We start from the raw sequence: 288,358 nt of genomic DNA, 5'->3' as shown, positions 1-288,358 counted from the left end.
TCAAAATTGAATAGCCCTTTTTGGATGGTATTTCAATCCAGCAGTCGTTTGTAATTTCAGGGCAATCCGTTACAACTTTTTCTAGCAAATATATATATATATTTATATATATATTCTGCCTCTGCCAACCAGCATCCATTGGTATTCATCTGGTTAGCCTCCTTGCAGCAAATAGCAAACAGCTTGGTCAGCTTTAGCATGTTATCGCAGCCTGTTTCAGCATGAGCAGCTGATTGGTGGGGGGATCAGTCCCCAGAATACCCCCAATCAGCTGTTCCAGGCTCCAGGGATTGCCACAGACTATCACCTCCTCCGTGCCTTGCGTTTTTGGCCTCCATGCCTCATGTTTTTGGCCCCCGAACACTCCATTTTAGACTCGTTCCAGGCTGTGGGGATCACCACAGCACATCGCCACCTATCGCTGCCTCCATGGGTCACATTTTTTGCCTCTGCGTGTCACATTTTCGGCCTCCACATACCCCATTTTTGGCCTCTGTGTGTCGTGTTTGAGGTGGTTCCAGGCAGCGGGGATCGCCGCTGTCACTGCCGCCGTTCCCCGCCCCCTGAAACTAAAACAGCGTGCAGAGGCCGAAAATGCAGCACGCAGAGGCAGAAAACGGCCAAAGGGTGGGGGCTGGTGGGTGGGCAGGGCTACATTCAGTGTATAAGATGCACCCTCTTTTAGGGGTGGAAAAGTGTGTCTTATACTCTGAAAAGTACGGTAAATAAAAGTAAGCTATAAATGTAAAGGTTCCCCTCGCACATACATGCTAGTCGTTGCCGACTCTAGGGGGTGGTGCTCATCTCCGTTTCAAAGCCGAAGAGCCAGCACTGTCCGAAGACGTCTCCATGGTCATGTGGCCGGCATGACTCAACGCCAAAGGTGCACAGAACGCTGTTACCTTCCCACCAAAGGTGGTCCCTATTTTTTCTACTTGCATTTTTACGTGCTTTCGAAACTGTTAGGTTGGCAGAAGCTGGGACAAGTAACGGGAGCTCACCCCATTACGCGGCACTAGGGATTCGAACCGCTGAGCTGCCGACCTTTCGATCGACAAGCTCAACATCCTAGCCCTTGAGCCACCATGTCCCTTGAAAAGTAAGCTAGTGTCTAATAAATGCATAAATGCATATGACCGGCAGACACATTCCAAAATCCCATCCTTGGGTCCAGACACATATTCCAGATTTTTTCTTAAGCTTCTTGATACCATTTCAAAATATATTTTAAGGAGTTTTTTTTTTCCCCTTTTTACCTTAAGGACAGAGCAGAATAACAGAAGAGCTATGTCCCTTGACAGGACATAATGCCTCCTTTTTAATTCAAGGGTTTGTTTCGGTATCCACAGAAAGTTTGGCAGTAGCAGTATTTGCATGTTGTGTCAGTTGCTAGTGTGGAGAATTTTTCTATTCCCGGGAAATGGTTGAATAAAAGATGTCCAAGTTGTTCTCTAGAACATCCTTAGAATTATTGTAATAAGCATTCACCTGCTGCTTGAGCCACTGTGCAGAAGAGTTCTCAAAAGCACACGTGTACAGATTTAATGTATTTTTTTTTCTTTTTAAAATGTAAATGCTAAGATCTAGGAGCTCAGCTTGGATAGTTCATCAACATTTCCTCCCCCCCCCCCCATTTCGTTCCCAGGTTCAATCTTCCTTGTCTTTCAACATAATTGCTAATTTCATGTCCTTCAGCACCAAGGACAGGGGAGTCACACAAGTTAACACACAAGTTTTTTTTTTACAACTTTAAATTGATTTTATGGGTTTGAAATTTTGTTAATTTTATAGGGTGTTATTGTATTTTAAATTTGGCCAATTGAATAAGTTTTTTAAGGGTTGTTCTTAGTATTGTATGTGTTGTTCTTTTTGTATTTTGCATTTTATTCTGGCTGTTCACCGCCCTGAGTCCTTCGGGAGAAGGGCGGTATACAAATTAAATTATTATTATTATTATTATTAACCCCCCTCCCACCGCCACCCAGCTTAAAATATAGGAAACCTGCTGGCGGCAACAAGTCTAAATGCAATTTTGAGAAAAATCCCATTTTATTCTTTTATGTACACTGAGAGCATATGCACCAAGACAAATTCCTTGTGTGTCCAATCACACTTGGCCAATAAAAAAAAAAAATCTATTCTATTCTCTTTATTGTCCAAATCTATACACTTAATCATCTCATTCTCTGGTGCTAAAATTCAGAGAAAGGGCTTTTCAATCAATGTTGCTTGGAGGTTTACTATACTACTTGTAATTGTGACACATCTTGTCAGGCCTGGAAACCTTGACACATCTCCTCCCTCAGCCTTCCAAATTTATTTTCCTTGTTTTAGCAGACTTTTTTTTTCCTTTTCTCCCATGTAGGGCCAAGAACAGCAATAATGGCTGTTCTATACTGGCAGTTTGGTTTCCATTTCAAAACAGAGATGCAGATCTGCCCAAAGAGCTGATGATCCAGTTCTGCAGAGGAATTATTGAGTCTGTCATCTGCACCTCTATAATTGTCTAGTTTGGTTCTGCAACCCAACAAGACAAAAACAGACTTCAGAGGATAATTAGAACTGCAGAAAAAACAATTGCTACCAACCTGCCTTTTATTGAGGACCTGTATACTGCACAAATCAAGAAGAGGGAAAATATTTACAGACGCCTCACATCCTGGAGATAAACTGTTTCAACTCCTACCCTCAAAACGACGCACTGCACACCAGAACAACCAGACACAAGAACAGTTTTTCCCCGAACGCCATCACTCTCCTAAACAAATAATTCCCTCAACGGTGTCAAACTATGTACTAAATCTGCACTATTAATCTTCTCATTGTTCCCATCACCCATCTCCTTCCACTTATGACTGTATGACTGTAACTTTGTTGCTTGTATCCTTACGATTTATATTGATATTGTTTCCTGATTGCTTATTTGTACCCTATGACTATCATTAAGTGTTGTACCTTATGATTCTTGATGAAGGTATCTTTTCTTTTATGTACACTGAGAGCAGATGCACTAAGACAAATTCCTTGTGTGTCCAATCACACTTGTCCAATAAAAAATTCTATTCTATTCTATTCTATTCTATTCTATTTTATTCTATTCTATTCTATTCTGTTTCTATTTCTATTTGTATTTCCCAAATTTTTCAAAGGAAAACTTGCCATGGCTAACTGGAGAATGTGGATTTTATTTAAAGGCAGGAAATGGAGAATTTAAAAGATAATGTATTCAAAGGCTATCATCCCCCGAATCCTGGATGTATTTTATTGTGTTGGTACACCACCCGACTCCCAGCAATCCTAAAAATGTCATCCCAGGGCTATTTCCAGAGTCACTATCACTAATTGAGATTATTTCAGACACAGTAAGAGATTACTAGGCATAACCTCACCTTCATCCATGCTCGTCTTGTGAATGTCTTTCAAATAACATTTGTGGTTCTTTTCTCATTTCTGTCATTTCAAGCAAGGTTTTCTACCTCAAAAAATGCCTCCTGCTAGTTCGCCTAGGTAAAGAAAGCACAGATTTTCCTGAAGAAGAAATAAAACGAAACAAAACCCTGAGCTATAACTTTTTATGGTCCTTAACTTACAACTAGCTTAGGGTGGGCAGGTTTCTAGCAAGCTAGGACAGGTTTTTCAATTCCTCAGATCGTAAAGCTGGGCTCAGCCTGTCAGCCATGTTTATTTCTTGTCCATATAAAGGCATCACTTCCTTTAATTAAACATTTTTTTCTGGCTTACATCCGACCTTTAGAAGACTTTTGGCAAACATTGCATTTAACATTGATTTCCTGTCTGCTGATTTATTTATTTATGCTAGGCCTCTTCTCAGTTTTTGAACTCTTTTGTCTCCCCAAAGCTTGATTAGAGGAGACTATTCCTACACTTTCCTCAATGGCTTGTCACGTGTTTATCAACAAATTTCAAAGGGCCTGACTAGGTATGCAAGCTTCAAATTGTACTTATTTTGTACAGGGGTTAAGGAGGGGGTGTTTTGTATTTCTGTCCAACCTACAGATTTCTTCCACAAAGAAGGGGGAGACAAGCTATTGTCCAAAGCACCAGAGGGAAGAACAAGAAGCAATGGGTGGAAACTGATCAAGGAGAGAAGCAACTTTGAACTAAAGAGAAATTTCCTGACAGTGAGAACAATTAATCAGTGGAACAACTTGCCTCCAGAAGTTGTGAATGCTCCCAAGACTGGAAGTTTTTAAGAAGATGTTGATAACCATTTGTCTAAAGTGGTGTAGGGTTTCCTGCCTGAGAAGGGAGTTGGACTAGAAGACCTCCAAGGTCCCTTCCAACTCTTGTTATTCTAGTCTAAATTTCCAGAGGGTTTGCTGGGTGAATGTGCAGCCCCAAAGGAGCCAAAAGTCTTGGGTCATCTTGGGTCAGCATCATCTATTCTATTCTCCAATATTTATTCTATTCTATTTTATTCTATATTCCAATATTTCTTCTATTCTATTCTATTCTATTCTATTCTATTCTATTCTATTCTATTCTATTCTATTCTACTCTCCTCTCCTCTCCTCTCCTCTCCTCTCCTGTCTTCATTTCATTTCATATTCTATTCTATTCTCCAATATTTATTCTATTCTATTTTATTCTATATTCCAATATTTATTCTATTCTATTCTATTCTATTCTATTCTATTCTATTCTATTCTATTCTATTCTATTCTATTCTATCCTATCCTACTCTCCTCTCCTCTCCTCTCCTCTCCTCTCTTCATTTCATTTCATATTCTATTCTATTCTCCAATATTTATTCTGTTCTGTTCTATTCTATTCTATTCTAGTCTAGTCTAGTCTAGTCTAGTCTAGTCTAGTCTAGTCTAGTCTCTAATATTTATTCTATTTTATTCTATATTCCAATATTTATTCTAGTCTAGTCTAGTCTAGTCTAGTCTAGTCAAGTCTAGTCTAGTCTAGTCTATTCTCTAAAATTTATTGTATTCTATTTTATTCTATATTCCAATATTTATTCTATTCTATTCTATTCTATTCTATTCTATTCTATTCTATTCTATTCTATTCTCTATTCCTCTCTCCTGATTTTCAGCACAGGCAACATGTCCCTGGTACACGCAGCTGTTAGAATGTTTATTTCTATTCAATGTAGAGAGCGATTCCAATGATTCCTGGGTGCTTCATTTTGTATAATAGAACTCAGGATACAAAGTGGACACTGCAATGGTGAAGTGGGCTCTAGTCGACAACAACAAAATACCTTAGGGGAGTCTTCATGCAAAAAAAAACACCCAATAATGTCCAACAAGATGGATGGATTTAATTAGAATAATAATAAATTTATCACTGGGAGACTTCAAAAGTCAGCTTAAGGACAGAACATTTTGGAGACAGTCTCTCTATGTGGTTGCTAAGATCCTGTCATCATTATCATCATCATCCAGTAAGATCATCTTCCTCTCTTTTAAGCTTTACAGGCAAGAAGATTTTTCATATTTGCCTAACTCCTAGGAAACGTTAGATCTGTAATAATAACCGTAACATATAGAATAGAATAGAATAGAATAGAATAGAATAGAATAGAATAGAATAGAATAGAATAGAATAGAATAGATTTTTTTATTGGACAAGTGTGATTGGACACACAAGGAATTTGTCTTGGTGCATATGCTCTCAGTGTACATAAAAGAAAAGATACCTTCATCAAGGTACAACACTTACAACACTTAATGATAGTCATAGGGTACAAATAAGCAATCAGGAACAATCAGTATCAATATAAATCATAAGGATTACCAGCAACAAAGTTACAGTCATACAGTCATAAGTGGAAAGAGATGGGTGATGGGAACGATGAGAAGATTAATAGTAGTGCAGATTTAGTAAATGGTTTGACAGTGTTGAGGGAATTAGTTGTTTAGTGTTCGGGGGAAAAACTGTTCTTGTGTCTAGTTGTTCTGGTGTGCAGTGCTCTATTGCGTCGTTTTGAGGGTAGGAGCTGAAACAGTTTATGTCCAGGATGTGAGGGATCTGTAAATATTTTCACAAATATATGGGTAGTCCTTGACTTGCAACAGTTCACTTAGTGATGATTCGAATTTACAACAGCACTGAAAAAAGTGACTTATGACCATTTTTCACAATTATGACCATCGCAGCATCCCCGTAGTCATGTGATTTACATTCGGATGCTTGGCAAGTGGTTCATATTATGACGGTTTCAGTGTCCCAGGATCATGTGATCCCCTTTGGTGACCTCGTGATAAGCAAAGATAACAGGGAAGCCAGATTCACTTAATGATCATATTACTAACTTAACAAAAAGGGGGCTCAATTGTGGTTGTAAGCTGAGGGCTACCTAGATTTTCTATCCTGATATCATCTAAGAAAATGTTTAGCTCTATGAGGAAATAGGGACGCAGTGGCTCAGTGGCTATGATACTGAGCTTTTCAATCAAAAGGTCTGCAGTTCAGCAGTTCGAATCCCGAGTGCCACGTAACAGGGTGAGCTCCCATGACTTGTCCCAGCTTCTGCCAACTTAGCAGTTCGAAAGCAGTTCGGAAGCAAAAAATGCAAGTAGAAAAATAAGGACCACCTTTGATGGGAAGGTAGCAGCGTTCCGTGCGCCTTTGGCGTTGACTCATGCCGGCCGCATGACCACGGAGACGTCTTCTGACAGCGCTGGCTCTTGGGCTTTGAAACGGAGATGAGCACCGCCCCCTAGAGTCGGGAACGACTAGCACATATGAGCAAGGGGAACCTTTACCTTTATCTTTATGAAGAAAATAACTCAAAGGGATCAAAATGGAAAAAGAATGGTTCAATATATATATATATAGTTTACAACTCTCATCTATCAAAATCCAATGGAATTATTTATTTAATTTACATGTCATACTATCTCTCTCAGAGAGGGATCTACTTGGAAATTCATTTCTAGATTCAAGAAGAGGCTGATGAGCAAATTGATAGAGTCAAGAGACAGACAAAGGAGAAAGGATTCAACTTTAATTGGATAGTTCAACAGTTGGTCTATAGATTCACGTCCATAATTTGAATGTAATTTGGGATTCATCCCTGAAGCTGAATGTTTTGGGTTTCATATGGCCAAGAATGTATTTCTGTAACTAATATTAGTGTTCCAACTGTGCTCATTCTTGGACAAATGCCATCTGGCAAAAGTGACTCATAGTTTAATTGTAACCTCTTTAGACTACTAAAATGTTTTTGACACGGCCTTTGAAAACGTAATAGACATTCAGTTGGGACAGAAAGCTTTGGTCAGTGATAGGAAGCCAGTGCTGAAGTTACTATTACTGTTACTTCAATAAATATGATTAATCAAACATATCTTTGCCATAATCTAAATTTAATTGTGAAATATAAGTGAGGAATCAATTAAAGCTGCTGTCAGCATTCCGAGTAATGCCTCCAAAGAAACCAGAACTCCAAGACAGGAACATTCCTCAAAGAACATGTTTATTGGACACATCATATCGGCACAGCCAGTGAAAACCAACTCTAAAAGATTCCCATATTTACCATGTAATTAAAAGAGCAAACATTTCCTTCCCCAGGTGTCACAGGTCACATTGTCCAATCCAAGCAGTTGGTGGGCTCCCTCAATCACTTCTGCTCCTCCTCCTCCTACCACCTGTTGGGCTGATCTTGGTTCCCACGAGAGAGCTCTTTGTCTATGAGACGGTCTAGCTATTTCCCCCTCATCCTCCCCCCATAGTGCATGGTAACTATGAAGCAGCACAAGATAGTTTCAGCCAGGTTCGATTCAGAGTTGACAGCTGCTAATCCAGATAGATAGATAGATAGATAGATAGATAGATAGATAGATAGATAGATAGATAGATAGATAGATAGATAGATAGATAGATAGATAGATAGATAGATAGACAGATGATAGATATTCAGTTATGCAAAAGCAAATTATAACTTAACATGCTGTGTAACCTCAATTATATGACAGATGAATCAACTCTTAAGGTCTTTAAAAGGGTTGCACAGCCAACAGACTTGATGCATTAAATCACTAGTAAATGAGGCTTTGATTAGAGAGGGGAAATTAAAATAAAGTCATTCTGAAATATATTTATGTACTTCCTCTTTTATCACGGAAAGTCAAGGGTGGCTTATGCAATACATCTGTAGGCACTTAATTTGCAAGTGAGAGATTGCACACAATAGAGGTTTGCCTTGCTCATAACATGTTTATTATTGTTTTCGTGGCTGCCTACAACAGCTACTAATTTATTTTGCTACAGCAGTTGCTAGGGCTTGTTTGTCGTGTATAATACACTATACAGACTCGTGTAAACTTTCTGATTAGTACTGCAAATGAGCAGCACTGACACAGATATGCACAAATAAGACAAGGCCTTCCGTTCAGATTAATATTTTCCCACCCAAAGAAATGGATCAGTTCAAGAGAATGAAAGCAATCGGCAATTCTGACCATTTTTCATGTTTGTGAGCTAAGTGCCTCTGTACAAGTGAGATTTCCTCCCCCCAAAGTAAATTGGAATGGGGAAGGAGAATCCAAGTGATATTACCTCCGCCAAAATTAGAATAGAAGAACAGAGTTGGAAGGGACCTTGGAGGTCTTCTAGTCCAACCCCCTGCCCAGACAGGAAACCCTACACCACTTCAGACAAATGGTTATCCAACATCTTCTTAAAAACTTCCAGTGTTGGAGCATTCACAACTTCTGGAGGCAAGTTGTTCTACTGATTAATTGTTCTCACTGTCAGAAAATTTGTCCTTAATTCTAAGTTGCTTCTCTCCTTGATTAGTTTCCATCCATTGCTTCTTGTCCTCCCCTCAGGTGCTTTGGAGAATAGCTGGACTCTCTTTTCTTTGTGGCAGCCCCTGAAATATTGGGAGGTTGCTATCATGTCTCCCCTAGTCCTCCTTTTCATTAAACTAGACGTACCCAGTTCCTGCAACCGTTCTTCATATGTTTTAGCCTCCAGTCCCCTAATCATCTTGGTTGCTCTTCTCTGCACTCTTTCTAGACTCTCAACATCTTTTTTACATCGTGGCAACCAAAACTGAATGCTTTATTCCAAGTGTGGCCTTACCAAGGTATTATAAAGTGGTATTAACACTTCATGTGATCTTGAGTCTATCCCTCTATTTATGCAGCCTAGAACTGTGTTGGCTTTTTTGGCAGCTGCTGCACACTGCTGGCTCATATTTAAATGGTTGTCCACTAGGACTCCAAGATCCCTCTCACAGGTACTACTATTGAGCAAGGTACCACATATACTGTACCTGTGCATTTTCTTTTTCTTGCCTAAATGTAGAACCTTACTTTTCCCACCATTGAATTTTATTTTGTTAGATAGTGCCCAATGTTCAAGTCTGTCAAGATCCTTCTGTATCTTAAGCCTATCTTCTGGAGTGTTGTCTATTCCTGCCAGCTGGTGTCATCTGCAAATATGATGAGTTCCCCATCTATCCCCTCGTCCAAGTCATTGATGAAGCTGTTGAAGAGTACTGGGCCTAAAACAGAGCCTTGGGGTACTCCACTGCATACTTCCCTCCATGTCGATGCAGTTCCATTGAGGACTACATGTTGAGAGTGGTTGGTCAGCCACTTACAAATCCATCTGGTGGTGATGCTGTCTAACCCACATTTTTCTACTTTATCTAGTAGTAGGTTATGGTCTAATTTATCAAATGCCTTACTGAAGTCCAAGTAAATTATATCGACAGCATTTCTCTGGTTCACTAATTTGTCAAAGAATGCAATAAGATTAGTCTGGCATGATCTGTTTTTGACAAACCCATGTTGGTGTTTAGTTATTGCTTTGTTTGCTGCTAGGTATTCGCTGATAAATTGCTTGATTATCTTTTCCAGAATCTTCCCTGGTATTGAAGTCAAGCTGATGGGTCTGTAGTTTCCTGGATCTATTTTTTTTCCCTTTTTTGAATATGGGAACTACATCAGTTCTTTTCCAGTCCTCTGGAAGTTCCCCAGTGCTCCAGGATCTTTGAAAGATATAGTTCAGTGGCTCTGAGATCTCGTCTGCCAGTTCCTTCAGAACCTTGGGGTGTAATCCATCCGGTCCTGGTGATTTGAACTCGTCTAGGGTAGACAGGTGTTCACTTACCATTTTCTTCCCTATTATGACTTTTGTTCCTAATCTGTTTTTTGTGGTGCTGCTTTTTGATAGGCTGGACTGTTTTTTCTCTTTGTGTAAAGACAGATGCAAAAAACAAGTTAAGTAGTTCTGCTTTCTCCCTGTTGCTTGTCACCTTCATGGCACTTTTTCCCAGCAATGGACCAATTGCTTCCTTGACTTTTTTTCTTGTTTTTAACATGTTGGAAGAAGCTTTTTTGGGGGGATTATTTTTTACTTTTGTTGCAAGCCTTTGTTCATCGTGAGCCTTAGCTTTCCTCACTCACAGCCTCGGGCTATTTGCTGATATCCTGCCATAGTTATTTGCCCCTCTTTCCACTTTTTATACTTGTCCTTTTTATCTTTCAATTTGTCAGAGAGTTCTTTATGCAGCCATGCTGGTTTCTTTTGAGAGCTGTTATTTTTCTTCTTCATTGGTATTGTTAAATTTGCTATAACCCTGGTGGCAACAGAAACCCAATGACAAAAACTAATTTAATACTGTAGGATTCCTGACTGTAAACTCTTTGGATTGAGAAGGCCAGACTAAATATATGGGGTGTGCAAAGCAGAGCAGGATTTATTTTATAGTGTAAGGTTCATTTATTAATATGTCTAAGCTCATAACTGCCAATCAAGAGACTTAAACAGAGGCTTGAGTAAAATAGCATTTAATTCTGATCAGATTCAAATGGTTAGTTGTTCCAAACACATAGATACATGCTAGGAAGGAATACAAAAGTCATGAGAGAAAGCAATGTCCTCTTATACCAAAAGGAGGTCTTCGAAGTATCTTTAGGGATGTCATAAACCATCAACTGGCATCTGCATATCCTGGAATCTGGTTTGTGTATCCCATAGTAAAGGTCAGTGATATAATTTGCATTCCTCTGTAGTGCTATCTTTTCCTTCTTTTTGTCTTTCTAAATAGCCACTTGGTCCCCTATTAGCACTACAAAGGTGTGTAGATTGCTTCTGCTAGTTTGAGATCTTGTGGGAAACAGAGTGGCATTTTATGGAGGTTTTTAGATCTTAATGCAGGTTAATGCAGAAGGATGTACTTTTACAGAAGAAAGGAAATGCAGGAATACAAAGACATCAGTATATATGTTGCAGGAAACCCTTCAATAGCATAGGGCTGAGACCTGCAAAGAAGCTGTTATTTTCAAGAAATATTTGCTGGAATTATTACATAGTGTAGCAGTTTTGAAAGCTTTTCTTCTTACTCAGTGTAGTTCCATGCCAGGATTAGGCAGAGCCATAGCCAAACATCGCGGTTCCAAGTAACATCCCCAACGAAAGAAAACTCCAAGGCTTGAGTTTCCTCAGAGTTACATTTGATTAGAGATGTCATATTGGCACATCCGGGGAAACCTGAATCTGAGACCTTCCAGGTTTTCCCCACCCAAAGGAAAGTCCAAGTCCCTGCCCAAAACCCACATGTCCATCACATGGTCCAATCAAAACACCATCCCAACTGGAGATGCCTCCCAATTTCATCCGTCCAGTGGCAGGGCAAGATGTCCTTGACTCTCTGAGAAAGGAATGTTATTATGACTACATGTCACCTTGGCTCCATACAAGTCCCCCCTCCCAGTTTCCCACAGTAGTAAACGTGGCAGGTCTGAAGGCCTAATACAAAAGATGGCTTCCAGGTCTGACACCAGTGCTGGTAGATCTAGGACCACTATCTCTGGATTTTCCCACTCCCTTAAAATGTCACCACATCAGTTCTTACTCCCCCCTTCCTCTGGTCACTTTTTTCCAAAGGAAAGAGAGAAAGGAGTCTGGCATTATGATGACAAAGAGAGACAGAGAACTGATACAGGTGAATATTTGTAGCTCAGGGTTGAAATGAGGGTCCTTGGTGGTCTCTGAGCTTGGTTATTTTCTTTCAGACCTTTCATTACCCAACTATGTAACATCATCAGTGCTTGTGAGGAGTGGGGTTTGCTCTCCATTTACATTTAGAGAAGAGACAGAGAAGTCTCGTGTCATGCTGGTTTCAGAGGTGGGTTTCAGCAGGTTCTGCCAGTTCTGGAGAACCGGTAGTGGAAATTTTGAGTAGTTTGGAGAACTGGTAGTAAAAATTCTGGCTGGCCGTGCCCCCATCTATTTTCTGCCTCCCAAATCCCAGCTGATTGGGAGGAAATGGGGATTTTGCAGTAACCTTCTCCTGGATCGGGGAGGGAATGGAGATTTTACAGTATCCTTCCCCTGCCACGCCCACCAAGCCATGCCACACCCACCAAGCCACACCCACAGAACCGGTAGTAAAAAAATGCCATGCCCACCAAGCCACACCCACAGAACTGGTAGTAAAAAAATTTGAAACCCACCACACTGGCTGGCTTGTTTGAATATATTTACAGACGGTCCGCTGTTCATGGTTTTCTCACTCCACTCAATTTTCAAGTTCATCACAACTCAGGCACGTTGGTTTTGCACATGTTCAAAGAAACATTCTTTGGATATCAACATGAAGATGGTCTAAGGAGGATCCCCTGGAAGTCTTTGAGGTGTTAACAGGACTGCTGGTCCTCAGTTTCTTTCACCCTTCTTATCAGACCATGCGTTTCCTAAATTGGAAAGTCCTTCACAGCTATGGTGGAAGGTGTAAAGAGGAGTCAAGAGCAAATTAAGTGTGAACAAGAAGGCACCGGCCAAAATTTCCACAAGTATTAAACCCCAGTAAAAAATAGATGTAGGCAGGTCTAAGTTGCAAATGTCAAATAAATGCAACCTTAGTTTAGGTCTCATGAGAACTTTAAGATGGGATGCACAATCTTCTTAAGTCCAGGACTGCATCTATCTTTCAGTAATGTGCCAGATGCACATTTCAACGCATCGTTGTTGTTGTTGTTGCTATTATTATTATTATTATTTTATTTACACAAAATGACAGTATACACAGCAAACGAGATAATTATGCTGGATTTCGTATCACAGATCACTAGTCGAACACTTCCCAAGCGTTTAGAACTGCGTGATGTATCGGCGAATTATTATTATTATTATTATTGTTGTTGTTGTTGTTGTTGTTGTTGTTGGGACAAAAGAAGCAAGTAGGCTCAGGGGAATCATCAAAATTGATTTGAATGGGGTTAATGTGAAGCCCAGTGATCAACCCTCCTGCATATTTTACCCCTTTCTATCCCATCAAAAAAATTTTGGAGGAGAAAACTGAGGAGTCGGGGTTAATTTGATTAAAAGACCATGACATTGGTTCATGTCTCGAAAGGTGCTGTTACACGATGAACTGCTAAAGAAAGCTGGGCCAATGAGGGCTTATGAGGGAAATTCTGTTAGGTTCACACGGTATACTCCATACATCTCAGTTAGGACTGAGCACTGCTGGTTATCTCGATAAGATCGGCAATAAAATATCAAATTAGGTTTTGATGTTGTGGGTGGAAGTCAGAGAAGAGCTGCACACAACCACTGGATCCTGCCAGGGCTGATAGGAATCACTTCTCATACCTTACCTTATCCTCTTGTCATCTAAATAACACAATGTCCAGAAAATACTGACATTAAAAGAGTGAAGCACAAATGGTGCTATGTAAAAAGGTTTTGGGGAGGGAGGGGGGGGAGGAAGGAAGCCGGGAAGAAAGGCAGGAAGTCAAGAAGGAAGGCAGGAAGGGAGGGAGGGAGGAAGGAAGGGAGGAAGGAAGGGAGTCAAGAAGAAAGGCAGGGAGGGAGGGTGGGACGGAGAGAGGGAGGGAGGAAAGAAGGAAGGAAAGAGAAGGAAGGAAAAAGAAGGAGGGAAGGAAGGAAGGAAGGGAGGGAGGGAGGAGGAGGAAAGAAGGAAGGAAGGAAGGAATGAAGGAAGGAAGGAAGGAAGGAAGGAAGGAAGGAAGGAAGGAAGGAAAGAGAAGGAAGGAAGGAAAGAAGGAAGGGAGGGAGGGAGGAAGTCAAGAAGAAAGGCAGAGAGGGAGGGAGGAAAGAAAGAAGGAATGAAAGAGAAGGGAGGGAGGGAGGGAGGGAGGGAGGGAGGCAAGAAGGCAGAGAGGGAGGGAGGGAGGGAGGAAGGAAGGAAGAAAGAAAGGACATCTTTTTCCCGTTTTGATGAAACTATTTCTGGGTGTTGTTGTTTTTTTACACTGACTCTTTTTGGAAGGAGATTGAGAGGACAATGGCTGCTGTCTTCTTAACTGCCTAAATTTCAGTTCCAAAGGATTGCTTCCCAATCAGGAAGTAAGACCAGCCAGGGCAGTTGCAGAGGGGTGTAGAGTCAAAAGAATCTGCTCAAAACACAATGCCCAAAGACAACACCAACAATAGCGATCTGAAAAACTAGGCCAACAAAATAAATGCCTCTCTTGCAGGAGAAGAAAACTTTCAGGACATCAGAAATAATTCTGCAAGGAAGGAAATATGGTGCTCTTTTAACCTGTCCATGACAAGAGAAAAAAACAACAACAGATAAACGGAAAGAATGAAACCTCATAAATGTTTCCCAGCTCTGGATTTAGAATATCTCAGCAGTGCCTATATTCTAAAAGAAAAATAATAATAATGCAGTCTGGAAATATGGGGTGTCAAAATTTGTCAAAAACTTTTTACAGTATAGAGAATAAAAATCTTTGAGCCAAATCTTTGCAGAGAAAAAAAAACACCATTTGCTGTCAGCTATAGAGCTATGGAAAGAAGGCACAGAATCTTGATTAAACCCGTCACTTCCACTGACATATATGGTTTGGAGTTGATCTTTAATGCTAAGTTGTTATTATCATCTCTTTTATTTATTAAGCATGGAACTCAGTCAACTGAACATTTAAAAATGTGTCACAAATACAACTGACTGGTGCTAATACAGGTTGCTGCCAGCATCCTAGGTATCACGCAAGTATCTTCTTAAAATATATGATGTTCTGAGCAGCGCAGTTTTTTGCAGTTCCGCTCGTGTTATTGCAGGAAGCTGCAATTTGTTGATGTCTTGTTGTTATTATTATTGATGATAATAATAATAATAATAATAATAATAATAATAATAATAATAATAATAATAATAATAATAATAATAATAATAAAAAATAAAGATGATGGTACCACTTGGTACCATGTCCAAGAATTTTATAGAATACATCAACAAATTGCAGCTTCCTGCAATAACACCAGTGGAACTGCAAAAAATTGTGCTACTTGGAACATCGTACATCTTAAGAAGGTACTTGGTTGATACCTAGGACGCTGGCAGGAACCCATATCAACCATTAGCACCAGTCAATGCTATTTGTGATGTATTTTTGAATGTTCAGTTGACTGAGTTTCATTTTTAATGAATAAAGTAAATAATAATAATAAATGAAAGCAAAGATACAAAAATCCGACAATCCATACTGCCGATTTTGCAACAACAAAGTCAAAACTGTTTCACATTTAATATGCGAATGCAGCAAAATTGCACAAACTAATTACAAAGCTAGACATGACCGAGTTGCTAAATTAATCCACTGGTCATTACATAAAAAATACGACTTGCCTGTATCCAAAACATCATGGGAACATAAAGTGGAAAAAGTTATCGAAAACAAGAAGGTGAAGATCTTGTGGGACTTTCGAATACAGACCGATCGTCACTTGGAACACAACACGCCAGATATTACAGTTGTCGAAAACCAAAACGTGCAATTTATTGACATTGCGGTACCAGGAGATGCCAGAGTCGAAGAAAACGAACTGGGAAAAAAATCATGAAATATCGCCACCTGGCCATTGAAACTACATGGCTATGGATGAAACATGTAACACTGATACCCATTGTCATCGGGGCACTTGGTACCCTGTCCATCAACAAATTGCAGCTTCCTGCAATAACACCAGCGGAACTGCAAAAAACTGCGCTACTCGGAACATCGTACATCTTAAGAAGGTACTTGATTGATATCTAGGACGCTGGCAGCAACCCGTGTCAATCATCAGCACCAGTCAATGGTATTTGTGATGCCTTTTTGAATGTTCAGTTGACTGAGTTTCATGTTTAATGAATAAGTAAATCATCATCATCATCATCATCTTTGGACTCCACATATAGAAGAGGAGAGTTATCAGCAAGGCTGGGAGATGGAACTCTCTTTTTCCACCTCCATATTTCAACGCAATAAAATCTGAGCCTGTTTAGTCATCACAGAAACCAAAACTGTTGCTTCATATGCACTATATTTCATATTAGAATAGAATAGAATAGAATTTTTATTGGCCAAGTGTGATTGGACATACAAGGAATTTGTCTTGGTGCATATGCTCTCAGTGTACATAATAGAATAGAATAGAATAGAATAGAATAGAATAGAATAGAATAGAATAGAATAGAATAGAATAGAATAGAATAGGAATTAGAATAGGATAGGATAGAATAGAATAGAATAGAATAGGAATTAGAATAGGATAGGATAGAATAGAATAGAATAGAATAGAATAGGAATTAGAATAGGATAGGATAGGATAGGATAGGATAGGATAGGATAGGATAGGATAGGATAGGATAGGATAGAATAGAATAGAATTTTTTATTGGCCAAGTGTGATTGGACACACAAGGAATTTGTCTTGGTGCATATGCTCTCAGTGTACATAAAAGAATAGAATAAAATAAAATAGAATAGAATAGAATAGAATAGAATAGAATAGGATAGGATAGGATAGGATAGAATAGAATAGAATAGAATAGAATAGAATTTTTATTGGCCAAGTGTGACTGGACACACAAGGAATTTGTCTTGGTGCAGATGCTCTCAGTGTACATAAAAGAAAAGATACGTTCATCAAGGTACAACATTTACAACACATTATTACAAAATAAATCATTACAAAATACATAAATAAATATATTACAAAATAAATCAAAGTCTTTGAGAGTACTGTGAAGTTCCAGGCTCTCTGCTCTTTGTACTTTTTTTAAAAAAAAGTTGTTTAATTAAAATACATTAAAAACAATGTCCTGGTTATTGGCTTTACCTGTATTTAGTACAGGTAGTCCTCGACTTACAACTGTTCATTTAGTGACGGTTCCAAGTGAAATGGCACTGAAAAAAAGGGACTTAGGCCTGTTTTTCACACTTACGACCGTTGCAGCATTCACCACGGTTACACGATTAAAATTCAGATGCTTGTCGACTGACTCACATTTACGACGGTTGAAGGGTCCTGGGGTCATGGGATCTCATTTTGCGACCTTCTGACCAGCAAAAGTCCATGGGGAAACCAGATTCCCTTAACAACCGGGTTTCTAACTTGACAACTGCAGTCACGTTCACTTAAGAGCGGTGGCAAGAAAGGTTGTAAAATGGGGCAAAACTCACTTAACAAATGTCTCACTTAGCAGCAGAAATTTTGGGGTCAATTTTGGTCATAAGTCGAGGGCTACCTGTACATGCCTCTGAGCCCTTGTGGTGCAAAAAAAAAAAAAAACCCACAAAAAAAACCACACAGCTTGGTGGTAAAGAGCATGGAGGCAAGTTGAGATGGTCTCCCAACTTTGCCTATTGATAGATGTCTTTTCCCCCGTCCATGCAGGCCATGGCTGACATTTGGAAAATGTTTCCAGAATTCTAAATTTGCCTATCCCTGCTTTAGAGGGTGGCTGTTTAACCTGCTCAGGAACGCATGAGCCAAAATAAAATCGGTGATATCAGAAGAATTATTTTCCTGGAGACCCTCCTATGAGAATAACTTAGAATATTTCTACCTCAACCAACCTCAAATCCAACAACATTTCCATTCATTAATACTTCTTTGTCTCTGACAGCAGAAATGAAGTGATCCCGCTCTTCCTTATCCAGGGCTGGTGAGAAAGAAAGGAAGGAAGGAAGAAAGAAAGAAAGAAAGAAAAAGAAGAGAAAGAGAAAAGAAAAAGAAAAAGAAAGAAAAAGAAAGAAAAAGAAAGAGAAAAAAGAAAGAAAGAAAAAGAGGGAAGGAGGAAGAAAGGGAGGAAGAAAGAAAGAAAGAAAGAGAGAGAGAGAGGGAGGGAGGGAGGGAAGGAACGTGAAAGAAAGAAAGAAAGAAAGAAAGAAAGAAAGAAAGAATGAAAGAAAGAAAGAAAGAGGAGGAGGAAGAAAGAAAGAAAGAAAGGAAGAAAGAAAGAAAGAAAGAAAGAAAGAAAGAAAGAAAGAAAGAAAGAAAGAGGGAGGGAGGGAGGGAGGGAAGGAAAGAAAGAAAAGAAAGAAAGAAAGAAAGAAAGGAGAGAGGAAAGGAAAGAAGGAAGGAAAAAGGAAGGGAAGAGAGAGGCAGGGAGGGAAGGAAGGAAGGAATGAATGGAGGAGGGAGGAAGAAAGAAAAAGAAAAAGAAAGAAAGAAAGAAAGAGGAGGAGGGAGGGAGGAAGGAAGAAAAAAAGAAAAAAGAAAGAAAGAAAGAAGGAGGGAGGGAGGGAGGGAGGGAGGGAAGGAAGGAAGGAAGGAAGGAAGGAAGGAAGGAAGGAAGGAAGGAAGGAAGGAAGAAAGAAAGAAAGAAAGAAAGCTTAGCAAGCAATAGAATAAGGCTCTCTGTTCAAAATAAAATTCTTTCTGCACTGCTCTGCAAAAACCTTTTGATCAAGATATACCTAGATATCCTAGGACAGATCTGTAAAGAAAAGCCTCTGTGGGAATGAGATTTGCTCTCAGGGTATTTCCCAGCCAGATGATGCTCTTCCCTCCACCCAGCATCTGAGCCTTCCCTCTACCAGGGGAGAAAGGAGCTGCACCTAGAGATGAGGGGCAACAGGCAAAGGAGAACATTGATGATGGAAGAAGAAAGAGGGGGAGGGAAGGAGGGAGGGAGGGAGGAAGCTCCCTGCTTTAAAAAAAAAAAAACCAAATGCCTGCAGGAGCCCTGGGGAAGCTGTGCATCCATTTAGGTTTGTTCTACAGTCTGTTTATTTCTGAAAGGAGCACCTGAGCTTTGATCCCAGGTGAGCAAAGCAGAGGAATGTTCTGGTTTCCTGGGATACCAAGTGAGTTTCAAAGCTATAAAACAAACAAACTTTCATTTAAAAAAAGCAGCATCTGGAATAGAATAGAATAGAATAGAATAGAATAGAATAGAATAGAATAGAATAGAATAGAATAGAATAGAATAGAATAGAATAGAATAGAATAGAAAATATGAATAGAATAGAATACAATAGAACAGAACAGAATAGAAAATATGGAATGAATAGAATAGAATAGAATAGAATAGAATAGAATAGAATAGAATAGAATAGAATAGAATAGAATAGAAAATATGGAATGAATAGAATAGAATAGAAAAGAATAGAATAGAAAAGAAAATATGAATAGAATAGAACAGAACAGAACAGAACAGAATAGAAAATATGGAATGAATAGAATAGAATAGAATAGAATAGAATAGAATAGAATAGAATAGAATAGAATAGAATAGAATAGAATAGAAAATATGGAATGAATAGAATAGAATAGAAAAGAATAGAATAAAAAAGAAAATATGAATAGAATAGAACAGCACAGAACAGAACAGAACAGAAAATATGGAATGAATAGAATAGAATAGAATAGAATAGAATAGAATAGAAAATATGAATAGAATAGAATAGAATAGAACAGAACAGAACAGAACAGAATAGAAAATATGGAATAGAACAGAATAGAATAGAATAGAATAGAATAGAATAGAATAGAATAGAATAGAATAGAAAATATGAATAGAATACAATAGAACAGAACAGAACAGAATAGAAAATATGGAAAGAAGAGAAGAGAAGAGAAGAGAAGAGAAGAGAAAAGATGAATAGAATAGAACAGAACAGAATAGAAAATATGGAATGAATAGAATAGAATAGAATAGAATAGAATAGAATAGAATAGAATAGAATAGAATAGAATAGAATAGAATAGAATGGACCTTGGAGGTCTTTTAGTCCAACCCCCTGCCCAGGCAGGAAACCCTGTACCATTTCAGACAAATCCTTGTCCAATCTCTTCTTTAAAAAATCTGCTTCACACTGCCTCTTCAATCATTGAAGGTTATTATTATAGTATCAAAATTCCCTTTTTATGACCCTGTAATCCCTCAATTTGAGATAGAGTTGGGGCGACTGAATGGAACTGGGTATTTATAACAGAGTAACAAGATTGGAAGGGACCTTGGAGGCCTTCTAGTCCAACCCCTGCTTAGGCAGGAAACCCTACACCACTTCAGACAAATGGTTATGCAACATCTTCTTAAAAACTTCTAGTGTTGGAGCATTCATAACTTCTGGAGGCAAGTTGTTCCACTGATTAATTGTTCTAATTGTCAGGAAATTTCTCCTTAGTTCTAGGTTGCTTCTCTCCTTGATTAGTTTCCGTCCGTTACTTCTTGTCTAGCCCATGGCATCTGGCCCTGCACAAGGTGTGCCGTATATTTAGAGCTGTTTTGCATTAATTGGACCAAGGGTGCATTTAGTCATAGTACTGGTTGTCCTTCTACAGTGGGCCGAAAATCAAACCATTTCATAGCCCATCTGGAGTCTTTAGTTGAAGGGTGTAAATGTTCCATCGGCAGGAGAACATTTGGAAGCATATGGAGTACGTAGAAAGTTTTATTTTGCATGGTCTCAGCCTTCTAAAGAGGCATGAAGCGAAGGTCACTGATTATTTAGGAACATGATATCTTTGGTTGGCTGGCTAGGGAAAACACGAAGAGTCGATTGATAGCCCTTGCTAAGGCATCTTGCCTTTTTTATTTAATTTGCTGAGCAAAGCTAGCCATTGCTAAATAGCCAAAGCTAGATTTGCTAAATAGCCAAATTTGCTAAATTTGCTAAATAGCCAAAGCTAGAGCAAAGCTAGCCATTCCTAAGAGGTCTATAAGGGGCGTGCATAAGAGCACAAACGTGCCTACCATTCCTTGTCCTATTGTTCCTCTTCATTATATCCAATTAATATAGTTATTACATACTTATGCTCATATATATGCTTATATATTATATAGTTATTTCATGTTAATGCTTATATATACTGTTGTGACAAAATAAATAAAATAAAATAAAATAAAAATTGTTGGTTTATAGTCATGATTTATGACAGGGGTCTCCAACCTTGGCAACTTTAAGCCTGGCGGATTTCAACTCCGCCAGGAGTTGAAGCTTTGCTGGCTGGGGAATTCTGGGAGTTGAAGTCCGCCAGGCTTAAAGTTGCCAAGGTCGGAGACCCCTGATTTATGATGTAATGTTTTGTGTGAACCCAGCCATAAACTTTTTACACACGGTTTATAGCTCAGCGGCGATATGTTAGTCGAGTAGAACCTAGGTTAGCACAGTTTTGTGTTGGAGTTTTCATATCATTTGGAGATATATCATATCATCTGGAGTTTTCATATCAAATGATCTAAGTGCCAAAGCCCACTGCAACTACATAGCAAAAAAAGCTCTAAGAGTTGTAAACCTAATTTTGTGTAGCTTCTTTTCCAAAAACTCTACACTACTAACCAGAGCATGCAAAACATTTGCAAGACCCATTCTTGAATACAGCTCACCTGTCTGGAACCCATACCTCATTTCGGACATTAATACAATTGAACGAGTCCAGAAATATTTTACAAGAAGAGTTATCTGCTCCTCTGTAAACAACAAAATATCTTATACCTCCAGACTTGAAATCCTGGGATTAGAAAACTTAGAACTCCGCCGACTCCGACATGACCTGTGTTTAACACACAGAATCATCTATTGCAATGTCCTTCCTGTTAAAGACTACTTCAGCTTCAATCGCAATAATACAAGAGCAAACAATAGATTCAAACTTAATGTTAACCGCTTCAATCTTGACTGCAGAAAATATGACTTTTGTAACAAAGTTGTTAACACTTGGAACACACCACCTGACTCTGTGGTCTCTTCTCAAACTCCCAAAAGCTTTAACCAGAAACTGTCTATCATTGACGTCACCCTATTCCTAAGAAGACTATAAGGAGCGTGCATAAGTGCACAGAGTGCCTACCGTTCCTGTCCTATTGTTTTATTTCATTATATGTGCTTGTATATAATGTTGTGACAAAAATAAATTAAAAAAAACAGCATGGGAGGTACAAGGGGAAGGAAACAATACGCCTGACGTAAAGACAAGGGCATGGCTTCCAATGATGCACAAGGATGGAGTTAGATGGCGATGATTCTCTCAGAGGCTGAAACCTGCATATGTGCCTTTCTTTCCCACGTTTGCAAAAAAAAAAAAATCTAACTCAGGGGTGTCAAACTTGATTTCATTGAGGGCTGCATCAGGGTTGTGTTTGACCTTGGAGGGGGGAGGGAGGCATGGCCACCTTGACATCACTCATGTCGGGGGCACCTGTGGTGGCCAAGTGCTAAGGCAGATGTTCTGTCTCCTTCCCCACTTCAGACCCACGAGCTGGCCTTCAGCCAGTGGATTCATGGCTCTTATCAGTCCTGACAGAGAAATCGCAGCTGCCTGCCAAAGTTCAAACAAATGACTCCCATACCAAGACTTTCAGCTCTTTTTGAAACGGATCAGCTAAACTTAGCTTCCCGTGGAGTGAGAGCAGTCCCAAAGCTCCTCATATATCCTGTGGGATTTTGCAATATCCTTCCTGCAGGAGTGGGGAGGGAATGGAGATTTTGCAGTATCCTTCTCCTGGAGTGGGGAGGGAATGGAGATTTTGCAGTATCCTTTCCTTGGAGTAGGGTGGGAATGGAGATTTTGCAGTACTCTTCCCCTGCCACATCCACCAAGCCATGCCCATCAAGCCATACCACGCCCACCAAGCCACGCCCACAGAACCGGTATTAAAATAAATTGGATTTCACCACTGGCCTGATCTAAATCTTCCTGTTAAAAACGAAGGGATATGCAGAGATATCTCGTGGCAGAAAATATAAAGTAGATATAAAGTAGAGTGTTGTGTTGTGCGGATGCATTTATTTCATTCCTTCTTGCTGTCTTGACCCCAGTCCATTTTGGAGAATAAAGCCGAGGGAGGAGGAAATAGAAGAGACAGAGACAATCAGCAGAAATTGCTTTCTTCTCCTTAAAGATGAGGAACCACTTTGTATCTTACCCACTCTCTGATAGAGGTGAGTACCTCTGATAACAGCCCTCTGCCAGTGTCGTGTCCCACTCCTCCTCTGACGGCCGGGTCTGGAAAGTCTGTCTCAAGCATGGCCACGAAGCCTTTGCAGCTTTGCCAAAGTCCTGTCAAAGTTCTCAGGGGAGGCAGGAATCCAAGGTGTGACTTCAGCAATCAGATTAGACTCTGCCTGACTCAAGGAATGCCAGAAAGCAGATCCTTTATATAGGCCATGGGGTGTGGCTCCATGACTCAGCACTTATCCAGGCCTGCCCCTCCCTTCCTTTTGCTGACGTCACCTCTCCATTCTCCAGAAGCAGGGATCTGGCCACCCTCCAGCTGCTGGCAATTCTAGCTCGTGACTGGCTTCATGCTCACACGCTGTGGGGGGGGGGAGGTTTATTTGCTCAGTCTGTCCGGGCATGGTGCCAGGACTGGGGGCTGGAGGCATGCCAGGCCATTCATCTGCACTATCAGTCTCTGGCTGAGACAGCAGGAGATGAGAGGGGCCCGGCTGCAGAGAGAGGGGCAGGCGAGGCACAACAGCCAGTAGCTGTGGCATTAAATTGACACATTAGGCCAGAGGTCTTCAAACTTGGCAGTTTTAAGACTGGTGGACTTCAACTCCCAGAATTCTCCAGCCAGCTATGCTATGCTGGCTGGAGAATTCTGGGAGTTGAAGCCCTCCAGTCCTAAAGCTGCCAAGTTTGGGGACCCCTGCATTAAGCTTTTGGGGAAGGGAGGGGAGTCTTTGTCAAGACTTATGAAAGCACATCCTCCCAGTCAGGGGTGAAATGCAAAATTTGTTACTACTGGTTCTGTGGGCATGGCTTGGTCAGGGTGGTGGTAATGTGACTGGGTGGACATAGCCAACTTTTTTTTTTCTACAGCCTCTTCAGCCGACCCTGATGTGTTTTATTACACCAACCCTGATGTGTGGGTGAATGGGGGAAGCACAACGATTCACTTAACAATGGTGGTAATAAAAGGTCGCAAAATCAGGCACAACTCACTCAATAATGGCCTTGTTTAGCAGTGGAAACTCTGATCCCAATTGCAGCCCTAAGTCAAGGATTACCTTGTATGGATACGGATGTTTGCACATAATTCTAACGGGCAGGTTTACGGGTGCCCCAAATGGTTCAGAGCAGGGGTGAAATGCTAGCGGTTTGCACTGGTTCAGGCAAATCCGTAGTGGCAGGTGGTGGTTCGGAGAACCGGTAGCGGCAGCAGCGCGAGGGTCCGCCCACCCACCCTGACGTCATTACTTCCTGGTTTTAACCATGAAGTAACCTGTTTTTTACACTCTGCGCATGCGCAGAGGGTCCAAAATCACATGTGACACACACCCACGCTTCCAAACCGGTAGGGAAGGTAAGTAGATTTCACCTCTGGTTCAGAGGCACCTGACTGCAATGTGTTCTGTCTCCTTCCCCACTTTAGACCCACGAGCTGGCCTTCAGCCAGTGGATTCACGGCTCTTATCAGTCCTGGCAGAGAAATCGCAGCTGCCTGCCAAAGTTCAAACAAATGACTCACAGAGTAAGACTTTCAGCTCTCTTTGAAACAGGTCAGCTAATTTTTGCTTCCCGTGGAATGAGAGCAGTTCCAAAGCTCCTTCTATATCCTGTGGGGTGGGGCTCCTGCCCCATCCTTCCCTTTGATGATGCCGCCTCTCTAATCTTCTGAAGCGTGGGTTAATCCAAGCTTGATTATTATTATTATCAGCTGAGTCTGAAGGCGTAGCCTGAGGAAGGGAGGAATCAGGGGATGACGGCCTCATTACGTTCTCCGACTGGTCTGCTTCTGGCTCCTGGAGCCGGGCCAAAGGAATAGATGCTCCCAAGGTAAGCCTTACCGGCCCTTCCCCCTCACTCTCGGAGTCACTTTCGGGCATGGGGCCAGGTTCGGGGGCTGGAGTCACAACCCAATGTGCCAAAATACCCTTCAGGAGAGGGTGAGAAACTGACACCAATTAGACACCCTTTTCGGCAGAATATTCATCAACAACCTGCCACAGATTTTTTTTTTCTTTATTTTAAAATGGTTTCTACTTTCCATATTTGACAGCTCGTATTAGCAGCCTTTTCCCTAGGAGCCCAGAAGTTGAAGCGACAGCATCATTTAAAAAAGTGTCCCCAAGCATCTTTAGCTGCCCTATTTCTGAATTCATTTTTAATTATTATTTCCCTTTTTTCTACCGGTCTTTAGCCTTAAAACCACTTTTAAATGGTAAAAAAACAAAAAACAAAAAAATCACCACCCTGAAAAGGCCAGGCTTCAAGGGAATTTCTAGTCTGGCTAAATCGCTATCCGCTTTGATGGTATTTACAGAACAATAAGATAGCAAAGGGCTTTTTCTAAAAAAAAGGGGAAAAAAGGCATGTGTGACAAAAGTCAAATATCTACAATATATTACACAGACGCCGTCTACCAAATCCAGACAGACAAATGAAATTCGTTGCCTTTCAGTGGAGAATATTACTGCTCAGATTCATCTATTAGTTACCATTTGCTTAAGGGCTTCTTGGAAACTTAAAAAGCTGCTGTCATCCATACCCAAAATGCAACCTTATTTCAGTCGTAGATTATTCCAGACAGGTTTAAGCCCACATCATTATGCTATTCCTGTCAATAATACCTAAATAAAGGAATCACAGTGGAAAAAAATCCAGCAGGGGGTGGGGGAGGGAACGCTGTGATAAATTCACAGCATGTCGGAATTAAAACAAAAAAATCTTGTTGAACAAAGGAGCCAAGATGGTGACACAGGAGCAGCTTCTGAAATGAGAATGTTGTTCCTTTGTTGTTATCGTTTTTTTTTTCAAGAGGCAGCTGGAGTTTCTGGTTTTTCTTTGAAGACGTTTCGCTTCTCATCCAAGAAGCTTCTTCAGCTCTGACTGGATGGTGGGGAGCTGAAGAAGCCTCTTGGATGAGAAGCGAAACGTCTTCAAAGAAAAACCAGAAACTCCAGCTGCCTCTTGAAAAAAGCAACTTTGGGACAACCATGACTGAGAATCTCCATAGACATAGAATGGAGTGAGAAGCTTTTGTGGTTAACGTTTAGTTGTTACCAGGAAGCTCAGGTTCAAACCCTCTGTCAGGCCTGGAAGCCATCTTTTTTTTTTGGTTGGATCTTCAGGCCTGCCACATTTACTGCTGTGGAAAATTGGGAGGTGGAATTCTATGGAGCCAGGGTGATATATAGTCATGATAACATTCTTTTTTCAGAGAGTCAAGGACATCTTGCCCTGCACTTGGGAGGCTAGAACTGGGAGGCATCTCCAATTGGGACAATGCTTTGATTGGACCACATGGTGGACATGTGGGTGCTGGGCAGAGACTTGGACTTTCCTTTGGGTGGGGAAAACCTCGAAGCTTTCAGATTCGGGCAGGACATGGATGTACTATGTCCAGCCCTATTAAAACGTTCTAGGAGTGACATGATAGCATTGTTCCAATATCTTAGGAGCTGCCACAAAGAAGAGGGGCTCCTTCCACTTATGACTCTATGACTGTAACTTTGTTGCTTGTATCCTTACAATTTGTACTGATATTGTTTCCTGATTGCTTATTTGTAACCTATGACTACCATTAAGTATTGTATCATTAAGTGTTAAATTTGAACCCCATGACTATCATTAAGTGTTGTACCTTATTATTCTTGATGAAGGTATCTTTTCTTTTATGTACACTGAGAGCCTATGCACCAAGACAAACTCCTTGTGTGTCCAATCACACTTGGCCAATAAAAAATTCTATTCTATTCTATTCTATTCTATTCTATTCTACTCTACTCTACTCTACTCTACTCTACTCTACTCTACTCTACTCTACTCTACTCTACTCTATTCTATTCAAGCTATTGTCCAAAGCTCCTGAGGGCAGGACAAGAAGCAATGGATGAAAAATAATCAAGGAGAGAACCAACCTAGAACTAAGGAGAAATTTCCTGACAGTGAGAACAATTCTAGCACATTCTACATGGAGCCACCATCTTTTTGCATGACTGAGAAAGTGGTTTATCTAATCCCATTTTCTGTTACTACACAACCAACCAGATGATGCAGGGAGGTTCACCAGCAGAACATGGGTGTACTAGCATCTCCCACTTGAGGCCATCATCTTATTGTGTTATTGGGAAATTGACCTACCACATCCAGTTTCTATTTCCACAGAGTTTCCACAGCTGCTTTAGTGTGGCCCACAGGCAGGATGTGTGGATGTACAAGCACCTTCACTTGAATTCCCCAACATATGGCTCATATGTTGGTGAATTCATAAATTCATAAATGGTGAATTCATAAATTCATAAATGGTGAATTGATAAATGTCAACCGCTTCAAACTTGATTGCAGAAAATATGACTTCTGTAACAGAGTTGTTAATGCTTGGAACTCATTACCTGACTCCATAGTCTCTACTCAAAATCCCAAAATCTTCAACCAAAAACTGTCTACTATTGACCTCACCCCATTCCTAAAAGGACTATAAGGGCACAAGGGCATAAGAGCACAAAGTGCCTACTGTTCCTGTCCTATTGTTCCCTTCATTATATCAAATTAATATAGTTGATGCATATTTTTTTACATATATAGGTCTTTGGTTGTTCGGGTTTTCTCCCGTGTAAAATTGGAAGTGTCTTGGCGATGTTTCGACGAAGTCTCATTCGTCATCCTCAGGCTCCAGCTTCGTGCTTCTGGGAGCAATGTGTGATCGCAGCTGTTTCTTCCTTTTAACTGCTAGTGGGGATTTGAACTGATTGGGTGGGAGCTTGGCTGTGCTCTGATTGGATGGGGGGGGGTTTGTGCTCTGATTGGCTGGGGTGTGTCTAGACTAAACACAGACTAAACTGAGCACAAACAAGCCCCACCAACACAGGACACACCCCAGCCAATCAGAGCACAAAACCCCCCCCATCCAATCAGAGCACAGCCAAGCTCCCACCCAATCAGTTCAAATCCCCACTAGCAGTTAAAAGGAAGAAACAGCTGCGATCACACATTGCTCCCAGAAGCACGAAGCTGGAGCCTGAGGATGACGAATGAGACTTCGTCGAAACGTCGCCAAGACACTTCCAATTTTACACGGGAGAAAACCCGAACAACCAAAGACCTATATATATATATATATATATATATATATATTCTCCAAGATACGTTGTTTTATCTATGACAATTGTTTGTGTATTCTGTTGTGACAGAAAGAAATAAAAAAAAATATTGAGAGGCATATTGCCTCATTGGGCAAGCTGACATACAGAGCCATCAAGAGCCACAGTGGCACAGTGGTTAGAGTGCAGTACTGCAGGCTACTTTTGCTGCCTGCCGGCTGCCTGTAATTTGGCATTTTGAATCTCACCAGACTCAAGGTTGACTCAGCCTTCCATCCTTCCGAGGTGGGTAAAATGAGGACCCAGATTGTTGGGGGAAACATGCCGACTCTGTAAACTGCTTAGAGAGGGCTGTAAAGCACCGTGAAAGTGATACATAAGTGCTATTGCTATCACAGTTAGTAGCCTCAGTTTTAAACTCTTAGGCTACTTGAATTGGTGTCGTAACAATCTGTTATATTACCAAATACACAGGATAACGATGTTTTAAAAATTCATTTTAACTATCATAATATCCAATATTCTAATCCAGAAATCTGGCATTATTAGGGAAGGGATAATCTTATTCTTATCCAATTAATCTACAGCATGCACATTTTTTTGTTACTTGCTGCTTGCAGAAGCAGACCTTAATATTCTCAACCATAGCTATTTCAATGTGATTTTAATGTAAGATTGCATTGTAAGGAATTATTAAGTCCAACCTCCTGTTGGCAGAACAGATGAAAAAGACGCCGCTGAGAAGCCTGCAAAACATCAAGTTATCTAGTTGATAAATGGAACGTTCTTGATATTGATATGCTGAGCAGAAGTCGACTTTAATAATAGTTTATTAAAACTGGGTCAATACGAGCAAACCCTTCGCACATTGACTTGGGCAGCACAGCAGAAGCAGAGCGTCGATTAATTTAAATATGGATTTTTAAGTCTTGAAAACATATCCTTAGAATAGAAATAGAATAGAATTTTATTGGCCAAGTGTGATTGGACACACACAAGGAATTTGTGTTGGTGCATACGCTCTCAGTGTACTAAAAGAAAAGATTCGTTCATCAAGAATCATAAGGTACGACACTTAATGATAGTCATAGGGTACAAATAAGCAATCAGGAAACAATATCAATATAAATTGTAAGGATACAAGCAACGAAGTAACAGTCACGCGGTCATAAGTGGAAGGAGATGGGTGATGGGAACAATGAGAAGATTCATAGTAATGCAGATTTGGTAAATAGTTTGACCATGTTGAGGGAATTATTTGTTTAGCAGAGTGATGACCTTCGGGGAAAAACTGTTCTTGTGTCTAGTTGTTCTGATGTGCAGTGCTCTATAGCACTGTAGTGCTATAGTATAGTATAGTGGAGTGGAGTGGAGTGGAGTAGAGTAGAATAGAGTAGAGTAGAGTAGAGCACTGTAGTGCTATAGTGAGACAGTATACCCTCTCTCTGCAGTAAAAAAAAAAGAGATTAGTAATACAGGTAGTCCTTGACATATGACCACAACTGAGCCCAAGATTTGGGTTGCTAAGTGAGAGTGAGACATTTGTTAAGTGAATTTTCACCTGAGGTTTTCAAAAAACAAGGAGGCACTTATTCCTTCTAGAGCAGTGATGGGTAACTTTTCTGGACAGAGTGCCCAAAGCCCAAACGCCCAAAATGCAACGTGCGCATTTGCGCATGCACACATTTATTTATTTATTTATTTATTTATTTATTTATTTATTTATTTATTTATTTATTTATTTATTTTTCGTATTTTTATACCGCCCTATCTCCCTAGGGACTCAGGGCGGTTAACAACCAGATAAAAATATACATATAAATACAAATAAAAACATCCATTAAAAAACTTATTATAATTGGCCGAATAATTAAAATGATGATAATAAAATAATAAAATCCCCATTAAAACCAATTCGAATTTAAAATCTAGTCCAGTCCTGCGCAAATAAATAGATGTGTCTTAAGCTCGCGGCGATGCCCCCCATCCACATGCCCCACCGTGCATGCACATGCACCCCACCCCGCATATGTTCACGTGCCCCCCCGTCATGTGCCCTGCCCCCACACATGCATGGCAGAGACCCAAGACCAGCTGGCCAGTGGGAGGCGTGCGCGCATGAGCGACAGAGCTGAACTGGGCGGTGGCTCACATGCCATCAGAAGGGGCGCTCTGTGCCACCTCTGGGATGCGTGCCATAAGTTCGCCGTCTTGGTTCTAGAGAGTCCCTTCCCTTCCCTTCCCTTCCCTTCCTTTCCTTTCCTTTCCTTTCCTTTCCTTTCCTTTCCTTTCCTTTCCTTTCCTTTCCTTTCCTTTCCTTTCCTTTCCTTTCCTTTCCTTTCCCTTCCCTTCCCTTCCCTTCCCTTCCCTTCCTTTCCTTTCCTTTCCTTTCCCTTCGTTTCCCTTCCCTTCCCTTCCTTTCCTTTCCTTTCCTTTCTTTCCTTTCCTTTCCTTTCCACAGCTCTGCTCATCTCCCAGTATCTTTTATTCAGTTATTTTATTTGATTCTTATTCCACCTTTATTACTTTATAAGCACCTCAATCATGAACATACAACACATATTACTCCTCCTTACTGCTATTTTCTCCACAGCAACAACTCTATGAGGTGGGTTGGGATGAGAGAGAGTGATTGGCTCAAAGCAATTTAGCCAGCTTTCGTGCCTAAGGCAGGACTAGAACTCACCGTCTCCTGGTGATTGGTCCAAAATCACCCAGCCGGCTTTCATGTCTAAAACAGGATTAGAATTTACAGACTTCTGTTTTCCAGATCAGCACTTTCACCACTACACGACCTGGCACTTGACCTTCTGAATGTTTTAACCCTAACCCTGACAGTGTCCTTTCCTGGGAATTTTTGTTTTGTTTTGTTTGCAATTCAGGTAATTTCTCAATTTGACGCAGATATTTATTTTTATTTTATTTATTTATTTAATTCGATTTTTATACCGCCCTTTTCCCGAAGGACTCAGGGCGGTGTACAGCCAAAAGTAAAAAACAGACAATACAATATACAATTAAAAATACAAATTAAAAAAATTATTTTATAATTGGCCTAAAAACTTTAAAATATATAAAATATATAAATATATAAAACTCAAACCCCATTCAGATAGCTGAATTAGTATTTTTATTTTCCCTGAGACGATGTATTTGAGTTAGGGGCTTTTAATTTGAGCTACCTCCCTCAATTCTCTTCCATATATCCCTGATGGGAACAGAACTATTTTCCTACACAAGTGACAGGGTGTTTTGATGGTGAGGTGATTCCTCGCACGTCCATTTCCACCGTGTGCTGAGATGTTGCCTGCCTTACAGTAAGAGGAAGGACATGTCACTAGAAGGTTCCACGTCTGGAACACCAAAAGAGGAACCCATTGCCCCCCAGCTTCCATTATCTCTCAGGTAAAAAGCTTTTTTTTAAAATGGAGGGTTTCCAGAGAGTTGTCTGAAGGTTTTAAAGATTTTATAGGTTACTTGCTCCTGCTAATTTAGTTGTGGTTAAACGATGAATTATTAATGTGCTGCTGCTGGCATTATTGTGGATCAAAATGACATTTCTGGATTTATATCTTAATAATTCAAAGTGTTGAGTAGTTTCACGCCCAGAGCCAGTTTACTGCTGTGACTACAAATCTGGATTCACAGCCTATGTCAATATGCAGACTGTACGCAAAGGGCAGCAGTCCCAAAAAAAATACGTCAACAGCAATCAAAACCCGAATGCTGATTAATATCATTACTGCAGTTGCCACAATGTATTTGAATTGATTTGGGGAACTTCCCAACTTTCCCCATTTTGGGTCTGTAAAATCAGTTATTTTAACAACCGCTGACATCAGCTCTAGCCTTCTAAAAAACCCACCCGGGATGTTTACCCACAGATCTGTTTTTCAATATGTTTACCACATGTCTTCGTGGTTCTTTCAGTTTATTTGTTGCACATGGCCTGCACAGAGATAATCAACAAATAAATTTCAGTTGAGGCTGTCAATGATAACGTTTGTTCGTCCTAATTGAATTCATTCCTCAGTGAGGCTAAGTATTTATTTTATTTATTTTATTTTTATTTTATTAAATTTTTATACCGCCCTTCTCCCGAAGGACTCAGGGCGGTGTACAGCCAGAATAAAATACAGAATATATACAATTAAAAGAAATTAAAATAAACTATTACTAAACGGCCGATAATTTAAAAGATTTAAAAATTTAAAATATTACTAAAACCCCAATTTAAAATCAACTATTTATGCCAGTCCTGCTTGAATGAATAAATATGTTTTTAGCTCACGACGAAAGGTCCGAAGATCGGGCACTTGACGTAAGCCAGGGGGAAGTTCGTTCCTGAGTGTCGATGCTCCCGCAGAGAAGGCCCTACTCCTGGGGGCCGCCAGCCGACATTGTTTGGCGGACGGCACCCTGAGAAGGCCCTCTCTGTGAGAGCGTACGGGTCGATGGGAGGCATAAGGTAACAGCAGGCGGTCTCGTAAGTACCCGGGTCCTAAGCCATGGAGCGCTTTAAAGGTGGTGACCAGGATCTTGAAGTGCACCCGAAAGACTACAGGAAGCCAGTGCAGACTACGGAGCAGTGGTGTTATGTGGGAGCCACGAGCGGCTCCCATTACCACTCGCGCAGCTGCATTCTGGACTAACTGCAGACTAACTGGGGGAACTCAGATTACTGTATTTTTCGTCGTGTAAGACGCTCTGGACTATAAGACGCACCTACCTTTTTTGGTGAGGAAAAGAAGAAAAAGAAATCTGCCTCTGCCTCCCAGCAATTTTGCCTCGTTGCAACAAACAGCAAACAGCCTGCTTTACTTTCATTTTTGTTTTCAGCATAGCTTGATTAGCACAAGAAAAAAAAAACCTGCTCCCAGCAATTTACCTCCTTGCAGCAATAGGCCATGGCAATCACTGCAGCCTGAAACAGCTGAGAGTCAGGAGGCCGATCCAACGGACAATCAACTTGTGCTAATTAGGCTGTGCTGAAGCTGAAATGGCTGTTTCTTCTTGCTGCTTGCTGCAAGGAGGTAAATTGCTGGGAGACAGAGGCCGTGGTAGCTCAGGCTGGTAAGAAGCCTGTTATTAGAACACAGCAGCCTGCTGTATTAGGCCTGTTATTAGAACACAGCAGCCTGCAATTACTGCAGGTTCAAGCCCGGCCCAAGGTTGACTCAGCCTTTCATCCTTTATAAGGTAGGTAAAATGAGGACCCAGATTGTTGGGGGGGCAATAAGTTGACTTTGTAAATATACAAATAGAATGAGACTATTGCCTTATACACTGTAAGCCGCCCTGAGTCTTCGGAAAAGGGCGGGATATAAATGTAAATAAATAAAAAAAAGGGTGTGGGCCAGTGGGTGGGTGGGGCTACGTTTGGTGTATAAACTGCACCCAAATTTTCACCCCCTATTAGGGAGGGAAAAGGTGCGTCTTATACTCCGAAAAATACAGTAGTTTCTTTTTTAACCTTGTTCTGGATCTAGCCACTTGTGCCTGATTATGTGCTGGGAAGCATCCAGACTGGCAGGGAAGAGGGATCAAGGGCAGAGTTAGCCTGGAGTCACTAAGCAACCACAAATGGCTAGTACCCTACATTTCTTGGAGCCGTATTTAATTGTTCCCAAGAGTAGGATACGGGGGATGCAGTGGCTCAGTGGTTAAAGATGCTGAGCTTATCAGCTGGAAAGCTGAAAGCCCAAGTTTGAGACCCAAATGTCGGGGGTAGGATTCTACTGGTTAAGACCGGTTCAGGTGAACCGGTAGCTCCAATGATCAGGTCGGCCCACCGACCCACCCCTGCGCTTTACTTACGGTTATCTTCTCAGCTGATTGGTGTGGCAGAGCGGATTGCTGTGCCTCAGCTGTATTACTCCCAAGTGGTATCACAGAAGGGTAGTATTTGTAAAACTGCGGACGCCCACGAAGCGTGTGCTCACTGAACCGGTTGTTAAACCAGCAGCATCCCACCACCGCGAAACACTTTGTGAGAGGGTAAGCCCCTGTTCCTTGCCCCAGTTCCTGTCCACCTAGCAGTTCAAAAGCATGCAAATGTGAATAGATAAACAGGTACTACTTGGGGTGGGAAAGTAACAGTGTTCTGTGCACTTTTGGCATATAGCAGGGGTGAAATGCTCCCGGATCGGAGGGGATCACGCGATCCGGTAGCGATAATGGCTGCTGGTTCGGAGGACCGGTAGCAAAAATCCTTGGCCCCGCCCCCACTGCCTCTGCTGAGCCGCACCATCTGCAGAGGTTTTTTTAAAAAACTTTTGAAAGCCGGTTTTGCTTCAGCAGAAACTGGCCTTTAAAAGTAAAAAACAGCAGAACCTTACTTGTACTCTGTTGTAGAAAACATGTTTTCTACAAGTAAAAGTAGAGATTCTAACTCTAAGGCACTTACCTGATTACTGAGGAACACATGGCTCTCTTTCCACCCTGAAAGCAGTTTCAGTTTCAGCCCAGACAGAATCAATCTATTCTGCTAATCTATTTCCTCGGTGATCAACTGGCTGGCTTTGCTAACTGAGGAACTCTGGGATTTGAAGTACACAATAAAATAAAATAAAATAAAATAAAATAAAATAAAATAAAATAAAATAAAATAAAATAAAATAAAATAAAATAAAATAAAATAAAATAAAATAAAATAAAATAAAATAAAATAAAATATTTGTGCAGCTTTCTGAGATTTGGTGTGTTTCTGTAGTGTTTCACTCTAACTACACAAACACACAAAATCCCAGAAAGCTGTATGTGGCATATTGTGTGTGTGTGTGTGTTAGTTGTGTGTGTGTAAAGTGTGAAAGTTGGTTTTTGAGCTTTTTGTGGCTGTGTGAAGTGTGAAGTGCAGCTGCTTTTACACTGTGTGTGAGTCAGTTGTGTTGTGTTGTGTTGTGCTGTGTTGTGTTGTGTGTGTGTAAAGTGTGAAAGTTGTTTTTTGAGCTTTTTATGGCTATGTGAAGTGTGAAGTGCAGCTGCTTTTACATTGTGTGAGAGTCAGTTGTGTTGTGTTGTGTTGTGTGTGCGTAAAGTGTGAAAGTTGTTTTTTGAGCTTTTTGTGGCTATGTGAAGTGTGAAGTGCAGCTGCTTTTACATTGTGTGTGAGTCAGTTGTGTTTTGTTGTGTGTGTGTAAAGTGTGAAAGTTGGTTTTTGGTACCTCTTATTGTTTTTTTAAACTTTGTTTATTATTTTTATTATTTATTGTTATTGGCCACGCCCACCAAGCCATCTGACCACCAAGCCACACCCACCAATTAAGCCACACCCACAGAACCGGTAGGGAAAATTTTTAGATTTCACCCCTGGCATATAGTCATACTGGCCTTGGACAATGCTGGCCTCCTTGGCTAGGAAACAGAGATGAACACTGTCCTCTACAGCAGAGGTCCCCAACTCCTGGTCCGCAGCCCAGTGCTGGGCCACAGCCTGTTCAGAACTGGGTCACAGAAGTGGTGGGTGAGCATACACGCAGCTGCATTTGTGAAAGCAGCATGCTTGCATGGATGAAACCATCCCCCTCCCCGTGTCTCCACTGATCCACTGAGCCAGAAATGTTGGTCAATGCTTTAGGGTCAATGCTGCCCTAAAGTCAGACATGACTGGAGAGGGGAAAGCCTTCCCACACTTTTAAGACTAAGCTGTTAGATTCCTGTATTGTAGGCAGAACATAATAAAGAAACAGATAACAGATAACAGATTAACAGAGTTGGAAGGGACCTTATAGGTCTTCTAGTCCAACCCCCCACTCAAGCAGGAGACCCTACACCAGTGATGGCTAACCTTTTTGCAGTCATATGCTAAAAGCGGGGCGAACACAGGGGTGGTCGCGCATGTGTGTGCCCATACCCATAATTCAATGTGCCCCACCCACGTGCATGTGCACACAAGCCCCCCATGCTCCCCCGCTTTTGGCACGCGATGGCACAGTGGGCCCGGCAGGCCCATTTTTTGCCCTCCCCAGGCTCCAGAGGCTTTCTAGGAGCCTGCGGAGGGCAAAAATAGCCTTCCCCCACCTCCGGAGGCCAGAAACAGCCCGTTTGCTGATTTCCGGTGGGACCGGAAGGCCTGAAAATCAGCTGGCCAGTGCGTGCATGCGCACTGCAGCTGAGCTAGGGCAATGTTTGCGTGCCGACCGATATGGCTCCACATGCCACCTGTGGCACACATGCCATCACGGCCCTACACCATTTCTGACAAATGTCAGTCCAATATTTTCTTGAAAGTCTCAAGTGATGAAGCTCCCACAACTTCCGAAAGCAAGCTGTTCCATTGGTTGATTGTTCTGTCAGAAAGTTCCTCCTTATTTCCAGGTTGAATCTCTCCTTGATCAGTTTCCATTCATCATTCCTTGTCTGGTCTTCAGGTGCTTTGGAAAATAGCTTGACCCCCTCCTCTCTGTGGAAGCCCCTCAAATATTGGAACCCTGGTGTCATGTCTCCCCTGGTCCTTCTCTTCACTAGACTAGCCAGGCCCAGGTCCTATAACTGTTCTTCATATGTTTTAGTCTCCAGTCCCCTAATCATCTTGGTTGTTCTTCTCTGCACTTTTTCTAGAATCTCAAACGGCCCGTGTGGGGGTCTGACTGTTTGTACGTGACTTTATACGGACATTTGTCCTGATAACAGACTTTATCTGCAATAACATTTGTGACCAGCTTTGAATCGGCTTCACAATTACTGTTTATTATTATTATTATTTATTATTATTTATTACATTTTTATACCGCCCTTCTCCCGAAGGACTCAGGGCGGTGTACAGCCAAAGATAAAATACAGTACATATACAATTAAAACCAACAATTAAAACCTAGCAAATTACAAAAGGCTGAAAATTAAAAGTTTAAATTTAAAATTATAAAAGATTTAAAAACCCAATAAAAAACCCCAATTTAAAACTATTAAAACCATTATGCCAGTCCCACTTGAATAAATAAATATGTTTTTAACTCACGACGGAAGGTCCGAAGATCAGGCACTTGACGTAGGCCAGGGGGAAGTTCATTCCAGAGCGTCGATGCTCCAACAGAGAAGGCCCTACTCCTGGGGGCCGCCAGCCGACACTGTTTGGCGGACGGCACCCTGAGGAGAATTTCTCTGTGAGAGCGTACGGGTTGGTGGGAGGCATAGGGTAACAGCAGGCGGTTCACATTGGAATCTCCCTTAATTTAACAAGAGACTGCTACATGCCAGGAGTACATGATTGAGCTAACACTAGACACTGTAACAGATTTGTCCACAGCTCTCTCCAGTACTTCTCCATAATATTCAAACTAACACAGCTTCGCGTTGCAAATAACCCTCTGATTATCAATCAAAATTTGGCCATAGTTATGTGAAAGTGGAAATAATAAGCCCTAAAATGCCATTGGCTCAGCAACGCTAAATTAAAATGAAAAGACAACTTCATTTCTTCCACTGCAGAATTAATAATGCATATGTTTCCCATCACTGTCCTACTGCTATAACTGTGAAATTAGGGTGAGTTTCCATAACTGAAAGATTCACAGATTTTGACCCACCAACGTGAAAAATATAGCATTAAGAAGTTATTTCACCAAAATAGACTGATAATGTGAACCAAGAGGATTCATAATTCTCATTCAGGCATATATAATTTTTGTCAATCCTGGCTGATCTTGGCATCCCCAAACAGATTATCATTTTATTTATTCATTTCTAAACAAGGACCAAGCATGATCAGATTATTACCAACAAAAGGAATGTGGATGTTTTTATCAGTGGTGGAATTCAATTTTTTTTACTACTGGTTCCGTGGGCATGGCTTGGTGGCCGTGGCTTGGTGGGCATGGCAGGGGAATGATACTGCAAAATCCCCATTCCCACACCACTCCTGGGGGAAGGATATTGCAAAATCCCCATTCCCACCCCAGTCCTGGGAGAAGGATATTGCAAAATTCCCATTCCCGCCCCACTCCAGGGGAAGGATATTGCAAAATCCCCATTCCCACCCCAGTCCTGGGGGAAGGATATTGCAAAATCTCCATTCCCACCCCACTCCTGGGGGAAGGATATTGCAAATTCTCCATTCCCACCCCAGTAGTGGGGGAAGGATATTGCAAATTCGCCATTCCCACCCCAGTCCTGGGGAAGGATATTGCAAAATCCCCATTCCCACCCCAGTCCTGGGGGAAGGATATTGCAAAATCTCCATTCCCACCCCAGTCCTGGGGGAAGGATATTGCAAAATCTCCATTCACACCCCACTCTGGGGCCAGCCAGAGTTGGTATTTGCCGGTTCTCCAAACTACTCAAAATTTCCGCTACCGGTTCGCCAGAACCTGTCAGAATAGCACCCCTGGCTTTGATGAAACGATGAAACATTTCCTTCCTTTCTCTGCCCCATTTTTTTAAAAAATGTCATTGAATCAAGATGTTGGTACATGTTGAATCACTTCCGAATCAAATTCACTTTGTTCAGAACCACAAAAATGTTGGTCTATACAGATTTTAATCAAAACCATTCATGTTATGAAGTTCCCAGATGAGTTGCTTCAAAAAATTAGGCAGTCATGGCAATGTGATTCCTGATTAATGCTCCATATTTGTTCTACTACAGAAAACATAATGATTTTACCATAAAATATGCATCCACAAAATTCTTTATTTATCCTAATGCATATGGAAAAGAATGTGATATGTCATAAAATGGAAGAACAATTGTGGAAGGTAGCGGCAACGATCGCTACCGAGGGAGTCATCAGCTGCTCAGAACAAAATTTCATAGTGTAATATCAGAAATATTTCAACATTGGTGGATGTTTGTAAAAGTACATTTAGTGCTATTTTGAGGGGGAAAAAGCTGTGATACTTAAAAGGCATTGTGGTAAATGGGATTTTAAAACCATTTGATAATTTAATGGAGGTGATAGATGAGCCAAGTTTTCAAACTGCAATTATCACAGTGCTTTGATCTTATCTTTAAGAGAGGATGTGAGATATCTGTTTGTAGAAGATGAAAATGAGACAACTGGATGATTAAAGCAACTGTAGAACTAAGGAAAGATAGCCGATGTATCAACTGAAACATAGGAAAGAGATTTAGGTATCAAGTGCAACAATAGAAAAATGATGAGACTCCGCCTGAGGGGAATGTAATTAAGAAAATATTAGAATGCGCAGAAATGGATAGACTAACTCTTACTATTAAGGATAAAAAGTGATTTTTTTTTATATGAGACATATTTTATCAATATGTGAACAGAACAGACGTTAGAAAGGAGGAGATATAAAAAGAGGAAATGCTGAAGTGGAGAGTGGTTAAAGAAGGTGATGTTAAACATTATTCTTATTATATTATCAATACTATGGTGATGAATACCACAACAAATATGTGTACTATGATTGTTTAAAAATAACTGTGCCCAGACCATGCACTGTTTGATGAAAATTGAATGTTATATAAATAAAACAAATAAAACATAAAAAAAAGGAAAGAGATTTAATAAAAACATTTCAGGTAAAGTATTAAATGGAATGAAACATTTTCACTTGAAAAGTTGATTGGATTTTGTTGAGAGGCGATATTGGGTTCCTAAGAAGCTAAGACTTCCAACTTAGGACCACTTGTTGTGGTCCGCCAAAAGCCTGCGGAATTGGACAGTGATGAGGCTGAGGAAGAACATGGGCCAGTCCTGGAGGCTGGGGAAGGCCCGGATGAGGGCTCTGCGTCAGAGGCAGAGATGGGGCCAGGGCCATCGGGGAGTGATGTGCAGACTCTGGAGTCTCCAGAGGCTGACAGTTGTGAGGCAGAGGAACAGGAGGAGCCTGTTCCTAATGCACACATGAAAAGAGCTGCCAGAAGGCAAGAGCAGCTCAAGCAAAGAGGACGACTCAGGAGTAGGGCCAAGAGATGATTGGCACCTCCCATAAGGCTTAAAAGACCAGCAATGGCATATGGGCTCTTTGTTGGAAAACAACATTGATAGACTGGCTCCTTGCCTTGCTGCATTTATTTCTTGTCGACGTCTTCTGCTTTTGCCAAGAAAAGCCTTTGGCAGTTTGCCTAATTAGACCAAGGTTGGTGATAAGACTTATGTTATGAAGAATTTGCTTTGATTTAGTTTGGACTACGCTGAGAATGAGTTTAATTCTCAGCTGTTCTAATAAAGTCTGTTTGTTTTTGAACTGATTGCGTCTACTACTACCTATTTGGTCACAACACCACTGCTTGAGATAGATCTAATGCCATATATATTTGAGACAGAGAAGGAAGAAGCCCAGAGACAGATTTGTAATTCTAGCTCCATGAAAAAAACAAACACACCATAATATTAACTCTTTGAAGTTGCAGCTCTGATATCAGAGGGAATAAAATAAGTTGAGCATAAGGATGTGATTCTTGACATAAAAATAATGTTTCCAACCATGAATCCAAATGGGGAAGAGAATTTGTGGAACACCAAAGGCATTGCCTTTCATGCCTCAAAAGTTTTCGATTCCCCTTGTCTTTTTGTAATTTGAAAGTATATTTTAACTAAAGGGGGGGGGGAAAGGGGGGAGAAGTGGAGATGGTTGGCTTCAAAGTAAAGCATCTTTTTCTAGCATTATCTTTATTTCCAAAATTGGTTCTCATCCTTGAATGGACCATATAAGATTTTTTAAAGGTTTTTTTTTAAAAAAAAAACTGGTTGATGCCCAATTCTTTGTTTTAAAGAATATATATCCACCTTCTCAGGAAAAAAAGGAAAAGGTAAGCATGGTAGGAAGAGAAGTTGGATGGGAACTAGATCAGGGGTGAAATCCAGCAGGTTCTGACAGGTTCTGGAGAACCGGTAGTGGAAATTTTGAGTAGCTTGGAGAACCAGCCAATACCACCTCTGGCTGGTCTCAGAGTGGGGTGGGAATGGAGATTTTGCAGTATCCTTTCCCCAGGAGTGGGGAGGGAATGGGAATTTTGCAATATCCTTCCCCTGCCACGCCCACCAAGCCACGCCCACCAAGTCATGCCCACAGAACCGGTAGTAAAAAAAAATTGAATTCCATCAGTGAACTGGACATCTGGGAAATGGATGTTTTTAACTGGTTCCTTGCGACCACTTTGGAAATGGGCAAACTATCTTAGCACCCAGGGTTTTTTTTTTAACAGTTTATTTATACATTTTCTCTTTACATACATAAGTGCTTAGTGAACAGCTTATTGTCTGGATCAATTTGCTTACGTAATAGTACTTTTCCTGTTGCTAATTTCTACCTCTGTTATCCAATCATTGGTACAACAAGTCCCATGTTTGAAAATATTCTGTATCTTCTTTTTCTTTTATCGTTAATGTTAATCTGTTCATTTCTGCACCATCTAGTATTTTTTTTTTTATTACATCTTCTTCTATAGCTGTTTCTTCATTATTCCAGTGCTGTGCAAATACAATTCTTAGCACCCAGTTTTCAGCAGTTTTACCAATTCTACCTTTAGAATGTATATGCAAAAGATACGTTTTACACGCAGGCGCCACTACTAGAATAAGAAAAACAAGGACATCGTTTAACTTCCATTTAAATTAGAAGTGTTAAATTAACCATGACTTAGGAGACGAAGGGAGAAAAAGCATGTCTTGCTAGTTGCTGCTCTCCATGGTGCTGAAGAGTTAAAGCAACAGTTGGCCTCTAAACCATTAAAGCTGGCTTGCCTAATGATTTAATCCAGCTAATTCTTCAGAACAGCATTACGTTCAAAGTTTGGGATTTTGAGCCTCTTTCTCTCTCCTAAAATATCCAAATACTGATTTTCCAAAAGGCAGTAAACAATATCCCAACCGAGGAACTATCAGCTCAGGAAAACAATCGAACAGTAAACAACAGCCTAACCAAAGAACCGTTAAAAACACTCCCATCAACACTGACAGGGCAAGCCAGAGTGCACACCCCACTCTCTTCTAGCACTGATGTTGTTACCTAGCTAGGCAATGAAACGCCTGCAAGAAAACAACCAAACGCAGAGAGCAGCAAGGCCCCCAGAGTCCAATCCTGAGCTACAGATATTCTTGTCTATTGTTTCCAAAATGAATTTGGTGGTTATTAGCCACTTGACTACGGATACATTGCAGAACCTCCTCCTGATCCTCTTCAGACTTTTATACAGAAGTATAAAAGGCACATAGTTCTGCCCACCAATACTGCATATAAGGCATTGTGAATAGTACACAAAAGGGCAATGCATAGGCTTAGAATCTAACATGACCTACCTGCACCAGGCTGAATAGAATAGAATAGAATAGAATAGAATAGAATAGAATAGAATAGAATAGAATAGAATAGAATAGAATAGAATAGAATAGAATTTATTGGCCAAGTGTGATTGGACACACAAGGAATTTGTTTTGGTGCATATGCTCTCAGTGTACATAAAAGAGAAAGAAAAAAAATACCTTCATCAAAGGTACAACATTTACAACACAAATGATGGTCATAGGTTGCAATTTAATCCTTAATGATAGCAACAAAAAGTTACAGTCATACAGTCATAAGTGGAAAGAGATGGGTGATGGCAACGATGAGAAGATTAATAGTAGTGCAGATTTAGTAAATAGTTTGACAGTGTTGAGGGAATTATTTGTTTAGCAGAGTGATGGCCTTCGGGAAAAAACTGTTCTTGTGTCTAGTTGTTCTGGTGCGCAATGCTCTATAACGTCGTTTCAATGGTAGGAGTTGAAACAGTTAATGTCCAGGATGTGAGGGATCTGTAAATATTTTAATCCTCTGGACCAGGGGTCGGCAACCTTAAACACTCAAAGAGCTATAAAGGTCCTAACTGGAAGCCCCCCACTTCAATTCTGGAGCCAACCAGAAGTCCGGTTCCCACACCATAGAGTCTCCTCCTAGTGCAGTGTCCTTTTTTGTCTACGTGTCCTAAACCAAAAGTCCTATCAATTGTGGAGCTGACCGGCAACAGGGAGCCACAGCAGAGGGATGAAAGAGCCACATGCGGCTCCAGAGTCGCAGGTTGCTGACCCCTGCTCTGGACAGATAGTATCAAATGAGGCAAACCTAGGCAGATCTTCTCAGAAGTGCAGGGCCCACTCAAGAATCACAGGTCATCTTAATGCAGTAGGCATTAAGATCTGATAGTCAGTGCTGGCTGGGGAATTCTGGGAGTTGAAGTCCACAGGTTTTAAAGTTGCCAAGTTTGGACATCCCTGGTTTAGACTACAAGATCCTGCCAGACAAGGATGGTGGTTAATGGAAGAATGTTTAAAGCCAGTCTTACCCTTGTTTCTTTCATAACCTGGATTTCCTTAAGTATGTTTGTGCCGCTGCTGATTCATGAATCTTACTGTTGGCCTTTTTAAATATGATCATGAGAAATTTGCATACTTGGCTTTTGTGGCCCATCTAGCAAGCTGCTTTAACCAGCTTGGGTGCAGCTAGCTTGTGGATTTGCATGTTGTGCTAAGCTGAAATATGGTTTGTTTCAGAGGTGGGTTTCAGCAGGTTCTGACCAGTTCTGGAGAACCGGTAGCGGAAATTTTGAGGAGTTCAGAGAACCAGTAAATGCCGCCTCTGACTGGCCCCGCCCCCATCTATTCTCTGCCTCCCGAGTTCCAGCTGATCGGGAGGAATGGGGATTTTGCAGTATCCTTCCCCTGGAGTGGGGAGGGAATGGGGATTTTACAGTATCCTTCCCCTGGAGTGGGGAGGGAATGGGGATTTTACAGTATCCTTCCCCTGGAGTGGGGAGGGAATGGGGATTTTACAGTATCCTTCCCCTGGAGTGGGGAGGGAATGGGGATTTTGCAGTATCCTTCCCCTGGAGTGGGAAGGGAATGGGGATTTTGCAGTATCCTTCCCCTGGAGTGGGGAGGGAATGGGGATTTTGCAGTATCCTTCCCCTGGAGTGGGGAGGGAATGGGGATTTTGCAGTATCCTTCCCCTGGAGTGGGGAGGGAATGCGCATTTTACAGTATCCTTCCCTTGTAGTGGGGAGGGAATGGTGATTTTGCAGTAACCTTCCCCTGGAGTGGGATAGGAATGGAGATTTTACAGTATCCTTCCCCTGTCATGCCCACCAAGCCATGCCACGCCCACCAAGCCACATCCACAGAACTAGTAGTAAAAAAATTTGAAACCCACCACTGGTTTGTTTTCTTAGCAAGTTGCACGATCCCAGCCACTGTAATTTTGAAACTGTAGTTTATAGATTAGTGCAGTGGGTTTTCTGAATGGAATGTAATTTGATCCTTCAACAAATCAACCTTATTCATCTTTCATTCTCCTCGTAAAGGTTCCCCTCGCAGATATGTGCTAGCCGTTCCCAACTCTAGGGGGCAGTGCTCATCTTGTTCCAAAGCCAAAAAGCCAGCGCCGTCTGAAGACGTCTCCGTGGTCATATAGCTGGCATGACTAAACATCAAAGGCGCACACAACGCTGTTACCTTCCCACAAAGATGGTCCCTATTTTTCTACCTGCATTTTTTACGTGCTTTCGAACTGCTAGGTTGGCAGAAGCTGGGACAAGTAACGGGAGCTCAGCCCATTACACAGCACTAGGAATTCGAGCTGCTGAACTGCCGACCTTTCGATGGACAAGCTCAGCGTCTTAGCCACTGAGCCACTGCGTCATTCTCCTTTATTTGTACCTTATTCACGGCTCAAACCTGATTTGCTTCTTTGTTACATGCTTTATTGCATGACTCCAGCTGATATGATTTACAAGCAATGTGTTTTAGCCAACAAACTATAACTAAGCAGGCCAAAGCTTAACATATGGCTTGCATATATATAATGATCCAGTACTCAGGTTGATTCATCTTCGTTTTATTCAGATGGAAAATGCAGGCTTATTTTACAATCTAATTGGTGCATACGGTGAAAAAAAAAACCTGGAGCAAAGCTGTTCCAGTTCTCCCATGCTTCTTTAATCACAGGTGCAAGCTTGGACATGTTGCTGAACTCTAGTTGATGCCATCTTATATGGAAAAGATTGGATGTTTTCGCCAATCAGCCTTCTTAGTAACTCTCGAAATGTTTGCCCGGCTGAGTTAATATTGCCATCGGATCCCTGTACAATGGGAAGCGCTTTGGTAGCTGATCTTGAAGGTTTCATGGTCACCCCAGCCCCCCTGCCCCCCCCCCAGATCTGATGTCAGCCAATGTGGCTTTGCAATTGGGTCCCAGAAGAGCCATCGTTGCAAGAAGACCCACGCTGGGCTCATTGCTTCTTGCCTTGTATTGTTCCAGTCTTGAAATCTGCTTCCTCTCAGTTTCCTTGGTTACTGATCTCCACTCGCCCCACCTGCGTTCACTGTTTCCTTGCTTTGCGTATTGAAGCTTCATCCAGCACATAAAGGTAAAGGTAAAGGTTCCCCTCGCACATACGTGCTAGTCGTTCCTGACTCTAGGGGGCGGTGCTCATCTCCGTTTCAAAGCGAAAGAGCCAGCGCTGTCTGAAGACGTCTCCGTGGTCATGTGGCTGGCATGACTCAACGGCAAAGGCGCACAGAATGCTGTTACCTTCCCACCAAAGGTGGTCCCTATTTTTTCTACTTGCTTTTTTTTTACGTGCTTTCGAACTGCTAGGTTGGCAGAAGCTGGGACTAGTAACGGGAGCTCACCCCGTTACACGGCAGCACTAGGGATTTGAACCGGCGAACTGCTGACCTTTCGATCGACAAGCTCAGCTGTCTTAGTCCCTGAGTCACCGCATCCCTATCATCCAGCACATACCAACACACAATGTCAAAATGGCAGAAGGGGGAGGTCTGTGCTCTTCTTGGTGCTTTCAGGAGGGCAAAGGATGTTTCCCACTGAACGAAGTAATATAATAGAATAACAGAGTTGGAAGGGACCTTGGAGGTCTTCTAGTCCAACCCCTTGCTTAGGCAGGAAACCCTACACCTAGGGGTGAAATCCAGCAGATTCTGGAGAACCAATAACAAAAAGTTTGAGTACTTTGGAGAACCGGCACATACCACCTCTGGCTGTCCCCAGAGTGCGGAGGGAATGGATATTTTGCAGTATCCTTCCCCTGGAGTTGGGAGGGAATGGAGATTTTGCAGTATCCTTCCCCCCAGGAGTGGGGTTGGAATGGAGATTTTGCAGTATTCTTCCCCTGGAGTGGGGTGGGAATTGGGATTTTGCAGTATCCTTCCCCTGGAATGGGGTGGGAATGGAGATTTTGCAGTATTTTTCCCCTGGAGTGGGGAGGGAATGGAGATTTTGCAGTATCCTTCCCCCCAGGAGGGGGGTTGGAATGGAGATTTTGCAGTATCCTTCCCCTGCCACGCCCACCAAGCCACACCACGCCCACCAAACCATGCCCACAGAACCGGTAGTAAAAAAATTTGGATTTCACCACTGCCTACACCACTTTAGACAAATGATTGTCAAACATCTTACTTAAAAATTTCCAGCATTGGAGCATTCACAACTTCCGGAAGCAAGTCGTTCCACTGATTAATTGTTCTAACTGTCAGGAAATTTCTCCTTAGTTCGAAGTTGCTTCTCTCCTTGATTAGTTTCCACCCATTGCTTCTTGTTCTACTCTCAGGTTCTTTGGAGAAGTGTGGGAGAAGAAATGACAGGAGAAACCTATTGGTCTCCACAGTTTCTATAATCTGTTTAAGTGTTTGTGAAGGGACAAAAAAACAAACAAACAGATTTCTGGCTGTGTTTGAATTCTGCCCCAGGCCTTCCTGATCTTATAGTCCGACAGTCTTGATAGCAAACATAAACTGCAAGTCTAGATAATAGCAAAGATATACAGATGATTCTAACTCTTTGTTTCCATCTAGTGGTCTACCGGAGTGCTGCAAATCAGGCTGATGACTGTGATGGCTATTAAAGTGAATAGAATTGGTTGCTTCTTTGGCGTGTTGATAGATTACAATTTTTATGGCAGAGCCCCAATAGAATAAATTTAAATTTAAATAAATTAATGCTACTGCAGTGTCATTTATTCAGTGAAATATTAAATCAATCTGAGGGGGAAAAAATACCCTTCAGGTTGATTTTACATACAGGGGATCCTAAATTTAATTAATATCTTCTTGAGAAAATACTGAGAAAGCTCCCGGATGAAATTCAAGAGAACTGCTGATCACATATGAATTTGTAATTGCTGACTGAGTTCACATACCATGCTTCAGCCATGGTTGCTTATGTCTTAGGTCAAGCACAATACGCTGGCATTATACATATCGTGTTTCCCCGAAAATAAGACCCTGTCTTATATTTTTTGAACCCTGAAATAAGCGCTTGGCCTTATTTTTGGGGAGATCTTATTTTGGGGCGCATGGAGCAAGATGGGGCTCCTCTTGCTGTCTTACCTGATTTCCAGCTCTGCATTTAAATATTTTTTGGGGGACTTATTTTGGGGGGGAGGCTTATTTTAGCACGTGTGCTCAAAAGCCCGTGTGTGTTTATTATCAGGGGATGTCTTATTTTCGGGGAAACAGGGTATTGCTAAGCCAAAACCATGACGTATGAAGATAATAGTTGGATTTACGTATTGTGGTAAGCTACAAACCATGGTTTACAGAGCAAGACAGGTTGCAGACAAGTTAAGGCTCGTTTGTAATAGTCCCTGCTCTGTGACACACTCATTCCTCAAAGTACTAGAGATCTTAAACCTCCTTCCTTTTCAGAAGTGAAGCCGGTATTATTCCATCACGCATTCGACTCAAGCCGATTATGGATACCATCTCTGATAGGATTGTTGTAATTGACTAGTATGATTACTTTGGACTGTCTTGCGCTGGATTAACACACCAGGCTAAGTGACGAACCATGCTAAAAAAACCACATGAATGCAGTCACTCAGAGCAGAATGTTGGATTAGCTACATCTGGCCTATTCAGATTCTTCTTAAACCCTTTGATGGATCTCATGTCTAAAGAACCAACACAAATATTGTGTTACCTTACCCAAGCAGAAGGTTTTGGCCTGTACCTAGGATCGTCCATGACTGTTCTCCAATATCCATTTACAATCCATAACTCAGGGTTGTTGTTGTTGTTGTTAAAAAAAGCTCACCATTTTTTTTCTCCAGTAATATTACACTACTAACCAGAGTATACAAAACATTTGCTAGACCAATTTTCAAATACAGCTCATCTGTCTGGAACCTGCACTGCATATCAGACATTATTTATTTATTTATTTATAATTACATTTCTTTACCGCACCATCTCCCGAAGGACTCAGGGCGGTGTACAGCCAATATTAAAATACATATACCACTATAATGTAAATATAATAAATAAACACTATTTAAAAACAATTTAAAAGCAAATATTTAATGGCCGAATCATTAAAACGGTCAAAGACCGATTTAAAACCCGTTAAAATTTCGCTAAAATACGTCCTTAGGCTAGTCCCGCTCGGTGAAATAATAAAGTCTTCAGTTCACGTTTGAAGGCCCGGAGGTCGGGGAGTTGGCGTAACCCCGGAGGAAGCTCATTCCATAGGGCTGGTGCCGCCACAGAGAAGGCCCTCCCCTGGGGGCCGCCAACCTACATTGTTTGGTTGACGGCACCCTGAGGAGGCCCGCTCTGTGGAAGAGCACAGGTCGTTGGGAGGCAATCGGTGGCAGAAGGCGGTCTCGCAAATACCCCGGTGCTAAGCCATGGAGCGCTTTAAAGGTGATAACCAGCACCTTGAATTGCACCCGGAAGGCTACCAGCAGCCAGTGCAGGCCGCGCAGGATAGGTGTTATATGGGAGCAACGCGGCGCCTGCTCTATCACCCGCGCGGCCGCATTCTGGACTAGCTGGAGCCTCCTGGTGCTCTTCAAGGGGAGCCCCATGTAGAGAGCATTGCAATAGTCCAGGAGGGAAGTGACAAGGGCATGAGTGACCGTGCGTAAGAAGTCCCAATCAAGCAAGGGGCGCAACTGGCAAATCAGGTGAACCTGATAAAATGCTCCCCTGGCGACGGCCGTCAAGTGTTCTTCTAAGGACAGCCGATCGTCCAGGAGAACGCCTAAGTTGCGCACCCTTTCCCTGGGGGTCAAAATTCCCCCCCCCCAGTCAGCGATGGCGTAAGCTGACTGTACCAGGATGCCGGGACCCACAGCCACTCAGTCTTGGAAGGGTTGAGCTGGAGCCTGTTCCTCCCCATCCAGACCCGCACAGCCTCAAGACACTGGCCCATCACCTTGACGGCTTCGTTGGGGTGATTCGGGGTGGAAATGTATAGCTGTGTATCATCAGCGCACATATGATAATCCACCCCGAAACCACGGATAACCTCACCCAGTGGCTTCATATAGATGTTGAACAGGAGAGGCGAGAGAACCGACCCCTGTGGCACCCCACAAGTGAGGCGCCTCGAGGTCGACCTCTGCCCCCCTGCCAACACCGTCTGCAAACGGTCAGAGAGATAGGAGGAGAACCACCGATAAAGAGTGCCTCCCACCCCCAATCCCTCCAACCGCCACAGCAGGATACCATGGTCGATGGTATCAAAAGCCGCCGAGAGATCTAACAGGACCGGGACAGAGGAACATCCCCTGTCCCAAGCCCTCCAGAGGTCATCCACCAACGCGACCAAAGCCGTCGCGGTGCTGTACCCGGGTCTGAAACCGGACTGGAACGAGTCCAGATAAACAGTTTCCTCCAGGTGCTGAGGAAGCTGATATGCCACCACACTCTCAACAACCTTCGCCAAAAAGCGAAGGTTGGAGACTGGACGGTAGTTCGCTAATACAGCTGGGTCGAGGGAGGGCTTCTTGAGGAGGGGCCTCACCACCGCCTCTTTCAAGGTGGCGGGGAAAATTCCCCCCAACAAAGAAGCGTTGGTAACTCCCAGGAGCCAGCCTCGTGTAACCTCCCGTGTGGCCAGTACCATTCAGGAGGGACACGGGTCCAATAAACATATGGTGGGATTCAGCCTACCCAACAGCCTGTCCATGTCATCGGGAGTCACAGGATCGAACTCAGCCCAGATAAAACTCTCAAGACTTGTCCCCGCCAACCCACCCGGATCTATCCAATCAGTGTCCAGTCCATCCCGAATCCGAGCGATTTTATCAGACAGATACTGTACAAAATCCTCAGCACGCCCCTGTAAGGGATCCTCCCGAGCCTCCTGCGTAAGCAGGGAGCGGGTCACCCTAAACAGGGTGGCTGGAAGATTATCTGCCGATGTGACGAGAGCAGAAAAATCATTATGTTTCGCCGCTCTAATCGCCACTAGGTAGGTCTGAATATGTGACCTCGCTAGTGTTCGGTCGGTTTCGGAGGCGCTCTCTAGGCGTCTTTTCCGGTGCATCATCTCTCTCAGCTCCTCGTTATACCAAGGAGCTGGTCGAGTTCGTCGCCGGGTCAGAGGTCGCAAAGGCACGACCCGGTCTAAAGCCCCAGCCGCCACCTCTTCCCAGGCGGCAACCAGTTCCTCAGCCGAGCCATGGGCTAATTCCCTCGGAAACGGCCCAAGCTCTGTCAGAAACCTCTCTGGGTCCATCAGGCGCCTGGGACAGAACCATCGAACCGGTTCCGTCTCCCTGCGGTGTGGTGCAGCGGTTCGAAAGTCTATCTGAAGGAGCAAATGATCTGACCATGACAAGGGTTTCAATAATAACTCCCCTAACTCCAGATCATTTTGCCACTGTCCCGAGATGAAAATCAAGTCCAGTGTGTTACCCCCAGTGTGAGTGGGACTGTTAACTAACTGGGCCGTCATGGAAGCCATGAACTCCCGAGCTGCCGTTGACGAGTCGCCCGCCGACGGCAGGTTGAAATCCCCCAAAACCATAAGTCTGGGGTTCTCAACCGCCGTCACGGCTATCATCTCTAGCAGCTCGGGCAGGGCTGCCGTTACATAGCAAGGAGCCAGGTACGCAATCAGCAAGCCCACCTGCACCCCACAGCCCCACTTCACTAGAAGGGTTTCACAACCAGCTATCTGCGGGACAGCGACCTCCCTCAGTTCCAGACTCTCGTTGATAACAACCGCCACCCCCCCAACCCTACCCTGGGCCCTCAGCTGATGAAATGCATGGAAGCCTGGTGGGCACATCTCAGTGAGGGGAACCCCCCCTTCTGCGCCCAACCAGGTCTCCGTAATGCCCATTAGGTCCGCACCCCCCTCTTGAATAAGATCGGCTATGAGGGGGGCCTTATTCATAACGGACCTGGCATTGCATAGCATCAGCCGAAGGTCCAGGCTCTGAGGGAAAAAGCCACTCGGGGCCCGAGTGAAGTCTGGGGGCCCAGAGTATGCAATTGCTTGCAAACAGCGAGAACGCATTCCCCGAATATGATAAGCGCCCCCACTTCCACCATATCTGCCCCTCCCTCGTACCGTGCAGATAGAAATGCCCATACATGGCCGAGTCTTCACCTCCTCAAGTACCTCCGTTTTACAGACCTCCAAATCATGAACCTTAGAAGGGACCAGCCTAACCCCCTGTGGGTGTCCCCACCCACCCACTCCACCCCTAAAACATTACTAAAACATTAGTACAATTGAACGTGTTCAGAGATATTTCACGAGAAGAGTCCTCCACTACTCTGCTTGCAACAAAATACCTTATGCCACCAGAATTGAAATTCTGGGCCTAGAAAACTTAGAACTACGCCGCCTTCGGTCTGACCTAACTGTAGTACATAAAATCATCTGCTATAATGTCCTACCTGTCAATGACTACTTCAGCTTCAACTATAACAATACACGAGCACACAATAGATTCAAATTTAAGGTAAACCGCACCAAACTCGATTGCAGAAAATACAGCTTCAGCAATAGAGTGGTCAATCCCTGGAATGCAATGCCTGCCTTTGTGGTTTCATCCCAAAATCCCCAAAATTTTAACCTTAGACTGGCTACTGTTGACCTCATCCCATTCCTAAGAGGACTGTAATGGGCGTGCATAAGAGCACCAGCGTGCCTACCGTCCCTGTCCTAATGTTCCCTTTAATTGTATTCATTTTAGGTATTCAATCCATGCTTATACTTATACATATTATCTAATACGTACTTGACAAATAAATAAAATAAATAATAAATGAATTCAGAGGACTCAAAGTTTATGAATCCACATCTAGTGCAATTTGTGTAATTGATTGTTCATAAGCCATTTATCTAGCATCAGTCAGCAAGCTATCTCTCAAGAATCTCTAAACAATGATGAGGAAGAAAATTAGCACATGTCCTTGGGCCCAGAGGACCAATATATTAAGGAAATAATTACTATATGAAAGACTTACCATATTTTTTGGAGTATAAGACACATTTTCCCCCCTAAAAGAGGGTGAAAATTTGGGTGTATCTGATGCACCGAATGTAACCCCGCCCACCTGCCAGGCCCCACCCTCCGGCCTCCATGCGTCCTCTCAAACGGAGCTTCCGGAGGGTGAAAAAGCAAGGGGCAGAGACCAAAATGGCATTCCGGAACAGCTGCTGCCTTGTCGGACCAGTTCCATGCTTTGCCTGTTGTACTCACTGGAACACTCTGTGATGATCAGCTGCATTTTTGAAGCTGTGTATCTGCCCCAACAAGGCACGTACGTGCTCACAACCAGTGAAACTGTTGCTAAAGTTCACCTCTGTGAACAGCTGATTCGCTCGCCAATCAGCTGCTCCTGCTGAATCAGGCTAATGTGCTGAAGCTGACCAGGTTGTTTGCTAAGGACATTAGTCAGATGAATACTGATGGATACTGGTAGGCAGAAGCAGATTTTTTTTTCTTATTTTCCTCCCCAAAAACTAAGGTGCTGTTGTGCCTCGCTCGCCCCCCACTCCGCAGCCGGGCCCCTCTCATCTTCTGTTATCTCAGCCAGAGACGGATAATGAAGACGAATGGCCTGGCATCCCTCCAGCCCCCAGTCCTGGCACCATGCCCGGACAGACCGAGCAAGATGAATGGCCTGGCATGCCTTCAGCCCCCAGTCCTGGCACCATGCCTGGACAAACTGAGCAAATAACCCCCTCCCCCACAGCATGTGAACATGAGGAGTATGAAGCCAGTCACGAGCTGGAATTGCCGGCAGCTGGAGGGTGGAGGGATCCACGCTTCCGGAGAATGGAGAGGCGACGTCAGCAAAAGGAAGGGAGGGGCAGGCCTGGATAAGTGCTGAGTCATGGAGCCACACCCCATGGCCTATATAAAGGATCTGCTTTCTGGCATTCTTTGAGTCAGGCAAAGTCTAATTTGGATTGCTGAAGTCACATCTTGGACTCCTGCCTGCTCTGAGAACTCTGACAGAACTTTGGCAAAGCTGCAGAGGCTTTGTGGCCACGCTTGATACAGACTTCCCCGACCCGGCCGTCAGAGGAGTGGGACACGACAGGTGCATCTTATACTCTGAAAAAATACAGTAACTACTTTCAAAGGAAATAGTGCCATGATTTCACCCTTCACCAATATGTCCCATCTTGGATCGCCTCCTACTGTACTGCATATTTAGAATTAAGGTCTCCATAAGCACTGCAGATAAAATGGGTGTGAGAAGACAATTCTTTGAACTTGAGCTGTTTCCATCTTAGCATCTTTCCACTTTAATACACATTTGGAGCTTGGTAACTCGCCCGTGTTAGCATCCGTCTAAAAATATCCCCGAATCTCACTGGTATGTCACAGGGCTGATAGCAAGAGAACTGCAGCCATCTCTGGCCAGTGGAAGTTGTGCCAAGAGCTTGTTGTCTGCCCTCTGAAAGTTGCTTTAATGGAAGAGGGAAAAAAAAGAGTGCCAAATTGTCAGTCTGATTCAGTGAAATGCATGCTTTCTGAGGACAAGGTGTCAATTATCTACACACACCCATTGTGTTAAATTGCCCTTCCCAACTGGAACAGATCCCAATTATCAAGCTTAATTCGATTCTAAAAGGGGCAAGTGAACCATGGCTGATCAAACCAGGTTTCTTTTAAGGTTTCAGTTTGGCCCATAGATTCTTCTTTTTTTCCCCCGACTCTTCAAAGTTTGTTCCAGCTTCTGTTGGGGATATGCCAATAGTCAATGACTATTTTAAGCAAGACAGTATCACCACAAGGAGACGATTCCCTACAGTTGAGAGGCAGGTGTTGCCAGAGATTGCAGTTCCCCAGCTACAGATTCCTCAAGTGCATAATGACAAGTCAATAAAACTGAACATGGGGGTAAAGAATGCTTGCACTGATCATGGGATGTTCATAGTAACAAGGTTCCAACAGATGCCCTAATTAAATCATGAGTCTCGAGCTAAACTTCAAAAGAAATCCAGTTATTTATTAGGAGCTTCACATCGGCACGTTCCCAAGGGAAACCAGCTCTGACCCTATGTAATTTACGCTCCAATTATGACCCTGTTTTCCCCCTTCCCCTAGGGTGTGTCATCAATCACATTCACCACTGGAGCAATTTCACGGGTTGTGGAGGTCACTCCCCTCTGGCTGCTGTAGGTAACCCTGGGATACAGCCTTGAGAGAGTTAAGCGTGGAATGTGCATCTGTCTTTGGCTGCTGTGCCATTTTGCCAGGTTCCCATCCCCCCTGGCCTATGGCAACTCGAGAGCAGGCCAGGGAAGCTTTGCAAGTTGACACATGGAGCCTTCACTTAGCAAAACCAATCCTACCTCTCCAACATTTCCTTGTTAATTGGATACTCTTAAGGATATGTTGAAAGACCTTTAAATTTGGCTTGCTGAGGTTTACATCTGTCAGGCCCAGTCAAAGAACACCACCAACGTTCAATTCTTGATTTGTTCATACCAAAGGGACAGAATCTTGCCAGGCTAAATGTACATTATTCTCACCCAAGCAGGTGAGTACCCTCGGAGATATCAGGGAGTGGCTCTTTACTCTCTTTCCTATTCAGCTCCTGGCTATGTTATCTCTTGTCTCACCCCTCCACCTCCCTTGGCATGCACTCCCTCCTTCCTGGGAAACTACTGCTTCATTGTAGTGCATCACACCATCTCTCCCTTCAAAGGCACAATCCACCATACCATCCTTCCTCCTTAAGAGTCCAAAACATTCCCTAAACGATCGGTTTTCCCCCCATCCAAGCAAAGCTCTTGCAATAAACAAGCCAAGCAACTAAAAGTCAAAGATAAGAGTTGGACATAACTCTGCTGCTTGTCGGCTGCCTCCATCTGTAGAGGGTTGGCTTAGAAAATTACTCAAGAACAAATGAGAAGATGGAGGCTAACTTTTCAAAACCAGGGTTATGTGTGCATTATTCTGGTAATCCTTAAAATATAGCAGTTTGCCTCATCCTAGTTCAGGCTATTTGTCCACCTGACCTAATATTACTGTATCTGTTCCAGCAGGACAATTTCTTTTTATTAACGAAAGTGATCCTGCCATCTTCAGCCTGCAAAGCATTTGCTCAACCACAGACCCCTCTTTTATTTTCCTATTTTTTGCATACGTCTTTCTTCTCTTTTGTAATTGATGGATTCAGTGACCTGGTTCACAGAGGGCACCAAAGCTGTAAGTTTGTTTAACCATGTTTCACTAAATCAGCCCCACCTGTTCACACTGAAGCAGGGGTGTCAAACTCGATTTCGATGAGGGCCGCATCAGGATTGTGTCTGAACTTGGGGGCTGAGGTGGGCATGGCCAGCTCGACATCACTCATGTTGGGGCGCCTGTGGTGGCCCGAGTGCTCCGAGGCTCCCAATCTCCGTTTTTGGCCACGATGGCCTCTTGCAGTCCTCTGCCAGCAAAAAAGGAGCTCAGGTGGGCCACCCATGCCTCCCTTGGCTCCACAGAGGGCACTAGGAGGCCATCGTGGCCAAAAACAGGGCCTGGGAGGACCGCCTCCCGAGCTCCGTCTTCACTGGTAGAGGCAACGAGGGCCAGTCCTTCGCTGTTTCCAGGGTGGCCCCACGGACCAGAACTAAGCACCTCATGGACCAGATCCATCCCCCAGGCCTTGAGTTTGACCCTCCTGCACTCAAGCATAACAATAACTGGATTTATCGGATCTGCTAAACCCAAGCCAAGCAAGCTACTTACCAGTTCAAAAACAATTCACATGATTCAACCAATCGTGACTTTCTCAGCAATTGATGGTTAAGATGACCATGGTTTAGCACAGCACGGGAACCCAGTTCACAGTTGGATCCACTGCAGATCCAGTTTTCGGCAGTCAAAGCAGCTTGTACAGTTGCTGGTGTAAAATACCTTGTGAAGAGGAATTAATAGTGGAACTAAGGGGGTGATGCGGTGGCTCAGGGGCTAAGACAGCTGAGCTTGTCAATCGAAAGGTCGACAGTTCAGCGGTTCGAATCCCTAGTGCTGCCGTGTAATGGGGTGAGCTCCCGTTACTTGTCCCAGCTCCTGCCAACCTAGCAGTTCAAAAGCACGTAAAAAATGCAAGGAGAAAAAATAGGGACCACCTTTGGTGGGAAGGTAACAGCGTTCCGTGTGCCTTTGGTGTTGAGTCATGCCGGCCACATGACCACGGAGACGTCTTCGGACAGCGCTGGCTCTTCGGCTTTGAAACGGAGATGAGCACCTACCCCTAGAGTCGGCAACAACTAGCACATATGTGTGAAGAAAACCTTTACCTTTAAGGGGGTGACTTTGATGTGGCAAAGATTAAATACAGTGGAGAAAGAGAAGATATGACCAAGACCCGGCAGATTGTTCCCCCCCCCACTCCCAGGCCACTTAAAACATCAGTACTCTGGGAAATATCTAGAATTTATTTTACTGTACAGGAAACATTTGCTACCAGCTTTCACCCTGGAAAGAGCAGGGAACATAATGTAATTGGACCAGTAAATCATTTCAAATGTAATTCGAGATTTAGAGTGGGAGGAAAAAGTGGGGCTTTTGGAGCGGGGGGGGGGTCCATCGCTCAGCCTTTTGGAGCCCCAACTACACCAGTTTCGACATTATTTTGCAATCTGGATATAACGATTTCGGAGGCCAGAATGAAACATCTCCAACATTTAATTAAACTGAGCCATTGGGATGTATCAATCTTGGCCATCAATATTTTTAAGAGGCGAAGAAGAAAAAGTAGATCGAATAATGAACCCCTCCTGATAGCTTTAGAAAGCATGAGAACATCCTCGTGTGCTGTCAACTTTCTAAAGAAGAGATTAAATGTCTTCACAGCAACGCTTCCAAGGCTGTTTAAGAATGTGACAGTTAATGCAGATGCAAAAAAATAACATTTGAAAAATTTGAGGGAGCATCGCCATTCCTCATGACCTCTCATGCCTTTTTTTAGGCAAGGAATCTTCGAATTTTCCAAAAGGCTTCTCTGAAGATCCAGAAGAGAGATGATCATTTCCTGGAGTGAACATGTAAATGTCCTGGATGCCCCATTTAAAAAGAGAGGGGTCCTTTTGCATCTGGAAAAGTGCAACCCAGAAGACCAACAGTTATGAAAGAATTGACATACTTCAATGTAAAAGGTAACGGTAAAGGTTTCCCTCGCACATGTGTGCTAGTCATTCCTGACTCTAGGGGGCGGTGCTCATCTTCATTTGAAAGCCGAAGAGCCAGCGCTGTCCAAAGACATCTCTGTGATCCAAGTGGCCAGCATCACTATAAATGCCAAAGGCACACGAAATGCTGTTACCTTCCCACCAAAGGTGGTCCCTATTTTTCTACTTGCATTTTTTACGTGCTTTCGAACTGCTAGGTTGGCAGAAGCTGGGACAAGTAACGGGAGCTCACCCCGTTACACGGCAGCACTAGGGATTCGAACCGCTGAGCTGCCGACCTTTCGATCAACAAGCTCAACATCCTAGCCCCTGAGCCACCGCGTCCCCTTCCCTACGTCAGCATAGGGAGGCGCAAAAGAGATTAGGCAGAATGAAGGAGAAAGGAATTAAAGTAGAATGAAGCAAATGTCAGCCCTGGAAGCCATATTTACCATTGGAGCTTCAGGGCTGCCACGTTTAGTGCCTGGGAAAATGAAAGGGGGGATTGCACGGAGTGGAGGAGGATTAGCCGTAACAACATTCCTTTCTCTGGGAGTCAAGGACATTCGGCCTGCACCTGGATGGGAGTGACTGGGGGTTGTTTCCAGTTGGGATGGTGAATTGGTTGGACCATGTGAAGGACACGTGGGTGCAGGCGAAGGGACCTGGAACTTTCCTTTGGGTGGGGAAAGCCTGGAAGCCTTCAGATTTGGGTTTTCTCAGATGTGCCAATATGACATCTCTAATAAAATGGAACTTTGAGGAACTTCAAGCCTCAGAGTTTTCTTTCGTTGGGGGTGTTACTTGGAAACCCGACAGCAAGTGTAGCGTTCAGATGTTGCTACAAATGGATTAAAGCATTTCCTCTCCCATCTCCAACAGTAGTGAAATGCATCCCTAATTACCATAATTTTTAAGACGGAGTTTATGGAACTCGTTGGCATAACATTAGCCTGCAGCTTATAAGAACCATTTGTAAAGTATACGTGTGGAGTTGATTGAGATGGGCTGCTATAGAGAAGGAAGGAAGGAAGGAAGGAAGGAAGGAAGGAAGGAAGGAAGGAAGGAAGGAAGGAAGGAAGGAAGGAAGGAAGGAAGGAAGGACCAGGGTGGCGCAGTGGTTAGACTGCAATACTGCAGACTACTTCTGCTGACTGCCGGCAGCCTGTAGTTCCAGTCTCACTGGCTCAAGGTTGACTCAGCCTTCCATCCTTCCAAGGTGGGTAAATGAGGACCCGGATTTTTGGGGGAAATGTGCTGACTCTGTAAACCATTTAAGAGAGGGCTGGAAAGTACTGTAAAGCAGTATATAAGTCTAAGTGCCATTGCTAAGTGCTAAAGAAGGAAGGGAGAAAGTGGAAAGGAAGGGAGGGAGGGAGGGAGGGAGGGAGGAAGGAAGGAAGGAAGGAAGGAAGGAAGGAAGGAAGGAAGGAAGGAAGGAAGGAAAGAAATAAAGGGCAAAAAGGTGTCTTGACCTTCTTCATCTTCCACCTTCCAATTTTTGAATACTGAGTGTGAACAATCTGCTTGATGCTTTACTGCAGGTTGAGGTTCATCAACTGGGGATTTTTTTTCTCTCCAAATAATTTCCATTCTCCCAGAATCTCAAAAGTTCCTGTCTAAAAGTAGAATCGTCTACATCAGGGGTCTCCAACTGTCGTGTTCCACTCCTCCTCTGACGGCCGGGTTGGGGAAGTGCGTATCAAGCGTGGCCGCAAAGCCTCTGCAGCTTTGCCAAAGTTCTGTCAGAGTTCTCAGGGCAGGCAGGAGACCAGGATGTGACTTCAGCAATCCAAATTAGACTTTGCCTGACTCAAAGAATGCCAGAAAGCAGATCCTTTATATAGGCCATGGGATGTGGCTCCATGACTCAGCACTTATCCAGGCCTGCTCCTCCCTTCCTTTTGCTGACGTCGCCTTTCCATTCTCCGGAAGCGTGGATCGTCCCCAGCTGCCGGCAATTCCAGCTCGTGGCTGGCTTTAGGCGCACATGCTATTGGGGGGAGGTTTGTTTGCTCGGTTTGTCTGGGCATGGTGCCAGGGCTGGGGGCTGGAGGCATGCAAGGACATTCTTCTGCACTATCAGTCTCTGGCTGAGATAGCAGGAGATGAGAGGGGCCAGGCTGCGGAGAGGGGGGCGAGCGAGGCACAACATCAACCTTGGCAACTTTAAAACCTGTCGATAGGTCTTAAAGTTGCCAAGGTTGGAGACCCTTCCTCTATATCACTTGTTATTTACTCCTCCTGGTTCAAGGATTTGGAGGGTGGAATTGGTAACCTTAATTAATTTTATAAAGCTCTTTTTATGTTAGTAAAATTCCTGCCTGGAGGAACTTGCAAGTATACAGACCAACTTTTGAGTCAGTGGGCATTCAGACAAATGGCTGCTATCGGAGGCCTCTGGAAGCACAAAATCGTTTTCCAGAGCCGTCTTCGCTCCGAAGACAAAACCGGTAAAGTTTTTTTTTCCCCCTTCACACTCTCTCTAATCCTCTAGGAAGCCTCCCCCCACATCCCCAATCAAATCTGGCTTTGTCATTTATGGATGAGTGAGCACACTTCCATCAAAAATACTGAGCCGGTTCCATCTATCATTTGCGTTTCCTCAGAATACCAACGAAGCTTCCGGTTTGCTGCATGCCAGATACATGGAGACAGATTTTAAAAATACAGACTTTGCAAATTCAAGCCTCCTTGCGCAAAGCTCACAACTTGGTGCTTTCTAGATATTTTGTGTGCTTGGTTCCCCTCGCAAATATCTGCTAGTCGTTCCCGACTCTAGGGGGCGGTGGTCATCTCGGTTTCAAAGCCGAAGAGCCAGCACTGTCCGAAGAAGTCTCCATGGTCATGTGGCTGGCATGACTAAATGCCAGAGGTGCACAGAACATTGTTACCTTCCCACCAAAGGTGGCCCCTATTTTTCTACTTGCATTTTTTTACCTGCTTTCGAATTGCTAGGTTGGCAGAAGCTGGGACAAGTAATGGGAGCTCACCCCGTTATACGACGCTAGGGATTCGAACCGCTGAACAGTCGATCTTTCGATCGACAAGCTCAGAGTCTTTGCCACTGAGCCACCACATCCCTACTGCTCCCTAGTCACTGCCTTTGTTTTTTTAGGGGGGGAGGGGTTGGCAGGACTGGAACTCCAAGGTATCATGAGTCCCCACCCCCCCAAGTTCCCTTCCTATTCTAGCATTTATTTCGAACTTTGGCTGGTTCTTTATGATCCAAATGGAGGGGAAAAAAACGCCCATCTTTCATGTGACAAAGGAACAATCTCCGACACCACAAAGCAAATGTTGTATCAGCTGTTTAGCCACACTCAACAACTTCAGCCTCTTAACGTCACCTCAGTTGAGAGGCTTATTAATAGCCAGCACAAGCCTGTTTTCCTCTGACAGCTCCTTTTGTTGTAACACTCGCAAAGTGACAATGTTCTATAGATCACCAAGGGTCAGGATGATTCAAGCTGGTGTCTAGCAAAAGACAAATGATAACTCAACGAGATAAGCCTTGTTTTCCCCATTAGTATCATCCAATTCAAACTCGGGGGGATTCTTCATTCAAATGTCAAATGCCCCTAGACCCGTGATGGCAAACCTATGGCATGTGTGCCCGAAGTAGCACGCGGAACCATGTCGCCTGGCACGCACATTGTCGCCTGTTCCTCTTCCGGGTTTCCGGTGCGCATGCATGCACGCGCGATGCTGAGCTGGCCTTTTTGCATGCAGCACTGCTGGAAACTAGAAAAGCTGGTCTTCCGTTTTCCTGCATGAGCATGCGCATTGGCCAGCTGATCGTCTGCGTGCCAGAAACCTGGAAGAGTATAGCTGGCTGAAACTGGAAGTTGATTTTCAGATGCGTGCATGTGCCCTGGGCAGCTCCTCTTCCGGGTTGTGTCCCAGACGCGCGCACGCTCACTCCCTTTTTCGGCACTCAGTGGCAAAAAGGTTCTGCATTACTGCCCTAGACTGTAAAACTGAAAGGAAACATAGAGAGGACATCCATCTTCAAAAGCCAGGCTATAAAAACATTTGCAACCATATTTGTTGTCCTGGACAGCTCTGAAGCTCACCCAAGCCTTCTGTAGGAAGTTAGCACTCACCCCCCTCCTAAAAGAATGAAATATTTTGGAGGATATTGCAGAGGGCAGAGTATTGTGTTTCCCTGGATGAGAAATGGAGAAACCTGTTTTAAAGACAAAGCAGCTTCCTGCCTCCTCACACCTTTGTCAATGGGCCATTAAGGCCTCAGCCAAGCTCACTCATTCCCCCCACCTTTGTCAATGGACCATCATCTGCAACACAATAGGACCCATCTAGCAACAGAAACTCACCACATGGCAAGGCTCAAGCAAGCTTGGGAGACAACCTACAAAGTTAGCTAAGACCCCTAGACCACCTGGGAGTTTGACAACCAATCAGGGTACTGTACATTTCTTATACAGGAACAGGAAACACCAAAGTGGGGCCCTACAGAGTATAAACTCAGGCACTCAGCATCTTGTTCTGCTTTTCTTCCCTTCTTCCCTTCTCTTCTCCTTTCCTCTCTGGTTCTTCACCCAATACCTTGAAACATGTGATCACCTTTTCTACTCAGGAACGCAAGCCACGTGCTCCTGTCCAGGAACTCAAGCTATGTGATTCCTGTCCATCATTAAACCATCTTTCCAAGCAGTCTCCATGTTTCCAGTGTCTTTTTCCCCACTTGGAACTGAACCCAGATGGACATTTCTTCCAACGCCTCGATACAGCAGGAAGAATGGAAGGGTGCTCCCAATTCTTTCCTAAGTTGGAGGCAAAGAATGGAGTTGAGGCTGGTTTGGGGCAAGCATTAAATAACCCACTTGTGTGTCCTTTTAGTGGTAGCAAAAGCTTTTGGTGTTTCCATTGGTACGCTCAAGATGGGTGTCCCAAAAGTGCTTTTTTCAAGAAGCAACTGGACTTTCAGAAAGCCCAGCTGCCTCTTGAAAAAAGCACCTTTCTCCATAGACATTTTAAGATGGGTGGTCAAACGGAACGAGAATAGAGGAGGATTGTGATCCAGAAAAGTCTACAGGTAGTCCTTGGCTTACGAACACAATTGGAACGAGAATTAATGAATGAATAAGTTGAGGACAACCTGTACTGGTGAGAAAGTAAATGTCCTGAGATGATCAGCAATATGCCCTTCCAATAGAGAAAATGGTGTTCCAAGAGTGCTAAGTAAACAGAAGAGAGGGTGAGGGGGGGGGGAAGAGAGGGAGGGAGAGGGGGAGAGGTGGAGAGAGAGAGAGAGAGAATAAAGGAAGTTTCATGCTAACAGGACACTCAGAAAGCCGTCAGATTTGACAGAACACGCCATCAAAATTTTAAACCATGCTTTTCTGCATATAACCCACTTGCATTCGTTAAAACAAAAATAAAACCCCAAACCACAAAATGCATATGCCAAATTTTAATGAGTTCCACCGAGTTTCAGGGGCCCTCACTGAGTATCACATAAAGAATTGCAAAAGGGAATTACTGCCCCCCAGTGGGAATAATGAGTATTGGCTGCTCCCCCCACACCCAACCAAGCCTGTACTGTGCAAAATCGTATTATTCTAAGCATGGATTAAGTCGCTACAGTTGTACGCTGTTTTCCAAACTCCTTCTTAATCAAATTCATTTTTAAGTGGTAACCTGGGGGAATATCTGCTTGCTGTTGTACAATAGCAACTGGCAGCAAGAGAGAGACCCCCGCAGACTAGCTGGATTTGGGGACTGTTCCTATCGTTACAAATTACGGGATTGCTCAAATCAGTACAATTTTTTTTATTTATTTATATCCCGCCTTTATTACTTTTGCAAATAACTCAAGGCGGCAAACATATCCAACATACCTTCTTCCTCCTATTATTCCCAAGACCACCCTGCGTCAGGAGAGTTGGGCTCAGAGTGACCAGCCCAAAGACACCCAGCTGGCTCTCATGGCTAAAGCAGGACTTGAACTCTCATTCCCCTAGCGATTGGCCCAGTCACCCTGCCAGCTTTCGTGCCCAAGGTGAGATCAGAGCTCACCGTTTCCGATGATTGGCTGATGGCAAAGCCATCCAATGGGCTTTCATGGTTAAGGTAAGACTAGAACCCCATGGTTCCCAGCTTCTAGCCTAGTACCTTTAGACCAGAGGTCTCCAATCTTGGCAACTTTAAGCCTTGGCAGACTTCAACTTCCAGAATTCCAAAGCTGGCTGGGAAATTCTGGGAGTTGAAATCCGCCAGGCTTAAAGTTGCCAAGGTTGGAGAGCCCTGCACTAGACCAAACTGGCCCTTTAACTCAAGTTATTTTATTTTTGTGGTCTTAAAACAGCAGACTGATTTTTTTTGTTCCTCCTCTGCATGGAGCTATGGCTTTGTATAAGGATAATGCGAACAAGCTTATTTGGGGGAAGAAGGGTAAGAAATGCGCTCAAAAACAGGCCATTCATTAAAAACTAATATAATACCAGTGTCCGAAGTCATGCTTTCTTCCGTCCTTCTCTGTTAAACTTCTGCATTGGAAGCCAGCGGCCGGCAATTTATTCTTTCGCTGGCTATTCTTATGCTGTTTGGGGAGCATTTTGGCTGAAGAACAGGAGTGTTTTTTTTTATTTATTTGAATTTATATCCCGCCCTTCTTCGAAAACTCAGGGCAGCTTACACTGTGTTAAGCAATAGTCTTCATCCATTTGTATATTATATACAAAGTCAATTTATTGCCCCCAACAATCTGGGTCCTCATTTTACCTACCTTATAAAGGATGGAAGGCTGAGTCAACCTTGGGCCTGGTGGGACTAGAACTTGCAGTAATTGCAAGCAGCTGTGTTAATAACAGACAGACTTAGTCTGCTGAGCCACCAGAGGCCCTGTGTTGATTTCCTTCATGTAAATAGCAGGCAAGAATTCCTGCTTGGAGGGTGATGGCTTAGGTATGAAGTACATAACTAATTATTTGGCACAACCAGATTACTACATCATACCTCTAAAGATAGATGTAATAAAGTAGCACATTTGGTTGTTATGATTCATGTTGCTATCTGTGACAGTCTAATGCTCTGGAACTGAAAACATCCCTATATTTCCTTTTTTTAAAAAACCAGGTTTCGTTAAATTGGGTACACCAAAAAGTTAAAAGAACAAAAATAGTTATTGGCAAACCAGTTCTTATTCTGTGTAATATTTCTTTCCTGTTTGAGGAATCCCATAAATTTCCCAGGAGTCGCAACTCTCTCCCATATATGGTGAGCCCTGGATCATCAAGAGACACGAAAACTGTAGGAAGCTTCAATAGAGCTGAAAGCTGGGCATTTTTTTAAAAAATTTCTGCTTTTGGGGAGCTTTGTGGAATTGAACATCTTTGTGTATCCCTTGATGTACGTTTCCATAGCTTCCATTTTTAAAAAGTGATTGTATGGTAGTGAAATAGACAAAGGAAAAAAAAATGTATTGTCTGGAAATTTAAAAAAGAAACCTTCAGTACTGTACGTGATCGTTATTGTTGACAGCTGCTTTTATTTATTTATTTTATTAAATTTAGATCTGCCCAGCTCTCTGATAGGGTGACTTTGGGTGACTTACAGAACCCAAAAAGATAAATAGAAAAGCAACTAAAATGTTAAAATGATGCAAAAATTTTTTTCAAGAACTAAGAATAGTTTTGCTTTGCAAAAAAATGTTGCCGTTTCTATTGTGTTAATGCAATACCCAGCTCTATGTCATTCTATTTAGGCATGTTTTTGAGATGGGGAGCATGCACAGAAGGCACATGCGCAAAGCACATGCGCAGGACGGGCATGTGTGTAGAAGGCAGGCGCACACACGAAACGAGTGTGCGCATGGTGAACTGGGAGTAAAAATGTAAAACCCACCACTGTCCAGGTCAATAGCAGGTAAGGGAGAAAATGTTACTCCGAATAGAATTTTTTATTGGCCAAGTGTGATTGGACACACAAGGAATTTGTCTTGGTGCACACGCTCTTCATGAAGTAGAAAAGATCGGTGGGACGATGGTGATGTTCTTTTCTCGTGTTACATGGAAATTATAGGTGCAAACGTGAATGTTTGTGTTTATAAGATTCACTCATGTGTTAAAGATAAGAGATAAACCATTCCGTGGTGATATTCTCCGACATGGACAGTGTTAATGCTCCAATCTCCAACGTCTCTCTATAAGCTCTGTAAAATAAATGAAAATGCAGGAAAAATAACGGAGACCACAACGTAGACTTTAACCTGGCTTCATTAATTGCTGAGTTGTACATCTGAGGTTTGTGGGACTGTTAGGTTGTTCTGTTTTTAATAGCACAAGACACCTGAAGTCTGGTCATAGCATTACAGTACAAATTAAAAAATAAGAATAGTAAATGAACACATCCGCCCCCATACAGCGCGGAGAAATGAGAATCTAAATATTTACAAGGGAGGGGAAGAAGTGGGATGCACAAAAATATTTACATAAAAGAACATGAGCTCGTCGGCATATACATTTTATACCAGTTCTTACACACAAGAGTAAAAAATAAAAATAATAAAAAATAAGACACTATATAAATTAAAAAGAGAACACTTAGAGAGCGCCCCCAAACTTTCTGAGAGGTGTCTCTCATGTGGCTCAAAAAAGACGACTCAAGTTTCCACAGCAGGAAAATAAACCACACAACAATCATTTCTTGTTCGTTTTGCAATGGAACTATACAATATTAAACTTACTGGAGACACTGAAGTTACTGAGCACATGTTAAAAGTGTGTACCATGCCCATTGCATCAGTTCCCATAGCACAAAAACTCTGGAGAAAAATGTCATGCCGAAGCCACCTTTAAAAATTAAATTCAGAATCCTTTTAAATCTACAATACCATTCCCAAATGCTGTGTTTTGTCATGTTGCAGTCCACTGACGCATCAACCTATCGAAATGGGGCATCGCAGGGGAAAAGAACACATAGAGGGGGACACATGTCTCTTGGGATAATTGGGAAACATTGTTTCAAGCAAGCAAATTTTGGTTGCGGGAGGCGGTTTCTGCCAGAACTGTGCAATTCTCATCGTGACCCTCCCTCCAAGCGGTAAGCCATCCCCACCCTCCCCAGATTACGTCTGCGAAGACGTAGGCACAATGTTTTTCGCTATCATCTGCATAAACTTTTACACCTGATTAAAAACTCGTTTTTAACGTTAGGAACAAGGATGCAGGGCCTACAAAAGGCCTGCTAATGCTACCAAGGGAGGAACAGTTTTCCTCTAAGCACACATACAAACCTGGATGTAGATGGGAGCACGGTCTACAGTTAAGAATCTGAAGTTTCGTCAACAAAAGGAAAGAAACTTAAGGGACACAACTGCTGAGGGATGGTTTGCATCATCAGTTCTTTGCTTTGGACCTGAAGGCCAGTTGCCACAGCTAATTAGAGCTAAGGTTTACGGCAGATGTGATGAGTAAGTATTTTTAACCACCAAAACACTGTGGGAGTGGAGTCTAGATTTAGCTTCGTTAAAGTAGAGAAGGGGTGCTCCAAAATTACCCAGGGTACATAAACAAGCCTGCATAGTTAATTCTATGGCTTTCATTGGGTGGGAAGGAAAGGGGCTTTTTTTTAAAAAAAAAATAGCAATAGAAACATTAGGAGGAACCGAGCGATTGTCGCAGCTCTTTCAAGCTCAGGAAATTTGGCTGAATTTAATTGCTGCCATTCAACTCTTGGGTTTTTGAGCCAAAACTCTGTACAGCGCTTTCCCAACCACGCAGAGGCCCTGTGGGACAGGGGGCAATATTCCGTGACCGAAAGCTCAATTCCATGTTGAAATTGTTTCGGTTAAATGCTTTAAGCGGCGGACAGGGCAAGGGTCCCCAAGGATGCAGCTCAGGTATTTATGGCAATAAATGAAAACAGTGTTTAAAAATTAAGCAGAATGGTCTCTTCCTCCCCTTCCCCCCCCCCCTCCAAAAAAAAAGGGGGAAAAAAAGAGATGAGATCATATTATCATCAGCTCAGTTAGAGGAGGGACAAAAACAGGAGTTACAGACATGAAAAGAAATCAGGTCAGTTCCGGGCAGCAGGTAGCCTAAGACTGACGGAAGGAGAGAATACAAGGAAAATTGAGGTTTTTGTGAAGACACCAGTTTGAACTGTAGGTATTGAAACCTGAACCTCAACTGTTCTAAGGACAATGGTATATATCCTTGCCCTAATCCTAGAGGGAAACTGAACAATGTAAGCCAGCATCCACCAACAGAAGATCAAGAGATCAAAAGGCTGGAAGCCACAATGGCGTGTGCCATTTGTGAGTTACAAGTGGGCTTGCTAGAAGGGCAAGGAAAGACCCTAGCAAAAAAATAAATTTAAATTTAAAAAACTCTGCTTGCTCCAGACATTAGTGCATTGGAATGTCCCTTCCTCTGTTTCTCACTATTGCAGCATAAACTAACAAAAACAAATACGGTGGGTTGTTTTTTTTTTTTTTTTTGAAAAACAGATGTAAGTCTAAATCACAGTGAATTTTCTGACCACTAAATCTGTACTTTGAGACAATCAGAACTTCCAAAGAAATTATGGGTCAGAATAACCAAAAGAACGTAATCTGGCTGTAGCTGTAGGGGACAATCTGAATAACTGATATTTTGCTGGCTTTGAGAAGTTTCTGTTACCGCTGGTGAGATACCTGACGTTGCTCAAGGGCCAACCTGACATAGGTAGTATTCTGAGTTAATGCCCATCAATGATGCTGTAAGAAGGCTTTTAACATCGTTGCGGTGACCTGACCTCAAAGAAGAAAGCACTTTATTCCCGGGTTAGACTCCGGCCACTTTGGAAAACCTTTGTGGCTGAGCCCTGACATGTTGTTTGGAGCTAGCCTAAGGCAGCATGAAAACCCAAGGTCCCTCTGCACTCCAGTTGTGACAAGGACACCAAGGATCAACAGCTGTGCATATTTATAACTTCTCCAGAAAAGCAATTCAACGCGGCTTCCCCTTTCAACAGGCATCTTAAAATAAAAATTTTAAAAAGTGAGAGACAAGTTGCGTACCCACAGGGCATCTACTGCGCATGGGTCTCCCTTACAGTGTGGGGCAGCATGGGATTTGGGAGCTCTCCCCTCCACACACACACTTCTTGCCAGACCACCATTTTTCCACCGCCTGCTACCAATATCATGCTGGCTGGGATTGCTGGAAGTTGTAGAGTCCAAGTAAGTACTAAGCACCCATCGCTAACCAATAAACACTGCACCACAGATGCTGGCGTACTGTGGCATGTTTTACTGACCCTCCCATCAAAGCAACTGGAATTTTCCTACATCTGTAGTACCTTTCCCCACTTCTATAATGATGAGCTTATCGGGATCAGCTGATTAGCAGCACCAACTGAGCGATCAGAGAGAAATATGGAATTGTTTTTCTAGACTCTCGATCACTGTTGGGTTAGGCTAGGCACAAGGCTACTTAATAAAGATATTGAAATAATTTTCCAGTGCTAAAATGATGAAACACATCACGATTCTCTTGTATCCATGGCTGGGGAGTGGGGTGGGGTGGAAGGAACCCAGCATTGCGTTTTTCAACGGCGCTCACTCAGGAGAAAGATCCCTGGATATTCTGCTGCTCCGAAGCTTTTGCAACATACGCCAATTGCTAAGGAAATGATGTTCGGGAAGTTTATTCCCTTTATGAGATAATAAAAGCAGCGCCTATAGGCCTGGCAAAGCAAAGCTCAGTTTATAACGTATGAATGGTTCCCTCCCCCGCCCTCCCCTCGCTTCTCAAATATGTGAAGCAGCTTATTATAGATTTCTTCATGGGGAAATAAGATCAGGTAACATACCTGAGACCTCACCACCTTCTTACCGACACCAGTCACCCAATACGTGACTGGCTTGCACCTTGACAAGTAGGGAAAGCAAAATTTAGGGTGAAAAACGTGGTAAGTTATAGTGGTGGTATAACTGAAGGGAGAATAACACACGATGCAAAATCATATATTTTTTTCCGCCCTAGAGTTTGAGGCATAAAACCTGAAAGGACCAAGTTAAAACATTGACTAAAGCTTGGCATTCCATAAAACTTCCTCTAAATGAGCACGCACAGGGGACTTTTGCCTGGAGAAGAAATGTTTGTGTTAGCCTATGAATACGTACGTCATGCATGTGCCTTTAAAGGACAGGGGCCACTAAAGGAAATGCTAGGAATTGAAATCTATGGAAATCGAGAATCATTCACAGTGCGACCTGTCTCTCTCTCTCTCTCTCTTCATCCTTAATGCTGCCCTGCCTGGAGACCGGTTGCATCTTCAAGTTTTAACAACAACAACAACAAAAGAGCCTGTGTGATTGCTGCAAGCTACATTTTAAACGATGGGATAAAACTATACATTTAGTGTTTTTGTTTTTGTTTTAAAAAAAAGTCCCTATAAGCGGCATGAGAACTGGACAGAGCAGAAACTCAACGGGGGCTAATGAAAGGAGTTGCTTTTGTGTGTTCGTGTGCATGTTTGTGCATCATTGAAAAAATAAACCAGTCCACTGTCCAGCAGAGGCTGCTAACACTCTATCCCTTCGGGGGGCCCCCCGAGCTCACTCTGCGTGGACTTCCGTCTCTGGCCTCTGAAGGCAAAGCTCAGAAGGTAGGAACGCTCCTTGGCCCAGAGCTGTGGCGTAAGTCCTACTATGTGGATGAGGAAAAGAAGGTGCAACTCCCCCTCCTCCAGAGTATCCCCCTCTTTGGTGCTGAGGCATGGTATGGTAATCATCCAAATTATCATACTGGGATACCACAGTTGTCGTACTTTGGCGTTTGCCAAGGGTTTGGTATGGGTACAGGAGACCGGCATCCCGCGGTGTGCTCTCGGAGTGCTGGAAGCGGAGGCTATGGCTCCGTTCCGGCTTAGGCGGTGGGCCCGGTGGCTGCCCGTAGTGCTCGCTCTCTTTATAGCAGTCTCTGGAGTGCTTTTCAGCTGGAGCAGCCGGGTGTCTCGACCGTGCCCGTTCTCCGTCCTCGGCCAGCTTCACCTCTTTATGGTTCAGTCTCAACACATCATGGTTAGCTGGGATGTATTTTCCACCCGAGTGCTGATACGTCAGGGATTCCGTAGGTTCCGATGGGTGGCCCTTTGGTCGGTAATCAGGATAGGGAGGGGTGTTTTTAGCATCCGGTGGCTGCCTGTGAGCCGCTTCGTGTGCAAGGTGCATTCTGTGCTCAATGGAATTACAACCAACCTCGGGCGGTTTTCTGCTCCTCAGACTGCTTTGTTTCTGTGGGAGCAGAGGTTTCTCTGACTGTCCGTTCCCATAACCACCGCGGTAATGGGCTCTGTCAATGTCCGGTTCTGGCTGGGGCCCGTAGTAGCGTTCCTCTCCCTCATTTAGGTATCTCCCTTCTTTCCCATCAGCAACAGTGAGGAGTCCAGTTTTCCCAGGATCCGATTTGCTGCGCAAGTGAACCACATCTGTGGCCCGTACCTCCTCTTGCAACAAAGGGGCTATGTTGTCGTACTGGGACATGACCGGCCCCTTGACTTTCTGACGGGCACGGCTCTCTCGGCGGATGGACTGCATGCAGTATTTCTCCATATCTTCCAAGTCCCAGGAGACATACATGGGTTTGACATCAGGGGCAGGCGGTACATCCCTGCTGATGAAACTATGCTCTTTGCCTGCTAGGTGCCCAGGAAGACCTCCCCGAGAGTAGGGTGGTAAACCGGGACAGCGATAGAGGTTCTTGGTAGGTAATTTGGAGTAGGATGGAAAATCTTTGCCTGGGAGAGGATGGAACTGCCTCAACCTCACTGTACCGTAAGGGTCCAAGTCGTAAAATCCACCCTCACCTGCAGTATAACAAGAAACGCTGGAGGAACTTGAGTAAGGGCTGTATCGGTAATGAACCCGGCCATTCTCAAAATAAGGTTGCAACTGAGTGACGTGATAATCTCCATGGGGCTGATATGGCTTGTACTGGAGGAGGGGTCTAGGGCAGTAAAGAGGATCGTCATCAGGAGGAACCTCAGTGCGGGAGATGGGAACCGATCGGATGGCGGAGGGAGTGGACACGTGCAGAGAATGCACCCTCCGGATGGTGGGGTAGGGTGGGGCTTCCTCCGCACAACTGCTGCTCCTCATCGTTGGGCTTAGGGAAGACAGGTATTCAATCCGACTGCGCGGCTTGGCGTAATGAACGTACGCGCTCTTTCCTTGACTGGCGTACGCATTATATCGGGACCCCAAGGAAGGGGGGGCCTCCGACAGAGAAGGGTAGCCCGGATGCTGCTCAGATTTGCTGTGAAAAAGGTGGGGCTGGCTATTTTCAGCCCTGTATTGGTGAGCCGATGAGGGTTTGGGATGCGCTGGAGGCTCCGGTGTTTCTGACTTGGAGGGAAGGAAATAGGCCGACGGAAGGGATGCTTGTTTAGACAGGGCAGGGGTTGCCAACACATCCTCTGCTGACAGTGGCAATGAGGAAGAAGCCATAAAAGCATGGAAATTGGCAGGGTTTATCGTGTCGGTGCTGTTGGAATGCATGGCGGCTGCAAGTTTGCTCTCCATTGTCCTCACAGGTGGCACCGGAGGCATGAAAGCGTATGACGATTGAGCTGGGACAGATTCGGACCTCATCTGTAAAGGTGGAGCCCTGGTATTTTCTCGGGGTTTCTCCAAATGTCCCTGGTGAAACAGAGCCACTGGGGTGGCTGACGTGCATTGGATTGTAGCACTGGCTTCAACACCCAAGACGGGAGCCGGCTCGGCTGTTCTAGGTTCCAGCAATTTGTCTGCTGTTGTTTCTCCTTGTACCTGGTAGAAGAAAGCACAAAGATTAGAAATGATAAATCCCAAAACGGTTGCTGAGGCGAATATAGGCTTCACTTGCAAACCAAACTAATTTTTTTTTTTTAATCTAGCAACTCAACACAGCTTTTGCAGGGGGAAAAGATCCAACATTTTGATAACAGCCAAGACATCAATCAACTTTTCATTCACATCACTTCAACGGGAAATGTAATGAAAGACGTACTCAAACCATTTCAAAGAATTAATACTTCAAATTTGGTGTGACCTTGTAGAAATGTAGGCTTTTTCAAGTTGCTACTTATTGCCCATATATAATATTTTCCATGCCTATTGGTGGGAGAATTTTAAAATCTGAAACTCTAGCAATGTTTATGTATGCTTCATTAATTATGTGGTAGGCATTAATTTACTACCATCATGTCATTAAAGCAAATGGGACCAAATAAGCAATGGGATGATTTAATTCAAAGCAGGTCCCTGCTGAAAACAACAACAGTTGCTTATGAACCATCTTACCGTAGCTAGCCAATATGTGTCAGAATAGCACCACCTACTGCTACACTTAATTTAGTGCTATGGGTTGTTATGACAACCCTAAACTTCATCCAATAGAAACGGAAATCTTCCATGACTATTCCCAGAGCACCTCGGTCCCAGCATCTTGCTAACGATTCTTTTCTTAGGAGAAATCGGCAACCAAAATCTCAAATGCTCCATTTTCTCCCGGGATCAACTAAAAAAAACAAACCTTTCATATTTGGTGGACTTGTAAGGATATAAAGGCCTTTTGGATAAAAATTTGGTGGATTTTACAAAATGTTTTGAAAAAGAAGATAAAGTTCCTGCCGCAATTTTTTTTGTTGGGAATTATTACGGACTGTACAGTAATTGAGACTAAATTGATTTTAAATTTAATAACAGCAGCAAGATTACTAATAGGACAATACTGGAAGAAAAAAGAAGTACCTACAATAGAAGAATGGATATTGAAAGTTGCCAATTTGGCTGAGATGGCGAAGATATCAGCCTTTTTGAAGGACAATACGCAAGAAAGATACTTAAAGGAATGGAAAAATGGATTGACTATATTCAAAGTAGATATCAGACTAAGAGTTATCAGACTGTTTTTGAATGATTATGATGTATTATTTTTGATTGTTTTCGGGGGAAGTTAGGAATTGATGATTGTAGGGGTATAATTAAGTTGGGACGAAAATTTTTTAGCATATGTTTGTTTTATTTTTAACTATACCTTGTGCTCGTTCCGGGAAGTTGGGGGGGGGGGGAGGGGGGTTGTGAAGGGAGGGGGGAGGGGAGGTGGGGGGAAAGGGGGAAAAATTTTCTGTAAAACTTTTTGAATTAAAAAAAAAAAAACCTTGGGAAAAAGCTCATGCACCTATGCTCGCCTTAAGGAACGTGGGCACAAGAAAAACAATTAATTAAAATAGAAAAGGGAAGCCAAGTAAAAAAATCAAGTAAACTGAGGTGGGGAGACAGGAGTAGAGTAGAGAGGGTCGTGGTTTTTTTGGGCAGAAATTTTCCCTGAAATATAATGTACAAAAAAAAAAAAAGAGGGGGCAGAAAGAATGGACCATGGCGCCTACTTAAGTTTTTACCTGACTGAAGCCTCCGGAAGGTTTCTTGGGAGGAGTCTGCCCCACAGCTGGCTGGTCCCCTGGTCTCACAGATGGAACTTGGTGGCTTCCTGCAGGAAGAGCTGTTTCCCCCCATGTAATGTTGCTGGTGACTGTAGAAGGCTGAGGTGGGACGTTTGGTCTGGACATGCCAGAATTAGGTTTGGCAGCTGCTGGATGGTTCTTCATGATGCAGGCCAGATCCACGGGAGCGCTTTTCTCCCCAGGAGGGACTGAAGGGAAGGGAAGTCTGTCCTCCACTTTACAGATGGGAAGATGAATCTTGGTGGCCTGGATTGGGTTCTTATCCAAAGGAACACCAGCATGGAGCGGAGGACTTTCTAGTGGTATCTCCGCTGTCGATGGCTCAGCCTGAACGGTTCGTCCAGGACAGGAATGAAGATGACTCTGATCTTCCGAGGCAAAAGATTGAGTAAGGAGGTGTGCATCTCCAACTGTACATGGATAGAAGTGGGAGTGGTCCCAGCCCATGTTAGTACCACCGTGAAGGTCTCCTGCCGTGTTATTAGAGAAAGTGGAGTGGTTCCGATGTTCAGATGTGACAACGTGGAGATGGCTGTCGCCTTCAGGTGTGCCACTGTTTTGGGGGCCCTGAACTAAGGGCAACCCGCTTCTTTGAAGGTCGCCAACCATCTGAAAACTGAGCGGGTTCTCTGGTAGAGCAGCATAGAACTGGAACCTTTCCGAAGCAGAGCCGGGATATGGGTGGAATTGTTCTAGAGTTCCTGCACTCTCACTTTTCCCACAGTTGTTACAGTCTGAATAAATATCTGATTTCTTCTGGGACTGTACGGAAGCTTGTTGGGCAGATTCGGCCAGGGCAAGAGCCAGGATGCGGGCGGCATTTTTCGGAGGTGGAGGAGGGACAACAGAAACAGAATTGACTGGAGCGGAATCCTGGGGGGTGGCAAGGGCAACGGTTCCTAGTGGGAAGAAGAGTAGAAACAAAACAAAACAAAAACAAAAAGAGAATGGTTTACTACTTTATCCCGTTAAGGAAACTGAGCAATTCCTATAGATCATTATAAAAAAAAAAATAAGTTTTTTTTTTAAAAAAAATAGTCCAACATTTCACAGTGGCAACTCCTTGGCGTGACAAAAGTGCGTCTTCTCTCATGCATGCAAAACAGGGATAGCAGTTCGATGCGAAAAAGCGCCAAAAGATTCTCTACAGGTTCCTGTTGCGGTCCTAAAGACTAAGCGGTAGGCAGTGCAGAAAGAAAATGGCAAGATTGTTGGATGGGATCTTTCGCACAACTTAATCACGGGTTACTTTTGGCCAGAAAAAATGGTCTCTTCTTCAAGTGTGGCCCAATTTATTTATTTCTATGGTTAGTTTAAAAATATATATATAAAGTTTTATCAGGAAGCATTCTGATCGGAAGAGAATCGTCTCGCGTTATGAAAAAAGTGAAAAGAGACAGAGCTATATAAAATATTCACAGGGTTGTGGGGGTGTTTGTGTGTGTGTGTGAGAGGCAAGGAGGCTGCAGAGAAGCTTAGGTTCTTTTAATGTTCACTATCGGGACCCAAGCAGCATCTATAGGCTCTGGAAGACACATACTTTGTTTATTATTATTATTATTTATTACTACTATCATTATTACCAGTGTTTCCCCCTCTTTTTAAAGGCGTGCAGAGAAGCGAGAGCTTGGCGGCTTGTGAACTTAAAGAAAAAATGTACCTGGCTGTGTCAGTCCAGAAGGTACAGGCTTACTCTGGCCGCCGCTGAGCGTAAGTGGTTCCACCTCTTCTTGAAGCTCTGCTTTCTTGGTATCTCCCGCATTCTGGAGTTCCTGCTGGTGTTCTTCACCACGCCTACTTTCATTGCTTCTCAAAGGTGATACCATGAGCTGGGAGAGGGGCATGCTTGACGCTTCGTTGCCGTCAAGGGTTTTTTTAGCCCAATCCAAAGAGCCAACATTTTCTGACACTCCTCCGGTAACCACGTCTGGCATTCGGCTGGGGGCGCCATAAGGAACGGGCTCCGATGCGGCGAGTGGTGGAGACTTGACTGGCTTTTGGGCCGACTTGGGGGAATAGGCACAGGTGAGGTTCTCGGAGAAAGACAGGAGTTTTGGTGGTCTTTCTTCAGGTGGGCTCAAATCCAGGGTGAAGAAGGGACTTGGGTTTTTTTCTTGGTAAGGAGAAACTGGTTCCGAGCTGGTGGCACTGCAGGGCGTATGAGATTGGCTGCCCGAGTCGAGCTCTTTCTTAAAGAGGCTTGGCTTATCCTTGTTGTAGTCCACGGATTCCAACAGGGAGGTGCTGCTGTCGAGACACTCGGATTCTGCTTTGGGTGGGCTGCACTGAAAAGACATCGGGTCGAAATCCAAGCTAGCCACCCCAATCTCCGGCGGGCTCAGATCAACGTCCTCAGCCGACCTGGGAGAAATGAGGGCAGGGACCTGTAGGTGTCCCTCGTCGCCGTCGCTTTCTTGGTCCTGGGGTAGGTTGTCGTAAGAATTGCAGCGATTCATGTTCCCCAACAATTCCCCGTTGAAAGAAACTGATAAAGCATCGCTGCTCGATCTTGGTCTTCGGGGCCGAAACAGTTTAGACTCACCTGGCAAAAAAAAAAAGAGGAAAGACGGTCATTAGTATTTTGGCCAGTTATGTAAAGGCTCCCCTTGTGTAAAATGCTCAGTTGCTTTTTGGTTTTCTGTAAAAAATAGAATAGAATAGAATAACAGAGTTGGAAGGGACCTTGGAGGTCTTCTAGTCCAACCCCCTGCCCAGGCAGGAAACCCTACACCACTTCAGACAAATGGTTAGCCAACATCTTCTTAAAAACTTCCAGTGTTGGAGCATTCCCAATTTCTGGAGGCAAGTTGTTCCACTGATTAATTGTTCTAACTGTCAGGAAATTTCTCCTTAGTTCTAAATTGCTTCTCTCCTTGATTAGTTTCCACTCATTGCTTCTTGTTCTACCCTCAGGTGCTTTGGAGAATAGTTTGACTCCTTCTTCTTTGTGGCAACCCCTGAGATATTGGAAGGCTGCTATCATGTCTCCCCTAGTCCTTCTTTTCATCAAATTAGACATACCAAGTTCCTACAACAGTTATCCATATGTTTTAGCCTCCAGTCCCCTAATCATCTTTGTTGCTCTTCTCTGCACTCTTTCTAGAGTCTGCAGGATATACAGGGATATATTTTCTTCCCAATCTTTGTAGTTTGCCGAGGGGTTTTGTTGTTGCTTTTTTGGAGCTTACTTTTATTGATTAATCCTTGGGTCATATCCAAGCGCAGAGTACCAGACCCAAGTTATTACTAAAATCTGATAAAAAACAATTTAAAACGGAATTAGAATAAAATATGATTTAAAATGAAACTGGACTAAAACACGGTTTAAAATGAAATTGGAATAAAATATGATAATTTAATATAGAGATAAATAAAATATGATAAAATTATATTTCGGTGTCGCCCTTGCAATCTACCCCAATCAGTCCCACGTATGCCAAAGGCATTTTGCTTAAGTCCTGTGCTCTGTTAAATGTTATTTTCAGATTCTGGCCGCACATAAATTTGTCTTGATATGGGGACTTTGTACTTAGAATACAGGATGTTCTTAAACTCTGGTCCCAGACGTTTATTGCACCTCCCCGCACCCATATTAACGTCTCCACAGTTTTGTTTTTCCTGCTAGGACTGGGAAATAAGAAAGAACCTTTCAAGGTTTCTGTGCATATTATTTCATGGAAAGATTCCTTTTTTTCTCTCCAAAATTGCACCAAAAAAGGGTGGCGATAAAAAGTGACTTATTAAGGAGTAAAAAGCACAAGTTTCTTCACCTAATGCAGACACAAACAAGCCTCCTGAGACCTTTGCCTCCTATTTCTTTATAGATATGATATTTACTGAAGTATGGATTTGCTGTCTCTAGAAGCAGCTCTTAGGAAAATACAAATAAAAGCCAACTTGCCATCTATTGCATGCAAAGATGAAAGAGACTCTTCGCTCTTGGCGGAGCGCAGGGTTCCACTGTCTCCTCTTCCTCCTGATCAGTCAGAAACAAAACAACGGAATTTATTTAAAACATGACCATACATCCCCCAGAGTGTTCTGACCTAGGCTTCCTTAGAAATGAAGCACCACAAACTTAGTCCCGGCAAACCTCTTTAATTCATACGGCTGTGAACTATTGTCATTCCCAGTCTGAAAGGCTTCTCGAACAGTCTATCAGGGGAGTGTTTACAAATGCTCACCTTATCTCCCTTCGAATGCTGCCAGAGAACCAATTGCCACACGCAGGGCAAGGCCAAACTTAGCACAGAGTCAAACAGAAATTTTCCTCAGCTTTTACCAACCAGATGAACTAATTGCTTTCTGCAAAAGCTCACGTCCGGTTCGCTTCTCTTTTATGTCTTATGGGAGGGGCTGATCATCTCCAAGCCTTACTCCCAAGTCGACCCTGTTTCCTTAATTGTTCCTGTCTCCTGGCAGCTCTGCGCATGCACACACTGGGAACAGGCTCACACTGTTCTTCTGCCTCACTGATGTCAGACTCCGGAGACTCCGGAGGCAGCAAAGAACTACCAGATGGCCTTGGCCCCCTCTCTGCCTCCGACTCAGAGCCATTGTCCGAGCCTTTCCCAGACTCCAGGACTGGTCTACGTTTCTCCCCAACCTCCTCACTGTCCAAATCTGCTGCCAGCTCTGCTGGCCACTGCAGGCCACAACACAGAGATGAAAATGTATTTGTCTCATACAGTACTTCTCAACCATGGCAACTTGAAAATGAATGGATTTCAACTCCCAGAATTCCCCAGCCAGCTATGCTATGCCATGCTGCCTGGAGAATTCTGGGAGTTGAAGTCCACTCATCTTCAAAGGTGCTTTTTCAGGAGGCAACTGGACTTTGTTTTTTTTCTTTCCATTCCCCACCATCCAATCAGAGCTCAAGAAGCTTCTTGGATGAGAAGTGAAACGTCTTCCAAAGGAAAAAAAACACGGAAGTCCAGTTGCCTCCTGAAAAAAAGCTCCTTTGGAACAATCTATGACCTGGAAGACTGAGAATCACTACAGACTTTTAGCTATGCAATTTGGGATGGACACCCTTTTGAATGGTGTGGGAGGAGGAATGGATTTACAGAGGAAAAAATAGCAGACTACAGGAACCAGGAGCACCACTCAGGTGACCCTGAGGACATAGATCAACCTCCAAGTGCTTCAACGACCCTCTAAAAGGATGCAAATGACCAAGCTGTCTGCAAGGAGTATAAATTCTTCCATTCCCCACTTTCCTGTCAGAGCTGAAGAAGCTTCTTGGATGAAAAGCGAAACATCTTCAAAGAAAAAACAAGAAAGTCCAGTTGCCTCCTGAAAAACCACCTTTGGGACAACCATGACCTGGATGATGACTAAGAATCGCTACAGACTCATCACTCATCTTCGAGTTGCTACAGTTGAGAAACACTGGGCTAAAAGAACATGTCAAGTTCTTTACAGAGCTGAATTTTTAACCTTTAAAACATTCGCTATATGAATCAATGAAGCAGAGACTGGTCCGAGGTTTTGCAAGAGCGTAGTGGACTGACCATGAATATATAACCAAGTATGTTTTCAGGCTGCAACGAGGGGACTCCAGTTCCACAGGAGTGCTCCTGAGCCTACAGAGGATGTTTTAGCTATGCATGCTAAGAAATTAGAGCAATGTCCTTGTGTGCCTCTGTGGAGCCAGAAGAATTCAGGCATTTCTCAATTACATTGAGAGCAGAGCATGCTGTGATTTATTTTGAAATAAATTAACATTAATTTAATTAATGTTAGGGTTAACATAACTGCCCAGAGGGCCATTGGTTGCCGTATCCCCGCTTTGAAACCGTTTTATAGCTCCCGCTGCCTTAAGAAAGTTCAAAACATTCTTAAAGATCCATCTCATCCTGGGCACCCCTTTTTTTTTTTTTTTAAACTATTACCATCTGGCAGACGGTACAGGATAATTAAAAAAAAGGACAAATAGGCTGAAAAACAGCTTCTATCCCAGGGCAGTAACTATACTGAATTCTATTGTATAGTGCAATATTAATGCAATATCAGGGATTTTCAATTCAATTGTATAGAAAGTGAAGGATGTGTGTTTGTGTTTTATTTTTATAGTTATAATGTACATTGAAAATGGCATTTAATTTCGTTGTACAAGGTGCAATGACAATAAAGCAAACTAAAGTAAAACTAAAACTAAATAATTAATACTAAAAAAAAAAACAATGCATGTGGAGTAAACCAGAAGCATCTAAGGTCAGCTCTGCAACACCTTGTTGTCATGGACACAGGGAGCCCTTACCTGCCAGAGCGATCGCCTTCATTTCGGATGGCTCGCTTGGGTTGCGCTGCAGTTTCCGTTTGGAAAGAGAGGACGATTTTCCCAAGTTGAAGAAGGAGCGCCAGCTGCCAACGGGGGATTTTTTCATCTTACTGGGAGGCCTCTTTCTACAGCAAGAAAAAAAAATTGGCGTTGAGGAAATGATTGACTGCACTGTGGTGGCTCTAAAAGCAACATTAGCAATTCAGACGGAGAAGCTATAAGTATTGTGTCTGCGCCCCTTGAGCTGGGTCCCCTGCCAGAAAGTGACTTGGAAAGTGAGGGGGAAGGGCCATCAGGACTTACCTCGGGAGCACCGGCTTCCCTGGCTCAGGGAACGAGGCCTCCGTCCCCTGACTCTTTCCCCCCCCCAGGCCACGCCTCCATACGCAGATGATGGCAATCAGGGCTGGCTGGACCCTAGATTTCATAGGCAGGAGAAGTGGGAACAACAGAAGCAGGGGTGGGGCAGGCCTAGGAAGTGCTGAGTCATGGAGCCACACCGCACAGGATATAAAACCAGCGAGGGCTGCTATGCCTCTTCGTAGCAGGCAAATCAACTGCTAAACTAGAGCTGAAGTACTGTTTGTTCCTGGGTGACTCATCGGCATCAAGGGAGATAACAGAGTCACTTGGCAGACGCTCGCTAGTTTGCTGCCAGAGCTGATAGTGCCGGCTAATTAAGCCATTGCTCAGACGGAGGCGAGGGGGGACAGAACAATAAGCCCACGTCCTTTTATATAGGCCAGCAGCATTTACAGACGTGTGCTGAGAGGGAATGAAGAATATTTCGATTTCAAAACTGTTCCAATGTAACCATGGAAAACCTAAGTGTGGGACAATGCAATTAGACACAAACAGTCAAGACAGACAGACAGATCCTTCTACCTTTCAGAGGGGAAGTCTATGATGGTATGGAACTTCCCTTGCAAAGCAGCAGGTCCTTCGCCAACTTCGATGTACTTGCTGTCTGTCAGGGCTGGAGAATTTATTTGAGCCTGAGTCCTTGCCTGGGCCTCCTCTAAGGTAAGGAGCTTTGTGGAGGGTGAGGACACCAGCAAAGATTTAGGACGTGATAAGGAACTGTGACCTGCCGCAGAAACAGAAGTCAAAGCAGAGAGAGAACGATGTGAATTACGAGAGAGAAACAGATTCCTGAAATAATATCTACAGATCCCTCACATCCTGGACATAAATTGTTTCAACTTCTACCCTCAAAACGATGCTATAGGGCACTGCACACCGAAACAACTAGGCACAAGAACAGTTTTTCCCCCGAATGTCATTGCTCTACTTAACAACTCATTCCCACGACACTGTCGAATAATTTACTAAGACTGTATTACTCTTATTCGTCTCTTCCCTACTAGTATCTATCTCTTTCCACTTATTACTATAATCATGTTGCTTGTATCTTTCAATTTATGTTGTTTTCGTTTGTTTCCTCGTACGATTTGATAGCTTATTAGTAACCTTGACTATCACTAAGTGTTGTATCTTTTTATTCTTGATGAATGTATTTTCATCATGTATGTACACTATGAACATTAAGAGAATATACACCTAAGACAAATTCCTTGTGTGTCCAATCACACTTGGCCAATAAAGAATTCTATTCTGGTCTGGTCTGGTCTGGTCTGGTCTGGTCTGGTCTGGTCTGGTCTGGTCTGGTCTGGTCTGGTCTAGTCTAGTCTAGTCTTACAGATATCACGGGCCAACATTTCCTTTATCACAGGACTTAAGCAGGTAATCTTCAAAACACATTATGTTTTTATCAAGAAAAGTCTGGCAAGGAAAAAATGAAGTTTGGGTTTAACATAGTGGACATTCCATCAGATTATTTTTCCTTCCCTTCGCTATATGACAGGATTTGGGATTCAATTTTAGTTCACCGTTTTATTTTTTACTTCTATAATTTTACCTCTATAAATACTTGAAAAAGAGTCTCTTTTCCCACGTAAATGGCCTTCACAAGCTCTTTCATTAGTATAAAATGTTTTGCAAAATGCTATTCCCCCACCCCAAAAGAAGTCGGTGAATTTTACTCTCAATTTAAATTCAAGAAAATATTACTTTTAGATTGTAGATGGCTTTTGATGTTTAAACATTACCAACTACCTTCTAGCAGAGATGCTACTAAACCCAGTGAGTTCAAAAACCATTTCATTAAAAAAACAACCTCACAGGAGAAAATTCCACCACATTTAGCACTTTTTTACATTTTGAAAGACAGTAATTAACAAGTCAAGAGATAGCATCAAATAAGCAGACACTACTTCCTAATGGCAACTGTGCTGAAAAGGTTGGGCCAATCCACAAAACATGTTTTACTTTAGTATGTTGTGTGAATTCAACCATTGTGACTTTTAAGCCATTGTTAATGACTTAATGTGTTGTGGAAACCCACCCAATTATATGTCCTTAGGTTTTTTTTTAAGTAATGTGTTTTGGGTTTGTTTTTTTTTAAAAAAAGGAGCAATATGTAAATTTAGTATTTGTCTGCTCTACAGGGAAGACTGGCATGGTTTAACACCAACTGAGTTCATTTTCCACAGATGTTCTAAATGGTTTGTTGAATTTCTTATAAACAAAACTTTGCAAGAATGGTGAGAGTCAGGGAAATGTTTGCTGAAGTCTGAGGCTACTGCTGTCACTCAAACTGAAATGGGTCCAGATAATTTCACTCCATTCTTTCCCCCAACTTGAGGGAGGGAAAAAACGTTATTTTGTCTATGGAGATTCTCAGTCATCCAGGTCAGGGTTAGGATTAGGGTTAGGGTTTGAAAATGTTTTGCTTCTTGGATGAGAAGGGAAACATCTTCAAAGAAAAACCAAAAAGTCCAATTAGGATGGTGGAATGAAGGCTTGGTACAAAGCCCTGAAGAGCAAAATACTTTTAGAATGGATGCTCCACAGTTACCCAACTGTTAACAGAGGGACCATTTTCCATGATGGACATCTGTGGCAGGACACTCGCTAAGCTTTATTATTATTATTATTATTATTATTATTATTATTATTATTATTATTATTATTATTATTATTATTATTATTATTATTATTATTCAAATTTCTATACCGCCCTATCTCCCGAAGGACTCAGGGCGGTTTACAGCCTTATAAAACATAAAGTATAAAATAAATACATGTTAAAACAACATTTAAAAAACTTATTCCATTAGGCCAAATTTAAAACTATAGTTAAAAGTACAAAACCCCGTTTAAAATTAATTTTAAAATTAAAACCTAGGCCAGCCCTGCACAAATAAATAGATGTGTCTTAAGCTTCCAATGAATTAGCTTCCAATGAATATGAGATGGTTGTTTATTAAGCTGCATTTCTCTGTTTGGTCAGCCAAGCAGAAAAATGAAAACTTTTGACACTGCTCTGCCCTCGCTTTTCAATATTGGTTTTAGTTTGTTTCTGACATACATACCTGCACTCTCTCGAATGACGGAGCTGAGTTTAGAGCTGAAAAGGACGTCCACATGATTGAGAATGAATTCCACAACCACGGATTGGATTCGCACTTCCATAAAAGCTGCTGTTCCACTGAAGCAAGCAGATTCTATCTGTTTTGATCTAGGGAAAAGAATCTGAGTGTTAGCCAGTGCTCTAGCCAGCACTAACAGTTCCTGGTGGACACAGACAAGTCAACTTAATGCCTTCCCTTTTTCACAGGAACACATATTAGCACAGTGGTTGAAGTGTGAATGAAGTCAACACACACAGTGTTGCCGAGACAGATACAGATTAACAGAGGTGAAAGGGACCTTGTAGGTCATCTAGTCCAACCCTCTGCCCAAGCAGACCGTACACCATTTTTGACAGATGGCAGTCCAGTCTCTTCTTGAAAGCTTCCAGTGATGAAGCTCCCACAACTTCCGAAGGCAACTTCTGTTCCATGGGTTGATTGTTCTCAATGTCAGAAAATTCCTCATTTCCAGGTTGACTCACTCCTTGTTCAGTTTCCATCCACTATTCCTTGTCTGTCCTTCAGGTGCCTTGAAAAACAGATTGACCCCCTCCTCTCTGTGGCAGCCCCTCAAATATTGGAAGGCTGCTATCATGTCTCCCCTGGTCCTTCTCTTCACTAAACTAGACCTACCCAGTTCCTGCAACCGTTCATCGTATGTTTTAGCCTCCAGTCCCCAATCATCCTGGTTGCTCTTTTCTGCACTCTTTCTAGAGTCTCAACATCTTTTTTATAGTGTGGTGACCAAAACTGGGTGCAATACGGTTGATATAAGTTGACAGCTTGTATATTTTCTCTTCCATAATATAATGCAGAGCAGTTACCGCATATGGACTTTTCATCTGTGAATAGGAAGAATCCTTCACCTCTTTCTTGCAAAAGAGGGGTTCATAGTTTCTCTGTGAGAATTTATTATCTGGGGCAGTTTTCCCTAACAGGGAATAAAGCTTAGTCTATCTCTCTGCTAATTCCTGGCACAAGCCAAGCTTCTTTCTAGTAAAAACAAGTAAAGCTTATCTTTTTGGTTCTAAGTAAGGATCCAAACTGACCTGCTCTTTCTTCCCAAATCAATCATTTTACCTCGTTGGGGCAAATTTCCCCAGTGAATGTTTTCCATTTTTTTTAATTAAAAAAAAAACCCTGACAAAAAGTAAAATATTATAAGCCACTTCTCTCACACTATAGAAAAACGTTTTCATTTTCCAAAGACTTTTTAAACATTAATATGTGCTGGTAGAAGTTTTCTAACAAATGTTATTAAAAGGTGTAAGCTGTCCTGAGTTACAGCTCAGTTCAACAGATGTGATTTAATCTCCCTATATAATAAGAGCCGGAGGCACTCTGAACAAATAAGGCTATCCGGTGGCTTCTGCCCTTTACGATTGTGGTGACATGCAGACAACAACACATATGTATGCCTGCCCTTTGTGTGCTGATCAGAGTATTCGGGAGAACCTTGTAGAATGCAATTAACATTGCTAGTTTCTGGGCAAGATCTCTTTAACTTGTACACATTTTAATCTTATATTTTATAGTTTAAATTCTATGTCACTTTCTGTAGTATGCTTATTTTAATTGTGATGCTTCCGACACAAACAAACAAATCTCCATATTGTTGGTTACCATAAACCAGGGGTTGGCAACCTTAAACACTCAAAGAGCCATTTGGACCCATTTCCCAAAGAAAAGAAAACACTGGGAGCCACAAAATCCTTCCCGTGCCTGACTATTTCCTGAGTGGCCACAAAACTAGCATATGTAGTTGAATTAAATGTTCTGTTTTCTTCTGAAACTTTTCTTTTCTTGGGTTTATCCATGGTTGGCTTACCAGCTTTGAAAAGCTCAATAAATCGTGTGCCAGCAGGTGTCGCACACTGGTGGTTGTGACACATATTTTGAGCGACAGGGAGCTGCAGCAGAGGGATGAAAGAGCCCAGGATTGCTGACAATGTTTGCAGTCGATAGATACCTTAGTAAGTTTGGTGCCCAGACAATGGCTAAGTTCTTGGTATGCATGTTTGTGATGGCACAATATTCAGCCAGGTGTGACAAATGCCTCATAAGGAACTCCAGGGTCCTGGAAAAAAGGCAAGAAATTTAGCCTATGGTTAAAAAAAAAAAAAACCAAGGTAAAGGGGATTGGGAAAAATTATCAGCAAAATTAGATAACCTAAACAGATTAATATTTCACTTTTTGAAAAATGGCTAACTCTGCTTTCTTGTTGCATTGCAAAACCCAAGAAAGACAAATATATACAACGAGGATCAACATAGTGCTAGATGTTTCCAGCAGTCAAGGTTTACATAGAGCAGGGTTCTCCAACCTTGGCAATTTTACGACTTATGGACTTCAACTCCCAGAATTCCATGTGCTGGCTGAGCAATTCTGGGAGTTGAAGTCCACAAGTCGTAAAGTTGCCAAGGTTGGAGACCCCTGATATAGAGTATAGGCATTGCGAGATTCCATTACTGGTGACTTGTTTTCTAAATGGCAACTGCCATGTTCGATGACCATTAGAGGGAGCCTCTAACACATTATCTAGCTAAAGAACTGTACATTTTCCCTGTGCAGGGAAGAAAGAGAAAGAGAGAGCGAGAGAGAGAAAGAGAGAGAAAGAGAGAGAGAGAGAGAGAAGGTCTGGTTCAGATGATGAAAGCAGCATCAAGAGATTGCATAACTGACCAATAAAAATACATTAAACCTTTGTTAGTAGATTTTGTGTACAGCAGGAACACATGGATCCTTTCAAATAGTTCTAGAAATGAATATTTTGAGTATCAGTATCTAAGAATGATTTATGTTGATTGCTGATTTAGTATCCTATGACTATCACTAAGTGTTGTATCTTATGATTTATGATGAATGTATTTCTATGATGACTATGATCATGATTTATCACTTATAACTTTTATGTACACTGAGAGCTTATGCACTGAAGACAAACTCCTTGTGTGTCCAATCACACTTGGCCAATAAAGAATTCTGTTCTGTTCTGTTCTGTTCTGTTCTGTTCTGTTCTGTTCTGTTCTATTCTATTCTATTCTATTCTATTCTATTCTTTCTCAACTCAACCCTACTCTACCCTATTCTACCCTACCTTACCCTACCCTACTCTATTCTATTCAGATATTTCAGAACAAAGCACAGTTAATTTTCCCTGGATTCTGCTCCCTGATTTGGGGTGGCATCCAATAACTAAGGCTGTGTTGGGTATACTCATAAAGTTCCAGTGAATCCGTTGCATGTAAATATTTAATATATAGATTTTGGTTCAACAGTAGTACTGCATGCCTTAGATGAATAAAGAATAATAGGATTTAACAGAGAGGAGTTCTGAAAGGTACTGTAAAGCAATATTGCTGGGATATTTCTGTTAAGTGTAATTAACCGAAAAATTAAGGGAGGGATAATGTGAAGCAGTAACCAGGGTGCTGGATATTGGTGAGGGAGCTCCAGTCCTCCTTTAGGCACAGAAACCAGCCGGCTGATCCTTGGGCCAGTCATTCCCTCTCAGCAGCTTTGGGCTTTGCAACAAGCCAGGTGAAGCCAAATCTTTTGCTATATGTGTTAGGCGAGTGTGGTACCAAATCTCATCAAGCTCAAGGTTGAACAAGGTTGAAAAGGTAGAACAAATCCAAAGAAGAAAAATGAATAATAAAGAAATAAATATAATGGGACTCTAGTATCTGTTGACAAACAAGGAGATTATTTCCTGGGTGTAGAGACGTAAAACATATGTATCTATTGCACTATAACCGGGTAATTCAACTTTAGTAAAAATCAGGATGGAAACCCAGCCTTTCAGCCCCCTATACCGATGACTCAAACGTTCAAATAGCAATAGCACTTAGACTTATATACCACTTCACAGTGCTTTAGAGCCCGCTCTAAGGGGTATACAGAGTCATCATATTGCCCCCAACAATCTGGGTCCTCATTTTACCCACCTCGGAAGGATGGAAGGCTGAGTCAACCTTGAGCCTGGTGAGATTTGAACTGTCAAATTGCAGGCAGCCAGCAGCCAGCAGAAGTAGCCTGCAGTACTGCATTCTAACCACTGCACCGTTATGGCTCAAATAGGCCTGAGCCTAAGCCATTCGGATCACGCTTAAGAAAGAATGTAGGCATCCAGACTGCTACTTCCTCTAAACTTGGAGTGTCCAACCTTGGCAACTTTAAGACCTGTGGACTTCAATTCCCAGAATTCCCCAGCCAGCTGGGAGTTGAAGTCCACAGGGCTTAAAAATTGCCACAGTTGGACACCCTGGCTCTAACAGTGACGGGTATGGTGATGTGGCAAGGAAAAGAACAACTGCCAGACCTCCTAATTCTACAAAGCTGTAAGGAGCAAAGGAGCTAGTACAGGAACAGATGCAAGCAACTCTCAACATTCTATGTGGCCTTCACTGTGCTAAAAAAATTAACAAATCTTTTTAACAGATTAACAGAGTTGGAAGGGACCTTGTAGGTCATCTAGTCCAACCACCCCCGCCCTGCCCGAGCAGGAGACCCTACACCATTTCTGACAGATGCCAGTCGAGTCTCTTCTTGAAAGCTTCCAGGGATGAGTTGACATCCAGCAATACATTTGGAGACTGCCAGGTTGGAGAAGATTTGATCTTCATCCTTTCATCCTAAGCAAAATCTTAGACTTTAGTAAGATCTATTTCTTTCCATTTCGAAATGGGTTTCATATTCGGTTTCTATGGCATGCTGAGTCAAGACATCTGATTAAAGGATTAAATCCTCAAGTTTCCCATAACCACACCATGCCCTTCCTCTGATGCTGGATGCCCACATACTGTATGTCGTAAGCAGCAACGTTCTCCAAGCTGGCTACAAGAAAATCTCTTAAATGCTTTCCAGATCTCTAAACCACTTGTCTGATTCACTTCTGCCAGCATTTGCATTTTATCCTTAATGCAGATTGTATTGAGATGAGCTGTCCTACTTCCCTGACTCTTCAGCACATCTGCTATCTCTGTGCTACAATGTACAGAGTTAGACTCACGTTTCAATTCTATTAAATTTTTAATTGACGATTCCGCCTGAAGGGCAAGATAAGAGCCCGTAATTTCTTCAAATTTGTTCCCCTTCAAATATTGAACTCCCCTGGAGTTCAATATTTCTACGAGGCATGCTGAGTTTTGCATGATGCTTCCACGCCCACTTCATAGAGGATCAGCAGAGGGGACCCAGATGTGTTATTTGTCTTGTTACAGAGCTAAAGAAAGTAGAAGTCAGCCTCGTGTCATCATAATTCTTTCAGGATACTAGAATAACAGAGCTGGAAAGGACCTTGGAGGTCTTCTAGTCCAGCCCCCTGCTTAAGCAGGAAACCCTACACCACTTCAGACAAATGGTTATCCAATCTCTTCTTTAAAACTTCCAGTGGTGGAGCATTCACAATTTCTGGAGGCAAGTTGTTCCACTGATTAATTGTTCTGACTGTCAGGAAATTTCTCCTTAGTTTTAGGTTGCTTCTGTTTCTGTTTCAGTTTCAGTTTATTTATATTTCTATACCGCCCTCCTCCCGAAGGACTCGGGGTGGTTTGCAACCATGTTAAAACAATTCAACAAAAATTAAAACAGATATAAAAATAAATATTTAAATTTGGGCTGATACAATAAAACCCCTTAAAACCCCAATTAAAAACTGTTAGGCCAGTCCTGCACGATGATTAGTTTCCACCCATTGCTTCTTGCTTTGCCTTCAAGTGCTTTGGAGAATAGTTTGACTCCCTCTTCTTTGTGGCAGCCCCTGAGATATTGGAACTCTGCTATCGGGTCTCCCCTAGTCCTTCTTTTCATTAAACTAGACATACGCAGTTCCTGCAACCGTCCTTCATATGTTTTAGCCTCCAGTCCCCTAAACATCTTTGTTGCTCTTCTCTGCACTCTTTCTAGAGTCTCCACATCTTTACATTTGTTTACGTTAAATTTAACTAATTGGCCAATTAGTTAAAAATATCTTTGAATGCTGAGATATTAGAACTGAAGTTGGCATGAATATTCAGTAGTTATTCAAACTCTATGACATCAGGACCACAAGGGGCACCAAAATAATACACAGCAAGCACCTTCTTTCTTGGAGTCTCTGAGATTGGAATTAAAATATTAATGACAGTTGAAGAAACTGTTCTGCATCTGAAATATGAGGATCGGCTTGATCAACAATAGTTCGGGGGAGAGGGAGATGTAATCTCCAACAGACGAACTCTCTTGAATACTCAAATGCTACCATAAAAAGCTTTTGAATTCAAATATTTCCAAATCATATCCAGTGGCGTAGACAGCCAAAAAAGCAAACAAAGAAATCAGGAAAACAAGTGAATACGGCCACATTTTTTTTTACACCGTGGCGACTAATAAGTGTGGCTTTACCAAGGTATTATAAAAGTGGTATTAAAACACTTTTTTATTTTTTATTTTTTTATTTATTCAAATTTATATACCGCCCTATCTCCCGAAGGACTCAGGGCGTGTACAGGCATTTAAAAACATATAAATACAATATAAAACAATTAAAAAACTGATTCTAACAAGCCCGTAAATTTAGAATTAAAATATCAAATAAAACCCAATTTAAAACCAATAATTTAAAATTTAGCTCAGCCCTGCACAATTAAATAAATCGTTTTAAGCCCAGCGGAAGGTCCGAGGTCCGAGAGCTGACGAAGTCCGGGGTAGTTCATTCCAGAGGGTGGGGCCCCACAGAGAAGGCCCTTCCTGGGTGTCGCCAGACGACATTGCCGCTACCGACGGCACCCTGAGGAGACCCTCTCTGTGAGAGCGCACGGTCGGTGAGAGATATTCGGTAGCAGTAGGCGGTCCCGTAAGTAGCCCGGCCCAATGCCATGGAGCGCTTTAAAGGTGGTCACCAAAACCTTGAAGCGCACCCGAAAGCCACAGGTAGCCAGTGCAGCCTGCGCAGGATGGGTGTTATCACGGGAGCCACGAGGGCTCCATCTATCACCAGCGCAGCCGCATTCTGGACTAACTGTAGCCTCCGGATGCCCTTCAAGGGAGCCCCATGTAGAGAGCATTGCAGTAATCCAGGCGAGGCGTCACGAGTGCGTGAGTGACCGTGCATAGGGCATCCCGGTCCAGAAAGGCGCAACTGGCGTACCAGGCGAACCTGGTAGAACGCTCTCCTGGAGCGGCCGTCAAATGGTCTTCTAGAGACAGCCGTTCATCCAGGAGGGCGCCTAAGTTGCGGACCCTTTCCATCGGGGCCAATGACTCGCCACCGATGGTCAGCCGCGGATTTAGCTGACTGTATCGGGATGCGGCATCCACAGCCACTCTGTCTTGGAGGATTGAGCTTGAGCCTATTTCTCCCCATCCAGACCCGTCGGCCTCCAGGCACCGGGACAGCACTTGATAACCGTTGGGGTGGTCCGGTGTGAAAAATACAGCTGGGTGTCATCCGCATACAGCTGGTACTTCACACGAAACCACTGATGATCTCACCCAGCGGCTTCATGTAGATGTTAAACAGAAGGCGAGAGGATCGACCCCGCGGCACCCCACAAGTGAGGCGCCTCGGGGCCGACCTCTGCCCCCGTCAACACCGACTGCGACCGGTCGGAGAGATAGGAGGAGAACCACCGATAAGCGGTGCCTCCACTCCCAATCCCTCCAACCGGCGCAGCAGGATACCATGGTCGATGGTATCGAAAGCCGCTGAGAGGTCTAATAGGACCAGGGCAGAGGAGCAACCCTTGTCCCTGGCCCTCCAGAGATCATCCACCAACGCGACCAAAGCCGTCTCCGTGCTGTAACCGGGCCGAAAACCGGACTGGGACAGGTCTAGATAGACAGTTTCATCCAGGTGCAAGGGAAATTGATATGCCACCATACTCTCTACAACCTTCGCCGTGAGCGAAGGTTGAGACCGGACGATAATTACCTAAAACAGCGGGTCCAAGGACGGCTTCTTAAGGAGGGGCCTCACCACCGCCTCTTTCAAGGCGGCCGGGAAGACACCCTCCACCAAAGAAGCGGTCGTAATCGCCTGGAGCCAGCCTCGTGTCACCTCTCGAGTGGCCAGCACCAGCCAAGAGGGGCACGGGTCCAGTAAACACGTGGTGGCATTCAACCTACCCAACAACCTGTCCATGTCCTCGGGAGCCACAGGGTCAAACTCATCCCACACAATGTCACCAAGACCGCCCTCACGCATCTCGCCCGTATCACTGCAATCTTGGTCCAGACCATCCCGAAGCTGAACGATTTTATCGTATAGATAACCGTTAAACTCCTCAGCACGTCCCTGCAGCGGGTCATCCGCTCCCCTGGTGTAAGAGGGAGCGAGTCACCCAAACAGGGCGGCTGGGCGGTTATCTGCCGATGCAATGAGGAGGAGGCGTGGCGTGATCTTGAGTCTATCCTCTGTTTAAGATATGCATTCACTAGTTATTCAAACTCTATGACATCAGGACCACAAGGGGCACCAAAATAATACACAGCAAGCACCTTCTTTCTTGGAGTCTCTGAGATTGGAATTAAAATATTAATGACAGTTGAAGAAACTGTTCTGCATCTGAAATATGAGGATCGGCTTGATCAACAATAGTTCGGGGGAGAGGGAGATGTAATCTCCAACAGACGAACTCTCTTGAATACTCAAATGCTACCATAAAAAGCTTTTGAATTCAAATATTTCCAAATCATATCCAGTGGCGTAGACAGCCAAAAAAGCAAACAAAGAAATCAGGAAAACAAGTGAACACGGCCACATCTTTTTTTACACCGTGGCGACTAATAAGTGTGGCTTTACCAAGGTATTATAAAAGTGGTATTAAAACACTTTTTTATTTTTTATTTTTTTATTTATTCAAATTTATATACCGCCCTATCTCCCGAAGGACTCAGGGCGGTGTACAGGCATTTAAAAAACATATAAATACAATATAAAACAATTAAAAAACTGATTCTAACAAGCCCGTAAATTTAGAATTAAAATATCAAATAAAACCCAATTTAAAACCAATAATTTAAAATTTAGCTCAGCCCTGCACAATTAAATAAATACGTTTTAAGCCCGGCGGAAGGTCCGAGGTCCGAGAGCTGACGAAGTCCGGGGTAGTTCATTCCAGAGGGTGGGGCCCCACAGAGAAGGCCCTTCCTGGGTGTCGCCAGACGACATTGCCGCTACCGACGGCACCCTGAGGAGACCCTCTCTGTGAGAGCGCACGGGTCGGTGAGAGATATTCGGTAGCAGTAGGCGGTCCCGTAAGTAGCCCGGCCCAATGCCATGGAGCGCTTTAAAGGTGGTCACCAAAACCTTGAAGCGCACCCGGAAAGCCACAGGTAGCCAGTGCAGCCTGCGCAGGATGGGTGTTATCACGGGAGCCACGAGGGCTCCATCTATCACCCGCAGCCGCATTCTGGACTAACTGCAGCCTCGGATGCCCTTCAAGGGAGCCCCATGTAGAGAGCATTGCAGTAATCCAGGCGAGGCGTCACGAGTGCGTGGTGACCGTGCATAGGGCACCCCGGTCCAGAAAGGGGCGCAACTGGCGTACCAGGCGAACCTGGTAGAACGCTCTCCTGGAGACGGCCGTCAAATGGTCTTCTAGAGACAGCCGTTCATCCAGGAGGACGCCTAAGTTGCGGACCCTTTCCATCGGGGCCAATGACTCGCCACCGATGGTCAGCCGCGGATTTAGCTGACTGTATCGGGATGCCGCCATCCACAGCCACTCTGTCTTGGAGGATTGAGCTTGAGCCTATTTCTCCCCATCCAGACCCGTCGGCCTCCAGGCACCGGGACAGCACTTGATAACCGTTGGGGTGGTCCGGTGTGAAAAATACAGCTGGGTGTCATCCGCATACAGCTGGTACTTCACACGAAACCACTGATGATCTCACCCAGCGGCTTCATGTAGATGTTAAACAGAAGGCGAGAGGATCGACCCCGCGGCACCCCACAAGTGAGGCGCCTCGGGGCCGACCTCTGCCCCCGTCAACACCGACTGCGACCGGTCGGAGAGATAGGAGGAGAACCACCGATAAACGGTGCCTCCACTCCCAATCCTCCAACCGGCGCAGCAGGATACCATGGTCGATGGTATCGAAAGCCGCTGAGAGGTCTAATAGGACCAGGGCAGAGGAGCAACCCCTGTCCCTGGCCCTCCAGAGATCATCCACCAACGCGACCAAAGCCGTCTCCGTGCTGTAACCGGGCCGAAAACCGGACTGGAGCAGGTCTAGATAGACAGTTTCATCCAGGTGCAAGGAAATTGATATGCCACCATACTCTCTACAACCTTCGCCGTGAAGCGAAGGTTGGAGACCGGACGATAATTACCTAAAACAGCCGGGTCCAAGGACGGCTTCTTAAGGAGGGGCCTCACCACCGCCTCTTTCAAGGCGGCCGGGAAGACACCCTCCACCAAAGAAGCGGTCGTAATCGCCTGGAGCCAGCCTCGTGTCACCTCTCGAGTGGCCAGCACCAGCCAAGAGGGGCACGGGTCCAGTAAACACGTGGTGGCATTCAACCTACCCAACAACCTGTCCATGTCCTCGGGAGCCACAGGGTCAAACTCATCCCACACAATGTCACCAAGACCGCCCTCACGCATCTCGCCCGTATCACTGCAATCTTGGTCCAGACCATCCCGAAGCTGAACGATTTTATCGTATAGATAACCGTTAAACTCCTCAGCACGTCCCTGCAACGGGTCATCCCGCTCCCCCTGGTGTAAGAGGGAGCGAGTCACCCGAAACAGGGCGGCTGGGCGGTTATCTGCCGATGCAATGAGGGAGGAGGCGTAGCGTGATCTTGAGTCTATCCCTCTGTTTAAGATATGCATTCACTGCTTAATTTCATAGAGGCAAGAAGGGATCCCTAGTAAATCAGCAACTTATAAGACAGACAGGTCCATCTCTTTGTGTAGGTACCCCCCAATTTGCAACAGTTCATTTAGTGACTGTTCAAAATTACAAAAAAGACTGGGGGAAAAAGAGGAACTTGTGGCCGTTTTTCACAACGACTGTTGCGGCATCCCCATGGTCATGTGATCAAAATTCAAATGCTTGGCAAGCTGACTCATATTTATGACGATTTCAGTGTCCCGAGTCATGTGATCCCCTTTTCTGACTTTCTGACAAGCGAAGTCAAGGGGGAAGCCAGATTCATTTAGCAACCGCGATATTAACTTAACAACCGCAGTCGTTAAGTTGATTCACTTCGTAAGTGTGGCAAATGTTGTAAAAATGGGGCAAAGCTCACTTAACAAATGTCTCACTTAGCAACATACATTTTGGGCTCAAATGAGGCTGTAAGTCCAGGGAGTATCTGCACAGCCTTATGATTTTTTTGAACTCTCTAGCCCAGGGGTCTCCAACCTTGGTCCCTTTAAGACTTGTGGACTTCAACTCCCAGGGACTCTGGGAGTTGAAGTCCACAAGTCTTAAAGGGACCAAAGTTGGAGACCCCTGCCCTAACCTTCTTCAGAACCCACATTTCCTAGCAATTTCTCATCCAGATACTAACTAGGCAAGATTCAGCTTAGCCCTTTAGCCAAAGCAAAGTCAGCCCGCCTGCTGAACAGCCCAAGAACTTCAAATAATTCAAGAATTATTTTACAGCTGCGTATGGAATGAGGAAGGCAAAAAGGACATTGCTTGTAAAACAGGGTGGATACAGATTAGTGCTAATGGAGGCATATGGCTATGTCTGCAGGGAAAACAGGACACAGGCTTCTACCAAATCACCGAGGGTTCTGTTTTAATTAATATAATCGCCAGTCCGTGTAAACACAACCGAAATAATCGTGCAATGACCATGTAGGGCAGACCTGTAGTGTGGTGGTGGCAACTGCTGGATGACATCGTGGATTTTCACCAGTCTTTCTTCGTCGGTAGCAGCAGATACAGCATCCTGGAGGGGGGAGGGGCGGAGAAAATCCCAAAGTCTCAGTCCAGCACCATTTGTTTCTTTTTTTCCCCCCTAAAGCAGTGGTTCTCAACCTTTATAATGCTGCGATCCCTTTAATACAATTCCCCACGATGTGGCGACCCCAACCTTAATTTTTTTTTTTTTAAGGCAGCGATCTCAGCACGCCTCAGCAGTCGCAGAAGGGGGAAAAAACCGGCAAACTGTTTTTTTGAATTTATCGCGCCTGAAACCATATTGGCTAGTGATCTGAACTGCTTGTGATTGCCTTGAGGACGGAGGCATTAAAGCGGAGACTCCTCCCCTATTATGTTTATCGCGCCTGAAGCCAGATTAGGCTAGCGATTGGGAGTGATTGCAGCTGGCTTGAGAGGGAGACATCAGAGTAAAGATTTCTCTCTTTTTTAATTCATCGCGCCTGAAGCCGAATTCACGATTCTTCGACTCGCAAGTATACTTCCCATATTTCCGATGGTCTTAGGCGACCCCTGGCAAATTGTCATTCGACCCTCAACGGGGTCGCGACCCACAGGTTGAGAACCGCTGCCCTAAAGCCTTCCAGAGGAATACTACACTGTTTCCCTGAAAATAAGACCTCTCCAGATAATAAGCCCAATGGGCTTCTGAGCGCATGTGCTAAAATAAGCCCCCCCCCAAAAAATAAGACCTCCCTAAAAATATTTAAACACATGCGCAGCCAGTCAACCAAATCTCCATATTATTGAGTTACCATAATAGACTAACATGGCTTTCTTCCTATAATGTCTGCAATCAATAGATGCTTTAGTATCTGTTGTGGCCCACCAGCAGAGCTGGTGGCAGATTCAGACAGTGAGGAAATTGGGGAGGAACATGGGCCAGTCCTGGAGTGTGGGGAAGGCTCTAATGAGGGCTCTGCATCAGAGGCAGAGATGGAGCCAGGGCACTCTGACAGTTGTCAGCTGCCTTCGAAGTCAGACATCAGTGCGGCAGAAGAACAGCTGGAGCCTGTGCACATGCGCAGAGCTGCCAGGAGAAGGGAACAGCTAAGGAACAAGGGTCAACTTGGGAGTAAAGCCACAGGTGGACGGTGAATGGCCCCTCCCAGAAGGAATAAAAGAGGAGCGAAAGGGGAGTGGAGTTTGCAGGAGACAATTAGTTCGTTTAATTGATTCTTGACTCTCGGAGACTTCTTGCCAAGTTTTGAAGGTATCAGCCTGGCAGCTCTCCAAGCCAGATAAGGTCTGTGGCTGTAAATTCTCCCTTGAAAGACTTTGCTGAATGTGAATGAGAGGAATTCACAGTAACTTAATAAAAAGGGGTTTTTGTTGGGACAAGGAGTCTGCTTCATGCTCTTGGGAAGCCTAGGTCAGAACAGTATCTATCCACTGATTTCACTGCCACTCTAAATAAGCTGAAAGTTTCTTTTCCCCAGAGAAATGCCATCCCACACTTTGTGTTCTATAATATACTGGAAGAACAAATGCATTCTCATATATATTGTATACAGCATATACAGCAATGATATATAGGGAATGTGCCAATAATTTAAGTGTGCTTTTATTTCTCCGCATTAGCCATAGGAAAATTTTAAGAAATCTCTGAAACACAACTCATGATACCCATACAGTAAGGGTGGGGGATGGAGAGAAGAGAAAAAAAAACTATCTTACCGAAAATTTCTCATAGAGCTGATAGGTGAGCAAAGGATTGGGGAGTTCTCGAAAATAGAGCTTGCAGAGTGAACCCACACAGTGTATATCCTGAATATAGACATCTTTTGTCAAGTCGGGAATTTGTTCGGAGTCAAACTCGTGCCTGAAGGTAAGGAAAAACAAAAGGGTATGAGGGTGAATTATATATATAACAGCTAGGCCTGCAATTCAAAAAACACCCCCCCCCACCAGTATTTATAGAGAAACAGCAGTTAAAATCCACACTTTGCTCACATAAGAACAAAGCCAAAGCCTGAAGACGATGAGTGAAATCTCATCAAAACGTTGATACACACACACACACACACACACACACATATATATCTACCATCTACCAATCAAGATGCAACCATACAGCCAACCAATCCATTCACAGCAACATTCCCCACCTCCCCACCAGTATTTATAGAGAGAGGGCAGCTCCGACCACGCTTTGCTCCCACAAGCACAAAGCCGAAAGCACCAGCCTGAAGATGATGAGTGAGACCTCGTCGAAACATCGCCAAGATACCCACAACCTTACATGGGGGTACCTGAATATGCCAAGACCTACAAACCTATACCCGTATACAATCAGGGGTGGGCTTCAAAACTTTTAGCATGGGGTTCTCTGCCCAGTTGCTGGGTGGGCGTGGCCTAGTTGGCCTCCTGCACCATGAGGGGGGTTGTTTTTGCCCTCCCTGGGCTCCGGAGACTTTTCTTGAGCCTCCGGGAGGGCGAAAATGGCCTTTCCAGACTCCGGAGGCCCTCTGGAGGCTGGAAACGGGCCTGAATTTCCAGAAGGCCCATTTTTCGCCCTCCCCGAGCCTCCATGTGCACCCTGCACTTACCTGCATCCAAAACATGCCTCATGGGGACTCCTGGGAGGGGCAGAACGAGGTGGGCAGGGCCAGCCAGGAGTGGGATTTGGGCATTCTCTGAACTGCACAGAATCTGAGCTAGAGGTTCTCCCGAACCCCTGCGAACCCCCAGCAGCCCCACCCCTGTATACAATCAGAAGACAACATGGTTTGCTTTAAGTAAGATATAAAAGCAACTTAAAACACATGCCAATTCTTTTTTGTAAAGCTGCATTTTTTTCCAGATTTTTTTTTTGACAAGCAGTTTCAATCATCTTATAGCCAATTAGTTTGCTCAGAAAAAAACTACCAGCTGTAAAGTGGATGAGGCAATTACATAAATAATTGCAAGATACGTGGCCCATGTCATAGAGTCACATTAAGTATTAAATGACAGCTTCCTGTTTAGATAAATTACCCATCTGTCAAACCTACAAAGCGACAGATGAGTGAGAGGAATGAAATAGTCATTGAAAGCCACCCCAGCCTATATACAAGCCAAAGAAACCAGAACCTTGTGAGCTTATTAACCAAAATGTTAAAAAGTTTACTATCCAAATTATTGTAGAAAGTTAGCATCCATCCCTCTCCTAGAGGAATGAAATATTTTGAGGAATATTAAAAAGGCAGAATATTATATTTCCCAAAGGGAGAAATGGAAACATGTTTTTTAGAGGGAGAAAGCAGCCCCCACCTTCCTTAATAGCCCACAGCAGATGTCAGCACTTAAGAGATAAAGAGATAGATAGCTCTATTCATAAGCAAATATCCTCCCTCAAGATCCAGCAAAGGTAGGATTAGCTCCCAGCCACAACAGGAATTGTCCAATGCCCCTTTCATTGCACCACCCTCACAAACTTCAACCAAACCTGGGAGCTCAGACAACCTATAGACCCAGCTATGACCCCTACATAGCCCTGTAGGAGTCTGACAACAGTCAATAGAATACATGTTCTTGCACAGGAACAGGAAGCTCAAGTGCAAAGCCCAAGAGAAGGTATAAATACCCCCCACTCTCAACTCCATGTGGTCAGCTGCACCAGAATCATGTGCCTGGTGGTTCTGCTTCATCATTAAACCATCTTTCCAAGCAGCCTCCATGTTTCCAGTGTCTTTCTCCCAGCTTGGAACTGAACCAGATGAATGGGCCTCTGGTGGCTCAGACTGCTAAGACAGTCTGTTATTAACAGCAGCTGCTTGCAATTACTGCAGATTCTAGTCCCACCAGGCCCAAGGTTGACTCAGCCTTCCATGGATGAAGACTATTGCTTGACATAGTATAAGCCGCCCTGAGTCTTCGGAGAAGGGCGGGATATAAATGCAAATTATATATATATATATATATATATATATATATATATATATATATATATATATATATATATATATATATATATATATATATATATATATATATATTTCTTCCAACACTTAAAAAAAAAAAACCTTCCTATATCTACCAAACAAAGTACAACTGTTTTTGAAACTTCCTTCTATATTACCTGCGATCCTACTAAATGTTCTGAAGTCACCTACCCAACTGTTTTCTATCCTAACTGATTATGTACTTTGGTTTTTCAGACAGGAAAAGAATCTTGAAATCCAAAAGGCAGCTTTGGAGTGAAGGAGAAATCTGGTCTTAGAAAAAGGGCACCCAGCAGGGAATGAAATTCACAAATAACACACACAAACTTACCGTAACTTTTGGATATTGGATGCAATCCCAGACAGACGATAGATTCCATCCACAATACCGTGTTTTTCAATGAATTCAGTGCAACTCTTGAGGACCTGGGGAACTTAAAAGGAAAAGGAAGAAGTGTTAATGGACCATCAGATATTCTCATTAGCATCCTGACAGATTTGTCCATTCATTGGATCATGAAAGGGTTCTGCCCAGGTAACACTCTTCTTAAAACTCTTGCTTATCCCACTTGCTTATAGATCCAAACTGAAATCAATACCTTTCTAAAAGTGGCCTCAGATAAGTAAGTACCACTGAGAATTGCCTCTAAATTGTAGTTATTACTTTAGTTACCAATATTATTATACTGCAGAGTTAAACTCCTAGCCTCTATTTAAACCCACTCCTCTCTACAAGTACTGAATTTCTGGCAACATTCTGCGGTTTACTAACAAGCATTGATTCAGAATTCATATAAATTCAAACACGTTTGCTTTTAGGTTTTTTTCGGTCTGACCTAAGCATAGTACATAAAATCATCTGCTGCAATGTCCTACCAGTCAATGAATATTTCAGCTTCAACCAAAAGAATACAAGAGCACACAATAGATACAAACTCATGGTAAACCGCTGCAAACTCGATTGCAGAAAATACGACTTCAGCAACAGGGTGGTCAATGCCTGGAATGCACTACCTGACTCTGTGGTTTCATCCCAAAGTCCCCAAAATTTTAACCTTAGACTGTCTACTGTAGATCTCACCCCATTCCTAAGAGGTCTGTAAGGGGCGTGCATAAGCACACCTGCATGCCTACCATCCCTGTCCTAATGTTTTCTTTTATTCGTACCCTTTACATGTATTTATAATTATGTTTACACTTGTATCTGTCCTAAAATGCATGCTTGATGAAATAAATAATTAAAATAAATAAATAATGTTGTAGAAATTTGGGTATCGGAATCTGACAACCTTCTATTGTAATGCACACCTAACCAATTGTGGTTTAGTCAAGAGGCTAAATGATTAAACAAACTTATCCTTAGATGTGATATGTAAACCTACTTTTTCTACCATTTAATCTATAGCACTAAGCAGATGGAATATTTTCATTAGGATAATGGCTTAATGATGATTATTCATCCACTGTCACCCAACATCTTTTTCTTTCTTTCTAGGGATAAATAGAAACAGGCAGTATGGAGGATGGGTTTAAATAACACTGCATTTTTGAGGCATACTGATGTTCAGGGACAATACTACACATCCCATGGAGGACTGAAGCCTTCTAGTGATTGCAATATTTTGGTTAACTTGTAAAGAAAGCAAAATATTGCTATAGTTCTGCTCTTGGATTTGTTGTTTCTTGACTGGCTGTAGCTAGAACAGGGGTCTCCAACCTTGGCAACTTTAAGACTTGTGGACTTCGACTCCCAGAATTCCTCAGCCAGGAATTCTGGGAGTTGAAGTCCACAAGTCTTAAAGTTGCCAAGGTTGGAAACCCCTGAGCTAGAAGATCACAAGACCTTTGGATAAATATAAGAAAACCAGCCTTAGAAATGTTGGCCTTTAGTCTACTCACTCTTGACCTAGACAGTTTCAGATTATCAAACCAGACAAGAAGTTACTCTTAAGTTAATTATTAAAATTTCTATATATGTAAGGATATGTATTTGAGCATATTAATCAGAGGAATAGAAAAAAGATAAGCCACATGTATAGTTTCCAGAAGACAGTATCATATGAAGTTAATCTGTAACCGAAAAAGCAGCAACACAGATTAGGATCAACTGAAAAGCAGACATGAACACTCAGACTAATATACCAATCAATCCAACAGCAAGCTGTTCAAAACAACCAATCCATATAATTTTAGCCCCCCAAGGAGTAAAACAGATTTCATGGCAAACATCTTAAATACCACTTTAAGCTGGTATTTGCCATGGTTAAAAAATAATAAGCACACACATTTAAACCCTGGCAGATACCATGAATAAATAACTTTGAAAGATTCTTAGGCGAGTTTAAAACCTATTTGTATATAATCTGCCAACTCACATAAACTGAGAACTGACAAAGAGATACTGAATAGTTCTTAAAGCAAATATGTATATAGCAGGTAACATTGTCATTGCCTCACAATTACAATACTAGTTTTCCTGGACAGTTAGGTTCTTACTGAGTTGGAACATCCCCAAAATTATTAAAAAGAATGCTCAAGAAAAAAAATGTAAAAGAGAAATCCAAGACAGGAAGGTGGAGAGGGAGGGAGAGAGAGGGATCTATATAAAGCCCTAATAAGACCACACCTAGAGTACTGCATCCAGTTTTGGTCACCATACTATAAAAAGATGTTGAAAATCTAGAAAAAGTGCAGAGAAGAGCAACCAGGATGATTAGGGGATTGGAGACTAAAATATATGAAGAACTGTTGCAGGAACTGGGCATGGCTAATCTAGTGAAGAGAAGGACTAGGGGAGACATGATAACAGGGCTCCAATATTTGAGGGACTGCCCCAGAGAGGAAGGGCTCAAGCTATTTTCCAAAGCACCTGAAGGCCAGACAAGGAATAACGGATGGAAACTGATCAAGGTGAGATTCAACCTAGAAATGAGGAGGAAGTTTCTGACAGTGAGAACAATCAACCAGTGGAACAGAAGTTGCCTTCAGAAGTTGTGGGAGCTTCATCACTGGAGGCTTTCAAGAAGAGAATGGACTGTCATTTGTCAGACATGGTGCAGGATCTCCTGCTTGGGCAGGGGTGGGGTTGGACTAGATAACCTAGAAGGTCCCTTCCAACTCTGTTAATCTGTTAAATCTCCTAAACCCAATAGTGAATTCGCTCTACTTATGATAAATAGATCATGCTTGCCCAAACCCAGTTTTGGCAGCAAACTATTTAAAATGAGCCACACCCACAGAACCGGTAGTAAAAAAAATTGGATTTCACCACTGCTACTGATGTATTCATTTGTAAAGAGCACAGCATTTGTCTTTCCTTCTTTCATTAATCCCATTCTCCGCCAGGAAGAGGTTAGAGCCTGCACAAAAACATCCAGACGTTCTCAATGATTCCCCCCCCCACCCCCAGTTATCCCCACTGCTACCTCTCTGAATTGCTTTATTGACACAATGGATACGGGAGAACAAGCTCAGCATGTTTCCCTTCACATTTCTCTCCCGGAGGTTTCCAGCCTTGTAATAAACAGAATCAAGGAGAGCTGTATCTATCATCATTAAATTTCAGGAGCACCCCACTGTGACATTTAACATCAAGGTAGAAGGGAAAACAATCCCCGTCTCAAAAGTAGAGAGGGGGAGAAATTCTTCAAAGAAGTCCTTCAATTTACAGGTAGTCCTTGGTGTTGCAAATTGAAACAGTCGAAGAAGCATTAAAAGTGAGTATTAGTGTCTATGCCACTGAATGTTCATGAAGGTGGTATTTGGGGATCAGAGTACATAGAAAAAGGTAAAGGTTCCCCTTGCACATATGTGCTAGTCGTTCCCGACTCTAGGGGGCGGTGCTCATCTGTTTCAAAGCCGAAGAGCCAGCGCTGTCCGAAGACGTCTCCGTGGTCATGTCGCTGGCATGACTAAAGGCCAAAGGCACACGGAACGCTGTTACCTTCCCACCAAAGGTGGTCCCTATTTTTCTATTTGCATTTTTTACGTGCTTTCGAACTGCTAGGTTGGCAGAAGCTGGGACAAGGAACGGGAGCTCACCCCGTTATGCAGCACTAGGTATTCGAACCACTGAACTGCCGACCTGTCGATCGACAAGCTCAGCCACTGAACCACTAAGTCCCACCAAGAGTACATATAGTCCCCCCCAAAATGATACGGAGGTTTTTAAAACCCATAAAACAGATTCAAATATTTACCTCACGATGTATCAAACACAAAAGGTTCCCAGTCCCGCTATTGAGGCATCAGCGTTGTGGAAACTAGCACCCAAAGGCTCTGTTGGAACTCTGTATAGGTAGTCCTCGACTTTCGACCACAATGGAGCCCAACGTTTTTGTTGCTACATGAAACATTTAATTTCGTCCCATTTTACCACCTTTCTTGCCACATAATGTTAAGTGAAGAACTACAGTTGTTAAATTAGTACGGTAACACAGTTGTTAAGTGAATCTGGTTTTCACATTCATTTTGCTGGTCGGAAGATCACATGGCTCCAGGACAACGGTCATAAATGTGAATTTGTTCCCAAGCATCTTGAATTTTGATCACGTGTACATGGGGATGCTACAAAGGTTATAAGTGTGGGAAACGGTCATAAGTGCCTTTTTTCAGTGCCGTTATAACTTCGAACGGTCACTGAGTGAATTTTTGTAAGTTGAGGACTACCTGCAGCTCATTTGCCATTTTATTAAAGGGAGGGAGAGGAACACTCAGTTGGCCAAACATTCAACAGTCCTATTTGTCCTCCAGATACAAATCGTTAATTCTCTATCTTCCCTGTCAAAATAGATAAAAGGGCTTCTTTTCACCATGCATCCATGCTATTTCAAAAGCCTTTCATGTATGAGGATACAATTAAAATCTTTCACATGAATTAACTACATTATAGCCACCACGGCTTACAAATTAAGGAATCTACAGTACAAATGGAACTGCTTGCATAGGAATAAACAAAATGTACTTATTTCCTGATCACTGATCATTAGCTGGACACCAATTGTTGAATTCAACTCAGGGAACCTTCACTCAATGGTTCTTCCTATGTATCTGTAGGCGATGGATGTAGGCGATTGTCAGTTTGAGATAGCAATCTCTTTAGATTCTCATGTTACAGTCACAGTCAATATTAGACTGACAAATTGGACTCTATATATTACTAGCTGGATACCCGTGCTCCGGGAGGACTTGATAAATTGACATTTATAGTTTGAAAATTAATGAGTAGTTACATTGGTCTCTCCTCTTCCCTTCTCTCCCTCAGGCTTGCCCCACAGAAGCCTCCTATCCCCTTTCTCTCCTGAGGCTGGCCCCAGTGATCCTCTCCTATTCCCTTCTCTCCCTCAGGCTTGCCCCACAGAAGCCTCTCCTCTCCTATCCCCTTTCTCTCCTGAGGCTGGCCCCAATGATCCTCTCCTATTCCCTTCTCTCTCTCAGGCTTGCCCCACAGAAGCCTCTCCTCTCCTACCCCCTTTGTCTCTTGAGGCTGGCCCCAATGATCCTCTCCTATTCCCTTCTCTCCCTCAGGCTTGCCCCACAAAGGCTTCTCCTATTTTATCCCCTTCTCTCACTTTCAGGTGGGGAGTAGTATGCCTAAACTCCCAATCCACAGGCCGGATGAGTCACGCGCTAGACATGCCCATTCCCAAGTTGGAACAGAGTTCTTTTCAGGTGGGGAGGGGGAGTAGAACTCCGTAGCATCAGAGCATGTTAATAATAATATAAGAAATACTAATAATCTGATGGTCATTTCGAAAAATCCTTTCTTACTGAGCACCTAGAAGCCAAGAGGAACATACATGGCAAATTTCAAGTTTGTAGGCTTTACGGTTCTGGCGATTTTGTGATGATGTGTGAGTGGTATTTCACTTTTATATATATATATAGATGAAGAAGGATGTTGATATTAATGTGAATGGTATACTTGGGATACTAGTTTCATGATATCTTTTTAATGGACATGTTTCTCTTCAAACATAATAGTGGATGAAAAGGATTTATCCATTTTTTTGATATAGTAATGCCCCAATTTGCCTCCTCCCATCTAGTTGTCTTTTGGAATATTCTCACATCTATGTATAAAATGTCTTTTGGAACGAACTCTCTTCACTCAAATATTTGAAGTCCTTCTTTGAACCAACACAACCAAGATTTAGCAAATCGGATCACAATGTAAGACGTTTTTCCAAAATATCATGCTTCTTTGGGTATTACTGACGATTACATAAACCTCCTTCAATAATACTTCAAGGTTAGCTTACAAATGTGAAAAACACAATATTCATGAATTAGGAATTTTATCTCACAAGTATATGCTACTATTGTTTTTAAGGTATGAAGTTTCCACTTCATTAAAAAGACGAGTCAGTTTTTAAAACATAAAAAGGTCAGGAAGGAAAAAAAACCAAGAATGGGAGATGTTACATTTGTTGTAAAAGCGGTAGTACGTGTTCCTTTTGTACTACAGGTGTATCTGTCAAGCCCAGAACGAATTCTGCCAGATGTCATCATTTGTCATTTTATTAAAGGGAGGGAGAGGAACACTCAGTTGGCCAAACATTCAACAGTCCTATTTGTCCTCCAGATACAAATCGTTAATTCTCTATCTTCCCTGTCAAAATAGATAAAAGGACTTCTTTTCACCATGCATCCATGCTATTTCAAAAGCCTTTCATGTATGAGGATACAATTAAAATCTTTCACATGAATTAACTACATTATAGCCACCACGGCTTACAAATTAAGGAATCTACAGTACAAATGGAACTGCTTGCATAGGAATAAACAAAATGTACTTATTTCCTGATCACTGATCATTAGCTGGACACCAATTGTTGAATTCAACTCAGGGAACCTTCACTCAATGGTTCTTCCTATGTATCTGTAGGCGATGGATGTAGGCGATTGTCAGTTTGAGATAGCAATCTCTTTAGATTCTCATGTTACAGTCACAGTCAATATTAGACTGACAAATTGGACTCTATATATTACTAGCTGGATACCCGTGCTCCAGGAGGACTTGATAAATTGACATTTATAGTTTGAAAATTAATGAGTAGTTACATTGGTCTCTCCTCTTCCCTTCTCTCCCTCAGGCTTGCCCCACAGAAGCCTCCTATCCCCTTTCTCTCCTGAGGCTGGCCCCAGTGATCCTCTCCTATTCCCTTCTCTCCCTCAGGCTTGCCCCACAGAAGCCTCTCCTCTCCTATCCCCTTTCTCTCCTGAGGCTGGCCCCAATGATCCTCTCCTATTCCCTTCTCTCCCTCAGGCTTGCCCCACAGAAGCCTCTCCTCTCCTACCCCCTTTGTCTTCTGAGGCTGGCCCCAATGATCCTCTCCTATTCCCTTCTCTCCCTCAGGCTTGCCCCACAGAGGCTTCTCCTATTTTATCCCCTTCTCTCACTTTCAGGTGGGGAGTAGTATGTCTAAACTCCCAACCCACAGACCGGATGAGTCACGCGCTAGACATGCCCATTCCCAAGTTGGAACAGAGTTCTTTTCAGGTGGGGAGGGGGAGTAGAACTTCGTAGCATCAGAGCATGTTAATAATAATATAAGAAATACTAATAATCTGATGGTCATTTCGAAAAATCCTTTCTTACTGAGCATCTAGAAGCCAAGAGGAACATACATGGCAAATTTCAAGTTTGTAGGCTTTACGGTTCTGGCGATTTTGTGATGATGTGTGAGTGGTATTTCACTTTTATATATATATATAGATGAAGAAGGATGTTGATATTAATGTGAATGGTATACTTGGGATACTAGTTTCATGATATCTTTTTAATGGACATGTTTCTCTTCAAACATAATAGTGGATGAAAAGGATTTATCCATTTTTTTGATATAGTAATGCCCCAATTTGCCTCCTCCCATCTAGTTGTCTTTTGGAATATTCTCACATCTATGTATAAAATGTCTTTTGGAACGAACTCTCTTCACTCAAATATTTGAAGTCCTTCTTTGAACCAACACAACCAAGATTTAGCAAATCGGATCACAATGTAAGACGTTTTTCCAAAATATCATGCTTCTTTGGGTATTACTGACGATTACATAAACCTCCTTCAATAATACTTCAAGGTTAGCTTACAAATGTGAAAAACACAATATTCATGAATTAGGAATTTTATCTCACAAGTATATGCTACTATTGTTTTTAAGGTATGAAGTTTCCACTTCATTAAAAAGACGAGTCAGTTTTTAAAACATAAAAAGGTCAGGAAGGAAAAAAACCAAGAATGGGAGATGTTACATTTGTTGTAAAAGCGGTAGTACGTGTTCCTTTTGTACTACAGGTGTATCTGTCAAGCCCAGAACGAATTCTGCCAGATGTCATCATTTGTCATGGGATGTCTCAGAAAATCAGCTACTGAGGGGACAACACATCCTAATTATGGTAGATGAAACAGAATATTATACTGAGGCTCCCCTGATATATTGGGATCTAAGATGTAGAATGCGATTTTGACTTTTGTGAATTGCTGATAATGCTGAAACATCTTAAGTTATTTATACATGAAATTGCAATTAACAATGCTTAATCAAATGAGAAGCTATTTTTAGACCTTCAGTTTCTAGGCAACCTGCCATCCATGTATCCTAGATACTTTCCTGATTTGCAATACCTCGGTCTATTTAACTATCATGAGGCTGTGGGATGCTGAGCACAATAAACATCTCCTGTCGAGAGATAAAGCGAGCAGTTTGTGTTTCCTCTTCCCAATGCCAAAATGACGACTCTACATTCTAGAAATAGAAGTGCATATTCAACTGTAAAAACTTAAGCAGCCGAGTCTATAAAGTAGTCCTGCCATTTCTGGTGAAATTAAACATCGCAGGGGCCATTGTGTTCTGGGGGGAACTCAGGATTTTCCTTCATTTCAGGACTTAAATCTGAACTAGGTCCTGATTGAATGCAATTAGATTGTTTTAACCAGGGACAAGGCTGTGGTTCCCATGGAGGGAGACATGAAATCTCAGCCACACTGGATCCATTTCTAGGGCTCGCAGGTTGACGTCCCAAGACACTATCTCACCCCCTGCCCATCTTAAGAGTCACAAGCTCAGGTGGGAACACAAAAGGCACTCACATTCAGTTACCAAAGAACTGGCACAAATAATCAATGCCAAAATGTCATGTAATGTTGTGGTCCGCCAGCAGCCTGCAGAGCTGGCATCGGAGTCAGATAGCGATGAGGCTGAGGTGAGGCCAGGGCCATCAGGGAGTAAGGTATGGACTCCAAAGCCTCCAGAGACTGCTAGTAGTGAGGCAGAGGAACAGGAGGAGCCTGTTCCTAACGCACGCATGGGAAGAGCTGCCAGAAGGCAAGAGCAGCTCAAGCAAAAAGGACAACTCGCGAGTAGGGCCAAGAAATGATTGGCCCCTCCCATAAGGCTTAAAACAGACCAGCAACGGCGTTTGGGCTTTGCCGGAAAACAACGTTGGTAGTTTCTTCTTCGTCTATGTCTTGCATTTATTTCTGAATCTGTGACTTCTGAACGTTTGCCAAGAAAGGCCTCTGGCAGTTTGTCTAATTGGACCAAGGTTTGTGATAGGACTGAGGAATTTGTGTTGGGAGGAATTTGTTTTAATTTAGTTGAACTATGCTGGGAATGAAGTAATTCGCAGCTGTTCGGATAAAGTTTGTTTGTTTGTTTCATGGACTGAGTTTCCTACTACCTACTTGGGCTACCTACTTTTCTAAAACTAGCTAATAACCACTTCTGGTTTGGTTTTTTTTTTTTTTTGAGTAGTACCATAAAATTATATATCAATGAAAAGATAATTGAATTAAGGATGTAATGCAATAGCTTTTATGAAAGATTTGCTATGAGAATATGCCTTATACACTGTAAGCCGCCCTGAGTCTTCGGAGAAGGGCGGGGTATAAATGTAAAAAAAAAAAAAAAAAAAGAATAGCAGTTACAGTATAAAGAAGAAAAGTGAAACACGTAGAAAAAAAATGAGATATAAAAAAATTATCACCATAGAAAAAACAAGATATACAAAAATTATCACCATGTCAGTTAACAGTTGGGTAACCTTTAGCATGAATTACAGCCTTACAACATCTTCCCATGGGGTGAACCAAGTCTTTGAGTTCTGCAGCTGTTCTAATGTGAAACCAAGATTGAATGATTGCTTCTATTAACTGTGTTTTATTGCTGGGTCACTTCTGATTAACAAGTTTCTTTAGTCAGCTCCATTGATTTTCAACTGGGTTAAGGTCTGGGCTATTCCCAGGCCATTCCAGCAGTGGAATATGATTATCTTGAAACTCCAAAAAAAAAAGTGGTGTTATTAGCCATCAAACCTCAAAAATACACTTTTCCCAAAAGGTTTCCACAATTTTGGCCACTACTGTATCTTCCCCAAAGTTTCCCAAAGCCATTCCCACATACTGTCACACCTCTGGGTCTACCTCTACCCCATTGGATCTTATTCTAGGTGAAGATAGACTTTTATCAATAATAGTCTGAAGCCAACCTTCCAGCATACAGCCTCTAGGTCCCTTGGTAGAAACTGGTCCAAAATAAAGACCTGTATTAAATACTGTAGTGGCATTCTTCCTCTTACTGTCATCTTCTCTCTGTGTGAAAATGCCTCCCTCCAAGTCTCCAACCAATCTTCCTGTGTCTCTCCCATCCACTGCCAAGTCCACAGCTATCACTGAGTCAATCCTGCCCTCCCTGTTTACTTTGAAAGAAGTTTCAGGGTTATCAGGGATATCTTAAAATGAGTATCTGGACACAGAAAATCAATGGCAATAAAGAATTGAGCTCTTTAATGTCACAGACTGAATTTTGCCAGGCTTAACACTTTAGAGGTTTTATCCAACATTCTGCTTGTGTCAACCCTGAAGCTGACCTGACCAAAGCCATCCTGGAGCTTCTGTGCTGCCACACTGGAGAGAGGGGAATTGAGATAGTTGGGACCTTGTAGCCAAAACAAAATGCTTTCTCTTGAGAACCAAGGACATTCTCACACCTGGTCCCTGGAAGGAGGAGTGATGTTATCGGATGGAGCTGTGATTGGACCATGTGACTGATTGTTTTGAGAAAGTGAAAAACTGTTGCTTTTCATTTAGGTGAAAACTGTGGGAACCCTCAGAGTCAGTTTTCACTAGATGTGTGCCAATATATTTCCAATAAAGCTACGCTTTGAGGAATACACTTGCCTCGGAGTTTTGCTTGATATGGATCTATTACTTGGAACCCTGACAGCTTGCACAGAAGACTGTAATTAGGCTTGGTTAGTTTACTGCTTGATCATCCTAAACTCAGTCCTGCTTTCAGAATTAATATGCACATCTATTTGCTTATAATGGCCTAAAGTAGCGAACAATAATTTGGGTAATAACAAAAACATATTACAGCTTGTTAAGAGATTATAAGTGACAGGAGAAATGTTTTAAAATGTCTTGCCAAGCTCCAACTGACAGTGATTACTTTGGTGTTGTGTAGATTTTGACGCACAGATGGACTTTAGAGCTGGCAGTTAAGCAAGATTAATTCAAAGACAACAGGGTTTCTAAACTCAGGCTGTCTGCCTTGAGTTGCTCAAGTCGTTTCATACTGCCTATCACAACTGCACCTCTAGAAATCAGAAATCTTTGTTCTTATACTTATTTTTTACAAATCTCCAAAAATGAAGAATAGAATAGAATAGAATTTTATTGGCCAAGTGTGATTGGACACACAAGGAATTTGTCTTGGTGCATATGCTCTCAGTGTACATAAAAGAAAAGATACGTTCATCAAGGTACAACATTTACAGCACAATTGATGGTCAATATATCAATATAAATCATAAGGATTGCCAGCAACAAGTTATAGTCATACAGTCCTAAGTGGAAAGAGATTGGTGATGGGAACTATGAAACGATTAATAGTAGTGCAGATTCAGTAAATAGTCTGACAGTGTTGAGGGAATTATTTGTTTAGCAGAGTGATGGCCTTCGGGAAAAAACTGTTCTTGTGTCTAGTTGTTCTGGTGTGTAGTGCTCTATAGCGTCGTTTTGAGGATAGGAGTTGAAACAGTTTATGTCCAGGATGCATGGCTAATTTTTTTTAAAAACTTTTTGTGTGGGTCATTGATGATCACGTTTCTGGCAGGTGTGAAACAATTCTGCTTGTGTCAACCCTGAAGCTGACCTGACCAAAGCCATCCTGGAGCTTCTGTGCTGCCACACTGGAGAGAGGGGAATTGAGATAGTTGGGACCTTGTAGCCAAAACAAAATGCTTTCTCTTGAGAACCAAGGACATTCTCACACCTGGTCCCTGGAAGGAGGAGTGATGTTATCGGATGGAGCTGTGATTGGACCATGTGACTGATTGTTTTGAGAAAGTGAAAAACTGTTGCTTTTCATTTAGGTGAAAACTGTGGGAACCCTCAGAGTCAGTTTTCACTAGATGTGTGCCAATATATTTCCAATAAAGCTACGCTTTGAGGAATACACTTGCCTCGGAGTTTTGCTTGATATGGATCTATTACTTGGAACCCTGACAGCTTGCACAGAAGACTGTAATTAGGCTTGGTTAGTTTACTGCTTGATCATCCTAAACTCAGTCCTGCTTTCAGAATTAATATGCACATCTATTTGCTTATAATGGCCTAAAGTAGCGAACAATAATTTGGGTAATAACAAAAACATATTACAGCTTGTTAAGAGATTATAAGTGACAGGAGAAATGTTTTAAAATGTCTTGCCAAGCTCCAACTGACAGTGATTACTTTGGTGTTGTGTAGATTTTGACGCACAGATGGACTTTAGAGCTGGCAGTTAAGCAAGATTAATTCAAAGACAACAGGGTTTCTAAACTCAGGCTGTCTGCCTTGAGTTGCTCAAGTCGTTTCATACTGCCTATCACAACTGCACCTCTAGAAATCAGAAATCTTTGTTCTTATACTTATTTTTTACAAATCTCCAAAAATGAAGAATAGAATAGAATAGAATTTTATTGGCCAAGTGTGATTGGACACACAAGGAATTTGTCTTGGTGCATATGCTCTCAGTGTACATAAAAGAAAAGATACGTTCATCAAGGTACAACATTTACAGCACAATTGATGGTCAATATATCAATATAAATCATAAGGATTGCCAGCAACAAGTTATAGTCATACAGTCCTAAGTGGAAAGAGATTGGTGATGGGAACTATGAAACGATTAATAGTAGTGCAGATTCAGTAAATAGTCTGACAGTGTTGAGGGAATTATTTGTTTAGCAGAGTGATGGCCTTCGGGAAAAAACTGTTCTTGTGTCTAGTTGTTCTGGTGTGTAGTGCTCTATAGCGTCGTTTTGAGGATAGGAGTTGAAACAGTTTATGTCCAGGATGCATGGCTAATTTTTTTTAAAAACTTTTTGTGTGGGTCATTGATGATCACGTTTCTGGCAGGTGTGAAACAATTCTGCTTTAAGGAAAAATATGGCAATACAGGTAGGCCCTGACTTGCAACATTCATTGAGTGACAGCTCAAAGTTAGAACACACTGGAAAAAGTGACTTACAACCGGTATTCACACTTTACAATCGTTGCAGCATCCCCACGATCATAGGATCAACATTTGGGAGCTTAGCAATTGGTATGTATTGATGATGGATGCAGTATCTTGGGATCATCTGATTGCCAGTCAGCTTCCAAAAGCAAAATCAATCAGGAAAGCCAGATTTGCTTAATAACTCTGTTATTCACTGTAATTCACTTAACAACCATGGCAAATACCGTATTTTTTTGAGGGTGAAAATCTGGGTGTGTGTTATACTCCGAATGTAGCCCACGCAGCTTCTCAAATGGAGGTTTCAGAGGCTGAAAGAAGCTTCAGAAAAGAACAGAGGCTTTTTTTCTAAAGTTCTGTTTTGGAGGCTTTCAGAGGCAGGGAAAAAAAGCAAGGCACAGAGGTCACAACCAAGGAACCTGTTGCTGAAATTCACCTCTGGGAAAAAGCTGATTGGGCGTATTCCGGGAGGCCGATCCACCTGCCAATCAGCTTTTTTCTTATTTTCCTCCCCAAAAACTAGGGTGCGTCTTATACACCGAAAAATACGGTAGGTTGTAATATTGGGTGCAACCCGATAATTGGGTCACACCCAATTAACTATAATTAATAATTGCCTTGGTTAACAATGGAAATTCTGGTCTCAATTGTGGTCATATGTCGAGGACTACCTGTATCTGGTAGGAGACCGAGAAAGCCCAATTTTCCTGTTTAGGTAATAAGGATACAGCACAACATCATCCTCTTACAATATGGGGATGAACTATTTCTACTCCTTAATTTTAGAACTAATATAGAAAAGGAAAAGGTTTCTAACCATGAAAAACCATGAAAAACCATGAAAAACCACTAATTAAGCATTATGATCTTGTATTTCTTGTCAAAGAGAAGGATTATCTTTTTGTACTGAAACAAGTACCATTGTCACAAATGACAAATACATGCTGAAGTCCCCTGCATTGCTTGGATAATTGAAGGCGAAGTCATGGTTTATTCTCATTTTACAATCTTTAGCTTCTTCGGAAAGAAAATAGTTGAACCTCCAGTTCAGACATAATATTATGCAATCCACGGGTAGATGATGCACTTTGCTTAATTGCTTCAACTGGCAGGAAGAGCCAAATAAAAGTGATTAAAGCACTCCAGCCCGAAGTGCCTTTCCTTATTGTTGCGTCCTACGTAAACTACGGGAAATATCCTTTCATTAAAGAGTCAACCAGAGCACCTTTATTGCTTTCCGTAGCTATCATGGTGCAGGTGTTCATCCAACTGAACACTTAAAAGTATCTGTGGAATGTAAGCAGGCCCTGAGCCAAAAGAAAGGCATGAGGAATTTGAAACCCATCTTAGTGCCTCCCGGGGCATTATATAATTAAGCAAAAAGTGATTTGTGTTAATTGCATGAGCCTTAAATCTAGGGTGATGCCCTGAGACAAAATGTCCACGGGATGAAATAAAGTAAGGAATTTGGTATACAGAAAGAGGCAAGAAACAACATGGAATAACAGTATTATCAAGACATCTTAATGTCACACCTTAAGGGACAATCAGAAGACTAGTTTGGCTGAACTCTATTTCTTCCCCAAAATTTAGTTCACCACCACCTGAATAGCACATACTTAGAGGAATGTTTTGGTGAAGTCTGACGTGGGAACATGGAATAGCTATAGATTGGAGAAATGGGAAACAATGTGGAGAACAAATATAAAAATGACAATGTCAGCAACATTCAAGGAAAACTAGTTGAAAATGTTTTATAGATGGCATCTTCCACCAGCAAGGCTTGCTAAGATGTACCCGAATAGCTCCACATTATGTTGGAAGTGTAAAAAGATATATAGAACGTATTGGCATTTATGGTGGACATGTCTAACAGCGAAAAAATTCTGGGTTAAAATTAAAAAGTGGCTGGAAGAAATAACTGATCACCATATAGACTGGAGACCAGAGACCTTCCTGCTGGGAATACTCAACACGAAATACAGTAAAGAAATAGGATACCTAATTCTACATATAATAACGGCTGCCAGAATTATTATTATTATTATTATTATTATTATTATTATTATTATTATTATTATTATTATTATTATTATTATTATTATTATTATTAATTTGATTTTTATACCGCCCTTCTCCCGAAGGACTCAGGGTGGTGTACAGCCAAGATAAAACAAACAGTGCAATATACAATTAAAATACGAATTAAAAAACTTATTACATAATTGGCCTAAAACTTTGGAACATATAAAACTAAAACCCATTAAAAATTCATTATAAAAATTTAAAACCAATAAAATTTAAGCCAGAATTTAAGCATATGCACAGAAGTGGAAAAACGAGAATATACCAACGGAGGAGGAAGTGATAAAGAAAATCTTGGACTGTGCGGAGATGGACAAATTAACAAAGGAGTTGAAAGAAAAAGAAGAGTCGGAATATTATATAATATGGAACAAATTGTATAATTGGCTAGAGACTAGAAATAGTAAATGGTGAAAAAGGTGAAAAGCTTATATATGTATATAAAATGGCAGTGTATGAAAGAAAATGAATAGTTAGAAGGATAGATAGGATAGAAGATATATAGAAACAAGGGAGAATGGGACAAAAAAGAAAAGTATAGTTAAATGAAACAAGAGGGGGAATAAGGATGTAAATATGAGAAGAATAAGGGAACGAAGCTGATGTAAAGAAGGAATGTTTTATTTATTTATTCATTCATTCATTCATTCATTCATTCATTCAATTTTTTTATACCGCCCTTCTCCCGAAGGACTCAGGGCGGTTTACAGCCAAAATAAAATAACATAAAGATAGACAAAAATTAAAAACATATTAAAAAACTAATTCAAGATTTGTCCAAATAAGATTAAAACTAGCGTAAAACCATCGTAAAAACCCCATTAAAATTTCGTTAGGCTAGCCTCGCGCAATGGAATAACAAAGTCTTGAGCTTGCGTTTAAAAGACCAGAGGTTGGGGAGTTGACGCAACCCCGGAGGCAGCTCATTCCAAAGGGCAGGAGCCCCCACAGAGAAGTCCCTCCCCCTGGGGGCTGCCAGTCAGCATTGTTTGACTGACAGCACCCTGAGGAGGCTCTCCCACAGGCGGATGGGAGGCTGTAACCCGGTCCTGTGCCATGGAGCGCTTTAAAGGTGATAACCAACACCTTTAATTGCACCCAGAAGACCACCGGCAACCAGTGCAGGCTGCGCAGGAGAGGTGTTACATGGGAGCATCGTGGTGCTCCCTCTATTACCCGCGCAACCGCATTCTGGACCAGCTGGAGCCTCCTGGTGCTCTTCAAGGGGAGCCCCATGTAGAGAGCATTGCAGTAGTCCAGGTGGGAAGTGACAAGGGCATGAGTGACCGTTCATAGGAAATCCCGGTCTAGGAAGGGACGCAACTGGCATATCAGGCGAACCTGATAAAAAGCTCCCCTGGCGACGGTCGTCATATGTTCTTCTAAAGACAGCCGATCATCCAGGAGAACGCCTAAGTTGCGAACACTCCCCCTGGGGGCCAATGATTCGCCCCCAACAGTCAGCGATGGAATAAGCTGGCTGTACCGGGATTTTATGTTAATGTATGTTATGTATTGTTGTTGTTTTTTTGTTTTTTTGTTTAAAAAAGGGAATAGCCATAGATTACTAGATAATAGCAATAGCATTTAGGCTTATAGTATACTGCCCCATAGCTCTTTATGGCACTCTCTGGGCACTTTATAATGCCCTCAACAATTTGAGTCCTCATTTTACCAACCTCGGAAGGATAGAAGGCTGAGTCAATCTTGAGCCCCATCAGGATCGAACTCCAGGCTGTGGGCAGAGTTTGCCTGCAATAATGCACTTTAACCACTGTGCCACCAGACAATCACCCAACTTTAAATAAAATTGATATTCCAACCAAATGATACTCTTCTTATATTTAAGGAATGTTACCGAGGATTACTCTGCTCCTCCTTCCTCTGAGGTGAATAACCATTATTCTAAACCAGGCTGTTGAATAGCAAATTGCACATGATGCTGTAATTCTATAATGGGGACCAAAGATAGCATAGCACAGCAGAGCAATTTGAGTAACTTTTTAGTTCCTTTTACTCCTTTAACTATGCTTGTTTGTAGTTCCAGATTCCTTATTCATACAAATGCCAAAGTATAATGAAACTCAATTATTGCTACATATATGCTTGCTTATTAAGTCTGTAGAGCTGCCCATCTCATGATTGTCTATGCCAGGGGTCTCCAACCTTGGCAACTTTAAGACTTGTGGTCTTCAACTCCCAGAGTTCCTCTCAGCCAGCTGGGTCTTTAAGTCCACAAGTCTTAAAGTTGCCAAGGTTGGAGACCCCTGGTCTATGCCTTAAAGCCATGATGGCGAACCTATAGCACGTGTGCCAGAAGTGGCCCACAGAGCCATCTCTCCAGGCACATGAGCCATTGCCTATTGTTCTTCTGGGTTCTGGCGCACCGGCCAGTTGGTCTTCACGCATGGGAGTGCTGCAAACTGGAAGAGCAGCCACCCAGTGTGCATGCGCGCCAGGTGGCTGCTCTTCCAGTTTCCGGCCCATGCAGGCACACCGGCCACCTGGTCTTCTGGTTTCCGACGCGCATGAGCAAATGAAGACCAGCTGGCAGGCACTGGAAACCAGAAGACCATATTCCTGGGGTGCGCATGAGCACTGGTGGCTGCTCTTCTCGTTTCTGGTGTGCGCATTCGCACTGGCGAGTTGGTCTTTGTGCACACATGCGCCCTGGGCGGCTGTTCTTCCGGTCTCTGGCATGCGCATGCACATGCGCTCCCGTTTCAGCATGGTGCCAAAAAGTTTCGCCAAGCCTGCCTTAAAGCATAGGCTGGAAGATGCAATAATACACATTCTAACACATGATGCATCAACTGCTTAGGGTATTATTTATGTTAAGATACTTTTTTCCCAGTAATGGCAAAAATTGAAGGATGAGAGGGGACAGAATAGGAGAGTTTAATTAAAGACACCGAAACCTTTTAGTGAACTAGTTTTTTTGATACCAAAATTTTCTGGGAAAATTTAAAGACTGGTTCTTTTCTAAACAAAGACGACAAAAATAGCAAAAGACCTCTGACTGGCGTCAAAATACAAAATTACAAGCAGGGTGGATTCATTATACAATTCAGTACACAAAATTGTGGTGTTAAGACAGAAGCTGACATGTAATAATTGTAAGTATTTCAGATACGATCTATGAACTGAAGGAAATCTTAGACATTTAGGCTTATAGCTAATTATGTGCATGCAGTTTCACTCAGGCAAGAATTTATTGTTCGTCTCCTCCGCCACTTATTTCTTCTCCTGGAGAAGATGTGGGAAAACTGGCCAAGCCAGAAGAAAATTTTCCATCAGACAAACTGATGTGATCAAACAACATCGCTCTAAAATGCCGTAAGATGTTTATTGACTCATCATTAATAAATATCAAGATGTACTGTAGATTGAAGTCCTGTAGATGGAATATTCTAATGCTCATATAGAAGTAATTACAGTTAAATTAAATTTCACGAGAAGGGTATCCCACTCCTCTATTCACAATAGAATCCCTTATGCCATCAGGCTTGAAATTCTGGGCTTGGACAATCTGGAACCGTGCCGCCTGCGGTCCAATCTAAGCGTAGTACACAAAATTGTCTGCTACAACGTCTTACCTGTCAATGACTTCTTCAGCTTCAACCACAATAATAGCCGGGCAAACAATTGACACCAATTCAAGGTAAACCGTTCCAAACTCGACTGTAGAAAATACGACTTCAGCAACAGAGTGGTCAACGCCTGGAATGCTCTACCCAACTCTGTTGTTACATCCTCAAACCCTCACAGCTTCAATCTTAAAATGTCTTATCGTGGACCTCACCCCATTCCTAAGAGGTCCGTAAAGGGGGCGGGCATAAGCGCACCAGCGTGCCTACCGTCCCTGCCCTACTGTCCCCATTTATTTCTATTCATTTCCTTCGTTCATGTCCAGGTTCATATTCATACCTACTATCTTGTACATGTTTGACAAACTAATAAATAAATGGAAGTTTCTTTCAGAAGTGGTGCTGTGCTGGTTCTGATAAACGAAGGGTTTATAACGAACATTGTTTGCTTTTTTCTTACCATCATGGCCAGAGTTGAGAAGATGTTCTCCAAGGTCACAGCCAAACACTCTCTCCTTTAAGATCCCACGCTGTTTCAGTTTCTGCTTTGTTGGTCGAGACTTCATGAATGTACGCAAGAAAGTAATAAGCTTGCCGTGTTTTTTGGACACTGTCAGATTGAAACAGAAAACTCATTTCAGGGGAAGATAATTGCGAAGATGTTTTATTAATATGGGTCTAGTCCAGTGGTAGTCAACCTGGTCCCTACTGCCTACTAGTGGGCGTTCCAGCTTTCATGGTGGGCGGTAGGGGTTTTGTCTGATACTGAAGCACTTTCCTTTTTTTTTTAATTTAACTGACTTTTTAAAAAAAATTCATAGCACTATTTAAAAACATTTTCATTAGGTTTTTATAAAATTTCCCGTGACAGTTTAAATTTCTGAAAATATACTATTTGTATCGCCCGCGCATAAGTTTAGTTCACGTTAGGTAAGTGAAACTAAAGGGTGCTATAGTGCGACTGCACTAACCGGTGGGTGGTTAGAAAATTTTACTACTAACAGAGATACAAAAGTGGGCGGTAGGTACAGAAAGGTTGACTACCCCTGGTCTAATCAATAAGAATCAACCCTGTTGCTCTATTGGCAGTTTAAAACAACCTTCTCTTTTTCTTTATCTTTTTCCCACTATCGTTAAAAATAACTGATTCAGGCGAAGCAGAATCTGTAACGAGATTTAGTTAAAATAAAGCACCCAGAGTAGCTTCTCAAATTCCATATACTTGTAAGACAGTAGGCAATTGACAGGAAAGGAAAGAGAAGCATAAAAACAGGTGATGCAGCTCCGTATTTTGTCCCATAGTTTTCCTATCTACTTTCAGAAATCCAGAACAAAACACTGGGTTAGCCATTTATGAGGGGAAATTACATGCTCCATTCCTTTATGTTCAGCTAAATTACAGTTCGGTGGCCAGCCTAAGGCCTGATATTGTTCCCTAGCTTGCATCCAAATCCATTTTTCCCAACAGGATTAAAAAACCTTTCAGCCTCTTCTGAGAAACCCCAAACATTTAACTTTGGAGACGAATTAAAGGGCTGCTAAGCTTCTACAATGCTGCTTGCTTTATTTGTTTATTTATAATCATTTATCTCTTCCATAATGCAAGAGTCAACAACAACAACAAAAACGAATCCTGGCCGTTTACAGTACTTACATGACTGATGGGTAGCAACTGATGGCTACGTTTGCACAATCCGTTTACCCATTAAACAAACTATTACGTCTGCAGTTTCTTGGGTTTGCATGACGCACTGAATACACAAGAGTTCCCACAATATAACTCGCAACTAAAATGGGTTGACTAGTTTGTGCAAACACAGCCAGTATGTTTGATTTGCTTTTTGCTTGGTCGTTAGCACTGATACATTCTTAAGAATCTTTGGTATTTTCAAAATATACAGTTAGATCATTCAAACTTTAAGTTCAGGCACCCGATGAGAGTACAGGACTGGTTAGAGCCAGGTGACAATCAGACAATCTAGCCCTCCCATTTTTGTACTCAAGTCATTGTTGATTGGATAGCAGTAGCACTTAGATTTATATACTGCTTTACAGTGCTTTATAGCCCTCTTACAGAGTCACCACATTGCCCCCAACAATCTGGGTACTCATTTTACCGACCTTGGAAGCAGCGGTGAAATCCAGCAGGTTCTGGAGAACCCGTAGTGGAAATTCTGAATAATTTGGAGAACCAGCAAATGCCACCTTTGACTGGCCCCAGAGTGGGGTAGGAATGGAGATTTTGCAATATCCTTACCCCAGGAGGGGGGGGAATGGAGACTTTGCAGTATCCTTCCCTTGCCACGCCCACCAAGCCACGCCCACCAAGCCACATCACGCCCACCAAGCCATGCCCACAGAACTGGTACTAAAAAAAATTGGATTTCACCACTGCTTGGAAGGATGGAAGGCTGAGTCAACCTTGAGCTTGGTGAGATTCGAACTGCCAAACTGCAGTCAGCCGGCAGTCAGCAGAAGTAACCTGCATTACTGCACTCTAACCACTGCGCCACCGTTGCTCATGGATGGCTGTCCTTCAATGATAGTATATGCAAACACACATACACACACCCTACATACTCTCTTTCAGTTGGTACATTTATACGATAGGGAAATTGAGAAAGTTGTACATTACATCTAATTATTTTTCAATTAGTGCTCAGCTATTGTAACATTTTATTACTGGGTGATTCGCTTGTTTTGATTGTTTTTATTTTTGTATTCATCTTGATATGATTTTGATCCTATATGCCTCCCTTTTAAGGAAGTATGACGCACAAGCTTCAACAGGAAACCAGAAAATAATCTCACAGCTTTGATATTGGGGAAAAAAGACATTATTTGGGGCAGCTGCTGTTTTATTTCCACTATAACAATAAAACAGATAGCCAGCAAAGGTAGTAATATATGGAATCAAGACTCAAGAATCGGTAGGAAGAAAGTGAAGAGCATTTGCTATTTCTTCGGGATTATTAATTGCATGGTACTGTAGGATCTTTAAAAGCATAAACTGGAGTGTTCACACACCAAGTACAGTGAGTCCTTGGTACTCAACTGCTTTAAAACTCATCAAATTTGATATTCAATGCATTTTGCCGTGAAAAATGTGTTCCAGTACTCATTGTTTGTTTGATACTCAACACACAAGTTAGAACTTGTCAATGTCGGCTGTCTTGTGATTCACTACATTATTCTTTATGGGGGGGGGGAGGGGGAATTGTTTAGTACTCATCATTTTTGGTATTCACTGCGCCTCCTGGAACCAAATAATCATGAGTACCAAGGTATCACTGTATCCTCATAACCAACAAGTATGCAAGTAATGTATGGGCTACAAAATGAGAAAATAATACATTTTAAAAGCAACTGGCCTATGAAAGAGAGTGATTGCCTTTGTTTGGCAGCAAATCTCTAGGGATATTTTATCCAAATAAAGGCTAAAATATGAAGCAAATTGGCTAAGGATTTCCTACATCTCCAATTTTTTAGAATCAGGAAGTTATCAAGGCTCAATTGTGCAGTGGTCTGAGTAGTTAGGTTACTGGAGATTGTCTTCCTTCAAGGCAAAAAGGAATAAATCACTGACTCTTTTGAAACAGGTTGTTGTGGCAATCAAACTATCGCAGAGATTGTTTGAGGTGAGGAAAGCATCCTGAAGTAATTTCAAAGTAATTACACAGTGTGTTATTTTACACAACTGAACCCTGGGTGAAGACATAGGCAATTCCGAGGCAAAGACGCTTGTATTAGGTAACAAGGTGGTTAATCAGATTTTTCAGTTTGTTAAGGAGGAAAAAAAAAATCACAATCATGCGAATGTTTGTGAAAAGTGCCACTGATGGGCACACAATGTCAGTGTAAACCTAAAGGAAGTGATTGGTGACAAGGGACGAGGGATTTCCTTCCTTCTCTTCCCTTTTTGGGATAAAGTTCAAGTCATTAGCATTTCCCCTAGTTCCTTGTTGTTGTTGTTTTCAGCTACCATTTTTAACATCTCAACATAAGCTAGAACCACAGTAGATATTATTATGATGGCAACATGGCAAGAGGAATTTGGGGCAAAAATGCCATGTTCTTACAGAAACGCTTTGGAGAATAAAAACATGCCGTTACACAAGAGAAAATAAATGTGGGTGAAATTCAGCTCCTCTCCTTGCTTAATTCAGAATAAGCTTCTCTCTGCACTTTTTGCTTGATATTCTTTTTGGAACATCACAAAAATTCAAATTGGATCACACCCTCTGGTTTTAATGAATATACTTTGTTGAATTCCTCTCGGTCAGTATGGTGGTTTGCTGAGCGCTCACTTCCCTGATCTTGACTTGTAGACCAGGGTATCTGCAGGGTATAGTAAAAAATAATAATAAAAATGTTTAAATGGTGGCCCCAAGACAATGCAATTGAAGCTCATCCATTCTTTAATTGTGTCCTTGCAGGAGATCCCTGGAAGGGACCGAGCTGACATGGTACTTTGATTCTTGGCACCGGATGAGAGAATATGGACGGAGCTTTTCTGCCTCTCTTTGAACTTGCTGTTTAATCTCACAAACTAATTGCATGGAAAATGGAAAGATTATTAATAGAACTGTCCAAGAGAATAATCTGACAACCTACAAAAAAGCTTTAAATTAACTACAGTTTAATAATAATGCTTTTCTAAAACAAAACTCTGGGAGGTTTCTTATTATAGCAATAGCACTTAGACTTATCTACTGCTTCAGAGTGCTCTTACAGCCCTCTCTAAGCGGTTTACAGAATCAGTCTATGGTCCCCAACAATCCGGGTCCTCATTTTACCCACCTCGGAAGGATGGAAGGCTGAGTCAACCTTAAGTCTGGTGAGATTCGATCTGCCAAACTGCAGACAGCTGGCCTTTCTTATTATATATTCGCTTAAACTGTTGTTGTTGTTGTTGTTGTTAGTTGTGAAGTCGTGTCCGACCCATCGCAACCCCATGGAAAACATTCCTCCAGGCTTTCCTGTCCTCTACCATCCTCTGGAGTCCATTTAAGCTCACGCTGACTGCTTCAGTGACTCTATGCAGACACCTCATTCTCTGCCATGTCCTCCTTCTTTTGCCCTCAGTCGTTCCCAGGATTTGGCTCTTCTCCAGTGAGTCCTTCCTTCTCATTAGGTGGCCAAAGTATTTGAGTTTCATCTTCAGGAACTGGCCTTCTAAAGAGCAGTCAGGGTTGGTCTCCACTAGGACTAACCAGTTGGATCGCCTTGCAGTCCAAGGGACTTACAGGAGTCTTCTCCAGCACCAGAGTTCAAAGGCCTCAATTCTTTGGCTTTCAGCCTTTCTTATGGTCCAACTTTCACAGCCAAACATTGCAACTGAGAATACCATAGCCTTGACTGTATGCACTTTTGTTGGCAGGGTGATGTCTCTGCTTTTTAGTATACTGTCTCTTAAACTAGGGGACTATATTCAATTTAAGTTATAGTTTAAGGAGAGAAACAACTGTTTATTTATTTTATTTATTTATTATTTTGATTTTTATACCGCCCTTCTCCCGAAGGACTCAGGGCGGTGTACAGGCAAAAATAAAACAGGCAATACAATGTACAATTTAAAATGCAAATTAAAAAACTTATTTTATAATTAGCCTAAAAAGTTTAAAATATATAATAAACTAAAACCCCATTTAAAATTATTAATAAAAAATTTAAAATCAATAAAATTTAAGCCAGCCCCGCGCGAATGAAAAGATGTGTCTTCAGTTCGCGACGGAAGGTCCGAAGGTCAGGTATTTGGCATAAACCCGGGGGAAGAGTGTGGGAGCCCCCACAGAGAAGGACCTTCCCCTGGGGGCCGCCAGCCGACATTGCTTGGCGGACGGCACCCTGAGAAGTCCCTCTCTGTGAGAGCGTACGGGTCGGTGGGAGGCATGCGGTAACAGCAGGCGGTCCCGTAAGTACCCAGGCCCTAGTCTGGATGTTACCGGAAACGGCATCTAAACCCAGTCTAAACAACACAACTATGCAGTTACTCTAATAAATATTGTTTAATACTTTAATACTGCAGTATTAAATACTTAATATACTTTAGACTGCAGAAAATCAGAGGCAAGGAAGGTATATTTTTAATGAGTGTAACTAACAAATTCACTTGACTGTTTGCTACCCTGAACCTTTATCAATGGAATGGTCTAAAATATACTTGGGATTTTATAACAGTGGAGCACAATAGGCTTCAAGGGCAAATGAACCTCTCTAATTAGAATCATGACTGTATTCTTTGAGAGTTGGCTGACTACAAGCATTACACCTTTTGTCTAGATGTTTTATGACCATGACAAAGGCAGAACAAACAGAAAACATTCGTCTATTCTTTCAGCAGGAGCATTTTGAAAAAGCAGCGTTGCTATCTTTTTCTTGGAATTAAACTTTGACATATTTACTCGATAGAAGCTAAAAAAAAACCTGGGAGTCTGATAAAATCTTGCCTGACTAACACGTTTTATTGAAAGGCATATCCTTGTGTGAACTGCGTTTTATGCCTTGCAATAAAATTAGTCAGAAACAGGTGCTGCCCGACTGCTGATTTTCGGAACTTACAGGCTATCGCTTGGCAAACAAGAGTAGGCGTGGGCTAATGGAATTTATGGTTTTTCTATCCTGAGGAGTTCAAAATCCTATGCAGGGACCTTGTCATCAGTAACAAACTGCACAGGTATTGTAGCTTTATTAGAGAACATTTCCGATTTCAAAAGTTTTATTTAGTGATTCGTTGAAATATGCCCTGCCCAAATGAGTTCGGGGGGGGGAATAAAAACGGAATACCCTTGCATCATCGTTATCATCATAATCATCCTCATAGGCGATGCCTATTATTAAGTCTAGATATTTAGGTCAGTCTAGATCAGACATTTCGATCAGATGAATTTATAATGCCTTCTACAATGTAAAAAGATTGATATGAGTTACTTGGGAAAGTGTTTCCCTGAAAATACAACCTACTCCGAAAGTAAGTCCTAGCCTGATTTTTACCCAATGCACCCAATATAAGCCCTACCCCCAAAATAAGCCCTAATTAAAATCCCACCCACTCTAGGGTGCACTGTTAAAAATTAAGCTAGGGTTAGGATGGGGGGTTGGTGGAGCTGCCCTACTACTTACCTTCGGACAGTTGCAGCCAGGCCTCACACACCCCAACACCTGCCTTGCCGGCCCATTTCTTCTGCAGCTGGCAATGCTTTCCTGAAGGCCTCTGCAGCCGATAACAGAGCTCCGGATCGACCCTTCAGGAAAGCCTTGCTGGCCGAAAAAGTTTCGGTGGTGATGTGCGCAAGTGAGGTGAGTCAGTGGACACCCCCCCCCCCAAAATAAATAAATAAGACCTGGTGCCTTTTTTGGTGGCAAAAAAATATAAGACAGGGTCTTATTTTCGGGGAAACACGGTATTGGTAAATAAGTTATATCTATATGAGATGACTGCAGGTCTTGGATGAAACCCCGAAGGTAAGCAAGACAGGGACACTAAAGCAAAGCATTCATTTTGGTTTAAGGAACAAGGGGCCTGTGGCTGCAGCTGATCTCTGCTGAGCAAAAGCATATTTTTCAAGGGCATCACGATCTTTAAATATTCAAACTACGCATTCTTACACCCGAGATTTACCAGCTGAAGAGCTGCAAGACTATATGCCAGCAGCAGAACATAAGGCACAGCTCTGTCACTCAAAATGAGCCAGCTTTAATTTGCAGATTTCAATTGCTAGTGCATCTGTTATGACAGCGTATTCCCACCAACACAGTAGCCAAATTAAGACAGAGAAGGAAGGGACAGATTCCCAACAAATTCCATGCTAATTTGAATCATCTTTCTCTGACCTCTGAGAAATCCAACAGATTAAGATAGAGGATTGAAGTAAGGGAAATGAAGTTCCCATCTTAAAAAAAAAGAGCGAAATTATTGACGGCTGTCACCCACAGAATTCACTGGCTGCTGGAATACAGAATCGCTCAGCCTGGCTATACAATGTCGGTCAAAAAAAAAAAATCACATTCATAAATTTTTCTCCTTAACACGAAAAACACAGAAAAACACCACTTTTGAAGACAGTTGCGCCTTTACCGTCAGTGCACGACATCCAATGTTGCAAGAGTAGGTAAATTAAAGGGATGCAGGCCATAGCAAACTGTGGCTTTTAGAAATGCATGTAAACAGCGTTCATCTCCTAACGTTCCAGATGGCGGTGGGTGCGCTAAATACAGAATTATCTACGAGCACAGAGAATGACCCACATTTTCAATTCATGTCGATTGAGTCCCCCATGAAGGATGCTGCTGTGAGGAGATTTGTTGTGTTATGGGCAATCGCTAAAACATATGTGAGTGCATCACTTTACGCAGAATACGGTAGTTTGATAAGAAAACTGAAGCAGCAAAAGAAAAAATAATAATTCAAAATATCATTTATCTATCTACTATTTATCTAACAAGTCTTTCTTATTTAAGCTATACTACAGAAACGTAAACCAGTACATTTTAAATGGGGGGGCTATTCTAACATGTAATAAAGAAATTTGAACTTCATGAGTGGTGCACATTATTCCACTTAGATGTGTGCATGTTTGAAATTAATTTTTTAAAAAAAACACGCACACAACTACAAAAAAGTTTTACTTTTAGTTGGAATGTCATTGAGGAATCAACGCAAGAAACTAACCTTGCAAATACAGTTCAGTCTGGCTTTTGAGTTAAGAGCTAAAAAGCCGATTTTGGGAATATGCGAGATAGACTTACTACTTAGCCAGCAGTGAATAATTTCATTATAAAATCCCTGCCTGTCCACACATATGTATCATCTTATATCATGCAGTGTAAATTGATGTCCTACAAGATAATTTAAATGATACATAGGAAATCATGTCATTCTTAATGTACTAATAGGATAGCAATTACGTAACTGTCAAGACCGAAGCTGAACATGTTTGTCTATCAATGTGGAAAACACAGAAACTAGATGTATTTCAACATATTTACAAAACTTGTTTCTGTGTACAATACTGATGTTGGTTTTAAGGAAGACATTAATGCTGTTACAGTCATGATTTTGAAATGTGAGTATATAATTATTTGGCAATAGGCAGGTTTTCTTCTCTTGCTTTATGTAGATGGTGTATACATATATGAGAGACAGTATAGAATCGAATCGAATCGAATAGAACAGAATAGAATTTTTTATTGGCCAAGTGTAATTGGACACAGAAGGAATTTGTCTTGGTGCATATGCTCTCAGTGTACATAAAGAAAAGATACCTTCATCAAGAATTCTAAGGTACAACAATTAATGATAGTCATAGGGTACAAATAAGCAATCAGGAAACAATCATATTATACAATACATAGTTTTTTACATATATATATATATACATACATATATATATACACATACATACATACATACATACATACATACATACATACATACATATATATATATATATATATATATATATATATATATAGTTTTTTGTATACAAAACTATGTAATGTATGTATACAATACATAGTTTGTCTACATAGTATACAAACTAGCATATCAGGGAACAGCATTAAATCATTCAAATGTTTGGTGAGAAGAAATTTATTTGATAGTTGTTGTTTTTTAACTTGAACTCTCCCATAAAAAAGTGTTCAGATAATTGAAAAAAGGCCAGAATTAAGGAAAGGTTTATTTGATTTGATTTGATTTGATTTGGGGGTGGGGGTGGGAGGATGGAGATGTACATTAAAGCCAAAGATATTTCAGTTGACATTACAGGAAAACAAGACTACTTAAATCTCTAGGAGCAACTGGCTGCTCTGGATTTTGTACAAAATTAATTTTTCGATATTCTTTTGCTCAAATAAGCACTATTTAAGACTTCTGATGCGGATTTATTGGTTCTAATCTTCTATATTTCTATAAATACTTCAATGAGAAAATGTGACATTCCACATTCTAGGTTGCACCCTCTACCTTGTGATTGAGCAGAATGGCATTTAGATAGCAGCATGGCACTATTAAATTTTAAACGAATAAAACAGATGTAATCCAATTTATATTAACTTACATTACCATTTTAAAGTCTAATAAAATACACAGTGTGGATTACTGCAGTGTCTGAATATAGATACTATCTCAGAATATGCGTTATCATCTCTTGGGTAAATGAAAAATCAGCCAAGACATTCTCAATTTTCTCGCCCATAAAACTATAAAACAAAGGAAACGGTGAGGGGAGTGGGGAAGAGAGAAGAGGACAAAAAATAAGCAAGATTAATTAAGCCCTCTTGCTCTGTTATTCCATAGCCTGATGAACTAATATTCCATATGGAACTAATTCTAGTATCTTTAATATCTTCTAGTAAAGTGTATTGCTCAATAGCTGCAGAAGCAGTTTTTCCAGTATTGCCTGGAAAACAACACTTTTAAGTAGCTCTGAACCTTGTTTCAATAATGGAATGATATTCATTACAAATACACATTGACCCTACAAGGGTCAATGAATTTAAAGATTGATAGTCTAAGCAGTAATAAAAAGGCATATACTGTTAAAACAGCCTCTACTCTCCTACATACCTGAACATAGAACAGCCTTCCAAGTGGTGAGGGGAAGATTGCTGTCCAAACCAATCTGTCTAAAGAGTTATTTAAACATAAACTAATCAGTTAACTCAATAAAGATAACATATGTGCTAGTTGTTCCCGACTGTAGGGGGCAGTGCTAATCTCCATTTCAAAGCCGAATAGCCAGCGCTGCCGAAGACATCTCCATGGTCATGTGACCGGGATGACTAAATGCCAAGGGCGCATGGAACACTGATACCTTCCCACCAAAGGTGATCCCTATTTTTCTACTTGTATTTTTTACGTGCTTTCAAACTTGTAGGTTGGCAGAAGCTGGGACAAGTCACGGGAGCTCACTCCATTACGCATCACTAGGGATTTGAACCGCTGAACTGCCAACCTTTCAATTGACAAGCTCAGCGTCTTAGCCACTGAGCCACCACATCCCTACTTAACTCAACAAGTTAAACTAAAATCAAGTACGTAATTGTTTTAGAGATAAACATAAATTGTTTCTACGATGAATCCTTTGGACCTGTTTTAATCCAATCAGCTATGGTCGTCTTTTCAACCTGTGTAGCTTGAATATATATTCAAGTTGAGCATATCTCATGTTTCCTCAGAAAAATTAATGATACCATATATTTTCACACCTATTTTATCTTCACAATCACTCGGTCAGGTGGACTGGATGGAGAAATAGTGACTCAATCAAATTAAGACAACAACATTCAATGAAGTCCGTGGCTTTGACACTAGGAGTTGATCTTGCTTCAGCACCACACTAACATGTTTTGGATTCAACCATTTCACCTGGCCAACCTTATCTGGGCATGGAAGGTAAGCAAGATCAGACTTGTTGGTACTTGAGTGGAGATAGCCAGGGAATTCCAAGGCTGTAGGTAACATCAAAATTATCCTGGAAGACAGTGATGGCAAATTATTTCTATATTGTTGCTAAAGGGGGGGGGGCTGTGTCCATGCAATCAGCAAGAATATTTTATATTTCCAAAACGGAACTGAAAACCACACTCAACCTCCGCATCTGGTTCTCAACAGATGTAGAAGTAGGAACATTAAGGAAAACCCTGCTAGATTTCATCAAGAGTCCACTTTATTTTTCCCCCCTGATTATTTAAACATACTTCAGGTAGATTGGATTAAGGTTCATGATTTTTCATGAACCGCCCAAGCAAAATCTTTGAGAACGACACCGGACTTTGTATTTCTTTCTTATAAATTTAGTGTGATGCTATGGTTAGGTCGGGACTTGGATGGAGAACCTGCAGTCTGACGAAATGAATCTAGATTATTTCAGCATTAGAATTCTCCTTGTGTACTAAACAAAAACATATTTGAGAGGCAGCATTTGTTTCCATGGCAACTTCAATGTTATAAAGTTGTCAATTCTTAACAGAATTTCAACAAACATATAGCACAGAAAAACCTATTTGCTGTTTACTTATATAATTTCTTTTATAATTGCACAAAATTGCCTTTGCACAATTTTCTCATTTTCCCAAAAACAGAAATCAAACAAATACATATCAAGCTTTATGTATCTCACTCAAGTACAACCACTTTGAAGCTTCAGGAAAAAAACGGGGAGAAAAAAAACTCAACTTTTTTAGAAAGTATTTTTCAAGCAGAATACCACTGATTTGAAATAGGTTTGTTATTGTTTTTTATGATGCTAAGGTATAGCCTGTAGGACGTATATCCAGTAATTACTAGAAATATCTAGCTATGACCATTACTTAAATAATGTGATTTTTAACAGCCTTGCATTAGAATATATATAAGTTTTTTAAAAACCTGACCGGTATGAAAACCATTTACAATCATTTTTTTATCCAGCAACCCTCCCAGGAAATGTTGAGATGCTAATAGACTCACTGTAGAAATAAAAACAATAGGTCCTTTTTAAACAAGCAAGAACTGCTTAAATCTTTACATTTAAATTTAAAAAAGCAATTTATCAGAACAATGACAATCGGAGGAAGCTATCGCTTCCCCACCTGCATCACTTTAACATGTTTTCGATCTGACAGGCAAAAGAAATCAATGTAGATACTCCAGGGTTTTGTTTTGTTTTTAGCATATCATAGATTGTGCTGCAGCGGTTTGCAGCCAGAGCTACCAAGACTTGTTCAGAAACTTTTAAATCTTCTATAGACCAAAGTGGAAAGAAAGGAAAGTGGGTAGAAGTGGTGGGAGTCCTTTTCTGATCTGAATTTTTGCCCTAATACTTTTCATACACACAAATTTAAAAAAAAAAATTAAGTGGTACTCAATAATCCCCAACATCTCTAGAGGTTTGCTATGAGCTCATGTCTACTTTAATAAAGCTTTGTTTTTTTTCCCCCTATTGGAATTAATGCGTACCTACAATTCCAAGAGACCCAAGGACTGATATTTATGAAAAGGCAAATAATCACAACAATGTCTAGTCTGTAATTAATGCAAGCTAGGAGAAATTGTCCTTCTTAAAAAGCTTTTATTGGCTTGATGAGAAGTCTCCCAGCCAGGCAAGTGATTGTAGGGCACAGATCCAACAATCCTACTCTCTGTAATACAACAAAACTAGTTTTTCTAGATGCAACAGTTATAATCTCACACAACATCCAGTATTCCTGAGTAACAGGTTCTTTCTTGGGTTTCTTTCCCCATGTAGGAAAGAATGAAAACGATGGATGCCAATGAAACAAACCATCATCTTCCGAAGCACTTTTTTGTTCAGATCATGTTGACTCCTCGTTGCTCAAAACAAACAAAACAGCCTCCCCAAAGTACCCAGTAAAACTCACACCAGAGAATTCTTTTTAATCAACGCCTGTTTCCCACACTGCATTACATCACTTTAGATGCACAGAAACAAATCAACAAGTCAGCAAAAGCAGAACGTCTATGTGTATTTACCTGCACACACACACACACACACACACACACACACACCTCCCAAACAACCTGACAAATCAGCATCACAGCCTTACCTTTTCTGTCCCCTATTGTTACTCCAATAAATAATAGCAATAATAAAGCTCCAAGCAGATCAGTCCTGAAGAACTCGGCAGGCAGCTTACTGGATAAAGAAACCGGTGGAGTTTCGCTGATCAGCTTTGGCTTGGCATTCTCAGGATTTACAACCCGCAGTGGGAGAGATCAACTGCACGGCACAAAGTCCTCACCACATGCACACACAATCCATCTCCCCTCCACCCTCCAAGGCGAGCTCTCCAGTTAAGAGTTGCTTCCTGCACAGCTTTGTATCTGGAGGGGGTGTGTGAACATAAGCACCTCCTTGGGGCACCCACTGGTTCTGCCTTGCCCGCAACCACGGATGCCCCTCCCAAGGATCTCACCCTTGTGAAGCAAGCTGTGCTCATCCAGCTCCACCTCACGGGCTGGGCCACGCCTCCGCTCAGGTGACTCTCAGCGGCTGAACAGAGGCCCAGCTCATCCTTGGAAAGGCTCGTGTCATTTCTAGTCCATCAACCAGGCAACAGGAAGCGGGAGGGAGCAGCCGTAAAAGCAGAGATGAGTCAGTGGACAGGGCAAACTCAAAGCAAGGGAGATCCGGGGAGTTTGCATGCAAGCAGTTCTGTCCCTCGTCTCAAGTGAAGTGGGGGAGAGGCTAATAAAAGACAGCCCACGGCCTTTTCCCCCTCTCCCACCCTTTGGGTGAATCTTAATGATCATGGGCAGGGAGGAAAAAAGAAGAAAACGTAAGGCGACAGCTCTAGTTTGATGCCTTCGCAGGCATCCAATTAAGTTATTGGGGAAACTGATTAAGGCTGATTTGAATAAGGCTAACTAGAGTTATCTGCTACGCGGGACAAGCAAATGCAGCTATAACGATTTAGGACATCTCTGCTCTTTTGGAATCCCGTCAAATAATTCCTCAGCTGCTTGGATATGTTCATGGTCAACATTAATGCTTCTTGGCAGTTTCCTTAAGCTAGAAACAACTCTCCCACCCCCCCACCTCGCCTTCCTCCTTAGCCCATGATTGCAACTACGGAGATACGCCAAAAACTGCAGATGGTGAAAGGCGGGGATATATTTAGAAGGGATATTAATGTAATTTCACTGGTTTTGAGCCCACTTGGCGTAGATACCAAGACACCAGGCTAGAAACAAAGAGACTATGAATTTTAATCCTGTCTTAGGCATGAAAGCTGGCTGGGTCAGACAGTCCCTTCAGATCAACCTACCTCACAGGGCTGTTGCTGAAGGGAAAACAAGTGGAAGCAACTTGAAGTATGCAAAATAAACGCAGGATCTACATCTAACAATAAATAAACAAAAATACAGGTAGGACTGAAATAAGGATCTGAACCCATTCGTATCAACTCTTTGTTTTTGTCGAGATAGGCAACGTCTTCAGGCATGTGTAAACTTGCAGAATGAACAGACCCTCAGGAGGACTACAAAGTTCATGAAAAACAAATTCGCCTAATTCATAAAAAAGCATTATCTTAACACATAAGAATCAGGAAGAGGGAAACTTGGGTTCAAATCTCTGTTTAGCTGGGATACTCAGGGCCAAAGTACAAGTTACGTGCCATTCTGTTTCCTGCAAAGAAAGCTAAGTATTGTGATTGAAGAGAAGAAGGTCTCACTGACTATCCCCGATTGCTTGTCAATTATTCATCCAATTCTCCCTGTCACCCTGCCATGAACTTCTCATTAGGAGAAATAATCTTTCAGGAATTGAAGGCAAATATACGTGTCCCAAGATAATGTTGGAAGATCGAATCTGGGCCGGCTACTAGGATCAGAGATTTACTCTTCTGAGCTTTCGGACTTATGCTGGAGCCCATCTTCTACTGGAATATATGCTTCGGGCTATTCTCTTGAGTCGTATTTCTGTGGTGCCTTCCTACTGGCTGACTGGTGTGTTGATGACTGGCGATTAGCTGTTGTTTCCTTACGCTGTGAAGCCCTCAGCTCCTAAATACTTGATCAAAGGTAAAAGTAAAGGTTCCCCTCGCACATAGGTGCTAGTTGTTCCCGACTCTAGGGGGCGGTGCTCATCTCTGTTACAAAGCCGAAGAGCCAGCGCTGTCCGAAGATGTCTCTGTGGTTATGTGGCCGGCATGACTCAACACTAAAGGCGCACGGAACACTGTTCCCTTCCCACCAAAGGTGGTCCCTATTTTTTCTACTTGCATTTTTTATGTGCTTTCGAACTGCCAGGTTGGCAGAAGCTGGAACAAGGAACGGGAGCCCGTTACGTGGCGCTAGGGATTCGAACCATTGAACTGCAGACCTTTCGATCGACAAGGACCAGAATAGCTCAGGCTGTTAGAGCCTGTTATTAGAACACAGTAGCCTGCAATTACTGCAGGTTCAAGCCCGGCCCAAGGTTGACTCAGCCTTCCATCCTTTATAAGGTAGGTAAAATGAGGACCCAGATTGTTGCGGGGGCAATAAGTTGACTTTGTAAAAATATACAAATAGAATGAGACTATTGCCTTACACACTGTAAGCCGCCCCGAGTCTTCGGAGAAGGGCGGGATATAAATGTAAACAACAACAACAAAAAAAGATCAGCATCTTAGCCACTGAGCCACCACATCCCTCCTATACTTGATAAGCTAGTGATAAATCGGCACTCTTATTAACTGACAAGGGGCCGAAAATGATCCATTGAAGCCTGGGAAATGGGCCCCTTGTCAGTTTACAGGAGTGTTGATTTACCACAAGCTTGTCAAGTATGTAGGAGCTGAGGGCTTCACAGCACAAGGAAATAACAGCCAATCCGCCAGTCATCAACACAGCAATCAACCAATAGGAAGGCACCACATAAATACGACTCAAGAGAATAGCCCGAAGCACATATTCTAGTAGAGGATGAGCTCCAGCATAAATCTGAAAACTCGGAAGAGTAAATTTCTGGTCCCAGTAGCCGACCCAGATTCAATCTTGAAATAAACTTTCATCTCAAGATCTTAGAAGATTATCTTTCTTCAGACCAAGTGGGAATCTTCTGCGCTGAAAATAAAAGAGTGATAATACTGGATGTTTCACAACCTGCCAACACTTACATTGTCAGTGAGAATCCCAACTATCCAGTTCACACAAAGGAGGACTGGTATAGGCAGAAAAAGAGCATTGAAACAGTACAAAGGCATAACTGCCCACCAAGTTTAAAATCAATGAAAGGTGACTGAATAAATTTGTCCTTAATATTTAATTATAACAAGGGGTAATAGAGATAAACGTGTGGAAAACAAGTAGCATTGTTTCTACTGACAAAGGAAAATGCAGAATATTTCTAAGCTTAAGGTTCTACTTCTTAGGAGTGGAAACGAAATCCCCAGCCCCATTTAAATTTCATTATTTGAATTAGGGGGGAAAAAAGGTGACATGTTCCCTGGTTGTCAGCATACAGTGTTGTCAAATCAAATCAAACGGTGGTGCAAACCTAATTCATGCATGCTTGATATTCACATCAACAAACATGAAAGGAATACATGAGGTTTAGGAGACACTTTTTATCTATCGACAATTCGTTTGCCAGCCCACTGTGCAAGATGCACCAAGTGCTGGAATAATTCCCTGCCTCTTAGGACTTAAAACGCGCTAAGGGTCTACAAAGGAATATAAACTGCAGCTAGGAAATGACCCTAATTGTGATTGTCATCGCCTACAAAATCTCTCTTCCATCCTTTCTTTGTAACAAGCTGCTTTTAGCTGTTTGGAAGGCACCTGAACTGATAACGGGCTTGTCGTGGCTGGTATATTCAGCCGTGCTTGCTCAGTTGTCATACCTAAAAGCAACTGCATAGAAAGGAGAGTAAAATATAGCTTAAAGGGGCACAACAAGGGATGGATGGATGGATGGATGGATGGATAGATAGATAGATAGATAGATAGATAGATAGATAGATAGATAGATAGATAGATAGATAGATAGATAGATAGATAGATAGATAGATAGATATGATGGATGGATGGATGGATGGATGGATGGATGGATGGATGGATGGATGGATGGATGGATGGATGGATGGATATAGAATGCTCTCCAGGAACTTAGATGCAGTAAATAATGCAGGCTGATAATTCTCATAGGCAGAAGAGAATAACAGATATAATCCCATGTATCTGAAGAAAGCTGGGGAAGCTGCACTGTGGTATAGTTTTACAGAAGGGGGGTGGGAGGGATGGAGGGGGGGGGAAAGAAAGAGAGAGAGAGAGGGGGGGGAGAGATTAGGAGCAAATGGAAAAGAAGCTAATTAACCTACTTGTATGCCTCAACACTTTCATGCTTTTAATATTAAGAATTGTAGTTCAGCAATGAAAGAGAAGATGACTCTTGTCCCATAGGCTGCATGAAAAAAAGATCTTCCAACCAGAGAACTCTATTAGAGGGAAACAGGGTTTCTCCCCCACCCCATTCTTCTGTAGCTGCTATACCCCATTAACTTCATGCCAGTCTACCTTCCCTCTTGGGGGAAGGATCTCTTTGCCTGAGTATTTAGATTAAAGATAAATATTCTTTGCCTGAGTATTTAGATTAAAGACAGAAAAAGAAATAGTTCTAAAATGCAAATGTCTTCAGTCTGAGTCAGCCTTAAAAATTACAGCTCACAATCGCTCCTTTCCTAGGTTTCAACCAAGTCTGAGGACGGCTGGGCGATGGTAGAATATTCTCTGTATTTGGCTAGAGTATTACGGTATGTAACAGGGAATTGTTAATGCTTCTTTGATGGAGGGTGTCTTCCCTTCCGCCTTGAAAGAGGCGGTGGTGAGGCCCCTCCTCAAAAAGCTTTCCCTGGATCCGGCCATTTTATCGAATTATTGTCCTGTCTCCAACCTTCGCTTCACGACGAAGGTTGTTGAAAGTGTGGTTGCACGACAGTTCCCTCAATACCTAGATGAAACTATCTATCTAGACCCGTTCCAGTCCGGCTTCTGGCCCGGTTACAGTACAGAGACGGCCTTGGTCGCGTTGGTTGATGATCTCTGGAGGCCTCGGGACAGGGGTTGTTCCTCTGTCCTAGTCCTATTAGATCTCTCGGCGGCTTTCGATACCATCGACCATGGTATCCTGCTGCGACGGCTCAGGGGGCTGGGAGTGGGAGGCACCGTTTATCAGTGGTTCTCCTCCTATCTCTCCGACCAATCGCAGACGGTGTTGGCAGGAGGGCAGAGGTCGACTCCGAGGCGCCTCCTATGTGGGGTGCCACAGGGGTCGGTCCTCTCGCCTCTTCTGTTCAACATCTATATGAAGCCGCTGGGTGAGATCATCCGTGGTTTTGGGGTGCAATGTCATCTGTACGCTGACGACACCCAGCTGTACATATCCACCCCAGACCACCCCAACGAGGCCGTTGACGTCATGTCCCGGTGTCTGGAAGCCGTACGGGTCTGGATGGGGAGGAACAGACTTCGGCTCAATCCCTCGAAGACCGAGTGGCTGTGGATGCCGGCTTCCCGGTACAGCCAGCTTACTCCATTGCTGACTGTTGGGGGCGAGTCGTTGGCCCCCACGGAGAGGGTACGCAACTTAGGTGTCCTCCTGGATGCGCGGCTGTCTTTTGAAGATCATCTGACGGCCGTCGCCAGGGGGGCTTTTTATCAGGTCCGCCTGATCCGTCAGTTGCGTCCCTTTCTGGACCGGGTTGCGCTGCGCGCAGTCACCCATGCCCTCGTCACATCTCGCCTGGACTACTGCAATGCTCTCTACATGGGGCACCCCTTGAAGAGCACCTGGAAGCTCCAACTGGTCCAGAATGCGGCCGCGCGGGTTATAGAGGGAGCACCTCGTGGCTCCCATATAACACCTATCCTGCGCGGGTTGCACTGGCTCCCAGTGGTCTTTCGGGTGCAATTCAAGGTATTGATTACCATCTTTAAAGCGCTCCATGGCTTAGGACCGGGCTAATTACGGGACCGCCTGCTGCCACAAACAGCCTCCCACCGACCTGTGCGCTCCCACAGGGAGGGCCTCCTTGGGGTACCATCGGTGAAACAATGTCGTCTGGCGACTCCCAGGGGTAGGGCCTTCTCTGTGGGGGTTCCTGCCCTCTGGAACGAGCTGCCTCCGGGGCTTCGCCAACTCCCTGACCTTCAGACTTTCCACCGTGAATTGAAGACTCTTTTATTCCGCCGAGCTGGGCTAGCCTGATTAAGTAATTTTAAATGGGGTTTTAGTTTTTATATTACTTAGTTTTTAATTTTGGCCACTATTTATATAAATTTTACTTTTGTTTTTATAGTATATTTATTGTATCTTTTAAATTGGCTGTTAACCGCCCTGAGTCCTTCGGGAGAAGGGCGTATACAAATGCAATAAGTAAATAAATAAATAAATAAAATGTACCGGGATTCAGCCAGTTTGGACCAGTTCGGGTGAACCGGATGCTAATTTTATATCTGGTTCGCTAAACCGGTAGTTGCAAGGACTGGCTGGCATTACAATAATCCAAGCGAGAGGTAACGAGTGCATGAGTGACTGTGCACAAGGCATCCTGATCAAGGAAGGGGCACAACTGCCGAACCAGGCGAACCTGGTGGAAGGCCCTCCTGGGGACGGCCATCAAATGATCTTCAAACGACAGCCGTTCATCCAGGAGGACACCTAAGTTGCGCACCCTAAGTTGCGCATCCCCACCCGGGATGGGGATGGGGATGGGGATGGGGATGGGGATGGGATGGGATGGGATGGGATGGGATGGGATGGGATGGGATGGGATGGGATGGGATGGGATGGGATGGGATAGGATAGGATAAACAGAGTTGGAAGGGACCTTGGAGGTCTGTGACCTCAGAGCTACATTCCATGCGGATCATCTCGCAGGGCTGAGAGATGAAGAACAGTTAGACTTCCAAAGAAGTGCCCCTTCAGGGTAACAATCTAATCATGAGTCATTACTGTTCTTGAATAGTCTTGCAAGATGAGTGAGCAGTGTGCACTTCTGTTATATTGTACTGGAAGTTTGAAGCTTTCTATGTAGAACTTCCCATTTGTGATTACAGCAATGCTGGACAAAAATGCCAGTGCTATGTATGTTCCTATGACCCACTGTCCTGACCTTTGGGTAGATTTCTTTTGATTCTGGCTGATTTGTACTCAAATGCTGCCTTCCTTTTTAAACTTTATGGACTGGACTCTGGTTACATTCTGTACAGGGATTGTTGACTTCCACACTGACTGTCTGGATGCTTCAACTTCCTTAGTCCACCTAACTGAGACCCAACGTTGCTTAGTATACACAAGGTAAAGGTTTCCCTGTCAGTCGTGTCAACTCTAGGACATGGTGCTCATCTCCCATTTCTTGGTTAAGTCAGCGTTGTCCGAAGACAATTTCCGTGGTCGTGTTGGTTAGTGCGGCTATTTGCCAAAGCCGCACAGAACACTGTTATCCTCCCACTGAAGTGGAATCTATTTATCTACTCGCATTTGCATGCTTTCGAACTGCTAGGTGGGGAGTTAGTATGCACAGACATATAATTTAGACTCACAAAGCTATCCAACTTCACAATGACTCGTGAGTAGTAACGGTTTGAGAGAAGACATGACTCGTTGTTGTTCACTTAAATTCATTATAGCTACCCACTTCCATAGACTCTGAGCGGCTAATTGTACTATTAACCTACTTTCTATGTCACTCATTCCATATCCTCAGACTAACTGCTTCAATTCACAGAAATATAATATACTTTTGACTTCCTGCAGGCAGGAGGAGGATTCATTTAGTGAACATTTAATGTTGAGACTCTTTATAAAAGTCCTTTCTAGCAGTCTAACAAAGAAGCTAGATTTTAGAGTGGTTGTGAATAGTTTGTTCATTGCAAAGAATTCGCTATTACCTTTCCTATTGCCAGTCAGAGGAATGGATCTTAGTTATTAGGACAAAAGTTGGCAAAAGATTCTTAGTAGTTTTGCACATAAACATAACTTGGGTTTTCTGACTTTCTGAGCCTCCTTCTTAGAATAATATATGATGCCCCTATCTATAGACTCCAGGACTCAATTAGTAATATCCAGCCTACATTCTCTAGGCTATGATGACAAGCAGTGTGAGTCACAAGAGGCAACAAGTGTTTCAGTGCTTGTTAAAATAACCATTTTAATGCAGGGACATTACCCAACATACACTAACCATATCAGCATATTCTGGTTATTTTTATCACTATAAATGTACCTCGCCTGAAGCTCTTGCAATGTAGCTATGACAACTATACCATAGCTGTTTCTAGTCATACTTTGGCAGCTTTGTATATAAAATGGCTGTTCAGCTTTTTAAAAATACGATTTCAACATTTAGCTTTTGTTCTGTTTTTTTCTACACCGTCCCCTTGTATTTAATTAGAAATAGCAGCAATGTACATGACATGTGTATGAAAGCTCTAAAAATAGGAATTAAGCTAAATTTGGTAAAAAAAAAATTGATGTTGACACAAATGGATGGATCCCAATTTGTAAGACATACATCCCAGGCACGAATTCTGGGGGGGAAAAAACTTAATTCTGATTACCTCATTGATTTCTTTGGCATTACATATATCCATCAACATAAATATTCTTACATACACATATAGCAATAAAGATCTTTTCTAAGTTTTAGAAGACAGGTCTGTGGGTATAAACTGGAACTACAGTCTACCTTGTAACAAACAAACAGTTAAAACAAACTCAAGTAATCGTTAGTTGGCATTATTACTACAACGAACAGAGTTAGACTATGGGTTAGTCCGTTTATAAACTGTATCAACTATAATCCATTCTACCTGAGCTCAGTTGGGATTGGTTCAAAGGTTCTGAAATAGATGCTGAACCATTACTATCCATCTCCAAATCTGGATGCAGTTGTGGAGGGTGGAAAATGGAGCAAAATAGGATAAAAAGGTTATTATGGATAGGAGCACCTTGATTTTCTTTTCTTTTTTTTAAATAAAGTTTTATTAATTTTCTATTATTACATTTAATTAGTGTTTAATAAACATTGTGTTTTCTGGGTTGTTTTGCTTGCTTAACAATACAAATTATAGTCCTAATCTTTACCCCTTTTTTTCTGGCCCTTGATAAAATAAATTCCATGTTTGGTAGTATTCTGAATCTTCTTTCTGCTTAATCTTCATGAAGAGATAATTAAGAAGATATTGGACTGTGCCGAAATGGACAGACTTACACTGAAGATTAAACAAAAGCACCTTGATTTTCTAAGGCACTGAAATTTTAATTTCAAACGTCTGCTCGGTTCCCTTCTAAAAAGTGAAACAAATGTGACCTTTGATTAGAATTTGCTCTCTTCTACCTGAAAGCATGACAATTACTAGTTTGTCAAAACAAACTATTCTTATTAATATCTGCTAAGGTTTTGTTTAATGTAAAAAGTCAACTGTAGCTTAAAGAAAACAATAGATTGGTTAAAATGGGTCCATTTCTAGGGCTAAAAGGTATTGTATTCTATTTTTACTGCAACCCTTACAGTTGGAGGCTAAGAGCATCAGCATCAGTTCTCCCGTTAGTCAGTCACATGTTGGGTCTCTGTGCACCACCTGCCAGGGCCTTTAGGATAACCTACCGATTTCTCCGCTGCCACGGTTTTGCTTTATTAATAGTATGGTTTCCATGGTTTCGTTTTATTAATAGTATACTGAACCAAATTGACAGCATATGCTCGAAGTATGCGATGATGGAACTGACAGACTCATTGAACCAATATTGCTGCAGAGGATGTCTAGTATGGAACTCATAAAAAAAAAATTTTTTCGGGCCACATGCTGTGATATCAGAGAATGGCAAGCACGTTTATCTCTCTGATGAAGCCATGTTCAGGAATCGGAAAGGAATGAAAAAGCAGTGATGCTCTCCTCCACAGTGTTATGCCAAAGCAAACCAGAAAGTCATATGCACTTTATATTTTCCCCTATCAGAACACAGAAAAAAACAGCAAGCTATAATTTCCACTGCTTTGTCTTTTTCCCCAAATGAAATTTCTCTAAAGCTCATCTCACACCATGTAGCTTTTCTCCAGTGGTGAAATCTGAACCGGTTTAGTACCAGTTCGCTGGCGTGCACACGCACAATGCACACTAAAAGGAAGCATGAGGTAAGTAGAACAGCTCACGGGGCATGTGTGTGATCAGCGTGGCGCGCAATCTTTTTTTTTACTTTTAAAAGCATTTTTTTTACAACCTATTCAGCTGAATAGGTTGTAAAAAATGCTTTTAAAAGGTTTTTTAAAAAGTCTCTGACAATCACAGCCGCGCGATGGTCAGAGCCTTTTTTTTTTTTTTTACGGTTTTAAAAGCATTTTTTATAACCTATTCCTACCATTCGGGCAGGAAAAGTGAGCGAGCCGGAAAGAAGCGGCAAGCAAGCAAGCAGGAGACCAAGCAACTGGGTGGGCATGGGCGGGAGGGGGGCAGGGATTTTTGCTACCAGTTCTCTGAACTACCTGCCACCATTGCTACCGGATTGTCCGATCCAGTCCAAACTGGGAGCATTTCACCCCTGTTTTTCTCTAAATGAAGTGAGGGAAAAAAGCTGTACCCTTCCAGGTACACTTTGGAAACTCGGTGGCAACACACTTTGTCATTCCTTGTTCTGTACCCTTTTCTGCTGCAATTTTGTATAATGTGACTCCATTATAAATATAAATAGTATTAAAAAATATGATCTTATTGGAATGCTTTCTTTTTGTGATAGGTTGCTTTGTAGGACAAAGCTGATATGCTTCTACTACTGCTAAAGGCTCTAACAATGAAGAAAAGTATTATAGATTGTCCTGAAAATTATTAATACTATACTAAGTTATGCTTAAGTAATTCCCATTCTCTGATTCCATGCAATTCAAAAATTTATTCTAGGAATTAATTGTAGAAAACACTAAAAGTGTATCTGTGTACAAAAAAAAACCCCTTATGTAATTGTATAGGAAAATCAACATTTTTCCAAAGCATACACTTTTAAGCAATCTGCTTACTCTGGGATATGATTTTACAAATACTACTTGTATAATAAATAAATAATTGGCAATTTTAGTTACTCCAAAAAATTAGTTTCAAACTCATTTTTCTCCTTCCTTATTTACCTTCTACTGTAGATTTCATTTTAATGCATATTGCGAAACAAAAAAATGTACGAGGAAATCCCAGTGAAAAGTCACTGCACATTCCTCAGATACTGAGTACATTAATATACAATAGTACACCAGAATTCTGACTTTTTCAAGATTAAACAACAAACGCAATCTCAATTGCTCGATCATTTTCGCATCATCCCAGACAGCGTTTTCCACGATCTGTTTGTTGTGATATTCTCAGAGATAAAAAGATAAGGACAAATTCTGAAGTTTGGTTTTATATTGTTCAGAAAGGAACATGGCACAGTTTCTGGTTTACAACCTATGACCAAAACAAACACACCCCTTCAGACAGAATTTGTCCTTGAAGGCTCAAATGGGAGGTAACAAGCATTCTGGTTTACCATTGCATATGAAGGCAATTACAAATTCAGCTGGAAAATAAGAAAAACGATGAGACAAAAAGAAAAAAGAATAAATGAAAACGTACAAGGGGGGAAGTAGCTCCAGGATGCTGGACGGGCTCCGGGGGCAGGGGAGACTGGGAAAGTACAATTTAAAAGAAAACACATTATTAACAGAAGCATCCACCTGGAAAAATAAAACATTTTCATTTCAAAAGACTGTGGACTTGCCTACAACCATTTCTTTAACATCGCGCAAAGGGTTAAATGCTAACACAGGAACCTACCATATATACTCGAGTATAAGCCGAGTTTTTCAGCACGTTTTTTGTGCTGAAAAACGTCCCCTCGGCTTATACTCGAGTATATACGGCTTATACTCGAGTTTTTTTTTTTTCTTCTTTTTTTCACATTATACCGGATGGTGCAAACTTGGCGGGCTTTTGCATTAGCGCGGGGAAGCCCTGCTGGTGCAGTGAGAGGGCGGGGCGGGGGAGCCGCCAGCCTTCTCGGCTGAGGGAGGGAGGCTTTCCCTGACCGGTAGCTGCCTCATTTCCCTCCCTCGGCTTATACTCGAGTCCCCAGTTTACCCCAGTTTTTTTGGGTAAAATTGGGGACCTCGGCTTATACTCGGATCGGCTTATATTCGAGTATATACGGTAATTCTGCAGGGGCTGAGGATTTCCACAGTTCTTTGCACACGCTCCAAAACCTCTTCTGAAAAAATCAATGGAGGTTTGTATTATTCAGCATTACTTTGTAATTAGGGTGTGTGTTTGCTTTCAAAACATTTAAATCAGGGGTGTCCAAACTTGGCAACTTTAAGACTTGTCAACTTCAACTCCCAGAATTCACAAGTTTTAAAGTTGTCAAATTTGGACACCTTTGACTTAAATAATTCAGTTAGAGAATGAGTTACCATTCTGCAGATGGCTAACCAATGGCCATCAGTGCAAAGAAACACATAGAATAGAATAGAATAGAATAGAATAGAATAGAATAGAATAGAATAGAATAGAATAGAATAGAATAGAATAGAATAGAATAGAATTTTTTATTGGCCAAGTGTGATTGGACACACAAGGAATTTGTCTTGGTGCATAAGCTCTCAGTGTACATAAAAGAAAAGATACCTTCATCAAGGTACAACATTTACAACACAAATGATGGTCAAGATCTTCCTTTGTAACTGTGGAAATAATTATGTACCAGCAGCCCCATTTCCCACACTAAAGAAAACCTGAGTGGGGCATTGCTTTTGGAAGCAACCCTCTCTTCCAATTTGCAAAAGCTGTAAAAAAAGATAATTTTAAAACCCCTAGCCCAAAAAAACCCCAGCTGTATTTTGAATGACAATACTATGTCTTGTTTATATACACCCATTCCAGCATTATCCTGGCATAACCCCTTGGCTGGCCGCAGAATGATGCTATAAAAATAGCTAAAGAATTTCAGAGAGGTTTATTTAGTACCGAACATCAACCTATAAGCTGATAAGTGCTCAATGGATTAATTAGGAGGTAAAAAGACAAAGAATCTCTTTGAGAGCCTATTGTATTATTAATCTGAAATATGCTTTCCTTCTCCTTTCGGACAATATTAAATCTGTTTGCAAAGGAAGGTAGTTTTTGAGCCCTGGTTTTCAGAATTGTGCACCTATCGCCATCTTTCAAGTTGCAATAAATGAGATCAACACAGACTTTCTTGTGGACCAGTTCAACCATTTGGCTCAAGAAGACGGGTTGAATTATTTTATGTATCAGATCCCTGCTTATATGCAGCCTTTCACATGCTGCTGAATGTGGCTATCCCAGCAAATCCAGCACTTGGAAAGCATCTGTAATGGTAAATATTATCCATGGTTATGGCCAACATGCTGGAATAATTGCAATTCAATGATTTCAAAATGGCTGCCAAGTCTCCCAGCCCTGTATAAGTTGCCTAGGTAACCTTGATTTCTATTGTATATGCTATAATGGGGTATGATTAACTATTACACTTTTTAAAACTATTATTTTAAAAAGATACTGAAAACAAAAGCCATGTGAAGACTATCAGATTCACGAGCTATTGTACTTTATCTCACAAAATAGGATTACATTTATCCAGGCACTGCCAGGATCAACTCCCATTTGCATAATAGTATTAGCAATGTTTTCAACTTCTAGAAAAGGCACAAATGTTAAGGGATTTTTAACAACATGTGTTTCCTAGACAAGCAACTTCAATCCACATCTTCTATTTTGTTAAAAGTGCTATTTCTAGAATCTCAAATGTTAATAAAAGCACTTACTAGGCGACAACAAAAAAGCGCATGTAAAAACAAGATGAACAGCATGAGGTTAAGCTAACAAACAAAACATTCGCATGAAGTTGATGGCATATCACCTGCAGTGATATGACAATCAATCCAAATGATATGGATGGCAACCAAAAGAAAAGGAATCAGAAGAGAACAATAAAAAAAATGAAGATACCTGTTTGCATGATTTCATAAAGTAGAGAGAGCTGAAACATCTGTTCCAACTTTCTCTTTCATAGCACTATTCAACAGACTGATGTCATTCAGTTTCATACAACTAAGAACGGAATTATACACCACAAAGGAACAGGCATGTTTGTGCTTTCTCTTAGAAATTACAACATAGACATCATTATAGCTAATCAACATCATAAAGAACACATATAGCATCTTCTCAAAACAGAGACATTTAATCCTAACACTCCTGGTTCTAAATGTTTGGGGGATGATGAGAACATTGCATTTTCCTTCACAGAAGTTTTATGCCAACTGTAAAAAAATAATAATATTACTATTCCTTATCCTTACCCCAAATTGCAACAGACCGATCTAGAAGATTTTGCCAATCAATTTGGAATTAGGCAATACGTTTCAGAGAGAAAGTAAGTTGTGGATTTTATCTAAGTCTGCTCTTATCCCAAGCATCTCAAATTGGACAATCCTTTCAAAACATTGGAGAATTGTTTTAAGTGACCACAGAGTAAAGCTACCATTGAAGGGAACACAGCAAATTTGTTGCTTTGTCTATTGGAAAGAACCCATTTTGATACGCTAACTCTCATCTTCCATCAATATAATTCTGCCTTTGGGTATATGATGAAACAAGATTCACATTCAGGTCTGTTTAATCTTATAATATACTTTGCAACCCTTTATCCGGGTGGTATCTGAATGTCTTAAAACCAAAAATCCTCCTGATCCTTCTGAGAAAACACGAGCAACTAAAAAGTGATGACAATAGTGGCACCTGAATTGACCTCAACCACAATATAATTAGTTATTAATCTAAACTGTAAAAAAGATTCACAATGCATGTGTTCCTCAAAATTTTTCCCTAGCCTAAAGCTTAAAAAAAAAACACCTCTCCAATTTAAGCAAATTTTATTTTGTTTATTTTTATTTATTAATCACATTTTGGAAACGCTGACCTTCCTCAGACTGGGATGATAAAAGATGCACATAATGTTTATTTTTTCCTTATCCCACAACCCATTCCATATTCAACTACACAAAGAAAAACCAGTCCTAGGTCAAAACAACTTCTAAAATGCAGTTTAACAAACATTTAATTTGACTCTATGCTTTGTAAATGACACTTAAGGCACAAGCTGGAAGTTACATTCAGTAATTATTGCTTGTATGCTCTTCATTATTAGCATAGGTGTTTGTGTTTAATCGTTGATTGTGCTGTGGTTTTATTGCTGCATTTTGTCTACTTTTAGGAAAGTCTGAAAACACGTAGGCGTTTTATTTTATTTATTTTGGCAGAGATTTGTTTTTTTTTATTTTGGAAGGCAGCATATAAATTCATAAAAATAAGCAATGGGTTTTAGTTCAACAAAATAGAGCCAACAAAACAACAATTAATCACTTCTGGGTCTGAAATACAGGGATTAAGTTCAATGGAAGAAAAAGCAAATTATCTTTTGCGTCTGCCTTACTTGGCAAGAGATTAACTTCCTCTACAGAGTAACTCGGAAAGGCACATCGGTTTATGATGATGACCAAGCAATGATTTGTGACAACGGTTACCAAAAATCTCTTTTCCCACCCGAAACATTAAAGAAGTTAGTGTAAATGAAAATGTTTGACCAGCACAAACTAAACAATGAAATAAGTTTGCATGGATGAATGCAATGAAATAACTGTATAACGTAGCAAAGGTACTGAAAACTGTAAAAGAACAGAATTTAAATCAGCATTTTGTGATATGACGCACATTTGCTTGAAAAGCAAACAAACATACCTGGCTTTGGTACAGAATTGGTCACTGACTGAGGGACTTTGTCGTTAATTAGTTCAACACATTCGCTAGGAAAGAATCCCACCTAGAATAACATATGAAGATAGAAAGAGAAATTGTATCCACAGGGATTTAAACAATTTCTTGGTGCATATGCTCTCAGTGTACATAAAAGAAAAGATAAGTTCATCAAGGTACAACATTTACAACACAATTGATGGTCAGTATATCAATATAAATCATAAGGATTGCCAGCAACAAAGTTACAGTCATACAGTCATAAGTGGAAAGAGATGGGTGATGGGAACAATGAGAAGATTAATAGTAGTGCAGACTTAGTAAATAGTTTGACAGTGCTGAGGGAATTATTTGTTTAGCAGAGTGATGGCCTTCGGGGAAAAACTGTTCTTGTATCTAGTTGTTCTGGTGTGCAGTGCTCTATAGCATTGTTTTGAGGGTAGGAGTTGGGGTGGGAATGGGGATTTTGCAATATCCTTCCCACTGGAATGGGGAGGGAATGGGGATTTTGCAGTATCCTTCCCCTGGAGTGGTGTGGGAATGGAGATTTTGCAGTATCCTTTCTCTGTAGTGGGGTGGGGTGGGAATGGAGATTTTGCAGTATCCTTCCCCTGCCATGCCCACCAAGCCATACCCACAGAACTGGTACTAAAAAAATTAGATTTCACCACTGCTTGGAAGGTTCGAAGGCTGAACCTGGCGAGATTCGAACTGCCAAACTGCAGGCAGCCAACAATCAGCAGAAGTAAAAAAAAATTTTGGATTTCACCACCGGTTTAAAGAAAAAATCAGGGGTTCACATTTTTAGAGGTTTCGAAGGACTAAAAAGACCTCCAAGGCCTCTTCCAGCTCTATTCTATTCTTCTTATCTAGATGACTGAGAATCTCCACAGACATTATGAATTCTCCTCTTCTTCCATTTTCTCTTACTCTGGCATTGATCAAGAGGATTTTCTATTCCCCCTCCCAAATTTATACATTGTGAACATAAACAGTAAAGGTTCCCCTGACACATATGTGCTAGTTGTTCCCGACTCTAGGGGGTGGTGCTCATCTCCATTTCAAAGCCAAAAGAATCAGCGCTGTCCGAAGACGTCTCCGTGGTCATGTGGCCGGCATGACTCAACATCAAAGGTGACTGGAACACTGTTACCTTCCCACCGAAAGTGGTCCCTATTTTTCTACTTGCATTTTTTATGTGCTTTTGAAACTGCTAGGTTGGCAGAAGCTGGGACAAGCAACAGGAGCTCCCCCCGTTACATGGCGCTAGGGATTCAAACCGCCAACCTGTCGACTGACGAGCTCAGCGTCTTAGCCACTGAGCCACCTATATATTAGACAGTAATTTTTTTAGCATGAGCATCTATCCTTCACAACTTTTAGAGCCTGACGTATATTTAACTAATCTAATAGCTGGACATACCTGAAATCCATGTTTCCCCCTCCACCAAGTGGTCAATTCTTTTGGAGGCATATCAATAACAGAAACAATATCTCCAACCTGGAAATTAAGAAATGAAATATTTTCTCATTGTGACTCAAAGCACTGTCTGGTTTGATAAAAATGTTTACTTTACCGGTCTGAGATTACAAAAGCATTTAAAATAAATAGCATAGTTCTTGCCTATTAAATACCCATGTGTGAATTTAAGTATGTATTACGAGCGCTACACAGTAGACATTTTATTCACTCATAAAAAGAAAATGCTGGATAGCAGCTAAAACCCGAAGTAGGCTGCTGGTTAAATTGAAAGTATAGCCACTTTAGAAACATCAGTGTATAAGGAAAGAATATTGAACAAACTAATGAAATGTAGTCCTTAACTTAAGATCGGCCACTTAGAGGCTATTTAAAGGTAAAGGTAAAGGTAAAGGTTCCCCTCGCACATACGTGCTAGTCGTTCCCGACTCTAGGGGGCGGTGCTCATCTCCGTTTCAAAGCCGAAGAGCCAGCACTGTCCGAAGACGTCTCCGTGGTCATGTGGCCGGCATGACTCAACATCAAAGGTGACTGGAACACTGTTACCTTCCCACCGAAAGTGGTCCCTATTTTTCTACTTGCATTTTTTATGTGCTTTTGAAACTGCTAGGTTAGCAGAAGCTGGGACAAGCAACAGGAGCTCCCCCCGTTACATGGCGCTAGGGATTCAAACCGCCAACCTGTCGACTGACGAGCTCAGCGTCTTAGCCACTGAGCCACCTATATATTAGACAGTAATTTTTTTAGCATGAGCATCTATCCTTCACAACTTTTAGAGCCTGACGTATATTTAACTAATCTAATAGCTGGACATACCTGAAATCCATGTTTCCCCCTCCACCAAGTGGTCAATTCTTTTGGAGGCATATCAATAACAGAAACAATATCTCCAACCTGGAAATTAAGAAATGAAATATTTTCTCATTGTGACTCAAAGCACTGTCTGGTTTGATAAAAATGTTTACTTTACCGGTCTGAGATTACAAAAGCATTTAAAATAAATAGCATAGTTCTTCCCTATTAAATACCCATGTGTGAATTTAAGTATGTATTACGAGCGCTACACAGTAGACATTTTATTCACTCATAAAAAGAAAATGCTGGATAGCAGCTAAAACCCGAAGTAGGCTGCTGGTTAAATTGAAAGTATAGCCACTTTAGAAACATCAGTGTATAAGGAAAGAATATTGAACAAACTAATGAAATGTAGTCCTTAACTTAAGATCGGCCACTTAGAGGCTATTTAAAGGTAAAGGTAAAGGTAAAGGTTCCCCTCGCACATACGTGCTAGTCGTTCCCGACTCTAGGGGGCGGTGCTCATCTCCGTTTCAAAGCCGAAGAGCCAGCACTGTCCGAAGACGTCTCTGTGGTCATGTGGCCGGCATGATTCAACGCCAAAGGCGCACGGAACACTGTTACCTTCCCACCAAAGGTGGTCCCTATTTTTTCTACTTGCATTTTTACGTGCTTTCAAAACTGTTAGGTTGGCAGAAGCTGGGACTGGTAACAGGAGCTCACCCCATTACACGGCAACACTAGGGATTCGAACCGCCGAACTGCCGACCTTTTGATCAACAAGCTCAGCTGTCTTAGCCCCTGAGCCACCGCATCCCAATTAAAGTTACAGAAGGCCAAATAAAGGTACTTTACATCCTGGATTCAAAATTCTAGCAGACATTCCCCAGTCATGGTCAATTGGCCATGTAATCACATTTTGATTGTTCAGCAACTGGTCTGCATTTATGGTGTTTGCAGCTCTCACGATCATGTGACCACAATTTATGGCTTTTGCTGAAAAACGGCATTTACTTCTGATTCCTTGCAAAAAAAAAAAAAGTCCATTGCAGATAATGGGTTTGCTTAACAATCATGGTGATTCGCTTAATGACTGCCACAAAAAATGTCACATCAAGTCCATCAAGTGATGATCTGCTTAATGACCAACATGATTTACAATCAAATTTCCAGCCTCAGTTATAAGTCATAAATCAAGGATTACCTCTACTTAAAAATCTGCATTTACTTATCTATTTGTCCCAATGTGGTGTTGATGTTTTTCAAGCAGCAACTGGACTTTCTGGTTTTTCTTTGAAGACGTTTGACTTCTCATTCCAAGAAACTTCAAAGAAAAACCAGGAAGTCCAGTAGCCACTTAAAAAAAATGAAAATGCACCTTTGGGACAACCATGACCTGGATTGATTGATTGATTGATTGATTGATTGATTGATTGATTGATTTGATTTGTATACCGCCCTTCTCCCAAAGGACTCAGGGCGGTTCACAGCCAATAAAAATACAAAAAATACATATAACACAAGTTAAAAAACAGTATAAAAAACTAATTCAATATATGGCCTAAAAATTGAAATAAGATTAAAAACCCCATTAAAAACTACATTTAAGCTAGCCCTGCGCGCTGGAATAAAAGCGTCTTCAGCTTGCGGCGGAAGGTCCGGAGGTTGGGGAGTTGACGAAGCCCCAGAGGCAGCTCATTCCAGAGGGCAGGAGCCCCCACAGAAAAGGCCCTTCCCCTGGAGGTCACCAGCCGACATTGTTTGGCCGACGGTACCCGGAGGAGGCCCTCTCTGTGGGAGCGCACAGGTCGATGGGAGGCTACTGGTGACAGTAGGCGGTCCCGTAAGTAACCCGGTCCTATGCCATGGAGCTCTTTAAAGGTGGTGACCAGTTCTTGAATTAGATCCGGAAGACCACGGGAAGCCAATGCAGACTGCACAGGAGAGGTGTCACATGGGAGCCACGAGGTGCTCCCTCTATCACCCGCGCAGCCCCATTCTGGACCAGTTGGAGCTTCCGGGTGCCCTTCAGGGAGAGCCCCATGTAGAGAGCATTGCAGTAGTCAATGATTGAAAATCTCCAGAGATACTTGTCTATTATTTTCTCTGTCTTCATTCTTAAAATTAAGTGTAGAATAACCAATCTATTTTACCAAATTAACAACACAGCACTGTACTGTACATTTTATATATTACATATATTTTATATAATGTATATTTTATATTATACTTTATATATTACATATATAATAAGAAAATATACTGTTACACAAGCAACATGGAAAGCTATCAGAGGACCTTTAAAAATGTCTTTGGCTAGTTGAAGAAAACACAACAAAACATTGGCTTTCTCTGGGCATGCGCTGAAATGATTATATATTTATTCTCCCGTTATTTACCTCAAAGGAGAGTTCATCTGCTGCCTGGGCAATGTATCTCTTGATAACATGAGCAGCTGCAATAGCAGGAACATTAATGGACGACTCCTCGTGAACTAGGAGGCGATTCCCCTTGTTATCAATCTGCAAGGCAAGGTAGATGGTGAGAAAGCCAAGAATGCTGAGCAAATTTATTTTTATTAACAAATTTACAGAGGAGGCTTTCATATTGATTTGTAAAGAAAGCCGAGGTAAACAGAGCTGCCTGCTGGGGGAAAAAAAGTGTAAAAGGAGTTTACGGGCACTGTGGTACAAAATAAGCACCGAGCACAGAAATGGTATTCAGCCGATTCTGACGAACTGGTAGTGGAAATTTTGGGTAGTTCGGAGAACCGACAAATGCCACCTCTGACTGGCCCAGCCCCCATCTATTTGCTGCCTCCTGAGTCCCAGCTGACCGAGTCTTCTTTTGTTGCCCTGCACAGGAGATGAGGGGCGGGATGAGGATTTTACAGAATCCTTCCCCTGGAGTGAAGAGGGGATTTTACAGTGTCCTTCCCCTGGAGTGGGGTGGGAATGGAAATTTTACAGTATCCTTCTCCTGGAGTGGGGAGGGAATGGGGATTTTACAGTATCTTTCTCCTGGAGTGGGGTGGGAATGGGGATTTTACAGTATCCTTCCCTGGACTGGGGAGGGAATGGAAATTTTACAGTATCCTTCCCTTGGAGTGGGGTGGGAATGGGGATTTTACAGTATCCTTCCCCTGCCATGCCCACCAAGCCCCGCCCACAGACCCAGTAGTAAAAAATTTTTGAATCCCACCACTGACTGGGCAGTACACCCAACCTCTGCAGAAAGTAGAACTCTATTTTATAAGGGTTCCACTACTTCCTTTGGAAGGGCAGTTCCAGTTAGTCTTGAGTAGTAGTGGGAGAGATCATTTGAGCTGGCCTCTCCTACCTGGAAGACCCCTTAATATTTTAAGCCTCTGATTAGGCCATGATTAGTGTTCATAGCTATATCATCGATACATTATCCACTGCTCTCCTAAACTGCGCAAGAGGTGCTATCAACTTCTTGACTAGGGGATATGAAGGTTTACACAGGGCAAAACAAGCTATCGCTTGAACCCCTGAAGATGAAGTTAGTTGTTCACTACAGCCCCAAAGGTACTTTTTCCAAGTGGCGACTGGGCTTCCTGGTTTTTCTTTGAAGACATTTCACTTCTCACTCAAGAAGCTACTTCAGCTCTTGGCTGGATGGCGGGGAAAGGTTTCTGACATCTCCAGGGTTGCCTCTTAATGGCAACTATCCATCAAAGAGTAGGTCTGTGAACTGTAAGACATCTTGGACTCGTAGCTACTACTACATGGACAGGTGGGAAATCAGGGGTTGGGAGAGAGCAGAGTTGTCCAGCTGGGTGCCATATGCAGCCCTACCTGGAATTTGAGGCCCTGGCTAAGTGACTCGTGGCCTAATTACTCCTCACCTAGACTACTGCAAGGTGTTGTGCCAAGGGGCTGCCTTTGAGAATTTCAGCTGCTCACTCTCAGCTGCAGACTGAGTGTATCTACCAATATACACTTGACCAGCACGGTAGCCTACGTGGGCCATAATCTCAATAAAGAGGACTTTTTGGCCAGTGGCTTGATTCAGGAGGATCTATATAATTAAGGATGAGGATGTACTCCCGCTTTTATCCTGGGTAGCCTAAGAGCAGGGGGGGGCCTGACTGGCATTTTCTAATTTAGAAACCTTCCCTATTTCCATTTAATGTGCTGCTGGCAGACTGGTAGGCACAAAGCATTTGATGAATTGAGGAGAAGATGAAGTGGGCTTTTGTACCTCCATCCATGTGAGAGCAGGACCGCAATTTATCTTGTTGCCAGCAATGGCTGAGAGTCGGGACAGGTAAGCCATCAGCATCTGGGTAACAAGCTGCAAAGGATGAGGGAAAAAGTGTGATAATTCTACTGATGCAGGGCATCCTGTATATTAGGGGATATAACTGAAGCAATCTCTCCCTCTCCTTCCCCCACCCTCCCTCCCCTCTCTCCCTGTGTGTGTGTGTTCGTGTGTGTGTGTGTAGATAGAAAGATAGATAGATAGATGGATAGATAGATGGATGGATGGATGATATAGATATCGATATAGACATAGACATAGTATATCACAGAAGTCCCTCGGTATTCTGAAATGGAAGGTGGCGTTGCACAAGGTCTCTAACATCCACCAGCTCCATCACGTCGTCATGGAGGAATGGAAGAGGACTCCAGTGGCAACCTGTGAAGCGCTGGTGAACTCTAGCCAAGAGTGTTAAGGCAGTGCTGGAAAATAATGGTGGCCACACAAAATATGGACACTTTGGGCCCCATTTGGACATTATCACTTAGGGATGTCTCACTCACTTTTTGTTGCCAGCAGTTTAGATATTAATGGCTGTGTGTTGCATTATTTTGAGGGGACAGCACATTTACACTGTTATACAAGCTGTATACTCACTACTTTACATTGCAGCCAAGTGTCATTTCTTCAGTGTTGTCATATGAAAAGATATACTTAAATATTTACAATCTGTGAGGGGGTGTACTCACTTCTGTGATATACTGTATATGTCTCTCTACAGAATTTAGAGGCACTAGGCTAAAACCAGTGAGGAGACTGGTTTAAGAGACAGTGAATTCTAGTCGCATCTTAGGCATTAAAACTGGCTGGGTGACATTGGGCCAGTCACACTCTTCTAACCCAACCAACCCTTCTTCTCCATTGTTGTTGTTGTGGGAAAAATAAGAGAGAAAGGAGTATTAAGTTTGCTGCCTTGAGTTTTTGGTAAAAGATAATGAAGGCGGGATATAAATAAATAATGACATGAAAGCCTCAGAGATACTTCTCCTCCAAAAATATTATTCTGTAACTAGAACTTTTCAGCTAGTAACAAAACTTCATTATTTTACCTCCGGATTATCCTTCAGGGCATCCGAACGGGGTAGCTCTGAGAGCTGAGAAAAGCGCCGATCATAAATACATAGGTGAAGATGTTTATCAAGCACTCTAAAGTCTTCGTAACTCCTCTTCACAATCCAGCTCTTGCCCTGCAGACAGGGAAAAAAAAAATCTACAGTGTCATTTAATTCATTCATTCACAAATGTGCAAGGTCTCTGTGAACCTGATTATTATCATCATTCCACATATAATCACGTTTTCGCTCAATCAGGTTTTGCTAATCAGTTTCAACCTCTAATTAAAATTCCTTAAGTCATTATATAATATAATATTTTGAATAACACCATTATAATGGCAAGTGTAACTTTCAAGGACAACCTCCCCCTATGCCTGAAGAGAAACATTTTCAATTAGGGTGTCCTATCTGTTCTAACATACGCCAGAGAAACATGGACTCACAATCAATACAAAAGCTACAAGTGTCACAAAAAGCCATGGAAGGATACATGCTTGGCATCACAAGACAAGATAGAAAGACCTGCATGTGGATTAGAGAACAATTGAAAATATAGGATGCCATCCAAAGAGTCAAAGAATTGAAATGGAAATGGGCTGGTCACATAGCAAGAAGAACTGATGGCAGGTGGGTGACTCCAAGACAGCCATAGAATGGATGCCACTTGATAAAAAGTGTCCACAAAAGAGACCTAAAACAGGATGGAGCGACATCAGCAAGTATTGCAGGCCCATCTGGCAAAGGAAAGGTCATGACCATATTGGTTGAAAACATACAGAAGAGGCCTTTATCCTACAGTGGATAGACAATGGCTAGGATGATAGAACAGCAGAGTTGGAAGGGACCTTGGAGGTCTTCTAGTCCAACCCCCTGCTTAGGCAGGAAACCCTACACCACTTCAGACAAATGGTTATCCAACATCTTCTTAAAAACTTCCAGTGTTGGAGCATTCGCAACTTCTGGAGGCAAGTTGTTCCACTGATTAATTGTTCTAAATGTTAGGAAATTCATCCTTAGTTCCAAGTTGCTTCTCTCCTTGATTAATTTCCCTCCATTGCTTCTTGACCTGCCCTCAGGTGCTTTGGAGAATAGCTTGACTCCCTCTTCTTTGTGGCAACCCCTGAGATATTGGAAGTCACTGCTATCTTGTCTCCTTATTTTCATTAAACTAGACATACCCAGTTCCTGCAACCGTTCTTCATATGTTTTAACCTCCAGTCCCTTAATCATCTTTGTTGCTCTTCTCTGCACTCTTTCTAGAGTCTCCACATCTTTTTTACATTAGTTTACATGACATTTAACTAATTAGCCAATTAGTTAAAAATACCTTTGAATGCTGAGATATTAGAACTGAAGTTGGCATGAATATTCAGTAGTTATTCAACTACTTTACATCAGGGCCACAAAGGGCACCAAAATAATACACAGCAAGCACCTTCTTTCTTGGAGTCTCTGAGATTGGAATTAAAATATTAATGACAGTTGAAGAAACGATTCTGCATCTGAAATATGAGGATCAGCTTGATCAACAATAGTTCGGGGGAGAGGGAGATGTAATCTCCAACAGACGAACTCTCTTGAATACTCAAATGCTACCATAAAAAGCTTTTGAATTGAAATATTTCCAAATCATATCCAGTGGCGTAGACAGCCAAAAAGCAAACAAAGAAATCAGGAAAACAAGTGAACACGGGCAATAATTATGACAAAGTACCATTATGCCAAAGTCTCTTAGGTAGATGTATTTTACGAATGCATTTATCCCACTCCCGAATATGGATGCCTTCTTTCCTCATGTTAATTTTTCAAGCCAGTCCTTTGGAAGTACATTCAATTGCAGATAAGTATCTGAATAATATGTTTGCTGAGGCAAATTATGATTAAGAAGTGTGAAAAAAGGAAAAAGAGCACATAAACAGGTAACCAGAAGAATAATAAGGGGTTTCTAGCATTCAAAATTGTAGTGCTCGGCTATTTCTCTTGATTAAATCTCTTTCTGAATGGCAGGATGAAAAATATACAGCTTAAGTCTCTGGCTATTTGAAAAGAGATTTGCTGCTTTCAACACTTTATTACATTCCAGTCTCTCTTTACAAACTTCTAATTTAAACAATTTGCTATCAGTCACACTTCCATGTAAAACATATAAGTACAATAGGTCAGGGAGGGAGGGAAGGAGACCGAGATAAGTGCTAGCAATAAGAATATTGAGTGCAATACCCAGAAATAAATCTGTAGCACGCAGCATTTTTTTTTAGCGGCACAGTATTTGCCAAACGATGAAAACTGCTAAGGAAATGGATTTGTTATCTCTTTTGTAGCTGGAGCTGTGAATCCATCGACCAGTATAATGAACGGTTTTCTCCTCTCTTGAGGACAGCATCTCCAGTTAAGTGTGTTACTTATTGGTTTAATGGCATCTTCCATCTATGTGTCCTGAAATTATTTAGAATTCCTCAGTGCCGATAAATTTATTTATTTAACAGAGCATGACTGTTGCAGAGTGATAAGCAGGTAACTCAAGGTTACTCAAAAAAAAGATACAGTAATAGAACATTTCTGACTAATAGGTATGCAGCATTGAGAATACTCCAGATAGTATTAATCAGCAAAGCTTTCCTGTTCTTTATAAGCAATTGCATTGGGATGACTTTCCGTGTGTGAGGAAAAGTTTGAATCACAATAGCTATGAAGACTCCTCTGGAAAAATCTGAGACAGGATCTTTTCATACCTACCATTGAAGACTTTCTGTTTAATGCTAAAAAAAAAGTATAAGGAACTGATAACTCCTCCATGTTACCACGATCCTGCATTAAAACCTGTAATTGAGATCTATCTGGATTGACACCTCTCAGCATTTCTATAATTTAAATACAGCTTCTCCTAGGGCAGGGGTCACCAACCTTTCAGACTTCAGGGATCACTAAATTCATAATTTTAAATCCCGCGGACCACTGATATGATCTGCCTAATGACCAGTTGGGTGGGTGTGGCTAGGTGGTCATGTGACTAGGTAGGCGTGGCCAACTCAATGTCACTCACATTGAGGGGCACCTCACTGGCCTTTACTCACTTCTCTCCTCCCACCCACTCCTTGCCTCCCCGCCTGGGCTCCATAGGGCCACAACAGGAAGCAGTTGTTGGAGCTAAGCATCCACACGAGAAAGAGTTGGCAAAACAGCTCAGTTCAAACTGGATCTGACCGAGAAGGAGGCTCAGCAGAAGCACCTCACTGAGGACTACAAGCATAGGCTTTCCAAACAGAGGGAAGTGCTGCTAGCCTTTGCCCAAAGCCCTGCACCAGGAGACCAAAGCAGACCCCAAGTCTGTCCCCCTCTGACCCACACAAAAAGACCCCAAAGGGGGAGACTCTGTGCAGCAACACAAACATTCATGGCACGTATCTGTCCCAGGGGCCATAATCTGAGGACCTCTGATTTAGTGCAATATAAAAAATGCAAATAATCTTTCTGCGGACCACCAAAATTTTCTCACGGAGCACCAGTGGTCCGCGGACCACCAGTTGGTGACCGCTGTCCTAGGGTGCTATTCTCCAGGTAACTTAAGGCGAGAATTGTCATACAAAAGACCATGTTAGCAATTCTAGCAATCATGGCTCAAATGCATTCAAAAAGCACCTCTGGGTGAAAATGTGACCTAATATCAAGTAGTATGAAGTCTTTAGATGGAAATAGTTGGTCACTGTAAGAGACAGTGTAGCAGAAACAGGGGGCGGAGTTAAAACAGGGATCAGCCTAGAATCCCAACGTAGCCACAAGTGAAGTCCAACTTCCTTTGAATCCCACTCACTTTTATCTAAAGTTTTGTGACCCAGGCGCAAGTAAGTAGTAAGAAACTCAGTCAGTGTAAAAACAAACAAACTTTATTATAACAGCTGAGAATTAACTATTCTCAGCGTAGTTCAACTAAGCTAAACAAATTCCTCCCAACACAATTCCTCAGTCCTATCACCAACTTTGGTCCAATTAGGCAAACTGCCAAATGCCTTTCTTGGCAAAAGTTCAGAAGACACTGATACAAATGCAACAAGACAAAGCTATCACCGTTGTTTTCCGGCAAAGAGTCCAAATGCTGTTGCTGGTCTTTTAAGCCTTATGGGAGGGGCCAATCATCTCTTGTCCTACTCCCGAGTTGTCCTCTTTGCTGTAGCTGCTCTTGCCTTCTGGCAGCTCTTCTCATGCGTGCATTAGGAACAGGCTCTTCCTGTTCCTCTGCCTCACTAGTCAGCCTCTGGAGTCCGCACATCACTCCCCAATGGCCCTGGCCCCACCTCTGTCTCAGACGCAGAGCCCTCATCCGGGCCTTCCCCAGCCTCCAGGACTGGCCCATGTTCTTCCTCAGCCTCATTGCTGTCTGACTCTGTTGCCAGCTCCGCAGGCTGCTGGCGGACCACAACACCGTTAGTTGTTGCTAACCGTTAGTTGAGAAGATGCCTGTGCATAGGCATGACTTGCAATAAATCGGTTTAACCGGACCTTCATGTGCGGACCTGGTCTTTCCCTGTCTGACAGTTACAAACCTAACCACATCCATAAAGTGTGTACCATTTTTTTTTCAGCCACAGCCAGTTAGCTCCTCATGAACATTAAAGGAACAACTTATGAATTTATGAAGATGGGCCTCCTTTAAAGACTTGAAAGGAAGAAGCTTCCTACGAAACAACCGTCTTGGGGACTGGGGCTTATTTACATCTAATAACACATTGATGGAAGAGGAGAATAAAACTGGAAACTGATTTTGATACAGCTACTGCCAAGAAGAAAGCAATAGTGAACCATTTCTATCCTGACTCAAAAGCAACAACCTGGGCACATTCATGCAGTTACTAGGAGTCCAAGAAGGAAGACTTTGCTTTTAACTTTCACACCTACCGTATTATATTCCAGGGGTATTCAGTTAGGTATAACCTTTCTCTCCAATTCACAGTTAAACAGCACCTTGCTCCATGATAGAAAGAACTGCCAAGGTACATCACTCACTGAAATTGTAATTGCCAGCCATTTGTCCAGTTTCTCAACATCTCTTCAGGCTCAAAAGGAGAGAAAAACCAACCTGGGACAAATGGCTGCAATTACCAAAGCTAAAGCATTGTTCAGTCTGCTGAAAACAAGGAAAGTAAAATCTAACAAGCAGACCCTGACCTGAAGTTTTAGCTCAGCTAAAAGAAAAAAGAAAAAGAAACCAGAAAGGCTTTTCAATGTGCAGCCGCTGCAAAGAAGGTATAAAAGATATGAGAGACAAACAACGGATGTGCTAGAGGTGTTTTGTCCGTTTTCCTACACCGCGGATTCATCCGTTAAGAAAACAGGTTGGGCCCTATTGGGACAACAGGAGAAATAACCAACGTGGCAAAATTGGTTATCTAATGAATTAATCCAAAATTCATTCCTATTCTCCCCCTACCAAACGATCTTTCCCAGTTTTCAATATACAATTACATACTGTACCATTTTCCAATCCAATTTAATCACCCAATGCAAAGCCTGAACATTGCTTTTTATCATTTTTTTGTGGTGGTGCATGAGGAGAAGGAGGAGGGGAGAGGGAGGAGAAGGAGATGACAATTAAAAAGACTTCTGACTAGTCTATCCCTAGGGCAGGGGGTCAGCAACCTGTGGCTCCCGAGCCACATGTGACTCTTTGGGTCCTCTGCTATGGCTCCCTGTTGGGTGATCCCACCACTGACTGGCCTTCCCCTCCCAGTCACTCCTCGCCTGGCCCGAGGCAACCGTGGGGGACAAAGAAGCAGCCAGGGCAGAGACAGAGATACACACACACACACACAGACACACACACACACACACACACACACACACACACACAGAGAGAGAGAGAGAGAGAGAGAGAGAGAGAGAGAGAGAGAGAAAGAAATTCAGAGGGAGAGCGGGGGGAAGAGGGAGAGAGGGGAGAGAAATATATGTCGAAAGGATTTTGTGGTTCCCGGTGTTTTTTAACAACTGGGTCTCTGCCCTAATGACAGTGTGGCTGGGGGGGTCATGTGACTAGCGGAAGTGAGTGACATCGAGTTGGCCACGCCCACCCAGGTTTTCTGCCTCCCAGTGTTTTCTTTTCTGCTGGGAAACGGGTCCAAATGGCTCTTTGAGTACTTAAGGTTGCAGACCCCCTGCCCTAGGGCCATTGTGATAGAATGAGATAATACACAGGAAAAACAGGTATAATTTCTCACTCATACCTAATCTTAGGTGATTGAATGGGAAAACAACACTGTTGTGTTGGTCAAAAGTCCTCCTCATTTTTGTTTCAAGCAACTTATAACTTAAAAATAGCATGTTAACATGAAGGAAGGAAGGAAGGAAGGAAGGAAGGAAGGAAGGAAGGAAGGAAGGAAGGAAGGAAGGAAGGAAGGAAGGAAGGAAGGAGAAAAAAAAGAGAGGTAAATTTGTTATGAACTCTCTCCTCTCCCTCCAAAAGAAAGATGTTTCTGGATCACATATATTTAGTGAGACTAAAAAATCAGAGAATTTCAAGTGGGCCACGTTAAAGGGAGAGTGTATGAAAGCCGTGGTATTTTATTATTTTTAAGTCTACTTATCTGCTTACAAAGTTGATAAATTGAAGTGCATTCGGGGAGCTACTCAGTGAAGGGAAAGAAACAAATTTTCCAGTCCAGAAGTTTCAAACGGGCTATTGCGAGAATGACTCATTTCTCTGGCTTTCTACAATGCCCCTCTTCTTTGCAACAAATTGCTTCTAAGCAGCCGAGGCCTTTTGAAAAGTACATGGATAGATGCCAAACTTAATAAGTTAATTTCTGGATCCAGTTTAACCAATGACCGTCTTCCACTGGCACTTTTGGTTTTTTTCAGATTTTATAAATAATGGTAACAAGCCCAAGACTTTTTTTTAATGTTCAAGAGCCATGTTGATTTCCTCTTTGTTGAAAGCCGTGGCCTTTTTTGCCCTCGTGTAGATTACAGTTTCGAAAGCAGCAGGCACGTTGACTGGGGGATGTCAACATTTGTCTCTATTAGGAATAACAACGTTTGTTCAAGACCAGACGACATAAGGCCCTAGCAAAGGGGCATTGAAGGCACACAGATTTTTCCCTCTTGAAAGAGGAGGTATGCTGTAACTGATCAAATTTGCTGGGTGCTGGGAAAGGTGACCTGGGGGACAGGCAGTATTTAAGTTTGCCACAAGTGAAGTCAATCAATCAGAATTTATTTATTTATTTTATTTGTTTATTTTGTCACAACAGTATATATAAGCATAAGCATGAAAATAACTATATAATATATAAGCATATATATATAAGCATAAGCATGCAACAACTATATTAATTGGATATAATGAAAGAAAACAATAGGACAGGAACGGTAGGCACACTTGTGCTCTTATGCACGCCCCTTACGGACCTCTTAGGAATGGGGTGAGGTCAATAGTAGACAGTTTTTGGTTAAAGCTTTGGGGATTTTGGGAGGAGACTACAGAGTCAGGTAAAGTGTTCCAAGCACTGATGATTCTGTTACAGAAGTCATATTTTCTGCAATCAAGATTGAAGCGGTTAACATTAAGTTTAAATCTATTGTTTGCTCTTGTATTGTTGTGATTGAAGCTGAAGTAGTCTTTAACAGGAAGGACATTGCAATAGATGATTCTATGAGTTAAACACAGGTCCTGTCGAAGGCGGCAGAGTTCTAAAAGTTTTCTAAACCCCAGATTTCAAGTCTGGTGGCATAAGGTATTTTGTTGTATTCAGAGGCGTGGAGAACTCTTCTTGTAAAATATTTCTGGACACGTTCAATTGTATTGATGTCTGAAATGTGGTATGGGTTCCAGACAGGCGAGCTGTATTCAAGAATTGGTTTGGAAAAGGTTTAATAAGCTCTGGTTAGTAGTGTAGTGTTTCTGGAGAAGAAGCTACGTAAGATTAGGTTTACAACTCTTAAAGCCTTTTTTGCGATGTAGTTGCAGTGGGCTTTGGCACTTAGATCATTGGATATGAAAACTCCAAGGTCTTTGACAGTGGGGGTCGGAATAGACCTGAAGGGAAGGGACCTTGGAGGTCTTCTAGTCCAACTCCCTGCTCAAGCAGGAGAACCTATACCAGTGATGGGTAACCTTTTTGCCATCACGTGCCAAAAGCGGGGGGGGAGCGCAGGGGAGGCGTGCGCGCGCATTCTCACACCCATAATTCTATGTGCCCTAACACCCCACACATGTGCGTGCGACCCCCCGTGCTCCCCCCACTTTTGGCACGCGATGGCTCAGTGGGCCCATTTTTCGTCCTTCCCAGGCTCCAGAACCTTTCTAGGAGCCTGGGAAGGGTGAAAACGGCCTTCCCCACCCCACCCGGAGACCCTCCGGAGGCCGTAAACAGCCTCTGGAGCTGAGCTCGCGTACCCACCGATATATGGCTCCGTGTGCCACCTGTGGCACGCGTGCCATAGGTTCGCCATAATGGACCTATACTATTTCAGATAAGTGGCTGTCTAGTTTCTTCTTAAAAACCTCCAGTGATGAATCATCTAAAACTTCTGAAGGCCAGACGTTCTACTGATTAATTATTCCCACTGTTAGGAAGTTTCTCCTTAATTCCAGGTTGCTTCTCTCCTTGATTAGTTTCCATCCACTGTTTCTTGACTTGTCTTTTGGTGCTTTGGAAAATATATTGAAACATACCCCCCCAACTCTTCTTTGTGGCAGCCCCTTAAATACTGGAATGCTGCCATCATGTCCCCCCCAGTCCTTCTTTTCTCTAGATTAGCCATATCCCGTTCCTACAAATATATAGTTTAGCCTCCAGGCCTTCAATCATCCCAGTTGCTCTTCTCTGCACTTTTTCCAAACTCTCAACATATTTTTTTTGTAACGTGGTGACCAAAAGTGGATGTAGTGTTCCAGGTGTGGTCAGTACTGCATATTATGTGTATTTGTTACTGATAATAGTAACAGAAGACCCGGTGGTCTTCCGGGTCCAATTCAAGGTGCTGGTCACCACCTTTAAAGCGCTCCATGGCATAGGACCGGGTTACTTACGGGACCGCCTACTGCCACCAGTAGCCTCCCACCGACCTGTGCGCTCACACAGAGAGGGCCTCCTCCGGGTACCGTCGGCCAAACAATGTCAGCTGGCAACCCCCAGGGGGAGGGCCTTCTCTGTGGGGGGCCCTGCCCTCTGGAACGAGCTGCCTCTGGGGCTTCATCAACTCCCCGACCTCTGGACCTACCGCCGCGAGCTGAAGACGCTTTTGTTTCAGCATGCAGGGCTAGCTTAAATGTAGTTTTTAATTGGGGTTTTTAAATGGGGTTTTAATCTTATTCCAATTTTTAGGCCATATATTGAATTAGTTTTTTTATACTGTTTTTAACTTATGTTATATGTATTTTTTGTATTTTTATTGGCTGTGAACCACCCTGAGTCCTTCGGGAGAAGGGCGGTATACAAATCGAATAAATAAATAAAATAAATAAATAACTGCCCGGACTGTAAATAACAAGAACACAAATAAACTCAAGATAGATGAAGAACACCACGATTAATCAGCTAAAACTGTTAAAACAATTTTTCTGTTAAAAATCAGCAGAGCTTAAAACGGTCCTCTCTAGAAAGTCTTTAGAAGAAAAAAAAACCAGAAAAAATTTCATACCAATAAAAATGTTAAGAGGATGAGATGGACAAAAAAAAAAACCTGTCAGACTCTGGCAGGTGAAAAAGAAGGTGGAAGAATATTCTGTAATTGGAAATACAGCTCAGAAGACTTCTTATTATTAACCACTAGGTATATCTCAGTGCCTGAGCTCAGGGATATGCAGAGTATTTTGTAGCTGAAATCCACAACCTAGCACAAATTCTCAAATTCTCTGCCCTGCAGTACAAAGATTAAAGTTCTAAACCTCCAAAGCTGTTTTCTGCTTCCAGCATGAACTGGGAAAAACACACATATTTAAGGTTGCAATAAAGGTCCTTTGAGGTTTTATCATCGTTTTATCATAAAACCCACCTACACTCCCCCCCCTCTCTCAAGGGATGGCTTTGGAGTCATGCCTAACTACAGTTATTCCTTGACTTACGACCACAGTTTGGGGCCAGCATTTCCGTTGTTAAACAAGGTGATTGTTAAGCAAGTCATGCCCAATTTTACATTTTATTTTATTTTTGCCGCGGCTGTGAAGTGAATCATATGGGTGTCAAACAAATCCATCTTCCATTGTTGACTTTGTAGGAAGCGGGCTGGCAAGTGGTGTATTTATGCATATTCAACATGCATAGTGCAAGTTATTAATATGTTAGCATGGGTGACAGAAACATTTTGAGTAAAGCCTGAACCATCACTTCCTGGATACTCCTTAATGTAATTACATTTCTCATTGTATCCAAATGTTGGAAGGAATATCCATCTGGCTCAGTTCCAAGTGGGGAGAAAGACACCGGAAACATGGAGGCTGATTGGAAAGATGGTTTAATGGTGAAGCAGAACCACATGTGATTTCTGGGCAACTGACAAAATGGAGTTGACAGCGAGGGGGTTTTATACCTTCTCTGGGGCTTTTTGCACTTGAGCTTCCTGTTCCTGTGGCAAGAGCATGTATTCTATTGTTGCTGTCAGACTCCCATTGGGCTATGCAGAGGTCACAGCTGAGTTTGTCTGAGCTCCCAGGTTTGGTTGAAGCTGGGAGGGTGATGATGTAATGAACAGGCTTGTGTTCTGATGAAAGGGTCCTATCGTGGCTTAATGGCATTGACCTGGTTTGGATCTTGAGTCAGGGCTGATCCCATCACCCTGAGGCTGAAGGTCTTTTGTCTTGTAGATAGGTTGGCCCAGTACTTCTTAATGGGCACCAAATATCTGCTGGGGGCAGGGAGCTGGGGCTGAGTTTCTGTCTCCCTTAAGATTTCTCTTTCTCTTTTAGGGGAAATATAATATTCTGCCTTTTTAATATTTCCTAAAACATTTCATTCATCAGGGAGAGGGTGGCTTCCCTCACAACAAAAATAAGTAAATGATTCCAGGATAAATAGATTCAATTTAGTAGCTACTCAGGTGTTTCCTGAAGCCCAATATTATCTTCACGTATTATAAACAGTGAGAAACGTAGGAGAAAAAGAATCCCCCAAGTATCATTCAGCTCATGCATTTTCATAAAATCAAGGGAAGAAGGGCCATATTATTTACCTGACAATAGATTTGTACCAGGTAGACAAGCTCCTTGGACTCACAGCCATTTCTTGTTACTTCATTCTGTTCCTCGGGGAGTGAAAGCTATTCCAGGGGTGGTGGGGAGGGGGAGAGGAGAAAGAGAGATACAGAGAGACTAAGTCAGTTAACAAAGATAAGCCAAACATATAAAAAGTAGAAAATTTAAACGCAACTTCCTTCAAAATGCATTTTCTTATCAAAGAAACAATTATTATAAAGTGAGCTGGTTGTTTTGGTTTTGGCTCAATAGATTAGAAATATTCTATACTCTGGTATCAATCCAATAACGTGCATCTTGTAACATCAAATGTCTTAAAAAGCCAATACTGTTGAAGTAAGTTTTAGAACTTAAAATTCCTAGCCGGCAGAAGTTTTTAGTACTAGGTTTATAGAAACAATTCCACGATCCATCACTACTTAAGGCAACCTTCTAACTAGACACCTTAATCATCTTTAAAGATTAAGTAATAAAACATTTCCAGATGTCAATGTACAGTATTGAGGGCCCAATTGGCAAAAGAAAGCTCAGGACCAAATAGGTTGGAAACATGTGGAAGAGGCATTCATCCTGCAGTGGATAGATAATGGCGAAAATGATGAGAATCACTGCTCATTAAAGAAAGATTAATTGAAGTAGATTGTTCTTTCTGATCTTGGGTTTGTAAAATTGGGGAGAAGCAGTGATCTACTGTGTGTGTGTGTGTGTGTGTGTGTGTGTGTGTGTGTGTGTGTGTGTATGTATATGTGTACCTGAACCTGGCCAAAACCATCTTTTTGTTCCTCAGTTGACACACAGAGCAAAAAGGGTGGAGGGGAGGAGATTGGAATGCATTACTAGACACAACAAAGAGATTTCTCATGAGAACCAAGGTCATCTCTACTGGCAATAGATAAGATTTGGGAAGAAGTGCCTGAAGAGCCCGCCAATTAACCCAATTGGTCAACGTGACCTATGACACTTGGGGATGGGGTTATATCCTAGTTTAATTATACTGAAACCACAGGAAAGATTTAGATTTGGTTTTCCATTGAAGCTGTGCCAATATGATGTACTCATTAAATAAGAACTTTGAGAAGCAGCCAAGTCTCAGAGTTCTGATTTGCTTGAGTTCATTAGTCGGAGCCTTGAAATATATTTTAATATATGTGTATATACATGATACTTTGTAGGAGAAATCAAAAAATTTAAAAGGTCTTCCGAAATGCTTTATTCAATCATGCTTCTGGTAAGAACTCTCCATCATCTAGGGCAGAGCCATCCAACCTGGGAAAGACTTGTGGACTTCAATTTCCAGAATTCCCCAGCCAGCATTACTGGTAGTTAAAGTCCATAGTTCTTTAATTGGGCAAGGTGGGATATCCTTGATCTAGAGTAAATGGGAAGGCAGACAGGCAGAAAAGTATATCCACCCATTCTAGGCTCCATCTCTCCCACAGCTACCATCCTACTGAGTATATAAATTTTCAACCTCATTATAATTTGTATTTATATGGTGCGTTACTACTTAAAAGGCATTCAGCTTGGCTAAAGCTTTGTAACCAAAAAAGAAGAAGAAGAAATCCTAGCATCCACCAGTTCTAACAAATCCCAGAATTGCTACCATGGTCCATCCCAGTGATGAAATCTTGCTACCGGTTTGCTGGCTGCACATGCAGGCTGTGCGACAAATGCGCGCTGTGTGCATATGTGCAGTGCGCACCAAAAGGAGGCTTGGGAAGGTAAGTGGAACAGCGAGGCGGGGAGAATAAGCTGTGCTGCGCGATTTAGCTTCACTGGAAAGCAGGATTTCCTGCTAGCAAAGCTAAACTGCGCTGCACAGCTGATCATTGGAAATATCGGTTTGGAGGAACCAATAGCTTTATTTATTTATTTATTTATTTATTTATTTATTTATTTATTTATTTATTTATTCACATTTTTATACCGCCCTATCTCCCAAGGGACTCAGGGCAGTTTACAGCCTGATAAAAAACATACATATAAATACAGAGTAAAACATCAATTAAAAACTTATTAAATAAGGCCGAATATTTAAAATAGCAATAAAAGTAATAAAACCCCAATTAAAACCAAATTCAAAATTTAAAATTCTAATCCAGTCCTGCGCAAATAAACAGATGTGTCTTAAACTCGCGGCGAAAGGTTCGAAGGTCAGGAAGTTGGCGAAGTCCTGGGGGAAGTTCGTTCCAGAGGGTGGGAGCCCCCACAGAAAAGGCCCTTCCCCTGGGTGTCGCCAGTCGGCACTGCCTGGCCGACGGCACCCTGAGGAGTCCTTCCCCGTGAGAGCGCACGGGTCGGTGAGAGGCAATCGGTGGCAGCAGACGGTCCCATAAGTAACCCGGCCCTATGCCATGGAGCGCTTTGAAGATAGTTACCAAAACCTTGAAGCGCACCCGGAAGGCCACAGGTAGCCAGTGCAGTCTGCGCAGGAGAGGTGTCACATGGGAGCCACAAGGGGCTCCCTCTATCACCCGCGCAGCTGCATTCTGGACCAACTGGAGCCTCCGGGTGCTCCTCAAGGGGAGCCCCATGTAGAGAGCATTGCAGTAATCCAGTAATGCAGTAATGCAGTAATTTTTAACTACCAGTTTGTCTGAACTGGGGCGAACCGGTAGCATTTCACCCCTGGTCCATCCAATACTTACAGAAGTAAAGAAATGGAAAATGTCTAGAACAAGTCTTCCTGATCTATGATATATTCCCACATACCCTTGGTTGCCTTTGATGGACCTTTTGGTATGATGTCTGAGCCCTTCGATCAAAAATTCTAATCCTTTCTTTGGCTACAATCCCTCCTGTGCGTTAACTTCCCAAGGTAACTCCTGCTCACTGGTCATTTCACACTGATACCAAGGACCTACCATGAGACTAACCAACATTAAGAGTTGGGATTATTCCTGTTTGAATGATTTACTTTCTGTGGACGTGCAATTGCTAGTAACGTTTAACCCAAGGAGAATTTAATGGAAAGGTTTGATGCTTTCTCTGGCAATAAATATCCTATTCCATCAAGTAGCTTGTGGAAATTTCTATTTTTTCCAAAATGGAAAAATGTAAGTTTGCTAGTCAGCAATGGCTGACGATCCAGGTCAGTTCAAATGCTCAATGAACAATAGCTGTGGAAGAGTTGTTGTGCTTTTCACACAAACTGCAAAACAGATATTGCTATCACAGTAAAGACAGTATAAAGAATTGCCTAAGGAAACTTAAGATTGTACCGTAATCGCATTCTTAACCGACAATAAAGGTCACACCACAAGGCACATGATACATAATAAGTATGCAGATAACCCCGTCCTGCGCAAAGGACCAACCCAGGCAACCATTTGTGGGCTGCCGAGAAGATTTTGCTGTCTTTTTGATTCTAGAATAGCCAGAGCACATACCCCACGCTATTAAAAGAATGAGAGGAAATGTCAACTTATGGATGATTCCGACAGAATGATCTCTCAAAGGAAGACATTCAAGATGACCGAGCAAGTTCAGTTTCACTACTATTAAAAAAACATTCATCTATAGCAATAGCACTTAAGACTTATATACCGCTTCGAAGTGCTTTTACAGCCCTCTCTAAGGGGTTTACAGAATCAGCCTCTTGCTCCCAACCATCTCGGCCCTCATTTTACCCACCTCGGAAGGATGGAAGGCTGAGTCAACCTTGAGCCCCACCAGGATTGAACTCCAGGCTGTGGGCAGAGTTTGCCTGCAATATAGGGCATTCTAACCAATGTGCCACCAGACAACCACCCAACTTTAAAATAAAATTGATATTCCACCACAGCCCTATCAGATGCACCAATGAACAGGCTTTTCCACAGGCAAAATCCCCCCTTAACCATTACACGTTTGTGACATGCAGTAATGTGGGGATTTGTGTACCCCAGGTAATGCTTGACTTACAACCATAACTGAGCTCGGAATTATGGTCCTAAGTCAAGATAGCGGTTAAGCGGGTCATCGGTGTGATCATGCCCAATTTTACAATCTTTTTTGCGACAGTTGTTAAGCAAATGCCATAACCAGTAAGCAAATCCATTGTTCACAATGCCTGTTTCCAGCAGTTAAATGGACTGTTTTCGGCAAAATAAAAAAAAAAGAAAAGAAAAGAAAAAATCTTAAAGTGCAATCATGTGACTGTGGGTTGCCACAAACGGCTGTAACTGGGTCCGGTTATCAAGCACACAAAGTGTGTGAGTGTGTGTGTGTGTGTGTGTGTGTGTGTGTGAGAGAGAGAGAGAGAGAGAGAGAGGAGGGGGAAGGAGAGGGAGAGGGAGGGAAGGAAAAAGAGAGAGAGAAAGGAAGAGAGAGGGAGAGGGAGAGAAGGAGAGAGAGGGCGAAGAGAGGGAGGGAGGGAGGAGAGAGAGAGAAGTGGAGGACGGAAAGAGAAGGAGAGAGGAGGAGGAAAGAGAGAGAAGGAGAGAGGAGGGAGGGAGGAAAGAGAGAGAGAGAGAGGAGGAGAGAGAGAGAGAGAGGAGAGAGAAAGAGAAGTGGAGGGATGGAAAGAGAGGAGAGGGAGGAGGAAGAGAGAGAGAAGGAGAGGAGGAGGAAGAGAGAGAGAAGGAAGAGGGAGGGAGAAGGAGAGGGAGAGAGAGAAGGAGAGAGAGAGGGAAGGAAGGAAGGAGAAAGAGAGAAGAGGAGGGAGGGAGGGAGGAAGGGAGGGACGGAGAAGGGTTAGGGTTAGGGTTAGGGTTAGGGATAGGGTTAGGAGTGGGAGGGAGAAAGAGGGAGGGAGGGAAAGAAAGAGAGGAGAGCGAGGGAGAGGAGAGGGAGGGAGGGAGGGAGAGAAGGAAAGGGAGAGAGAGAGAGAAAGTACTAGCTAGCTTCGAATCTGGATTGTAAGGAGCCTGGGGGAGGTCCGTAATAATTTCAAACAATCTCTAAGCAACTGGTCATAAGTCAAGGACAACCTGTATTCATCGACATCATGTATTATGTAAGTTGACATCAACATTATGTTCAAGCTGGACAGAAACTGAGGCTCACAGGAAGCTGCTTTCGATCAAGTCAAATCGTATGTCCTTCTACACTGGCGCCAATTTCAACTAAGACTTGGTAATCTCTCTATATGTAAGGACGCTTCACTATCAAGCATCCAATTCCACTGACCGGGACTGCTGGAGTTAACACTCGGCAATCATCGGAAGAACTGCAAACCCTAATTTATGCAAACTGGCTGGTTTCTTCCCTCCCTCACCGCCTCCCCCCCCACCCAGCCTTATCTGGATCTGTTAAGAGGCTGCCTTGCCTTATCTTCCAACATGCAAAGCATGTGCTCTAAATCAGAGAGCTGAAGAGCTCTTCCCTGATTTAAAGTTTCCTTTCCCAGATAAGGTCAAGCTCAAGTCGATTACTGGATCCAAACCCACAGCTTGTCAACAGGCTATTATCCTTGTTAACATAGCAAATAAACGCTGATCTCTCCTAACTAGGGACGACATTCACCAAGGCGTGAATGAATGTCCACCCAGCCATGAATAATTGGGGGGCCCCGATGTGTCAAACAGATTATGAGATACTATCCAACAGGATTTTGTTCCTATGAAGCTGACCCTAATTTTATGATGTCTCCCAACATTAAAAACGGCCATCTTCTTTGACTGCTTCCTTGTACAAATCCTCCCGGGATTACTTCGCTGCAGATGAAGGCGAATAAAATGTTTAATGCTTTTCAACATTTTTTTTTTAAAAAAGCAAAAATTCTCTGACACATCTACAGCAAAGCTGTGACTTCTCTCTCCAGGAGAAATGTGGTAATCCACATAAAGGAAACTCCTCTTGGAGAGGGAGGAAATAATATTTTTTTAAAAAATATTTCCTATAAGCAATCTGGAGGAGCCAGAGATTTATTAACAGCCCAAGGAAGACTTGTGTGGTTTTTGAAGAACTGGTTGGTAGCTCAGCTCCAGAAGAAAGACAACAGCTATACTTATTAGAAACAAATTCTACACATTTGATTTCCTATTTACCCAAAACAAATTTAGAAACACTTTTATCAATCGCAATACAAAGTCGCTGACAGTAGAATAGCTAGTAGATGGAAGTGGAGTTTTACAACAGAAATCATTCTGACCAAATTTTTACAAGATATAATTGCACAATGGATACCTGGAAATTAGGGGAGAATAATAGATAAGAATAAGATAATAGGTATCTTTACTGTGATAGCAATATCTGTTTTGCAGTTTGTGTGAAAAGCACAACAACTCTTCCACAGCTATTGTTCATTGAGCATTTGAATTGAGCTGGATAGTCAGCCAAAAGGTCTAAGACTCTTAAGTAAATGAGTTGTCTAAAGCTGCAATACCTGGACATATATCTCTATATCTGCTACCTCCTCTTTACCATTTTTCTTATTTACCACTCTTTAAATGCCATTAACCAGGCTTCTTAAAAGCCCTTTGTTCAGTAGTCCTATAGGCAAGGAACCAATTTTATTTGGGCTGTCAAGTCTTAACACTTTTCGCTCAAACAGTCCCCCTGAATGGGCTTTATTGTTCTGTGCAGGTCAATGTTTTAACCATTATTGTACAATGGTTTTAATTATTATGTTTATGTTGTATCTATTATTTGTAAGTCACCCTGGAATAGTGCCTGTAAAACGGAACTACAATTCAAAACAAGTTTTCTTTCTCATCTACGCTAGGGCCTTTTCCTGGCTGTGAGTTTTATTTCTACATGTCACAGTCTGAAAACCATCACGGTTTTCAAAAGCTCATCTCCAATAGAAACACTGAGGCATGCGCTTACAGTATGTCAGTCAAGAGTTTTTCTGTAGCCTGATTCAAATTTTGCTTTTATAACTGTACTGTACTGTACTGTACTGTACTGTACTGCCATATAAAAAGAGATAGGGCACATGAATGAGGCATTTAATAATGCATATCAATGCACGTGCGTACTAGAAACACATGTAAATAAAATTACATGTAAAAATACTATTCCACCTAGCCAGGCTTCCAAACGCTGTCATTTCTTTGCAGTTTAAGAACAAAGACTGAAACATATTTGAAAGCAATATGAAACCCCGATATTAATTTCACTGATTGCCTCTGTGCTTTATTAATAACTTTGATTATAGGGATCAACTTTTCAATGCATCAAAAGTCAGTCATCAAAAGGTTAATCTTCCAACCGAAGAGAGGAAAAGAAAATGGATTTTTTCCCCTTGTAAAAGCTGAGGTTCGTATTTTTTAAAAAAAAGGCCCTTGCTACAACACTAAGTAAAAGCACAGATGGAAGTTAATAAAATGTATTGATTCTCTTAAAAGGCACCTTTCAGGGCTGCCACACTCAAAACATTTCCCTGCTGCTTCTATCGCTGAGATCCTTCGCTGTGAAACGACTTCTGCCCCAAAGTTGCTTTTAAAAGCAACTCTGCCCATCCAGTCTACGCTTGTCCTTGCTACAATGACCATTTTTTATTTCCGTGGCTGGAATTTCAACGGAGGCCTGTGAATTCCAAGAGGGTTCCAGCAACTAATTGGGGGAAAGAAAAGAAAGAAAGAAAAAAATCCCTTCCAGGCATCAGCTCCGAAATGCAAGAAACTCCAGCCGGCCATGAAACCCAAATTTAAAAAAAACCTCACGTTTCCGCTCAGTTGCCCCTTTCCCTACTTCTAATGTCCCTTGGGACGAACGTACCTATGAAGCGGGACGGAGATGTCCCTGGGTCCCCCAGTTAGCCTTTTCCAAGCCGCCCATTTCATGCTGAATTTGCGCTCTGGAGAAATCGCTGCAGTTCCTTTCAGGGTTCCCCCCCACCCCCGTCACTTACGCTCTTGCTATGAAAAGGTTCGGCCAGATGAACCATGTAGCTTTAACGGGTGCCAAGAGAAACAAGGGGAGGGAGTAGATACATGCAGGAACAATGTTCCAGAGCTAGACGTTCAACTGGCTGCCACATTTAAAAAAAAAAAAAAAAGCAAAAAGCAAAATAAGAAACTACCATCCAATGCCTGGAATTAAAAAGCACCATCTCATTCTGTTCCATTTCCAAGGTTTGCTTCATTTCTCCTGATGTTTCCCTGATCCATCTTTGCAAGCCAACGAAATCCCTGGGAATCGTGAAGGCTGAAGAGAGTGCAACTGAGGCCAGTATTATTGGGCCTTAACACCATCTCACCATTTTTTTAAAAAAAAAGAAGAAGAAGAAAAGAAAAAAGAAAAAAAAAAGGAAGCACTACTGCCGCCTCACAGATTACTGGAAAAGAAATTAATAACGTTGCAAGGTCGGGTTTTTCTGCGGCTGGAAATCCAAACAGCTGCCAGAAATAGGATCTGCCAGAATAAGACCCGATCGTGGTTAACAGTTCGTAGACAATATTTTAGCATGATGTAACTAAAACTAGAAAAAATAAAATCGAGAACTGAAAAATCGGGGTAGCTCACTTTGAAATAAAAACCTTTCTTTCCCATTATGGACACAATTGGTCTCTTATTCTTATTAACCATAGCCTTGTGGGAACTCAGATGGATTAATTGACTGACTGATTGACTGACTGACTGACTAGAAATATCAGGGCATAAGTTTAAAAATCAACAAAAACCCAAGAGATTCCTGAAAGTTTGCCTTTTTTTCTTTTTTTTTAAAAAAGGATTTTATTTTGGCACCAAAAAAATATGAAGCTCCAGATAAAATTTCTTGAGCAGCCTATTCCAAAATGGATCCCACTACTTACAAGTTCCTAGTATAGAGAGACACTAACCACCAGATTGATCGAAAGGTTGGCAGTTCAAATCCCTAGTGCTGCCGCGTAACGGGGTGAGCTCCCGTGACTTGTCCCAGCTTCTGCCAACCTAGCAGTTCGAAAGCACATAAAAAATGCAAGTAGAAAAATAGGGACCATCTTTGGTGGGAAGGTAACAGCGTTCCGTGCCCCTTTGGTATTTAGTCATGCCGGCCACATGATCATGGAGACGTCTTCGGACAGCACTGGCTATTCAGTTTTGAAACGGAAATGAGCACCAACCCCTAGAGTTGAGAACAACTAGCACATATGTGGGAGGGAAACCTTTACCTTTATCCACCAGCTAGAAGAGTGGTGGACTCAAAAGAAAAAGCCTCTAAGGCAGAACTACAACCAAAAATACTGCATGAATATTTTCCTTTCTTTCCTGTAACTCAGGATGTCATCCATTGCCCTCTAATTAAGTAATTACGGGGTTTTTAAAAAAAAAAAAAATCAAACATCAAATGATTTACAAAGCAGAAGCAATCATCTAACCATATATATATCCCTTTGTATATGTGTTGAACAGACTTTTCACTCAAAAAGGCGTTTTAATATCTGTCTGAGAACTCTCATACTTCAAAAACACTGCATTGATCTACTGCCTTTCATTGTGATTGCTTAGAAGCCTAATACACAATTCTTCAAACCCCTTTTCAATTAAAAAATGTACAAATGTTTTGATAAAGAATTGCTTCATAGAATAAAAGCGATTCGAGTGACAATTTTAAAAGACCAAGAGAAAATCTTAAAGAGCTTATGGCTTGGGCTGGTCTTAGTCTAATTATCTGTGTTTTGAATTTTAAGATGTCAAGGTCTTCAAACACCAAATATGCTGTCCTCTGGGAGTTTTCTCCAGCCAGAATTTCGTAAGCATAATTTAAATGAATTTTCCCCCTTTTAATCTTATAACCAAGTTTGAGAAGATAGAAGCAGAAACCCAGAAATAAATTTAAGATCATCAACTGTATTTCAGGGCTGATCTTTATTTTCACCCATAAAATTACAACTTCCTATCTATTAGGATTAAGGGATGCAGTGGCGCAGTGGCTAAGACACTGAGCTTGTCAATCAAAAGGTCGGCAGTTCAGCAGTTCGAATCCCTAGTGCTGCCGTGTAACGGGGTGAGCTCCTGTTACTTGTCCCAGCTTCTGCCAACCTAGCAGTTTGAAAGCACATAAAAAATGCAAGTAGAAAAATAGGGACCACCTTCCGTGTGCCTTTGGCCACATGACCACGAAGACGTCTTCGGACAGCGTTGGCTCTTCGGCTTTGAAACGGAGATGAGCATCGCCCCCTAAAGTCAGGAACGACTAGCACATATGTGTGGGGGAACCTTTAACTTTACCTTATCTATTAGGATAACCTGGAATGATGGGACCTATTCTTCTTCCTCTTGTGCCATATCCATCATCAGACTTGGCGATCACGTTGGCGATCCTATTTTTATCAACAGCCACATGAAAAACTGAGTTTTGTCTAAACCAGTCCCTATGGCTGATCTTTTCTATCACGAAAGAGTAAACATGTTTTCTAATATTTCCTTTCCCAAAGTATCCCTGATGCAACTGTAGATTTCAGAAAAATTTCATCATTGTCAGTAAAAAATTTAAAAATGCAAGATTAGCTGGCTAATCTTTCACCATCTCAGGCTTACAAAATTATAGATGGGTGAGGAGAACAATACCCACCCACCCCAGCTATATGCTTATACACTCCCCACTCTCCGATTACCAGAAGTGAGGCTCACTTAAAATCAGAGTTTGATTTCTCTGGGTATAAATTAAGTTTCTGCATTAAAATCCAGGAGTCAGTTAAATCAGGTCTGAAGTGGTTGCTAGGTTACAACGACTTTTTGGTAGGAATTTACTTCAATGAAACCATGCTGTATTATCATGTGGATCATCTGAGAATGTTACTCCATAAAGAGGTTAAGTAGACAAAATAATGTTTTTTTTTTCTTTTAAAACAAGCTCACTTGTATATTTCTTTCGCATTCTAAACCAGCAATAACGTTATCAAGCAACTCGCATTTCAGACAGATTTTTCTGTCTGGATATGCTGTGCATGAACATGCCTGGATATTTATGTATTTGAAAGGAAGACTAGTTTCTCTACCCCCCCCCCAAAAAAAAGCAATTTAGAAAGAGAGAAACATCTCTTGATTCACTGAGAATATGGTAACAGAGGCAGATGATTATTTTCCTGTATAATCTTCTTTGGGGGAGGATTGCCTTAAATTCAGATTCCCTTTATTACTGAGCAAAGATGGTGTGGGTATTGGAGTGGGGGTGTTTACATGAGTATACAAAAAGAGACAGTGCTGAACTGCAAACATCTAGATTATCCAGGAGATCCTTTAGAGATCTAAAAACAGCCACTGTACACGTCTTCAGACTTTAGAAATCTTTTTTTCCCTTCCCCTGGTTGCCTCCTTAAGTGAGCATTCATTTCTTCCCTGCTAAATCCGCATGACTCAGAGATGCCATTTCAGCCCCAAACCTAAGTTTAGCCACATCAAGCTGAACCAGAATATTTCAGAATATAAACTCTGGGGTGCGGGTGGGGTATCCAGTTCCTCCTAGTTGCAGTGTTCAAACTATCCTCCATAATTAAAATGAAATATTAGGTTTGTCCACATGGAATAATTTCCAGGTTGAAAGTCGTAAATTTATTTTTTTTAAAAAAAGGGCATTATAGAAAGCAGAACTTGCTCCCAAAGAAATGCATTTAGTATCGGGATACTGAATTTTTTTTCCCTCCAATTATTGACAAAGACCTCTAACTGGCATTTTTTACCTGTAAGGAAGCCCCTACGAATTCAGCCAGGCATTATTCTAAATGTAGAGGCTTCACAGCATGATGCTCGCTTTATTGAATTAATTGGAATCTCAATTACCACATTCAGGATTTGATCACCTGTCTAGTTTCCACATTACGCTATGACCAACTGCAGGTTTTCAAGCCACCACTGCGGATGTTGAAGTAAAGATTAACCCATTATCCCTTAATTGACTTTTGAGCCTCAAGATATAATTGGCAATTAGTTAGGGGACCAGCTGTATTTGGGGAAGTGATTTTATGCTTCTCAGATTTCTGCTCCATAAAAACCGGAGCCTGTGTTTTCTTATTAGGGAGCAAGCTCCCAGTGAGAGTTAAGAAGCTGTAGAAACAGAGAAGATTACACATGAAAGGTAAGGCTGCATTTTATCAAGTCTGACCCAATTATTTCATAGATAGGGCCATGTACACTTTTGAGGAGAGGTTCGCAACTGCCTGTTCCCAGGATTATTATTTTTTTTACTTCCCAGTCTAGCCTATGGTCCTGGTATCCATATATACACCAGTCTGGTCCAGATTTCTGAGGATGGTATGGTAAATTGAAGATGGCTTTGCTTCAGCAGTTGGTAATTGCAGTAAAGACCAGGGAACTATGAATAGACCAGTTTCTTGGAACCTCTCCGGATAAACAAAAAGATGGAGATCACCCATTTGTGCTCCGGGCAACTGCTCTTCACAAGAAGACGCAAGACAGTGGTTTTCTATGAGTTTGAGCACTGGGACAGGACAGGATCAACTATCGTCCTTTCAACTGTGGTAGAGTCTTTAAAGGACATTTAAGTTTACAAACCTCACTTTCCAATCACTTTCAGAAATTACCGATGAAATGAACCATCTTACAACTATTAAAGGTCTTTGAACATGAGTTTGAAAAGTCTTCACTGGATAAGTTTATCTTCAATTCTGAAGAAAATGAAAATTAATTATGATTTTAAGAACTTAAGAGAGAATTTTAAACAGCAAAAAGCTTAAGTTTTAACTTAAGATTTTTGTCTAAGAAAATGAGAAATGGATTAAGGGTCCAGATAAATTTGGAATATTGTCTTTTACTATAGGTTTTTGGAATCAACTGTAAAAAATAAAAAGCTTCAATTTGGGAAAGTCACTAATGTTGGCTATATTGTTTATTGCAAGTCAAAACGAAGGTAGTGATTTTAGAAACTGGACAATAGAAGAGACTAAAGAATCTAAGAAGAAGTGGGGGGAATACACCCCTGTTGTTGATGTCAGTTAATACTGGGACCTACAAAATGACACAAAACATTGTAACATTGGAAATATTAAATGAGATCTCAGAAGAACAAATTAGAAACTGCAATATGAATGCTGTCGGTAATCATGTCTGCTTCTAGAGATAAGACTACAAAATGTTAATGAAGGAATGACCGACATGGAACAAATTTTATTTGACAAGACAGAGAAAATACCAAAACTGGAATTACAAATGACAGACCAAGAGAATGGTCTGAAAAAGCAATCTTTACTGGATGCACAAAGGAAACTGGCCGAAGTTTTAAATTAAAAGGGCAATACAAATGATAAACCAAGAGAATGATCTAGAAAATGTTTTCTCATCTATGAAAAGAGGCCTGTTAAAAGCCATTTTTATTTATTCTATTCAGTAGTTTGATTCCTTCTGTCCTAAGGAAATGTGGCTTGTGGATATTAATCTTACCTATTTGCAAGATAATAAAATATCAACATTATGCTGTCTGTTTCTTCATACTAATCTGCATGACACTTGTCTTTATATACTATATATATTTGACCTTATTGCTAATGCTTTTCTACCTTCATCAACTTCTACATAATCTATTTTGCTTCACATTCATCTTGCATTTTTGGTTGTTGTTTTTTTTGGTTTTTTTAAAAAAGTTTTATTTTTACAATCATATCAAATAATTCATCCAATGTACAGTTATATACAATTAGTCGGGCTTGCCCAGTCACCACCCCCCTTTTTAACACTCTTCCCTCTTCTACCTTCTTTTACTTTCCAAACCTTCCTCTCCTTCTCTTATCTACATCCTCTCCTCCCTCCACCCTCCACTCCTTCTCCCTCTTCTATCCCTCTTCCTTCCTCTTCTCCTCTTTCCTACCTCCTACTCTCTCTTCTCTCCCTCCCCACCGTTCTAAAATGGTAACTGGACAGACCCGACCCTACATTAATTATATTTATACATCTTCAATAATCCCTGTACATTAACCATCACTCCATCTCTACCCTCAAACCCCCCCCGTTCCCCTCCCCCTTACCCCCCACCCCCCCACCTCGACTTCCCAGAACAAAATGCAGGGTATCAAAACTAACAATCATAATCCAAAATAATTCCTAAATTATAATCTCTAGTCACTCCACACTTAATCACACTCTCAATTCCCCTTCTTGCATTTTTGTTATTGACTGCCATTTATTATTTATTTAGGAAATCAATTGATAAGCCATCTTCTCACAGACACACGACTCAGGTTGGCATCCAACACAGCTTAAAAAAACAATTAATAAACACATTAAAAAATATAAAAACCATCCCAAAATAAAGAACGATAGATGTTAAAAATTGTAAGAGATGTTGAAAGCCAAATGAGGCAAAAAGCATGGGATGTGTATATACATACTAATGCAAGTAAACACTCCATAAATCATTTTATCCATGAAACTTGCTCCACATAGAGAAAATTACAGCCCATGCACTAGCCCTATTTCCAAAGGAAATATTATTCAGATTTCAGCAGCCATATAAATATGGTCCCTTAAAGGAGGATCTGAATGATGCATCTGTTTGAGTATGTCTACAGGGCGTGCTTGACAATAAATCTTTACCTTTGAAAGGTATCAACAAAAAATTGCTTATTAATATGACTCCTCACACTGAGAGAAAGAAGCATTGACTGGACCTGAGGGAAAAAACAGATAAGCAAAATAATGAATGCAAAGCAACATGCAGAAGTAAGATGTGGGATGTATGCCTGCCTATCACCGTGACAACAAATATTTATGTGAGGACCACATTTCTGTGGCGATGCTTTCCATACCCTCCAAAATTCAGTACCAGAATTCATTTAGTCCATTAGCCGTATAGACACAGGGAAAATGCCACTGGCCCCTCTCTACGGTCTAAAACAGGGGTCTCCAATCTTGGTCCCCTTAAGACTTGTGGACTTCAACTCCCAGAGTCCCTCAGCCAGCAAAGCTGGCTGAGGAACTCTGGGAGTTGAAGTCCACAAGTCTTAAAGGGACCAAGGTTGGAGACCCCTGGTCTAAAAGGTTTTGTTTTGCTTCCTGCCGCTGAATAAGATGCATCTCCAAGAGCTAATAAACTCTTAAACCTCTTTCCAGCAACCACATCCAACCAGTTACTGACTCCCACCTAAAGTAATAGCACATTTCCATCGCAAGGATCTAGGAGGATGAGTGCAGACCCTCTCTTGATCTTTCCTGCGGTCAATTATCATCCCTCTCATCACTATGGAAACCGATATTCTAAGGGACACTGCCAGGAGCCCATCACCTCCGAACTTAACCCTCAAGCTTGCAAAATAGGCAAAGATCGCTTCAAGCTCACAAACTGAATCAGCCACGTGACCCAGAGAAATATAATTAGCCACAAATTTACACACACACACAACACACAGCAGCAGCAACAGCAGCAGCAGCAGAAGAGATGGAGAAAAAGGCAATCTACATTTCCCTTTATTTCTTTGGGCTGCTCAAGATTACAAGAAGGCTTTGGGGAAAGTAAGTGTTGAGGTCAAAGCAGGCCCTCAATTATTTTTCCTCAAACCAATTAATTCATGCAGTTGCCCATATCCCGATCGCCCCTTCTGGGGAAAAGCAAGAGCAGCTGCCAGAACAAATGGCTTCAGCGACTTTTTAGAGGCTTAATTTACCCAAAAAAAAAAAAGCAACCCAAAAAACCTGGAAGTCATTGAAGTTGCTTCCATGTACCTCGCCTTGTGTCCTCCCCAGAGCCAGGATCATTTTAGAGAGGAACGTTGCTAGGAGGGTCAACGGGAGGGGGAAAGCGGTTGACTGGATGCCAACAAAACAGCAGGGAGAGCAGAATAAAACTCTTGAGAAAAGTCCCTGGCACAAGGAGGACGCTGTGGCCTCGTTCACATATAATGATATTAGGCCGGAATGGTTAACATATTTATGAATCGCCCAAAATCAGCCATCACGGTTTAGTTTCTCAAGCACATCGATCAGGCCGCTATATAAAAAAAATTCTGAAAAGTGAGACAACCTCTGTCTCAAAGGCTGCTACGGTATATTGGTAGGAACCCTAGTGGCACGGTGGCTAGAATGCAGTATTGCAGGCTAATTCTGCCAACTGCCAGCAGTTCGATTCCTACAGGCTCGAGGTTGACTCAGCCTTCCACCCTTCCGAGGTGGGTAAAATGAGGACCCAGACTGTTGGGGGCAAGAGGCTGACTCTGTAAACTGCTTAAGAGAGGGCTGTAAAGCTATTGCTATTTGAAAAAAATGTGATATCTAAAAAACTGACTTACAATGGCCTGATTTCGATTACCTCCCAAGCCCACCCATAAAACCCAAAACAAGTTGCAGGCCCAGCACTTATTTAATGACCCTTGATGTAGTTAATGGTCTATAAAAGGTGAGTAGTAGCATGACCTTTCTCTAGTAACTTCTGCCTGCCTGAAAGTTACTTCCATACATGTAATCCTCAATTTACAATGGTTTTTTTAAAAAAAGCAAAAAAAAATGGTCCTTGGAAAAAGTGATTTACAAACTGTCAACGCACTTCTGACTGTCACACCACCCTCAGAGTCAGGTGATCTCAATTCCAGCATTTGGCAACCAGCTCACACTTGCCACTGGTTGCAGCATCCTACAGTCATGGGATTGCAATTTGCAACCTTTTTTTGCCGATTTCAGTCAAAAAACAACAACAACACCACCTTCCATTGGGGAAGTGAATGCATGATTTGCTTAAAAAAAACAAAACACCGTAAAAATTGTCGTAAAACCAGGTCTGACTCAAGTTATGATGACATACGACAGAAATTGCAATCCCAGTTGTAGTTGGAAATGGAGGACAATCCGCGTGTTTTTATGTTACTACCTGAAATCTCTTCTGCGTCTATTTCAGTCTATTTTTAGTCTCCAAATACTACCTGCAAAAGTAAATCAAAACCCATCACTAACTCCTTTTACAGAACAAATAAATCTTAGTTAGTTCTGTGGAACAGTTATCTGCTTTCTCAACACTGGGTGGCAGCATACTGCAAAGAATAAAGTTTTTCTGCTAGATGCGGACACATAAATCATGTATTCTAATTCCTTAAATATGCATTAGAATAGACACATGCAAAGCAAAAGTTAACATCACAAAAATGATAGGCTGAATTGAAAGCGATTCAATAAGCATTTCTTTGTTAACTGTTTGAGAACATCTATTTTCTTAATAGGGATGTTATTATCCACTATTAATGCCAGTGCTTTGTTAACTGGAGGGGAAAAAAGATTTTCTATTCTGATCATTGTTGAGCAAAAGAAAGGAGGATATTCTGGGCATCTTGAGATATAAAAATGGAGATCATTATGGAAATGATCCACTCCTCTTTTTTAGTAGTGCAATGGAAGGATTGCTATACTGGTTTCACCTGCTATCTGGGGCCCATCTGTAGCATTTACAGACATTCATCACCGGCTGGAGATTAAGGATGAAATGCCAACCATAACTTGCTCTTCATCCCAGGAACAGGAAGTCTGCAGTAGTCATTAAATAATTAAGGAAGTAGTCTTGGCATAGGACCGGGATATCTTCGGGACCGCCTTCTGTTACCACATGCCTCCCACCGACCGGTACGCTCTCATAGAGAGGGCCTCCTCAGGGTGCCGTCAGCCAGACAGTGCAGGCTGGCGACCCCCAGGGGGAGAGCCTTCTCTGTGGGGGCACCTACCCTCTGGAATGAGCTTCCCCCAGGACTTGGACAACTTCCAGACCTCCGGACTTTTCGCCGTGAGCTTAAAACATATCTATTCTTTCGAGCAGGACTGGCTTAATAGGGTTTTAAATATGGATTTTATTGGGGTTTATTTTATATTTCGTATTGTATTTTAAATTTAGGCTATTGGAATAAGTTTTTTAAAATATTGTTTTTATTGAACGTATTGTCTTTATTTTATCTGCCTTGTTCACCGCCCTGAGTCCTCCGGGAGAAGGGCGGTATACAAATCAAATTATTATTATTATTATTATTATTATTGGGAAGTAATAAAAAGAAACAGGGAAAGGCTTAATCCAGATGAGATAACTCTGCTATTAAGTACAAGAACAAATCAATCTGAAGAGACATTTATACATGATCACAGAGGGCATTATATTCCATCTGAAGGATCATGTATACCATTCAGAGCTTCCGCAGGATCCCAGTGTCGATTGAGAAAGTTAAGGCTAAAAAATTATCTGGTAGGGCCAGCAACACCTCCCTCTAGATCAGGGGTGTCAAACTCAAGGTCCAGGGGCCAGATCTAGCCCACGGGGTGCTTAGATCTGGCCCACGGGGCCACCTTAGAAACAGTGAAGGACTGGACCGTGATGCCTCTGCCAGCCGCCCTCCCGAGCTCCATTTTCGCTGGCAGAGGCTTGCAGGAAGCCATCGTGGGAGTCCGTTTTCGCTGGCAGAGCGCTCAGGCCACCACACGAGGGACATTGAGCTGGCCACGCCCACCTTGGCCACACCCACCCTGGCTCCCCGAGGTCAAACACAATCCTGATGCGGCCCTCAATGAAATCGAGTTTGACACCCCTACTCTAGATCCTGACTTGCCACAAAGATCCATATGCCAATGAAATCTAAGCCGGATTAATACTAGGGACTGAATTTTAAGAACATGTGAAAATCACAATGGCTGCCCAATGCAGCCACTTGCCCTAATGTAATTTTTTTTTTAGCCGGATTATATAAAACTTTACTGTAATACTTGTTCTTTTTAAAGATGGTAACCCCAAATGGTTGAGGTTTGGTCAACTACATCTGTGTCAATCTGCCTATAATCTGAGATCAACTGGCATCAGTCTATATCAGGGGTAGGCAATTCATTTTCCCAAACGACCACATGGAAACGTGGACTGTTATGGAGGGCCGAACCAATAGATTGAACTGAATTCTGCTCAATATTAATTTTCTCGCCTTCAGCGGGCTCCGGCTGGGCGCCGTTCATGCTGGAAAGCAGGGTCTGCCACCAGCCAAGCCGGGAGGCGCCTGCAAATACCGCAAGGCAGTCTTCAGCGGGATTGGGCGTTAGCCCTTCACGCTGGCAAGCTGAGGCTCAACCAAGGAGATGGGAGGCCTCAGCGATGTTACGCCAACCAACGGCCTTCAGTGGGGTCGGGCACAAACACCCTTCACGCTGGAATGGCTCAACCTAATTTTAGAGAACAGATCTGAAGTTCCGGAAATCAGGAATGGGCAGCTCAGCAAAAATATGCCCATTCAGATCGGGCTGAGTATGAAAGCTGGGAAGCAAGAGGAAGAGGAGGAGCTTAACAACTTGCAGACTCAGTCCTAGACATCGGACAGAGTTAACCTATTCCTGACTGCTGGCCCCACACTCAACGAGACAAGAACCGAATAGAATAGAATTCTTTATTGGCCAAGTGTGATTGGACACACAAGGAATTTGTCTTTGGTGTATATGCTCTTAGTGTACATAAGGAGAATAAAATACATGCATCAAGAATAAAAAGATACAACACTTAGTGATGGTCAAGGTTACTATGCCTACCCATATGTAATTTTTTTTAAAAAAAAAAAATAGCAGCTGCCGTCAAAAAGCAATGAAGTTGTATTGTATGGATGGCATATACTTATTTATATCTGATTTCTAATTTCTGATTGACCTCATGTAGGCCGGACAGGAACAGTAAAAGGGCCAAATGTGCCCTGGATAAAAAGCTCAAGTCTGGTCTACATGTTCAGCTTTTGAGAACAATGACAGTAACAGATGCATTTATTCTGTTTCATTCACTATTATTCATCCAACCGCATTATTAAGAAAACTCTTATAGCTGGTTCCATTCTCTCCTCTATAACTTGTGTTTTACTTGTAGTCCTTTCGACACAACTACAATTTATGAAGAATACAACCAAAATGAATCACACACCCACGTATAAGCCCAGATATAACTATCCTTCACTTCTAGACATCACCAGTTTTCTTAGCAATTAAGAATGAAATGTACTGCAATCGTTAAGAATAACCAGAGTCTATAAATGGAGAGAGAAAAATGTCAATCAATCAAGATGATAGTTCTTCTTCCTTTTTAAACTTCCTGTCTGAGGAAGCAAGGAATGAATTCCGTGCAGAAATATCTCAAATGAATTAAATGGCCCGGTTTGACTGCATTTTTTTTTTCTGCAGTATCATCACGTATTGGAATTTTCATCCTTCCCATTCCCTCTTTAGCTGCTTTCTGCCTTTTATACCGCTGGGCCCTTTTCAACAGCCATTCCGTTGAGCGTAATACTTACAAGCCAAGAATAAAAGAAGAATTATTTATAACAGCGTGACATTATCTGACGGAGTCAAATTGTGCTTTCAACAGGATCTCCTTGCATCTTGCATATATTTACTGAGCACTGAGAAAGGAAACATTTATAATGCTAGAAATAAATTATTTTTCCGTGTCCACACTACCGCTTTGCAGCAAATCTCTTTCTTACAAAACTGCACACGCTCCAATCCTTTGACATTGAGGAGAGGGGTAATTTAAATTCTCAGCTCTTCTTACATTGGTGAAATTGAGGGCGGCTTATTAGGTGCCAAGAGACTCTGGGAGGCCCAACCAACATGAAGTTCTTTATTAAAGAATCTTACTTTCTCTACGGGACGAAGAGAAATTAGGTCAAGTGAAATATATAAAGAATGGCAAAGGGGTTCCCCCCCCCCCACAACTTTCTGGGGAATACCAGCAACTCTGCTTTTGTTGCTAAGACGCTAGAGAGAAAGAGAGAGGCCAGCCAGATATTTTTTTTAAAAAAAAGCCCATGAAATACAACAGTGTCCCAATTCAGACACAACATGTTGTTAAAAGTATGTTTCCTTCGTTTTACAGCAAAACAAAAGTCCATTTCACTGTTAACTACTTGCCACCTAATTTTTTTTTCACACTAATTTTCTATTTGCTTAAATAAGGGTTGCTTCAATAGGCCTTTTTTTTTTTCCCCCATTAGCAAAGCTAATATTCCAAGAGAAGAGAATATATGTACTGCGGTATCCTTGGGGCTCTTTCTGGGCTTGGTTGTTTGCTTGAAGACATTTCATTACCTGACCAGGTAATATTTTCAGTGCTGGGGGATGTGCAGTTTGTAAACAACCAACGTCAAAAAGCTCTAAGGAATCCAGAGCTAATATTGTCACTAGGAAAAAAAACTAAGCAAGCTCATTTGGTAAGTCAACATAATTAATCAAAGATGAATACATACATTAGCAAGTCGCTAACCTTATCAACCAGATAAGTTCTCGTACAAAAATGACGCCTCTGCTCCAACAACAAAACATGATTCCGCAGCTCTAGGAAAGGAAAGTCTACAGAACGTTGGTCCTTTTATCTTATCTTCTCGCAAACTGAATCCAACACGATTCACACTGTGAGCAAGCATTTTAGACCTCTGCCAGGATACAGAGGCTGATGTATGAAAATCAACATAACTCAGCACTCATTTTGCATTTTGGACTGGTAAGCAGTTTTTTTTTGGTGGTGTTTTTTTTTTTTAAAGAAATATTGTCAACCGTTCAGACCTGGAACAAAAAAGAAACACTGGCCTGTTGCCAATGTCCCCTCTGCGGTCAAGATATTGAGAAAATGATAACAGCGGCCGTTATGGACATTTGTTAACGGGAAAGAAAAAGGCTATCTTGACTCATCCTAGTTTGCTTTCAGACAGAAGGTGTGACAAAGACGTTATAAAGTCACAACTGCTCAGGATCTCAATAATTGAAGAAGCTCCTCTCTTTGTGTTTAAAGTCTGCTAAAAGGAGCTTTTTTTCTATGTGGGGGGAAAAAACGAGGGGAAGTCAATCACGCAACGCTATTCCGCAGTGTCAGAGGTACAGATACAGAGGTACAGCATTGTCTCGTTTATGATAAGCTAGAAAAGGTCCGGTCGGCTGCAGTTCAGCAGGAATTTTATTTTATGATGACTGAATTTCCTTGAAAAGAAAACTACTCCGAAAGAAAGCAATTAGAAAGAAAGAGGCAATTAAAAAGAAGGAAGAAAGCACCCAAAGGATAGCTGGTGGGATTCTTTCCAATTCATGGATCAGCAGTGGGGATGTTCAGAAAGAGAAGTGAACAGTATTCTCAAACTTCTCCCCCTCCACCCCCGCCAGACTGCATATCTCTATCTCTATCTCTATCTATATCTATGTTTTCTGAGGTTTTCGCGGGTGTTTGTATATAGGTCTTTGTTATTGTTAGCTTCTCCAGCAACATTAAATGTGATCCTGCTCAGTTTTAGTTCTGAACGTTTCAACAAAGTCTCATTCGTCATCTTCAGGCTTCAGCTTCGTGCTTCATTGCTCCCAGAAGCACGAAGCTGAAGCCTGAAGATGACGAATGAGACTTCGTCGAAACGTCGCCAAGACACTGCCAATTTTACGCGGGAGAAAATCCGAATAACCAAAGACCTACATCTATATCTATATCTATATCTATCTATCTATTCTGGATTTATTTTCCCCTTCACAGATCCTAGCCTGGTCCAGCCCAATTTTTAAACCCTTTTTTTGTTATTGTTATTGTTAGCTTCTCCAGCAACATTAAATGTGATCCTGCTCAGTTTTAGTTCTGAACGGTTGGCCTACCATACACAGAGTCTCAACTCTCTCTCCGTGCTTTCTTTCCAATATTTTGTTGGGTTGGAAACAATAAAAACAGACATAAAACTACCGTGCAATGCTCAAACTGCCTACTTTCTCAATCTGCCTCCAGCTGGACATCAATTCTGGAGGGTCCCTCCTCAATTTAATGTGCTGTGACGTATTTACATTTGTGTCATGTGTGCATGACTGTAGTGTATACTGGTCCGAATCTACCACCACCTCCCTCCCATAGCAAACACATTTGAAGTTGTATTCATCAAATAACTAATTCAAATTAACTGCCTACATACATTTGGGGGGGAGCCCACTTTATTTGGCAATCAAGGTGGCTTTCTCTTACATACAAGCCACTCTGGCACACAAAGTCACCCTTTCCTTCACTTCCATTAGAAACAGGGAAATAAAGGGAGGGGAAAGAAAGGAAGAGAAAAGGGAAGGAACAAAATGGAAGGGTTAATCCACAGTTTCAACAGTCAATGTCTGTTACCATTCTAAGTTTTTTTTTTTTTCTATTCTGCTCAGCAAGGGGAAGATGGCTCATTCCCCCACCCCCATCCCACGCACACCATTAATGAATAAATACATGGGCATTTATTTTATCATCAATGTTGGATTGGACTTCTGCTTAAGGTCAGCGAATCATTTTAATCACAACTCCCTGTCCCAAAATTTACACAGGGCAGGCTAATGGCAGGAGTTTATTAACTTAGAAACTATTTTGATAGGACAGGTTTGTCTGCCTTGCGTGGTGGCCTCTGATTAATTCTGCCATTTTCTCTATTCTGTGCAACCCATTAAAAATCACTGAAAGCTATGCTACTTTTGGCACAGCCTTAGCCTGAAAAACTGGCTTTAAAAAAAATACATCTGTGAGAGAACACTTGCTAACACTTGCTATATCTAACAGGAAGGAAAAAATGATAAGAGGTTTGTCCAGTCACTATAATAGGACTGCCTGACACTCAGCATTTGAACTACCAAAACAGGATCAAGTCTTTATTGAAGTTATTATCCACGTACTCATTTAAAAACATAGTGTTGTGGTCTGCCAGCAGCCTGCAGAGCTGGCAGCGGAGTAGGACAGCAATGAGGCTGAGGAAGAACACGGGCCAGTCCTGGAGGCTGGGGAAGGCCCGGATGAGGGTTCTGCATCAGAGGCAGAGATGGGGCCAGGGCCATCGGGGAGCGATGTGCAGACTCTGGAGCCTCCAGAGGCTGACAGTAGTGAGGCAGGGGAACAGGAGGAGCCTGTTATTAATGCACACATGAGAAGAGCTGCCAGAAGACAAGAGCAGCTACAGCAAAGAGGACAACTCGGGAGTAGGACAAGAGATGATTGGCCCCTCCAGATAAGGCTTAAAAGACCAGCAACAGCATTTGGACTCTTTGCCGGAAAACAACGGTGATAGCTTTGTCTTGTTGCATTTGTATCAGTGTCTTCTGAACTTTTGCCAAGAAAGGCATTTGGCAGTTTGCCTAATTGGACCAAGGTTGGTGATAGGACTGAAGAATTGTGATATGAAGAATTTGCTTTGATTAGTTTGGCGACCAATCAGTTAATTCTCAGCTGTTCTAATAAAGTCTGTTTGTTTTTGAACTGATTGCATCTACTCCTACCTACTTGGGCCTGGGTCACAACACATAGAGCTTGTTAACAACTTAAGGTAAAGCAACCATTTTAAAATAAAGAATAGATCATATTTATAAGATTGCTTTGTCTTTTAGACTGAATTTTACATAAGCCATTCAAATCACTTTTGTGTCAATCTGGTTACCGACTCTTATTACTAACACTAATTATAATAGGAAGATACTTTAACGTTGTGAGATGCTCCGTCACTGGAATTTTTCAAGAAAAGACTGGGCTATCGTTTGTTGGGTATGATATACGGACTTCTGCCTTAGGCAGGGGGTTGGACTACAAGACCTCCAAGGTCCCTTCCTTCCAGTCCTATGATTCTATGACTCAGTATACATATCTCCTTTAGCCTACTCCTTTTTTTTTTAACAAATACGGGAACTGGTTTTATTTATGAAGCACTGGGGCAGAATTTCATTATTATTCCCCAGTGACTATGAAAATAGAAATGATTATGTTCATTCAAATACAAGGAAAGATTAAGGATTCAAAACAGGACTGACAGTGTGTGATGCAATGGGCATGCATAACAGAGCCTGCTGATCCATAAATCACCGTGGAAGCAGGAAGTTTGGAAATTAAATACAAGGTTGCCAAACAGGCAGACGATAAACGTACAGGACCATTAGGTGAGGCTAGAAAATATGTGCTAAAGACAAGGCATCTCCATGACAACACATGGAACAGTTTAACCCGATTTAACATTCTCTCACCTGTATATTGCCAAAGTCCACATTTTCATAATGGAAGTGTGCACATTCTGCCATCTTTGGAAAATGGCCTTTGGTGAAGGACAATCTGAAACACAGGGAAGACGTATATTATTGCAGAAATCAGAACTGACGTTTCAATCAAGTAAAGATTTCTCCTGACATTGTCACTGAAATGTCTAATCGTTCAAACATGGAGTATCGTAGGCATCGGTTAAGGTGGGTCGAGATAAGGGGCCGAGATAAGGAGTGGGGGGAGGGCCAGCCAGCAATTTAACAACCGATTCGGCCAAAGTGGGGAGAACAATTGAATCCCACCACTGGTATCGTCTATGTAACACAAAGAAATAATTAAAAAATGGTTTCTAGGGAAGAAAGCAAACTATCAAGTATTATTTGTTGTTAGAAGACAAATTCCAGCTTAAAAAGAGCCTGCACCTGAAACTGAAATACGAAGGCAAGGAATTCATCCTTTAATGTGCCAAGAGAGCTAGAAGATTGAAGGCTAGAGAAGCAACCAAGAAACATGCATGAACTTCATATGCCTTCATACCAACTGACAGAAATTAAATCTGTGAAAATAATTAAGAGTCCATCAGTTCTATACTGGTAGATCTAGGAACCAAACATGTATTTTAATTATTTTCTAGCTTTGACTTGGGGTTACAAAATGATAGGTATTGCTGAAGCTTTATTATAGCGGTACAGAAACTATTTTAGTGTCCTGGAGCACATTTTTTTGGTGGTGAACAAAGAGTGTTTGATCATCAGTCATTCTTCCCTTAGGACTTTAAAAGAAAAATGAGATTTAGCACCTGGTCTTTCCCCACTAGAAAACAGGGTCATCAGCCTTCTCTTGCAGAATCAGCACACGATTGATGAGAGTTCTGAACAAATCCATTCCTGGATAGTTTTCTGAACTTCAAATCATTACTGGATCCAAAGGTGGATCAAATACAAGTCCACCCTACCAGCAGATTAAATTGGGAACAGAGAGGATTACGGAGGAAGAAAGGAAGTGAAGCTCAGTTCAAAGGAGTCCTTTCTCAAATTTGTGATAGTTAAGGTACACATTTCGCCGTACTTTCCTTGTACGTGACAATTGGAGGCACATTTTCTCCTTACGTATAGAAAGTTTATGCTTTGATTTAGCTAGCCATCAAGAGAAAACATAAACCTAAAGAAGCTAATCTAAAGCTTGTCCTGATGTCTGATTTGAGATAGGAGGCTCTGCTACCAAAATCAAAAGCAATGAGATAGAGTTGGTACAATCCCAATGACAAGGTTGCAGTTAAGATAAAGCTCTCTCTATCTGTGGAAGCCACTGCACCAAAGACTGGAGCCTGAGGGCACAGAAGATGAAAGCAGACGAGGCGGCTCTAAATAGCGGTTGGTATAGAGATCGGTTCATGATAGTTACTCTGGCAGATGGGATGCAGCACAGAATCCCATGGTTCTCTCCCAACCCCTTAACCGGTTTAGAAATGGGACGTTGGTCCTACCGTGATATGTCCTTTCTCGGAGCTGCCAGGCTGAGTTTTGTTTTTCAACTCAGTCTCAGCTATGGACGCAATTTTCTTCACTCCAGAACTTTGGAGCTGAGCTTGGAAGTAATTCCCTGGATAGCCCTTTTTCATTTTAATCCTTTTTCTTTTTATTCCAATTTTTTTTCTTGTATTTTCTTGTATTTTCTTGCAGCTGGGGAGGGCTCTCTGTGATTTGAGCTGGGGGGTGGTCCCTTCCGATGCCTCCTACCCTCCCCATTCCCCACAGGTACCTCAAGGGTCGTTTTGGCATGCTGCCGGGCTCAACTTTGCCCCAATGCTTGCGGCTGGCCTCCGCAGTGTCAGAGCGCCTCGACTGAAGCTGCTGGAGCCGCGCTAGCCTCTTGCCGCCTGGGCGCAGGCCATTTTTGCTGCTAGCCTTGATTAGGGCTGTGAGCGCTGTGGCGAGGACTGGGAAATTAGTCACGGCGGCCTTGTTTCCCGCGCTTTCCTTTGGTGGCTTAGTGGTTTAGAAATCGGCCCTTTTAATTTCAGAGATCTGCACGATTATAATAGAAGGAGCTCCTAATGAGAAGGAAGGACTCACTGGAGAAGAGCCTAATGCTAGGAACTATTGAGGACAAAAGAAGAAGGGGATGACAGAGAATGAGGTGGCTGGATGGAGTCACTGAAGCAGTAGGGGTAAGTTTAAATTGACACTGGAGGATGGTAGAGGACAGGAAAGCCTGGAGAAATGTTGTCCATGGGCCACGATGGGTTGGACACGACTTTGCAACTAACAACAACAAATAGAAGGAGGAAAAATAAAGCAGTAAAACACTTCATCTATTGGCCTGCCTTGGGTTTCTAGAGGTTAAGGAGGAGGACGGGAAGAGGGAGGGGAAGGCAGAAAATGTGGGCAGGCTTTCTGTTTAAGTGAGCATATTTCCTATTGAAGGTGCGGGGGGGACACAATGGCTCAGCAGTTAAATACACTGAGCTTGTCAACTGGAAGGTTGCAAGCCGGGTTCGAGACCCAAGCACCGTGCAACAGGGTGAGTTCCCGTTCCTGCCCCATCTCCTGCCCATTTAGCAGTTCGAAAGCATGCAAATGCAAGTAGATCAATAGGTACCACTTCAGTGAGAAGGTAAGAGTGTTCCATGAGCCTTTGGTGTGGAGCAGGGATGTCAAACTCGTTTCATCACGTGACTATCACAACTTTTTTCCCCTTCGCTAAATCAGGGGTGGGCTTAGCCAGCATGTGACACATCCGGCCCACAGGCCGCAAGTTTGACACACCTGGTCTACAGTCATTGTGATCATATGACCATGGAAAATGTCTTTGGACAACGCTGGCTTCCTCAGCCAAGAAACAGAGATGAGCACCCCTCTCTAGAGACAAACACAACTGGACAGGAGAAACCTTTACCTTTTATTTCTTATTGCCTTTGTGCAACAGGGATTAATTTGACTTATTCCACCTGTATATCGACAAGAAGTCAACCAGCATCTTGAGAGTCAACATTTAGGAATGCCAAGGACATCACTGAAGTTGTAAGGATGAAACAAAACATCTTACTTTTTCACATTCTTCACTTTCATGCTAGCTGTGCTGCCACAAGTCCGCAAGGATAACTCTCCAGAAATCTCAGGGATGTCTGCGCCTCTTGCCTGCAAAAAGAGAGAGAGAAAAATAGATGATTCAACAGTTTAATTCATTTTCAGTAAATATGTAAGACACCAATTTTGCTATCTACAGATTAGTTGCTGCCATAGGATTTGATAGTCTTAAGCATGTGTGTAATCTTTTACACTTCCAGATGGATGATGTGACTTGTCTCTACATGTACCAAATATTTTAACACTGTGAATGATGTGTCCAGATAACTAAAATAAGAAAATCTGTGTATTTTTAAGCAAATTTTGAGAAGCAGTGAAACAAAGAAGCCTAAAAGGATAAAGGTTCCCCTCGCATATATGTGCTAGTCGTTCCCGACTCTAGGGGGTGGTGCTCCTCTCCGTTTCAAAGCCGGAGAGCCAGTGCTATCTAAAGATGTCTCCGTGGTCATGTGGCTGGCATGACTAAATGGCAAAGCGGCACGGAACACTGTTACCTTCCCACCGAAGGTGGTCGTTATTTTTCTACTTGCATTTTTTATGTGCTTTTGAACTGCTAGGTTGGCAGAAGCTGGGACAAGTCACGGGAGCTCACCCCATTATATAGCACTAGGGATTTGAACCACTGAACTGCCAACCTTTTGATTGACAAGCTCAGTGTCTTAACCACTGAGCCACCACGTCCCACTAAAAGAAGCATACAAATACTCTATTTGAAATATATTTTGAACTTAGGGGAGAGACCGGAAGCGTCGCAGTGAGACCGGCTGAAAAAATAGTGGGCTCTAACGAGCTCCGTGAAAATCCAGCTGGACAAACCATTGTCAGGGGGTCTTTGGACTGGAACCGTCCTGTAGGTATGGTGAAGGAGAGGCGTCTCGGAAGACCAAGAGGAATAGGCAAGTTCCTCAAAAGGTCAGAGGCAGCGGGCGTGGCAGCCATTCTAAAATGACTGCTCTGAAGCTGGGGCAACTGGACTAAGTTTTTGTGCAGGAGCGGTGTTTGAACATTGTGCTGGTACCAGGTGAGTGACTGGCCAACTCACAAGTAAAAGAAAATTTCAAACTGGATTAAAAGATGTCCCGGAGCTAAAATGAGCGGCTAATTGGCATTCGGGAAATTCTATGGAAGGAGAAAAACAAAGAGGAGACTAAAATACTAATGCCCAAGAAAGTTTTTGTATCTATAATTGGATTTGGAGTAACTAAAAATAATAAAAGAAAACAACCCAAGGAAAAGTATTTTATGTGGATTTAAATATTTTTGACAGCTTTGACATTTAGTTGGTTTGAAAATATTGTGGATTTGAGAGAGACATCTGCTGGCGGAAAGAGAGTACTGCAATATTCGCTTCAAAGAAAGAGAAAGTACAGCTGTGACCTTGACTTCTAAAAGATAACTTGGAAACCGTGAGAACTTTTAAGGAGTATGTCTTTCTACATTACTTGATTTCGATTTTCAACAGCTGTGGAAGATAACAAATCTTTAACTTGGAGTAGACTGGATAAATACTTAAATTGTACATTATTTGAAACAAAAAAGAGACTATATGGATTTTAAATTTTAATTAAATGAGATATAATTCAAAAAATTTAACACTTTCTTAAATTGGCAATATGGAGTCTTGGATGTGTGACAAATTAATTGAGATGATTAAAAATATACGTGAATCACTACAGGGTAATAGAAAGTCAGAAATTTTGCTGGAACACACAGAACAGGAAATAGGGGAGAAGGTGGTAGAAGAGAGCATAAATTAGGAGCAAGAAAATAATATTGAAGGAAAAGGAATTGAATGCAGAAAGCAGTTAGATGATTTCACTGGGATTTATAGTGGCAAAAAAAAAGAGTGGCTAGGGGAGAACATTCCCCAAAAAAGAATCAATCAAAGGATAAAGAGGGAAACAGTGGAAAGAGATTAGGAGAAAACCTGGGGAGAACTATTCAAATAATATATCTAAAAGTGAGAAAAGGAGTCAGAAGAAAAGCTATAATAAATATAAACCCACCCACCCACCCCAAAAAAAGAAAAAGAAGTTAAGAGAATGGAATAAAAGGAGAAAATTATTAAGAAGTGGAATTTTGGAGAGACCAAGAAAAAATGGTTTGAATATGATGGTGTATATTGCTTATAGTAAAAGAATAGCAGATGAAATGTGAAATGGTAATTTGGTTTAATTTTGAAGACAATTATAATTAAGAGACAAAGTTGAAATGTTAAAAGTGGGATGAGGATTTTGAGAAATATATTCTGTAATGGAGAAACAAAATAATTAATTGATGTTATTGTAAGAGATTAGGAATTAAGGGCAGATAGTTATACTGTTTATGTATTATATATTAAGAAGAAATTAAGATAAGACAAAGAAATATGGAAAAAGAATATGGCTGAAATTGGAAACGTAAAATAGACTTGGGGGGAAAAGAACAATATGGCAGAAGCTGAAATAACAAGATATGGTGAAAAATGATTAATTTGTGATAAAGAACTATATGAAAGAGATGAATATGGAAAAAATGGGAAGATTGGAATAGATTAAAAAGATTAATATATATAAAATGTATAAGATGTGACCCGGTCAACACTTCGTTCATAAAATATTTATGATGAAAGAAAAATTTTAATAAAACTTGTTTACAAAGAAAAAAGAAATATATTTTAAACTTAGTTGGGTCATTGTATTATAACTATAATCCCTTAATGTTTTTTATTTAAAAAAATAGAGGCAGAATACTTTTTTAAAAAAAATTAGGTGTAAATGACACTAACTAAATTCAGTCCTTATCTTTCTATTTTCAGCAATATCTATTCCTGAGTTGGACACAACAGACTGAAGAATGAACTGTAAGTAGAAGACAATTCATGGGAGGGAGGGGAGAATTGTTATCCTGTTTCCTACAATTGTCACTGAACTGTTTCCTATCATTGTCAAGAACCTGCTCATAACTCAGTAATTACTTGATAGATGTCCCTTGTAGAAAATTCTGGGTATCAGCATAGCTTCCAACAGGCAGTTTTAATCTCCCTCTATTACAGGATGTAACATGGACACAACAATCATCTCCAAGCTTCCCTTAGAGGCAGTTTCCAATTACAGCTGTATACCTGGATATCATTAGCATGTTGGTAGTAACTGCACCCTCAAGCAATGGATGATGACGAATGTTTCGCTTCTCATCCAAGAAGCTTCTTCAGTTCTGAAGTTTTGAAGAAGCTTCTTGGATGAGAAGCAAAACATTTTCAAGGGAAAAAACCAGGGAAGTCCAGTTGTCTTTCAAAAAGCATCTTTGGGACTGTTCCTGCAGGCCACTCTCCTCTTTATAGCTCAGCACAGGTAATGCATGGAAATGCCATCATCTTTAAATATTAGACACCCAGGTACACGCAACTGAATAAAGCTGTTTGTTCTGAATGAAAACTGTACACACGTTCGGGACAGTTAACTGGGCCTCTGGTGGCTCAACAGACTAAGACAATGTTATTAACACAGCTGCCTGCAATTACGGCAGGTTCAAGCCCCACCAGGCCCAAGGCTGACTCAGCCTTCCATCCTTTATAAGGTAGGTAAAATGAGGACCCAGATTGTTGGGGGCAATAAGTTGACTTTGTATATAATATACAAATGGATGAAGACTATTGCTTAACACAGTGTAAGCCGCCCTGAGTCTTCGGAGAAGGGCGGGATATAAATGCAAATAAAACAAAAACAAAAAAAACTACTGATCAATTACTGAAATGTCACAGGCAAAGTAATTCAACAAAGAAGTTCAGTACTTCTGACAATGATTCAGAATAAATTTGTGTAGACTGTAGGTTTATGGGCAGTATTAAGGCAGACATTTTAAAGGTCATTATGGGTTCATTTTATTACTGTTGGAAAATCTTTTCCAAAGAAGCTGAGCTCACAGCCAAGAAAACCCCCCCAGCAATTGATGGTCTATTAGCTAAATGGGGAAAACTTAGAAGCTATTGCTTTCAGTTTCAATTAGGCATAATTCATCCATTTTAATGATTGAATATAGTTCATCCCATATAATTACTGTATTGATAACTGCAATAAAATAAGGTAAAATTAATTGTAATTTACACTTCAAACAACAGCCTAAACTACAACTAAATCAAAAAGCGGAAACAGTGTCTTAACGCCCCACTGGGGAAGGAATCATATGAACCTGGAAACAAACTGGGCTCATTCTCAAAAGAGGAAATCATTGTTTTCTATTACAGTATGTAGACAACATAACTTAAGACTACTGCTAAAATAACTGCCCTTGTGTAAAAAAATTACATGTTTATTATTCCTTTGATACTTCTTTAAAGAATCGAACAAAATTTAGTCAGTGTATTGTTCATAAAAAGGTTTTTTTTTATGTGGTATATCTTTTTTAAAAAACTTTTAAATTGATAGTTAGATGTATTCTGCTGGCTGAATTTGCCATTCTAGCAAATTTGAATCTGCCCCTGGCAAGATTGGCTAAAATGTTTTAACAATATGTCCCCAAACTGTTGGAAATGTAAACAAATACCTGGAACATATTACCGCATGTAGTGGACTTGCATAAAGGCAAGGAAATTTTGATCACTAATCCATACATGGTTAGAAAAAATGATTAGGCAACATATAGATTTTAAGCCAGAATTGTTTTTATTAGGCATTATATCAGATGTCTATGATAAAGAATAGAATAGAATAGAATAGAATAGAATAGAATAGAATAGAATAGAATAGAATAGAATAGAATAGAATAGAATAGAATAGAATAGAATAGAATAGAATTTTTTATTGGCCAAGTGTGATTGGACACACAAGGAATTTTGTCTTGGTGCATACGCTCTCAATGTACATAAAAGAAAAGATACGTTCATCAAGAATCATAAGGTACAACACTTAATGATAGTCATAGAGGACAAATAAGAAATCAGGAAACAATCAAACAATAAAGGGACAATATATCTAATATATCTTATCTTAACTGCAGCAAGAATTATATATGCACAGCAGTGGAAGAACGAAAACACCCCTTCAGAGGATGAGACGATAAGGAAGATACTAGACTGTGAGGAAATGGACAGACTAACGCTAAAAATAAAAGATAAAGGAGATAACAGAATATTATTCAACATGGAATAGATTCTATCAATGGTTAGAAACACGAGGTAGAAGTTGGAATGCGAAAGAATCAGGTTAGGTAGAGATGGAAAGAGGTATTATTTTTAATATCGATACAGGATTGTAAATATTAGAATGACAGATATGTTGACGTATTATAATATGATGGTCAGAAACTATTGTACAACACTAGCAGTGTTCAAAATAGTTTATGTGTTATTCTGTTTTTTACTTTTGTTTATGGTAAGTGGAATGCCAGGACAATTATACTGTATTCAATATATTCATATGTAAACAATAAAAATATATCTTAAAAGACAGAGAAAGAGAGAGATGTTTTCCCAACCTTCCAGAAGGGTAGGGGACCTCCAACTATCAGAGAAAGACTGTCCAAGAGGTTCCGGCAACTATAGTAGAAGTGCATCTCTGATGTTCTACCAGATAACAATGCAGAGGTAGTATTCAGCAGATTCTGACCAGTTCTGGAGAACCGGTAGCGGAAATTTTATCAGTAGCTCCCAGAACCGATAAATACCACCTCTGACTGGCCCCGCCCCCATCTATTCTCTGCCTCCCCAGTCCCAGCTGATCGGGAGGAAATGGGGATTTTTGCAGTAACCTTCCCCTACCACGCCCAACAAGCCACACCATGCCCACCAAGCTACGCCCACAGAACTGGTAGTATAAAAAATTGGATCCCACCACCGTAACAATGTTTAAGGGAAGGGACCTGCAGCACATTCTCAATATTGGACCAGGCAAGAGGGGCAGAAGTCGTCTATTGCAGTAATGAAGGAAGCGACTAAGAATTGACTGTGAAAAGAGTGATTGCAAGGAAAGCATCTTCATGTAGTAATGGATCCAACAGGCAAATAATATTAATTTTCACAAAGCTTCTCCCTGCCTATGGCTGGCATCTGCTCTTTCAAAAGGAGTCAAAACACCAAGAGGAACTCCAAATTGGACACCAACTCTGCTTGGGGGAATGCTACCCCATCCAATCATGATAAGTCCCTGGAGAGGAGCTCAAAAACCTAAAGCCACTTGTCTTATTAGGGTTGAGATCCAGCCAGTTCTTCTCCATTCAGGCCCTTACAGCCTCAAGGTATATTCTGCATAATCCAAAATGCCTTATCCCTCTGCACAGTTACTGCACTGCACAAAGTATTCAGCTGAACTATGGCAGAGGAATACTGGTAGCTGCAATTTTTTATAGAAGTGCCAGGCTGAGTAGGATGAACTCATTATAAAGATAGCAGGCGTTTTGCAAAAGTCATCTTCACCCAATTCCCGTCAAATATCACTGGGAGAATGGAAAGTGCGGGGAAAAAATAGGCAGAAGCTATTTTCTTTATAATTACTGTGGGGAAAAGAATCTGTCTCAAAAGAGAAATTCTGGTTTTAAATAAACAGGTCAAGAATCTATTCTTAGGTCCATCAGATTTGCCGGACACTTGGTAACTAATTATGTCTTAATTTCTTTATTTAGAACCTATTTCCAAACATGCTCGGTTAGTAGCCATAACAGAAATTGCTGTGGCCTAATGAAGATGAAGGGACGTGGTGGCTCAATGACTAAGACACTGAGCTTGTCAATCAAAAGGTCGGCAGTTCAGCAGTTCAAATCCCTAGTGCCGCATAATTATTTGTCCTAACTTCTGCCAACCTAGCAGTTCGAATGCACGTACAAAATGCAAGTAGAGAAATAGGGACCACCTTTGGTGGGAAGGTAACAGCGTTCCATGCACCTTTGGCGTTTAGTCATGCCAGCCACATGGCCACAGAGACATCTTCGGACAGCGCTGGCTCTTTGGCTTTGAAATGAGATGAGCACCGCCCCCTAGAGTCAGGAACAACTAGCACATGTGTGCAAGGGGAACCTTTACCTTTAATGAAAACTAATTGGTTAATTGGGACAGGAATTTCATCCATGTTCTCATAGCTATTGGCGATAGTTTGCATTTAACAGGCAAGGCAAGGCAAGGCAAAGCAAAGAGCTGGGGGCGAAAATGTTGCATACTGACGATAAACCGGCTAGTAATAAAGCAATCAGAAAGCAATGATGATGCATCTATAGGAACCTTACTGTGATTCATGAAATCTGTTATGAAATAAATGAGTTCCACGGCAAAGAGAATCTGATGCATAGCAAGAGATGCATGGTGAATCATCTGGAGACACATTTTTATTTAAATGCCTACTGCAGGGGTGTGAAAACACAAGGCCCACGGGCTGGATCCGGCCTGCGATGTGATCAGATCCAGCCCACGGGGCTGTCCTGGAAAATATAAAGAGCTGACCCACATCGCTTCGGCCCGGTCTACCCAATGCGAAGAGGAAACATGCCAGCAGTTCAGGGACCCACCCAGTTGATCACGCCTACCCAGTTGGCTACGCCCAATTGAGTGGCATCAAGTTGGCCATGCCCACTCAGTTCGCCACACCCCCCAACCCTGCCAAGGTCAATCACAGCCCTGATACGGCCCTCAATGAAATTGAGTTCGACATCCCTGGCCTATTGTATCTTGCATCCAGGTTATAGCAATTTCACCAAGGAAAAAAACCCCATCAAGTTCTGACCCAAGAGACTAAAAAACTGAAATAATGAATACAATTCTCTGAGGACACTGTAATAAGGATTGAGGAATATGGCAGGTTGTTAATCATTGACTCTTATCCTTCTGTTAATTCTGATTTATTTATTTTTTTGACTGCTGCTGTGCCTCCTTCTGACCTTGAGGCTGAAATGAAACAAGAACCAGGAAAGCGAGCTATCTCCGCAGCTAAACTTTTTACCATCCCTAGGATGGTACAGATAAAATTGCTCTTTTGAAAACGTTTTATAAAATGAATTCAAGCTATAAGCAAAGTGCAGGTGGTTAACAACTCGGCCCGGCATTGTTGGAATCAATCCTACTTATCTCATCGTGCCAGACTTCATGCAGGCACGGCTTGATTCACAAATCTTCAGCTCCTCAGCCCCCACATCCAGTAATTTTAACAGAACCTTCAAGACTTCAGCAAGGTTAGATAAATGTGTTGTTGCAAAGTATTCATAAGATCAGCCACTGCAGAATGCAGAAATCAAGCCATATACCGTATTTTTCAGAGTATAAGACCTTAGTTTTTGGGGAGGAAAATAAGAAAAAAGCTGATTGGCAGATGGATCGGCCTCCCAGAATACTCCCAATCAGCTGTTCCCAGAGGTGAATTTTAGCAACAGGTTCCTTGGTTGTGAGCTCTGTGCCTTGTTTTTGTTTTGTTTTGTTTTGTTTTGCTTGTTTTTCCTGCCTCTGAATTTTTTTTTCAGAAAAAATGTTTTTCTGCCTCTGAAAGCCTCCGAAACAGAACTTCAGAAAAAAAGCCTCTGAAGCTTCTGTTTGGGGGCTTCTTTTCTGAAGCTCCGTTTCTGATGCTTTTTTCAGCCTCTGAAACCTCCGTTTGAGAAGCTGAGCGGGGCTACATTCGGAGTATAAGATGCACCCAGATTTTTACCCTCTTTTTGGGGGGAAAAAGGTGTGTCTTATAATCTGAAAAATACGGTATATGATTTGTGTGTATTAACAGTAACAGAGTTGGAAGGGACCTTGGAGGTCATCTAGTCCAGGGGTCTCCAACCTTGGCAATTTTAAGACTTGTGGACTTCAAGACCCAGAATTCCTCAGCCAGCAAAGGTGGCTGAGGAATTCTGGAACTTGAAGTCCATAAGTCTTAAAGTTGCCAAGGTTGGAGACCCCTTATCTAGTCCAATCCCCGGCTCATGCAGATCGACCTGTGTGTCTTTCAATTAAGTCCCTTTCTCTCAACGACTCATACCAATTTTCTTTTTTTGCTACTCTTTTCCCAGCCTTGTATATAAAGAATATACCGTATAACCATCTGATCTGATGCGTTTTAATTCCCATTTTGCAAGAGTCACTTTCAAACAAACAAAACAGAAATGAACTTCCTATCTAAAATAGATTTATCTAAAAACAAGACTCATATATATAGGAGCCAGATCATAACTGAGTTTTGAACGGGGTGGAAATCATTATTTAAATCAGTAGTAGAAAGGCTTGATTTAAATCAACTCGATTTAAATCATAATTTTTTTAAGAGCAACTATCATCTCTGTCCTGCAGCGGCTCCTCCTCTGACCTGCTGTTGACTCACCGACAGTCCCAGTCACTTTAATGGGACAACTGGTGATGCGGCAGTGACACAAGGTGAGGGACATGGCAGGTAGCAGGTGAGTGGAAGCCCGCTAACAGGCGCTGCCATGATAGATCTGAAATGACAGGTGTTCTTTAATATTATATTTATAAGCTGCTTAAAAGGTTTCACTTTCATTTCTACTGCTTGCCTTTCCTCCTCACACTTAGAGCCTGGTGATAATAGATGCATTTCTCTTCAAACAATCATAGAGTTTGTAGTGTACATAGATTTGCAAAACAACGGGATCAAGCAATATCTCATGGTTACTGTGAAATTCTGTGAATGCATCAATGCAGTGCATGTTATCTCACCTTGCAGAGGTTCACTGAATGAGTTTACCAAAAATGTAAATATTGAACAATATACAGCCTCATGCTGCAAAATAAAGGTCCATTTCATGCTGAATAAACTAAATTATTAATGTATCTTAAATAGAAAACTATCTTTAGATAGATTTTTACTCCAAAAGCATTTTATTAAAATAAATTTGATAAAAATAAAAAAAATCCAATTTAATTTTTTTAAAAATATGTGGGGTTTTTTTATTTTTTTAAAAAACCATCGTTTTTTTATCCACCCTGGTTTTGAACAAGTATATAATATGGCCATCTTGTTCGCATCAAATATTTCTCACATTGGCAGCATATTTTGGAGGAATTCTAAAAGGCTTCTGGACCAACCTGCCTTATAACACAAAGAAATAAGCTTTGGCAAGGCTATTGTTTGAAAAGCCTCAGTCTACTCCACATCTAATAGCCTTTTATAAAAGCATCATATTCATTTTTATTATTATTAATTTAGCTGCCTAACAATAAGATCCACCACTGAATTTAGGAAAGTTACAGAACTTTTTTAAATGAAATGCCAGTTTTGCATGAGCTGTCAGAATATGTCAGTGACAAGACTCATTTGAGAGGAAAATAAAAGCCTACTGCAAACATTATCTTATTTTTAGGGAGCCGGGTGATGGGAAATTTGACAGCTGCAGGAGCCAGGTCTTAATTATCATACACACAACTCCTCAGTTCATTACAATGTTTGTTTGTTTGTTTAAAAAAATGACTCTAAGATGATTTTCAGCACCAGTATTTGATTTAAAAGGCATCATAACTCCATTTGAAAAGTATATCCAGGTTCTAACACTCCTCCATGTTGATATTTATCAACTGGGTGAGTTTTCTAGAGATAAAAGAGAATATCATAGCATCTGAAAGACTAACAAAACTAGGAGGTGCTGTTTTGGATAAGAATTTCACGGCGTATACGAAGGTTTGGTATACACAGTATACTAAATCTAAATTAACAAAACACAATGCTGCATTCATGCTGTGTTACAGGTAAGGGTCAGGGTTGGGATTCAGCCGGTTCAGACCGGTTTGGGTGAACCGGATGTTAATTTTAATCTGGTTTGCCGAACCGGTTGTTTCAAGAACTGGCTCACCCTGCCCCGCCCCACCCAGGAGTTTCCACACGGCCTGTTTTGGATGCCAGGTAAGTTCAGGGCATGCGCAGAGGCTCTGGGAGGGCGAAAACCGGGCCTACCGGAAGTCCAGAAACTGGCCTGTTTCTGGCGTCCAGAGCCTGGGGGAGGCTGTTTTCGCCTTCCTGGAGGCTCCAGGAAAGCCTCCAGAGCCTGGGGAGAGTGAAAACACCCCCCTCCCCCACTGTGTTGCAGGAGGCTGAGGAGCCCATGCCCCCATGGCCACACCTACCCAGCAACCAAGCAGCGAACCGGTTGCTGAAATGTTTCAATCCCACCCCCTGGTAAGGGTCCAGTTAATTTGCAGGACCGCCTGTCTCTCATCATTTCTGTTCATCCCACCAATCCCACCACCTGACCCAGGCAGGACCCCAAAGATGTGCCCTCTCTGTCCCAGTGCCTGACTTATGGAGAAGTTCCCCTCAAATCTAGATGACTCCAATCTTTTGCTTTCCACAATGTGATGATTTCTATGTCTGGAGATATTCTGAATCAGACCTCAGTGGAATGGTATTATATTGGCTACTGCTTCTTCTTCTTTTTTTAAATATTTTTGCTATTGTTAGATTATATGCCACCCAGAATCACATGTTGGAGTATTGTACACAAATAAAGAAATGTTTAATGTTATGACCTAACATACTAAGACAATGGTTAAATTCTCCCCATGTACTGAACTAACCAACCTTATTTTAGCTTTGCTCGCCATGTATGAACCCCAGCTGGATTGTAATTCTCACTTGGCAAGTGACTTGTGGAATGAAAACAAATAAAAACGGAATTAAAGTAAGTGGGGAAAAATATCTGCTTTATCAACAGAAATTCTGAGACAGAAAATCAAAGTGAAATGAATGAGGGCTTTCTACACTGATATTAGAAGAGCAGATCAGAACTGGTCGTCAGCAAATTTAACTAAATATAAAACAAACAATGAATGCAGAAAAAAATAAAAGATAATCAAGGTCTTTTGTTTCAGGGTGTCCACTGGCCTACAACCTGACCACACAAGCATAACAACTTCTATACTGGTGGAACTTCGTGTACCCGTACAGTTACACCTTCTTCTCCTCACCTGCAAAGCATCCAATTCTCCCCTACACTGAAGTCTTAGAAGGTATTTTAGTCTGAGACACAGTAACAGTCTGAAAGTCATTTGAGGGCCACAGCTGCAGAACAGCTTAATTGGCAAGAAAACATCTGCTGGCTCCTACCCATTACCAATCATCCAACCATGATTTGTTTACAGGTAACCACTGAATGGATTTTCACATCAGGCTGCCTTTTTGCAAAGTACAACAAAGCAGAACGACAAGTTGATAGATAACCTATAATTCTGCTGTGGCAGAAAGGACTTCCGCAATTCGACACCTTTCACAATGACCCATCCCACATTCAGAATTTAAATATGCTCATATTGAAAGTTTCATTTCATTTATTTGATTTTTATACCGCCCTTCTCCCGAAGGACTCAGGGCGGTGTACAGGCAAATAAAAAAAACAGACAAGACAATATTCTATAAAATGCAAGATTAAAAAACTTATTATAATTTGCCTAAAAATTTAAAATATATAGAATATATATAGAATATATAGTTTGTTTCACTACAAACACCTGTCTTAACTTTTTTTTTGGGGGGGAGGGGGAATAATACTTGAATAAGTATCCCATTCTCCTTTACTTATACAAATGGCAACTTAAAATACTCCGAATTAGCCAGCTCCCACATAACACCTATCCTGCGCAGACTGCACTGGCTACCTGTTGTTTTCCGGGTGCGCTTCAAGGTATTGGTTACCACCTTTAAAGCGCTCCATGGCTTAGGACCGGGCTACTTACGGGACCGTCTACTGCCGGCTTCTATCTCCCAGCGTCCGGTGCGTTCCCACAGAGAGGGACTCCTCAGGGTGCCGTCAGCCAAACAGTGTCGACAAGCGACCCCAGGGGGAGGGCCTTCTCTGTGGGGGCTCCGACCCTGTGGAACGAACTTCCCCTCGGGCTTCGACAACTACCTGACCTTAGGACCTTTCGCCGCGAACTTAAAACCTATTTGTTTCATATGGCTGGACTAGCTTGATTTTACTTTTAAATTTTAATTGAATTTGGTGGGTTTTTAAATTTTTGTAATTTTATGGGGTGTATTGTTATTTTAAATTTTTGGGCAAATTTAAATCAGTTTTTTAAGGGTTGTTTTAACTATTGTGTATGTTTATATTTTATCTGCCTGTTCACCGCCCTGAGTCCTTCGGGAGAAGGGCGGTATACAAATTAAAACATTATTATTATTATTATTATTATTATTATTATTATTATTATTATTATTATTATTATTATTATTATTATTATTATTATTATTAGCTTTGGTTAATATGACACAGCCTATCAGATGTGTTGGGCTCAAGTGCCTTCATGCTCAGCCATCTAAGAGCAGTGATGGTTAACCTTTTCGGCATCGAGTGCCGAAACTGGAGTGTGTGCTGGAGCACCGGTACCCGGAAGAGAGTAGCTGTCCGGTGTGCATGTGCGCAACAACCAGATGCTCTTCTGGGTTTTGTCACACACATGCACACCGAACAGCTGCTCTTTTCCGGCTTCCGGCACATGCATGTGTGCCAGCCAGCTGGTCTTTGTGCAAGCAGCTGTCCGGCATGCATGTGTGCAACGGAAGAGAAGCTGGCGATGGTGCACGTGCCCACAGAGAGGGCTCTGTGTGCCACCTCTGGCACACTTGCCAGAGGTTCGCCATCACAGATCTAGAGGCACTAGGTTGGGAACATCTGGTTTAAAATGTAGGGTTACTCCTTCACTGAAAAACTTGTCATATATTCCAGATTTATGATATTCAATTTAAGGAAAAACAGCAGATTTCAAGATAGAAGAAACAAAAAAATCTTAGGGAGTAATGTTCACTAAACTAATATTAGTAGATTTGATCAATCAAACACCAAAGTTGCTATTTCTGGGAAAACAAAGTATTTCCACAGGAAAAAAAATAATACTGAATTTAATGCACATCATTAAAAAAAAAAGCAACAAGAAGCAAATCATTTTTAGTACTTTCTATTAATTACAAACCAATACATCTTGGAAATGATATAAAATTTGTATTCAATGTAGTCTTCCTAAGGAAGAAAAACTCTGTTATTCCACCACCACTTCTGCAAAATCACAAACAAAAATAACAAAGTAATTCAAAAGAACAAAACTGCAACAAAGATATAGTAGTTCAATTACTAAAGCCTCTGTATTCAAATAGGAAGACCAAAAAATGTATTTAACGGCCATTTAATTATCAGAAAAACAAGCAGAACAGCCTCATAATACTAGGAAAAGATCTGAACAGAAGATGTTCAGCTATTAAACCAATTAATAGTTAACTCACTATGAAAAACTGCCGTCTCTCTGGGGTTCCCTCTAATGATCACTGAATAACAAAAGCAAATAAAAGGCATCAACATTGTAAGAAAAGAAAAATAGATGTTCTTAAAAGCAAAAATGTCCTGAAGTCGAGCTTGACACTTGGCAAATGTATGGACACAATCATGCAGTTTTCTTGGCAATAACAGGAAGTACTTTACAGCAGAGGTCTCCAACTCCGCAACTTTAAGTCTGGCGGACTTCAACTCCCAGAATTCCTGGAGTTGAAGTCCTCCAGGCTTTAAGTTACCAAGGTCGGAGACCTTTGCTTTGCAATGTCTTCCTCCCAGTCATCTCCAGAAGCCCACTGATGCTTTGGTCTTTCTTATCTATATACAAAACCCAAGACTAGACAAGATTAGCCAGAGAAATGCACCTTAAGCAATCATCACAATAATGATTGACAGAGATATTCTGCATTGATAAGAGCTAGTAAGCATACGAGTCACCAACAAATATTCACATTACTCCAATTAGTCCACATTACTGCATAATTTCTTCTCCTCTGCTTTTGAAGCTCTCCTCTCAGCAAAGACTGAGTCAAAACTGGGCATACGCAGGCAAGGGAGGCGTGACCAAAAGTTTGATTGACTTAGTCTCCAAGCAGAAAAGCAGAGCTAACCCATTCCTTGGATTCTCTGCTCAGCACACTGGAGAATTCTTCCTTCCCCACACACAGACATAAAAGTTATCATTTACAGATTTGAAATAAATGATGATATCTATTCAACGAAAATAGTTCTGCACTGAAAGGCTAGATGAGCCATTTTTTTACATGGCATGCACCACTTTGCAATATTATGGATGTCTACATACACATACACAATATGTGTGTGCATACACACATATACACATAAATATACTTTCCTTGGCCTACTTCACAAAGCAGATAAGATTGGAGAGAAAGGGATTATAAGAGAGTGAACAAGCATACAATAATACGGGAGTGCTTGTGTAATGAACTCATGACTGTCATAATTAACACACTGCTTTCGATGTGTATTTTTCATTGTGTGCCTGCTTAATATCTTGTAACCCCTTCCTCACCAATGAACGTAAATATATTAATTCCCTTCATGCAAATTATCACAGGATCAGAATGAATATTCCAAAGGGCAGGGGAGTGATTAGGAGGCAAAAAGCTGAAGGTGTGAAACTGATTACCACAGTCATGGTCACGTGATTTCCCACTCAGTTTTGCTTAATGGAGGAGTTGTTGGTCCCAACAGTGGTCACTACATGAGGACTACCTTAAATTCATGTCATCAGGATTTTCCAGGCTAGATTATTCCAATGCTTAGTGATATGTATGCTTGTAAGATTAATTTCCTCAAGGAGAGGGATCGCATTTTGTGGATCATAGCTAAAGGGAAAATTAATGAAGCCTGAGAACCACTGCAGCATTATTGAGAATAAATAATCACAAGCTATGCTATCTAAGATGATTTAATGGAACACACTCGGTAGGCATATCATCTTCCCCCTATATATGGAGTGCATCCAAAGATGAAACATTTTATGATTTTCAGCTTATCAAGTAATGAGGGCATTTTTAAAAAAATTCTACACATATAAGGCCATTTAAGTAACTACAAGCAGAATGTATCCAATAATATTGTTAATAATGCCTTACCATTGCATTGAGGGTCTCTTCCCAATCTGGTCTTTCACGGGGATGAATGCTTCTCTGAAGCTCAGGCACAAAATCATCCTCTTCTGCATGTAAAGAGGACTTCATCATTCTTGAAGAAAAAGATGAACTCATAAATAAACTGAATCTTTTGAGTTAGTTAAACACTTTTAATAATTCTTAATAATTCATAAGCTTTTATTGTTGGTCCCCAATGTACCTCTCAGAGCACAAATGCTTCTGTGGGCACCTTCCCTGAGGCCCATCAGCTCCCTGGTTCACCTGATTTTCCTATTTTTTTAACCAGTCCTTTAATTCCTTTAATTCCCAAGGAGCTGCTGATCCAGTTCTACAGAGGAATTATTGAGTCTGTCATCTGCACCTTTGTAACTGTTTGGTTTGGTTCTGCAATCCAACAAGACAGACACAGACTTCAGAGGATAATTAGAACTGCAGAAAAAACAATGGCTACCAACCTGCCTTCCATTGAGGACCTATATACTGCACAAGTCAAAAAGAGGGCTGAGAAAATATTTACAGATTCCTCGCATCCTGGACATAAACTGTTTCAACTCCTACCCTCAAAACAATGCTATAGAGCACTGCACACCAGAACAACTAGACACAAGAACAGTTTTCTCCCCGAACACCATCACCCTGCTAAACAATTAATTCCCTCAATACTGTCTAACTATTTACTAAGTTTGCATTACTATTACTATTAATCTTCTCATCTCTTCTTATGACTGTATGACTGTAACTTTATTGCTTCTATCATTACAATTTATATTGTTTCCTAGTATGATTCTATTGCTTATTTGTACCCTAAGGCTATCATTAAGTGTTGTACCTTATGCACCAAAGGTAAATCCCTTGTGTGTCCAAATACCCTTGGCCAATAAAGAATTCTATCTACTGTGTTTCCCTGAAAATAGGCCCTCCCCCAAAAATAAGCCCTCCCCCTTTTAAAAATAAGCCCTCCCCGAAAATATTTAAATGCATGCGCAGCTGGTCCCTGCCATTTCCTCTGGTTAGGACTAGGGAGACAGAGCTGTAAGTCAGGTAAGACAGAAAGAGTAACTCCGTCTTGCTCCAACTGCCCCAAAATAATAAAGACCTCCCCAAAAATAAACCAAGCGCTTATTTCAGGGTTCAAAAAAATATAAGACAGGGTCTTATTTTTGGGGAAACACAGTAACCATCTTCTATCCTAAGTTATGGTTACTGTGTTTCCCCAAAAATAAGACCCTGTCATTTATTTATTTTTTAACCCTGAAATAAGCGCTTGGCTTATTTTTGGGGAGGTCTAATGACCTAATGAGAAAGAAGGACTCACGAATTTCTCACTGATTTCTCACTAATGAGAAAGAAGACCTAATGAGAAAGAAGGACTCACTGGAGAAGAGCCTAAGGCTGGGAAAGATTGAGGGCAAAAGAAGAAGAAGGGGACGACAGAGAACGAGGTGGCTCAATGGAGTCACTGAAGCAATAGGCGTGAGCTTAAATGGACTCCAGAGGATGGTAGAGGACAGGAAGGCTTGGAGGAACATTGTCCATGGAGTCGCGATGGGTCGAGCATGACTTCGCAACTAACAACAACAATCCTAAATTAACAGCAAGCTGGCTTGCTGAAAATAAAAATGTTGGCCCTCCATTTCAACTTTATTTCCAATTATATTACTGAGTCCCAGAAGCCTTCTGAGAAAATATAAAAAGATGTATTACAGTCCAGTAGTTTGTACAGAAGTATGTTTATCTACCTACAGAGGCAAAGATAAACCAGAGTTACAGATAGTCACACACACAGGGAAGTACAGATAGTTCTAGATTTACAATCACAATTGAGGCCAAAATTTTTGTTGCTTAAGTGAGAAAATTCATTTGAGTTTTGCCCCAGCTGTGACCTTTCTTGCCACAGTTGTAAAGTGAATCACTGCAGTTGGTAAGTTAGTTAGCTGTTAAATGAATCTGGCTTCCCCATTGATTTTGCTTGTCAAAAGGAGGTCACATGACCTTGGGACACAGAAACATAAATATGAACCGGTTGCCAAGCATCTGAATTTTGATCACATGATAATGGGGATGCTACAAAGGTCGTAAACGTGGAAAACAATCACAAGTCACTTTTTTCAGTGCCATTGTAACTTTGAACGGTCACTAAATTAACTGTTGTAAATCAAGGACTATCTGTAAGTATTTTATACCTGATATGTGCTCAATCACTTTTACCTAGCTAGGTAGACCAAAACTCAGCAGCACTTTTTCATACGGCTGTTGACAAAAATAGGATTGCCAACATGATCACCAACGTCTGATGACAGATATGGCACAAGAAGAAGAATAGAATAGAATAGAATTTTTTATTGGGCAAGTCTGATTGGACACACAAGGAATTTGTCTTGGTGCATATGCTCTCAGTGTACATAAAAGAAAAGATACGTTCATCAAGGTACAACACTTACAACACTTAATGATGGTCAATATATCAATATAAATCATAAGGATTGCCAGCAACAAGTTATAGTCATACAGTCATAAGTGGAAAGAGATTGGTGATGGGAACTATGAAACGATTAATAGTAGAAGAAGGTAGACCAGATAAGACGCCTAACAAGGAGTACTTTACTAGCTGTAACTTTGCTGAAAGGGCTACATTAACAGAATCCTGCAACTTTGAACCTACCCCTCCTTCCCTTCCCTTTTACTCTCTCAAAAACATGGAAGTGCCTCTTCTGAGAAGCTTCGGGAACCCTTCCTCCTTTGGGCTCAAATTTTATCTGACTATTGTCTAAGCTGCAGCTCTTCCTCCTGTCTCCCAAAGTCAATCCCATCTGCCATTCCAACCACATCCATCTTTTCAAAATGCCAAATGTGCCTATCACTTAACAGAGATGAGGATTCTTATCCTTTGTCTTATCTCAGTCGTCATTTTTTTCCGCTCTTGGGTACATTTGGGAGACTTATGCATAGCTAAGCTCTAGCCGGTGGCCTAGCAATATTGATAGTATATCGAGATTTAGGTAGGAATGGTGCGGTGGCCTAGAGGTGGAGCTCTCGCCTCACAATCAGGAGGCTGTGAGTTCGATCCTAGGTAGAGACAGATATTTCTCTCTCTGGGCACAACTTTATTTTTATTTATTTTTATTTTTCAAATTTATATACCGCCCTATCTCCCTAAGGACTCAGGGCGGTTCACAGGCAGTTAAAATACATATAAATACAGATTAAAAAACAACAATTAAAAAACTTATTCTATTGCCCAAATTTAAAATAGTATAAATAATAAAAACCCCTTAAAACCCATAACTTTAAAATCTAATCCAGTCCCGCGCAGATAAATAAGTGTGTTTTAAGCTCGCGACGAAATGAGTATATATCTGCTGAACAAAACTCTGCACTGGGGACAGGAAGGTCATCCAGCTATTAAACACTCTGCTAGCTCCATTCAGTTGCCCAGACTCCACCCCGCAAGGGATTATGGGATTGTTAAAAGATAATGATGATAGAGATTTAAATACCAGTATTTTAGTACTTAGCAACAGCACTTAGACTTACTGTATATACTAATATACAAGTATACATATATAAGACTTCTACATAAACCACTTTCTGAGTGGATTACAGTCAGCATATTGCCCCCAACAATCTGGGCCCTCATTTTACCGACCTCGGAAGGATGGAAGGCTGAGTCAACCTGGAGTCCTGTCAGGACTGAAAACAAAGTACTTCAACTATTACATCATTTTCACTTGCTATTTAAGAATGGTTTTCCAAATAGATTTGCGAAAGAAGAAAAGTTGTTTCAGTGGCACTGAATAATTCATCTGTGATTAATCTAATTTAACCATGACATTATGCTAATTCAGTCGTAATACTAGACCAGAAAGCTCTCAACTTGCCAGTAGTGGAACAACTAGGCTTTGTCCCATGTGAAATGATTCTGAAATTGCTATCTAAAACAGGACTCGTTGCTAATTTAATAATGTAAAAATCAGAGGCATTTACCGACTTCAAAACCTGTTTTCAATTTATATTGTTGAATCTGAATTAATATGAGAACATTGTGTTATTAAAGCAATCGGGAGGAGGAATTCTTGAAATAAGAAATTAAATTCATTCTCTCGTTTTTCTCCTTCTGATGTTTTTATCACTTTTCCCTTAGCTAATAATAATAATAATCCCAAAACAACTAGAGCACCATTTGAACACCTTCGGCATTGACAAAATCACTGTCAGCCAATTGCAAAACACAACTTTACTTGGAATAGTTCACATTCCGCGTTAATAACTTTTAACACCATCAAACATCGTCTGCCTATCCTGGGTTCCATTCTAGAGGTGAATAAAAATGCCAAATCCAATCTAAACATCAGGCTTATGATGTGACCAACCATAATAATAATGATAAAGTTGTATGTTGCCAGAATCTCGGGGAATCTAGGTGATACAAGACAAAGAAACTACAATAAGGGATAAAGATATTAAGGGGTTAGAATACCACCTTTTGACAGTCTCATTACGGAGGCAGAATAGATGTTGGATCTTCGGACAGGGCAAATTAAGTTTTGTGTCACCTCACGGACAGAAGGAAACATGTACAGGAAGCAAAGTACACAAAGTAATTGTTCAATTGTTTTATTTAATCTACAAGAAGAAAAGGGGATATTTATGGCCAGGGTGAATTTTATTGAAATCAAGTCGATTTAAATCATGATTTAAATCACTTGATTTCAAAGGTGAAAAATCAACTTGATTTAAATCATATTTTTTAAAGAGTAACTGTCAACTCTGTCCCGCAGCAGCTCTTCCTCTGACCCATTGTTGACTCACCAACAGTCCCAATATCGCAGTATAAAGCCTCATGCTACATAACTAAACTCCATTTCATGCTGAATAAACCAAAGTAATGTATCTTAAATAGAAAACTACCTTTAGATAGATGTTCACTCCAAAAACATTTTATTGAAATAAATTTGATAAAATTAAAAAAAATCCAATTTAAATTTTTAAAAATCTGTGTTTTTTGTTTTGTTTTTTTAATCATCAATTTTTATCCACCCTGTTTATGGCCTCATATACCCTTCCGTCTTAGCTACAATTCTATGCAGTAAATTAAATGTACAGAGGCAACTGTAATTCTTTATTTAACATTTAACTACTACACCACACTGCCCTCAATAGAGGCAGGCCTCCACTTATGACTCTAATGGAGTCTGGAATTTCCATCAGAAGTCACGACGGTCATAAATTGAGGCACCCCACGCGAGCAAACCCGATTCTACAAACTTTTCATGCAGCAGTCCTAAAATGAACCCCACAATCATAAAGCGAACACTGAGTAAATGTGTTGCTATGGGCAGGAGGTGTTTGTTGTTGTTTTTTTCCTGGAAAGTGGCCAGAAAGGCCAATAATCAGCAAAAAAAAAAAAAAAAAGTTGTAAAATTGCAGAACGCTGCAACCGGCCATTGTTGTGACCATCAAAACTCTGGAACCTGTTTTCAAGTAGCTTTTGAGGGCTCCGCTGTAACCTCGAGCGGTCATTAAGCAAGCAGTCATTATGAAAGGACTGCCTGCAAAAGTAAGAGATAATCCACCTGTGATCTTTATAAAAGCAAACAGGGGTTCTCAAGATTATTTTTAAATAGAAAAATATATTTTTTTCAAGAAGTTACAGAAGTGCGTCAGAGCCAGACTACTTGTCTTTCTAATCCCAAATCCATGCTCATTAATTCACAGAGAAAGATTAAAAGGACAACCCTACTGAACAATACTCAATATTAATTACTATACCTCAAGTCTTTATGATGCAAGGCATGGAAGTTTTATATTCCATTTAATCTTTATGGGGAAATGAGGTTATACTGCAGCAATAAATAAACAGCTTAGTTTTAGTTGACTACAAATCTTAGCTTGTATTTCTCTTCTTTTTAACCTAAACACAAACCACCTAATTTCCAGAGAAAAAATTGTTATTAGCTATATACTTAGTTGCAATCCACTGCACCAAGTTCCCACAAGTGCAAAATTGATACCAATTTAGAAGCTTATATTTCCCCTCAGCTACCTTCCCACATACCACAATAAATAGATCTGTTCACTAAGAAGCTCTTATTTTTATCTGTGTATTTGATCCACAGCTGAAAATAAAAAAGAACACAGTGATACAATATAAGGTAGTAGAATAAAAGGAGAAATTTAACATAGTGGAAAGACAAAAGTTATTGAGAAGGATTAAAGGCTGTTTATCTTCTATTTAAGGCCTAAGTAGCTAGTCCATCCAAGCCTGGGTATATTTCAAACCCAGTACTTTCAGCAATCCCACCTAAATAGAATTTACCAATGTTCTTGGAAATCTCAGTCAACAATCCACTAGCAAAAAGCACATAATCTCAATTTCAAGCCAACATTTAGTAAGGAGATGAAGCAGTTAAAAAGACAACCAAGTCTGGTATAAGGGCCAGCACAAAGCGGATATAGATGGTCACATTCAGACTTGAACTGAGAAATTCAGAATATGAAAGGGTATTAAACTTTACTGCCAACATAAACTTATCCCATAAAGAATAAAGCATTAAGTCCTGCTAATGAAAATCCCCTTCTCTGCATAAGGGGAGTTAATGGTGAAAAGATAATTAGGTAGAGCAAAGGTCCACTGTAAAATTGTATATTTTTCTTAATTTTTTTCTTCTTCTAGTACAAGAGAGATTTCACAGATTAGTGCAAAATTATTTGGGGACAGCCTCCACTTATGACTCTAATGGAGTCTGGAATTTCCATCAGAAGTCACGACGGTCATAAATTGAGGCACCCCACGCGACCAAACTCGATTCTACAAACTTTTCATGCAGCAGTCCTAAAATGAACCCCACAATCATAAAGCGAACACTGAGTAAATGTGTTGCTATGGGCAGGAGGTTTTTTTTCTGTTTTTTTTTTCCTGGAAAGTGGCCAGAAAGGCCAATAATCAGCAAAAAAAAAAAAAAGTTGTAAAATTGCAGAACGCTGCAACCGGCCATTGTTGTGACCATCAAAACTCTGGAACCTGTTTTCAAGTAGCTTTTGAGGGCTCCGCTGTAACCTCGAGCGCTCATTAAGCAAGCAGTCATTATGAAAGGACTGCCTGCAAAAGTAAGAGATAATCCACCTGTGATCTTTATAAAAGCAAACAGGGGTTCTCAAGATTATTTTTAAATAGAAAAATATATTTTTTTCAAGAAGTTACAGAAGTGCGTCAGAGCCAGACTACTTGTCTTTCTAATCCCAAATCCATGCTCATTAATTCACAGAGAAAGATTAAAAGGACAACCCTACTGAACAATACTCAATATTAATTACTATACCTCAAGTCTTTATGATGCAAGGCATGGAAGTTTTATATTCCATTTAATCTTTATGGGGAAATGAGGTTATACTGCAGCAATAAATAAACAGCTTAGTTTTAGTTGACTACAAATCTTAGCTTGTATTTCTCTTCTTTTTAACCTAAACACAAACCACCTAATTTCCAGAGAAAAAATTGTTATTAGCTACATACTTAGTTGCAATCCACTGCACCAAGTTCCCACAAGTGCAAAATTGATACCAATTTAGAAGCTTATATTTCCCCTCAGCTACCTTCCCACATACCACAATAAATAGATCTGTTCACTAAGAAGCTCTTATTTTTATCTGTGTATTTGATCCACAGCTGAAAATAAAAAAGAACACAGTGATACAATATAAGGTAGTAGAATAAAAGGAGAAATTTAACATAGTGGAAAGACAAAAGTTATTGAGAAGCATTAAAGGCTGTTTATCTTCTATTTAAGGCCTAGTCCATCCAAGCCTGAGTATATTTCAAACCCAGTACTTTCAGCAATCCCACCTAAATAGAATTTACCAATGTTCTTGGAAATCTCAGTCAACAATCCACTAGCAAAAAGCACATAATCTCAATTTCAAGCCAATATTTAGTAAGGAGATGAAGCAGTTAAAAAGACAACCAAGCCTGGTATAAGGGCCAGCACAAAGCGGATATAGATGGTCACATTCAGACTTGAACTGAGAAATTCAGAATAAGAAGGGGTATTAAACTTTACTGCCAACATAAACTTATCCCATAAAGAATAAAGCATTAAGTCCTGCTAATGAAAATTCCCTTCTCTGCATAAGGGGAGTTAACGGTGAAAAGATAATTAGGTAGAGCAAAGGTCCACTGTAAAATTGTATATTTTTCTTAATTTTTTTCTTCTTCTAGTACAAGAGAGATTTCAGAGATTAGTGCAAAATTATTTGGGGACAGCCTCCACTTTAAAACAGAAATCCTATACTGATTGAAAGTCATAGAAAGTGTTGCAATTTCTTCACAAACAAAAAGGAAAGTGAAATTAAAAACTTCTCTCCAATGACATGTGTGAAAACTGATTTGTTAGCCAAGAAGGATCGACACAGAGACCCACTGCAAACATTTAAGATCAAGAGTCACTGACAACAGTGAGCAACGCCCAAAAGGATTTCAGTACAACGTTTCAATACTCCTCAATTATACTACTGAAAATTGTCCTAAGGACAAAATTAAAAAGAATTTTCAAAAATTACTCCACCTTTTGCAAACCCAATTAGGAGTGGTCTTTTAAAAAATGCTCGAGTACAAAACAGACCTTGGACACAAAAATAATTTCACTAGAAAGGATGGTTGTATGATGTGTAGACTAGCAACTGACATGGTTGACATTAGCATAAGCCTTAAGAGAAGAAAATATCCCTATTCCAAACTGATTAGTGATTATAACCATAGTGATTTGATGTTTGTTAAAGGTAAAGATAAAGGTAAAGGTTCCCCTTGCACATATGTACTTGTCTTTCCTGACTCTAGGGGGCGGTGCTCATCTCCATTTCAAAGCTGAAGAGCCAGAGCTGTCCAAAGATGTCTCTGTGGTCATGTAGCGGCATAACTAAACGCCAAAGTCACACGGAATGCTGTTACCTTCCCACCAAAGGTGGTCCCTATTTTTCTACTTGCATTTTTTACGTGATGTCGAACTGCTAGGTTGGCAGAAGCTGGGACAAGTCACGGGAGCTCACCCCGTTACACAGCACAAGGGATTCGAACCGCTGAACTGCCAACCTTTTGATCGACAAGCTTAGTGTCTTAGCCACTGAGCCACCACGCGATGCTTGTTATGCTGATGCTAAAGGAAAAGAAAAGAAAATAAGAAACAACGAATGGGCTGTCTTCCACAGAAAGTGAGATAGTACAGAAAGCAAATTGAGTCAATCTTCATTAATCAGCAGGACCAATTTCTTTCAAGCTCCTTGTTTGTTTTTCAAAGTGTGGGGAAATCTTCAAAACTGTACAGGAAACAGTCCATTCCACAAAACAAATGGCTAATTGAGAAATAACGTATATCACTATAAAACTGCAGGCTGTATAAACTATAGAAACATATCATTGTGATAAATAATTCCTAAACCTTCTAGACTGTAATACAATTTGAGTCATGGGTATCCCTTTTCATGACTATTCATTGTCTGTAATAAGCTTTTCAAAATAATGTGCAAAACCTGTTAACATGGGGGGGTGGGCAGGAGTGGGCTCTCCAGATGTTTTAAAATACAGTTGGCTGGGTCTTAAGAAGCAGTTGAAGTTTTGCACCATGCTGCTGGACCAGGCTGAGGTTTCCCACAGTGTCTTTAGCTTTGCGCTGTGCTGTATATAGCTGAGATGGGCTTGTGCTGTGGCCAAGGGGCTTCTTGCAGCCCCAGAACCACAATGTGTCAAGAAGCCCTTAAGCTGCAGTGTGACAAACAGATCCAGAGCTGCACGGTTGCAGGGCTATTTCCTGCCCCACAGGCAGGGTATAGGGCGGCCAAAAGGGCAGAGATGTCAGGGAACTGGCAGTTGAGGGAGTTGACATAGTCCCTTACCTTGGAAGAAGGGAGCCTCGGTACTGGGGCAGATTACGTGATGGCTTGGTTCAGGGTGCTTCCTTGGTGTCGTGTCCCACTCCTCCGCTGACGGCCGGGTCAGGGAAATCCGAATCAGGCGTGCCTCTGCAGCTCTGCCAAAGTCCCAGCAAAGTCCTCAGGGCAGGCAGGAGACCAGAAAGTGACTTCAGCAAGATATGTTTAGACTTTGCCTGACTCAGAGAATGCCAGAAAGCAGATCCTTTATATAGGCCATGGGGTGTGGCTCCATGACTCAGCACTTATCCAGGCCTGCCCCTCCCTTCCTTCTGTTGCCTCCACCTATCAAATCTTCTGATGCGAGGGTCACTCCAGTCGGCAACTGTTGTCAATTGATCTCCCTCAGGCTCACATGCTGTGGGGGAGGGGTCTAGTTGCTCCGTTTGCCTGGGCATGGAGCCAGAGCTGGGGGCTGGAGTTTTTCCTCCTCTTCAGCCTGTCTGGTCATGGAGCCAGGGCTGGGGCCGGGAGGCATACATTCCTCCGTGTTCGGAAGCAGGTAAGAAGGCCCCGGCTGTGGTGAAATCAGACGAGACACAACACTTGGCTAGTGTTGTGGCCAGCAGAGCTGGCAGCAGAGTCGGACAGTGAGGAGGTTGGGGAGGAACATGGGCCAGTCCTGGGGGCTGGGGAAAGCTCGGATGAGGGCTCTGTATTGGAGGCAGAGAGGGAGATAAGACAGCAGCGAGGCAGAGGAACAGCTGGAGCCTGTTCACAGTGTGCGCATGCGCAGAGCTGCCAGAAGACAAGGACAACTTAGAAATCAGGTTGGCTTGGGAGTAAAGCCACACCTTGGAGATGATTGGCCCCTCCCATAGGAAAAAGAGAGCGAATGGGGAGGGGGCTTTTGCAGGAAACAATTTGTTCATTCGATAGTTTCAAGAGTGGAAAGTTCTGTTCGTGACTCCAAAAGACTCTGTGCCAAGTTTTGCCTTACTCTGCATTTGGAAACCGTGGCAGCTTTCCAAGCAAGATAAGGTATGTTGATAAATATTCCTTTGAAAAACTGTTTGGACAAACCTTGCTGACTGTGAATGAAAGTAATTCACGTATAAATAAAAGAGACTTTGCCAGGACCAATTCCTGCTTCCTGTTTTTTAAGGGAACCTAGGTCAGAACAGCCAATGACCTTGACTAATAAATTTGGTTAGCATGGCAAAGGGGAGTGCTGGGAATGACAACGGTAAGCAATATAGTCATGTGACATCACACTATGCGACCATATCACTTAATAACGGAAATTCCAATGACAATTACCGCTGTAAGTCAAGGATTACCTATAACAATATGATGACTTTTGCTATGTCTCACTTCTCCCATCTGTTAATGCTGTTGCTGTATTTATCACTCCTTAAAGAGTTATAATGTTAATGACACATGTTAGATGATTTAAGTTATTTTGGCAACTTTCAACAGATGGTACTACAGACACTTCTTTTAAAAGTGTGGAAATGAGTCGCTCAAGTTTATTCTAGTATTATGCTGTCTGTTCAGTTGAATCAAACAACTCCCATGTAAAATGTCTACAGTTCTGTTGAATTATGTCACTCCTACAAAGCAGCACTTTTAGTAAAAAAGGAGAACACTGCAGAAATTTCAAAGTAAAAAAATCCTGTTCCTATTTGTATCTGGAGGATTAAGGTGTGTTTATCGAAACTGTTATTGTTTTACTGCTCCTAAGATTTATCTTGAGTTGAGTTTCCTTAATATTTCCACTCGTTTTATTACAGAATTTCTTTGTTTTATCATTTTAACACATGTTCCAAGGTTTAATTCTATTTTCCATGCAATACAGGTTACAAAAAAAGAAAAAAACTGTTCTTCAGATGTGATAATCAGGCAAGTAATAAAGTAAATAAATATTAGAGTGATCACTTCCTGAAAGCCAAGAGGCAAAACAGTTTGAATAAATACACAGGCTGAGCTATTTCTTACCTGTTTCCTTTTATGATTACCGATTCAGTTATTGTTCCAAATGATGGTCCTGCATAAATCTTTATGAAACACACACTACACATTAGAGGCATAATTGCCAGCAACTCTAGAAAAGTAATTATAAAAGAACAAGGATATTTTTTTTTTGCTGTCTTAATAAATCCCCGATTCTAGCAGATTAAAAAAATATAGAATCTCCCAATGCCAACCCTAAACACTAATACGCGTTATTTTATAGCATACCCTACTAATGACACTCTTGGAAGGAAGAAATAATTTATTTGGCAATATTAGTCTTTGCATTTATAAGCTTTCAGTGTTTATTCTCTTTAATTTATTTGGAACAAAGAACAAGAGCCTATACTAATGTACTATGGGGAGAGCTCCCTAGAATCCAACAGTTTATCATTTCAAGTTTTTAAAATTTGGGTCAGCCTTCCCCTGGTAGTATCTTGGCAGCACAACTATTGACACTTACTTAGGAGTTACGTGTCACTTTTTCTTTTTAAAAAAAGCGGACATGTTAAAACAAATGTCTAAAGCCCAAAACTGCAGTTACAGTAATAGAACACGGATGAAATACAGCAATTTACAATATTAGGCAAGTCAAAAACTTGGTGATTTATTTCTTGTAGAAGATGACAAAATGAAGATAAGAAACTTCCAGAGACTCTGGAACTGGAAGGACAGTCCTTTCAGCTGAAAGTAGCAGGTGTACAGAGTGGGCCAGGTTGTCACACGTGCGATGTTGTGCTTCACAATTATACCTAAGCCACTGAAACTGTCATCTATAAACTAAATCTGAATGGCACAAAATGAAGTAAAAAGACAATTCCTTACTGGACAGCCATGACTTAAATCTCTCCTCAACATTCATGGTACAGCAACTTAAAGCTGGACTCTCCATTCTGCATAGAAACTAGCTCTTCAGAACAATCATTATCATCTATTAATGACCCCATAATCCTTTGCAGGGCGGAGTTTGGGCAACTGAATGGAGTTGAGTATTTATTGACCGGATGCCCTTCCTGTCGCCTATGCAGAGTTACAGTCAGCAGATATATTCTCATTGTGCCCAGAAAGAGAAATATCTGTCTCTACCTAGGATCGAACTCACAGCCTCCTGATTGTGAGGCGAGAGTTCCACCTCTAGGCCATCGCACCACTCTAGCTCTTTAGAATAATACCAGAATAAAACCTAAATTTGCTGTCCTCTTCTGGGAGTTACTTGTTCAAAAACATTAACCAGCTTAACAATAATTTAAAAATAAATAGTGCTTAAGAAAAAAATGTTTCCAGCTAGCAGGTCCATCCATATAATTTACCAAACACACAGAAAGCAGCTAAGAATACTCAAATTACATTATCCTGAATATATTTTCTTAATACGGCATGCATAATAATAATAATAATAATAATAATAATAATAATAATAATAATAATAATAATAATAATAATAATAATAATAATAATAATATTTTTATACCGCCCTTCTTCGAAGGACTCAGGGTGGTGAACAGCCAAGTAAAACAATACAATATATTACAATAAAAACTATTTAAAAAACTTATTCCATATGGCCTAAATTTAAATATAAAATACATAATATAAAAATAAACCCCATTTAAAACGAATTAAAAACCCCTATTAAGCCAGTCCTGCTCGGAAGAATAGGTATGTTTTCAGCTCGCGGCGAAAAGTCCGGAGGTCAGGAAGTTGTCGAAGTCCTGGGGGAAGCTCGTTCCAGAGGGTAGGTGCCCCCACAGAGAAGGCTCTCCCCCTGGGGGTCCCCAGCCAACACTGTACACACGTACACACAATATCTATTTACACATACATTCATCAGATCTTGTCGTCTCCCCAAAAAAAGTTTTGGTCACCGAAAATAATTTTCTCTGCTAAACGTAGCAAAAAGCATGAAGTTGACGGTATTATTTCACAGAAAAATTACATTTTATAGCTTTCCTCTAGCTCAGTTAGCTGTCACACAGAACACTCTGTACAAAACTGAAGATGAATTTTAAATCGCCCTTTGGCATCTCAGAATGAAAATCAAATTCTACACCATTCAGACTTCAATCAGTTTGAAGTCTGCTGAAACCATCTTCTATAAAACACGGAGCGTGACTATTTAATCAAACTTGTTTCATTCCGCTGTAGTTTAGAAAATTGCTGACTTCCTATTTATTAATCTGAACACAATTAACAGTAAAAAAAAAGGCATGTTTTATTAATATTCCTATACAGATTGGGGAGGGGGGATTGCTTCAGAAATATTTTTCAGTGTTAACTATGAGCCTCAAAAGTTCCAAAAGCTTGAATGAAAAAAGGTTTATTGAATCACCTTTTATAATTCCCATCTTTTACCAAAAATCTGTGCGTCCTCCTAAATCACCATTTAGCACAAAGTATATCAGCTGAAACAAGGCTGACATAAAGAGGATTTCGGAAGCACTAGGCTTCATTTCATTCCAAGCTCAGCCAATTGCGTTTGAGGACCAATGCATAACCAAAATTGTCACATAAAATTAATTTTGCTTACAAACTGACCTTTCCATACAACTCAGTTTAATACAAAGGAAAGTCACCGTTCAAATGCAATCTATGTGATATTTGGTGTGTTTAAGTATCTAAGATGTGATCTTCGGACATGGACAAAATTTGACATATTCAAGTCAAACACAGTATTGTTGTAACACAACAATGTACCGCTGAATACCATATTTTATGAAGAAAAAGGAAATTTAACATTACTTCAAGCAGCTGAATAAGGAAAAGTACGGAGTCCTCAACTTACAACAGTTCGTTCTATGACCGAAGATACAACGGCACTGAAAAAAAGTGACTTATGATCATTTTTCATACTTATGACCGTTGCAGCATCCCCATGGTCACGTAATTGACAACTGGTTCATATTTATGACGACTGAAGTGTTCTGGCATCATGTGACCTTCGGATAAGCAAAGTTTTGCTTACAAACTGACCTTTCCATACAATTCAGTTGGGAAATCCAGATTCACTTAACAACCAAGTTTTTTGGTAAAATTATGTTTTGGATTCTCATCCATGCGGAAGTAATGACAGGTAGTTCTTGACTTACGACCGCAAGGGCCGTAATAGCTCAGGCTGTTAGAAGCCTGTTATTAGAACACAGCAGCCTGCAATTACTCCAGGTTCAAGCCCGGCCCGAGGTTGACTCAGCCTTCCATCCTTTATAAGGTAGGTAAAATGAGGACCCAGATTGTTGGGGGGGCAATAAGTTGACTTTGTATATTTATTTATTATTTTATTTATTTTATTTGATTTTTATACCGCCCTTCTCCCGAAGGACTCAGGGCGGTGTACAGGCAAGATAAAACCAGCAATACAAATATACAAGTTAAAATATCATTTAAAAAACTTATTTAAAATTAGCCTGAAATTAAATTACCATAAACTAAAAACCCCATTTAAAAATTAATAAAATTTCCCATTAAAAATCCAATTTAGGCCAGCCCCGCGCGAATAAAGAGATGTGTCTTTAGTTCGCGACGGAATGTCCGAAGGTCAGGTATTTGACGTAGACCTGGGGGAAGCTCGTTCCAGAGGGTGGGAGCCCCCACAGAGAAGGCCCTTCCCCTGGGGGCCGCCAGCCGACATTGTTTGGCGGACGGCACCCTGAGAAGTCCCTCTCTATGGGAGCGTACGGGTCGGTGGGAGGCATGTGGTAACAGCAGGCGGTCCCGTAAGTACCCAGGTCCTAAGCCATGGAGCGCTTTAAAGGTCGTAACCAACACCTTAAAGTGCACTCGGAAGGCCACAGGCAGCCAGTGCAGTCTGCGCAGGAGCGGTGTTACATGGGAGCTACGAGTAGCTCCCTCTATCACCCGCGCAGCTGCATTCTGGACTAACTGGAGCCTCCGAGTGCACTTCAAGGGGAGCCCCATGTAGAGAGCATTACAGTAATCCAAGCGAGAGGTAACGAGCGCATGAGTGACTGTGCATAAGGCATCTCGATCAAGGAAGGGGCGCAACTGCCGAACCAGGCGAACCTGGTGGAAGGCCCTCCTGGAGACGGCCGTCAGATGATCTTCAAACGACAGCCGATCATCCAGGAGGACACCTAAGTTGCGCACCCTATCCTTTGGGGCCAATAATTCGCCTCCAACAGCCAGCTGCGGCTGCAGCTGACTGAATCGGGATGCCGGCATCCACAGCCACTCCGTCTTGGAGGGATTAAGCTTGAGCCTGTTTCTCCCCATCCAGACCCGTACGGCTTCCAAACACCGGGACAGCACTTCATCAGCGTACTGCTGGTATCTCACCCCGAAACCACTGATGATCTCACCCAGCGGCTTCATGTAGATGTTGAACAGCAGGGGCGAGAGAATCGACCCCTGAGGGACCCCACAAGTGAGGCCCCTCGCGGTCGACCTCTGCCCCCCTGTCAACACCGTCTGCGACCGGTCGGAGAGATAGGAGGAGAACCACCGATATACGGTGCCTCCCACTCCCAATCCCCCCAACCGGTGCAGCAGGATACCATGGTCGATGGTATCGAACGCCGCTGAGAGGTCTAATAGGACCAGGGCAGAGGAATAACCCCTGTCCCTAGCCCTCCAGAGATCATCTACCAATGCGACCAAAGCTGTCTCCGTGTATATAATATACAAATAGAATGAGACTATTGCCTTATACACTGTAAGCCGCCCTGAGTCTTCGGAGAAGGGTGGGATATAAATGTAAATTAAAAAAAAAAAATTAGTGAGAAATTTGTTAAGTGAGTCTTGCTCCATTTTACGACTTCTTGCTAACATTTCTTATGTGAGTCACTGCAGTTATTAAATAAGAAAATTAAGGTCAACAAATCTAGGCAGCATGTCAAGGTCAAAAGATATATTGTAAAATATTTATCAGTAATATTGTATAGTTGACTTGCGTGCTGTACATAAACTATTTAGCAAAAAATAGCACTTTCAATAGTTTCAGTTCACGTATTTTTTTTAAAAAAAGGCTAATTTTGCTTCTTTTCTTTTCTTTTCTTTTCTTTTCTTTTACATCTTAGAAGCACCGTTCAGGAAAAGTGGCAGATTGTTTTACTTAGACAAACTGTATTTAAATACCGCATTTGATCTTTTTGACCTAAATAAGCTTTTTAGCATTATCCCACTGGCATAAACAAGCATCACTTTAAAAGCTGTTCTCTCCTACAGTTTTCAAATCAAGCTATGAATTGTCCTTTTGTGCAAATAAAAAGCTAAAAACTGGGAGGCCGTCAGTTCTAGCCTTCCAGTCCTGGCTTAGCCCAGAAAGCCAACTGGATGACCTTGTACCAGTCACTCTCTTTCAACCCAACCACCTCAGAGGATTGTTGTGGGGATAGCAGCAGTAGGGTGTGTTGGATATGTTCGCCCCTTTGAGTTATAATAAAAGCATAAAAGGTAAAAGTTCCCCTCGCACATACGTGCTAGTCGTTCCTGCCTCTAGGGGGCGGTGCTCATCTCTGTTTCAAAGTCGAAGAGCCAGCGCTGTCCGAAGACGTCTCTGTGGTCATGTGGCCAGCATGACTCAATGCCAAAGGCGCACAGAACGCTGTTACCTTCCCACCAAAGGTGGTCCCTATTTTTTCTACTTGCATTTGTTATGTGCTTTCGAACTGCTAGGCTGGCAGAAGCTGGGAAAAGTAATGGGAGCTCACCCCGTTACGCGGCACAAGGGATTCGAACCACTGAACTGCTGACCTTTCGATCGGCAAGCTCAGCGTTTTAGCCACTGAGCCACCGTGTCCCTTGAGTAAAAATAAATAATAAAAAAATAAAAGCATACTACTACAGTAAAAGTAACAAATGGTTTCAAATAAATACATAAATAAAATGTTCTAGGTTCATTATTTTCATTAACAGCCACACAAGCAGCAACCCAAAAGTAAGTCGACATAAAAATAAGTGAAAGTAGAAAAGTTTCAGGCCCTTTTGTCTGATTGCAAATAACTGTTGGGGTATGAAAGGCCCAAGAACTTACATTAACCTCAGGCAATCAATTTAAATATTACAGACACTTTCATATGCAAAATGGTATCTTTTAAGTAATTATAGAAATTTCTTAATATTCCTAGCTAGATAAAAAAGAGAAATGGACTTCAGTAATTCTGAATTATTTTCACCTGACCCATCAGATTGTTTGAAAAGCAAACTTTTGTCCTTACCTGTAATATGCAGCTATCTTTCCTCCTTCCCACTTCCCTGAACTTCCGATCACAGCCTCTTCTTTACCTGGAATCCCTTTCCACTCTTTTCCCATGTCTCAATCTGCACACGCCTTTCCCTGAACTGCTTAACATGTCTGATCTTATATGTCCATCCCACAAGCTTAGCTAAGCAAGGAGCTCTTTTTTTTTTTCTTAGCTTGCAAGAGCTACCTATGATAATAATAATAATAAAAATCATTAAATAATCATTAGGGAAGTGAAACCAAATAATAAGAAATGAAGTATCAAGCAACTTCTATTTAAAATTTCAATTCCGAAGAACAAAGGGCATCGGATTGACGGTATAGAGTTATAAACTCTTAATTATGTGTTGCTTGTGTAAAGCCATTACTTAACGTATTAGCAAATCTAACAGAAATATTTTCACAACCTTGTGTGATGTATGAACCGCACCCAATCATAGGGATCAAAATTAATTGTGTGCAAGTTTAAAATAAGACCACTTTATGGTTTTAAGGATGAGCCTATTCTATACTTTCACCACAGAAAATACTTTTAACCATGAGCGGGTTTTCATATTACAGATCCCTGTTCAAATTCCACAACAACCACGTAAGAGAGTAACATAATGGGAAGGGACCATGGAGGTCTTTTAGTCCAACCCCGCAAAAGCATGGCCGTTGTCTGTACGCTACAGAGACACTTCACATATTTTACTTGGTGCCTCTCTCCCAGCTTCCATTTTACAAAAGTAACCTGGCTTGCTGGTCTAATGAAAGAAAATGAATGTCAACAGGAATTCGTATTATATAGCTGCAGGCACAATCGTATTACAGATTTAATGGGCTGGATCCAAATTTGGCCTTTCAAGAACAGAAGGGTTTCTATTTAGATAAAACGTCAGCTCCAAGTTAGCCATCCCACTAATAGAGAAAAGGGGAGGGGGGAAGGATTTTTTGCTAGTTCACACCTCCCCAGGAGTCCCTTCTACCTCCCCACAAAATCAGCTTTGGACTTTTGATGTCTACTCTGGCATAAGAGGGGAAGCCTCCGTTAGAACTCTAAAGGAAAGAGGAAATCAATGAAAATATCTCTCCTTTTTGCTAGCAGGAGCTACCGGCCGGCAGAATGCTAAAAAATCCAGTTCCTTTTCTCCTTGTACTTTTATGGAAAGCCTCTATAGAGATGTAATACCATGTTTCTCCAAAAAGACAACCCACCTTGAAAAGAAGCCCTATTAAATTAAGCCCCAGCTACAAAATTAGCCCTAATTAAGACCCTACCCACCCCGGGGTGCAGGGGATGGGGCAAGGCACACAGGTAAAAAATAAGCTGAGGATGGTGGGATGGAGCTGCCCTACTTACCAGGCCTCACACACCCTGACACCTGCCTCGTCTTCTTCTGCGGCCACTTGCCACCACTCGCACACATCGCCCTGGCCTCCGTTTCGCCTTCAGGTGCCTGCTGGCATCTGTTATCTGCAGCTGATAACAGCACTCCGGATCGATCCCTTTGCCTTTCGATCCCTTCCGGCAGGAATCTAAAGGCAAAACGGAGGCCTGGGTGATGTGTGCGAGTGGCGGCAAGCGGCCACAGAAATGGGCCAGCAGCAGGATCCTGCTGGGCAGGTCTGTCGGTGCCACTGCTGCACAGTGAGTCCATAATTAGAACCCTCCAAAAAGAAGGCCCAGCCGTTTTTTGGGGGGGGTCGAAAGAAAATAAGACCTGGCCTTCTTTTTGGAGAAACACGGTAGTGACAGATATAATATGCAAAAGGCAACCCTGGGACACACTGCAAGACAAACCACACTGATCTTACACTTGCAATATCAGACGAGCATGTGGCACGACATGGGAATCCCTTCAAAACTGCAAAGGGTTTTTACACCTTTATTTAAACCGATGCTGAGAATCGCTTGAAGTCCTGTAAAAGATCAAAAAATTTCCACTTCCACCTTTTTCAGGGCTACCCAGGGAGGGATACGAAAATACTAAACCAACCACTGTAAGAATAGATTCTGCCATTGCTTATGTCTATAGGACAGAAGGCAGGTAAGTAATACAATTGGGGAATGAAGGACGCCACTTAGACAAAGGCTGTGCATTCCATAGAAGAATCTGTTACTACAGGTGACAGGTGATCATCGGGTCTCTTATTAAATACCTCCAGAGGCAGTTTATTCCGCTGGTGATCACCTTTTATGTCTCTTTTTTCTCATGTCCAACAGAATATTCATTCTTTGTCATGTAGATCATTGCTTCTTGCCCTGCCTTCTGAGACAATTTTGATCGATTCTAATCTATAAAAGAAGACTTTCTCAAAACTCAGCCTAGGTGGTCCATCCAGGCAGAAAAAAATAGCAGCAGCCAGGGTTCTCTGTAGCCCATCAAGAGGATCATGAGCCATGGTGGCACAGTGATTAGAGTGTAGTACTGCAGGCTACTTCTGCCGACTGCCTGCAATTTGGCAGTTTGATTCTCACCAGGCTCAAGGTCGACTCAGCCTTCTATCCTTCCGAGGTGGGTAAAATGAGGACCCAGATTGTTGGGGGCAATAGGCTGACTCTGTAAACTGCTTAGAGAGGGCTGTAAAAGCACTGTAAAGTGGTATGTATGTCTAAGTGCTATTACTATCAAGTGGATTCACACAACTTTTTATATATTTGTCTGTAACTGAAACAGGAGAACCTAGAACCACCCACCTCATGCTCATAAATAACTTTTGGTCTTACAAAACAAACTGGGTTCATTTAAAAAAAAAGATTTAGGAAGGAGGGTCCACTTTAATTTTGCCCGGTTTGTTCTCTATAAATAAATGTCTTGGCTGTCTTTGCCTAGAAAAAAAATACAAGAGAGCTGAAAGAATGAAAAGCAGTCACAACAATATCTAAGGCCAAGATGAAAAGAAGGATTTGTCCTGAAGGTATCACACCCAGAAGCATTTTATTATTTATTAAATTTATGTGCCACCCATCTTACTCTCCTAACTTTAATCAAACAAATAGGGCTCAGGCTAGATTTTAGAAACTAAATTCATCTGATTCATGCATAAAGAATATAGATAGAAACAGTAAAAATACTATAATTACATCCCTAAGAATTCAATTTAGTTCCATTGTAAGCATTAAATTTAAGAATAAGGTTGCAGAATTCCATTTGCAAAGTATAAAACATGAATTTATTTAAAACAATTAAGTAAAAGATCTGAAGAATAGGCTTTTCACTGTCTATGATATTTGAGTGGTTTATTTTGAATTCTCTCCTCCACTCATCTATACATTAAAAAGTAATGGGTGCTTATGAAAAGGCTTTATTCTAAATACTGTGGATTGCATTTTTGTGACAAAACCAGTGGCTAAACCAGAATGTGAAATGTCTTCTATGCATTGAGACATGTAGGCAATCTCTGGTGATCAATCAATCAATGTTCAATCAGAATAAAGCTGAAAGGGACCTTGGAGGTCTTCTAGTCCAAACCCTGCTCCAGCAGGAGACCCTTGATCAATCAGAATAGAGCTAGAAGGGACCTTGGAGGTCTTCTAGTCCAACCCCCTGCTCAAGCAGGAGACTTTATAGCTTTTCAGAGAGGTGACTGTCCAGTTCTTTTCTTTAAAGCCTCCAGTGACGAAGCACCCACAACTTCTGACGACAAGCCATTCCACTGGTAAATTGTCCTCACTGCTGGAAGTTTCTCCTTACTTCCAGGTTGCTACTCTCCTTGATTAGTTTCCATCCGTTGTTTCTTATCTTGCCCTCTAGTGCTTTGGAGAATAATTTGACCCCCCTCTTCTTTGTGACAGCCCCTCAAATACTGGAATGCTTTTTTTAAAAATACTATTTAAAATATAGGGGACGCGGTGGATCAGGGGCTAGGACGTTGAGCTTGTCGATCGAAAGGTCGGCAGCTCGGCGGTTCGAATCCCTAGTGCTGCCGTGTAACGGGGTGAGCTCCCGTTGCTTGTCCCAGCTTCTGCCAACCTAGCAGTTTCGAAAGCACGTAAAAATGCAAGTAGAAAAAATAGGGACCACCTTTGGTGGGAAGGTAACAGTGTTCCATGCGCCTTTGGCGTTGAGTCATGCCGGCCACATGACCACGGAGACGTCTTCAGACAGCGCTGGCTCTTCGGCTTGGAAACGGAGATGAGCACCGCCCCCTAGAGTCGGCAACGACTAGCACGTATGTGCGAGGGGAACCTTTACCTTTATTTAAAATACTCGGCATTTAAATACAGAGAGAGAGAGAGAGAGAAAGAGATATCCAGAAGTGGCTGAAAACATTTCTCAAATACCTTCCTGTGGGTGATTTATCGGTAATACTGACCTTTTGGATTCATCGGAATAGCTACCAGCTCTTACAGCCCCTGCAGTGGAAACTGATGAATTGGCAGTAGGGAAAGCAGGAGCAATTGCTCCACTTCTCTCCCTTCAGGTTCCACGCAGGATACACACTGCAGAAGCAGCTGCCTTGAAGAAGCTAATGCACAAGATAACCAAAGTTGCTTTCTTCCCCCCCCCCCTCCTACATTCCCAACACACACACACACTCCTGCATTTTTACAGTCCATGGGTTGTTTTGTGCTCAAGCATCTTGACAGTTGACAGCAACTCTTTAACCTTTGGGGTACAAAAAAAAAATCCTGACAATAAGAACCAAGTAGCTGGCATTCCTCCTCCCCTGGATGATTCAGACTTTCTCCAGACTGCTACAGGCAATTCAGCTGTAACCCTTTCCGAACTGGGGTGTAAGAAGACAAATCAACTCTCCCCACCCCCACCCCCGCTGTAAAATGACACGTCCTCATTTATATTCAAATGTAGGTAAAACCATCTGCTATGAGCCGTCTGATTACAGGAAGATGTTTAGGACTGAATTGGCACACGCAGTATGCCATCTAACCTTGAACAGGTCACTTAATCTCTTTGAAATTTAGCTCTTCCTCTTAAAAAAAAAAAAAAAAAAAAAAGGTCTGATGCGGCATTGGAAATATAATTAATATTTATGATGCACTCCAACATCTTTTTTTTTTCTTTTTTTGTTTATGTCACTTTTCAAATTTGCTGCAGTGTATAAAACTTGGGATTGCGGACTTTAATTGATGAATCTACAAATGCTGCAGCCCCAGGTGGACTTCAAAGCAACGCATGGCCCGCAGGCAGTTGTCTCCGAAATTGTGTTTATCGTTTTAGTTTTCCTAAGCCAAATCTTTTGAAAAACCAATTTTATATTCAAGAATTAAATATGTTTAAGAAATAACAAATGAATTTCCCCTTCTTTCTTGTGGGGGGGGGAGGGAAAGGTAAAATTCCCATCACATATATGGGCTAATCGTTCCTGACTCTAGGGGGCGGTGCTCATCTCCGTTTCAAAGCCAAAGAGCCAGGCTGTCCGAAGACGTCTCCGTGGTCATGTGGCCGGCATGACTAAACGCCAAAGGCACACAGAACGCTGTTACCTTCCCACCAAAGGTGGTCCCTATTTTTTCTACTTGCCTTTTTTACCTGCTTTCGAACTGCTAGGTTGGCAGAAGCTGGGAAAAGTAACAGGAGCTCACGTGGCACTAGGGATTCGAACCGCTGAACTGCCGACCTGTCGATCGATAAGATCAGTGTCTTAGCCACTGAGCCACCACGTCCCTGGCATTTAAACATAGCAAAATTTTAATAAGTGAAAGTAAACAACAAATGAGAGCAATTCCATGAATGATTGGCACAGACTACAGAGTCCATCATACGACACAAAGAAAATGGCTTTTAAAAATATGCTTTTCTCATAGGACAAAGCAGTATTAGCTATACAGCAGCAATCCTAAATTATGATTGAAAAGTATGAAGTACTTTAAGACTGTAAGAACATAGAACATTCGGAAAGCACATCAAATGGATTTGAGAGAAATGTTTACTTATAGAGATCTCTTGATTCTAAGAACCAGCATGCTATGATTCTGAAGAGCTTGTATGCTACCATTCATTCAAATTCTATTCCTGCCTTCTCAAAAACGGTGGTGCATAAACTCAGTTCACAAATCACATTAAATCTGAGGGGATATCTATAGGAACACTCGTCTTCCATGGCTTCTGCCCAGCCTCTACAATCAGGCAGTTGGCATCTTATAGGGCAGGGGTGTCAAACTCAAGGCCCTGGGGCCAGATCTGGCCCATGGGGTGCTTAGACCTGGCCCACTGGGCCGCTCTGGAAACAGCAAAGGACCACAGAGCTCCGTTTTCACTGGCAGAGGGTTGCAGGAGGCGATCACAACCAAAAATCTCAACCAGCAAATGCTCTGTCTTACACATTGGAAAAAAGAATCCAAACACTAAATACAAACTCGATGGACATTACCTTACAGATGACCCCCACCCTGTCAAAGACCTTGGAGTTTTCATATCCAATGATCTAAGTGCCAAAGCCCACTGCAACTACGTCGCAAAAAAGGCTTTAAGAGTTGTAAACCTAATCTTTTTATTTATTGTATTTTTATTGTTTATATTTATATACCGCCCTATCTCCCAAAGGACTCAGGGCGGTTTACAGGCATTTAAAAAACAAAAAATACAATAAATACAATTCTAAAAACAATTAAAAAACTTATTCAAAAGCCTTAATTAAAAATATAAAAATTAAAATTAAAACCCAAGATAAAAACCACAAACTAAAATCTAACTCAGTCCTGCGCAGTTAAATAGATATGTTTTAAGCTCGCTTTTAATCTTACGTAGCTTCTTCTCCAGAAACACTACACTACTAACCAGAGCTTATAAAACATTTGCTAGACCAATTCTTGAATACAGCTCGCCTGTCTGGAACCCATACCACATTTCAGACATCAATACAATTGAACGTGTCCAGAATTATTTTACAAGAAGAGTTCTCCACTCCTTTGAATCCAACAAAATACCTTAAGCCACCAGACTTGAAATCTTGGGTTTAGAAAACTTTTAGAACTCTGCTACCTTCGACAGGACCTGTGTTTAACTCATAGAATCATCTATTGCAATGTCCTTCCTGTTAAAGACTACTTCAGCTTCAATCACAACAATACAAGAGCAAACAATAGATTTAAACTTAATGTTAACCGCTTCAATCTTGATTGCAGAAAATACGACTTCTGCAATAGAGTTATTAACACTAGGAACACACTACCTGACTCTGTAGTCTCTTCTCAAAATCCCCAAAGCTTTAACCAAAAACTGTCTACTATTGACCTCACCCCATTCCTAAGAGGTCTGTAAGGGGCGTGCATAAGAGCACAAACGTGCCTACCATTCCTGTCCTATTGTTTCCTTTCATTATATCCAATTAATATAGTTATTACATACTTATGCTTATATATATGCTTATATATTATATAGTTACTTTCATGCTTATGCTTATATATACTGTTGTGACAAAATAAATAAATAAAATAAAATAAATAAAAATAAAAAAACGGAGCTCATGAGCCCTTTTTCACCGGCAGAGCGCTCAGGCCTCCACAGGTCATGTTCAAAAGAGCTGTGAAAACCTAGGTGAAAGTGAAAGCCTTGAGTGAAAGTGGGTAGTAGATCCACGTTTGATTGTCTTTTAATGGCTGTTGGTACTATCCTGCGCAGACTGCACTGGCTACCTGTTGTTTTCCGGGTGCGCTTCAAGGTATTGGTTACCACCTTTAAAGCGCTCCATGGCTTAGGACTGGGTTATTTACGGGACCGTCTACTGCCATCCTCGATCTCCCATCGCCCGGTGCACTCCCACATAGAGGGACTCCTCAGGGTGCCGTCAGCCAAACAGTGTCGAGTGGCGGCCCCCAGGGGGAGGGCCTTCTCTGTGGGGGCTCCGACCCTGTGGAACGAACTTCCCCTCGGACTTCGACAACTACCTGACCTTAGGACCTTTCGCCGCGAACTTAAAACCTATTTATTTCGTATGGCTGGACTAGCTTGATTTTTTATCTTTAAATTTTAATTGACTTTTGATGGGTTTTTAAAATTTAAATTTTTGTAATTTTATGGGGGTGTATGTTATTTTAATATTTGGGCAAATTTAAATCAGTTTTTAAAGGGTTGTTTTTACTATTGTGTATGTTTGTATTTTATCTGCCTGTTCACCGCCCTGAGTCCTTCGGGAGAAGGGCGGTATACAAATTAAAATATTCTATTCTATTCTACTACCTAATAGTTTTACTGCACGCCACTCATAGTTGTTGTAGAATCAGGCAGCTTTCTAAAGTAAAATTGAAATTAAGTCACAATGTGGGTTATAGTGTAAATCACACACACGCACACACTCTTATATAAAGGTTACTTTACATATGACAAAAGCCAACAGGTCTTCCCACTAGCTTGAAAACAAGTGTCTTTGCTTTTTCTTGGCTCATGTAGCCTATGAATAGGAAGAGTCAACAGTTAAAAGCAACAACTAGCTATGACAACTACTGTCTACTATCATCATCATCATCTTCATTTAACGGCCCCATAATCCCTTGCGGGGTGGAATCTGGGCAACTGAATGGAGCTGAGTGTTTACTGGCCGGATGCCCTTCCTGTCACCAATGCGGAGTTATATTCAGCAGATATATTCTCATCGTGCCCAGAGAGAGAAATATCTGCCTCTACCTAGGATCAAACTCACAGCCTGCTGATTGTGGAGGCAAGAGCTCCACCTCTAGGCCACCGCACCACTCTAGCTCCGCATCACTCCAACTACTCCCTGCTATACATCATTACCAAACAATTTAATGAATTTTCTTGCCCTCCACCTAGATACACAAAACCCAGTGGGCTAGTGCTCGAGGTTGGGGAGTTCTGAGCTCCAATAAATAAGCGTTCAGAAAATAAAAATACAAAAACTCTCAGCTTCACAGAAACGAGCTCAGGAGATCAGATTTTACCACATCTGCAGAATTAACATCACTGTGTGCAACTAAATCATAAGCAGTGTGTTTAATGAAATGCTGATTTTGCCAGTACACCATGGGGTAGGAGTAAATTTATCACCGCAAGACTTTTTGTTAATCAAAATAGTAGTTGGATAATCAGATTTTATTAGCAAGGCTAGAGAAAGCAGGCTCCATGCCTAGTTTAAATATATATAGACTCATATAAACTCACAAAAAGGAAGCCTGTAATATTTTCAGTCATTTTAAAAAGCCAGAAATATGCAATATTTTAGAAATACACATCTTTAAGGTATGTGCAATCCAAGATAAAATTTCTACATTTAGAACAGGGGTGAAATCCAGCAGGTTCTGACAGGTTCTGGAGAACTGGTAGCGGAAATTTTGAGTAGTTTGGAGAAGCGGCAAATACCACCTCTGGCTGGCCCCCGAGTGAAGTGGGAATGGAGATTTTGCAATATCCTTCCCCCAGGAGTGGGGAGGGAATGGGGATTTTGCAGTATCCTTCCCCTGGAGTGGGCTGGGATGGAGAATTTGCAGTATCCTTCCCCTGCCACGCCCACCAAGCCATGCCTAAGCCACACCTCACCCACCAAGCCACGCCCACAGAACCGGTAGTAAAAAAAATGGATTTCACCAGTGATTTAGAAGGTGAATATGCTATCCACCCCCTTGCCGTCTTTCAACAGCTTACAAAAACACAACTGAAACAGAACTGAACTAGGATGGACATTTTTCATTTTTCTAGTTATCCCTTTCTACTGACATTATTTGATCTAACCAGCTATGTTTCATCTTGAAATGGCAATCCTATTTGGTTATTATGTCTTCTATACTCTTGAAGGTTTAGGCCAGGATATACAAGATATAGGGACACGGTGGCTCAGTGGCTAAGATGCTGAGCTTGTCAATCGAAAGGTTGGCAGTTCAGCGGCTCGAATCCCTAGTGCAGCATAATGGGGTGAGATCCCGTGACTTGTCCCAGCTTCTGCCAACCTAGCAGTTCGAAAGCACGAAAAAAAATGCAAGTAGAAAAATAGGGACCACCTTTGGTGGGAAAGTAACAGCGTTCCATGCACCCTTGGCGTTGAGTCATGCCGGCCACATGACCATGGAGACGTCTTCGGACAGTGCTGGCTCTTTGGCTTTGAAACAGAGATGAGCACCACCCCCTAGAGTCAGCAACGACTAGACGTATGTGCAAGGGGAACCTTTATCTTTGCCTTTTATGCAAGACATACAATTTCTTTCTCAGAAATTATTTCAAGGAAGTCAAGTCCAATAGTTGAAGTTTAATACAGATAAGCAGCCAACCTGCAAGAAGGTCTCTAGAATTGGGAGAAGGGGTGTACATTTGGTGGGTTATGGACTTTACATCAGCATACTCTCCCTAACCAAACCTCTCCAACCATAATGGCAAATTAGAATCAAAGTACTGTACCTGTAACTTGAACACATCATGAGAAGATATTTCAAGTTCACATAAATGCAATTTCAATCTAACAGGGCTACAGTCCTACTATCCTGTGAATATATTAACTGAAACTGACAATATAATGCAGCAATATTTTTAAATATAAATTCCATGATATGGAGGGTTATAAACACTGAGATTGAAACTTTAACTGCAAATATCACAATGCCTTAATAAAAAGTTATTGTGCAGATATATTTGAAACTACGAACAGTCCTTCCATTCCTTTACCTACACTGGATTTTTTTCCCTATCCTCTGCCATAAACCTGGGCCTCAGGGTCATCCAATTAAAGTGACTGGCGATAGGTTCAGAACAAATAAATACTGTATCACTAAATTAATTATGCATTTTACGAAGAGTGCTATCTACTCTCCCTTTAGCAAAGAGCCTTCTGCCTTTTCAACTAGACTGCCAGGGATTAGAACTTTTAAATCCTCTACACACAAATAGTTTAATACAATTCACCCCACCCCACCCCTTTAATATTTGCAAAATCATTCTAAAGCTTATCTATTTCCAAAATAAAGCATGCCCCATAAAAAATATTATTTACTGAAAAAGCATACTTTTCATCTGAAACGCAAAACTGGCTCAGATAAACACTTCATAACTAAACCATTGCAATGTTGTAGGAGGGGTTGTATTATGCTACTGAACCAGAAGTGTTTTTTTTTTGTTTTTAATTATAGTAGACTCTATTTACATACATAAAATAAGTTGGACAGTGGCCTAGAGGTGCAGCTCTCGCCTCACAATCAGGAGGCTGTGAGTTCGATCCTGAGTAGAGACAGATATTTCTCTCTCTGGGCACATTGGGAATATATCTGCTGAACACAGCTCTGCATTGGTGACAGGAAGGGCATCCGGCCAGTAAACACTCAGCTTCATTCAATTGCCCAGATTCCACCCTGCAAGGGATTATGGGGCCATTAAAAAAGGATGATTTACATACATAAAATAATATTCCAAATGCATGGACTGAAATTATTGTTAATTACTACTCAAATTTCTATAGCCATCCATCTCACAAATAACTCTGGGCGGTGTACACTTATTCTATTACTGTTATTATAATAGGAAGAGATCAAGAGTACCACTTTCGATCCCTTCCTATTATCACTCAACTAGACTTTTGAGTCATTAATGAAATTATTTATTTTAGACGATGTACCAATTCATAAGGGACTAGTTTTTAAGAAATGAAATAACACAACAGAGTATAATGAAAATTACAGCTCCTACAAGATAGTACTGTAAAAAGTTATGTGCGAGTTATTTATAAAATGTGTTGGAAGAAGAATAAGGAAAAGAACAAGCAACAGTAATAGAGCACAGTGCAACTGCTGATTCTGTTTTGGGGGAAAAAACCTGGGTATTCATTTAATCCTCCTTTCTTACATTTAAAACAATGCATTTCATTTAAATGAGCTCACTGGCTCTCTTGTACATGAACAAAGCTGTTTTTACTATTGCTTAAAACTGGGAATTGGTAACAACTGGGCAGTAATGAAATCATTCACTGAATCAATATGATGTACTCGTATTGTATGGGTGGAAACTAATCAAGGAGAGAGGCAACCTAGAATTAAGGAGAAATTTCCGGACAGTGAGAACAATTAATCTGTAGAACAACTTGCCTTCAGAAGCTGTAAATGCTCTTACACTGGAAGTTTTTAAGAACAGATTGGACAATTATTTGTCTGAAATGGTATAAGGTTTCCTGCCATAGCAGGGGGTTGGACTAGAAGACCTCTAACTCTAACCCTCCAAGGTCCCTTCCAACCCTCCTCCTCCTCCTCCTCCTCCTCCTCCTCCTCCTCCTTCCCCTTCCCCTTCTCCTCTATTCTATTCTATTCTATTTTCTATTCTAGAACTAAGGCGAAATTTCCTTGCCGTTAGAACAATTAATCAGTGGAATGACTTGCCTCCAGAAATTCTCCTCTGAAATTGCAATTACTTTAGTGTTTAATTTTTTTTTTTAATCTGTAGGCTATGGCCTTAGTGGCAAAGACCATTTTTAGGCCCCTTTCAGAAAGCAAGGAAGCTGGATTATGGTTGCCTTATATACTCTCCCTTAATTATCTATGAAGCTAAATGGGTCCCCAAGAGGAAGCTGTGAAAACCCAATAGACTTCTGTGGGACACACAAGCCAATGGAACTTGAACTTCAAGAACCCCTCTTAGGAATAGGTGTGACTCTGGAGAAGGCCAGTGAAGAGTCCAATAGTGGGAAATGGAGTCAATATGTATTATTTAAAATATTTATGGAGATTCTCAGTCATCTAGGTCATGGTTGTCCCAAAGGTGCTTTTTCAAGAGGCAACTGGACTTTCTGGTTTTTCTTCGAAGACGTTTCGCATCTCATCCAAGAAGCTGAAGATTCTTCCAATTTTTTTATTTAATAATGCTAAATTTCACTGTATCAATTTCTGCAGCATCCGGAGAAAAATCTTTGAGTAGAATATATCTGTCTTCCTTGTGTGGTATATAAAGAGTATGTCTAAAACAGCTAAAGCTGTCTTTGTTGAATGTATAAAACCAATGGGAGATTTGATTCAGGATAGAAAAACTTTACTGCTAGGTTTAATGTGCATGTATTTCTCTTCATTGCATCTTCACTCAAACAAAACAAGGGAATTTGCTGTTTCTATTCACAACTGTTTTTATTTTCTATTCGTTTAAATAAAAAATTCTATCCCACTCTTTTAAAGCAGACCTCCTCTTCAAGGCAGCAGTTTCCTATTTGCTTTAATATCTCCAATAAAATGTTGAACTGCAGATCATTTCAGAAGATGACAAATCCTATAGTTTACAAGTTTGTTTTTAGTGTTCCCCAATCCATTTTTTTTCTTCTGGATTCTGCAACAATAAGCATATTATTTGCTCTTCTATTTATAAAAATAGAAATAGAAATGCCACTCATTTTTCTTTCATTACAGTTCTTAGGGAAAAAATAAGAACTTTCTTGCAAAAAAAAAACCTGGTATATAAATTTTCCACATAAGAAGGTCATTTACAGGATGGTGTGCATGTCTGAGCATGCATGTGTGTGTGCGCACACGCACATACACACACAAGTGGGTAGCTATTAACATGTAGAATGCAGAGCTGCTTCACAATTCAAAATAAACTTTAACTTTTTAAAGGCGAAAAAAACCCTTCCAGGACATACAAAGGCCAAGGTCACTACAAATCAAAGGGCTACATTTTGATGATGAGACTGCCCTTTGAAATGTGTTAGCTAAATCTTCATATAAATAATATTTCAAACCTAAGCAAGCAAGAAAAAAAATCATGCTTCAGTGTGTTTCATCTGGAAAGATATGTGACCTACTTTAGGCTTCACTTTGATCATAATTAACACTAATTTGTTCAACTTCCAATTTAACATACAAACCCACTCACTGAAAAAGAAAAACTGGCTAGTTTAAAGCCATAAGCGAATGCTTAAATATATTCCTGGATGTTTAATTTAGAAAAAAAATAGAAATACAGCTTTCAGTGAGGATTATGACAGACCGATATCTCGATAGGTGTTGAGAGACATTACAGCAGATAATGCCCACTGGAGGGCAGTTGTTGGCCAGTGAAATCTCTTTGGATCAAAGAGAAGATTGTGAGACAATTAACTTGTACTCTGTATGGTTGCTCCTCATGAGTTAACTGCAAAAATGGAAGTTGGCTTAGGGGCCAAGCAGCTAAGAGTCACAACTTTCTTCCGTTAGACCAGCCAGCACAAAAGCCTATATAGATAAAATGTCTAGCCATCCTCATTTCCTAACCACTTTTGGAAGCAATTAATCTACAGATAAAGAGAGATTCCCTATGCAGCAAAGATAAAATTCCTATTGGTGAGTTTCACTTTTTTTTTCTGGATTACTACAATAGAGACCTTAAGGATTGAAAGATTCAAGAATTCTTCGCAAAAAGCTTAACAAATAAATTATTTAAGAAAGTTTAAAACAGATAGAGTACTAATTAGAACTATGCGGAGTTGTAGTTCTGAGCACCCATAAGGCACTTATCAGCAACTCTTTAAAGCAGTCAAGGTTTTTCCTTCTACTTGTGAAGTAGAAGACGCCTAAAAACACTGTTCCTGTTCCTTCTGCTGGCTTTCAACTTCTTATTTCTCCTCATTTTCTCCATCATAAGGACAAAAAATTCAGAAATGTACACTTTCTACTGAAACATGTTGACTTTCTTAATATCCCTTCCTGTCAGGTCCCCAAAACTGAGAAAAACACGCAGTTACTTCTAAGCAGTTTCCTTTATTGTTCCTCACCTACAGACAGAAATCTTACAAAATAAACAACTAATATATGAGAAATATATTCTAAGAAGTTTTAGGGAGGAGCTACTTTGACTCTCTTTCTCCCAACCAAACTATCTAAATTTTGCTGTTTCTTAGTTCTCTGGAATGCAGCCCTTCCTTCCTGGGAATCCAGACTACATTCCACCAATCTTCCATGTCCCTTTTTTAACCTTAAACACTGATCTTCAGACATGTTTAACAGAATTGGTTCTGCTTGCATATGTCTGCTCTGCTAAACATTGAGCCCAGCAAATGAAAATGGGAACTGGGTCCCGATAGTCCAACCATAATTTATCCCAACTATTTTCCTTACACAAACATTTGTAGAGTTCACTCCTAAAGATACTGAAAGAAGTAATCAGCACAAGAATATTATCAAGAAAGAAATAGGAATCAAAATTTGCCTGGGAGTTACTACAAAGCCAACAACACTCTTTAGTAGTTTCCACATTGTAAATGATGAAAGCACTTCCATGATGTGGTAAGAAAACTGGATCATTCTACTTAGGCATTCACCAAGAATCAAATCTGATTTAAAGACATATTTTATATATATAATGTGGTATAATTTATGATGTATTGATTCATAATGCATCAGATTTATGTGGCACAATTATCAAATACTACGGTTGATGTAGTTTTCTTCTATTACAGGGAAGTAATTATCAACCCACAAGCTCACTAATGATTTGGTCGGGTAACACTTTACATAAATTTGCAATGTATGATATTTGCTTTTCAAGTCATGGATATAATCAAAATTAAGTCATTGTTCATTCCATCGCATACATTTTGCTAGGCTGAACACTAACCTGCAATTCATTTTTCTATTTTTTTAAAGTACCCTCATGTAAAATGGTGAATTTAAAAGAAAACTAAGATAGATTGTTTAACGCTCTTAAGAACGCAGATGGCAATTCAAAAGCCTCTCATGTATAACACAAACACTCTTGAGAATTTCTACTTCAGCATGATACGTCATTTGAATCTTCCACTGAATATATCTCATTGTCCTCCTTAAAAACCCTCCTCTCCCAGGCATTTCTCTTTTTATCCCTTTTTAAACCATCTTTTCTAAATTCAATCACCACCGAAATACTCTCATATAATGAATGTTTACTTTCATCTAAACCTTACAATTCCTTTTCAAACTAAAGACAACTTCTCAGCCACCAAGCCTGACCACAGCATATGCGAATTAATGCAAAGCATATGCGAATTATTCCATGGCATATGCGAATTAATCCAAACATATTAACATTTAAATTGGTCTACCTGAGTAGCTATAAATAGTTCCATATAGGTGAGAATCTGAGACAGGATGCTAGGAAAAAAGCCCAAATTGGTCAGATCTTTTTTTTTAAAAATATATTTTTTTTTATAAAAGTTTATATACTATCCAATCAACATAAGTGGTTTAGCTACAATAAAAATGCAAGTATATCATAAAAGCATGAAATGCTGCACACAGCGAAAAAGCTTATTATACTCTCAACCTATTTCTTCAGCGTATTTGAAAAAATATTATACCGTCATTAATTTTGCCTCTTCACTGCTAACTTGCATAAATCTCCATGAGGCAGTCTTCAAGGAAAACAAGAGCTTTGTATATTACAAGCATCTTTGTTCCTTAATGTTCAAAATTTGTTTCCCTACAGCATTCAAGTTTCAGAGGTTAAAGACAATGATTGCTAGCTCAGAAAATTATCTTCCTTCTCTCCTATCATCAGTAGGAGGTTACTGGAGCTTACCATGTTAATACACGTTTTAATTTACTTTTGTCTTATTTAAACAATGCATATGGGCACTCAACTTGAACAATGACTCTAGGCAGCTTACAAAAAAAAAATCTGCAATAAATAAAAAATAATCGACCACAGGCAACCTGGTTCAGCATTTGTTCAGTGTTTGTTTCATTTGTGTTAGACCAGATTTCTCTAGTCAACATTCTTTAGAAATATTAGGACACTCAAATTTGTCATTTGTTATATCTTTATTAAACATGAAATGTAAGATTAGCATATAAACACTGAACAGCATCACCAATAACAGTTTCAAAAACTGCAGATCACACAGAGAATAATATTGTAAAACTCTAGAATACACGCTGATTCAAAAAGAAATTCATGGAAACAAAAGGCTGATGAGTTTAAAATTGGATAAGATTCATTATGCCGTTATTGAAAAGTATATTAGGAGCAAATATGCATTTCATACTTTGTTAGCAGTGCAGAACAATCTTAATGCCTTTAACAGCTGTTCAAGGTTGCTCACGATAGTAGAAAATACCCATCTGTTCCATTAGCAACTCATGCTCCAAAAACCTCTTGTTCACCTCAAAAAAAAAAAGCCTGCAGAATTTGCCGGAAGGACTACATCAGGTTTAGGTTAATAAACCAACATCTCCTGGAAATACAAACAAGAGCAACTACAAGAGTAAACTCTACTGATACCTATTGTTATATCAACATTGAAAATAGATTTTTGCATAAGCCAAGAAGGTATTTATAGTAATTCTAGAATTGAATATTTGTCTTTCCACTCATTCTCTCCCCACCACAGAACAAAATCTTGATAAAAAGGAACAAGATAAGAAACATATATTACACATTATTTTGAGTGTCAATCTAAAATATATTCCAATATACACTCACAGCACCCGAGACTGGAATCCATAAGGAATCTTGCTGACACAGATTTAGATAACTACCGGTTCACTGCATTTTATGACACAACATTCTTAAAATGCTGGCTTCTCAGAGTCATTGTGCTTTTTTTGCTTCACTGAAGAAAGAGTAAAAGATAAATAGTTTCTGCATTGCCCTAAATTAAGAGCAGCTGCCATATTCCAGCCTTTGGATAGCTTAGAAATATTTCTCATCCTCCCTTGTGCATTTTAATATCATTCTTCATAATGACACTACGACAATGTGTTACATTTCTGGCAGGTAGGATGTATTTAATGACTAGGAACTCACCACTGGTTTTAACACTATCATGAAGAGAAGATTCTATTCCAGAGAATAAGAGTTACTTGGACTAAAAACTACAAACCATCTTATCCTGAACAGAGAATTCTGCAGAACAATATCAAATAATACAAGCAGAATACTGAATACCATAATTCTAAAGTTCTTTCTAACATTTCTGGAACATCAGAAACAAGAAGAGGCTGGTGAGTCAAGAACAGAGATGTCAGACTCGCGACAACACGTCGTGACGTGACGTATCACATTTTCCCCCTTTGCTAAAACGGGGGTGGGCGTGGCCAACACATGACACATCCGGGCCGCGAGTTTGACATCCCTGGTCAAGAATAATCCAAAGGAACAAAAAGACTCCTCTCCACCAATAATCAGCACAGATGAATTCCAAGGTTAAATTCACACCAACCACCAAGGAAACAAATACCCCAATCAAGAAACTGCCAAAGAAGCCAACAACAAACAGCCCAACCCAAGAATCTCTAGGACGATCCCCCCACCACCACCAACACTGACAGGCAAGTCGCCAGAATATAAACTGCACTCCTTTCTACAGTAGCACTGATGATGTTACCTAGTTTGGGTAATGAAACGTCTGCAAGAAAACAAGCAAGCTCAGAGGGCACCACTGACCCTTCATGAGTCAACAATACACAAGAATAAAGAACCTGCTAATTATGACAATGGTTACTGACACAGGCATCAGAAGTTTAGATGGCTTTGAGTTATTGCTACCCAAATAATGCAAAAAAAACCATCTTTGAATTTCAAACAGATTCCAAGCCAACTGAAGAGCTGTTTCACGAATATTATCCACTATAACTTGTACTCCAGTCTGCACTAAATGGGCATTGTAATATGAAAGGAATCTGTGCATAATCTGAATTTTAATAGGACGTTAGCTTCAACACAGAAAAACCAAGCAGACCAGACAGCAGAATGAATCAATATAATAAAAACCAACGAAGGAGTTACAACACATTTAGAGAATCATAATATGGGCATTTAGTATACACAAACTTTGACTTAAATTAATCAAAAAAATTACATTTAAGAGGAAAAAAGAATAACATAATAGAAAATAAAGAAAAGGTTATTTCACAAATAACTGGAACTAGAATTTTCTCCATTTCAGTTTGTCAAATTTATGTCTTATCACCTATCAGATCAAGCTATGGGAGATGAAAGATAATCAATTTGCTGCACTTATTCATGCCAGACAATAACACATAGACATTTATATACAACAAATTAATTTTAATTCATATGAAGATTTTCAGCTTTGTTCCAGACTGGTGGCCGTAGATATGATCGATACTTCAACACCCAGAATTCCTATTGCAACTCACGCTGGCTTCAAAGTCTGGAAACTGACACTCAAAATGCCTGAAGGACTCCAAATTAAGGAAGGATGCCTTAAAATATGAATTAATGAGAAACCAATATACATTTTTTAATAGTGATATCTACAGCAAACAAGATGGTAATGCACAGAGGATTAAAGGTGAAGGTTCCCCTCACACATATTTGCTAGTCGTTCCCGACTCTAGGGGGCAGTGTTCATCTTCATTTCTAAGCCGAAGAGCCAGTGCTGTCTGAAGACATCTCCGTGGTCATGTGGCCGGCATGACTCAATGCCAAAGGTTACCTTCCCGCCAAAGATGGTCCCTATTTTTCTATTTGCATTTTTACGTGCTTTCAAACTGCTAGGCTGGCAGAAGCTGGGACAAGTAACGGGAGCTCACCCCATTAGGCGGCACTAGAGATTCGAACCGCTGAACTGCCAATCATTCAATCGACAAGCTCAGCATTTTAGCCACTGAGCACTACATGCACAGCGGATTAGGAAGTTGATATTTCATTTGTAAGGCAAAATAATACAATGGACGCTCAAGGAAATAAGGAAGAATCAGAGGAGATTCATTAGCAAACTTGTGTTCCGCCATTCCGACCAAGAGGCTCTCCCAAGGATTTATATCCCCTAGTGAAGCTCTGGGACTTAAATCCTCATTCTCCATTGGGAGGAAGATGTTCAAACAGCTTCTAGGAATATCCATCTCGCTGTTTGTATAATCCTTTCCCCACACTACCCTTGGGAATAAGTATCTTGGGCTTGGAAAACATCACAGATTCAGGCAAATTAACCAGTGGAATATTTTTCTTGAAAGTTTACAACCCAGCAATCCGGGAAAGAAATCAAATAATCAAACTTTTTTTGTACTGTTTACACAGTGTGAGATACTTTATATAAGCAGAAAGGGGGATCTGTATCTCGCACAGCTTCAAGGGAAGGGCTTAACTAAAACTAAACAGGATTATTGTACCCGGCAATAACCCTAAATCAGGATACTTTAGTCACAACATTTTTTCAATGGAAATTTCTTCACCCAGGATTTTGGGTGGATGAAGGAGAATGAGCCCTCCCAATGTTTTATCTTTAATTTCTTTTTAATTTGGTTGCAATTTTTTTTTATTGTTGGGAGCCACCTGGAATTGGTTGACAGTAGCGTAGCGCACAAGTTCAATAAATTATTAGTGTCGAATAAATGCCTGAATAAATCTGTTTGGATGAAGCTCCCAGCCTGACTGAAAATACCACTAGTCACTCGACACTATTCATAAACTGTAGTACTTGAAAGTAAGGGAGAGAGAATTCAGCCTCTGTTCTTTTTCAACGATTTGCTAGAATCTGATCTAGGATGTCTTACCTATTACCGGTATGTATAAAACTAAAATACCATTAAATGTCAAATATCCTTGGAAATAAGTATACACTCGATGTTTGAAAATCTTAGAAAAACTCCAGCCAGGATCATTTCACTGCATTGAAGCCCTTAATATTTTTGTTCTAAAACAGAGACAATGTCTTGTTAGCAAGACAAATAGCAGTGTTCTTCTTCAATGAGCAACTGCACTTTTCTTATTCATAAACCTGAGAATACTAAATTGCTGCTTGATTCTAGATATCGATTCATCAAAGTTTACCCCAGATTTCTTGTCTCGTTTTCTAATACCGGCTAAACGATCATTTTTAGAACAGAGTTCCCCAACCTTTCTGGATTGGTGGCCCGGAGGAAGGGGAGAGGCAGGCGCCTTTACATACACATGTGCACGAGTGAACAGGACTGCAAGGGTGATGCAAACAGAGTTGTGAGCATCCACGTGATGCTCGCTGCGACACTAGCGCCCATAAGATGTTCGCAGTCACTAGTGTGAGTGAGGAATTGCGCGCGCACACACACACACACACAAATATGCACTGCCCAGCCACTCTCACGTGGCCTGGTGGCCAACAGGCCACAGCCTGGTAGTGGGCGGTGGCCCACAGTTTGGGGACCCCTGTTTTAGAAGATAAGGCTGTCTTCAATTCTCTCTCAACTCCAAGCAAAGCCATGGCTATTTCATTCAGTTTTTCTTGCTATTACCTTCTTTCAAAAGCTTTTCTGGTTCACCCCAGAATATTTAGCCTTATATAACACTTCTACAGCAGTCTCTCCGCCAAGTATTAAACAGGCCTGGTGCTGTTTTGTTTCTGAGCTCAGAAAAGGCTGGCCTGACACTCTCACTAGCTGGAGCAACTGGTATTATAGTGAGAATTATACTGTAGTTGCAGATTGGAATAGATAAAAATAAATAGAAATGCCATTTTAAATTGAACAGTAAAATCTGCTTGTACAAAATATCAGCTGTAGGGGCTGGGATGCTCTATGTCAGGGGTGTCGAACTCAAGACCCAATCCGGCCCGCGGGGTGTTTAGATCTGGCTCGCGGGACCACCCTGGAAACAGCAAGGGACTGGCCCGCAGTGCCTCTGCCAGGGAAAATCGGAGTTCAGGAGGGCCACACAAGGGTTGCAGGTGGCTGCTGCAGCTGGAAACAGAGCTCGGAAGCCTGTTTTCACTGGCAGAGTACTCGGGACAGCACAAGCGCCCTCCCGACATGAGTGACATCAAGCTGGCCATGCCCACCCTGGCCACACCCACCCCATTCCCCCACCCCCAAGTCAAACACAACCCTGATGCGGCCCTCAATGAAATCGAGTTTGACACCCCTGCTCTCTGTGATTGACAGTATTTCCATTTCAATAAATGCCTTGGATACATTACTCATATATAAAGCTTTTAAGGCTCACTTGATAAGTCGCTTATACGATTATGTCAGTTGTCACAAAGGTTTCCTCATGCCTTTTACAGTACGACACTCGTTTTTCAGATTCAAATCATAAAATCTATAAAGGAAGAAGGCCATTTCAGCATTTCCTCCCCAGCCCCTTAAATTCCTGGTCGTTTTAAGAGCGTACATTTATACACAAATGCATGTATTGATTCTGTATGAAATGCTCAAGGCTTCTCGTTCCAAAGCATGCAGGTTAATTTATGGGGAATGTCAGGAATCAGTGCTAAAAAGCTTCCTGTGCAGGCTTATAAACAGGGAGGGGAAAATGGTCAGAAGCATCCCTTCACCGATATAAGTGGCTAAATTAGTGGCTGATGCAACTGAATGTAATTTAGGTATGATGTGGGTTTTTTTTTTACTCATTCTAGATTCCAATTAGCAATCATCCCTAACTACAATAGGATAAAAGTTATCTGGAATCCCATAGTCATAGATCAGATGTCTCCAACCTTGGCAACTTTACGACTTGTGGTCTTCAACTCCCAGAATTCCTCAGCCTCCTAGCTGAGGAATTCTGGGAGTTGAAGACCACAAATCTTAAAGTTGCCAAGGCTGGAGACCCCTGGTTGTAGACTAATGCTCCGATAGTTTGATTTTCCTTAGATATTATCCAAATTTCCAGTTTTTATCCATAACAAACATAAGCTCCTATAACGCATTATAATTACCAACAAAACACAAACAATAAATCATGTAAATTTATTTATTTATTTATTTATTCAATTTGTATACCACCCTTCTCCCGAAGGACTCAGGGCGGTTCACAGCCAATAAAATGCATATAATACAGATTAAGAACAGTATAAAAAACTTATTCAATATATGGCATAAAAACTAAAATAAGAATAAAAAACCCATTTAAAACTAAATTTAAGCTATAAAATGACTTTATAAACTTGGCTGGGGTGAATTTTTCTTCTTAAAACAAGGCAGCCTTCATAAAAAAAAAAAAAACAGGACACCTGTTTTTCTGATATCCGAATGGTAATTCTCAAGAAATAAAAGAGGAATTGTGAGACATGAATATGATCTAAGCACAGGTCATGGAATTCATTGAACAAATTGGGGCCAGTTATAAGCACTTAAGTCTAACCTTCTTTACAGGCTGAGTTACCACTATATAAGAGTCTTAAAACAATATAATATACACATTCAGGAATTAGAAATTAATTCATCAGTTTGATGGAGAGTTTAATAACAGATAATAGTCTTGTGCCTAAGAAACCAGTTCCTCCTTTTATATACGAATATGAAACACTATTTATCCTTGTATAGTACTGTCATAAAAAGAAATTGTAAAAGCATCCTTTTTAAAATACTACCTTAACTTCCCAAACTTCCAGTGATTGTTCAGTTTTAAATCTACCTCCTCAACATTTTTAAGTTTGGGAATGTTAAATTATTTTTGGACGCTCACAATGCACACATCCCTGTTTTAATTAACAGCAGGAAACATCGCTATTCCAAGGTTGAAATTGCCAAACACAAGGGGGTAGCTGACCATAACACTGCGTATTATCGTGTTCAGCTGTTCACAAAACATTTCAAAAAGACAAGGACCACTCTTTTGCAATTCAAAATGCTTCTTTTTCTCACGCTCAAGGAGTGACCTCTTCTTAAACGTGCATATAAGATACAGTTCGGAGGAGAAACCCACCCCCATCTCAAATCTACATTTCAAAGCCTATGCATAAGAGCCACGTACACAGCTCACAATTTTAAACATGCCTAATACTTACATCTATTCAAATGGTTTAAGCTTTGATGCAAAAAAAAAAAACAGATTAAAAATAGAAGATTTAACACCAAAGACAGCATGTCAAAATAACTCTGGATCATTAGACACTACTATTCCACATGTTGCAAGATGAAAGACGAGCTGTGAAAAATATCAAGCTTTCCCAATGTTATACAAGAGGCGCTGTTCCAAGCTTCCAGGATGGATGGATGGATGGATGGATGGATGGATGGATGGATGGATGGATAGGCGGGTGGGTGGGTGAATGGCAGAGCTATTGAAAGTAAAGAGCAATCTACTGTTTTGGAGCCAAATCTAGTGGTAGAGGATTTGGTTCTAAAAAGATGACTCCAATCTATAAAATGATGAACTTCTAAAGCAGGGGTCTCCAACCTTGGTCCCTTTAAGACTTGTGGACTTCAACTCCCAGAGTCCCTCAGCCAGCAAAGCTGGTTGAGGAACTCTGGGAGTTGAAGTCCACAAGTCTTAAAGAGACCAAGGTTGGAGACCCCTGTTCTAAACTGATACACTGAATCACAACATTTCTCTCTCAGGTGTGCTGATAGTGTGTGTACCCAGTAAAAAAACCTTGAGAATACGTTAGAGCTTGAAGGAAGCTTCCTCTTAATGTGCTGTAGCCGCTAAAACACACTTACACAGAGATGGGCGCACACCTTAAAGAAGGGGTCATAATTAAACTGCCAAGGCCATTTTCACTACATTTCAAGCAGGAATTGCAAGAGTACCACAAAGGGCAACAACATTATCAGAAGACTGGTAATGGGTTGTTTAAAAAGCAATGAATGGAAGACAAGAGAAGGGCATAAAATTTTACATAATGAGGAAAATTGATGGGAAATCCCACGTTTTCTCTTTCTTTCTCCTAATAGTGCAACCAGAGTCTGCCAGACAAATGGATTAAAAATGCACCTCCAAATTTCTCTACAATGTACATTAGATCCAATTTGTAGCCATGCACTAGAGAATAATCTCTGATACTTCAAAGAATCCAGAAACCCAAGGTCATTCTGGGATTTCAAATGATATGAATTATTAAGAAACAATGATGATGATAATATGGCCTTCAAACAATCAAGAACTTAACTTTAAAAATTAATGTATAGCCATTAGGTCTTGCACATCTCCCACCTTTTCCTTCAGAAACTGCATCTTCACAATTAAAAGCTAATATCCAATGCTAGGAAGCATAATAGTGCTGTAGTTATTAAAGCACAGACGTAAGTGTGCTAAATTGTAAAATATAGTTTGCCAATCACGTCGATTCGCATTCAGCAAAACTGGAACAAACTACAATATGGCTTAGCACACTGAACCCAATCTGGAAGTATTGCTGCCAGTTGCCACAGGCAATAGGGTGACACAATTGTTTAGACTTGGATTTCAGAAAAGCGCTTTGGAAGGCGTGAGGGCACACATAGAAAGAGACCTGTGCACTATTCTTTCGTGCAGTTGGGTCTTTTCCCACCACCAGGCAGCAGCTGCAAAAGGCAACCAGATAGGAAAAAGGCAGTCCCTTTAAAGTAGTCGAGATCAGAGCTTTATTCTTAATTCTGTGAATACAGAATTGTAGTGCAGTTTTAATTTAGACATTCTAAGGTGGCTGCCTAAAGGCCATGTACTTTGACTATTCAGTCATAGAGATATCTTTCCTGCACTTTTCCAAAAGTAGCAATAGGAATATGGAAATACTTCAAAGGAAATTCTCATTTTCTCCAAAATTTTGCCATTTGTTAATTTAAAAGGCATCCAAATTCATAAGGCTAACACCACAGATTTGTTGAGTACACACTTACCGAAATCCTCACAAACAGCATGAACATATGCTAAGTAATATTTTAAGATATTTTAAGATATGGGCCTCTGTGGCTCAGACTGGTAAGACAGTCTGTTATTAACAGCAGCTGCCTGCAATTACTGCAGGTTCTAGTCCCACCAGGCCCAAGGTTGACTCAGCCTTCCATCCTTTATAAGGTAGGTAAAATAAGGACCCAGATTGTTGGGGGCAATAAGTTGACTTTGTATATAAATATACAAATAGAATGAAGACTATTGCTAACATAGTGTAAGCCACCCTGAGTCTTCGGAGAAGGGCGCGATATAAATGCAAATAAAATTTAAAATTTTTTTAAAAAAAGATTCATTAAAGCACTCTAGGCAAGTATAGTGAGAATCAATTTAGTTGACAGATAAATCCTCAGTTTACAACAACAATTGGGATTGGAACGTCAGATACTAAACAAGGCAGTTGTTAAGTGAGTCAATTTTACCAATCTTCTTTTGCTACGGTTATGGGGCAAATCCTGACTTTCCTTGCCGAAGCTGGATGGAAGGTTGCAAATGGTGTTCATGTGAACTCTGGGATGCTGCAATGGTCGTAAGTGTGAGGACCAGTTTTAAGTCAGTTTCCAGTACCGTCGTTTTCAACTGATAAACAAAAACCAAGCCAAGAAAGGAGTCCAAATGGATTCTTGAGTAGTAGCAAAGAACCAGCTCAGTGTTGGTAGAGATGCACAAACACACATAACCAAAAATGCAACCTTTTTTTTCCCCCTCTTCAAATTACCACCTATTTATTTAGAAACCTTAGAAACTTCTTACAAGTTGAGCAAGAAATTTTTGTTCATCAACTCACCATCTGAGAAAGACAGCACCCGGAGCAAAGCGTTTTTAATTTTTACACAAGCGCTCTGGAAGAGCAATTACAAACAATAAGAAGATAGAATTTAATTTAAGGCAACGACATCTCCCAGCAAATGTGAATAGAAATTATGCAATAAATGCCTACAGCCATTACAAAACAGGTTTAAGGTTTAGCCTTACATGTACCAGGGTTCCATCTGATTAGGCATACATAGAGCAAACAAGAGCACAGGTCTCAGGAAAGAATGTGGCTTCAATCCTAGATAACTAACAGACTCTGAACCTATGCCATCGTGATTAATATTACTTTAAAAGTTTCAAAACCTCATACTTACATTAGCTCAAGACCACAATCCCCAAAATCAGGAAAAGCAATGATCAGCCTGCCCTTCTAACCTGGCTCCACCAAACCTACCTGCCAATGTATCAGAGGGAAGAAGTCTGATTTCAAAAAGCACGAAAGCCAGAAAATCTCGAGTAAGTTGAATTGCAGGAAATTGTTTAGGAAGGTAGGAAAACCTGTACCATTATTAGGGAAGTGTTACATATTCTAAATGAAAGTCCTTCCATTTTGGGAGGAATGCCATCTGCCCGATGGGCTGAGGCAAAACCTGAGCGTATAAAATTATCTGGCTTGGAATTTACTCTGCCACATTAGATAGCCAGGTGCTTGGGTTCACAGTTTGGTCTACGGTTCTTCCCCAAACAGTGCCTTGCTTTGATTTTGTTTTTCAGAGCTTCAGAGTACTTCCCTTTTCACAAGGAAAGGAAAACAAATGGGTTTATCTTTTGGCACAGTTGAATATTTGCAGATAGAGATTTTGTTATGTTTATGAAATGTGCCAACTCCCCCCAAAAATAGGTTGTACAAGTTAAATCCTAAATCTCTAATTTTTGCAGGCTGGACTTTCTAAGCCAGGTCCTCTTAGCCTTCTAAGGAAGAATGGAGGGAACAAACATTTATAAAACTGAATGCAGACCTTAAATTGGCATGGAAGTGTCACCATTTAAGAGTAAAATCTTTTTATCCGTCTGTTACAAAGCAGTTAAGGTCAAGCAAAGAGAAAGAGCCCCATTTCTGTTTCAGTTCAGTCCAAATCACGCTTGGAATGATTAGGAAGGTAAAACAGAAAAATTAAATCCTGGGTTTGCTCCCCATTTTGGAACTAGGAAAGCGGCAGAGATTGAACTCAGATGCATTCAGTTTTGGTCACCACACTATTAAAAAGTTGTTGAGACTCTAGAAAAAGTGCAGAGAAGAGCAACAAAAATGATTAGGGGACTGGAGGCTAAAACATACGAAGAACAGTTGCAGGAACTGGGTATGTCTAGTTTGATTAAAAAAAGGATCAGGGGTGACATGATAGCCATGTTCCAGTATCTCAGGGGCTGCCACAAAGAAGAGGGAGTCAAGCTATTCTCCAAAGCACCTGAGGACAGGACAAGAAGCAATATGTAGAAACTAATCAAGGAGAGAAGCAACTTAGAACTAAGGAGAAATTTCCTGATAGTGCGAACAATTAATCAGTGGAACAACTTGCCTCCAGAAGTTGTGAATGCTCCAACACTGGAAGTTTTTAAGAAGATGTAGGATAACCATTTGTCCCAAGTGGTGTAGGGTTTTCTGCCTAAGCAGGGGGGTTGGACTAGATGACCTACAGTACAAGGTCCCTTCCAACTCTGTTAATCTGATAAATCTGACTTCTCACGAGGTGACAACATCCCATTTCAACACTGAAACATTTTGCACACCTTTACTCTAAAACCTACAAGTGGTCTTGCTATTCATTGTATTCACTCCGTACATAGCCACAGAAGTTGTTCAATTCTTATTTGGGATCTGTTTAGAAAAAAAATGTTACTTTTCCAGAGAGATTCCTATATCCTTTTCGCAGAAGTGACATTTGCCACTGAAAATCGTGATGACTTCATTAAAATCCACCAGAAGGAATCGCATTTCACTCTGTGAAAATGCTTCGACAATATTTTTTGGATAAAAAATACTCTGTGCGAGTTTTTTTGGGGTGGGGTAGGGGCAACAGTCAAGCTAGAATATTGCTAACTGAAAGGGCGCTCAGTGTGTCCAAATGAGAAGACCGTGGCATTAACATATTCCAGGAAGAAAATTACAGTAAGAAAATAAAAAGGGATTGAAAACCAGATCTCAACTCTTGGCAGTTACTCCAAATCTTCCTGCAGATCCAGAGCCGCTAAGATTTAAAGGTCACCAGAGCTATTATGGCCAGTTCTATGGTACTTAACAAACAATTCCTTTGTTACCTTTTTTTCCTAATGGAACAAAAATGCATCCATTACAATAATTAAGTGCTACATCCAAAACTTGTGTATGCATCATTTAACGATAAACCCCCTAGAATCTCCTTTGATGTTTTTTTAGTCATCAGTTATAAATCTCTCATAGCTTATACACAGATAAGCAGATGAACCCAGTGTTGGTCCATACTTTGAAACCATTATTTTCCTTCAGATTGTTTACTCTCTTTTCATATATTACGTTCCACTCTTTAAATTTGTGAGTGATGCAAGCCTTACTGTTTTACTAGGAATACCAAATCATATTTTATTTGTTTCACAGCTTCTTAAAATCAATTGTATACACGTCGACAAATATAATATTGGTAGATGCTAATTAAATTTACCTACCTGAAAGATAACAATAAAGTCATTTTTAAGTACATATACCACTACATGAGAGCCAGTATGGTATAATGGAGAAATTGCTGGTTTATGAGCAGAGAGATCCAGATTCTAATCCTCCCTTAGGCAGTGAAGATGGCGGAGTAACTTTGAGCTAATCACATTCTCTCAGCTCTAAACTAGAAAGCTAAAAAATATCTACAAATCCATACTGGAGCATCATGGTAGATTTAGTCCATTAGTTTCAATGACAAGGCCTTCATCCTGCAGTGGATTGATTTGCATTATTAAAAATAATATCCCTGTATGGCATGAACTGGACAGTAGGAAAAAAAAATATTTACAGTTCTGAAACGAATGAATTAATCTGCAAATTCCATTCATCAAAATGAAGGTGTTATGGGGACTTTTAAAGAAGGACGGTATAAAGATTCAGTTCAAAAGGATTCAATCAAATCTTAAATTGGTTAAACTTTTTAAATTAAATTTGATTTGCTACATCAAACCAAAAAACTGGTTGGAATTTGTACACCCTCCTTCAAATTCATTTTCAGGATTACCACCAAACAGAAATAGGAAGCTTTCATCTTCCTATTTCTTGCAAATCTGAGGACACAGGAATTCTGCCAACATTTAACATGACAGCCATCCTTTCAAAATGTCAATTCAGGATGGCATCTAGCCCAGGGGATTTGCTGGCTAAGGAACTCTGGGAGTTGAAGTCCACAAGTCTTAAAGTTGCCAAGGTTGGAGACCCCTGGGCTAGCCTACAGAAGAATATGCAAAAAGATGGTAGCCATAGACAACGACAAGCCACATACATGTTATTTATTGCAAACATAGTTGACAATATTTATAAAGCATGGAAAACGTTTTCCGACAGCAGGGAATTATTACTCATATATTTCAAAGAAACTCATCAACACTAGAGCAGAGAAATGCATGATTACTAATTGGATATGTATGCTGAATCATTTTTCTTGATATAGCAGTCAACCAATATAGTTGTACAACGAGTCAAAATGCATGTATAAAGCAAAGGTAATGAAAGGGAGGGAGGGAATGCCATTGCTTCAATATATATGAGAAATTATATCAACAACATATGAACAATCCTCTTAATTTAAGTACATACCCACAAATAAGCTGAGAATTTTAAGATGCCAAAATGCACCCAGAATGCTTATTTGTGGATGGGTTTATCCACAAATATATATATATATATATATATATATATATATATATATATATATATATATATATATATATATATATATATATATATATATATATATATATATATATATATATATATAACATGAAAAATGTAGCCACAGGTGGAACATTTTTCATGAAATCTTTGTTAAAACTTAAGGGACATCTTATCTACCGTATGGATGGGCTTTTACATAATAATGCAGTATATAAGATAGTTGCCACTAATACAATATAAAATATTTTGCCATTTTATAAGTACTTACATTTACATTGCAATAATAAGACTGATGATTTGGAAGTTATGCATTCTGAATTGGTGACTCTCTGATTTAGTGTTTGCCTATATTCAATTTTACCAAAGTAAAAAAAAAAGTGTATTTTGCAAGGTAAATTCTAATAGCCAGATATAAGAGTTTTCACAGTTGCAGTATATGAAACATTTTGTCCTTCAGCTTTAATGTAAATATTTACTACATCATATTAGCATGAGCGAAATTGTCTTAATGCTTTGAACAAATTTTTTAAAATAGCATAAAATATTACTGGAAATTAGGAAGTAAAGTTGTTGAGAATCAGGCCGCATGCAAACCTAATTATTATTTCAGAAACAAAAATGTCAGACCATAATTCTATCTAACTTTGGATCATTATTACTGATTAGCTCTTCTAAGTTTCAGTGAACCAACAGCCTTTGAAGAGCAAGGAACATACGATTCCATTTAGCCTCCCTTAATTTATCCCAATTTATTTTTATTTTTAAGACCATCCTTATATTATTTTAGTTATTCTCAGTCCTTAGTTTTCTGTTATACCTTTCCTCCATGAATAACAACACTATATAATGATTTACAAAAACTGCCATGTTTGGCTTCTTGGTTTGGGCTAAGAGGGAATTATTGATCCAAAATCATCCGGTACAGGTAGCTTTCCTTAATTTTAGCTACTGTTCAAACTTGCGATGGCACTGAAAGTGTGGTACTTACAACCAATCTTCAGAGTTCTGGCCGCTGCAGCATATCCACTCATGTGGTCCTTGCTGGTTTCTATCAAACGAAGTCCATGATGAAGCTGGCAGGAGGCTGCAAATGGCAGCCACCTTTTTTTCTTGCTTTACAACTTGTACAGATTCACTTAACGGTGGCAACTGGACCCATCAGAACTGATGCACAATCACCTGACATCCCACTATAACTGTGTTGCTTAGTGACAGCAACTCCTGTCCCAATTACCCATCATAAACCCAGGATTACCTGTAATCTTCCATGGTCAAAAATATGACCTTGATACTGGGGTTTTCCAGCTGGTTTATTGCTAGCAGAAAATGATTTCAGCTATAAATGATTTAGATGGTTAGCATTCCTTGCCAAAGCTGACCTATGCTCTTGATAACAGACTCAGCTGACAACCTTGATTACAGTATTCCTAGATATAGGGAGACCACTTTTTTATTAAAGTGGTTCTCCCTCTATCTAGGGTGTGTGTGTGTGTGTGTGTTTGTGTACCTTCAGATCAGTGTTAAGTCCCGGAAACTGCCTGCAGAAACCTCTGCAGTTTTTTCTTGGCTACGTTTTTCACTAGTAGTTTGTCTTTTTCTTCCTAGGGATGGGAAACAGTGACTGGCCCACCAAGGTCACCGAGCAGACTTCATGCCTAAGGCAGCACTAGAGCTCACAGTCTCCCAGTTTCAAGTCTGGTGCCTCAACCACTAGACCAAACTGGCTGCCTATTAGGATTTATCCTTTGTTTACTTACAATCATCCACCCCTTTCATCATTTCAAGAAACCAAGAGTTATCAGCATGTCAAATCCCTGGTGGAAAGTTCCCTGTATTTGCCTTCGTGGGCAAGATTGAATGTTTTAATGAATATCTTTTGGATCAAAATGGTTGTACCTTCCCTGATAATGAACTTCTAGTAGCAATGGAAATAGTGAAAAACCCTGTTTCCAACTCTCCGTGATTCCAACCAAATATGCAGAGTTCTCAATGGTATCTTTGTTTCTCTTCCGGAAAAGGGCATCGGAGCAGTCAAGACTTTTTCCATGCTGCACTGTGGCCCACAGCCAGGATAAGATGGGTCTACAAAATCTGCTTCCTCTAAACTTGGCTGAGGCCAATGAGCTAGCCAACACCCTCTTTATTTTCTTGCCCAGGAAAAGAGCATTTGAGACTGGCACAGCAGCTTGTGAATCTGCCTTGAGGGAAAAAAAAAATCTATGAAAGGTATGAGACTGCGGGCAACAATTATTCCCTGTGTACTTCCCAAGACTACGGAGCTCTAACAAAACAGGTGCTAGGGGATCTTCTCACTGTCTCGGCGTATTGTGTGCAAGAGAGAGGATGTGGAACAAACAGGATTATGATATAAAATATTTGCGACAACACCATTCTTGTGCGTGGCTAATGTGCCACCGACATACAACTTCAGATCTGGTTTCCAGCAGCGAAGGAGACAAAGATGCTACAAACCATTGTGAGGATCGTCCCTCTCTCTTCCCCTTTCCCAAAGGATTCATTTGGGAGGAGTAAAACAAGCAAAATACCTTCATATCTTCCTCTTATAGGGATCAGGATCATGTTCCTCTGATCAGGATCATGTTTTGTGCAAAGCCATAGTTTACCTGGCGTGCTATAATGTAACAACCACAACTGGGCTAGGTTAGCACATTATGCTATGACTCAAATCGTAATTTACGAACCACAGTATTGTGGTTCCTGACATGCTGAGACAAAGCCAAACAGATCATATTGTTGCTTACAATTCTGTCTGTGTCAAACAGAGAAAGTTTGTGAATCCTTTAGAACTATCGTGAACCTGAAGTACTATGACCAACAAAGTGACTTGGGCTTCATTTAAATCCACCTACAGCAACCTCTGCAAGCAGAAGGTGTGTTTCTTCTTCCCAAATGAGTCAGCCCTGTTTCAAAAGGTTGTAGATGTATAAATATATCAAGGAACTTATCCCATGCTGCAAGCAGCTTCCATCTTTTTTTTTTACTTCTTAGCAAAGCATTATAATATTTTTTTTTAAAAAAATGAAAGATTTACAGTCCTTTAATTCCATCCTTCCGAGATTGGTAAAAATGAGGACCCAGATTGTTGAGTGCTAACTCTGTAAACCACTTAGAGAGCGCTGTAAAGCACTATGAAGCGGTATATAAGTCTAAATGATATTGCTATTGAATGTCATATCGACTGATTGGAAATCTTCCAAACAGAAATCCAGATCACCCAGGTTTTTTTCTTTTTCACAATCAATGAAAATGACACAGTTCATTCACATAAATGATCTGCAGCATTGAAGTATTAGCAAATAAAATATATTGCTTATCAACATCATTGCTTTGGTAAAAATATCCGTAAAATGCTACAAGAATTGCATGAAGAAGGTGTTTACCAAAAAGCTGCAGTGAATTATTATACCTCTGCAAATACATACCCAGTTAAGGAGCCTCCCAATTAAAATGTGGTTGCCTGAACCATCAGTGGTATTAGTGACAATCCTAATGAGGCTGTATTTGTACATGTATTTGTACATTTATCCATATACTGTATATATAAGAGTTAGTGTTTGATAATTGCCAAGACCAAAAATTGCTCAAATATATACAGAATGGGGTTTTGTTAAGGTAGATATTCCTGTCCATTCAAAATTCTCAACTTTGAATGTTATTTCCAGATGGTAACAAGGTGCCCAAACATAAAAAATTCCATTTATGCTCTATACATTTAGTTCAAAATCTATTTGTATGCATCCTCTCACAGGATTTTAGCTATTATATCATGAATATCAAAAGCTCCCCTTTCACAAACCACCACACAATACTAACATATTTTCTATGGATTGTAATTATACACAAATCTTATTGTCATCGTCATTCAATATATTTATTTCATGTGATGCTAAGAGGCTTAAATGAGCAACAAAGTACTTCAAAACTTTGTTTCACTCTCTTCTCCAAACAACAAAAAGGAAGCAACTTTCATTTGAAACTTTTGTTTCAATTGTTTCCTGCACATTCTTGCTTTGAAGGAAAGATAGATGTCTCTTAGGACTTAGAACTTTTGTTTCAAATGGAGTCCTGTACATTAAACATTTTGAGAAAACAAAAAAAATAAAGCAATGGAAACATTGTATTTATCCATCAACAAAACAGACTCTTTGCAATGCTTATTGGAAGCCTAAGAACTTTTTTATGTAAAGCTTCTTGAACAGAAAAGATTAAAAAGCATCAGTTCAAGACACTGCATTCATTGCACATAATTAGAATGAACAGCAGATTCAGGAAATGGCACAGGTTCTTTGTTAGCCTCTGTTCATTGCAGCACTCAGGAAGGACACAACTGCTTATGAAGGAATTTCTCCCTATTACGATAGAAGCCACAATTATAATGTTTTATGGCTGCATTAGCACATTCTAGAATACCCTTCCTCTTTCACTCATTCAGCACTTGCCTGCAGAGTCTTACATCAACTTTCTTAGCGGCACTTCTCAAGAATCTCTTAGAATTATTACCGCATAGTACTGAGTAGATGTCCTTTGATTGTAAAGCAATGTCCTTATTTTAGGGCCTGACAGAACTCCAGGGACCACAAAGCCATTCATGACTATTCCAACAAAACTTTCAAGTGTCACTGCCTCAGCAGTGACATCATTCTCCACTTACCCACCCATCCCTAGAGAAATAAGACTCTCAAAAAAACAGGGAAGTTACTTTCACCTAAAGGTATACAACCAATCTCCTTGTGCTTTCCCAAGCCCCAAACATCTGTGGAACCTAGTTGAATATGAATTAATCCCTGGTCACACCTTCACAATGTGACATCCTTATCTGTCCCATCATGACACCTCTGGAAGGATATCTTTTGCCAGACCAGACTTTTGTATTTGGAACTCTAGGGAAAGTCCTAAGAGACATCTTTCCTTCAAAGCAAGAATGTGCAGGAGAAAGAATGGAGAAGGGGTCCAAGCATGTAACTTCAATATAATTAATGTTAAGGTTCTAAAGAGGTCAGTCCGAGAACTATGACGTTGGATTAGACCAGATTATCATCTAGTCTAATTGCTGCTAGTGTGGGAAATCAACTATTCTGTCATTTTTTAATCAATGGATTTTCAGCATCTATATTTAAAAGCTGGATTATAGAATGATTGAGATCTAGATGTCATAGAACTTCAGTAAATGTGCAGCCAAATCCTAACTGAACACGATTTAGCAAAAGGGAGTGTTTGAATGGCCATACTGCCAAGGCAGCCTTAAAACTGCAATATCCGATTCCAACTTAACTGAAAGTAATCCTCATCACTAGATGAGACTGCCCAGCTCCATGGAAGTCTTTTATTTTCCACACAATCCACAGGAACATACAATAAACAAACATGTTTATTAAGCTTTGTGCAGTAGCTGGAATTCTCTCTTAAGGTTTTATGTGCCAAAGCTCATTCAAGGAATAGTCACAAAGGAACATGCTGAAAGAGTCATTCAAAGCCATAAATCCTTGGCCCTTCAACAGAACCAGGCAAGCATTACTATGCAACGCAGCTCCAAGCTACCGTTTTATGTACGCAATTCCGTCACGACGACGGCCCATGTGTCCGGTGAAGTAGAGTGTCGTCCGCAAGATACCTACGTCATAATAAATCTCTAGGGTGCCGCATGAGTCTTTTGTTATTTCCTTGGTCCAAGCTATAGGCAACCATCTCCCCCATCACCCAGGTAGCAGCAGCAGCATCTCAGCCAAAAGCCCTGCCTAGCTTGATTCAAGCAACCCACCAGGCATCGCAATCCCCGATTCAAGGAAAACCCTGCGGAGAGCAGCGGCCAGCCTACCTTTTGCAAAGGTTGTTACTGAGCCAGTAAACCCCCTCACTTTATTAAGGGGAGGGTGGTGGGACGGACAACCACAAAGGGAATCAGAATCAAGATTACCCCATGCGTAGCTCCTACTCAATCCTGGGCAGCATACACTAAAGAGGGAAAGCAACCCCACTGCAGGTTTTGAACCCAAGGCCTAGTTTCAAGCTTTTCTCTCCCCCTCCCCACTCCACCTCACTCCAGCTCAGCATTTCGAAGCTGCAGATCTGTGCATGGTGGTCTGGGGTCGTTCCCTCCTTCCCCCCCTTGGGGATCCCCGAGACCCTTCCTTCCGCAAAGTCAAAGCAACATTGGTAGATACGAAGCCACCCACCCCAGCTTCATGCTCCAATAAGAGTCCATCCTTGGATAGAGAGGCAACCCAGCTGGACCCAAAAGCGTTTTTAAGGGTGGGGGGGTCTCATGGCTCATTGTCAAGGATGGGGAAAAGGGTCCTGTCTCTCGCCCCCCACCCATCAGAGGAAAAGCTGTGGGGAAAAGGCGGCTGCGGATCAAGGAATGTCGTCCCTTTCCCTCCCCACCTTTTCTCCCGCCCCCCTCCCCAACCTCCAACCATACACACACAACACACACACACAAACGCACACATACACACAATGGCTGGTGGGGGGAGAAAGCGTGCTTTGCGCGAAACCTGACAAAAGAGCCAGCCGTTAAGGAATCGGGGTGGTGGTGGTGGGGGGTCTCCCTCTCTCTCTCCCCTCCCCATCCTTCTCTCCCTCCCTTCTCTTTCCCTCCCCCAACGCCAGCCCCCTCTTCCAGAAAGTCCTAAAGCAATTTTTTTTAAAAAGGGGTGGGAGAAGGTGAAAACTAGCCAGGTTTGGGGGTTTCCTGCTAAGGGATTTGCGGGAGGAGACTACAACTCCCATCCTCCTACAGCCCCCACCACCACTCCCGCCCCAGCCAGCCCAGCCCGACCTTCGGGGGAAGAGAGAGCAGCGGGGCTGCCGCATGGAAACGGGCGCCGAGGTCCGCCCCCGCCCGCTCGCTCGCTTACCTCCGCCGGGTCGAGGGGACGCTGCTCCCTTCTGGCCGCCGACGCTGCTCCGGGGCTGCTTTCACCCGCGCCGCCTCCTCGCCGCGGCCGCCTCCAGGCAGCGCGGGGCGGCGAGGCGCATCCCGGCTCGGGGCCGGGGCTCGGCGGAGGGGAAAGCTGAGGGGAGCCCGATGGGGAGAAGCCGCAGAGGGGAAGGCCGAGGAGGAGGAAGGAAGGAAGGAAGGAAGAAACGGCCAAGTGGGGGGGAGTCGAAGCCCTCAGAAACCCTCAGAGCCGCGGAGCCCGTCCGCCACCTTCGCCTCTGAGGAAGAGAAGGAGCCGCAACGAGGCAACGGTGGCGGGCGAGGGCCAGGGCGCAGGCGCGCGCAGCCCACGCCCCCTCGCGCGGCGGCGGCGGCGGCTGAGGGGGGCCAGGGGGAGGCGGGGCCGCGCGCTTCCGAAGCCCCGCCCCCTCACGTTCCAACGTGCGGCGATGCTTCTGGGATGCGGGGGGGCTCAGAGGATAGTGCGGGAGAGGGGAGGGAGGGGCAGAGGGAGGGGAGAGAGAGGATGGAAGGGGGCAGGTTGGGGCAGATGGTGCAGGAGAGGGAGGAGAGGGAGGGGAGAGAGAGAGAGGATGGAAGGGGAGGTTGGGGCAGATAGTGCGGGAGAGGGAGGGAGGGGCAGAGGAGGAGAGAGAGAGGATGGAAGGGGAGGTTGGGGCAGATAGTGGGAGAGGGAGGGAGGGGCAGAGGAAGAGAGAGAGAGAGAGAGGATGGAAGGGGAGGTTGGGGCAGATAGTGGGAGAGGGAGGGAGGGGCAGAGGGAGGGAGAGAGAGAGGATGGAAGGGGAGGTTGGGGCAGATAGTGCAGGAGAGGGAGGAGGGGCAGAGGAGGGGAGAGAGAGAGAGGATGGAAGGGGAGGTTGGGAAAGATAGTGCGGGAGAGGGAGGAGGGGCAGAGGAGGGGAGAGAGAGAGGATGGAAGGGGAGGTTGGGGCAGATAGTGCGGAGAGGGAGGGAGGGGCAGAGGAGGGAGAGAGAGAGAGGATGGAAGGGGAGGTTGGGGCAGATAGTGCGGAGAGGGAGGGAGGGGCAGAGGAGGGAGAGAGAGAGAGAGGATGGAAGGGGAGGTTGGGAAAGATAGTGCGGGAGAGGAGGGAGGGGCAGAGGGAGGGGAGAGAGAGAGAGGATGGAAGGGGAGGTTGGAGCAGATAGAGGGGAGAGGCGGGAGGGGCAGAGGAGGAGAGAGAGAGTGAGGAAGGAGAGAGAGGAAGAAGGGGAGATTGAAGGAGAGGAGAGAGGATGGAAGCAGGAGGTTGGGACTGATGAGGGGAGAGGGCGGAGGGGCAGAGGAGGAGGAGAGAGAGGAAGGAGAGAGAGGAAGGAGGGGGAGATAGAGGAAGGAGAAGGGAGAAGGGATGGAAGTGGGAGGTTGGGGCTGGGGGAGAAAGCGTGCTTTGCGCGAAACCTGACAAAAGAGCCAGCCGTTAAGGAATCAGGGTGGTGGTGGTGGGGGTCTCCTCTCTCTCTCTCCCCTCCCCATCCTTCTCTCCCTCCCTTCTCTTTCCCTCCCCCAACGCCAGCCCCCTCTTCCAGAAAGTCCTAAAGCAATTTTTTTTTTAAAAAAAGGGGGGTGGGAGAAGGTGAAAACTAGCCAGGTTTGGGGGGGGGGTTTCCTGCTAAGGGGATTTGCGGGAGGGGGGAGACTACAACTCCCATCCTCCCCTACAGCCCCCCCACCACCACTCCCGCCCCCAGCCAGCCCAGCCCGACCTTCGGGGGAAGAGAGGGCAGCGGGGCTGCCGCATGGAAACGGGCGCCGAGGTCCGCCCCCGCCCGCTCGCTCGCTTACCTCCGCCGGGTCGAGGGGACGCTGCTCCCTTCTGGCCGCCGACGCTGCTCCGGGGCTGCTTTCACCCGCGCCACCTCCTCGCCGCGGCCGCCTCCAGGCAGCGCGGGGCGGCGAGGCGCATCCCGGCTCGGGGCCGGGCTCGGCGGAGGGGAAAGCTGAGGGGAGCCCGATTGGGGAGAAGCCGCAGAGGGGAAGGCCGAGGAGGAGGAAGGAAGGAAGGAAGGAAGAAACGGCCAAGTGGGGGGGGAGTCGAAGCCCTCAGAAACCCTCAGAGCCGCGGGGCCCATCCGCCACCTTCGCCTCTGAGGAGGAGAAGGAGCCGCAACGAGGCAACGGTGGCGGGCGAGGGCCAGGGCGCAGGCGCGCGCAGGCCACGCCCCCTCGCGCGGCGGCGGCGGCGGCGGCTGAGGGGGGGCCCAGGGGGAGGCGGGGCCGCGCGCTTCCGAAGCCCCGCCCCCTCACGTTCCAACGTGCGGCGATGCTTGGGGGGCTCGGAGGATAGTGCGGGAGAGGGGAGGGAGGGAAGAGAGAGAGAGAGAGGATGGAAGGGGGCAGGTTGGGGCAGATGGTGCGGGAGAGGGAGGGAGGGGCAGAGGAGGGGAGAGAGAGAGAGGATGGAAGGGGAGGTTGGGGCAGATGGGGGAGAGGGAGGAGGGGCAGAGGAGGGGAGAGAGAGAGGATGGAAGGGGAGGTTGGGGCAGATAGTGGGAGAGGGAGGAGGGGCAGAGGAGAGAGAGAGAGAGAGGATGGAAGGGGAGGTTGGGGCAGATAGTGCGGGAGAGGGAGGAGGGGCAGAGGGAGGGGAGAGAGAGAGGATGGAAGGGGAGGTTGGGGCAGATAGGGGAGAGGGAGGGAGGGGCAGAGGAGGAGAGAGAGAGGATGGAAGGGGAGGTTGGGAAAGATAGTGGGAGAGGGAGGAGGAGGAGAGAGAGAGGAAGGAGAGAGAGGAAGGAGAAGGGGAGAGGGAGGAGGGAGGGAGAGAGAGGATGGAAGGGGAGGTTGGGGCAGATAGAGGGGAGAGGGAGGAGAGGTAGATGGAGGAGGGAGAGAGGAAGGAGAGAGAGAGGAAGAAGGGGAGATTGAAGGAGAGGAGAGAGGATGGAAGCAGGAGGTTGGGACTGATGAGGGGAGAGGGCGGAGGGGCAGAGGAGGAGGAGTGTGAGGAACGAGAGAGGAAGGAGGGGAGATAGAGGAAGGAGAAGGAGAGAGGATGGAAGGGGAGGTTGGGGCTGGGGAGAGGCGGGAGGGGCAGAGGGAGGGAGAGGGAGGAGGAGAGAGAGGAGGAAGGAGGGAGAGGAGGAAGGAGAGGAGAGAGAGAGGATGGAAGGGGAGGTTGGGGCAGATAGAAGGAGAGAGGAAGGAGAGGGAGAGGGAGGGAGAGAGAGTGAGGAAGGAGAGAGAGGAAGAAGGGGAGATTGAAGGAGAGGAGAGAGGATGGAAGCAGGGAGGTTGGGACTGATGAGGGGAGAGGCGGAGGGGCAGAGGGAGGGAGGAGTGTGAGGAACGAGAGAGGAAGGAGAGAGAGAGGAAGGAGAAGGGAGAAGGGATGGAAGTGGGAGGTTGGGGCAGATAAAGGGGAGGGAAGGGGAGGGAGAGGTAGATGGAGGGAGGGGAGAAAGCGGAAGCAGAGGGAGGGATGGACAGATACAGGGGGAGAGAGTGAGGAAGGAGAAGGAGGAGGGGAGAGGAGGAGAGAGGGAGGGAGGAGAGGTAGATGGAGGAGGGAGGAGGGAGAGGGAGAGGGAAGAGAGAGGGAGGGAGGGGCAGATAGAAGGAGAGAGAGAGAGGAAGGAAAGAGCGGGAGCGGAAGGGAAGGGGAGAGGGAGGAGAGAGGGAGGGAGGGGCAGATAAAGGGGGAGAGAGGAAAGAAGGAGCGAGAGGGCGGAGGAGAGAGAAGGAGGGAGGGGGAGATTGCCTGCTTTGGCTGGCTGGTGGGCAGTTCCCTTCGTGCCTTTGCAGGTGTAAAAAAGGGAGTGGCTGGTTTTCTTCCACCTCCTTGCAACAACATTCCTACAAGGGAGGTGGATTAGTGGAACGAAGCCAAAGGGCAAGAGATGCGTGGACTTTCCAGGGCATCCTTGGGGAAGCCCTTTCCCCTTCCTTCCCACTCCTTCATCAGCCACTCTCCCACTCCCACCCTCTCTGCCTCCCTCTCCCCCTCCCTCTCTCCTTCTCCTTCCTCCCTCTCTCCCCCTGTATCTGTCCGTCCCTCCCTCTGCTTCCGCTCTCTCCCCTCCCTCCATCTACCTCTCCCTCCCCTTCCCTCACCCCCTTTATCTGGCCTTTTCTCTCCACACACACCCGGCTTTTCTACAGCTAGTCCTCGACCGACAGCAGTTCATTTAGTGACCTTTCTAAGTCACCACGGTAGTGTGACCACAATTCAGATGCCTGGTAATTGACTCACGACTGTTCCAAATATACCTGCATTTGGGCTGGCCAGGTGGGCTTGCAGAGAAAGGGGCTGGAGCCAACTCCCGTGCTCCAGGATTGTGGTTAATTTCTTGGAAAGGCGGTTCAGATGCCAACCCGCAACTCTGAGGCATCAGTGAGGGACTGTAAAGTATCATGGCTGGGTTTGTCTTGCACATTAAGGCCAAATGTGGCTGGCTGGTTTGTGGCTTAACGTTCCTTAGTGTAAACTCTGGCTCAGACAGGCTTTGCAAAGAAGGCATTTGGAAGGAATCCCACTGGATGACTTCGCTCAATGCATCGAGCCATAAACTGGTTTAGAATAGAATAGAATAGAATTTTTATTGGCCAAGTGTGATTGGACACACAAGGAATTTGTCTTGGTGCATATGCTCTCAGTGTACATAAAAGAAAAGATACGTTCATCAAGGTACAACATTTACAACACAATTGATGATCAATATAGCAATATAAATCATAAGGATTGCCAGCAACAAGTTATAGTCATACAGTCATAAGTGGAAAGAGATTGGTGATGGGAACTATGAAACGATTAATAGTAGTGCAGATTCAGTAAATAGTCTGACAGTGTTGAGGGAATTATTTGTTTAGCAGAGTGATGGCCTTCGGGAAAAAACTGTTCTTGTGTCTAGTTGTTCTGGTGTGCAGTGCTCTATAGCGTCGTTTTGAGGGTAGGAGTTGAAACAGTTTATGTCCAGGATGCGAGGGATCTGCAAATATTTTCACGGCCCTCTTCTTGATTCGTGCAGTATACAGGTCCTCAATGGAAGGCAGGTTGGTAGCAATTATTTTTTCTGCAGTTCTAATTATCCTCTGAAGTCTGTGTTTTTCTTGTTGGGTTGCAGAACTGAACCAGACAGTTATAGAGGTGCAAATGACAGACTCAATAATTCCTCTGTAGAATTGGATCAGCAGCTCCTTGGGCAGTTTGAGCTTACTGAGTTGGCAGTTTGAGCTTACTGAGTTTATGAACACATGTCACAATTATACATGCAATGGACTGATTAATCTGTAAACTAGGGCTGTGCACTACACTGTCCACCTCTGTCCACCTGTGGGGAATGGTTAAACCAGGGGTGAAATCCAGCAGATTCTGACAGGTTCTGGAGAACCGGTAGCGGAAATTTTTATTTTATTTTATTTATTTATTTATTTTGTCACACAGTATATATAAGCATAAGTATGAAATAACTATACAATATATAAGCATATATATGAGTATGAGTATGTAATAACTATATTAATTGGATATAACAAAAGGAAACAATAGGACAGGAACAGTAGGCACGCTTGTGCTCTTATGCACGCCCCTTACAGACCTCTTAGGAGTGGGGTGAGGTCAATAGTAGACAGTTTTTGGTTGAAGCTTTGGGGATTTTGGGAAGAGACCACAGAGTCAGGTAGTGGTATTCCAAGCATTAACAATTCTATTACTGAAGTCATATTTTCTGCAATCAAGATTGGAACGGTTAACATTAAGCTTAAATCTATTGTGTGCTCCTGTATTGTTGCAATTGAAGCTGAAGTAGTCTTCTGACAGGAAGGACTTTGTAATAGATGATTCTATGAGTTAAACTCAGGTCATGTTGAAGGCGACGTAGTTCTAAATTTTCTAAACCCAAGATTTCAAGTCTGGTGGCATAAGGTATTTTGTTGTATTCAGAAGAGTAGAGAACTCTTTTTGTAAAATATTTCTGGACAGGTTCAATTGTATTGATGTCAGAAATGTGGTGAGGGTTCCAAACAGTCGAGCTGTATTCAAGAATTGGTCTAGCAAATGTTTTATATGCTCTGGTTAGTAGTGTAGTGTTTCTGGAGAAGAAGCTACGCAAGATTAGGTTTACAACTCTTAAGGCCTTTTTTACGATGTAGTTACAGTGGGCTTTGGCACTTAGATCACTTGATATGAAAACTCCAAGATCTTTAACAGGGTGGGGGTCATCAGTAAGGTAATGTCCATCAAGCTTGTACCGGCAAATACCACCTCTGGCTGGCTCCAGAGTGGGGTGGGAATGGGGATTTTTCAGTATCCTTCCCCTGCCACGCCCACCAAGCCACACCACGCCCACCAAGCCACACCCCCAGAACCGGTAGTAAAAAAAATCGGACTTCACCACTGGATTAAACATTGCCTCTTCTGCTTCTAGAGAAATGATTTTCCAGCCTCCGTCGTGGTTCACGTCCTTTGGTGTGTATAAAAGCACAACAAACTGACAAGGTGGGGCTGAACAGATCCCATTCCTGCTACTGAGCATTCTTATTTCCCCACACCGTGGTAATTGCCATTGAGGTGTGGACTTTCCATACTTGAATAACTTCCTGAATAACTTCCTCGTAAGAACTGTGGAGAAATTTCCTGACAGTAACAACAATCAACCCGTGGAACATCTTGCCTTCAGAAGTTATGGGTGCTCCAACACAGGAGGCTTTTTAAGAAGGGAATGGACCAGGGGTCTCCAACCTTGGCAACTTTAAGCCTGGCGGACTTCAACTCCCAGAATTCCCCAGCCAGCTTTGCTGGGGGATTCTGGGAATTGAAATCCACCAGGTTTAAAGTTGCCAAGGTTGGAGACCCCTGGACTGGACAATCGTTTGTCTAAAATGGTATAGGGTCTCCTGTTTAAGTAGGGGGTTGGACTAGATGACCTTTAAAGTCCTTTCCAATTCTGTCATTCTGTATTCTTGTCTTGCTAAAGTAATCAGAAAACAAGCTTGGGACTAAAACGGGCCAGTTTATATCAAACTGGAATGTTTTAGGCGCGACTGACAGCTTGCAGGAATTAATGCCAAAACAGAACAAAAAATTACATATGTGTAGAAAATTATCAGGTGAGGAAGATAGCTGGAAAACTCTTCTGCATGGTAGGTTACTGTAGTTTTCTTTGCAGGGTGTGTGTGAGTTTCGGCTGGAGGAATGTGCAATCTTAGCAGGGCTCAAATCGCCAGCAATCCGAAGAGGCTTCTTTAACCACTGAGTCAGAACGCAGGGCAAAGATACCGTATCAGAATGAGGTGGAAGGAAGTCATTGGAAAAAAACCACAGCTTATGCTTTGGCTCAAGGGAAAGTCTTGTTTATGAGTAGGAACAGCTGACATCCGTATCACGGGCCGCTTGAACAAGTGTAGGCTAAAATTGCTCTTCGTAGCCCATATGACCCCCTCATAAGCCTCCTGGCTCAGTGGCTAAGACGCTGAGCTTGTCGATCGAAAGGTCGGCAGTTCAGCGGTTCGAATCCCTGGTGCCGCGTAACGGGGTGAGATCCCGTGACTTGTCCCAACTTGTGCCAACCTAGCAGTTCGAACGCACGTAAAAAAAAATGCAAGTAGGAAAAATAGGGACCACCTTTGGTGTGAAGGTAACAGCGTTCCGTGTGCCTTTGGAGTTGAGTCATGCCGGCTACATGACCACGGAGACGTCTTCGGACAGCACTGGCTCTTCGGCTTTGAAACAGAGATGAGCACTGCCCCCTAGAGTCGGGAACGACTAGCACCTATGTGCGAGGAGAACCTTTACCTTTTTAGGCCTCCTGAGGGCAAACCTGGGACAGAAACCATTAGCACTATTCAGGTGATTCTGAGGGCACAGATAAACCTCCAAGTGCTTCAATGAACCTCTAAAAGGATGTAAATGACAAGTTATCTGCAAAGCATATAAATCCTTCCATTCCTCACCATCCAGTCAGAGCTGAAGAATCTTCTTGGATGAGAAGAGAAACGTCTTCAAAAACCTGGGTATGTCTAGTTTAATGAAAAGAAGGACTAGGGCAGACATGATAGCAGTTCCAATATCTTGACTCCCACAAAGAAGAGGGAGTCAAGCTATCCTCCAAAGCAGGGGTCTCCAACCTTGGTCCCTTTAAGACTTGTGGACTTCAACTCCCAGAGTCCGTCAGCCAGCAAAGCTGGCTGAGGAACTCTGGAAGTTGAAGTCCACAAATCTTAAAGCGACCAAGGTTGGAGACCCCTGCTCCAAAGCACCTGAGGGTAGAACAAGAAGCAACGGGTGGAAACTAATCAAGGAAAGAAGCAATCTAGAACTAAGGAGGAATTTCCTGACAGAACAATTAACCAGTGGAACGGCTTGCCTCAAGAAGTTCTGTCCCATCACTGGAAATTTTTAGGATTTACTGCCTGAGCAGGGGGTTGGGCTAGAAAACCTCCAAGGTCGCTTCCAATTCTGTTATTCTCGGATGGGTTTCAGAAGCCGCAGAAGAGCATTTGCAGAAACTGTTTTACAAGTGAAGGCCTGATATGATCCGGACCAGCTGTGGGGAGCTGCAGGGGCCTGTCTGCAGAGCAGATTTGGGCATTTTGCAACCACATCCGGCCTTTTGGCAATTCCTGTCCAGCCCACATGAGGCCAATTGGAAATCAAAAGTGAATAAGTGAACTCCATGTACGCAATACAGCTGCATTGTTGTTTTTTTGAAGGCAACTGCTATTTTTTTTTTCAATTTATGTATCTGCATACTAGTGGTGGGTTTCAAATTTTTTTACTACCGGTTCTGTGGGTGTGGCTTGGTGGGCGTGGCATGGCTTGGTGGGTGTGGCAGGGGAAGGATACTGTAAAATCTCCATTCCCTCCCCAGTTCAGGGGAAGGTTACTGGAAAATCCCCATTTCCTCCTGATCAGCTGGGACTTGGGAGGCAGAGAATAGATGGGGGTGGGGCCAGTTCAGAGGTGGGTTTCAGCAGATTCTGACCAGTTCTGGAGAACCGATAGTGGAAATTTTGAGTAGTTCGGAGAACCAGTAAATAGTCGACTCAGACTGTCAGCCATCCTTAAGAATGTTCCATGTTGAGGAAGGTTTGTTTACATGGCTGTTTGATGGATAGAATTACTTACTATTTCACTGTTAAAGGGTAATCACTTAAGAATTTAACCACTGAGCAATCATTTGTATTTTTATATATAATATAAGTTCAATATAATATTGCCAGAGGATATTTTATACCAGGGGTCACCAACCTGTGTCTGGAAGCCGTACGGGTCTGGATGGGGAGAAACAGGCTCAAGCTCAATCCCTCCAAGACAGAGTGGCTGTGGATGCCGGCATCCCGGTACAGTCAGCTGAGTCCGTGGCTGACTGTTGGGGGCGAGTCATTGGCCCCGATGGAGAGGGTGCGCAACTTGGGCGTCCTCCTGGATGAACGGCTGTTTTTTGAAGATCATTTGATGGCCGTCTCCAGGAGAGCCTTTTACCAGGTTCGCCTGGTTCGCCAGTTGCGCCCCTTTCTAGACCGGGATGCCCTATGCACGGTCACTCATGCCCTCGTGACGTCTCGTCTGGATTACTGCAATGCTCTCTACATGGGGCTCCCCTTGAAGGGCATCCGGAGGCTTCAGTTAGTTCAGAATGCGGCTGCGCGGGTGATAGAGGGAGCCCCTCGTGGCTCCCATGTGACACCTCTCCTGCGCAGACTGCACTGGTTACCTGTGGCCTTCCGGGTGCGCTTCAAGGCTTTGGTAACTATCTTTAAAGCGCTCCATGGCATAGTGCCGGGCTACTTACGGGACCGCCTGCTGCTACCGAATACCTCTCACCGACCCGTGCGCTCTCACAGAAAGGGACTCCTCAGGGTGCTGTCTGCTAGACAATGTCGTTTGGCGACACCCAGGGGAAGGGCCTTCTCTGTGGGGGCTCCCACCCTCTGGAACGAACTCCCCCCAGGACTTCGTCAACTTCCGGACCTCCGAACCTTCCGCCGCGAGCTTAAAACATATCTATTCATTTGCGCAGGACTGGACTAGATTTTAAATTTATATTGGTTTTAATGGGTTTTATTATTTATATTGTTCTTTTTAATTATTTGGCTGGCTAGAATAAGTTTTTTAATTGATATTTTATTCTGTATTTATATGTACCTTTTTATTTGCCTGTGAACTGCCCTGAGTCCCTAGGGAGATAGGGCGGTATATAAATATGATAAATAAATAAATAAAAATAAAATAAAACCTTTCAGACCTCAGGGACCACTGAATTCATAATTTTAAATCCCGTGGACCACTAATATGAACTACCTAATGACTAACTGGGTGGGCGTGGCTAGGTGGTCATATGAGTGGGTGGGCGTGGTCAACTTGATGTCACTCGCGTCGAGGGGTGCCTTGCCAGCCTCTACTCACCCCTCCCCTCCCAGCCACTCATCGCCTCCCCACCCGGGCTCCTTAGGGCCCCAACAGGAAGCAGTTGCTGGAGCTAAGCAACCACCATGAGAAAGAGTTGGCAAAACAGTTCAGTTCAAATTGGATCTGGCCGAGAAGGAGGCTCAGTAGAAGCACCTCACTGAGGACTAGGAGCATAGGCTTTCCAAGCAGAGGGAAGACGTGAGGGAGTGCAAGGCCAGGAATCCATACCTGGAGGCTCAGTGGGCTGAGATGGTCAGTCAGTTCCAGGCCATGATGCAGTCCCACTGGAACGAGCCCCTCCAGCTCTTCACAACTAGCAGCGCTTCCCTCCAGCCTTCGCCCAAAGCCCTGCACCAGGAGGCTGAAGCAGACCCCAATTGGAATTTCTGCCCCCCTCTGACCCACACAAAAAGAGCCTGAAGGGAGAGACTCTCCGCAGCAACACAAACATTTGTTGCACGTATCCAGCCCAGGGGCCATAGTTTGAGGACTCCTGATTTGGTGCAATATAAAAAATGCAAATAATTTTCCTGTGGACCACCAAAATTTTCTCACAGACTACCAGTGGTCCACGGACCACCGGTTGGTGACCGCTGTGTTATACTGTATTTGATGCAACTGCCTCATGTGTTATTTTTTTTTCTTTGCTGTCAAAGGTGATTAGTACCATTCCAGTACCACATACACTTGGAGCATCTGTGCTTCCGATTCCTGCACTCGACTTGAACTCTGCTTAGCGCTTTGCCTTTGAATTTCAGTATGAGATCAGCACCTGATCAATACATTGCCATTTGTGTCCTTTCATGAATTATGGAACTCCTGATCTCTGGGAATTCAGTCATGTCCCAATTGCAATTAAGACTGGCGATGTCCGAGATTTCGCCAGCCTAGCAGTAAAACAACACTCGACGGTGTAGTCATAAAAACCTTGAATTTTAATAGAAAATTATCTTCTTTTTTCTTAAATGCAGTACGATAAAGAAGGAAGAAAGGCAGCTTCGTGGTAGGGAAGCGCTCTGCATGTCATTAAAAAAAAAAAAGATTTAACCACAGCTTTATATAATGTACTTTGCTAATCCTATGAATTTGGTACAGAACGGAGATGTAGCTGGAAGGAATCAAAATGGTTTGGAATCCTGTATTTTATTTTATTTTTACATTTATATCCCGCCCTTCTCCGAAGACTCAGGGCGGCTTACAGTGTGTAAGGCAATAGTCTCATTCTATTTGTATATTTACAAAGTCAACTTATTGCCCCCCCAACAATCTGGGTCCTCATTTTACCTACCTTATAAAGGATGGAAGGCTGAGTCAACCTTGGACCTGGTGGGACTAGAACCTGCAGTAATTGCAAGCAGCTGTGTTTAATAACAGGCTTCTTACAGCCTGAGCCACACCGCGGCCTCTATTTTAAGGGCCCAGTTGTCAGAAAGCTAGACAATTTCCCTGTTTCAGAGGCTGCCTCAGGAAAAAGTAAACCCATGCAATATACAGCGACTTTTGTGTCTCAGAAGTCGTCAGCTTGCACGCAGAAGCGACTCCCGTTTAAATAAATGGCATATATTTTTGAACGAATTTGCCGAAGACTAAAGTGTGGCTCCTGAACAGAATATTTTATCCTTCTGCTTTGTGCTTATTTCAGCCAAGCTTGACGGCTGCTTTTCCTTTCCAGTGCCAGAGACTTTGCAAATAGGTCATCCATGAGGGGATGAGTTGAGGAGAGGGAAAATTCACAAGGGAGGCTTTTTGTCGGAGAGTTAATCTGAGTTTGTTTGATTTTTTTATTTTTATTTTTTGCTTTTCAGGCTTTTTTTTTTTTTTTAAACAGCCCGTTTCAGTTCTAGAAAAGACGGTGAACAAGTGAATATTCAATTGTATGGAAATATGCAATTTCCTTCGGGAAAATGTTGATTATAAATTGCATAGGAGAGCTAGTTTACTACAGTTAGTGTCGTGAACTGACTGTAGTGTAGTGAGGTATTAATAAAAGGTAAAGGTAAAGGTTCTGCTCGAACATACGTGCTAGTTGTTCCCGACTCTAGGGGGCGGTGCTCCTCTCCGTTTCAAAGCCGAAGAGCCAGCGCTGTCCGAAGATGTCTCCGTGGTCATGTGGCTGGCATGACTCAATGCCAAAGGAACACTTGTTACCTTCCCATCAAAGGTGGTCCCTATTTTTCTACTTGCACTTTTTTTACGTGCTTTAGAACTGCTAGGTTGGCAGAAACGGGGACAAGTAACGGGAGCTCACCCCGTTACACGGCAGCACTAGGGATTCGAACCGCTGAACTGCCGACCTTCCGCTTGACAAGCTCAGCGTCTTAGCCCCTGAGCCACCGCGTCCTCTGAGGTATTAGTACCGCTTTATAAAACCTCAGTAAGACCACACCTGGAATACTGCATCCAGTTTTTGGTCACTGCATTACAAAAAAGATGTTGAGACTTTGGAAAAAATGCAGAGAAGAGCAACTAAGACGATTAAAGGCTTGGAGGCTAAAACATGAAAAATGGTTGCAGGAACTGGGTAGGGCTAGTCTAGAGAAAAGAAGGACTAGGTAGTGGGGGGGACATGATAGCAGTATTCCAGTATTTGAGGGGCTGCCACAAGGAAGAGTGGGTCAAATTATTTTCCAAAGCACCAAAAGGCAAGACAAGAAGCAGTGGATGGAAACTAATCAAGGAGAGTAGCAACCTTGAGACTTTCAAGAAAAGATTGGACCGCCATTTGTCAGAAATGGCATAGGGTCTCCTGCTTCAGCAGGGGGTTGGACTAGATGACCTATTAGGTCCTGTCATGTCCCACTCCTCCGCTGACGGCCAGGTCAGGGAAATCCGAATCAGGCGTGCCTCTGCAGCTCTGCCAAAGTTCTAGCAAAGTTCTCAAGGCAGGCAGGAGACCAGAAAGTGACTTCAGCAAGATATGTTCGACTTTGCCTGACTCAGAGACTGCCAGAAAGCAGATCCTTTATATAGGCCATGGGGTGTGGTTCCATGACTCAGCACTTATCCAGGCCTGCCCCTCCCTTCCTTCTGTTGCCTCCGCCTATCAAGTCTTCTGATGCGAGGGTCACTCCAGTCGGCAGCTGTTGGCAATTGACCTTCCTCAGGCTCACATGCTGTGGAGGAGGGGGAGGGGTCTAGTTGCTCCGTTTGCCTGGGCATGGAGCCAGAGCTGGGGGCTGGAGGTATTTCTTCCTCTTCAGCCTGTCTGGGCATGGAGCCAGGGCTGGGGCCGGGAGGCATACTAGGAAATTCCTCCGTGTTCGGAAGCAGATAAGAAGGCCCCGGCTGTGGTGAGTTTGGATGAGACACAACAGGTCCCTTCCAACTCTGTTAATCTGTTAATCTTCCTAATAGTGAGAACAATTAACCAGTGGAACAGCTTGCCTCAAGAAATCGTGGGTACTCCATCACTGGAAGTTTTTTAAGAAGGGACTGGACAGCCCCTTGTGTGAAATGGTACAGAGTCTCCTGCTTGAGCAGGGGGTTGGACTAGAAGACCTCCAAGGTCCCTTCCAGCTCTATTCTCACTCTGATTGGATGGTGGTTAAGGCACCAGGCTAGATACCCGAAGACTCTTGAGTTCTAGTCCTGCTTTGGCACAAAGCCATCTGGGTGACTTCAGGCCAGTCATCCACCTCAAAGCAAGACACTTTTTAAAAAATCTTGCCAAAGAAACTGCAGAGACATGGCCCGAGAGTCTCCAAGGGTGGGACTTGAAACCACCCCAGAAAATTATTTTTAGGGGGGGGGGGAACCCATGCCTTCTTTTCTCCAAAATTACACCCACCTATATGGTTCTTCCGATTTCCTGGGTAAAGCCAGGGTAAGAGACTCTAGAAAGTGTGTAGAGAAGAGCAACAAAGATGATTAGGGGACTGGAGGCTAAAACATATGAAGAACGGTTGCAGGTCTAGTTTAATAAAAAGATGGACTAGGGGAGACATGATAGCAGTGTTCCAATATCTCAGGGGTTGCCCCAAAGAAGAGGGAGTCAAACTATTCTCCAAAGCACCTGAGGGTAGAACAAGAAGCAATGGGTGGAAACTGATCAAGGAGAGAAGCAACTTAGAACTAAGGAGAAATTTCCTGACAGAACAATTAATCAGTGGAACAACTTGCCTGCAGAAGTTGTAAATGCCCCAACACTGGAAATTTTTAAGAAAATGTTGGATAACCATCTGACTGAGATGGTGTAGGGTTTCCTGCCTGGGCAGGGGGTTGGACTAGAAGGCCTCCAAGGTCCCTTCCAACTCTGTTGTTATATTATATATTATAGTATAAGTTTCCAGACCCTCTTATGTTAACTTTTCCAGTCTTAGCAGCCAATACCAGGCTCCCTGCCTATGAGGAAGCTGCCGATAGTACAAAATAGTACAATCCAAAAGCTGACTTTCGTGACCTTCGCCCGCTGACCTTTCCCGCTCCGGAATCCGATGGCTGAGATTTAAAAGGCCAATGGAATACAGAATAAAAGGCCCGGGTGGGGAGGAGGAACTTCAATTGCCTGCAACGGTTTTTTGCATTGTCCATTGCACTAGAATTTGCGGTTGGGATGGTTTTAAATCGTGGTGTGGAAATTAGGATTTGCAGAATCCCAGCTTAGCTGCAGGCTGGAAACTAGTTGTAAAAGCATTTGGATGAAGTTCATGGGGTGTGTTTTTTTTCTTCTTCTTTTTCTCCTTTGACATGACCTCCTACAGCGTGATTGTCCGGAAGCCGAGGCTGTAAAATCACCCTCTTCATCCCCCCCCATCCCCCCACCCCCATCACCCCTTTAAAACTAATATTTCCCAGAGCTTAGGTCAGTTTCCCATGTGCAGTTTTGCTGTTTGTCTGGAGGACTGAAATTTGGGGGTGTGAGGGGAGAGTTCAGAACGCAGAGGCGGCCAAAATCTTCAGCTGCTTCTCTCCAAGAAGCCAGCCGAATCCTGAAAGGGACTGACTGCAAAAACTGACAGTAGAACAGAGAGGCAGTTTTTTTAGGCAGCAGATGGGTTGGCATCTAGCTCTCGGCTGCTTTGTACAAAGGATGGCTCGTTTGCACCCCTTATCCAAGCATGCAGTAATTGGTGTGAAACATTTGGGAAACGCTACGGCGCATGATTCCAGACATGTCTTGCATCAAGAAGTCCAAGAAAACTTATGAATGCTTTCTTGAACACACTGGGTTTTATTTCTGCGGAAACGCATTCAGATAGTCTTCAACTTTACAACAGGGGTGAAATCTAGCAAGTTCTGACAGATTCTGGAGAACCAGTAGCAGAAATTTTGAGCAGTTCAGAGAACCGGCAAATACCACCTCTGGCTGGCCCCAGAGTGTGGTGGGAATGGAGATTTTGCAGTATCCTTCCCCTGCCGTGCCCACCAAGCCACGCCCACCAAGCCACACCCAAAGAACCAGTAGTAAAAAAAAATTGGATTTCACCACTGACTGACAACAATACGTTTAGCAAACCATCCAAAGTTATGACAGTCTGAAAAAAAGGATTTGCCGCTGGTTCTCATGCTTAACAGGGTTCCCGTGATCACGTGATCAAATTGGAGGTCATTGGCAACTGGCATGTACTTACCACAGTTGTACGATCCTGGAGTCATGTGATCAACATTTGCAATCTTTTTTTTTCTTTTAATTCAAAAAGTTTTACAGAAAATTCCCCCCCCTTTCCCCCACCTCCCCTCCCCCCTCCCTTCACAACCCCCCCCCCGACTTCCCAGAACGAGCACAAGGTATAGTTAAAAACAAAACAAATGTATGCTAAAAAATTTTCGCCCCAACTTAATTATACCCCTACAATCATCAATTCCTAACTTCCCCCGAAAACAATTAAAAAAATACATCATAATCATTCAAAAACAGTCTGATAACTCTTAGTCTGATATCTACGTTGAATATAGTCAATCCATTTTTTCCATTCCTTTAAGTATCTTTCTTGCGTATTGTCTTTCAAAAAGGCTGATATCTTCGCCATCTCAGCCAAATTGGCAACTTTCAATATCCATTCTTCTATTGTAGGTACTTCTTTTTTCTTCCAGTATTGTCCTATTAGTAATCTTGCTGCTGTTATTAGATTTAAAATCAATTTAGTCTCAATTACTGTACAATCCGTAATAATTCCCAACAAAAAAAATTGCGGCAGGAACTTTATCTTCTTTTTCAAAACATTTTGTAAAATCCACCAAATTTTTATCCAAAAGGCCTTTATATCCTTACAAGTCCACCAAATATGAAAATATGTAGCATCATCACAATTACATCTCCAACATTTTGCTTGCATATCTGGATACATACACGATAATTTCTTAGGATCTAAATGCCATCTATAAAACATTTTATAAAAATTTTCCCTCAGATTCTGTGCCTGCGTGAATTTAACATTTCTAACCCAAATTTTTTTCCCAAGTGTCCAATAATATTGGCTCCTGAAAATTTTGTGCCCACTTTATCATACAGTCCTTTAACATTTGCAATCTTCTCAACTGGCTTCCAACAAGCAGAGTCTCTTCTTTCAAGAAAAAAAGACCCTATGATAGCAATAGCAATAGCACTGAGACCAGGTGTCAGCAACCTGAGGCTCCGGTGCCGCATGCAGCTCTTTGGGCCCTCTGCTGTGGCACCCTGTCAGGTGTTCCCACCTGGCTGGCCCCGCCCCTCACTCTCCCCTCCCAGTGACTCTTCGCCTAGCCTGAGAAGGTAAGGGCAACGGCAGGTGATGGAGAAGTGGCCGGGGCAGAGACAGAGAGATACAGAAGGAGAGGTGGAGAGAGAGGGAGAGAGGGGGGAGGGAGGGAGAGAGAGATGTCAAAAGGGTTTTGTGGCCGGCTGGGTGGGCGTGGCTAGGGGGTCATGTGACTGATGGAAGTGAGTGATGTCGAGTTGGCCACGCCCACACCCACCCAGGTTTTGTGGCTCCCTGTGTTTTCTGTGGGAAAGAGGTCCAAATGTCTCTTTGAGTGTTTAAGGTTGCAGACCCCTGACATATCCTGCTTCATAGTGCTTTACAGCTCTCTCTAAGCGGTTTACAGAGTCAGCGTATTGCTCCCAACAATCTGGCCCCTCATTTTATCCACCTTGGAAGGATGGAAGGCTGAGTCCACTTGAACCAGTCAGGATCAAACTGCCTATCTGCTGACAGCCAGCAGTCAGCCGAATTAGCCCGCAATCGCAACAATACACGAGCACACAATAGATTTAAGCTTAATGTGAACCGCTCCAATCTTGATTGCAGAAAATATGACTTCAGTAACAGAGTTGTTAATGCCTGGAATGCACTATCTGACTGTGGTCTCTTCCCAAAATCCCCAAAGCTTTAACCAAAGACTATCTACTATTGACATAACCCCATTCCTAAGAGGTCTGTAAGGGGCGTGCATAAGAGCACCAGCATGCCTACGGTTCCTGTACTAATGTTCCCTTTGACTGTATCCAATTCATATGGTTATTTCATGCTTATACAAACTGTTGTGTTTGACAAATAAATAAATAAATAAAATATTGCATTCTAACCACTGCATCTCCATGGCTCTTAATTTAAGTCTTTAAACAAACAAACATTATTTTTTTTCTGACCGGTTTTCTGGCAACAGCGTAATTGTCCATTGCCTTCCTAGGATTAGCGATATGAAGAATGGCTGCAGGTTTTGGGTCTGTCTAGTCTAAAGAAAAGAAGAATTGGGGTGATATGATAGCAGTATTCCAGTATTTGAGGGACTGCCACAAAGAAGAAGGGGTCAAATTATTCTCCAAAGCACCAGAGGACAGGACAAGAAACAATGGTTCGAAACTAACCAAAGAGAGAAGCAACCTGGAATTAAGGAGAAACTTCCTAAGACTGAGGACAATTGATCAGTGGAACAGCTTGCCTCCAGAAATCATGGCCATTCTATCACAGAAGGTTTTTAAGAAGAGACTGGACAGTCACTTGCCTGAGATGGTATAGGATCTCCTGCTTGAGCAGGGGGGGCTGGACTAGAAGACCTCCAAGGTCCCTTCCAGCTCTATTCTATTCTAAACCATTCTATTGTAAAATTAAATTCCTATTTTGCATGTAGTGTTTGCAGTTTTTAACCTCACGGTAAAGACACACATTGTAAAATCTGCCTAATCTTTTCCTTGTACAGAAATTGTGCAGTTGATTTACAGATGTCTCAGGAGAACCCGGAAAAGTGCTTTGCCCTGTTCTGTTAGAATGTCCTCATTAGGTTGCAGCCCTGCGCTTTGACGCAGGATAGGTTTAAAATAAACTATTGGATCAGGGCATGTGTTCAGTTCCTCAGAGTTCTCTTACAGACGGTGCAGAGGTGAACTGGGCAACGTGGAAAAAGAAATTGTAAGTTTATTTATTTATTTATTTTATTTATTTATTTTGTCACAACAATATATATAAGCATGACACAAAAAGATTATATAGTATATAAACATATATATGAGAGAATATTAGGAGGTATAAGCATATATATATATATATATAAGAAGATAAAAAAGAAAAAAAATAGGACAGGAACGGTAGGCACATTTGTGCTCTTATGCACGCCCCTTATGGTCCTCTTAGGAATGGGGTGAGGTCAATAGTAGAAAGTTTTTGGTTAAAGCTTTTGGGATTATGGGAAGAGACCACAGAGTCAGGTAAAGTGTTCCAAGCACTGATGATTCTGTTACAGAAGTCATATTTTCTGCAATCTAGATTAAAGCGGTTAACATTAAGTTTAAATCTATTGGTTGCTCTTGTATTATTGCAATAATAAGTTACAACCTTGAACCTTCTATATAATATATAGTATATATAATATATATATTATAATATATAATATAATATATATATATAATATAATATAATAATATATAATATATTATAACTATATAACCTTCTATATAACTTCTATACTGGTGATCTCCAATGGGTGAAGATTATTTTTGTTTGTTTCCTTTTTGGGAAGGTGTTCTCTGCGGGCGAAAGAAATATTAGGAGTTGCAGGTGCCTCCTTTATTGTTTTTGTAGATTCTCTCTTTTTTTTTACTTGTTTCAAAGGTTGTTCTAATCTGGACCATTGCAAGCCACACTGAGCGGTCCACGCACATTAGAGGGGAAGACAGAACTCTTGAGATAAATCAGTATTAATTTGTTTTTTCTCTCTTTCTCTCTCTCTCTCTAACGATGAAATGCTTGGGGTCACTGAACCTGCCTCAGTAGTCTTCTCCAGCTCTGACTGAGCTGTTTCCCTCTTCAGCTTCTCATTAGTGGCTGACACCAAAGAGTTGCATATAATGAGCAGAAACAAGTAGTTTTGTCAGTCCCATTAGTGTAAGACATTCCCAGTGTTCCATTCCAGCAAGGAAAAGAAATAATTTGTAGCTTTCTGTATCATCGGTACAGGGGTTCATCCCACAAACCTTTCTAAGGTCCCTCAAGTGCCTGGCGGGAAGAGAGACGTTCTTGGGTGCCGGAAGTTGTACAAACTCTTGCCTTGTTTGCGGTAGCTTGTCAGAATCCTCCCATGGCTACGTGAGTCAAGTATCCCACAGGGGCAGACAATGGGGCCTTTGTGGAATGAAATTGCTAGAGATACTTCCATGTGTCTCCTCTTTTTTTTTTCCCAGGGTCTGTCATCTTTGTTATTCTTTTAAGTGATCATCTGGGAGAAAGAAGGGGTCACATCTGAAGTTGTTTTTCAGTGGAGGCTGAATAACAATAAAAGGAATTTTCATGAGAGAGCAATTAACTTCCTGCCTGAATTTGAACACTGGGAGAAGTCTCGGTTTGTTTAATTAATTAGTTGACTAGGCCACAGAATGGCTGAGTTCAAACCAGAGGTTGAGCTGTGGAAGGAGAGAGAGGTGCACAAGATTTTGTTGGGTTTGATGTTGAGAGCTGCGGCCCACAAATGTGTGGGGATTTGGATCCAGAGAAAGCCTACGGTGAGGAGGGTGAAGGCCAGGGGTTAAATGCTATCGGTTTAGACCAGTTCGCCCGAACCGGTAGTTATAAAAGCTATCGGTTCGGCCAAACCGGTAGTAAAAAAAATGCTACCGGTTCAGACGAACTGGTATTTCCGACGATCAGCTGTGCTGCGTGATTTAAATTTGCTAGAAAGCAGGGGATCCTGCTTTCTAGCAAATCTAAATCTTGCGGCACAGTTGTTTCCCCTCCCTCGCTGTTCTACTTATCAAGATGGTGGCCACGATTGTGCAATTAAAACTCTGTCCCTTTTTAAAATGTGTCGCTCCTGCAATACTCATAAAAGAACAGGCCTTTAATCATCTTGAATGTTTTATTTGCCATGTGCTATCTTGAATGTTTTATCCCTCTGGCACTAGTCCTTTAAAAAACCCCGAAAGTCCCAGAATGCAAAAAGAAAAGAGCTGAATATTTTAATCCTGTCCATTTGGGGATCATAAACAAGGAGCCCATGAACTACACTTTTTTTTTCCCTTTGCATCTCTATTCTAAACTGTGAGCCGCAGTGATGCAGTGGTTAGAGTGCAGTATGCAGGCTACTTCTGCTGGCTGCCTGCAATTCAGCAGTTCAAATCTTACCAGGCTCAAGGTTGACTCAACCTTCCATCCTTCCAAGGTCAATAAAATGAGGACCCAAATGGTTGGGCGCAATATGCTGACTCTGTAAACTGCTTAGAGAGGGTTGTAAAGCACTATAAAACGGTATGTAAGTCTAAGTGATAGTGATAGTGCTCTTTGCAATGATTGGGGTTGCACAAGGAAACAAGGGAACAACATCCTCATCTGGCTGATATGATCATGAATAATTGCGATTTTAGAAACTAATTATTCTGCTCATTCGAAACCATCATTGTCTCCTAGCAATTGTTAGTTTATCGGTGGCTGTGGAACTTGGCTAAAGAGGGTTATTCGACCCCTAGCAATAGAAATTATTGCTAAGCACTCCAACTCACACTATTTTAAGAAGCCAGAGAGGCTGATATGAAGAAAGTTGTAAGGGATGAATTTAAGGGACAAGCCAGCCATTATTCTGAAAAGGTAGATTACAGCAAGACAGCCGGATTGAGGTGGCACTGCCATCAGTGAAAAATTAGGATTTTGTGAGAAGGGATGAAGGGGAAAAAAATGAAATTAAGTTCTAGGATTCTTTGAAGGCACTAAAGAACAATGTTGTTAAAAGTAAAATGAATATAAGATTGGTTTATTTGATCAAGGTTAAAACAGATATGAAGTTATTTCTGGTAACCTGTAATGGATTTTTGCTTATCAGGATTGAAATGATGAGGTTTTAAAGGAATTTTTTATAGATAGATCAGATTTGGGAAGAACAGTTCATTTGTAGTATTTTAAGAGAAGGAGATATCATTAAAATTGTGTATATTTGTTGTAATGAAGGGGAAAGTAATTTCTTTACATACCGTATATACTCGAATATAAGCCGATCCGAGTATAAGCCGAGGTCCCCAATTTTACCCCAAAAACTGGGGTAAACTGGGGACTCGAGTATAAGCCGAGGGTGGGAAATGAGGCACCTACGGTTGAAACCTCCTCCCTCAGCTGAGAAGGCTGGCGGCTCCCGCCCCGCCTCTCACTGCACCGCAGGGCTTCCGTCAGTAAAATGTGAAAAAGAAAAAAACTCGGTATAAGCCGTATATACTCGAATATAAGCCGAGGGCTTAAAAAAACCTCGAGTATAAGCCGTATAGACCCGAGTATAAGCCGAGGGGACGTTTTTCAGCACAAAAAATGTGCTGAAAAACTCGGCTTATACTCGAGTATATACGGTACTTTTTTTTTACTATATTTTTATTTTTTATTTTATTTTTTTCTGCACTTTCTATTTTTTTATTCTTTCAGTTTTTTTGCATAGTGTGTATAACTTTTAATAAAATTACCGTTACAAATTTATAAAAGAAATTGAGCTGTGTTCTACTACATGGTAAGCCGGAATCCATCTTATTGTGGTTTAACATGGCCTGATTTATATAACAGACTAAGATATGATTTGGTTTAGCTATTGTGAGCTGTAGCATAACCTGTTCCTCATTTCTCTTCCTCCCAAACTCTATAATACAAATAGACAATTTTTAAAGTTTGGGGGGGGGGGGAAATTCCCTATTCATAATTTCATATCAGCATATCTCCAGTCCAGAAAATTGTCCTTAGTAAAATACCTCCTTTGATGTCACTAATAAATATAAAAACGTGCTGAATAACTTTTTTTCACTAATCAGCGAGCAAATTCAGGAGAAGCAACATTTCTGAGTGTTGGCTCTGTTGCTCGCTTTGGCTAGGAACCAGACTTAGCCTTGCTGACAAAAACGATTGTACTGCTCGGCGAGTAAAGCAAGTTTCCAGCCTTGCGTTCCCAGGGATATATAATGCCATTCTAAACCTGACCGACTCAAGTCTCCCTATTCTATTATTCATGAAA

The 288,358-nt window shown here is 41.9% G+C and overlaps 1 protein-coding gene across 10 annotated transcripts; it reads right to left on the bottom strand.

Moving 5' to 3' along the window:
• Window positions 1–65,769: 65,769 nt before the first annotated feature.
• Window positions 65,770–265,914, bottom strand: ARHGAP32 (Rho GTPase activating protein 32). Of its 10 annotated transcripts, none has more exons than XM_058194899.1 (24): window positions 265,576–265,914; window positions 210,541–210,649; window positions 194,667–194,758; window positions 191,606–191,690; window positions 166,804–166,890; window positions 155,638–155,775; window positions 154,529–154,621; window positions 152,704–152,826; window positions 150,326–150,403; window positions 148,015–148,096; window positions 143,833–143,883; window positions 141,043–141,111; window positions 119,200–119,349; window positions 99,897–99,999; window positions 97,320–97,464; window positions 95,570–95,652; window positions 85,731–85,838; window positions 83,723–83,868; window positions 81,174–81,375; window positions 80,268–80,413; window positions 77,904–77,978; window positions 75,663–76,544; window positions 73,940–74,901; window positions 65,770–72,326 (listed from the first exon to the last, which is right to left on the bottom strand). In XM_058194899.1, the coding sequence occupies exons 2-24, from the start codon at window positions 210,646–210,648 to the stop codon at window positions 70,116–70,118; spliced, it is 6,219 nt and encodes a 2,072-aa protein (XP_058050882.1). In that variant the 5' UTR covers window position 210,649; window positions 265,576–265,914; the 3' UTR covers window positions 65,770–70,115. The 10 variants fall into 10 exon arrangements, with proteins under 10 accessions (XP_058050882.1, XP_058050883.1, XP_058050884.1 ...); XM_058194900.1 differs by lacking the exon at window positions 150,326–150,403 and adding an exon at window positions 149,453–149,530; XM_058194901.1 differs by lacking the exon at window positions 143,833–143,883.
• Between the last annotated feature and the right edge of the window lie 22,444 nt (window positions 265,915–288,358).

Source organism: Ahaetulla prasina, chromosome 9, assembly GCF_028640845.1.
Source record: "Ahaetulla prasina isolate Xishuangbanna chromosome 9, ASM2864084v1, whole genome shotgun sequence".
Classification (NCBI taxonomy): domain Eukaryota; kingdom Metazoa; phylum Chordata; class Lepidosauria; order Squamata; family Colubridae; genus Ahaetulla; species Ahaetulla prasina.
This window is presented reverse-complemented; position numbering and strand designations above follow the sequence as displayed.

Excerpts from the sequence above, each read along its gene's own strand:
- ARHGAP32 (XM_058194899.1), bottom strand. The coding sequence starts at position 210,648 with ATGATGAAGTCCTCTTTACATGCAGAAGAGGATGATTTTGTGCCTGAG. Across the intron at positions 150,404-152,703 it reads CAGATGAACTCTCCTTTGAG|GTTGGAGATATTGTTTCTGT; the intron begins GTAAATAACGGG and ends CTTAATTTCCAG. Across the intron at positions 85,839-95,569 it reads TTGCCACCACCACACTACAG|GACCCTGGAGTTCCTTATGA; the intron begins GTCTGCCCTACA and ends CCTTTTTTCCAG.